Source organism: Podarcis pityusensis (genome assembly GCF_964106645.2).
Source record: "Podarcis pityusensis genome assembly, chromosome: 17".
Lineage (NCBI taxonomy): Eukaryota > Metazoa > Chordata > Lepidosauria > Squamata > Lacertidae > Podarcis > Podarcis pityusensis.
The window spans coordinates 5,540,615-5,765,303 of NC_138042.1; the positions used below are offsets into that span (position 1 = coordinate 5,540,615).

At 47.4% G+C, this 224,689-nt stretch overlaps 9 protein-coding genes across 19 annotated transcripts; 4 read left to right on the forward strand and 5 right to left on the reverse strand.

The window, feature by feature from the left end:
• Nucleotides 1-9,561: 9,561 nt before the first annotated feature.
• CCDC120 (coiled-coil domain containing 120) lies at nucleotides 9,562-51,564 on the forward strand. 8 transcript variants are annotated; one of them, XM_080988196.1, is made up of 10 exons: nucleotides 30,743-30,870; nucleotides 37,834-37,979; nucleotides 39,603-39,736; nucleotides 42,167-42,280; nucleotides 42,368-42,590; nucleotides 43,245-43,301; nucleotides 44,815-45,013; nucleotides 47,437-47,541; nucleotides 48,659-49,354; nucleotides 49,835-51,564. In XM_080988196.1, the coding sequence occupies exons 2-10, from the start codon at nucleotides 37,931-37,933 to the stop codon at nucleotides 49,923-49,925; spliced, it is 1,668 nt and encodes a 555-aa protein (XP_080844322.1). In that variant the 5' UTR covers nucleotides 30,743-30,870; nucleotides 37,834-37,930; the 3' UTR covers nucleotides 49,926-51,564. The 8 variants fall into 8 exon arrangements, with proteins under 8 accessions (XP_080844317.1, XP_080844316.1, XP_080844322.1 ...); XM_080988191.1 differs by lacking the exons at nucleotides 30,743-30,870; nucleotides 49,835-51,564 and adding an exon at nucleotides 9,562-9,704 and having other exon boundaries at nucleotides 44,770-45,013; nucleotides 48,659-49,808; XM_080988190.1 differs by lacking the exons at nucleotides 30,743-30,870; nucleotides 49,835-51,564 and adding an exon at nucleotides 9,811-10,011 and having other exon boundaries at nucleotides 44,770-45,013; nucleotides 48,659-49,808.
• Nucleotides 51,565-53,449: 1,885 nt separating this feature from the next.
• Nucleotides 53,450-66,167, reverse strand: PRAF2 (PRA1 domain family member 2). Its single transcript, XM_080988382.1, has 3 exons — nucleotides 65,955-66,167; nucleotides 61,338-61,555; nucleotides 53,450-56,259 (listed from the first exon to the last, which is right to left on the reverse strand). Exons 1-3 carry the CDS (start codon nucleotides 66,131-66,133, stop codon nucleotides 56,120-56,122), a joined length of 537 nt encoding a protein of 178 aa, XP_080844508.1. The 5' UTR covers nucleotides 66,134-66,167; the 3' UTR covers nucleotides 53,450-56,119.
• Nucleotides 66,168-68,695: 2,528 nt separating this feature from the next.
• WDR45 (WD repeat domain 45) lies at nucleotides 68,696-78,744 on the reverse strand. Its single transcript, XM_080988274.1, has 11 exons — nucleotides 78,607-78,744; nucleotides 76,779-76,890; nucleotides 76,142-76,216; nucleotides 75,934-76,038; nucleotides 75,197-75,302; nucleotides 73,402-73,496; nucleotides 73,149-73,228; nucleotides 71,309-71,517; nucleotides 70,139-70,240; nucleotides 69,913-70,058; nucleotides 68,696-69,211 (listed from the first exon to the last, which is right to left on the reverse strand). The coding sequence occupies exons 2-11, from the start codon at nucleotides 76,825-76,827 to the stop codon at nucleotides 69,102-69,104; spliced, it is 1,077 nt and encodes a 358-aa protein (XP_080844400.1). The 5' UTR covers nucleotides 76,828-76,890; nucleotides 78,607-78,744; the 3' UTR covers nucleotides 68,696-69,101.
• A 1,307-nt stretch (nucleotides 78,745-80,051) lies between these two features.
• GPKOW (G-patch domain and KOW motifs) lies at nucleotides 80,052-93,191 on the reverse strand. The gene is given in 12 exon segments (XM_080988197.1): nucleotides 80,052-81,263; nucleotides 83,575-83,660; nucleotides 84,271-84,340; nucleotides 84,867-85,023; nucleotides 86,457-86,592; nucleotides 86,805-86,937; nucleotides 88,233-88,443; nucleotides 89,972-90,078; nucleotides 90,179-90,318; nucleotides 91,270-91,415; nucleotides 92,850-93,158; nucleotides 93,160-93,191. Coding segments are annotated over 12 exon segments (1,644 nt in total). The 5' UTR covers nucleotides 93,177-93,191; the 3' UTR covers nucleotides 80,052-81,131.
• A 153-nt stretch (nucleotides 93,192-93,344) lies between these two features.
• On the forward strand, nucleotides 93,345-104,478 carry FTSJ1 (FtsJ RNA 2'-O-methyltransferase 1). Of its 2 annotated transcripts, none has more exons than XM_080988292.1 (11): nucleotides 93,345-93,477; nucleotides 95,130-95,270; nucleotides 95,620-95,689; nucleotides 95,786-95,888; nucleotides 96,027-96,105; nucleotides 96,218-96,270; nucleotides 97,169-97,222; nucleotides 98,496-98,598; nucleotides 100,802-100,885; nucleotides 102,368-102,471; nucleotides 103,787-104,478. In XM_080988292.1, the coding sequence occupies exons 2-11, from the start codon at nucleotides 95,150-95,152 to the stop codon at nucleotides 104,006-104,008; spliced, it is 993 nt and encodes a 330-aa protein (XP_080844418.1). In that variant the 5' UTR covers nucleotides 93,345-93,477; nucleotides 95,130-95,149; the 3' UTR covers nucleotides 104,009-104,478. The 2 variants fall into 2 exon arrangements, with proteins under 2 accessions (XP_080844418.1, XP_080844419.1); XM_080988293.1 differs by having other exon boundaries at nucleotides 93,381-93,477; nucleotides 95,088-95,270.
• LOC308466917 (organic solute transporter subunit alpha-like) lies at nucleotides 104,388-114,048 on the reverse strand. Its single transcript, XM_080988238.1, has 7 exons — nucleotides 113,770-114,048; nucleotides 113,278-113,429; nucleotides 112,617-112,690; nucleotides 111,386-111,541; nucleotides 109,647-109,758; nucleotides 106,999-107,251; nucleotides 104,388-105,416 (listed from the first exon to the last, which is right to left on the reverse strand). Exons 1-7 carry the CDS (start codon nucleotides 113,906-113,908, stop codon nucleotides 104,986-104,988), a joined length of 1,317 nt encoding a protein of 438 aa, XP_080844364.1. The 5' UTR covers nucleotides 113,909-114,048; the 3' UTR covers nucleotides 104,388-104,985.
• A 6,479-nt stretch (nucleotides 114,049-120,527) lies between these two features.
• Nucleotides 120,528-143,281, reverse strand: PORCN (porcupine O-acyltransferase; the record flags this gene model as incomplete). Of its 2 annotated transcripts, XM_080988229.1 has the most annotated exons (14): nucleotides 120,528-121,286; nucleotides 122,260-122,370; nucleotides 123,409-123,494; nucleotides 124,746-124,809; nucleotides 126,467-126,543; nucleotides 127,738-127,838; nucleotides 129,093-129,218; nucleotides 133,424-133,438; nucleotides 134,951-134,965; nucleotides 137,682-137,812; nucleotides 138,848-139,029; nucleotides 139,856-139,899; nucleotides 140,555-140,747; nucleotides 143,146-143,281. In XM_080988229.1, 14 exons carry the CDS (start codon nucleotides 143,279-143,281, stop codon nucleotides 121,185-121,187), a joined length of 1,383 nt encoding a protein of 460 aa, XP_080844355.1. In that variant the 3' UTR covers nucleotides 120,528-121,184. The 2 variants fall into 2 exon arrangements, with proteins under 2 accessions (XP_080844355.1, XP_080844356.1); XM_080988230.1 differs by lacking the exons at nucleotides 133,424-133,438; nucleotides 134,951-134,965.
• On the forward strand, nucleotides 143,156-199,286 carry TBC1D25 (TBC1 domain family member 25). The gene is made up of 7 exons (XM_080988198.1): nucleotides 143,156-143,290; nucleotides 185,262-185,405; nucleotides 188,688-188,797; nucleotides 190,834-190,988; nucleotides 191,895-192,019; nucleotides 192,431-192,619; nucleotides 192,859-199,286. Exons 2-7 carry the CDS (start codon nucleotides 185,316-185,318, stop codon nucleotides 194,221-194,223), a joined length of 2,034 nt encoding a protein of 677 aa, XP_080844324.1. The 5' UTR covers nucleotides 143,156-143,290; nucleotides 185,262-185,315; the 3' UTR covers nucleotides 194,224-199,286.
• EBP (EBP cholestenol delta-isomerase) lies at nucleotides 148,513-161,774 on the forward strand. 2 transcript variants are annotated; one of them, XM_080988352.1, is made up of 5 exons: nucleotides 148,513-148,634; nucleotides 157,774-158,143; nucleotides 158,552-158,588; nucleotides 159,942-160,072; nucleotides 160,786-161,774. In XM_080988352.1, exons 2-5 carry the CDS (start codon nucleotides 157,828-157,830, stop codon nucleotides 160,995-160,997), a joined length of 696 nt encoding a protein of 231 aa, XP_080844478.1. In that variant the 5' UTR covers nucleotides 148,513-148,634; nucleotides 157,774-157,827; the 3' UTR covers nucleotides 160,998-161,774. The 2 variants fall into 2 exon arrangements, with proteins under 2 accessions (XP_080844478.1, XP_080844479.1); XM_080988353.1 differs by lacking the exon at nucleotides 148,513-148,634 and adding an exon at nucleotides 149,351-149,444.
• Nucleotides 199,287-224,689: the final 25,403 nt, after the last annotated feature.

Genomic DNA, 224,689 nt, shown 5'->3' on the forward strand with positions numbered 1-224,689 from the left:
AGATTGCAGGTCCGAGTCTGGCTTGTCAACTTGCGCCCTTGAACCTCACATTTTCAGACGGATGGGCCACCTGCATGATGTTCCCAGCTGGGGGGGAAGGTTAGGTCTCCCTAAGGCAACCAGTAGCTGGGATCTGTGTGAGAAGCATCGAGGTAAATAGATTCCAGGGTCCGGATCTGATCTGGTGCTCTCCCAAAGGAACTTGCAATACTCTTCCCATCCTGTATTAATTCGACTATCAGCTAAGACGCTGTTCCAACCTTGCTTGTGTTACTCACGGTTATCATATTTTATTCATTCTTTCGCAAGAGCACCTAAATTATTGAAGAGATTTGTTATACAGACAAATATGACAATATTGCCATCAGAGAATCGAGCCATTGATTCCCGCATTGCAGCGGGTTGGACTAGATGACCTTTGGCTCCCTTCCAACTCCTAAGAGTCTATGATTCTATAAATCAATGGGTTTCATTACCACAGGTAACAGTTGCTGTTTCACATTCTCTTCTGTCTTGTCCCTTCGCCAGCAAACAATATAAAGCTGCCATACATATAAGGAAAGAATCTACGGAATCTCATAAATACCAGCAAAATAGATATTATTTGTTGTCATTATCTTCCAAATCTTCCTTATACTGCAGTCTGAGACACGTTAATTGGCATTTCCCACAATAATCACATGTGAGTTTAGTGGTGAATCATACCCGATTCCCTCCCACCTCCTGGTTTCCAAATAAGTTGCTAGTACCTTAACTACCAACAACACAAACGTAACAGGCTATATGTAACTCTATAAATTCGTTTTCAAATGCAATTCAACATATATCAAGATATATGGTTCTATAGACCAACTTATCATATAAACAAAACATATTATGAGAAATTATAAAGTCCAGCAGATTGATCAGGAAATACAATCTATTCAGTTCTTATATTAGCAATATCCACGGTGTGGAATTCTAATATCTTGTAGTGTTCCACGTGAAGATGATTTCAAGAATTCTAGCGTTCCTTGTATGCAGGTTTCAGACGAAGAACTTGGAAGAATGGCACATGCAGAAAATAAGACAAGGATTCCAGGATAATTCCTTATTTCGCCCAACCGGGCTTCGTCAGCCGTGCCTACTCGTATTCTTGTATATCAGAGACATGGAACATGGAACATAATGGATTCAGGCATAACCTTGCTACCATCTTATAATTCCACCAGTATGATTGCACTAAATGATTGTTTTATCACTTTTAGGAATATCGCCATGAGCTACTGGATGTCACATTTTCCACCATCAGGAATTGTGGGGCATATTATAGACTTACTCCGTTTCCTTCGTAAGATTTCTTAGCAGCCTTTCACCATATGTCAGTGGTGTCCAAACATTTTTCAAAGAGGGCCAGATTTGATGAAGTGAAGGGCCGTGAGGGCTGACAAAAGGGCCAACCAAAATTGTTGACCTTTTTCTTTTTTTAGGATTGAAGTTGTTGAAGTTTTAATACTTCAATCAAAATAAAAAAGTATTATGATTGAATTTATTAATTGGATGTTTTTTATTGGAAAATCAATAAAAATGATTTTTTTAAAAAAAGAAGTTGTTGAGGTTTTTTTAGGATTTTACCCCAGAAAACAAACTGCCACAGGGGCTGGATTAAACCGGATTAGGCCCCTGAAACGGACTTTGGACATGCCTGCCATATGGTCTCTGGGCAGGGCAGTTTACAACAGTAGAATATAGAATTATAAAAGCAGATAAAATGGTTGCAATTGTAAAAACATGTAAAGCCAGTCCAAGTGGAGCTATGCCTTCACTATGTTAGATGGACCTCGGCAGGGAGGGAGTCCATAGTTCAGTGGCTGCCGCAAAGGAAGCCCTTCCCTGAGCCGCCGTCGCCCGCAGTTCTGAGGGTGGCAGCAGGGCTGGTCCAAGACATTTGGGCAATTGAGGTGAACCACCAAATGCTTCCCTGCCAGAGAATGTCAGCATCGTCCTTGAGCCAGTATCACCAACTGGACTCATCCACTTCAGCCCCGACTGGGCTAGGCGAGCTGGGTAGCACTTCCAGAGACCACCTTCTGCACAGAAACAGGTCAAAGTGCTGTGGACTCACAGCTCAGAGTTGTGAGCACCGGATTCACTTCCACAAGAAGACAGTCGTCGCACAGCAGAGTATAGCAGAGTATAGCAGAGTATAAACGACTCGGAGAGCAGCTCTGTAGAATATCTTCTTTATTCTATCTACAACTATAATACACAACTATATACAGAGCTAAATGAGGTCTAAACGAAAAATGCTGAACTGCACTGAGTGTCTGCAGCTGCTCTTAGCAGCAACCTTATCTATACACACGATCTCTCTCTAACACTCAGTCTCTCTCTTTGATGTGAGGCTGGAGCGGAATAAGTAGAGAGCAGAAATCGCCCCCTCCTCTCTGGAGAATCAGCAAAGAACATCAGCAGATTCTTGGATGTGGGAGGGGTGAAATCTCCTCAGAGAAGATGGGGAAGAAGGCTTCACCTGACCTCGAGGGAGTCTCACCTACCAAGATCTTGCACACAAGAAGCTTGGTCAGTAGCGATGGAGACATTCCTTGGATATTTGGGGCCTATATTGTTGTAAGGCAGAGCTCTCCAAACTGTGTGTCACGACACGTTAGTATGTCGACTGGAGTCTGTAGGTGTGTTGTGCGAACGCTCCCAGGGTTGGAAAGGGGTTGGTGGTAGGGGTGTACAAAAATAAAATGAAAAAGGAATATCATTTATGAGGAATTAAAAAAAAGTTAAAAAAAAACATTTGCCCCCCCAAAACCCAGAAGCCTTTCTTCTAGGCATTTTGACAACAGATATCCAAAGTGATAAAAGAAGGGGATCCCTATATGCAACAACAGCAGTGAGAATGTTGATTGCTAAGAACTGGAAGGGGGAGATAATTCCAACGAGAGAAGAATGGCAGATAAAACTTTCTGAATATTTGGAACTTGCAAAAATGACACAAATAATGAGGAATCAAACAAGCCAAAATTTTATAAAAGAGTGGGGATGCTATGGAGGATACTTAAAAAAACATTGCTCCCAAATAAAATCTTTAGTGTGCTTTGATTAATTTTCAGAAATTGCATGACCGATGGATAATATGGTGTATATGATGCTGATAATTGATAAGGTGAAAAAGGACGCAGTTAAAAAAGGAAGAAAGGACCCACAGTGAGGCAGATGGAAGTCACACTGGAAAAGTAGAAGATTATTTATTTACGATTTAAAGTTATGGAGGTGTTGATTTTTTAAATTAATTTTGGGTGTTTTTTCATGATTTTTTCTTTTTTGTACTCTGTGATATTTTTGATGATGAATGGAATAGATGTAATATCAAATTAAACCAATAAAGAGCATTGACGGGGGGGGGGGATGGAAAGGGGTTAGTTTAACCTCCGGTTTGCTAGTAACACTGAATTACAGTGGTACCTCGGGTTAAGTACTTAATTCGTTCTGGAGGTCCGTTCTTAACCTGAAACTGTTCTTAACCTGAAGCACCACTTTAGCTAATGGGGCCTCCTGCTGCAGCACGATTTCTGTTCTCATCCTGAAGCAAAGTTCTTAACCCGAGGTAATATTTCTGGGTTAGCGGAGTCTGTAACCTGAAGCGTATGTAACCTGAAGTACCACTGTATTGTGTCGCGAAATAATGCATGTCTACAAAGTGTGTCACCAGCAAGGAAAGTTTGGAAAGCTCTGCTGTAGGGCTTTAAGCACTAATGTGCGCACCTCAAATTGCATTTGCAAAAGAACTGGCAAACCAGTGCTAGACTAGAGCACACACTCAGAAGCATTGCCTACACCTGCAATAGAATCAAGGGCTGCATCCTGAGGTGCCCTAATGGGGTGTACCACTTCAGAACTGGAGTCTGGGGATGCTTTTCTTTCTTTTTAATGTCGCTGTACGCTGTGGTCTAAACCACTGAGCCTTGGGCTTGCCGATCAGAAGGGCGGCGGTTCAAATCCCCACAACGGGGTGAGCTCCCATTGCTCAGTCCCAGCTCCTGCCAACCTAGCAGTTCGAAAGCACGTCAAAGTGCAAGTAGATAAATAGGTACCGCTCCGGCAGGAAGGTGAACGGCGTTTCCGTGCACTGCTCTGGTTCACCAGAAGTGGCTTAGTCATGACCCGGAAAAACTGTCTGCAGACAAACGCCGGCTCCCTCGGCCAGTAAAGCGAGATGAGCGCCGCAACCCGAGAGCCGTTTGTGACTGGACTTAACTGTCAGGGGTCCTTTACCTTTACCTTTTTACGTGAAAGAGTCCTGTCACTCCTGTAGGCTGTAGAAGTAGCATCGAGAGGTGGGAGAACAGCAGTTACAAGTACAGTCATACTTCAGGACAAATACGCTCCAGGATAAGTATTTTCGGGTTCCGCTCCACGGCGACCCCAAAGTAATAGAGCCCTTTGCTTCCGGGTTTCGCTGCTCGTGCATGCGCAGATGGTCAAAATGACGTCACGAGCATGCGCGGAAGCGGCGAAACACAACCCGCGCACGCGCAGATGCACTATCACGTCTTACGTTTTGTTTAGGATGCGAACGGGGCTCTGGAACGGATCCTGTTCGCATCCCGAGGTACCACTGTACAGTGGTATCTTGGGTTACAGACACTTCAGGTTACAGACTCCGCTAACCCAGAAATAGTACCTCGGGTTAAGAACTTTGCTCCAGGATGAGAACAGAAATCTCACAGTGGCAGCGGGAGGCCCCATTAGCTAAAGTGGTGCTTCAGGTTAAGAACAGTTTCAGGTTAAGAATGGACCTCCAGAACGAATTAAGTTCTTAACCTGAGGTACCACTGTATGAGCTGTGAAGCAGAGAATCCCTGATTCAGATCTCATCTCTCTCTACCACGAACTCACTTGATGGCTTTAGGGAAGCCACAAAGTGGGGGCAGGAAGTAGTGTTGGTGGAAAGCTGATAATGCACAGTTTTTCAAAAAGGAACGGCAATCAGACACGTTAGGCGTATGACTTTATTAAAGCATCATGTCAGGAACAGCACGTACACAAATTAGAAAAGGATAGAATGTGCTGAAAACTGAAACCGCCCAAAGCAATTTAAAACACCTTCTTTTGGGCTGGAACCTCCTCTTCTGCACCTTCATCTCAAGGCAGGTAATGCTTCCTTGCACCCTTGTAAATATAATGAGAGCGCTAGGATGTCTGAGATATGTGACACTCCTGGGTAGCTCAGATGGGAGAGCATGGGACTCTTAATCTAAGGGTTGTGGGTTTGAGCCCCACGTTGGGCAAAAGTTACAATTCTGTGATCTGTGTCCCACAAAATCATGAATCTGAGCTTTAAGAAAAGTTCTCTCTCTTTGTGCCTGTTAATGAGCTGAGGCAGATGCACAAATGAATTGTCACTGTATGGTACATAAGAGCCACGGGCTCCTTTGGAGAAACTGCCAGTGATGCACGGTGCAGGCAAGGAACAAAGCATGCTTTGTGTTTATTAGGCTTTTTCTTTTAGTGTGGGGTATCTGGTGGCGAATTTGCGCAGCTGGTAAAAAACAAAACACAACCCCATGAGCAGGAAGGCTCCCAAATGGCTTGCCATATGTTGAAGCAAATGCACATTACTATCTAAAGAGAGGATTTCCATAAGACTATTGCCCAGAGTCTAAAATAAATCTATAAACACAGCATTCTCCTTCAACCTCAGTCTCCCTCATCTGCAGTATGGGTGTGATAATAGCACTGAACTATCTAACATTGCATTAAGGTTAATGCTGAAGCCTTACAGCTGAAAAAGCAGGCAATGGTTGAAGAACATTTATACCATAACAAATTTGTGGGTCTTTGTCGTGCCACAAGATCCCCCTTCACTTATTTCCACTCTCATTTCTTTTAATGTAACAGACTCATGGGACTAGCGGCCTTTTGTGAGAGGAATACAAACGGATCACTTTTAATATTTAAAAAGTGCTGTTTGAATAAATGCCCCAGGCATATATGGAGTGAACATCAAAATCAAGACCACCGAGGTTCACATCCAGCCTCTTTCTAGTTGATTTATTTGATTTATTTAACCCTTCATATGCCACCATCCCCATCTTTCCTCTATAGCTGCTCAAAGCTGCCAACATGGAAAAAAAATATAACTTTTTAAAAGTAAAGGCGGCACAATGAAAAATTAGCAAAATATTTTCCCACTCTCCCAATGACCGCGGTCCCCAAGGCAAGCTCTGCGGCTGGTTGCCTCTAAGTTTCATCAGTCAAATTTCATCAAAAGCTTTTTTTTTTTTCCCCCGCTGAAAGTGGGCGCAGGGAACGCGCCTGCGGCTGGAAGCAGAGTCAGAAGGGGGCGCTGTCGCCACGACCTGCGGTTTCCAAGCTGCCGGATTCCTGCTCTCTCCAGCCCACCTATGATGCAGGCGAGGAAATGATGGGGCGATTTGCAGCTGCCGGGGCCTCTGTTGCAGCTCAGCTGATGGAGCCAGCAGCACTGCGCGGCGACCCCTTGGCGATGCTCGCGGATGGGCAAATGGTACCCCTTCCTGCATTGCTAACACCACCATCCCCAGCAGCAGCCGGTGTCATTCCAGGACTCCTGGGCTGGGTCTGCAAAGCTCTCTTTCCTCCCTCCAGCAGAGGAGCGGTGTCTTCTTGGGAACTGATGGAGATAGCGAGGAACAGACTGTGTCTGTTTGGGGCGCGCATATGCCTGGTATACAAAGCTGTGCGAACTGCTGGCTGCTCAGTGCCAGGCTTTGCAGGGATTAACACACTCTCTCGATGCTTCCCTCCTCTCTCTCGCTGCCTGCACTGTTCTGGAGTCCTGCATGCCTACGTTTCTGCATGCAGGGTGGTGCAAAGAACAGACCTGGCTTCGAATCCCAGATGTAAAATTAATAGGCAAGATTATGAACACACTGTCACTTTAAAGCAGGTGTTAGAAGCATATTCCCCACCCCACCCACAACCCAGCAGTTTACCCCTCACAGAGTTACAATTCCCAGCAACCCTTAACAAACTACAACGCCCAGAATTCTTTGAGGAAAAAGAATGTGCTTTAAAGGTATAGGCAGGAGTCAGCAAACTTTTTCAGCAGGGGGCGGTCCACTGTCCCTCAGACCTTGTGGGGGGCCGGACTATATTTTGAAGGAAAAAATAATGAACGAATTCCTATGCCCCACAAATAACCCAGAGATGCATTTTAAATAAAAGCACACTTTCTACTCATGTAAAAACACCAGGCAGGCCCCACAAATAACCCAGAGATGCGTTTTAAATAAAAGGACACATTCTACTCATGTAAAAACACACTGATTCCTGGACAATCCATTGGCTGGATTTAAAAGGCGATTGGGCCAGATCCAACCCCTGGGCCTTAGTTTGCCTACGCATGGTATAGTGTAATGCAGCCCAAATCTACCTTACAAGGCTGCTGTGAAAATAAAATGAGATCATATTCACTTATGGATATACATATAGTATATGTATATACTCACTATCTCTTCATTACTCTCTTCTCTACTTCTGCTTTGCAACTATGGATTCCACCTGTCAGTTATCCTTCTGTCGTCCTATTATCTACCCATTCATCTCGGTTTCTATAGTAGCAGGGTGGAACATCTGGTGCCCGGGCCTAATCCTGCCTCCCAGGGCTTTCTAGAGGGCCTGCCACACCTCTTCCAGTCTGCCATGCCCACTGCGCATCATGTTCCAGCTCTCAGTCATGCCCTTGCACCCTTCCCTGCCTTATTCTTCCCACACTGAGCTCAATTCTGCCTTTATTATGGTGCAGAGTGAGCGTTGGGTGGATCAGGTAGAAGGCACACCGGCATCTTTCTCATTTGAACCTATAATACCTGTCATTCTACTACTTTAACATCAGTCTCATACCCACACTAATTTCAGTAAACTAAATAACACTTACTTCTGAGCAGTATGCCTAGGCATACTGTGTGCTTCGAGCGCTTCACATACAGTTCTGTGGAGTCAGGACAGGCCTTCTACAGCATTAACAGGTTTCTACAGCATTAAAGTAGATCTAATGATGTGCACAGGACATGGGTGGCGCTGTGGGTTAAACCACAGAGCCTAGGACTTGCCGATCAGAAGGTTGGCGGTTCGAATCCCCGCGATGGGGTGAGCTCCCATTGCTCGGTCCCTGCTCCTGCCAACCTAGCAGTTTGAAAGCACGTCAAAGTGCAAGTAGATAAATAGGTACCGCTCCGGCGGGAAGGTAAACGGCATTTCCATGCGCTGCTCTGGTTTGCCAGAAGCAGCTTAGTCATGCTGGCCACATGACCCGGAAGCTGTACGCTGGCTCCCTCGGCTAATAAAGCGAGATGAGCGCCGCAACCCCAGAGTCAGTCACAACTGGACCTAATGGTCAGGGGTCCCTTTACCTTTACCTTTAATGATGTGCACACACATGTGGGAATCAGACTTTGGTGACTGGCAACTGAGTGCATGAACTGACATAACTAACACTATTGCATGTGTAGTGAGATAACATGAAACTGTCTCTGGTGTTATATTTGTGACGGACCATTCACACATGCAGATAGTCTTTGGATTTCGTACATCGAGTGATGAGCCTGCATGTTTGTGAACCAGGCCAAAATTCATTTCCGTAGTGTGTGCATAATTGTACCAATAAGCCAGTAGTTCTCAGTTGTCACAGTCGTGCGGCTCTATATTTGGCTTAATCTTTGTGCTGTGTGCAAATGTGTCTTTGTCATTCACCCTTGCCTGACTGTTCCTCATTATCACATTGAAAGTGCAAGGTCACTTTCATTCTCACAACAAACAGTGGTGGTTTCATTCTCATTTCTTTTCTTTTTAAAAAGACGAGCTTCTGCAACCCTGCCTGCAAGCAAATAACTTTCGATTCAGAAGCCCCGATTTATCAACGGATCCCTAAGCATTCTGCACGTGTTCAGATGCACGATTGTCATTTTAACCTCTTCTTTCCCCTGTCCAGTATTCAAAGCAGCTTCTGGGGTTCAAGTTGAACTACACTGTTTAGTATAGCTTCTTATTCCATTCCCATTTTTTCGAATGGAGAAAGGCGGGATTGAGTGACATCAATCCACTGAGAGAGGTTTGGAAAGCGGGTGGTCCCCCAGATCTAGGGAACAATCAGTAAATCAATGATTTACTTGCAGCTAAAAAAATTGTGTAGGATCGGGATGAAGGAGTACTTGATATCGGCTGGATCTTGTCCTTTGTTTTAAATGCCAGTGGCCAGCGAAGTCAAAACATATGCATATGCAGAGACCCCTTTCTTTCCCCTCCTCACCTGGCAATCGCAACCTACGTCTTCTCTCTCTCAGCCCCCCAAACACACACCTGAGATTATAAACGGCAGGGTCTTCCAGGATTAAAAGGGCGTGGAGGGGCTTCCGAGGAGGAGGACCCCCGCCCCCTCACACATACATATACACGCAGCAGGGATGTTCAGATCTGTGTCTCCAGCGCCCGAAGGGTTAAAGCAGACAGCAGGAGAATAAGGCGCGCACACGCGCGCACATGCACACACACACACACACCCCGACACACACACACACACACACACACACACCCGTCCGTCGGGGTGTGCAGCCAACAGCCATCCTGCACGACAGCCGGCCTCTGCGTGTCTGTGTTTGTGTGAAAGTGGGAGACGCGCGCACGCGCCACCGGGAAAGAAGGATGACCCGCCAGGGGCCGGACGCGAGGAGGTAAACAAACAATAAGACCACCTCCCCCCCCCCCCGCATTCCCGCCCGCGGTGTCTCCGCCTCCCCCGCCCCATTTCGCCCTCCTGCTCGGAACCCCAGGAAGGGTGAACCCCCCCCCCCGGACGGAGATTACCCGAGACCCCCTTGTCAATGGGGCGGAAGAAAGCTGGCTTGGCCGGCTGGAGATGGGGTCGGCGCCGGGAGTGAAGACCCCGGCCACACATACACACACCTGGCTTGTTTACACGGCTAAAAGGAAAAGCCCAACCCGGATCAAGAGGGAATCCACATTGTCGGGTAGGAAATGGTAAGCATTCAGGGAGACGGGCAATTGAGGAGGGGGCCTCTCATCTATATATGTGTGTGTATGTGTATACTGTATATATATATTTGGCGTCTCTATTGTAGTTCCCTATCCACCCACCTTAAAAGTTTCCAGGGGGTGGGTGGCAAAACAGCTCACCCATCTATTTCAGGGTAGGAGGTGGAATATTGTGGGGAGGGGGAAACAGCCTTGGCGGTGGGCCAATCCTCCCCCAGTGTGTTGGGGCTGGGAAGAGGAGGAGGAGATGAAAACAACACAAAGGGGCAGAATTGGGACGGGAAGACTTTGTGCTCCATAGGAATTCCTTAGCTCTGATCCAAGGGTTTTGTGTGTTGTGCATGTTCTGTAGGGGCGTCGGGGGACAAGGGATCGGAAATCACATCTTTATTTAGATTTAAAGTCCGCCCCTTTCCTATGTTTCAAGGCAGATAAATGCATGCATGTTTCTCTCAGCTATCCTGCAAGGCGGCGTAATTGTCAGCATTGCTCCCATTTTACAGATCGTAAATTAGCGAGGAGAGACAGGGGCTTGCCCAGCACCAGTACAAAGATCTGTGGCAGGGCTGGGATCCGTGGTCACAGCTCTGTTCAATGGCTCTAATGCAGCCCCGGGTGTAGGAACTGTGGGGATGCGTAAGGACAGCAGACAGAAGATCTGGTAAAGCACATCGCTTTGCCTTTAAGCAAGTCCCCCAGAGTTGTGGCAGAGCAAAACCCCCAGTCTCTCATTATAGGACACCCTGGCAGGCCTGTCTAGACCACTTCCCACTCCTCTGCAGGAGAATCTGTGTGAGTTGGTGGGTATGATTAAGTATCAGCTGCTATATATGGTAATGTTGGTAGGGGGCATGCAGCGGAAGGGAGCCTTTCTCCCCACCTCTGGAGAGTCAACAGAGGGCAGAAACCTCATGAGATGGACAAATGACATTTGAGTGATACCTGGATGTGGACACTGTGACCTTTTCCCCTCCTCTAGTCAGGAAACGGCTGTGATTTGGTGTGGGTTAGTGCATTCCTGGCATAATAACCCCTCCCTGTGCAGGAGAAGTGTCTGAACCTTGAGCGTTTGGGTGAAGGATCGCTGCATAAACAGCTCCTCTCCGCAGCCACCCCAGAAATAGAAGCCTTTCCGTCTTGGATAAATAAACCTCTTGGAATACACAGTTGCTCAACCTTAGCCAGAGAGGCGGCTGCATCACTCTGGCAAGAGAAACTTGCACTTCCCATTTGTTTGGGTCTTTGGTGCTGTTTGGGAAGATACAATCCCCTTGTGAATTAACCTGACGCCGAGACCAAAACCACCCTCTGTAGTAACCAGGGCTGACACCGATCGCGGCAGGAACACACCCACCCATCTCATATCACGCTGCGAATTAGCCACAGGGACCGGTTAAATATTGAATGAGTGAAACAGGGCAGAAAGCGGAATGAAAAGAGACCCAGCCTGATCAGGGGCAAAGCCTGCGGGAGACAGCGGGTCAACAGCTCAGCAGTGTGTGGAGGGGTGCCTGAGAATTGGGACCCCTGTGTTTGGAAGCGACCCAAACAGCAGGAGTAAATGAAGTCTCGGGAGACCAAGGCTGTACATGGTGGAAGCTGGAACTTCTGGGTCCTGTTCCCAACTGCAAAGCAATTGCTGGCCTAGTGCAGGGAGACTGGGAGCAGCTCTGCGGCAGGCTGACCTAGTTTAATTTACCGGGCTGGTGGTGAATCCCATCCACTCCTCTCCCCCACCCCCACTAAAACCGGTGGAAGAATCAATGGGATTTTTCTGTAAGTAGAAAGCAGACACCAGAGGGGTAGCTGTGCTAATCTACTCCATCAAAGATAACAAGGACGCATGAAGCTCAAAGTGGTACAAATTTATTGTGGCATCACTTGAGCCCACTTTTGTCAGGTGCAGACATCATCTAATAACTTAACCAGCGGCTGGGGGCCAGGCCTGGGAACTGAGAGAGGGCTGGATCAAAGAAGAAGCAAGCTAGAACTCCTGGATTTGAATGTGTGCGCCAGGTGTGCACCCTGGATCAAATTTGGATCAGGACCCACAAGCCAGTCCAAGATTTTCACCTCCAAAGGTTATTAGTAAGGACTTCAGCCAGGGTGGGGTGGGGAGAACACAAATTTGGTCCAAGGCAGATCAGCTGCTTCTGTGTCGCTTCCTGGGCTGTTCCATTCCTCCAGGGAAGCCAGGGAGGAAGGAAGCACTGGTGAATTGTCTAGAAACTATCTGATGTTGTTACCATTGGGAGGGAAGGGTTGCAGGGATGTGGGTGGCGCTGTGGTCTAAACCACTGAGCCTAGGGCTTGCTTATCAGAAAGTAGGCGGTTCGAATCCCCGCAACAGGGTGAGCTCCCGTTGCTCGGTCCCAGCTCCTGCCAACCTAGCAGTTTGAAAGCACACCAGTGCAAGTAGATAAGTAGGTACCGCTCCAGTGTGAAGGTAAACGGCGTTTCCATGCGCTGCTCTGGTTTCGCCAAAAGCAGCTTAGTCATGCTGGCCACATGACCCAGAAGCTGTCTGCGGGCAAATGCTGGCTCCCTCGGCCTATAGAGCTAGATGAGCGCACAATCCGAGAGTCGTCCGCGACTGAACCTAACGGTCAGGGGTACCTTTACCTTTATCTGATGTTGTTACCATTGGGAGGGAAGGGTTGCAAGTTTGTGAGTGGGGTCCACTTGGTGGAAATTGTAGAGAGACTGGCCTGAAGCATCTAAAACCTACTGGAACAGGAAATGCAGGAACAGGAAAAACAGATTATACAGTGTAGAAAGCTTTGGCGGGGGTAATGAGAGGAGAGAGGAGATCATATTTCAAGGAGTTTATCCCCCCCCCCCCAGCTACAATTTCCAAACTACAGTTCACAGTATTGTTGGGGAGAAGTTATGTGTCTTTGATGTGTGGTGTGTATGCAGCCAAGAATGAGAAGGAAACAATGGTTTTGTTTTAGTTGACTGTATGCACGCACCCGTGGGAGCCTTTTTGGCTGGAATGTGGGGTAAAAACCGTGTGTGTGTTTGTGTGTGTGTGTGTGTGTGTGTGTGTGTGTGTGTCTGTGTGTCTTTGAAGCTCAGAGGCTAATAGTTTCCACAAGCCCTGATGCAAGGTGCAGTCCAGGTCTCCACTGTGTGTGGTGCATTCCACGCCCTGAGTGCTTTCCTTTTAAGCTGGACTTTTTATGTTCACGATCCACATTCCTTCATTCCCCTCCTCAGGGTGGGTCCAGGAGAAAGGAATCTGGGCTCTGGGAAGGGAAAGGAGACCTGCTGTAGAGGATTAGAACAGGAAGAAGAGAGCGCCCTAGACTTCTGCTGTGTTGTGTGAGGACCGTGCGTGAAAGGATTTAGAGAGTTAAGCCCTCCAAATGCAATGGCAGGGAGCTTTGAGGGGGCCCCTTGTCTCCTGATGGGAAGAGGCATTAGTGGGAAGGAGCAGGGAGAATTATTCATCCGGAGTCCTTCCCTGGTCTCCCCCTTTTTCCCCTTTCTAAGCCGATTTAAAGTCAGGTGACAGCTTCTTCCCCTGCAAACTTTCTAATCCCAACTTCAATGGAAGAGGAAGGAGTAGGAGGCAGACGGATAAGTGGGAACCAGAGAAAGTACTTAGTGGTCTAATCCCCACGTCCCGCCCCACCCCAACAGACCCCAAATCCTGGCTTCCACTCTCTCGGCCAAAATCACCTAGACTCACTAAAGGAGGGACAAAACCTGTGGGCATCTTGCTGGGCACTTTTGAGAGCAGAATGTGGGACCAGATGTTCTCAGCTTAGGTCTTTATAGAGGCCCAGATTCATTCTTCTCCTGGGTCTCCTCCCTCTCCTGTCGGAAGTGCTTGATGGGAAAATGATGAAATCAGTTCACGGGGTAGGAAGGACGGGTAGCTAAAGATAGGAGGGTGGCTGTAACACACCCTCCAACATTTCCCTGATGAAAATAGGGACGTCCATCACCAGTGCTTTGCTTCTAGAAAAAAAGGTGCCAGTGCTGTGTACCCATGCGAAATCCCAGAAAAAAACCCCACTGATAAAAATTTTATCACTTAGACTCACTCTGACCCCTTATATGGGATTTGGTGTATAAATTTTCTCTTGGCTTTTTTGCTGGCCCATGTAGGACCAGCATGGATAGCTGGCTCGGGTGAATACCTGATGTTTCCTCCCTTTATGGTCTTGATTTATGGGCTACTACTAAAATGAGGCTGTATTTTAATTAACTGTTTGTTGTTGTTGTTGTTTTTCTATTACATTTTATTGCAATTTATATTTGGTGTTAGCTGCCCTGAGCCTGGCCCTGGCCAGGGAGGGCGGGATATAACTTTATTATTATTATTATTATTATTATTATTATTATTATTATTAATTATACCCCTGGGTTTTCCCAGCCACTCTGGGCAGCTTCTGTCATATATAAAAACATGACAAAACATTAAACATTAAAAAAACTTCCTTCAGATGTCTTCTAAAGGTTGTATAGTTACTTAGCTCCTTGGCTCAGGAGTTGCATAACTCCATACCCTCCAACATTTCTCCAATGCAAATAGGGATGTCCTAAGGAAAAGTGGGACCATCCAGAATCAAATCAGAAACCGGGATGGCTTCTGTAAATCAGGGACTCTCCCTGGGAAATAGGGACACTCAGAGGGTCTGGTGTGATGGGGGCCTAATTTTCCACCAGGCCTTTTCCGTCAAGTCTGAAGTTAGAGTGAAACCCTCTCTCTCCCACCTTCATTCTGGCTCAGCAATTCTCTTTCCGTGGGAGGGCGTTACTAACAAGCAAATACCGATACAGGCATAATAAAATGTATTCTCAAAGGGGAGATCAGTTAGAAAAGAGAGGCTGGTGGTAGTTTTTAAAAAATAAAAATAAACCTACCCTCATGAGCTGCCACAACTGAGTCTCAGGTGCTGTGTACACACCATGCATTTAAAACACATTTTTCTCCCCAAAGAATACCGGGAACTGTAGTTTGTTATGGGTGCTGAGCATTGCAGCACTGCAAGGCATAAACTACAGTTCTCAGAATTATTTGAGGGGAGAAGTATATGGTGCATATGCAGCCGATCTAAGCCTCAAGAGATCTGCTGGCAACCCTAAGCAACCCTCTTTCATTTCCACAGTCCTCCCTCCTGCCCCAAAACACATTTCTTGTCATGAAGCCTTGACCTCTAGACTCTTTTGGAAGTTATTTCGCCTGCTCCTGGCTGAATGTGAGAGCCAGTGAACCTTGTGCTGGCACCCAAAAACGCTTCGTCATTAATTAAAGTGCAATTATTGGATCAATATCCATGTGCAGGTATGTTTTATTTTAGTAAAACTGAACTGCAAGTATTATTTTTCAGTGTTCCCTGATATGCCCTCTGTGGGACGGAGGTTGGATCCAATAACCATGACGTTATTTTCTTTATGGTTTCTTTGTTTTGTACGTTTATTGCCCTTCAGCAAAGTATTCCCAGGGTGGTTTCTAGCAAAACAAAATAGCAATCAAATCGATACCAAGTTGAACACAAATAATCACCACCAAGACCCAGAAATTAAAAGCACCTGATCAAAACAGTTAAAAACACACACCTTAAAGGCCTCGGAGAACAAAAATATATTTGCTTGGCACTGAAAATATATCCTGGTTGGGCAGGGAATTATAGAAATGGGGCGTCATTTCTGAGAAGGCCCTCAGCCCTGTCATTACCCAGCTCAGCTCAGCTCAGGCACCCAGTTTTTTTTTTTCTGGGGGGGATGCAGGGGTACGCATATCCCTAAACATTTTGTGAATCTTTGTAGTTTTGTCCATTTACAGTATTTATTTTTTCCCTACTTGAACTATAAAATGGTGATTTTCTTGAGTCAAAATGAGAGTAAAGGTAAAGGGACCCCTGACCATTAGGTCCAGTCGTGGCCGACTCTGGGGTTGCAGCGCTCATCTCGCTTTATTGGCCGAGGGAGCCGGCGTACAGCTTCCGGGTCATGTGGCCAGCAGGACTAAGCCGCTTCTGGCGAACCAGAGCAGCGCACGGAAATGCCGTTTACCTTCCCGCCGGAGCGGTACCTATTTATCTACTTGCACTTTGACGTGCTTTCAAACTGCTAGGTTGGCAGGAACAGGGACCGAACAACGGGAGCTCATCCCGTCATGGGGATTCGAACCGCCAGCCTTCTGATCAGCATGTCCTAGGCTTAACCCACAGCGCCACCCATGTCCCTCAAAATGAGAGTACCCCTAAACATTTTTTTTTTAAAGCACTGGGGGCACCTAAAGGAGAGCCTGCACTAATGGCTGTTGCATTCCACTACAAATACAGTTGCTCAGACCAGCTTTCTCTTATTAACAAACAGGCATAATCATCCAAAACATAGGCAGGAAAATATAATGTTTGTTTCAGCAGAACATGTCTTCATGTTCAAAGTACCAGATTCTGGAGCCAAAGAACGAAGATGTTCTTACAAGAAGCATCCAGTTGTGTTGGGCTGGTTGTTGCTGGGGTCAGAATACCGGGGAAAGTGGCAAGTCAGTTTTTACTGTTCTTTCAGAATAGCAATACCTTTTGAACAGCTAGTTGTTTTAAAATATTGCAAGCGAACAGTTTGCTTCTCTTTGGCCCATAAATACAAGGCCGGATAATGAACACTGGTTAACTGGGAGATGACGATACAGTACATTTAGTGATGTGTCTACACCACACTGGGCATTTTGTGTGCGTGGAAAAGTCACCTTAATTATAATGTGTATGCATCTTAAATCAGCTTATCATGGTGATTAATAATAACAGCAATACTAAAAATGATAAGTGGGCGCGTAGATTGTAACTGTTACTGGTGGCGGACCAGAATGTCTGATGGTCAGAGCACTTTATTTAAAGCGTATAATGAAGTATAATGACACAACAATTGGTTCAGAGGGGTTAACTACATCCATAGCACATAGTCGGTGGAGCTAATTCCTGTTTTGTTGTGGACACACGTCTTTAGCCATGGATGACACACAAAGTCTTAATTACCTACATTCCCCGCTTACAAGGAGGTATAACCTTGCAGACCTTCTAATTAATTATCCACACACTTTCCCAGAGTCCATTTGCATTTAGACAAAAGACCTCCTGATTACATTTGTTGACATGGGCTAGAATAGCAAAAGGGATATATGAAGGATACCAGCTTCCAGTGGTTGGTTGCTACTGGGATTAGCTCAGAATGGGGAGTACTGGGATTAGCTCAGAATGGGGAGCAGATTTCATCCTTGCCATCAGCCATTGGAAAGAATTTCTCCCAGGAGAAAAATCCTCTGAGTGGTACCATGTGTAGAGATGGATGTGATTCCTGCAGTCCAGAGGCACAAGCACATTTGAGTCAGGCAGGTAGTAATCTGGTTGTCACTGTCTGAAGCCAAGGCAGACCAGAGAGCAGGTTGCAAGCTACGCAATTGTAGTTTCATGTTTCCTCAGATTTTCCACACTGAGGAACAAGGGGTGGTTAACTGTGGACCTCCAGATGTTAACCACAGGTTAGCCATCCCACCCTTAAAAGGTAAAGGGACCCCTGACCATTAGGTCCAGTCGTGGCCGACTCTGGGGTTGCGGCGCTCATCTCGCTTTATTGGCCTACGGGAGCCAGTGTACAGTTTCCGGGTCATGTGGTCAGCATGACTAAGCCGCTTCTGGCGAACCAGAGCAGCGCCATTTACCTTCCCGCCGGAGCGGTACATATTTATCTACTTGCACTTTGACGTGCTTTCAAACTGCTAGGTTGGCAGGAGCAGGGACCGAGCAACGGGAGCTCACCGCGTCGTGGGGATTCGAACCACCGACCTTCTGATCGGCAAGTCCTAGGCTCTGTGGTTTAACCCACAGCACCACCCGCGTCCCTGTGTCTCTAAAACCACTGTGGCCCCTTGTGTTACCACAACTGCTGAATCAGGATAGATAGATAAAACTTTATTCGCATTAGCCAATGGCCATAACAACCGTAAAACATTACAGTTGTGCGAGGCCTTTATTAGGCTGTACCAGGCGTTTCTTGCAGCTCTCTGTCTTTTCCATTTAATTCGTTGTTTGTACTTCCATCTAAAATAAATGTACAGTGGTACCTCGCAAGACGAATGCCTCGCAAGACAAAAAACTCGCTAGACGAAAGGGTTTTTTGTTTTTTGAGCTGCTTCGCAAGACTATTTTCGCTATGGGCTTGCTTCGCAAGACGGAAACGTCTTGCAAGTTTGTTTCCTTTTTCTTAACACCGTTAATACAGTTGCGACTTGACTTCGAGGAGCAACTCATAGAACGCGGTGTGGTAGCCTTTTTTGAGGTTTTTAAAGACTTTGGTGATTTTTGAAGCTTTTCCAAAACTTTCCCGACACCGTGCTTCACAAGACGAAAAAAATCGCAAGACGACAAAACTCGCGGAACGAATTAATTTCGTCTTGCGAGGCACCACTGTATGTAGTAAATAAGAGAGGCGACCTGGAGGTCCTATATTTACGTTAAACTCTCTGCAGGTGTCCCTTTGCCTGTTTGGCAAATTCCGTTAACCTTTTTGTGGCAGTATTTTGGACCACGGTTGTTAAGTGTAGTTGCTGAACCTTTTGTTGAGCACTGGTGGTACCCAAGTCTTGTGGCTACCAGCAGGCAGCTGCTTCTTCTTCTTCTGCCCCAATATTACAGTGAATATGTTTGTGGATGGGCAGCCTTGAGGCCTGCCTTTAAGATGCATTTAGCGAGTGTGTGTGGCAGCTGCTTTTGGGATGGAGGCCGTTGTTTATACAGTAATTCCTCGCCTAATGAGGCAGCTGCTTACAGATGAAGTATATTGATTTGTATCTCCCCCCTCCCAAACGAACTCACTACCCACCTCTCCATTTTATTTTCACAACATCCTTGTTAGGCGAGTCAGGCTGAGAGATGGTAACTATTCTGATGTTACCTGGCCCGCTTCTGGGCGGCCTGTTTATTGAGCGTTCATCCTGATTCGTTTGCGGGGAGGTTAGACGCTGCTGCATCAAAGCATGTATTGCCGCACACTTTTCGGTGCCTTTCCCCAGTTACTTTCCTTATTGCGAAAAGCCGGATCTTTGGGGGATGGTTCATTGTGAAAGACTTTCCAGTCGGAGAGAATTGCCGAGCCTGAATTTGCTGGAATGTGATGGAGGCCAGGCTGCGGCAGATTGAGTGGACAAGACCGATAGCGGATCCAACAGTCAAGAAGGCAGTTACTGAATGTGCTGTAGGGAAATGAGGGGCAGATGGGGCTCGTCAACCTGGGAAGATAGCCCGTCTAGGAGAAGGAAAGCCTTCGCTGCCTTGTAGCTGTTCTCATTCGTGAGAAAAGCTTTGTGTGATGGCCTGACGGGACTTGGGCTCGGACTCGGAACCAGAGGAGTCTCAGTCTGCACCGGATCCGTTGCCTCACGCATCATCTGAACCAAGTCTGGGGCCTGATCCTGAAGAGCCCCAGTCTGCACAGGTTCCCCTGCAACAAACACCATAGCTGTCAACTTTTCCCTTTGAATCCTATTCGGAATAAGGGAATTTCCCTTTAAAAAAGGGAAACGTTGACAGCTATGAACAAGCACCAGCTGGGCCGAGTCAGGGGCCTGAGCCTGCCCTGGCTCCAGATGCGGGGATTACCTTGTTGCCTTCAGCTGGCCATCACTTACAGCTGCTCCATCACCGGTTTGGTCAGGGGAAGCTGAGGAGGCCTCTGGGTCTAGTAACCCACCAACGTCTCCCGAGCTGCAGAGACTGAGGTCTGAGAGAAGGAGAGACCTGAGTACTCGCAGGAGGAGTGCTCGCCTTCGGGCGAGACAGGGAGGTGAGTCGCCGGGGGATCAGGACCAGCTGCTACCCCGACAAAGATAAAAGGCTGTCAGACCCCACCCCAGGTTGCGGGAGCAACATTGCTGTATGCAAGATCCTGCACCTGTCCTTGCCTGGTTTCCTGCCTTGGCCCTGTCAGACTGATTCCTAGCAGAACCTTCAGATTCTGGACCGCGTTTCATGGGTTACCCCTGGGCCCAGCACACTTTGGGAGTAAACTCCGAGGGACAGTCCGTACCCCCTGCCTTGTGGAACATCTTTCGGAGAAAAAAAGGCTAAGGAGTAAAGTCTACACAAATCTGGAGTGGAGTCCCTAAGGCGGTTGGATGGTGCCTTGTGCGCCTTCTTCCGGCAATCAAGCTGGTGCCAAACGTCTTGCTCTTCTTTCCTTTGGACCGCATCAGAGAGGCCAAGAGGAGGGTCTTGTCTGGGCATCCCAGGACCTCCATACACACTGCCCAGGCTTGCACCCCAGAGAGGTCGCTTGGCTGTTGCAAACACAGCACAAACAATATGGAATGGAATCAGCACCAGCCTGGAAGGATTCCCAGATCAAGAATTGATTTGAATCTTTAACCTGGGCCTTCTCAGGAGCCCCAACACTGTAGCCCAGCAATGATCGAAAATAATAATAATAATAGTAATAATAATAATAATAATAATAATTTCTTTACACCCCGCCCATCTGGCTGGGTTTCCCCAGCCACTCTGGGCGACTTCCAACAAAAGATTAAAAATACAGTAGACACTTGGGTTGCGATTCGGCGCGTCTGCGCATGCACGATTTAGCGCTTCTGTGCATGCGCGACCGCCGAAACCCGGAAGTAACCCGTTCCGGTACTTCTGGGTTTCGGCGGTCTGCAACCCGAAAAAACGCAACCTGAAGCATCTGTAACCCGAGGTATGACTGTACATTAAAACATCAGTCATTAAAAACTTCCCTAAGCAGGGCTGCCTTCAGATGTCAGGTAGTTGTTTATCTTTTTGACATCTGGTGGGAGGGTGTTCCACAGGGAGGGTGCCACTACCAAGAAGGCCCTCTGCCTGGTTCCCTGTAACTTCGCTTCTCGCAGTGAGGGAACCGCCAGAAGGCCCTCCCCTTGCTGCTGGACTCCGGCTGTCATCATCCCTGATCGGGCTGGTGGGGGTTGGGGGTCAGCTACAGCCGGGGGGGGGGGCTGCATTCACGATGGCACCGGCAGACATAGAAGACTGCGTTTTCCAGAGAAGGTGGAGAGAGATGGCGGGTTCTGGAAACTGCTTATCTTTGATGCAGCCTCCTCTGAGGGTAGGAGCTGGCGATTTATGACGGCGATCCCTCACCGGCTGCCGTGGCGCCTCTCGAGTTGGAGAGTTAGGGAAGGGTTGCAGATGCTGTTGGTTCCCATTATTGACCAAAGGAGGGGGGGGGCGGCGTGGGAGGATCCGGGAGAGCTTTGTTCATTTGCCTGCAGCCAGCAAAGCAAGTTTCCTGTGGCAGGAAACCCCAAGCTCTGCAAGTGCACTGGGAAGAGAATTAGCCAGGAAAGGTTTATTTCACATGATTCCTTTTCCGGCTTGGGGAAAGAAAGAAAGAAAGAAAAGAACCTAAATAACCCCAGAGCTGAACTGATTTCATTTGTTTCTTTTCCACCCGTCACGCAAAGTAAGAAAGAGAAGGGTGGGAGTGACCCATGCCATTGTGATTCCATGTTAAAAGGGAAATACAAAACAGGCAAGGTGGCCTTTTTTATTATTTATCTCTGGATAAAGGAACCAGCATTATGTCGAAAGCAGGGAGGGTGGGCAGCTGTATATTATAAATATTAAGATTCGCGTTTTAATATAGACCCATCGATGTACACAGTGATTCATGGAGTTTCCATACACATGAAAAAGGTCTGATTCCAGAAACCTAACAGTTTGACGGCGGAAGAGGCGATCAGGGCAGGGTTGCCATATTTCAAAAAGTAAAATTCATATTTTTTTAGGAAAACACCAAAATTATTGAGCTTTTTGGGTGAGACCACCCCCAAAAATCGTGATTTTGAGCTTTTGTAGCCATTTTTACACCTGAAAACCAGGACAGAAGGGAAAGAAAGAAAAGAAAGAAAGAAAGAAAGAAAGGAAGGAAGGAAGGAAGGAAGGAACGGGCAGAAAGTGGGGGGGAGGAGAGTCAACAATAACAAGCCACAAATACGACAAAATGACCATTATATCCTGCATGTTGAGGCTTGGCTATTTCTGTTATCGGTAGAGACTTGTCTGTGTGGGAAAGCTAAATAGGTGCTGGACTTGCTGTTCTATCTTCTGCTGGGAATATTTCTGATAGGCTGGAGATGAGCACAAGGAAGAGTTTAGCAGGGCGGGCCACGTTATAGATCAAGGCCCAAAAGACCAGATCAATAGGCACTTTTCTGCTGCAAGAAATAAGACAATCACTAGGGGGCATTGCTGTGTCATAAGGACCGTTTCCTCTTTCAACATTTCTCCCCCCCCCCCGCCCCCCCAAACAACACTCACTTGCAGAGGGTCTGTTTTTGGTGGTGAAAGAAAGCACTGCAGGTACGGAGGAAAACAGCCCAGGCTTCCGGGGAATAATTGCTGGTTTTGTATTTCCAAACAAGATTCTTCGCTTGGTTCTCTGCCTCAAAATACCTCTGCTTCACCCAGTTACAATGGTACCTTGGGTTACATACGCTTCAGGTTACATACGCTTCAGGTTACAGACTCCGCTAACCCAGAAATAGTGCTTCAGGTTAAGAACTTTGCTTCAGGATGAGAATAGAAATCGTGCTCTGGCGGCGCGGCGGCAGCAGGAGGCCCCATTAGCTAAAGTGGTGCTTCAGGTTAAGAACAGTTTCAGGTTAAGAACGGACCTCCAGAACGAATTAAGTACTTAACCCGAGGTACCACTGTATAGATCTGGGTTAGCACAAGGCGCAGCACCAACGCAAGCGATCAACAAGAACTTCTTAAATTCAAACTCTGGCCTGAAATCTTGGGAGAGCTTCCAGTCAGAGTGGACAATGCTGAGCTAGATGGACCAACAGCCTGACTCGCACTCGGCACACACATTACCGCTTCCTCTGGCTCCAGCATGCGCTCTTGCCGCTGGTGCTTGAAGCCAATGCGCATAGTGTTAGTCGTGAGGGTGTACATTTCAAGCAGCCACTGCCCATGCGCAGAGGACAGCTTCAGTGAATTTGGCGCAGGGAAACGCATCGGGTAATGGGCATTGGGCGAAGGCCTCTCCACCGCCTCTTTGATGTGAACAGCAGCGTAAAAAAGCTACTTTAAATGTGGGAGGGAGGAGGAAAATGCCCCTTCTGCCACGAATGTGCACATAGCCTCAGTAGAAACCCTTTCCTATGTCCTTATAATGATTGACCCACCCACGGTGAGTGGGTCTTCTTCCTCCCTTTCCCCTATGGGGCTCAGACTCCCAGGAGGTTAGGTTGGCCTCAACCAGGGCCAGGGCCTTTTCAGCTCTGGCCCCGGCCTGGTAGAATGCCTTACCGCAGGAGATCAGGGCCGTGTGGGATTTGACCTCTTTCCGCAGGGCCTGCAAGATGGAGCTGTTGCGCCTGGCCTTTGGGCTAGACTCAGTCTAACACACACACCCTCATTTTTTTTAATGGAACCCCTTATATGGGATTTTGTATATAAATTTTCCCTCGGCTCTTTTGCTGGCCCATGTAGGACCAGCATGGATAGTTGGCCCTGGTGAATATTTGACGTTTTCTCGCCTTATGGCTTTGATCTATGGGCTACCACTAAAACGAGGCTGCATTTTAAGCTGCATATTAAACTGTATTCAAACTTATATTTTAACCAACTGTTTGTTTGTTTTTTTTGTTTTTAATATTTTTACTGTATTTATATTCGGTGTTAATCTCCCTGAGCCTGGTCTTGGCTGGGGAGGGCAGGATATAAATAAAAATTTATTTATTTATTTATCTCCTGTTCTTCAACCCGGTGCTCTATGTATAAACGAGGCACAGTAGGAGGCAGCTGTTGGGGTGGGTCTGTCCTTGTTTTATGTCCTGTCTGCTTGTCAATAGTGTCTTTTTCTTCCTTAGTGGGTCTTGAACCCTCCTGGCCAGGGAGCTATGTGGGCAGGGTGTTGCGTGGGTTTCTCCTTGTTTCCCATACGTGTGCTGGGCTCCAGAGTGGTGACTGTCAGGAACAGAGCAGGATTCGAACCCTTGCCTGCAGAACTTTGAGTAGTGGGTTCATGGCAGGCTGCGGGTGATGTTTTGGGAACAGTGTGTGTTAAGGCCATGTCCCCTTTGTGAATTCAGTTGCTCTGTCTTTCCACGTGCAAGCGGCATATGAGCTTCAGCACCACCCCTCACTACAGTGGTACCTTGGTTCTCAAACGCCTTGGTACTCAAACAACTTGGAACCCAAACACTGCAAACCAGGAAGTAAGTGTTACAATTTGTGAACCTTTTCCGGAAGCTGAACGTGCTCCATTTTGAGTGTTACGCTGAGGTCTGTCTATTTTTGCTATTTATTTTGCGTTTTTGTTTTTGCTGCTCTGTTTTCTTCTTTTTGTGACTGTGTGTAACCCAGTTCAGCTACTGATTGATTGTGTGACTGCAGTACAGTGGAGCCCCGGGTGACGTTGCCTCCGGCTTACGTCACCCTCAGCTTGCGACCATCGGAAACCCGGAAGTACTGGAACAGGTTTACTTCCGGGTTCGCACCATTCGCGCATGTGCAGAAGCGCTAAATCACACCGCGCACATGGACAGACGCGACGCTTTGGGTTGCGTCGTTTTCTGGTTGCGGCAGATCCCTGCCGTAGCCTGAGGTTCCACCGTACATTGTTTACTGCTTTCCTTTTATGGATCAATGGTCTCATTATATAGTAAAATTAATGTTAAATGGCTGTTTTAGGGGTGTTTTTGAAAGTCTGGAATGGATTAATCCATTTTGTGTTACTTTCTATGTGAAAGCGCGCCTTGGTTTTGGAATGCTTTGGTTTTGGAACGGACTTCCGGAATGGATTAAGTTTGAGAACCAAGGTACCACTGTAGTGTGGTACAGCGGTGATTCTGGAGACACTGCGATCTTTACTCTGTCTTGGGATTTCCCGTGTTGTGCACACTTTCCTCTCCCCTCCAGAGCGCATGTCTTCAGAGCAAAGCAGTGGCATATCTCTCTCTCACCCCTGACACAAATGTTCTGTTTAGCATCCAGCCTGAAGAAGTGTTCAGTGTAAGTCAAAAGCTTGCTTGCTCTATCAAAAACTTTGGTTGTTCCTAAGAAAGGCGTTGTTTGCAGCCCGTGCTAAAAAAGAGGATATCAAAGATCTGAGTTCCAGAATCAGACATTAGCAGACCTGCCTGTCCTGTGCTGTTCTTGGCTGTAAAAATATTGGCATCAGACTGGAAGCAACGTTCTGCTCTTTGGGATTGGGGAGTGACCTGTGGGAGTACATGGTTTCTGATTCTCTGTTCTCCTGCATTCTTTCACAATAGCAATGCATGTGAAATGTGCAGTGCAGCAGGAACCACAGAGGTTTTCTATCTAACTTCTCCCTGGTGTCCCATATCCAGAAGAACCTAAGGATGCTTTTTTAAAACATATATATTAATATTCTATTATTACACTTTTTAGAAGCCAAAATCATTATACAAGCTTGCTTGTCAAGTTGAAGTTGCTTAAGATCCTAGCCTGTACTTGTTTGTATAATATTCAATACTTCAGAAAGCTCTGAGATTTTTACAGTTCCGAAAGATTCATTATTTTGAAAGGAAATAAAAGCTATATAGGGACATGGGTAGCGCTGTGGGTTAAACCACAGAGCCTAGGACTTGCTGAGCAGAAGGTCAGTGGTTCAAATCCCCGCGACGGGGTGAGCTCCCGTTGCTCAGTCCCAGCTCCTGCCAACCTAGCAGTTTGAAAGCACATCAAAGTGCAAGTAGATAAATAGGTACCACTCTGGCGGGAAGGTAAATGGCATTTCCGTGCACTGCTCTGGTTCGCCAGAAGCGGCTTAGTCATGCTGGCCACATGACCCAGAAGCTGTACACCGGCTCCCTCGGCCAGTAAAGCGAGATGAGCGCCGCAACCCCAGAGTCGGCCACGACTGGACGTAATGGCCAGTGGTCCCTTTACCTTAAAAGCTATATATCCATGCACGTTCCAAGAAATGGATTTCATAAAACCCCCAAATAATTTCCCGACTTACTTTCTGCTCAATTCTGTTTGCTTTTCAGACCAGCCAGCCCCTTTTTTTCCTCTGAGCATGTTACCCAGCCACACACAAAGGTTTTCATTCCCCAGTTCTTCAGCCATGGAGAGTAGGGGGTTTGTTGCAGGTCCTGGAGAGATCAAGGTAGCTACTGGGGACGATTCATTTTTTGAACCAAGAGCAACAGACTGAAGCTGGCAGGTAATTAAGGGTCTGCGGACTACATTTCAGTCGACATTGCAAGGTGGGATAGCTCAGTAGCAGCAGCGTGTTGCAAAATATTGCAGCGAGTTTGGCAGGGCATCCTGCGGCCCATTTTTTTTGGGGGGGGGCGCAGGCTGCTAATGGATCAGAACTGAGAAAGGGATCATGATGCTGAATTGAAATTAAACGATAGATTGAACTCACTCCTGCGGGGCAACTGCCTTAAAAAGTGTGGCGTGTTTTCTCTCTTACAGGTGTATGTACTGTATGCAGCCCTACCTGGCACTTGAGCTTGGGAATTTCTGCATGCAAGGCAGATGTTCTGCCTCTGAGATGCAGCTTCCCCCCGAGCTGTTGCTTCCGAGCTAAAAACAGCACCATTCATAACATGCTTTAATGCATTCACAGCCATATCTGGTAGCTGAGCCAAAGGATAGGCTTGCCCTGGAATTTATCTGATTAACTGATCAATACGTCTTCTTAAAATTGCATCGCAGCCCTAGTAAGAATTACCAGGCACAAGAAGTTCTTTGAATCCTTGAGCTGCGTTGTATAAATGGTTAGCGATAATATTTTTTTAATTAAAAAAATAACTGTACGCCCATGGTGTTGTTAATTCGAGTCAGCTTGAAAGCTTGCTTTTTCCCTAGGAAGGTGGCAAGATGGAAATGGGCAGAGAGATGGTTCTTTCTTCTCGGCAGCTCTGTGGTTTTGGTTAGACCGAGATGTAGTGATAGCCGAAACTCTCTCCCTCCCTCCCTCTCTCGGCAACACACTTTACTGTGCAACAATCTGCTGTTGTAAGAATGTGGTAGGAACAGCAACCATATGGCCCTTGTTATACCAGTTCTTTTGAAATAAATGGCAGGTCTTTGTGAAAGGGGTCAGACAACCACTAGATGGAGCGAGAGGCTCAGGGCGGTCACTCTGGGGACGCTGTGGGGCCCTTTGGCTCACGCTCTCTGCTTCTACCTGCAGGGCAGGGAGCCAGGAATGTGCGGAATCTGATCTCATCCCAGGCTAAGACAAACACAAGGCAGCAGTAGAGAGCTGGGCTGTACCACCCCCTGGGACAGAGGGGTGGGAGGGGGCAGGGAGCCAGGACTGAGCTAGAAGAGGGGGTGCTCAGGAGTTTCCGGAATGAAAAGGTGTCTGGATTCACAGGAGAATGTTCCAGGTGGCGCAGATTATGCGCATATCTCACAAGCCTGTTCACACGCTTGACATTTTATTATGTTTTTACAGGAGCTGGAAGCCGCCCAGAGTAGCTGGGGAAACCCAGCCAGATGGGTGGGGTATAAATAAAAAAATTATTATTAATTATTGTTACATTACCCGCTGATTTATGGTCCATTGGTGCTTGGCCTAAGGTGAAGGGAAGGCTTTTATCTCAAGGCACCGAGTTCAAATCCCACCATTGCCATAAAGGGCTGGGAAAGACCCCTGTATCAGAAATCGCAGGGGGGCGCTGTTGCCAATGGTCTGACGTAGGTGGCGCTGTGGGTTAAACCACCGAGTCTAGGACTTGCCGATCAGAAGGTCGTCGGTTCGAATCCCTGCGATGGGGTCAGCTCCCGTTGCTCGGTCCCTGTTCCTGCCAACTTAGCAGTTCAAAAGCACGTCAAGTGCAAGTAGATAAATAGGTACCGCTCCGGCGGGAAGGTAAACGACGTTTCTGTGCGCTGCTCTGGTTCGCCAGAAGCGGCTTAGTTATGCTGGCCACATGACCCGAAAGCTGTACGCCAGCTCCCTCAGCCACTTAAAGCGAGATGAGCGCTGCAACCCCAGAGTCGGCCACAACTGGACCTAATCTTTACCTTTTAGATTCCCACATTCCTTTGCTATACGCTGATGCCACGTTTATGGTATCATTTTAAAATCTGTGTACATGGCCAGGTCCCTACATGCAACAGAAAGAAGTGGTAGAGTCCCAAGCAGGCAAACCTACCTTACAGGGGTGTTGTGAGGATTGCATCACCGTGAGGGCGGCATTTTAAGCATAATTATCTGGGTATACAAATGAATCTACCCTGCAAGCAAGTACCACAACAGGGAAAAAGCTAGGTTGCAACCTCTACCCTTATTTGATGCCATTATTTCTGCAGGATTTTAAAGAAATGCAAGGGCAGCAGTCAAACAACCTTCTGGCCTCCAGGAATGGTGCAGCCTGTTCCATTGCCACCTCCGTCCTTGCCCACGAGTAGACCAGGCCCGCAATGTCCAGAACCAAGTGGTAGAATTCTGGACTGGAGTTCTTCAGACTGCAGTGTGGGGTGTGCCCCCCCCCCCCGTTTTTCAGCGCTTTCCCATGTTAAAAACAGCAAGACACAACTCCATAAATACAGCAAACCTCTGTATTTCCCTGTTTTGTTGGCAGCTTTAAAGCTTCTTGTTCACCTGGGAGAACAGTGAACAATGCATCCCCCCCACCTCTGCTCTGAAATGGTCCAGTCCAGAATTCTACCTGTTGGTTCATCCTGCAAAATATGTTAAAGGGCTCTCACCTCCCCAAGTTTCCTCCTTGAATCCAAATGGTTAGCACAACAGCATGCAGGAAGCTAGAAACCAGGCAAAGCTACAACAACCTCATTTGGAGGTTTAAGCTGATGAAATCAGGAACTTTTTCCCCTCCAGGAATTATTCCTCAGTGCAATTGTTGCAGGAGCATCTCTGAAAACAGACGTTAAATCAGTCCTCGGAATTGATCTGTGAACTCGGATTTTACACAGTGTGAGCTAAACAATGGCTAGGGTTGGGCAGTGGGGGTGCTCTGTGTGTGTGTGTGTGTGTGTGTGTGTGTTTAAGGGTTTGGGGAAGAGTGTTTTTACTTGGCTTTTACATTCATTACTAAACCAGAAGCAAAGAAAAAGAAAAGCAAAAATATCAAGGAAATCGAAGATAACCCATCAAGCCCACAAAAAACACTGGCAGAAACTTTACAACCTACTTCCACCATCCTCTACACCAGGCTTAAATAAATCTGCCCCACGGGGCAGTAAAGAGAAAGGCAAATGTGTGTGTTATAACACTGTGTGTTACTTCACTGTACAGTGGTACCTCTGGTTACGTACTTAATTCGTTCCAGAGGTCCGTTCTTAACCTGAAACTGTTCTTAACCTGAAGCACCACTTTAGCTAATGGGGCCTCCCACTGCTGCCACACCGCCAGAGCACAATTTCTGTTCTCATCCTGAAGCAAAGTTCTTAACCCGAGGTACTATTTCTGGGTTAGTGGACTCTGTAACCTGAAGCGTATGTAACCCGAGGTACCACTGTATATCCGCTGCCTGTTTGCCCATATGTGTTTTGTGCCTCCATCGTGTTGGAAAGGATGAATTGCTTTGGGTTGTGTTTGCTATGCAGAGGTGGCAGCTAGTTCCTTTCAGCTGTTGGACTACAACTCTCCTCAACCGCTGCCAGTAAGGGCAGTGGTCAGGGATGATGGGAATTGTAGTCCATCAACATCTGGCAGACACCATGTCCACTACCCCTCCCCTCCAACCAGATTATTGAGCATGGAGTGTGTGTCCCGTCCCCGGTCCCCATTCCCTGTGGAGGTGATGGCCCCTCTGCTGCCCCCTCCTGGCGGGGGAGAGGCGCCTTAGTTGCGGTTGGCTAGTTGTCCTTCACCCCTTCATGGATGCCGTGGCGAAGGGACTTGAAGAACTCAGAGAAGCTATGAGCTATGCCGTGCAGGGCCTCCCAAGATGGACAGGTCATAGTGGAGAGTTTTGACCAAACGTGATCCACCTGGAGGAGGAACCGGCAAGCCACTCCAGTATCCCTGCCAAGAAAACTCCATGGACAAAGACAACAGGCATATAAAAGTTATGACGCTGGAAGATGAGCCCCTCGGGTCGGAAGGCGTCCAACATGCTACTGAGGAAGAGCAGAGGACAAGTACAAGTAGATTCAGAGCTGATGAAGCGGCTGGGCCAAAGCCGAAAGGTCGCTCAGTTGCGGATATGCCTGGAAGCAAAAGGAAAGTCCAATGCTGTAAGGAAAAATATTGCATAGGAACCTGGAATGTAAGAACCATGAACCTTGGTAAGTTGGATGTGGTCAAAAATGAGATGGCAAGAATAAATATTGACACCTGGGCATCAGTGAACTAAAATGGACGGGAATGGGCGAATTCAGCTTGGATGACCATCATATCTACTACTGTGGGCAAGAATCCCGTAAAAGAAATGGAGTGGCCCTCATAGTCATCAGAAGACAGGAGTGCCTGGCGTCCTCTGGTCCATGGGGTCAGGAAGAGTCGGACACGACTAAACAACAACAACAGTTGTCCTTCAAGGGTGCTTCTGAGCATGTGAAGAGCGTCCTTTTTGCCCACTGGGTAATCGCCAGCCACCTGCGCACCCATGCGCATCTGAGATGAAAGAAGAAGGGCTCCCCCTCCCAAAGGATCTGCCTACCCCTCCTTTCCCCCTTTCCCAAATCCCCTCCCCCACTCTCCTGCCAGCCTCTGCGCTTGGCCAGCCCGCGGCCAGGCGAGGGTTAACAGGTGTGGCCCCTCCCCCTCCCCGGCTGCCTTTGGCGGCGCCTTCTTCTTCTCCGCAGGCAGTTCGGGTTCGGCCAGCGCTGCCGCCGTTGGCCCGTTCTGGGTCTCCTCCCCAACTCGCCCCCGACCAGCCAAGGAAGGAGCGAGGTGAGGGCGCGCTTCGGCAAGGCGGGGGCGCGCGTCGCGGGGGAGGCGGCCACATAGAGTCGCTCAAAGTTCGGGCAAGTTTGCAAAAGTTTTTTGGGGGGGTGGGGGTGGGAAACGACGGGGTAGGAGGGCGATCCCAGCCGCTTCCGGGGGGGGGGCAGGGATCCTAACCCCCCCCAAGACATCCCTCGGGATGGAAGCTCCTGGTTAAAGCCCCACGTTTCCTTTTTCTGCTTTGTTTCCTGATCTGCAAGCCGCCGGGCGGGGGTGGCGGCGCAGGGGGAGCCTGAGTTGGGGGGTCTCTCACTAGGCTGGACCCGGGAGCCTGATTTAAGCTGATTCTCCCCCCCCCCCCAGGCGAAGGGGCACGAGGTGGGGGGGGCGCCTTGGAAACTTTGGAGAAGTTGCGGGTTTTTCCCACGAAGGTGCCGCTTCCAGGTGGGAGAGCGGAGAGAGGGGTCGGCGCCGGAGGAGAAAGAGCGCGCTCGGATTTGCTCCGAGCTGAGCACGGGACGAGGGTCCTGCCTTGAACCGTATGAGTATTTGGCTTTGGAAGGAATTGGCCGCACCTTTCTGTCCTTAGAAAACACAGCAGGAAGACTTGGGGGAAGGGGATGCTTCAATCCTGTGCGCATTATTCCCCCCCAGTGAAGTCCCACTGAACTCAGTGGATCAGAGTTCCGAGTAGACGCGTGTCTTTTGCAGCAGTGGATCAGAGTTCCGAGTAGACGCGTGTCTTTTACAGCAGGCTTTCTCAGAATGGGTGTGGGAGAGAAACCCAGGCAGATGGGATTATTATTTAAAAGAAGGCTGGAAATATCCCCGATGCCTGATCACCCAGGCATTTGAAATGTAATGATGGCACTGCTTCTCTTCCAAACACTAATTACTTGGTTGTACATTAATTTTATGTATAGACTTGGCACAGCTTTGTGGCTGCAAGAGACTAACTATGAATCAAAAGTCCTGGGTTTGAATCATGCATGCCTTTGCCATCAACTCACCAGGTGGCAAGCAGCTCTCTCCCAGATTCAGCCCCCACTCGTCTTCTGCAGTATAGAGAGAGAATCATAGAATTGTAAAGTTGGAAGGGACCACGAAGATTATTTAAGTCCAACCCCCTCGCCCAACACAAAACGACCCTGAGATTAAGTCTCATGCTCTACCAACTGAGCTATCTTTCAGTAATAATGACGCTCACCTGCTTTACAAAGTTGCTGCAAATATTTTGAGCATGCAAAAACACTACATAAATGCCTGGGATAACTACTGTGCTTCTGTACAATTCCGAGGTCAGACACTAGCCATCCCATTGCACAGGTGAGGTAGACTGAGGGTAAGAGAGATCCCAGTTTGTTCCAGACCCACTGAATGAGTTATTGGCTTAAACAGGGACTTGAACCCCAGGTTCATTGCCAACCCAATATGACCCAGTGAAGAGAGACAAAGGACTGTACATGTCTTGCATGATTTGGTTTTCTTGCCACATGAGAAACACTGTGGTGTAGGTGGTTACAGTGTCAGGCTAAGATTGGGTAGACCCAGGTTCAAGTTCTCCCTCAGCCATGAAGCCTTGAGCGAACAACTGAGCTGGCTAAAGTAAGGAGGGCTGTGGAATATAGAGGGGAAATGTGAAGTAGTTCTTCATTTCTGGCATTACTGGGACCTAAGACTGCGTAGAAATCTCCTTCTTTAGCTTGAAATCCTCTTTCTTTGTAATGTGTGGTGGAGCCTGATTGTGGCTCTGCTTGTGGCACCCATGCTCAGAGGCGCATTGTCTGCTTTGTGTGTTCACGGGTGAGCCCAGGTATTGAAAAAGAGTCCTGGGGCTGAGTCCTGGCTCAAAAACAGCTGTGACTGGAAGCCAGGATTCCTGGATGGTATATTTTGCTCTCGGAGAGGATTCCATGGTGGAAATTAATGCTTTTCGAGGCAAGATCTAGGGGGGAGGGGTTGCAGGAAATTGCTACCTTGCTGACTCTGGAAGATATGTATTGGCCTGCCCATTTTGACTCTTGTCTGGGGATTAGGTGAACCTTTGCCTCAGGCAGCCAGCCAAGATGACGTGACCAGGTGTTGCAAGGATTTCCGGGGAAGGGCTCCACCTGCTGAACTCTGCCCATGCATCACAATCCCAGCTCATAAAATGCTGGGTTCTCTCCCTCCCTCCCCTCTCTTTCTCTTTATTTTTCCTGTCCTCCTCCTCAAACCTACCTGAATTTACCCTCCAGCTACTGTTCTCCTGGTCTCAACCTTGATTTGCTCTTTTGTTTTGAGAACAAGCCAGTGGTAAGAGTTTCAGAACCCCGCAGGCCTGGGTTCAGCCCCCTCCATTTGGCTTTCTCCGTTTCTGCCATATGTAAAACAGGAATGATAGCAGCTTTTACGGGACCGTAAACAAGGATGAATTGGATGGGGGAAAGCCATACAGTCACTGAAGTGAGAAAATACATACTGGTAAATTCCAACCCTGTGGAAGCATCTCCAATCCCATCGTTTGCCCGGACACTGAGGTCCAGTGCCAAGGGCCTTCTGGCGGTTCCCTTGCTGTGAGAAGCCAAGTTACAGGGAACAAGGCAGAGGGCCTTCTCGGTAGTGGCACCCGCCCTGTGGAATGCCCTCCCACCAGATGTCAAAGAGAAAAACAACTACCAGACTTTTAGAAGACATCTGAAGGAAGCCCTATTTAGGGAAGCTTCTAATCTTTAATAGACATTAAATAGACAATGTTTAATGTTTTAATATTTTGTTGGAAGCCCCCCAGAGTGGCTGGGGAAACCCAGCCAGATGGGTGGGGTATAAATTATTATTATTATTGTTACTGTGCCCCCTTTAGCACAGCATAGTTCAAGGCTGATTATATTCTATGCCCCTGCATCATGTGTGCAGAGGGCCTGGTGCTTCAACCACAGGCTGGTAAAGGTAAAGGGACCCCTGACCATTAGGTCCAGTCATGACTGACTCTGGCGGCGCTCATCTCGCTTTATTGGCAGAGGGAGCCGGCGTACAGCTTCCGGGTCATGTGGCCAGCATGACTAAGCCGCTTCTGGCAAACCAGAGCAGCGCATGGAAACGCTGTTTACCTTCCCACTGGAGTGGTACCTATTTATCTACTTGCACTTTTTGGCATGCTTTTGAACTGCTAGGTTGGCAGGAGCAGGGACCGAGCAACGGGAGCTCACCCCGTCGCGGGGATTTGAACCGCCGACCTTCTGATCGGCAAGCCCCAAATGCCCCCATTCCAGCTGCACATGAGAAAGTCAGAGTCTTGAGCAGAGCGAAAAAGCGTGTTTTCATAGGGTCATTGGAAGCTGCCTCATATCTGAGTCACATTGATCGGTCCATGTGACTCAGTATTCTTGATACTGATGGGTAGCGACTCTCTAGCGATTTGAATCTTTCTCAGCCCTACCCAGAGATGCCAGGGTTTGAACCGGGATCATTTGCACGCCAAGTGTGCCTGCTCTGCCCCTGAGCTAATGCGCCCTCTTGCAGAATAGAGGACTTTGCAGCTGGAGGGAATCTCAGGTAAGGTAAGGGGAGGGGTCCACTAATGTGCTCTTTCTCAAAGCACCACAAAGCTCTGGATCAGGGGTAGGCAACCTAAGACCCATGGGCCGGATGTGGCCCAATCGCCTTCTCAATCCAGCCCGCAGATGGTCCGGGAATCAGCCTGTTTTTACATGAGTAGAATGTGTTCTTTTATCTAAAATGCATCAGCGTTATTTGTGGGGCATAGGAATTTGTTCATTCCCCCCCCCCCAAAAGTCTGGCCCTCCACAAGGTCTGAGGGACAGTGGACCGCCCCCCCCCCCACTGAAACAGCTTGCTGACCCCTGATCTACTCCATGGGTAGGCAAACTAAGACCCGGGGGGCCGGATCCAGCCCAACCGCCTTCTAAATCCGGCCTGTGGATGGTCCGGGAATCAGTGTGTTTTTACATGACTAGAGTGTGTGCTTTTATTTAGAATGCATTTCTGGGTTATTTGTGGGGCATAGGAATTCGTCCCCCCCAAAAAATATATATATATAGTTCGGCCCACCACATGGTCTGAGGGCCAGTGGACAGGCCCATGGCTGAAAAAGGTTGCTGACCCCTGCTCTGGATCTACACCAGGCTGTCACCTTGAGCCCTCAGCAACACCCCTCCCCCTGGACATTTTATTTCAGGAGAAAAAGTTTTTCAGAGCAATAGAATATGCGGGGAGCTGATGTGCCATCAGCACTCAATTTGGGTTTCCTTGGCTCAGGTTTGCTTGTTGCTGTTGTTTTTACCACAGGGTACATGCAACAGCTCTGCCTTCTTCCTCCCTGTCTCACAGCAGATCCCTCCCTCATCCACTCCCTGGGAACAGGGAGCCGCCAGCCGTGGCTGGGAGGGGTAGGGAGAAAGGTGTTGACACTAAACAGTCATAGCAAAGGAATTGACTGCGGTAGTTTGAAGAGCCTGGGGCAGGGAAGGGGGAGAGGAGAGACTGGCAGAGCCTCTGATCTGTGCCACCCCATACCCTTCCATTTCCCACGTTCGTCACGCTGGCGTGCAACGCGACTGATCTCCTCATTGAGGCATAGACGTGCGTGTGAATTTCAGCTCTGTGGATTCACATTTGGCAATGCTGTGTGTGTACGAGAAAGAGAATTGGGTGTGGGGGGGGGAGTGATGAATACATAAAGTGTTGTGGCACAAGGAAGAAGAATCTTTGGCGCAAGGTGCGTCTGCGCTCCACAGGGCATGCGGAGAACGCTTTCTGCGGCCCTTGTACCTGATGTGAATGTCGTTCTCGGTGTGATTCATGCCGAGAGCAGTTCTGGTCTCTGCTGCGACTGGGATTAGTTACGTAACTCAGGGAGGCTTCCTGGCTGTTCTCTGGACTCCCAGCTGGGCTCAGCCTTGATCTGGTCTCGCAGGGAAGCAGCTGTGGGCTTTGGCCCGGGCCCAGAAATGTGGAGAGCTGGCCAGCTGTCTCGCTGCCCCCAGACTTCCCACCGTGGATGTCTGTGGACATATGAGTTGAGTGGCGAGCCGGGTGGAGGGGAGGGGAGCTGGGGGTGGGGGCACTTCAGCTTCTACCCCCATCCGGAGCGCTGGCTTTGAGCCAGCCTCAGGTACGAGGGAGGGGTTCGGGTTTCTCTCCCTCTCTAATAACTGGGTCTCGTTCTCTGTCAAGGAAACCCTGAATTATACCAATCAACGTAATACACGTAAAACACTTCTTTCAGTGGAGAGCACTATTGCGGGGGCATGAGACAGGCAAACCATAGCTTTTAAAAGCTTGTCTAGCCAATTAGAGTGAAGCTACAGCAGGGAAATGTAATTGCTAAATGCAGTGTCCATATTCAAGAGGCAATATGCCTGTGATTATTAGATGCCGAGGGGCAAGCAAGATGGCGGTGGTGGTGTTTATCTTCACATGGTTTCCTGGACCATTTATCTGGCCGCAGACTGCTGGACTAGGTGGTCTGACCCTGGCAGAGCCTAATGTTTGTTCCTAATCCATGATACCCCCACAATTACTGACTTAACCTCAGCAACTCAAAACTGGCCAAAATACTGCCCCTGAACAGGGATGGGAAGGGAGCCTTTGGTCATCCAAATGCTGTTGTACTACAACTCCCATCATCCCTGGCTGCTGGGTTATGGTTCCAACAAGCCCCAGAATGTGGTCCAGGAACGGCCATGTTGAGGTGGTTCAGTCTGTACTCGCTGGAGCCCCTAATCACCATGAAGTAGGTTGAGTGACCTGTTGATGTCAAGCATCCTCTGAGACAGGAGTCTCTTCTGCAAGAAGCCCTCCTCATGGTGAGAATGCCAGCATGGCCAGTAGTCAGGGGTGATGGGAGTTGTAGTCCAAAAACATCTGGAGCACCACAGGTAAACACAGCCCTGATGTAAGAGAAAGGCTGGGATCCCACAGCCAATCGTAGTCTCCTTCTGAGACCTGCCCATCGGGTGGATTTGCAATGGCTGTCATGGCTTGCACTTTAGGTACATGGAAGAGTTCCTGAAGAAAGACCCGGGGAGATTAATAATAATAATAATTTATTTATACCGCCGCCCATCTGGCTGGGCTTCCCCAGCCACTCTGGGCGGCTTCCAACAAAATATTAAAATACCATAATACATCAAACATTAAAAGCTTCCCTAAACAGGGCTGCCTTCAGATGTCTTCTAAAAGTCTGGTAGTTGTTGTTCTCTTTGACATCTGGTGGGAGGACGTTCCACAGGGCAGGCACCACCACCGAGAAGGCCCTCTGCCTGGTTCCCTGTAACTTGGCTTCTCGCAGTGAGGGAACCACCAGAAGGCCCTCGGCGCTGGACCTCAGTGTTCGGGCAGAACGATGGGGATGGAGACGCTCCTTCAGATAATAAGGAAACATTTCCTCTTTCCTTCTTTAGTGCAGCCTTGATTCCAGCACACCTGTGGGGCTAGCGATGCTTGGGCAAAATGCCATCCTTGGGACGCTTCAGTCTACATTGCTTTGCCTCCCTTTCCAATACCATATAAGCCCCGCTGTGCACCATGGTGGAGATGGGGGACCACAAGAACATACCCAGCCCTCTGACCATTGGCTGTGTGCCATGGAAGAACCTGGAAATGCCAGTCCCATTCAAGGGCTACCTGTGGAGTGGCAGCTGAGGGAAGCAGAGCGTTCCTGTGGAGACAAAACCCTCTCTTGGGGGGAGAGTGGCTCTCCTGAACCTCCTCTGTGCCCAGCTTTCCTAACCCTGAATAGATGTGCACTCTGCCCATGCTCCTCAGCTCTCCATAGTCTGAGATGCTTCTCTACCCTCTTTCCTTTTCCTTGTGATACTGCCTTCCCTCCACTTACTTCAAGCAGATCCTATCTCTCTCTTTTTTTCATCCTTCTTCTGTAGCATCATGCCCTCCACAGATGACTCAGCTGCTTGCATCTGCAGAATCACACCCGCTTCTTACTCTCTTCTTGTCTCCCTATGGCAGTAACCAGCTGAGGCCCCCCATCCGGGAGTTCCAGATGGGTCTTGGATCAAAGTGATTCCCGTCCCTCAGAAGCAGGAGACAAACCAATCTTCCAGACATGGAGGTGAAGGGGCAACTCATCAACTCATCCAGCTACAGCTCTTCAGGTACCTTCCTACTGATACATCTGATGACACCCCCCCCCCCACAAAAATAATTTTTTCCCTTCCTGCCTGGCTGATCACCTCGTCCTCCCATTTCTGCACCCTGTGAGAGTTAAACCTTTTATTATTATTATTTTTTATTAAAATATTTTATTATTAAAATAATTCAACATTAATACATATTATGAATATACAAACATTGTATGAAATGTATGTTTCTGTGAGAGTTAAATCTGGGGCTTGCCATGGATTTCAAACCTTCACTGACCCTTTTATTCAGGTGTGGGGAAACACGGACCTGGGGGCTCAGTGTTGCCCTCCAGACCCCTTTATGGGACCCTTGAAACCCTCTCTCAGCCACATCCCCTCCCCCCAGCCCTCACCCCTCACGCTGCTTTGCACCCCAAGTGTGTGCCCTTGAACTCTGATCCTGCCTCTTGACAAACAGGGAGGGTGTGTTTTGTGTATGTGTGTGGGTGTAGAAACTCGCCTACCATACAAAGATGAAATTTGAAATGTTCCATTGCCCTGTTGTCGAATTTCGCCCGTTAATTTGGCTATTTCCGCATATTCCAGAAGAGTGGCAGTACAAGGTCATGGAATATGCGGAAATAGCCAAATTAAGGGGGTAAATTCAACAACAGGGTGATGGAACATTTCAAAAAGAATGGGGGGACATTATGTTATATATAGGATAAGTGAAATCAGTAGAAGGTATAAGTGAAATCAGTAGAATGGAAATAAACCTCATAATGGGAAATTAAAAGAAACTTTATTGGATGTTAATGACAATATGAGTTAAGATGTAAAATACAATCAAGGTAACTAATTGTATCTGTAAATGAATATAGACAAACAACAAGACGTGTACATACAGAAAGATTTATTTGTATATAGACACTGTACGGATAAAGTTGAAAGAAGAACAATAATATACAAAATCGATAAAGACAATGCGAAAAACGTAGAGACGACATTAAAAAGCCGGAAGAAGAAGGAAGGAGGGAAGTCAACTCTTAAGAGTAAATGTAAATGTAAAGTAATGTGTATATGCATAGTAAAAAGGTAAAGGGACCCCTGACCATTAAGTCCAGTTGTGACCGACTCTGGGGTTGCGGCACTCATCTCGCTTTATTGGCAGAGGGAGCCGGCGTACAGCTTCCGGGTCATGTGGCCAGCATGACTAAGCCGCTTCTGGCGAACCAGAGCAGCGCACGGAAACGCCGTTTACCTTCCCGCCAGAGCGGTACCTATTTATCTACTTGCACTTTGACGTGCTTTCGAACTGCTAGGTTGGCAGGAGCAGGGACCAAGCAACGGGAGCTCACCCCGTAACGGGGATTTGAACCACCGACCTTCTGATCGGCAAGCCCTAGGCTCTGTGGTTTAACCCACAGCGACACCCGTGTCCCTATATGCATAGTATGTAGTTATAAAATCAATAAAGATTATCTTCAAAGAAGAAGAAGATGATGAAATTTGAGTTTGTTGCTCTGCTAGCTTTTGCCTCTGCCCGCACCCACCCCTGGCATGTGGCCCTCAGAACATTGCCCACAAAGGACTGCAGCCCCCAGGCTGGAAAAGCCCCCCCCCCTTTAATCATCTGCTCCGCTCTTTCCTCCGCAGAGGCTTTGCAGCGGGACCTCTGTCCGCGGATCCGGCTCGAGCGGGTGCAAGAGCTGCTGGAGAAGCAGCGGTCGCTCCAGCAAGTTCTCAGCCTGCGCCTTAAGGAGCTGCGCCGCATTTGCCTTCAGGAGGCTGTGAGTACCCGTTGGCCGGAGCACGGCTTGATGTGGGCGGGCGAGGGGCTGGCGCTGCCTCTGGGACTAGCCAAGACAGTTCCAGCGGCGTGGAAAGTTGAAATCGTCCCTGGATGTAGAAAGCAGCTTGTGTCCCGTCAGACGGCAGATTCTCAAGAATCTCAGTTTCAATAGGGCAAATTCCTGGTCCGTGTTTGCTGGGGAGCAGAGGGTGAAATCCGAGGAGAAGTAAAAAGTAGAGACCTCTTGAAATTCTTCTCCCTATTTGTGGGTAGAGAAATTGGAGCAGAGGAACCCAGGAGATGAACAGCGATCCAGTGGTGTCTTGGGGAAGGAGGTCACCCTTAGCAGTGGCAGGAGCACAGTTTATTTCTTTTTTCCCTAAAAAGGGGGCGGGTTGTGTGACCAACACACACACATACACCCCCCAAAAAATAAAGTGAAAGGTGTTTGAAAAAAATTCTGCCAAGCGGACTCCTTTTTCTTTTTTAAAAACATTTTTATTGATTTTCCAATAAAAACAGCCAATCAACATATCCACATCATAATCCAATTAAAAACAAGAAACTAAAATTTTAAAAAGACCAAATTGTAATCCAAATTGTAATTATTAATTTTTCCGGGTTCCCCATAGTCTGGACCTCTGAAGCATATCTCCAAATCTTCAGTCCTGCCTCTTCTCGTTGTTTTCATATTTTCCGCCTTCTGGTTTTAACGCTTTGAAGTTCTCTGTCCCTGTCTATGCGATTCTCAATCATGAAAAAAATTCTGCCAAGCGGACTCCTTTTTCTAAGAAGAAAAGAAAAACCTTGAATTTTTCTCTGGAAAAAATGTATCCTCAAGATTTCAGTGCCACTCTAGTTTAAAACTGACATTGGAAAGAGTTTGGGTAATGGGCTGGCTGTCCTCCTCCACATGTAAGAAAATGCCAGCAGATGCCACCCCCAAGTAGGTCCTGCTCTGTGCTTTGTTAGACATAGATAGGTCAGAGTTCCATCCCTGGGCCTGAAAGCATAAAGAGGAGCACACAGGGGGAAGGCCTCTTTGAGAAATAATACTTCCAGCCTGGGCTGGTCAGGCCACTGGGCGCCACATTCACAAACAGGAGCGCAAATCGAGCAGGGCAGACAGATGGGTCAGGGGGTGTAGAAACTCAAGTGATTTGAGGAACGGTTGAAAAACAGATGGGCGCTTATAGCCGGGAGAAGAGGAGATGAAGGTGAGACTCAACAGCCGTCTTCAAGCATCTGGAGAGCTGTCACACAGAAGATGGAGTAGACTTGTTCTCTGTTACTCCAGAGGGAAAGACTAGTAGAACCAAGCAGTATCCAAGCAGGTTATATTCAGAGCAGGCCCAGCGGAATGAATGGACCCAAGTTAACCACATCCACCAATTTCATTTGGTCTACTCTGGAGTATGACTAATGTGGGATGCAATGCACGGAAAGTTCAGGGATTCAGAGTTTGGCCTGGCAGGATGTCCTGCCAAACATATGGCCAAACTCTGGTTCCCTGCACTTTCCTTGGGTTGCATCCCACATCCCACAGTGCAGCATCCCGGACAGGTGGCCAACCAGCCTCTGTTTAAATCCCTCCAGCAAAGGACGGCTCGGAAGGCAGCCTGTTCCACTGTCAAACAACTCTTAATGATGCTGCACTGCAGGTCCTGCATTGAGCAAGGGGGAGAAGGCTAGCTGACCATCAAGATTCCATCCAACCTTTCATTATTCTAGATAAGTTGGATTCATATCATCTAGGACGGGGATGGGGAGCCTGTGGCCCTCCAGTTGCTGTTGAGAGTCCAGCTCCCTTCAGTCACTCTCATCAGCATGCCCAGTGTTCAAGGATGATGGGAGATGGAGTCCAGCAGCCTCTGGGGGGGGGGGGGCATAGATTCATCATCCCTGAAGCAAAGCTTTTATTTATTTATTTTTCAAGAAAGAACGGGGAAGGTTTATTTAGGAGAACCACTGTAAGCGAATGAAAACGCTAGCAGGATCCTATTAACACTCGAAACGTAACAAATACCATGGGCGATACGGAGAGATGCAAAATACGGACGGTGAAATATTACGCAGTTGAAAACGTTGAGAATATAGGACCCAGGAAGGGGATGGAGGGAAGTCTGGAGTTTCAGAGAAATCTCTAAAATACGAAAATGTATTTGGTACTGTGATAACTTTACATCAAATAGAAATTATTGAAGTAAAGCTTTTAGAGGTTGCGAACCGCGACAGATTGGTTTTGGAAGTGCGCTGCAGAACAAATAAATGCATGCAGATCTGGCTGGTTTTGTGTGAGCTACCAAAATCCAGCTGGTCTTGGTGCAGAATTTTAATCTTGAGCACAGAAGATGAACAGGTGTCTCAGCCTGGCCCAGGATGTCTCACCTGGGCAGTATTGACAGGATGCATCCCTTCCCATTGCCAGGAACTGACAGGACAGTTGCCTGCCGAATACCCCCTGGAGCCAGGGGAAAGACCCCAGCCTGTGCGCCGGAGGACGGCAGTTGCCTACCGAATTCCCACTGCCCTCAAGAATGAGGTGAGCGGAGGGGGTGGGGGAGAGCGAGTGGTGGGGAGAGGGGGGGGTTTCAGGGGCGGCTCTGACAATCCTCCCGTTGCCTTGCAGGAAGCGCCTTCCCTGGAGGAGTTGACTCAGGAGCTGGCTCTGCAGCAGCAAGTGGCGGAGGCCGCCCGTCGCCTCACTGTGGCTCCAGATCTGACAGCTGAGCAGCGCCGCCGCCGGAGGCAGGTGCAGGCAGACGCCGCCCAGCGCCTGCGGGAGCTGGAGGCTCAGGTGGCAGAGTTCCGGGTGCGACTAGGCAAAGGGCCCTCCCAGAGGGGCAGCCATGGTGCGTTGCTCGTCCACCCTTTAAACCCTGTCCCCCTGCCATCTGTGGGTGCAGTCCACCCTGCTGTACCGCTTGTGCAGAACATTTCTGCTTGTGCCCGGGATGGGGGAGCCAGAGAGGTCCTTCACGTGTTGCCAGACTCCAGCTCCCAACACTGACCGTGCAGCCTGGAGGCGAAGGGAGTTGGAGTCCAGCAACGCTGGGAGGGCCACATGTTCCCCACCTCTGGTTTGTGCCATGGAACATCTTCCCCTTCCTCTCCATTCCACCACAGCCTTCAAAATCTGATACACGCCTTCAAAATCTGCTTCGTGTGAGCAGGGAGACCCTCCAGGGCATATTTTGTGGGTTGCCCTAACCACTACTGGAATGCATCCCTTGACAGCTTTCCACTGGGATAAGGACTCTTGGTCCAAAAGGGGTCCCCTCCCCCAGTAGCCAAATAGACTGAGTGCATTTTCTGGCAATGTGAGGGTTTCCTACCATGATTCCTCCTCTTGTAGGAGTGAACTTGTGTGAATGTAGCAGTTCTCCTATCCAAGCTGCTCGGTACCCGCCCTATCCTTCTGGTATGGTCTGAGGAATATTAGTCATCACACCGTTTTCTGATTGATCCCTGATTTATCTCTCTTTCATCAAAACAAAACAAAAAAGAAGAGGCTTTTCATTCAGAGAGCAGCTCCCTCTCCGAATCGGCCAGCCATGAAAATGGTAAGTGTGGTCTGCGGCCCCCTGCGTTTCTTTCCTAGATTAAGGAGGGAGCAGTTGGTGGTTCTGGGTAAATGACAAGAGGCTAAAGGGGTGCCTTTGTCTGGTTTAAGGTGCTGGTTTTAACCTTTAAAGCCCTATACGGCCTCGGACCTACGGGACCTCCTCTCCTGGTATGTCCCACGGAGGACCTTATGGTCTTCAAATAAAAACATCTTAGAGATCCCAGGCCACAGGGAGGTTAGGCTGGCCTCAACCAGAGCCAGGGCTTTTTCGGCTGTGGCCCCGATCTGGTGGAACGCTCTGTCACAAGAGAGTAGGGCCCTGCGGGACTTGACATCTTTCCACAGGGCCTGCAAGACAGAGCTGTTCCACCAGGCCTTTGGCCAAGGCACAGTCTTTGGTAATCCTCATAGAACGCTAGCCCAGTGGTTGCTATTAATTTGATTCTGAACTGATTTTAGAATGTATTTCAATTAACTGACTGATTTTATGTAAATTGTGCTATTTTTACTGTTGTTATCTGCTCTGAGCCCGGCTTTGGCTGGGGAGGGCGGGATATAAATAAAATTTTATCATTATTATTATTATTATTATTATTATTATTATTATTATTAAATGTGAGGTGCTGAAGGCTCAGGCTACCTTGGTCCCTCATCTTTGGCCCGGAGATGATGAAGCAAAGGGACTCTAGTATTAAGGGGTGTGTTTGTGGGTGGCGTCTTAATGAATGCCTGATTTGAGTGCATAGCGTCATCAATGGGATCCGGACGTGAATTGAAAATAAACCCTACTTTGGAGTCAGCTTCTTGGAAGACGCATGTTCTAATGTGGAAGGGGTCAGGGTGGGGGAAGAGAACCTTCTCATAGCACATTTGCCAGACCAAATCAAAGGTGGCAAAGAAACCCTCAAATGTAACGTGGCCAAAACAGCTTTGTTGGTGTTACTTATTTTCTGCCCTCAAAATGGGCACATCTAAGGAGGGTGACTCATTGGCCTGTAGCATCGTTTACTGTCCCCATGGTGTTGGGGCACCAGGAGAACAGCGGAGCAGGTGTGGCCCCAGTATTGAGCCGGATGAGAGCACAGAACCCAGTTGATGCAGCATGCGGGGGAACTGAGTCGGATGAGCTGGTACCTCCTCGAGGAACTCCCTGGTCCTCCTCGGAAGGACCCTCGTCCTATGGTAAAACTGCTCCTGGGCTGTGCCATTCCAGACTGCAGGCAGCAGCAGCTGCATAACGGCATGCTTTCTGCCCCTTTCTGCTAGGACTTCTAACTTTCTCTCTTGCATTGTGTCCAACTGCCTGCAATGCAGGAATATGCAGCTGTCCCTTATAGGGATCAAACCTGCAACTGTGGCGTCATCAGCATCTGAAATACCCAGGCTGAGGATGATCACATTTATGTTCAGAAAGCATAAACTGTTGGACTACCATTTTTTTATTGTTGTTGTTTTTGCCGAGGTAGGGGTGTGTGGATGCTTCTACTCTGTGCCCTGTGCTCTGTCCTCAGACGACCCCCACAGCTTCCACCCCTCCAAAGTCTCCAACCACCAGGGGACTTTTTTTGACCGTCCTTCGCCCCCTAAGGCCCGAGATCACCTGCGTGCCATCTCCAGTAGCCCCGACCGCCGACCAGGATGGCGGCTTTTGCAGCCGGACCTGTACAACGAGGGCAAGGACCGCAGGAACTCTGTTGCCAGCCCTGCCAGGTGACCAGGAGATGCTTTTGGCCTTTTGTGTGTGTCTCTCCAGTAACAAAGTGAACCAGAGGGAGGAGGGAGTTTGTTGGTGAGCTGATTGACACCCAGGGAGCCCCCTTAAGGGCCCATTGCAAGGACACGTGCAGCAAAAGGAGGTGGGATTGTAGAACGTCAGGCTGAAGAGGCAGGGTGCCATTTTGAATGCTGCCCCACATAAAAATGCCCACAGAGGTGAAATAGATTGCTCGCCTCTTCTTCCCTTTAGCAAATGACTGTACTGTTGAAATGATGCTGAGATCCCATTGGCCTATTTATTCTGAATGTTTTTAAGTGATGCCAGTAAAGGTTTGATGATGGTGATGATGATGATAAAAATGCAAAACACACAGCTCCCTAACAATAGAAAGCTGGCCCATGACGGAGAAAGGGAGTGAGCTAGACTGTAAGCCAAGTGCTGGCCTTCTATGGCAGGGTGTTTGGGTTTGTTTCTTCAACAGAGAGAAACTTAAAAAAAAATATTGATGCCTGCCTAGCAATCTTAAATGGCTTCTTCTGTTCTGCCTCCTCAGGAGTTTGCTCCCTCATTCAGTTGCACATGTAAACCTGGCCACGTGTGTAGTAGCTGATTTTCCTTAAAGGTTGGAGATGGGGAGACCATATAACTCTTCCTAAAAGACCTGCATTGGCTCCCAGTATTTTTCCAGGCACAATTCAAGGTGTTGGTGCCGACCTTTAAAGCCCTAAATGGCCTCGGCCCAGTAGACCCGAAGGAGCGTCTCCACCCCCGTCGTTCAGCCCAGACACTGAGGGCTTTCTGGCGGTTCCCTCACTGCGAGAAGTGAGGTTACAGGGAACCCGGTAGAGGGCCTTCTTGGTAGTGGCGCCCACCCTGTGGAACACCCTTACATCAGATGTCAAAGAGAACAACAACTACCTGACATTTAGAAGACATCTGAAGGCAGCCCTGTATAGGGAACTCTTTAAAGATTGATGTTTAATTCTGTTTTTATATTTTGCTGGAAGCTGCCCAGAGTGGCCAGGGCAATCCAGTCAGATGGGCACCATATAAATAATAACATTATTATTATTATTAAGAAAGGAAAAGTATAGCTGCTAAATTTCTTATTTTTTGTGTGCTGGCCAAGACTATCACTTTGGTTCTGGCCTTTCTGGCCACCAAACCAGGATCCCGAATGAGAAAATGGGTGGGGAAAAGACTGGCAAGCCCTATTGTGTAGTCATGTACCATTATCCAAGTGGGCATTTGCACTGTGTGGTTAGGAACCTCTACCCCATTTCCTGATTCTGCCATGCACCTGATTCTGCCATGAGAGAAATCATTCTAGGCTGCAACGAAGGGTCAGTTGCCCTGTTTTACTGTGTCCAGGGCTACATGGGCTTTTTGGCCGCAATCAGCTTTGTTGAGGCCTTTTTTGCCAGAAAACTGTCTGAGAGCTTCAATGAGGCCAAATTCATCACCTTCAGCATGTTCTCATTTTGTAGTGTTTGGATCTCGTTTGTTCCAGTGTACCTGAGCACGAAGGGGAAATACATGGTGGCTGTGGAGATCTTTTCCATCTTAGCCTCCAGCACTGGCTTACTGGGCTCCATCACTTTTCCCAAAATGCTATATCATTGTGTTGAGACGTGATCTGAACAGCAAGGAGTGCTTAATAAAGAGGAAATAAGAAACCCAGCCAACTGACACTGCCTTTTGTCTTAACAATAAGGGCAGATTAGAGATGGTGCCTTTCTTCCCAGATTCATAAGGATGATAGAGATCGGCACTTCCAGCCTCTCTTGACACCTTTGCCTCTAGGGTCAGCTTTTGGAGCAGGAGTAGCCCTGCAGATGGTCTTGGGACTCCCATGAACCCTAGTCAGCATGTCGAATGACCTGGGATTATGGAGGTTGTAGTCCAAGAACATTCGGAGGGCACTGTGGTGTTTTCTGCAAGCAGAACTGAACTACTTATAACTCAGCTTCTTAGAGTTAGCACATACCTCAAAAGTAGATTAGGGAAATGACGCTGAAACTGATAACTTGGAATATTAATGGTCTTAACGAGAAATCTAAAAGAAATAAAGTTGAACATGTTTTTTGGGGGGGGAAAGAATCTTGATGTAATCTGTTTACAAGAAACCCATGTTGCTAAAAAACACAGACATATTTTGATTAACAAAAGGCTGGGTAGAGAGTTTATAACTTCGGATGTTAATAAAAAAAGAGGGGTGGTCTTCTATATAAAGGAGAGATTAGATCCTAAACTGATTTCTAAAGATGAAAAGGGGAGAGTGATTGTGGTACAAATAACGCTGCAGGGCGAGAGGCTAATTGTAGCTAATTGTACATGAACATGTACAGAGTGCTGTACGTAGGGGATGACCGGGACTGGCTCTTTTAGGAATTATTTTGTCTTCGCTTGTTTTCAGCCCAAGCCGCACCCTTCCCAGGAGTGCTTCTAGCTTTGAGGGCCGGAGTGTGCCTGCAACCCCAGTGTTGGCAAGAAGCGCTTGTACAGGCGGCCACCAGTTCAGGTAGGCAAAATGCTGGGTTTCCACCCACAGGGGCTGGATGTGAGGTTGGGCTGGAGGCAGAGTGGGGTGGGGGTGTATGTGGAATTTGTGAGAAGTTTAGCTGATCATAATCAGTGCTTTTTTCTGGGGGGGTGCAGGGGTACGCATACCCCTAAACATTTTGTGAATCTAAGTTTGGCCTTATTGAGGGGCAGTATTTCAATATGAGTTGGAAAATGTAAAGGTAAATGGATCCTTGACCATTAGGTCCAGTCGTGGCCGACTCTGGGGTTGCGGCGCTCATCTCACTTTATTGGCCGAGGGAGCCAGCGTGCAGCTTCCGGGTCATGAGGCCAGGATGACTAAGCCGCTTCTGGCGAACCAGAGCAGCGCACGGGATTCGAAGCACCGACCTTCTAACCGGCAAGTCCTAGGCCTTGTGGTTTAACCCAGAGCGCCATTCGTAGGAAAATGAGAGTACCCCTAAACATTTTTTTAGAAAGAAAAAAGCACTGATCATAATTATTATTACAAGATAAGAAAGTCACATTTTTATAGATGCTTTTATAATTATAGATCTACTGTATTCTAACAGTCACCAAACTGACATCCAAATCATTCTACATAAAATAAACTTTAACCTCATGTGATACAGCTATAAATACATTCTAAAACGTTATATTAAATATTGTTTTAAGTTTCTGTATTGTAAATTGTAATACCTGCAGCACTGAAAAGGCTTTAAATAATTCTAGTTGATGTTCTCGTTTCATATATTTAATAAAGGGGGATCTTTCTCTACCTTTATGTTTGCCTTAAACAGACTGTTCTGTTAATTGAGTCATAGTGGCAACAAATTTTATCAAGCCATTCTTGTTGTGTTGGAACTATTGGAGTATGCCATTTCAATATTTTGGCAGCTGTTAACAAAGCCCCATCTAAATTAGAATGTTCTGATGTCACATCTTCCTTTAAGATACCCTAGAAGAATTATCAGAGAGTATGCGATACACCTGTTTCCCCCCAAATAATTATTGCATGACTGCCAAACACGTGACTTTCTCCTCACATCTTCAACAGGTTCCACAAACATCTGGAATGGCTTCTCTTGACACCTCTCTCTCTTTCTCTGTCTCAGGTCCGAGGCCCCAGCTCTGCACCCCCGGCAATGGTCAGGCAGCCACGACTCCCAGCTCGGACCCCCGAGTCGCGACACCAGCGCTGACCGGGCCTCCCTCTTCGCCGCTCGGACCCGTCGCAGCAACAGCTCGGAAGCCCTGATTGAGCGAGCCCCTTCAGATGACCCCCTGTTCCCTGCTGCGCCCCCTTTTAAAAGTGCGGAGGCCCTGACCCCTTCCATCTCTGGCCGCAACCCTCGTCCCCCTTACAACGACCTCCTTCTGGACTACTACCTGGAACGCAGGTGCTGGGGTGGCGGCGACCATCTTTCGCGCCGGGATGGGCCCCCCCAGCTGGAGTGGGGGGCCTTTCCCGAGAGCCCCCTGCAGCGCCGAGCCCGCCCGGCTGCCCGCACTAAATCCTGCGGCCCGCTGTTGCCCCCCCAGTCCCGGGAGGTCGGTTACGGGCCCCCGCTGCCCCCTCAGCGCAACTTCCACAAAGCCCTGGCCCTGGAGGGACTCCGGGACTGGTACCTGCGCAACGCCGGAGTCAGCCAGCGGGGGGCGCTGGAGAGACGGGGACCCTCGCACCCCAGCCACCAGCCGCTCCGCGGCTACTACGAGCCAGCTGCTGCCAATCCCGAGACGGGCTACTATGGGGCACCAGGGGGGCTGCCCCACTCAGTGAGCTACGCCGGGCAGCCGCTATATGGCAGGTATGGGGCACGACTGCACTATTTGCCCCGGTAACTGCATCCGCCCCATTCATCCTGCCTGCCTAACGCCCGACCCCCTAACACTGCTTCCTCAGAGTCTGTCTGTCTGTCTGTCTTTCTGCTCTCTTTTTTTTCCGGGCGCTTCCACCACGCTGCACTTTTCCCCAACTGCTCGGGAATTATTGTGCTTTGTTTTCTGTTGTTGTTTCTCCCCACCCACTAAAAGTGCATTGTTGGGGGGGGGTTGGGGGTGGAGGAGCACCCTTTTGTTGCTGCCTCTTGGTCCATTTCCGAAGGATTTGAAGGTGATAAATTGAGCTGCCAGGGGGCTGGAGTTTGGGGTGGACTGTCATGGGATGAAAGGAAGATATCTATACTTCTTGCTGTGTTCCTCCTTGCCTAATTCTTTTCTTCTTCTTCTTTTTCTCTCTCTCCCTCCCTCTCTTTCCGCCTTTTGATGTCCTGCTATGCCCTCTCAAGACCCTTTGGGGAACTCCTTTACATGGATGACTCTGCTGGCCTCTACAGCTTGGACTCCACAGAGCAGCCACCCCCGGGGACATTGGTCTGACCCCCCCCACTCTGCTTTTTTCCCCCAAGGGGAAATGGAGTTTGGTCTCTCTTTCTTTTCTTCGCTGGTGCCTCGTGTGTGCGTGTGTTACACCATGTTGGGGGGGGCGGGAATTCCCTGCTGGCAGGGTTTATATACTATATCTATATATCTGTGTGTATGTGTGTGTGTGAGAGAGAGAAATTGAGAGTGTGAAGGGGGGTTGTTGCATGTAACACTGGACACACAACTGGGGGGAGGCCAAGGATGCCTCTCCAGTTCTTCCTACACATTATTAAACTTTTCCCATTTGAGATTTTTTTTAAGGGGGGATATGTATTTGCTGTACCCCACTGCCACTCACTCCCCCCCAAAGGGTTTAACTGCTGCAGGTTGCACCCTCTTGCGTTCCCAAGGAGTGGTGCAACATTTCTGCCCTGGTGCTGTGGGTCAGGGTGTGGGGTGTGGCGTTTGCAACACCAGACCCTGGAATGTATCGTGGAGGGGTTTGCAGATGTTGGGGACCAAAGGATGCATAGCGCAGACTGTGGAATTTCAGTTCTCTTTAAAAATGTCCAGGAAAGGGGGAAATAATCTACACCCACCCCACACCCACCCCATGAGCAATTTCTGTTCACCCCCCTGCCCACTTCTGACAAGGGGTGTTGTGGGGGAGACTTTTGCAGAAAAGGGACTCCAGGTAAGGGAAATGCAAGCTCCTTTAAAAAAAAAAAAAACTCCAGCTGCTTCCTGGCAGGTGAAACTGGGATGGGTGCTAAAGAATGAGAGTTCTTGCTTTCAGTTCATCTCAAATCAAAGGTGAGGAACATGTCTCTCTTTGCCCCCCACCCCCCGTCGTTGCCCAGAGGTTGTTGCATAACAGTGCCCATCACCCATGGCTTTGTTGCTTGGGACTTAAGGGAGTAGGGAACCCAACAAGACCTTTGAGGGCCACAGGCTTAGTGCCCCATCTATTAAAAAAATTATGTAGAAAGCGGAGGGGTGTCAGAAGCTACCGGCTGAAACGGCCGTCCGTTATGGTGGCTGTGGGAACTGCGGGGGTTTCTGTTACAGCTGCGAGCGCGAAATTTGACTCGGTCCGCGGGCAAGTGTGGCTCCTACGGGAAGACAGACAGGCAGACTTTTCACATGTGGGAAGATCTCTGTAAACATGGGTGTTTGCCACACAGCAGCCTTAATGTGCAGCGCTGCCTGTCCACGTCTAAAAAGCACAGGCAGAGAGACCCTATTGCGAACCCCATTCAGCCATGCCACTGCCCCCCGCCCCCGCAATGTTACGAAGAAAACAAAACCCCTTGCTTTCATTTAAAAGCTTTTTTAAAAATGTGGTGGTTTTTCCTCTTCACAACTGCACAACAAGTGGTCACGTCGTTTAATAATCTGTTTTTGCGCATTGAATCCAGATCATATTTGGGGGGGGTAAGGGAAGGGGGGTAAAGGAGGGTTCTTCTCCCCACCCCCACCCCTCTCGCCACTTCCCTCTGTGACGGACCAAGGTTCACAGCAGCAGAGTCACTGTCTTGCGTGTCTTTTTAATATTCACTGCTGTACAGATTGTATATTGGGGGCCTGAATGTAAAACTGAGCACTGTGCATATGAAATGAGAAAGGGTTTCTATAATAAAGATTGTAAAGGCGAGCGAGGCTGTGTTGTGTGGTGGCGTCAGGTACCGAGTCGAAGTGTCTTGTGTTCTTGGTGCAAACAGCATGCCGCGGGAGGCGAGAGCAGAGATGGCAATCCACTCCTGGCCCTCTGGATTGTGTTTTGCTCTGCATTAACCGGGAATGGCTACTCTTTCCTGGTTCTATACATGGAGTCACTAAGAGAGCAATCAGAATTTCCCCCCTGTGTGCTGAGAGGCAAAGTGGTGCATCCACCTTGACTGAACAGGCTTAAGAGAAGCAACTACAGTGGTGCCCCGCAAGACGAATGCCTTGCAAGACGAAAAACTCGCTAGACGAAAGAGTTTTCCGTTTTTTGAGTCGTTCCGCAAGACGAATTTCCCTATGGGCTTGCTTCGCAAGACGGAACGTCTTGCGAGTTTGTTTCCTTTTTCTTAAAGCCGCTAAGCCGTTAATAGCCGCTAATAGCCGTGCTTCGCAAGACGAAAAAACCGCAAGATGAAGAGACTCGCGGAACGGATTAATTTCGTCTTGCGAGGCACCACTGTAGCTCCCAGTGACTTGACTAAAGTAAAAATTCGGAAAGTTTTTAGTTCATAGGTATCATACCCCTCAATATCCCGTTTTCTTTAAGCCATGCTCTCGTGTGAGATTGTGGTTTCCTCTGGGACATGTTGTGGGGTATGAGATGTATCCACCCACCCACCCGGTGGGCTGTGTGATTAGTTTACCCTCCCTGCCACACACTTCTCTTGTTCTTGATGTCCTCAAAAGTAGGTTGGTTGCGGCACCTGCACCAAAATTGCCACACACACATTTCCAGCCCTTCCATAACACATTGCAAGGGGCCCCTGCAACAAAATGTTGCAGTGTGCTCTCACTTCTTGGCAAGAGCACTCCCATTTCTGCAATGGGCCATTCTACTAGTGGAAGGACCATAGCCAGAATGGTAGCTTGGTGATCTTGCGCCCCAGGCAGAACCATCCAGATTGCGACCCCTAGCCATGGACAAATTAGCTCTTCTTACCGCCTCTCCTCCAAACCCCACCCCCTCCACCCATTCAATTCACCCTTTATTAAAAACCTTTTCTTAAGAGGCAACAATTGATATTTTTATTTGTAGACATATTTATGGACATATTTTAAAGCCAATTTTGCTCCCCCTCCTCAGCCTCGGCTCACCACCCCCTAGCTACAGTCCTGACCACAGCTCAGAGGTGGTAGTGTCATACCTCGGGTTACAAACACTTCAGGTTGTGTTTTTTCGGGTTATGGACCACCGAAACCCGGAAGCACCGGAACAGGTTACTTCCAGGTTTCGGCGGTCGCGCATGCGCAGAAGCACTAAATCATGCTTTGTGCATGTGCAGAAGCACCGCTGTGGGTTGCAAACGCTGCAGGTTGCGAACGTGCATCCCGCATGGATCACATTCGCAACCCGAGCATCCACTGTACAACTGTTTTGCATGCAGAAGGCTGATGATTCAATCCCCCGCATCTCCAGGTAAGGCTGCAAATCCTAGAGAGCTGTGACCAGTCAGTGTAGACACTGGGAGACTAGATGAGCCAAGACTTGCAGGTCTCAATGTTCCTTAGGGCTTTCTCATCCACCTGGCCTGTTTTTCTGTATTTATTTTCCAGCTGATTAAACATTCAGCATGCTCGTTGCATTATTATTTTTTTGTGGGATTACCTCCTCAAGGTTTTCCTCTCTTTTTTTGCGTTTCAGCAAACCTCAGAGTTTGCCGATTCCTCCCTCCTGGGCCCACATTTTGTGTCCGATCTTTGGCAGCACTCACCATCCAAGATCACTATTGGAGCAAACTGCTGTTGATTAAGATGCAAAAACAACTGTTTTAAGTAAAGCAACTCACTAATTCAAGTGTATATCCAAAATAGTGTCGTGGTAAGCACTGTCCTTTATTTTCAAGGGGATGCAGAAACGTAAAAAAAACTAGACATAATAGGTTGCAGTATATAGCTGCTTTTTTAAAAAATGCAAATATAACTCACACTTCCCTTGGTCTTTTTTCATGGCTGCATCCTGTCTGAACATGTGCACTGGACTCTAGCAAACCCAAGCGCTGGGTGAAATTGAGTGAATGGGCTGGATCTAGAGTTTCTCGTCTGCCAACAGAAGGACTCCCTTGTTTGTGGAGGGGGCTGGGGTCCATGGAGCCGCCTTGCTTGAAAAAGGTATCGGGACACGGATTTCAGCTGTTTCCTCCCCACCAGGACTGTCTGCCATGCTATTTCTCACAAGCATTCTGAAGCAACTTTTTAGGAGGCTGCAGTAATAAGGAGGAATTGCCACTCCCTCCAGTTGAAGCAAAATTCCACTGCACACAAACCAATGCCTTTCTCTTCTTGTTTTGTGCATCAAGTTCCATGTGTGGATCAGTTTCCAAAGCCGTCAATTTGCAATAGTGCATTTAAATACAATATCGAATTCTAGGAATTCGCAGGGCTCCCTAGGCTGTGGATAGCAGCCTACTGCCCGGAGCGTGGGGCGCGCTGAAGCCGCGGCTGGGGGGGGTAATTTTTTTCCTCTTTATTCCCCCCCCCCAAAAAAACTAGGTGCGTCCTATAGGGCGAAAAGTTGTATTAATAAGTTGGCACTGCTGCCGAGCACACAGATGGCTGAAACCAAAGCACAACCTATGGAGAGAGCCCAAGAAAGGACTCCTTCAGCTATGGATTCCTGGTCTTATACATACAGGGCTGGATTCAGCGAAACAGATACACTGTCAGGAACCAGAACAAAGAGTTCTGCTAGCATAACAGGCCTTGTCCTCCCAAATTGGTTCAGGGGACGGTTAGAGAACCCCTAGAAGAACGGGCAGGGGGAGGAGAGGGAAGATTGTCCCGTCCAGCAAGCAGAAATGTTTGCTGTCACAGAACGATCAAATTAGCACACAGTTTAATCGAGGGGCACATTGGCAGAAGGGTCATGAATCGGGCGAGAGAGATTGAAGGAATCCACTGCTGGGCATAGGGCTCCTGAAAGGCAAGCGAGAGTAAAAGGAGGTGCGATTCATGGAGGTTGCAGTGGTTGCGCTTGCTTTTTCCTTCCTCATACACACAAAACTGAGGGGTACAGAGGCGGCCACCTCCCCTTCACACACACACACACACACACAGAGAGAGAGAGAGAGAGAGAGAGAGAGAGAGAGAAACTTAGTGATTAAGTCATTTTGTCAATAACATTTTTTTTTTGCAAAAAAAAGTGCCATACAGAAGGTTTTGAAACTGATTTCCTCCCATTACCCAATAAATGCAAACTGCATACAGAAGAAATGGAGAGGTACAATATCTGAACCCCTTGGACAGTTGTTATTTTTGGCAATGCTTGTAGAATCTCCAAGCTCCTTCATTTTATTAAAACATCCTACCCTTCAGCTACATCTCTTAAAGACACAATATACCAGGGTTTGGTCCATTCTCTGAAGTTTTGAATACTGTAAGGACTCCGCAAAAGACAAGGAGTCAAACTCTGCCTGACTGGTCTCTGGAAATGGCTAGACAAGCCTCTTCTGCTCCTCTTAAGAACCTCTCGCCCTTTGCCTGGGGGTTCCCTCTGCGGAGCGGAATGTATAGGTTGCTACACAGCTTCTGAACTTCGGAGTGTCCCTTCCACACAATGCATAAGATAAGGGAAGCCCACAGGGTTAATGAATTACTAGCCCAATGGCCAGAGACATGTGAGCTGTAGTTCAAGAAAAGGCTCCCCATTTCTGACTTAGCTAGAGCTTCTTCAAAATTACTTTTCCCCTTTCCTCCATCCAATCCGAACTCTTGCCTAATCTCCCTTTTCTGAAAACAAGAGGCCAGGTGTTCTACAGAAGAGCAGCTTTCTGCAGCCCCACTTCCCTCTAGCTGCAATGTGGGGATCAAATACTGAGTTGCACAACATGGCTGTTGAAAGGAGTACATGCTGTAGGTGGAGCACTTGGGAGTGTTTGGAGCTGCTATATAAATGCTAAGTAATGCTATGCTAGTAAATACTAAAGTTCGGCCGCGCTTGGAATAATTAGAACGAGGCTCCCTTTTAATTGGTTGGCTGGCTACTGTTCTTTGCTCTAGGATCAAGTCCTGATCCTTGGGTCATTTGTTTTTTTAAATGTGTCTAGGCATACTACAGTCTAACATTTTACACCAGTTTTTTTTTTATAAAAAAGATAATACAGCCTTGTCTTTCATAAATCTTTTTTTCAGCTGCTTCTCCCTTTCTCATGCACTGGAACCCTTTTAAACTTAAACAGGTAAAGAGTCGCAGTACTTAATACTTAACGGCCAGTAAGAAATACTACCTTGATTTCCATTCTATTTGCAGTTCCCCTTCTACTCTGCTATCAAGCCTCATTCATTGGGGACAGGGAGTCCCAATGGCCATCTGCTCTGATCCACAGGACACAGGCCGCCTTTTGCATGAGCTCATAGCTGGGCCGCTAGGTTGGGTTAAGTGAACAGACAGCAGACAGGCTGGGGATCAGAGAGGGGGAAAGTGAACAGTCAATGGAAGGAAGGTAGCATATTTCCAAAGGGAAAAGGGAGAATTAAAAGAGAATCGTCTAGGATCCGGCTTCCTGTTCCTGTCCTAGAGCTTCCAGGAGCAGACCCATGGGAGTGCGCTTAAGTCCGATGCTCTCTATCTTGTTCTCAATCTTGTTTTTGAGGTTCCGGAGACGCAGGGAGGCATGGATGAGGGTCACTGCAGTGGAGAAAGGGTTGGGGGAGGTAGAAGGGCGAAATAAATAAATTACGGTCTTACGTATATAATAAACGTTCATAAATGTACCAGGCAAACATGTACATAGATATATAGGCCACATGTCTGAAGCTCCACAGGAGAGAAGCCATGGGGCCATTTTGACTCCCAGGCTGACCAGGTGTTTTTTCTGCAAGGTCAAATGGAAGAGCCTCCCCATTGTCTTTTCCTTCACAAATGTCTTAAGGGTATGTCTGTGTATGAATAGGGTGAGCCTGTGACTTGGCTCAGGAACTAAGTACTTATCATTACAAAAGACTGGCCAGGCTCCCCAGGGTATCAATCCAGTAAGCATTAATAGGTAACTTGCCAGACAGGAGGTAAACAACCCACTCAGATTTCTGCTTTAGCCCACCCTTTCTGTGATGTATCTGGAGTGGTGGTGCTTTGACTCCAAGGTGGGCAATTTAAAATGGCTTGAGAGCAGTACATGTGAAAAGGATCTAGGTTGACCACAAACTTGACATGAGCCAACAGTGTGACGCGGCAGCTAAAAAAGCCAATGCAATTCTGGGCTGCATCAATAGAAGTATAGCATCTAGATCAAGGGAAGTAATAGTGCCACTGTATTCTGCTCTGGTCAGACCTCACCTGGAGTACTGTGTACAGTTCTGGGCACCACAGTTCAAGAAGGACACTGACAAACTGGAACGTGTCCAGAGGAGGGCAACCAAAATGGTCAAAGGCCTGGAAACGATACCTTATGAGGAACGGCTAAGGGAGCTGGGCATGTTTAGCCTGGAGAAGAGGAGGTTAAGGGGTGATATGATAGCCATGTTCAAATATATAAAAGGATATCACATAGAGGAGGGCGAAAGGTTGTTTTCTGCTGCTCCAGAGAAGCGGACACGGAGCAATGGATCCAAACTACAAGAAAGAAGATTCCACCTAAACATTAGGAAGAACTTCCTGACAGTAAGAGCTGTTCAACAGTGGAATTTGCTGCCAAGGAGTGTGGTGGAGTCTCCTTCTTTGGAGGTCTTTAAGCAGAGGCTTGACAACCATATGTCAGGAGTGCTCTGATGGTGTTTCCTGCTTGGCAGGGGGTTGGACTCGATGGCCCTTGTGGTCTCTTCCAACTCTATGATTCTATGATTCTATGAAATGTCTATATAAGGGCGGGCACACCTTGATTCTGGGTCCTCCTCCTTCTCCAGTGTGTGAAGGGGGCTGTTTTCCTCCAACCAATGGAGAACCTACAAAGGACTCTATAAGGGCTCTTGTGTCCCCCATAAGGGAATAAGGGCAGATTTTCGTTTATTACAAGAGAATTGAAGTGACAAAGCATGGAAAAAGAAATAAGTTATGTTCTCCTGCTACAGATCTCTTCCTTCAAGAAGGGAAGCAGGGGAGACTAGTACCATGAGAGCAAAGGGAGTTGCAGGCAGTTCCACAGGAGGAATCAGGTCAGTCCCCCAGGTCATCATCTCGACTGTCTCTCCAGCTTTGTTGGAGCCGCCGCAAAGCAACCATGCCAAAAACAACCTGTTAAAAGAAAGCTTCCTGCAGACAAGACTCCCAAGAGAGTCGGTCATCTGCTTAGTGATACAGTGAATAGGGATTCAACTTGAATTGGGAGCAGGAGATTCAAATCCCTGTTTAGGTTGACCAAATCACTACTAGCCTACTGACAAGAGTGGAATCTCCGCACATATAAAAAAAGCTGTGAAAATGCTTTTTTTTTAAAAAAAAAAAGTTTTGAAAACTATATTGAATTTGCCATAGCTCACCATCACCACCTGGTGTCACATTTGTATATTGCACTTTACAACACACTTGAAACGTTTTATTTGCAGCTGTATAGCCGAGTCCAAGGTCACTTGCAGCAAGAATAAAATAGCATGTGCCAGGGGCAGGTTGCCGGCACCCGGGACAGGGCAAGGGTTGCACAGCCCCTGCTGGCCTCGGGAGCCCGGCAGTGCTTGTGTGCCGGAGCCCAGTGGAGGATAAGTGTGGGGTTGCTGCCACTCTGCTCTTCCTCTCCACTGCACCCACCCTGGGTCAAGAGCTGTGGCCTGGTGGTGCTGGGCCAATGCTGAGCAAGGGGCCTCTGAAGCTCCCTGGTACACTTCAGAGACCAGCAGAGGAGTGGAACAGCACTACCACAAGTGCCACTGGTCCCTCCCTTTTTGGTGGGCGGTGGCAGCAGCGCCCTCCCCCTCGGATGGCCCAGGGGTGGGGCACAGACAGGTGTCCCTTCACTGGCCATCAGATGAAGGAGACGCCGCTGTCGCCACAGCCCTGAAGGCCCAGCTCCGGTGCAACTTGCCTCCCCTGTGGCTCCGACCTCAATGCGGGAGCCTGTCATGGGGGCGCTTAGCTGCACCCCCTCAAACTTGTGCTACTAGAGCCACAGCCCCCTGGGATGTGCCCCCGGTGCTTTGACCTGAGATTCCGAGACATAGGATGCGGTCTGCAGGGCAGTGACGTTAAGAAATTCTCATGGATGGGCCTTTAATGCTGGTGGTCAACAAAAGAGGTTTAAAGACTGTCTCAAGGCAAATCTTTAAAAAATGTAGCATAAAGGTAAAGGTAAAGGGACCCCTGACCATTAGGTCCAGTCGTGGCTGACTCTGGGGTTGTGGCGCTCCTCTCGCTTTATTAGCCAAGGGAGCCGGCGTACAGCTTCCGGATCATGGGGCCAGCATGACTAAGCTGCTTCTGACGAACCAGAGCAGCGCATGGAAATGCCGTTTACCTTCCCGCTGGAGCAGTACCTATTCATCTACTTGCACTTCTTGCTTTCAAACTGCTAGGTTGGCAGGAGCAGGGACCAAGCAAAGGGAGCTCACCCCATTCGAACCGGCGACCTTCTGATCAGCAAGTCCTAGGCTCTGTGGTTTAACCCACAGTGCCACCCGCGTCCCATAAACACCAACAATTTGGAAACATTTGCCTGCGAGCGCTCCAGTTGGAGAACAGCCTTTACCAAAGGTGTCATGGGCTTTGAAGACACTCAAACTCAGGACGCAAGGGAGAAATGTGCTAAGAGGAAGGCACGCTTGGCAAATCCACACCGTGATCAACTCCCGCCCGGAAGCCAATGTCCCCACTGTGGAAGGACATGTGGATCCAGAATTGGCCTCCACAGTCACTTACGGACTCATTGTTAAAACCCTGTTTATGGAAGACAATCTTCCTCAGCTACGAGGGATCGCCAAAGAAGAAAGACCCAAGTGGTAGTTCATTCATCCAGGGCAAAAAGTGCAAGGCTAGAGTACCCCTTTCCTCTCTACCACAAGCTTTCCTAGGAGCTGTAGGAAGATTTTCCATCATTCATCTCAATGAGTGTGAGAAGGATAAAGACAGGCAAACACAGCCTGGGCTGTCGGTACCCTTGCCTAATAAAAAATACTGTAAAATAAAATGCTGAAAGCAAAATAAACTAGGCGAAAAGAGCAAATTTGCATGATTCCTCTTAAATTGGATGGCTCTTTCTGCATTTTAAATTATTGTGCATACTTTATTTTGGATAAAGGAAGGAGCCATGCGGATCACAGAAGCCCCACGACTGGCTCCTACTCATCAAAAGATTTCCGCCGTTGCACCAAACACTTTCAAGCTTAACTTCTCAACCACCAGCACTAGAACTTTACTTTTTTAAAAAAGTGAAAGCTGAGAGACTCTGGACTTAATACCACATGATGTAGATTTTCTGGGCTCCAGCAGCACTGCAACATGCACTGAGCCCTAACTGGATCATGGAAACACCGCAAGGGAGAACTGATCGGTGTGTAAATATAGGACATTTTGTCTTACACACATATTACAGAAGGAAGCGTCTGAGCATCAACCTAGCCTTGGTCTTTGTAGAACTAACAAGTCAGACTGGAACACAGATTAACACCAGCCTTCAATCAACCATGACAGCTGTTCAATGAACAAATTTAATAGCCATGCAGTGATGCAACTTGTTTTGATGTTCAAAGGAACAGGCAACTTAGCCAGTTGCATGTAGGAAGGTTTGTCTTCAATCTACCTACCTATGTAGAGGTTTGTGCAGAATGTGGGGTCCAGAACATTTGGGAGGTAGACCCCTGAGCACCGGGGCTTTTTGCAGAGGCTGTGTGTTTTCAGATTCATCTGAACCTCTATGAGAACTAGAGGGTTTTTTTTTTATTTTAAGAGAAAGCTAAGATACTGTGGTTTCCTAGATACCCACATTCAATCCCACAGATTGAGGTATGTGTGGGTATGTATGAATGCTTTTAAGGATTGTATGAAATGTATGTTTGTATGTTTGTATATTCGTAACATGTATGTATTAATGTTGAATTATTTTAATAATAATAAATTATTTTAAAAATAAATAAATACTGTGGTTTCCATGCCAGAATAGATTCTACTCAGGAATGGTCAGAGAACGCAAATTGTTCTGCTTATTGCACTACTGAATTACCGTATTTTTTGCACCATAGGACGCACCGGACAATAGGACGCACTTTGTTTTAGAGGGGGGAGAACAAGAAAAAAAATTTTTCCCCCTCTCTGCCCAGCACCCCTTCAGTGAAGCAGCAGGAGTCGCTGCACAGAGAGGGGGAGAACTTTCCCCCTCTTGTTTTCCCGCTCTAAAACAAGGTGCCGTTTAAGGTGCGTTCAGGCGGCTACCTTGGAAGCCTGGAGAGCGAGAGGGGTCGGTGTGCACTGACCCCTCTCGCTCTCCAGGCTTCAGGTTCCTTTCGACCTGTTCTTTGGGGCTGGCGGGGGGAAGCCCACCACCAGCCCCAAAGAGCAGGTCAGGGAGCAGCGGAAAGGCGCAGCGGAGAGGCTCCAGCCGGGAGAGGGTCGCGGGGCTATGGCATCTTCGCTCCATAGGACGCACACACATTTCCCCTTCATTTTTGAAGGGGAAAAAGTGCGTCCTATAGAGCGAAAAATATGGTATTCTATATTGAAGCTAAAGTTCCATGCAAACATTAACAGCGCACTAGATTTGCAAGATCTCAGCAACGAGACACAACAATCACATTAACCTGGATGCGCCCCTGCCATGTCTACCCCACTTCCCTTTTGGGACTTACACGTTATGGGCAGAGCGATGAAAAACAAGAAGGTGGCAGAGCCATCAAGAAGAGACACCAGAAAGTACGCAGAGCCGAGGATGGTAAGGAGGCAGGTGCCGGGGTAATTCCGCCGGAAGCGTCGCACGGGAGCCTTGTTTTCAGCCGCCCAGATGAAGCCCACAAAGATCAGCGTCACGAGAGCAGCGCTCAGCAGAGTCAACAAGGGGCGAAAGTACCTGCAAGGAAATGGGCAGGGTAGGAACTAGGAATGCAATGTCAATTCCATTCAGGGGTGTCCACTTGAATAAAATATTGTGGGGACCCAGGTCAGCCCCACCTCGCACCACCGATCACAGGACACTGTGCACAAACTCCATTTGAAGGGCGATTCCCATCAACTTGGGGGCTGGGCAGTCTCCTCAAATATTTTATTGTGGAGGCTGAAACCCCCACAGGCCTCTAGGAGTTGGCTCCTATGATTCCATTTAAAAACAATACAGTGGACGCTTGGGTTGCAAACGTGATCCGTGCAGGATGCAAGTTCACAACCTGTAGCATCCGCAACCCACAGCGGTGCTTCTGCGCACGCACGGGTTGTGATTTGGCGCTTCTGCACACGCTCAAAGTGTGATTTAGCGCTTCTATGCATGTGCGACCACCAAAACCCGGACGTAACCCATTCTGGTACTTCCGGGTTTCGGCGGTCCGTAACCCGAAAAAACGCAACCTCAAGCGTCTGTAATCCGAGGCATGACTGTATATCCTGTTAGCATGAGGTGGTCTTGTGGGCTGGTCCTTACTTTTAACACCTGTTTTAAGTAGCGGCCTTTAATATTTGGCCAGAGAACTGGTCATGGGGCGGGACTCTGAAGGGAGGTGATATGAGTAAGGGCCTTTCTTGCTCTCGTCCCCACCCCCTATCACCCTGTGGAATATTCCCCCTAAAGAAGCTTGTCTGCCACTGACTTTAACATCTTTCCGGCACCACGTCAATATTTTTCTTTTCTCCCAGACTCTTTCCTGATCACTGACTGTTGGTTTGTCATTTTCCGATGATTGTGCTGATATTACTGGGTGGTTAGAGAGTTTTAATTGCTGGGATTTAGTGTTTGATCACTTATAATGGTTGTTTATTGCTGCTTATTTTTATGGGATTTTGTATTTTGTTATGTGCACTATATTTTTTGCCGTAATTTGCCTTAAAACCCTTTTTGCACAGGATGATGAACAAATGCATAGAAGACAGATCAATAAGCTTTGTTTACAATAGATCACCATGAGTCCTGCTAAAAATAATGCAGAGAACCTTGGCAGAAATGATTTTGCAACACTGATTCTGCTATTTCTCGCTCCTCTCAGGGCTAAATGGAACACTGCAGTTTCATTGCTGGTATATGTAGCTTTACAGTCGCATCTAATCTAGGGTTGCCATACGTCCAGAATTTCCTGGACATAGCCGGTGTTCAGTTCTTGTAAACAGATTTCCGGGTGGAAATTGCTGAAATGTCTGGGAAAATCCGGCTGTATGGCAGTCAATGTCGGTGGTGTAGATTTTAGCAAATTTCATTTAAAAATAGTTCCAAAACAAGTTCAACAACTTTGGGCAAAAAGAAAAAAAATAAGGGGGGGGAGCTCAACAACTTCTGTGTCCAGATTTTCACTTTTTGAAATATGGCAACCCTAATCTAATCTCTGTTCTGTCGGAGTGCCTGCCATTCACCTCTCCTGCAAGGACATCCTTTCGGTCCTCTTAATAATCCATTCTGGATTTCACCATCCTGAACCATTTGGTATCACCCACAACCTCACCGTTCACTTGGAAGGGATGACCTAGATGAACCTCAATCCTGGAAGAAAATTCTTCTTCTCAGAAGCCATGTTTCCAGGCCAATACCATTGTTATAAGAATTTTAAGGTCTCAGCTATAGAATAAATAATAATAAATGCACTGATTTCTAAATATATGAACCATGTGTCTGAAAAAGTATGGGAGAGCAATCCTGAAGCCATTTTGACTCTCCCAATGACCTCAGATATTCCTCTGCAGTAAGGGAGGCAAATGGGAAAAGCCTTCCCATTGTCTTTTTGCTTACAAATCCTGTCTTAAGGGCGTATTTGTTTGTGAATAGGGTGAGCCTGTGACCTGGATCCAGGAACTAAAGTCTTAACCATCAGAAAAAAATGGTTAAGAAAAAAATGCAATCAGTGACCATCATCAGGTATCCTGGCAAACAGAATTTCTGCGGGAGACTGCCTCCTTCTGTGATGCATCTATGGTGGAAGGGGCAACACTTTAGCTAATGGGGCCTCCTGCTGCCACCACGCCGCCGGAGCACGATTTCTGTTCTCATCCTGAAGCAAAGTTCTTAACCTGAGGTAATATTTCTGGGTTAGCGGAGTCTGTAACCTGAAGCGTATGTAACCTGAGGTACCACTGTATAAGGGCTTGTGCACCATTGTTCCGGGTTCCCCTCCCTCCTGCGTGCGGTGAGTGGGGACCCTGTTGAAACAGTTCCTTGAATAAAGATCAGGCCGCTTAGCTTCTCAAAATACTCTGGAAGGCCTCTGTTGTTTTCTCCTACCGATAGGGAACCCACTTAAGGACTCTATATGGGCTCCGGAGTACCCCATAAGGGAAAGGGAGCAGTTTTTCGTAAAACACTATGTATGTCTACTGGGAAGTAAAAAGCTAAGATAAAGGGACCCCTGACCATTAGGTCCAGTCAAGGACGACTCTGGGGTTGCGGCGCTCATCTCGCTTTATTGGCCAAGGGAGCCGGCGTACAGCTTCCATGTCATGTGGCCAGCATGCCTAAGCCGCTTCTGGCGAACCAGAGAAGCGCACGGAAATGCACCTTCCCACCGGAGCGGTACCTATTTATCTACTTGCACTTTGACATGCTTTAGAACTGCTACGATGGCAGGAGCAGGGACGGAGCAACGGGAGCTCACCCCGTCGCGGGGATTCAAACCGCCGACGTTCTGATCGGCAAGTCCTAGGCTCAGTGGTTTAACCCACAGCGCCACCCGCATCCCTAGTGGGAAGTAAGTTCCAATAAATTCCACGAGACCTACTCTCATGTAACTGTGTATAGGAGAGGGAATAAAGGATTGGGGGTGGGGGAGCATGTTTGGAATCCTGAACAGCCCTCCCCCCGCAACAATTTGACTGCTAAGAAACACAGGATCTTAGGCTCTTGCACTGACAACAGCTTCCTGGGGTTGGACTAAATGTGACCCTCCCAATTCTACAATTCTATGATCGAGCTCTGGGCTCAGTTTAAGAGAAGCCCTACTGCCTGTACTACTGGGCCTGCTTGGCCACCCCTATGCGTTTAACCAGAGTCCCCTATACATGCAACCCTTTTCCCAGGTTGGAGAGGAGTCGTGGCCAAAAGCTTCAGCTTGCAATCTGTCATCTTACCGCTACAGGCACCACAAGAGCAATAAAATGAAAGGAAGTGAGGAAGGGAGGTTAGGAAAGAGGCGATTCCACCTTGCACATCTCTTTCCCCCTCCTACCCATAGGGATTTCTTTAATGGAGAAGCAGCCTGAAGCCCTGCCCTATCACGCTGGACTACAGTTCCCTTCGTCCCTTCCCTCCGGCCACGTTGGCTGTTCCTGATGGGAGTTGGAGTCCAACAGCATCCAGCCGCAGGGACTCCTCCATCACCAATTTACAGCATCTGCAACCAGTGTAAGCCACCGGGCGTGGGTACACAAAAGAGAGCCAAGCCCATGGGAGTAGGGGGGGGCAGGGAGGGGCAGCTATCCCCCCAATCAATAAAAATGCATAGCAAACTGAGGTTCTGCTCCAACAAAAGGACTGCTCCCCCCACAACAAAAATCCCAGCTACGCCCATGGACAAAGCCAGAACATGCATTAAATCCAGTGCCGGGATTTACGTATAAGTTAAAACTATAGTTTAGGGCCCCACTCTCTTGGCCACCCCCCAAAAAATATACTTCTTCTTAATTGTATTTTACTATTAATATAGTTCTTCTTAATTGTATTTCAGCTCAACAAATACATATTTTGTTATGTGCAAATGGCTTTAGGTCCATAAATTACCATATAGCGTACATATTCAACACAAAAAACAGCGACAATTTGTTTTTAACAAAGAACAGCTGGACATATCAAGGGCCCCATTACCTTCAGTAGCTTTGGGCCTCATCAAACCTAAAGCCGGCCCTCATAAAATACATATTTTGTTATGTGCAAATGGCTTTAGATACCTATTAGGTCCATAAATTACCATATAAAGGGTAAAGGGGACCCCTGACCATTAGGTCCAGTCATGACCGACTCTGGGGTTTTGGCACTCATCTCGCTTTAAAATTACCATATAAATCAACACACAAAAAGACACAATTTGTTGTTGACAAAGGACAGCCGGACATATCAAGGGCCCATTGCCTTTGGTAGCTTAGGGCCTCATCCAACCTCAATCCGGCCCCCAACTCAAGGCATTTGGGGCTTCACCCCGGATTTAACCCGCTTCCACCCCGCTCCTCCTTTGACCACCCACCCACCCGTCTGGCCCCCGAGGATGCTGCGCGCGTCTTTCGGGCGTGCGCCCCCGAGAGCGCAGGAGCGAGCGCAGCTTGCGCGGCCCCGGCGCCGGACTGACCCTCCGAGCAGCAGCCCCGCGCCCAGCACCAGCAGGTAGTTGCTCTGGTAGTACAGCAGGTTGTTGACGACGCGGTTGTGCCAGCGCTGCAGGTCTCGCACGTCCGGCGGAGACAGCCGGCTGGAGCCCAGCAAGAAATCCTCCAGCGCCCGCACCGGCGGCAGCCGCACCTCGGACATCTTCGCGGGCGGGCGGCGGGGACGGGACTACCAGCCCCAGGATGCACCGCGGCGAGCACAGGCCTCGCCGCGGGGAGAGATGGGAATTGTAGTCCCGGGGTGGGAACGGGGCTCGCATCCAGTGACGCGTTTACGTATAAGGTGAACAAGCTATAGCTGAGGGACCCACTCTCTTGGGGCCCACCCCCCCCAAAAAAAAATAAAGGGGGGAAAAACCTGGATTACATTTCCAAAATATAAGATAAAACACAAATAAAATAAAAGCTACATACAGCAACAGCGGCAAATGGCTTGAGATACCTATTAAAGGTAAAGGGACCCTTGACCATTAGGTCCAGTCGCGGACAACTCTGGGGTTGCAGCGCTCATCTCGCTTTACAGGCTGAGGGAGCCAGCGTTTGTCCGCAGACAGCTTCCGGGTCATGTGGCCAGCACGACTAAGCCGCTTCTGGTGAACCAGAGCAGCGCACGGAAACGCCGTTTACCTTCCCGCCGGAGCGGTACCTATTTATCTACTTGCACTTGGCATGCTTTCGAACTGCTAGGTGGGCAGGAGCAGGGACCGCGCAACGGGAGCTCACCCCGTCGCGGGGATTCGAACCACCAACCTTCTGATCGGCAAGCCCTAGGCTCAGTGGTTTAACCCACAGTGCCACCCATGTCCGTCTAGAAACCTATTAGGTCCATAAATTACCATATAGCATATATTCAACACAAAAACCAGCCACAATTTCTTGTTGACAAAGGACAGCTGGACATACAAAGGGCCCCATTACCCTCAGTAGCTTAGGGCCTCATCAAACCTAAATCCAGCCCTGCTCACATCGCTTGGCTTCTCGGCAGTTTGTTAGTTTCGTAAGATTTGTAATACACAGCTTGGTTTTAAAAAGGAAAACACCAAAAAAACCCAAACCCATCCTCAAAGCTGGTTTACAAAGAGATAAAACAATAAATAGGGTTGCCGTACGTCTGGACATAGCCGGAACATGGTAGTTGAACATGGTAGTCGAAAACAGTGCCAAACACTTGTGTGTCTGCGACAATCCGGACAACATATGGGGACCTAGGTTGGCAGTGGCTTTGGGGGCGATTTTCAAAAAAAAAAAAAGAAAAAAAAAAAGCGCTCAACAAAGCTATGAAACTTAACTATAGCAACCTTACAATAACATCAAGAAAAACCCAACCATATTTTAAAACATGCACAAGTTTAGATTCTTGATTATTATTTTAAAGCTTTATTTTAAGATCAGTGCAAAAGCGGCTGCAGTTTTGCTTGGGAATAATAAGCAGCCCACTGTGATCAGGGCGCTTTGCACAGCATGTGCCACTGAGATCAGCCCAGCTTCCTCTGACGAAGTGCATAGACTGCAGCTTTACCATGCATATAATGGGATTCCAGTACCCATCAATCAAACCGGACATCCAGCTCTATGGCCACTCTTTAATTGCCTTCCAGGAATTTTATATTTTGGGTTCTTTCTCAAAATACAAGATTCCTCTGTTCTGTAATGTTGCGATCCATATGTGGAAATTTCCCTTTATTTTTCTACATTGTTGATGTTTACAGTTTGCAACATTCATTTTATTCCCTTTCCCTCCCATGTTTTCCCAAGTGGCTCCACCTCAGTCTGGGTGTGTAATATATAATTATTGTTGGCTGAACATCAATTATCTTCTTTTGTTTATTAAAAAATATTCAAAGGTAAAGGACCCCTGGATGGTTGAGTCCAGTCAAAGGCAACTATGGGGTGTGGCATTCATCTCCGCTTTCAGGTCGAGGGAGCCGGCATTTGTCCACAGATAGCTTTCCGGGTCATTTGGCCAGCATGAGTAAATTGCTTCTGGTGCACGGAACACCATGACAGAAGCCAGAGCACACGGAAATGCCGTTTACTTTCCTGCCGCAGCGGTACCTATTTATCTACTTGCACCGTTATACTGTATACTTTCAAATTGCTAGGTAGGCAGGAACTAGGACAGAGCAACGGGAGCTCACCCCGTTGTGTGGATTTGAACAGCTGGATGCAAAACTGCACCAAAAATAACCAGTAGAGAGTGTGAAGAGCAACATAATGAATGGATCTGTGTCTGGATTGTACCACTTCAGAAGTACAAGAGGAGATCATTGATGCAAACAGTTAAGCAAGAACTCTCTGCCCATGCAGTAGTAGTTTGTTGATAAGGGATCTAGCCAGCCTTCTGGCTATGAATGAGAGAGAATATAAAGCAAGTTCCTCTGAACTTTTACTGTTGCATCAGATGCATTGTGGGAGCTTGCTAAATTGCACTTACTGGAGCCAAAATGCACAAAACAGAAATCCATGTGAAGAAAAAGGGTGTTGAGGGGGCAGGGAGGTGCACTGGCTCATGATGTGTGGCCTACCATTTTTCAAACAATACTTCCCCCTCATCCCTGCCATTCTTCCACACAAAGTGATTATTCATTCCCTCCCGACTGATGCAAATGAATGACCCCCCAAGTGGACTATTAGTCCTAGGCTAGGACTGGATTCTTCAGTCTCTGTCTTCCACCCCTTACAGAATGACAATAAAGCAAATGAGAAGCATTTGCACTTGAACTTTAATGATAGTTCTACCCCTTCTCCACCCTGCCCCCTCCAAATGTCTGCCAAGAGCTGGGAACCTGCCTCCCCAGCTTCCAAAATCCAGGCTGAGCAGACTCCGAAAAGTTCTCTTTACAAAAACTCCACCCCACTGAGCCTTCTCGCTGGTCCCACATGGGATGGGTAGCCAGGCAAAGGGAGCGTAGGAACAGGATACCCGAGGCGACAGCATTGAGAGGAGAGTTCTCTGAGGATCTATCCCACCTTGTCATAAAAGTCCAGTGGGATTCCCACCAGAACCTTGTTCTTTCCCAGCCTGGGTCCTTAACATGCCCCAAAGCAAATGCTCCCCCAGTTGCCCAGCATGCTTCTTCTGCCTGCCCATGGCAGGGGCTCAGCTGGGCTCAAAAGTCATCATCGTCACATATATCCAGGTAGACGTCAAAGGCCTCGCGGTTGCAATTGCCGTCTGGGGTAAAGACGTATTTGTGGAAAGTGCCATCGACGCAGATAGCTGTAAGAGGAGAAACAGAACTGAGACACTCTGGGCACAGCAGGAACGATTATCCAAAGAGAGCTTACGAGGAAGGAAGTTCAAAATTGGGCCTCCCTCCTATGTCCGTGGGACGCGGGTAGCGCTGTGGGTTAAACCACAGAGCCTAGGACTTGCCAATCAGAAGGTCGGCGGTTCGAATCCCCGCAACGGGGTGAGCTCCCGTTGCTCGGTCCCTGCTCCTGCTGACCTAGCAGTTCGAAAGCACGTCAAAGTACAAGTAGATAAATAGGTACTGCTCTGGTGAGAAGGTAAACGGCGCTTCCGTGCGGTGCTCTGGTTCGCTAGAAGCGGCTTAGTCATGCTGGCCACATGACCCAGAAGCTGTACGCCAGCTCCCTCGGCCAATAAAGCAAGATGAGCGCCGCAACCCCAGAGTCATCCTTGACTGGACCTAATGGTCAGGGGTCCCTTTACCTTTACCTTACCTATGTCTGTGGCCGAGCTGTGGGAGTGTGGGAAGGGATTATAACAATAAACTTCACAACGGGCAATTTGTTGCTGTTCAGTGGCAGCCAAACCACCACCTGAGGCAGGCTGTGTCCTCATGTCTAACGTTAGGGCCGGCCATGGGGCACAGCCACAGCTGTTCTGCAGCGAGCTGTCAAGCAGCCAATACAGGGCAACAGAGTCACCCACAGCCACCCATCAGTGCCACTCACCAATGACAGAGTTGACGTTCTTGGAGGTATTCCTGCCAAAGGCGCAGATGCAGGCAGACTCCGCTGGCACCGTGAAGCTGGCCAGACTCCACTGAGAATCCACGTACTGGCCTATCATGGGCCCGACCTTTCCCACCCGGGCCAACCTGCAAGAGGGGGGAAGGAAGAGGGTCAGAACAGTACAGGCGGCAACGCTTTCCCTCAAGCGCGTCGTCCAACTACCTACGCTGAGCGCCGATTTAGGCGGGTATCCTTCAGGGCAAAGATGTGGACGGTCCCTTTGTCACTGGAGGCACAGAGAAATGAAGAGTCGTGGCTGAAGTTAATGCTGTGGAGAGAAGAGAAGGTTAAGGTGTTCAGGGAGGATCCCTGATTAAAAATCTCTTCCCCACCACTGCACCCACGCAATGACAAATTCCCTGCGAAAAGAGCAGGAGAGGTAAAAGTAGAGTCGCCACTGCAGAGCGTCTCCCCAAAGCCCCACAAAACTATCTGCCCAATGCTCCTCGATGTCGCTGGACTGCCATGGCCACCTGGCCACTAATAATGAGATCCAGCACCGAGGGCCTTCTGGCGGTTCCCTCATTGCAAGAAGTGAGGTTACAGGGAACCAGGCAGAGCACCTTCTCAGTAGTGGCGTCCGCCCTGTGGAACGCCCTCCCTTCAGATATGAAGGAAATAAGCAGCTATCCCATCTTTAAAAGACATCTGAAGGCAGCCCTGTTTAGGGAAGTTTTTAATATTTAACGCTGTACTGTTTTTAACACTTGATTGGGAGCCGCCCAGAGTGGCTGGGGAAACTCAGCCAGATGGGCGGGGTATAAATAATAAATTATTATTATTATTATTATTATTATTATTATTATTATTATTTGGTTATACAAGCATTTTTAGTTACTACCATCTACAAACTATTTACAGTCCTTCTTCCTCTCTTTGGCACACTATACTTTCAGTCTAGTAATAAACAGTCCTGATACCGCAAACTCAGAGTATCAGCAGCACACTTCACCATATATCCAAACTAGCTGTAAGCAGGTAGGTAGCCGTGTTGGTCTGCTGTAGTCGAAGCAAAATAAAAAAATTCCTTCCAGTAGCACCTTAGAGACCAACTAAGTTTGTTATTGGTATAAGCTTTCGTGTGCATGCACACTTCTTCAGATAGCTGTAAGCAAGCATACTAACAGTGTATGTGTGCTCTCCTCGTGCCTCACATTGCAAACTCAACTTCCTCCTTTTAATTGCATCTCCAGCTGACATCAATTAAGCTTGGAGTGCCACTCCTACACATTGAAGAAACTTCTGGAACGCTTTTTTAAAGTTTTGAGGAACTATTAACCTATTTCGTGAAGAATGTATTCCTAACATGCGTGGCTGGGAGTGTGTCGTTTCTCACCAGTACAAGGTAGCTGGATCTGTTCCCCTCCTGAGCTCCACCAGCTTCTCCTTGGTCTGGGTGTCAAAGAGGCGGATGAGGGTCCCTTTCTTAGAGGCAGAGGCCACCACAGTTCCCTGCTGGTTGAGAGAGATGCAGGCAATCTCGCTCTGGTGGGCGTTGATCGTGAAGGGGGCAGAGGAGGTCCCAGGCTTGGTGCTGGAAAGATCCTAAGTTGGGGACAAAATAGTTTTTGGTCAAAAGAAGCATGATCCAATATGCAGTCTTGCTTGCTCCATGTCACGTGACTGAGCAGCCGGAAGGGGGGATTCTAAATGAACTAGTGATTCACATACTAGCACTTGACTGGGAATATCAAGTTTCAGCACAGCCACAGACATGGGAGGCTGGTCCAGACAGAAAATGCCCCTCCAAACCCTATGGTTTGTAAAGACTGATCATGTGCCACATCATGCTTGCATTCTCCCTCCCCCCCTTGACCTCAGGATGTTTGTGTGCACTGGGCAAAACTCACCTGGCGATAAGTCACCTTATTACTGCAAGGACAAACCCAAGTATAGGGGCACTGCTTGGAGGAATTTCAGAAGCCTGGCGTGGTAGCAATGCTGATATTTGACCAGGGAAGATTTTCTGTTACCAGGGAGTGAGGCAATCAGTGCCCTGCATAGATCTTTACTCATCCCTGTAAAATAAAGCTGGATACAATGGAAGCAACTGTGCAGCTTCTGCTAGCGCAGTAAGGTAGAGGGGAGCAGTAGGGGAGTGGGTGGCGTTGTGGTCTAAACCGCTGAGCCTCTTGGGCATGCTGATCGGAAGGTCAGCGGTTCGAATCCCATTGATGGAGTGAGCTCCCATTGCTCTGTCCCAGCTTCTACCGACTTAGCAGTTTGAAAGCACACCAGCGCAAGTAGATAAATAGGTACTGCTGCGGTGGGAAGGTAAACTGCTTTTCCATGCTCTCTGGCTTCTGTCACGGTATTCCGTTGCGCCAGAAGTGGTGCCCGCATGACCCGGAAAGCTGACTACAAACAAAAGCCGGCTCCCTTAGCCTGAAAGCAAGATGAGCACTACACCTCATAGTTGCCTTTGACTGGACTTAACCATCCACTTTTTAAAAGTGCAGTAGAAGTTCTGTGGCATGTGTTGAAGCTGTTCAATTCATCCCATATAATACATATGCAAACTGTTTACCTTGACCCACCCACCCACAACTTTTTATGATGCAGGACACAGAATTCTGAATTGTTTCAATACTAGGGATGTGTTCACACCCTGCCTGTGACTGCTTGACAATCCATCCATGAACATGGTTGCTTAACCAAGCAAAATAAACAATCTATCAATAAAAAACTAGAATCTGCAAATGAGCAAAAACACCCAATAACTGAGCCAGGAAACTGCAGTTCCACCTGCCAGCTTACATCCTAGAACACGTCTCTGCAGTGGCAAGGGACTTCCATGTGCTCTTCCTCTCCTGCTCTCTCCAACCCCCTGAAAGCCCTCAAAACCAGTGCCAGAGGGTTGGGGGGGTCCCCTGGGTAGATTTTGGGGTACATGCAGGGTACTGCACCAGAATAATTACACTAGCAGCTTTGGATACAATCCTTGATGAGTAATGTTAATGCCCTTAACCTTTCCTGTACTACATGGGAATGGGATAAACCACCTTTGGTTCTGGATGAGCCAGGTTGGTTTTTTTTAGTGATTAGAAAGATCCTTGGTACTGCTCAACAGAGGCAGTTCCAAATTGTTAAATGACAGTGATAATAAGCCAGCACTGACTAAGGATGGGTTTGTTGATGGTTATCCTATGCCTGCCTTTCCTGCCCTCTCCACTTACCACTAGCTGCAAACTGCCACATTTGTGCCCAGGGAAAACCAGGAGCTGCTTCTCCAAGCTGGGGCAGAGATCACAGAGTCCTGAGGTGGAAGGGAAAAGCAGACAACAATCAGAGCTGGGCTCGATTCTCGTACATGAATAGGACTGTGATGGGGTCTGCTGACTTAAGAAGGGGCTGTTCAGGTGAAGGTAGCAGGAGAGAGAGAGAGAGAGAGAGAGAGAGAGAGAGAGAGAGACTGTATGGGGCTCATACCTTTGGGGTTTTCCCGAGTGTCAAACTCAAAGAGCTTGGTGGGGTTATCTGGGAAGGAGTAGACGTAGATTCGATTCCGCAACACAATGATGATCCTGGAATTGGGAAGAGCAAAATAAAAGTACCGAACTAAATGGATTGTAATTTAAACTGAAGGAAGGATAACAGGAAGATTTAAAGAAGGAACTATTGGAAACTCAAGGCAGTAGAAACATAAGATGATTAGAGCCCCACTGAACTTGAAGCATGGGAAGCCCCAACAAAAATTTATAATTTGGCAGAATACTTGGACTATATGATATGTATTTATATAATTTGGAATACTTAATGTGATCTGATTGGATTGTTAAAATGGAAAACTTAATAAAAAATATTTTTTTAAAAAAAGGATTGTAATTTAAACTCTCTCCCTGCACGTGTGCATCTATACATGCATATATATCTGAGAAATGTTCTGCAAAGGATGTGGCTGACTTTGCATTAATGGCAGAGCTGCTCCATTGGCTATAGAGCACATTTTTGAAAAAGGAAAACTTCAGTTCTTTATTACCACGGAGGACTCAGATGAGAACCCATGATCCAAGCTTACATTCCGGCATATATACGTTCAAAAAGATCTAAATGCCTCTCTCCCTTTCTCAAATTTGGCACATGCAGAATAAAATATGCTTCTGTTCCTAACACAGGCAGAAAAAGGTCCCTTGGAAAAAAATACACAAACATATAAAGTTCCCAAGACCTGATGGTGGTGAAAATATGAGGCACAGATAGTGCATGGCTATACAGACGTCATCCTCTCATTGCCACATTTACAGCATTTAAAAAACCTGTACACATTCATGTGTTCATTTTACTGTAGTCCTGTTTTTTTATTGCAAGATTTATGTTGGATCCTTCTGTTTTTTTGCTGATGCTTTTGTTTTATTGTCATCGTCATCAAGGCTGTTAAATTGTTATGTCCACTCACTTCATACAACAGTCAATCGGGACACAATTAGTTGTGCTGTGTTGATATGGACAGCTCAGTTTTAAGCACATTCCTGGGTGCAAAATCTGGATTTGGAAAATGCCATACACAAGAGTACAGTGGTGCCCCGCAAGACGAATGCCTCGCAAGACGGAAAACCCGCTAGACGAAAGGGTTTTCCGTTTTGGAGGTGCTTCGCAAAACGAATTTCCTATGTGCTTGCTTCGCAAGACGAAAATGTCTTGCGAGTTCCTGCGGGGTTTTTTTCCTTTCCCCCCGCTTTTTCCCAAGCCGCTAAACCGCTTATCAGCTGATGGCTAAGCCGCTTATCAGCTGATCTTTAAGCCGCTTATCAGCTGATCTTTAAGCCGCTTAACAGCTGATGCTAAGCCGCTTATCAGCTGATGGCTAAGCCGCTTATCAGCTGATCTTTAAGCCGCTTAACAGCTGATGCTAAGCCGCTTATCAGCTGATCGTTAAGCCGCTTATCAGCTGATCTTTAAGCCGCTTAACAGCTGATGCTAAGCCGCTTATCAGCTGATCGTTAAGCCGCTTATCAGCTGATCTTTAAGCCGGCTAAGCCGCTAATACTGTAGCGCTAAGCCGCTAAACCTCTAATGGGCTTGCTTCGCAAGACGAAAAAACCCGCAAGACGAAGAGACTCGCGGAACGGATTCTTTTCGTCTTGCGAGGCACCACTGTACTAGAAATGAAGATAGTGTGCCGTCATTTATATCCTAATTTTTCCTCTGCTGTGAACATGACTCCATATACCCCATCCCAAATCAGTTCCAGAACCTGGTGAAACAGGATGATTCTTCAACATACTTGTCATGCCTCATGCGAACAGCCAGGGCTGGCTTGGTGAAGGTGAATTCTAGAACCAGCTTCTCTTTGCCCTCCTTCCCTTCACGGGCATCATCCCAGATCAAGACTACAAAGGAAACATTGGGGGTGTGAGAGAAGAAAATCATAGCCAACCAACAAGGAGATAACTTCCCCCCTCTTTGGAGGTTATAAGTATTAGGTGATGGAAGAGAAGCAATTATATATCTCCAGAAATCACAACTATGCCAGATCGCTAATGTATTTTTCGCTCCATAAGACGCACCCGACCATAAGACGCACCTATTTTTTAGAGGAGGAAAACAAGAAATAAGAAAGCAACGCAAAGCCTCTTGAGCAAAGAGGCAGGAGCGCTCCCGCTGCACTCAAGAGGCTTTGCGTGGCTATCCTCGAAGCCAGAAGAGCAAAAGGAATCGGTGTGCAGGGATAGCTGGCTTCTGGGACAGCTGCGCAGCCTCTTCAGGGCAGCGGGATTAAGGCTCCCCACTCCCCTGAAGAGGCTGCGTGCGGCTAAGCCAGAAGCTAGAACAGTGAGAAAGAGTGCTGTGCAGATCTCCCTGTCACTGTTCTGGCTTCTGCGATAGCTGTGCAGCCTGCATTCACTCCATAAGACGCACACACATTTCCCCTTACTTTTAGGAGGGGAAAAATGCGTCTCACAGAGCAAAAAATACGCTATGTTCTGACAGCCTCCCTCCCTTCTTTCCCTTGATACATACCTGAGATCTCAGAGAATTTGGGGTTGCCACCTCCACCGACAATAGCAAGGAGATTGGATCGGTGTAACATTTCAACCAATCCCACGCTGCCCACCTGTTCATGATCTGGCAGAAGGAAAAAGAGAGAGGGGTACGTTTAGGACACACACCTGTGTGTAGAAGAAACAGGTGCCCCACAATTCCATTTTCAGGCCCCTCCACTTCTTACCAAGGTGGCCTTTCTCCATGAGAGGCTCCACATTATAGATCCGAACCCCAGTCTCCATAGCACAGCAGAAGCAGCCTACAGTGGAAGAAGGAACGGATCAAACATGCCTGGCTATTTTGTATGTATATTTTTATTGTCACAAACCACTTTTAGGGTTTTTTAATTTTTGATTTTGCAGGGGCTGGAGGGAGGAGCAGCATATAAAATAAACGAAAGGAAATAAACACACGCTGAAAATGTAACACTTGAAGGTTTAGTCTGAATCAGGATGAAGCCCTGCAGTCAATGCTAGGGCCCAGCCCTAAAACAAATTAAGCTATAAGCCTCCAAGAGGCAACAAAGGGTTTTTCTTTCACCCATAAAAACCACTGCATACTTTCCAATCACTCAGGATTGTGAGAAGAGCTTTGAGGTAGGCCTGAGTCCCAGCACCTCACAATTTAGAAGTTAACCACAATGGAAAGCTTTAGTCAGAGGCACACACTGCCCTCAGATGTTAGGCTAACAGTGTCTCCTCAGGGCCCAAGATCCTTCAGTTCTCCAAAAAGAACGGCTCAGTTTTGGGGGAGCTCATGACTCCTAGTAAAAGTGCAGTGGAGGATCCAAGCTGGAGATCCAGTAGTAGGAGATCACTTACTCTGATCTTGGTTGAAGCGAAGGCTGTTGACCCCACGTTGCTGTGCCATGATGAGCCTGTGGGGACACCCCTCAATGGGGTCAGGAACACAGGGGGTGCCTTCTCCCGCACACTGTTCCCCAATGTGATGGTTGCCATGACAGGGAGAGGAGGAAGTCAGAAACAGAAATCAACACAGAGGAACAATGCCAAGGAAGAAGAAGAGTTTGGATTTGATATCCCGCTTTATCACCACCCAAAGGAGTCTCAAAGCGGCTAACATTCTCCTTTCCCTTCCTCCCCCACAACAAACACTCTGTAAGGTGGGTGGGGCTGAGAGACTTCAGAGAAGTGTGACTAGCCCAGGGTCACCCAGCAGCTGCAGGTGGAGGAGTGGAGACGCGAACCCAGTTCCCCAGATTACGAGTCCACCACTCTTAACCACTACACCGCACATGAAAAGCAGCTCCAATACTTTCCTGTTACATTTGTTATTCTCATTGTTTCCCTGCTCCTCCAGCTTACAAATCGTCATCATGATGTCAAAGAAATAAACAACTATCTGACGTTTAGAAGACATCTGAAGGCAGCCCTGTTTAGGGAAGTTTTTAATGACTGATGTTTTAATGTATTTTTAATCTTTTGTTGGAAGCCGCCTAGAGTGGCTGAAGAAACCCAGCCAGATGGGATATTTTTATTTTTATTATCCCGGGACACCCCAATCTCTGACTCTGGTTACTGCCAGTCTTGTCCTCCTTATACAAGATGTTTTTCTCTTCCTGTTCAGATTCTCTCTACCGCCCATAACAACTACCATGACACCCTCCCTTGGCCCCAGATCCCTAGTACTGCCTCTCACAGCCTCTAGCTAACCAGCTCTGTAATGGGATCCTTACCGGATTCTTCCCCAAGTCTTATTGTCCCATAACCTGCACCTGTGGCTTCCTCTGATCCGTTTTCCCACTTGGGAGGTAATTCTCTGTAAATGCCCCTGCAACTGAGGCCCAGGAGAGGGCCTTCGCGATGGTGGCTGCTCCCAGAATCTGGAATACCCTCCAACTGGCGCCATGCAGTTTTTATTGTAATTATCTGTAAATTTCCCCATTAGCTCTGCTGCAAGGGGCCAGCTTCTTCAGGCCTCCTCTCCCCTCAGCCGTCATCTGGGGGCAGCCATTTCGTCAAGCTGCCTCAGAGGGAGAGGAAGAGATATAGGAAGCAGGGTTCATTGCATGAGCTTTGCCGGCTCCATCAGGCGCCTCTGAACTATGTCAGCTCAATAGAGGAAGGACGGTCTAGAAATTGGTGCCTGAGTTTTGAGTTTTCTATTTTCCTCTTCCCTCCTTGTGCCTTTTCCTTTATGTGTGGCATTTTTATTTCTTAATTAGAATGTAAGCCTGTGGGTAGTCTTGCTTTCATGTAAGCTGCTCTGGGAGCTGTTTTGGCTGATGAGCCAAGGTACAAATGCTCTAAATGAATATACATTGAAAATGGAATATCTAGACAATTATATATTTAATTGTCTTAAATGATGTTTCTCCCCCTATGTTTTTGCTGTTCTTATTTTATCTGTAAGCCGCCTTGAGTCCCTGTCAGGGAAAAAGGTGGGGTGTGCATATATAAAAATATATAGGGGGTACACACACACGTATATATATAATTGGTAATAATAAAGTGCCTTCTCTTCCCGCCCCCCGCCCCGACCTTACGGGGCACAGCCGGGGCCCCCAACCTCTTTTCCTGCCTCCCCAAATCCTATCACGCAAACCCCTGGGGTCCCTTCGACCTCTTCCTGACCCCAAAGGTGCCCGGAGCGCCCTGCCCTCCTTCCCTCCGGGCGCCCCCTCCTCACCTGAGGCGCCCCTTCTTCCCCTGCCTTGTTTACATGGACGTCGCGCTCCCCGCGCAGTCAACACCAGCCGCCCGTCCAGGCTAGCTTTGCCCAGGCCACCGAGAGGAGGCGCAGAGCGGCTCCCTATCACGTGACACAGAGGGGACTCTGAAGCCTCAGCAGTCATATTGGAAACTGGAAGAAAGGCCGCGGGGAGGGAGGGAACCTTCGGAGCCGTATCTCCATAGGGCGGCCATTTTTGAAACTGGAAGGAAGGCGAGCGGGGAGACTTCGGAGCGGCCATTTCTAAAACTGGCAACTCCGAGCTTTTCGGCGTTGCCGGCCGGTTTTGGCCTCGAGTTTGAAGCTTAAGAGGCGAGAGAGGAGATGCATAACCTCCCTTTCAGCACTGCTGCTCTAGTAGCAGGTACGTAGTCTGCTAGTGGCTGGGTGATTCCTAAAGCAGACACAGTATTTTTGAATCATAGGGTTGGAAGGGTCCACGAGGGTCATCTAGTCCAACCCGCTGCAATGCCCAATGTGGCACCCACGAACCCATGACCCTGAGATTAAGCTTATCATGCTGTACTTGACTTGAGCTATCCCAGGGCAATGTAATGAGGAGAAAGCCCCATTGCACTATGCAATGGAGTGGATACGGTCCCAGGTAGCTTCATGTAGAATTAAACCTGGCAGAGGAAGGGGTGGGGAGGAATTGTGCCTGCAGGAGAGAGATTTTCCAGACATGGCGTAGCACTGATGAAGGCTTTAAGGGCAAGGTGGTGGCCCTGTTCTCTCTCAGCACCACACATTATCTAGTAGATACCACGGATTAAAATCTGGTCTGGAAAAGCCCAAGAGGGCTAAAACCTACTGTCAAATTACAGGGTGCTAAAGGTCCGTATAGTTAAAGCTATGGTTTTCCCAGTAGTGATGTATGGAAGTGAGAGCTGGACCATAAAGAAGGCTGATCGCCGAAGAATTGATGCTTTTCAATTATGGTGCTGGAGGAGTACTGGTGCTGGTGCTGGTGCTCTTGAGAGTCCCATGGATTGCAAGAAGATCAAACCTCTCCATTCTGAAGGAAATCAGCCCTGAATGCTCACTGGAAGGACAGATCCTGAAGCTGAGGCTCCAATACTTTGGCCACCTCATGAGAAGAGAAGACTCCCTGGAAAAGACCCTGATGTTGGGAAAGATGGAGGGCACAAGGAGAAGGGGACGACAGAGGACGAGATGGTTGGACAGTGTTCTCAAAGCTACCAGCATGAGTTTGACCAAACTGCGGGAGGCAGTGGAAGACAGGAGTGCCTGGTGTGCTCTGGTCCATGGGGTCATGAAGAGTCGGACACGACTAAACAACAACAACAACAACATCAAGGCAATCTGCCTAAGGAACCAAGGGTCACAATGGCAGAGAGACAGTTGCACCTGTCCTCAGAATCATACTACCAACCACACAAAGAGAAGGAAAAATATGAGGTTTATTTACAGCTTACAGCACAATTTAACTAAAAAGTAATTCATGGAAGTTGGTTCATTTGAAAGCTGGGTCCTCCCATGTTCATTTCCACAGCAGATGAAAGCAAGTTAGGAAGACATGTATTTTCCACATGCCACTTTTAGGTAACCACTTACACAACTCTTTAGAGTGCACAGACACCCAGTTAAGATGACCAAATTTGTGCAGGTCAGCATTCTGAAGCTATTGCTATAGAATGACTTTAAGATAAGTGTACTTCCTTCTTTTGGGCATACCCTGGTAAATGCCTCATCTCTTGTCCTCATGAAAGACCATCAGTTTAGCACAAGGCAATGTGTATTCTCTTCTGCCCATGAATTGCTTGAAGATATATTCCCACAGACACTGTAAGCATAGGTCTATCAGCAACAATAGGCACCATTCTGGAAAACCCAGGATAGACACACATTATTTTAGATTCCATCCCTGAATGCTCAAAAGCATTTTTAGATTAAGAGCAAGCTGTCTCACCTACAGACACACACAATACCACTCTCCCTCCTATGTAGATCATACAAATTGCAGTAGTCCATCTCTAGAGCACAGCCTAGAGTTCAAAAAGAGATACCGAAAGGTATTACTGATTAAGGAGCCCCCGAGAATCCTGGATCTGTATCAGACAGATTTAGACTGCTTTGATCTGGGGCCAGCCTAATTGCTTGCTGCTCTAGAACAAGAGTTGACCCGCAACTTATTTGGCTGTGCTCTAGATTTCATTCACTGTGTATTTTCTTGCTTTTGGCAATCTTTGACACTCATGTTCTAGAGTGCTGTGATTGGTTTAGAAACAAGTCTGTGCACATTGCAAGCAGCCTCACACCTAGAGCTCACATATATATATATTAAAAAAAACACTCTAGAAAATTGTGGGGGTGATTTGAGCACCTGCCTTAAACATGGAGGCAGTCTTGTTCATTGTCCTCTAATGTGCTCAGCGTTCCACTCCCCGCCCTGAAGAAACAAGGCTGCCCCTTCAGTCTAGGAGTTCCTCTGTCCTGCAGATGTTATGTATTCTGGAGGGAGCTCAGTCGTCCTCTGATCCACCAACATAGTGACAGACAGCATCATACTCTAGCGTCAAGACCTTCTCATCTTCCTGCTGCAGCTGCACCAGTGCGCGGCTCTGCGCCTTGTCTCGACGAAGAATGCGGCCCACCTAGGTGGAGAGAGAGCAGAGAGTAATTCATTGCCTGAGACTGCAGAGGGTTTGGGTGTTTTTTAACAGATGCAAGCACGGGACGTGGGTGGCGCTGTGGGTTAAACCACAGAGCCTAGGACTTGCCGATCAGAAGGTCGGCGGTTCGAATCCCCGCAACGGGGTGAGCTCCCGTTGCTCGGTCCCTGCTCCTGCTCACCTAGCAGTTCGAAAGCATGCCAAGTGCAAGTAGATAAATAGGTACCACTCTAGCGGGAAGGTAAATGGTGTTTCCGTGCGCTGCTCTGGTTCGCCAGAAGTGGCTTAGTCATGCTGGCCACATGACCTGTATGCCAGCTCCCTCGGCCAATAAAGCGAGATGAGCGCTGCAACCCCAGAGTCGGTCACGACTGGACCTAATGGTCAGGGGTCCCTTTACCTTTACCTTTACCTAACAGATGCAAGCATGCACTGCTCTCTCCATGCACACTGCATATCATCACACACCATGCGTATATGTGTGCTTAGCTCCACTTTCCCTTCTGCCCTTGACTTTTCAAGTTAAGATTTCAACATTGGCATGAGCTTTATCAGCAAACACTGCCTGCTGTTTGCAGCTCTGGTTATGGGAGTCACTTGGACAGGGATAGCTTAGCCACAGCAGTGCATGCATTTGCATCTTCGCAACTGGATTGCTGCAGTGCAGGGCTGCTTTTGGGCTTGGTTCAGAAGCAGCAACACGGCAGCAAGGTTGGAGAGAACAGTGGTTAACTGTGAACATGCAACACCAGGTGTACAGGAGCTGCACTGGCTGCCAATTAGCTACCAAGCCACATTCAAGGTGCCTATGTGGACATAAAAGCCCTATGCACCAGGCCAGTCTTTGGAGAGCCTACAGACACCCTCTTACCAGGGCCACACCTGCTGACTGTGCAAGGTGTGGTGACGTGTGAGAAGGAGTTTTCTATAGCGGCACCCCTGCCCTTGCTGATGGGCTTTAGGCATTTTGTAGGCACATTTTTATTTACACAGGGATTTGGTTAGCTGACCAATATTGTCACTCTTACAGTGTTCAGATGCCAATTTGGTTTATCATTGCTGTCTGGTTTTTCATAGTTTTATCATGTATCATATACTTGTATATTGCACCCCATTCTGGGATTGATTTTAATGAAAAGCTGACTATAAATTACATCTTCTGATCACCCAGACCTTGCCTACTAAATAATATTGGCCTGGCACATACCATCTGCTGTGTGTACTGCATTTTTAATCCAAGTTTATGAATTACTGTATTAGTTTAATTATGGATTAGGTTTTCTTGTTTGGAACCACTCTGAATGTTTTGTTTTTAATATCAGAGCTTTATAAATATTTTAAAGGCACACTGACACAAATGTTAGCTTAGTGTCTCATTTCTTTGCAATATCAGCTATCTTATGGGATAACGTGTGGGGAAGGAAAGGAGAAAAGTCACCCTCCCCTATTCCCCACTCTAGATTAAAAATGAACAAACCCTAACCATTCAACTCTGTTCTCCAAGATGTCTGCAGATAAAATTCAAAATACTGTTAATGCTTTCCAACAATCACACCTAGCACCCACTTATGTAGCTTATTCATCATCTTTATTGCAATAACTGTAAGACATAAGCCCACATCATTTTAAATAAATAAATTTAAAGTATTGCTTGCCACCTTGAACCCATGGGCTATAGAGTGAGAGGGGAATGACATTTTTACATGCAAGAGGTGGCTGTGGTAAGAGAGGAAAAAGCACACTACACATGTTCAGAGACACTGGGTTGTATTCAACCATCATACTTAGAGCAGATTCACTGAAATGGCTGGATCTGCTAGTCATGTCCATCAATTTCAGTGAGTCCACTCCAAGTAGGACTAACATTGGAACATTATTGTTAGGAATTTGTGGGCTGAGTCTTGACACTGAAGACCATTTGAGCAAAGCCTTGGCTTAAAAGCTACACCCAGGAAGCTGAATCAGGAATGTAGCCTACATGTTTCTGAAGCCAGGACAACAAAGAAGCCCACCTCCACTGGAGTCATTCTCTGTCCAGTGTTTTCTTGAATCTCTCTCACTTCATTTGCATAATTTGCATGTGTGTGTTTTTTTTAGAGGAGAATTGCGCAGCTCATATTCCAATATAAAGAGAAGCTCAGAGACCTCCCCAGCAACTCTCAGGATTCTCTTGCACCTGGAAAAAGTACTTCACTGTTGCTCCTCTGCCATCAATACCAGGTTCATTTCATGAGAGGCCCAACCTGTCTCGTGGTAATGGCTCAGACCCCACCCATCGTGATCTGTGACTCACCCGGCCAGCCTGTTCCCCTAGCACCACCATGACCAAGTCCGAATCACTTCGAGGGATAACTGTCTCCAGCATGGACTCGTGAATTCCTGTGGAAGGAGGAATCAGAGAGTTGGAAGGAAGGGACCACAGGGCCATCTAGTCCAACCCCTTGCAATGCAGAAGTACTTTTGCCCAACGTGAGACTGGAACTTGTACCTCTGTGATTAAGAGTCTCATGCTCTACCAACTGAGCTATCCCAGAGGCTACTACTTCAGCCATTAGAAGAGGTCAGATGAAGTAGCAACAATCTGGGGGGCCACTAGCCTGGTCACCCACAGTTTCTCCATCTAATTACAAGTCACATTCTAAGACCCTCCTGCTACCCTTGGCTGAAGCTAGGGCTTTGGCTGCCATAGAGAGAAATCTCTCGCTTTCCTATAGGAAGGCCCCTTTGCAGCAGAGTCCACCTGTACTTTCTACCCTTCCCCCTCCAAGCTGCAGATGACAAACTGGATCCACCTGGGAGGGGCTCCAAAAACAAACTGGGGTTCTAATGGCGTGGGGTGAAGCACCCAGCCTTTTAAGCACTCTGGTCCTTACTATTTACTGCTTAAGAACAGGAAAATGTTCTTCTACCTTAACTATATGAGGGCAGTTTAACTACACAAAGACAGCCTCAGGTTCCAAGGGAAGGCCAGGGATAGGAACACACTCACCATCCAGAACGCGACCCTCTTCTGTTCGGCAGACACACGAGTCTGGCTTGAGGACATCTTCGATTACCATCTGGAGGGGAGTGGGGTTGGGTAGGGTGAGAAGCCAGCACAAGGTTTCATGCCATTTTGCCTCTAAGATTAGAGCTCAGGTACAGGCTTGGTCTTGGTATGTGGGGAACTCTGATCAAAAGGGAGTTTAACCTCAATACAGTAGAAAGCGTTCACATTCTGAAGTGGCACGGGCATCTCTCAGGACTTCATCACCACAGCTTTTAATGGGGGAGTGCAGAGAGGTTTTGATGCAACTGCTGCATTTTTATATAGTTGTTGTTTTCAAATAAGCAACTCTCCAAAAAAAACCCAGCCCCGCTGTAGCCCAACGTTGGATGAAGGGTCCCCCACCCCCTCAAGACAATTAACTTTGGAAATCTATCCTATGGCCCAAATGACAGGTGGCATGGGTGCAGACTTGGCACACATGCTCTGCTGCAGCGCTGGCAACTGTTTCAAGGGACAGCAGCAAGTGGGGGGGGGGGTGCTGAGTGAGGCCTCCTATAAAACTGGCCCGTGTTAAAAAGGGAACTTCCATGAAATACCTTGGTATTGTAGTATTTGCCTCCCTTGAAGAGCTTATCCACAAAGCGGACTCGCAGGTCTCGCCGCAACCAGTGAGAAGATCTGGAAGAGGAATTGCTATTGCTGCTGCTGCTGCTGCCACCGCTACCCTTATTCTGCTTCACAGCACGGTCATCTCTATGAGCAAAAGGCACAGAAGCAGTCAAGTATTAGTGCCACTCATGAGGGATCGCCGCTAAAACCAGCGGCAAGTAACTTGTGGCCCTCCAGATCAGTGGCTGCTAGCCACGATGGCTATGCTCTGCCTCCACGCTCAGTATGTTCTGAAGATCAGTCACTGAAAACTGCAGCTGGGGAGAGTGCTCTTGTGCTTAGGTCCTGCTTGCGCATTTCCTTTGGGGCACCTGGCTGGCCACTGTGAGAACAGGATGATACACTAGATGGGCCACCCGTCTGATCCTGCAGGGCTTTCCTCATTTTCTAGAACAGGCATCCCCAACCTTCAGCCCTCCAGATGTTTTGGACTACAATTCCCATCATTCCTGACCACTGGTCCTGTTAGCTAGAGATCATGGGAGTGTTAGGATTTTTATCTCACCAGCTGCTCAGCGAGCAGCACAATGGTTGTTTATATCATGTGAGTGTCTGAGAGCGTGAGACAGGAAGTCTCAGCACAGTCTCAGTACTGTAAAAAGTTACTTTCGCTTCTGTGTGAAGTGTGCTCTTCTGTACTGCTGCTCAGAGAGAGCAGACATGCTGGTGGATTCTCTGTATATAGACAGATGAATAAAGTAGTTTATAGCTACTGATTGTCTCTTTCTTCTGCAATGAGATGCCAGAAGACGAGTGTGCTCCTCTCAGGAGGGAGGGGTCGCTTATTACCGGTCTCTCGACTGAGGAAGATTTACAGCCAGAGGGTGACCACCGGAGAGAGACCTCGGTGTATTGGGTGGCCTTCCCGGGCGTTTTTCCAACAGGGAGTTGTAGGCCAAAACATCTGGAGGGCCGCAGGTTGGGGATGCCTGTTCTAGAAGCTGTTAGAATGATAGCTCCAAGTCACCTCTGACCACTCTGACCGGCATAGATGAGTGTTGGAGTCCAACAATATCTGGAGAGCCCCAGGTTCCAGATCCATGGTTTAAACTGTACCAGGTTGTATTGAGATGAAAAGCTTTGTTATCAAGTAAAACACAGCCCGGGGGTTGGAATAAAGGAATAATTTCCACTACCTAAAGAAGCTCACCAGGTGCTGGGTGAACTCTCTCACACGCTCTGGTTCACATGTAACACTAAGTCAAGATTTGCAGTTTGTTTCTCCGCAAGTGCCATCATGCAGCTTGTTCATGGTTAAACCAGCGTTTATTCTTACTGTGCCTTAGAATGACTTGCAAACTAGTCCACTGTCAGCTTCAACAGCTGTCAGTTAACCTGAGGGGTCTTTGCAGCAAAGTCAAAAGATGCACTGTGGTCCTGGCAGAGGCTCCTCTTGAAGGCTAGAGACATTCTGTGAGAATCTAGCCTTTACTAAGCCGCCAGCAAAGAGGCGGCTAGTACAATTGCTTCTCCAGAACTGGCTGCACAGTTGCCCCACCCTATACTGATGCCATTACCTCTCAGCCCCAGGTGGGTGCTTCCTCTTCCTCTCCTTCTCCTCCTTTTTGTCCTCTGAAGTTTTGTGTTCTGATTCATACTTGGTCCCATTCCTCTGTTCTGCCTCCTTCTCTTTGTGGGCCTTACTGAGGCGGCCTGCAGTGGGAGGGGCAAAAACAGCAAACTTGAGGGGACGCTCAGACTGAAAGGGGGAGGCTGCATAAGCTGTCTGCTCATTTGCAACCCAAGCCCCCAAAGCAAGACACAGGCAAATGTCAGAAATGTACCGGAAACCCCAGACTAGATCACAAAGGAAGAACTGAAGGCAACATTAGGTGACCTCATTAGGGAAGGGAGCCAAAACTTACTCAGGTCTTTGGCCAGTTTATCATATTCCTTCTGGGTCACAGGTCGGACTCCGTGCTGGCTCACAGTTACTGTTTTCCCACCAATGGCCAATTTCACCATGACACGAGCATTATCTCCATCTACGCCTTCAATCTATAGAAGAGCAAGAGGGAAGCAAAAGGTCATTCAGAAAACTACAATGCCCAGAATGCCTTGGGTGTAACAAAAATGCAGAATTTGCAGGGTGGGTGCTAAAGTTGACTTCTACTAACATAACAGGTTTTCCCCTTCCACTCCTCCCTCCCCTGCATGACCCTCAAAATCTGCTCTGGAGGATTGGCAGATCATCTGGAACAGATCTGGGGGGCACACAGAGGGCTGCGGAGGTGGGTGGAGAGAAATAAAGGGGCAGTTGTGTTGTGCAAGTGGAAGTCCTTTCTGCTCATGCACAGATGGAGTTGGATTAAACCCACAAATAGTACTCTCTTCCCAAAGTAGGAAAAAGACAGGCAAATATGGAAAACAGAGCATAGTTTTGTTATGATCCTTGTTCATATATTGGACCAAGCTCAGCTATCTATCTATCTATCTATCTATCTATCTATCTATCTCTTTCCACTGAGTAGCCTGTAGAGCAGGAACAAAGAATAGAACCTATACTTTCTGCAAAACTTACAAAGCAAACCTCAACTCAAAGACCCAAAATAGGCTGACCCCACCAAACTAGTACAAAGACTTTGAGGCAGACGAGAAGTCCCCACCACAACCACCTACAAATAGGTACCAAGAAAGACATCCCAAGGAAGCAATTAAAACCTGGAAAACCAGCTGTATCAGCCCTGATGAAAAAGATGGCAGGATCCAGTCAGTCTTATGTCACAGGTGCCCTGTGGGTGGGTCCATTCTCCGCCTTCTGATTCAATTATGATGCACATAGTTATTTTATTTATATTCCACCCTTCCTCCCAAAGCAGCACAGGGTGGCATACAACAAGCAAAAAAAACCCCCTATTTACAACATTTTAAAAACAATTCCAACATATAAGCAGACTAGGAAAGATCTCTACCTAAAAGTCTTGCTGGAAAAGAAATGTCTTCAGTAATTGAAAAAAAAAATTACAGATGGTGCTTGGCTAATATTTAACAGGGGATAATTTTCCAAAGGATGGGTGCCACAGCACTAATAGCCCAATTCTTATATTGTGCAGAGTGGGTAAGATTGACTAGGAATATAAAGAGACACTCTTTCAAGTATCCTGTTTCTGAGCTGTATAAGCATTAAGTTGGGTGGAAAGAGTCAGGGTAGAGGCTATATGCCTTTCCTAGTGAATGTTTATGCCTCTCTCAGGAGCCCCTCCTGCTTGCTCGAAGAATACTAAACCCCATGTCAACACAGACCTGAGCACAAAGTGACAAATAGCAGGAGTTCGCAGAAAGAAACAGCTCACCTTCCCATACAGCTCCTTGTGAGGTCCAGCCTCAATGTAGACTGCACCTCCTGGAACCAATCCCAATGGCTCATCCTTGCTCTTGGAAGGCTCCTCGCCAGGTTTGGGGGGTCGCCGGGGTGCTGAGGATTGTAAATCCTGGGCTGCTGAGCGGTCTGCTCCAAGACCCAGACCCTTGGGTCGAAGACGGTGCTCCGGAGGCTTCACGTCTCTTAATGTGAGCAAGAAGAGGAGCAGGATGGGATGAGAAAGAAACACATCACTGACCCTGTCCAATTTGGGGCAGCATTTCTACCCACAAGAAGACAACCCTGTACTGTTGCATAATGGACAGAAGTGGGCATGGAAGCAGTGGACTTGAATCTTGGCACAGCCACAACTCCCGGGGAAAGTTTCCGCCAAGCAAATTTGGGGTGTCTCAAATGAGAGATTTCAGCATCCATGGGAACAAAGGTTGCAATGCTACAGAGCCGCATCTACCAGTGAGGGCTAGGCATGCCAAGCCAGAGGCATTTACAAAGGGTTTACCACAGCCCATCACCCACTAAGCTGGGAAAACCATTCTTTACTTTTGCATTCAGAACGATGCCAATTCTACCAAGTGATTGGCTACAGGAGGGGTGGAGAACCCATGACCCTCCCAGTCTTTAGGGACTCCCAACTCCCATCAGCCTCAACCAGCTTGGCCAATGGTCAAGGATAAATGGGAGTTGAGGTCCAACAACATCTGGAGGACCAAAGGTTCCCCATTCCTGGGGTACACACACACACACTCTCTCTCTCTAGCAACACTGCTCCAGCTCCACCTTTTCTTCCCTTCTGACTGCCTCTCTCCAACAACCTTCTTAGGACTGCAGCTAAATTCACTTCGGCTCTGAGTTACTTTAACCTGCAGAAGCTTTTTTCTAAAAAAAACTGCTTTATGATGTCTGTGACATGTGACAGGCCTCCCATAGGAACACATTCCCTAACCTCAAGCCCTGGAACTTTTTTTGGTGCAGAACCGAAACTATTAGGTCATAACTGGCTTAGAATATATTTTGGTAACTGACCTTGGACTGAGATAAGGCATGCTCCCTTACAGATCTGTATTTTCAACTATAATCTTTCGGCTACACCCTTGTTCAAGCTGTTGCTGGCCCACACCAGAGGTTTAATGCTAAAGATCATACTAAACCCCTAGTTCAATACAACCTATGCGTAGAACTTTTATTAAAATACTAGAAATGGGTTAAAATTACTCCCCACCTGCTTAATTGTGGCCATTATAAAAGTAGCTTCAGCAAGGATTAATGCTGTGGAGCATTCCAGCAAAGTGAAGAGAGTTTCACAGTTGCAAAGCAGGCCACTCCAAACACCCTGCTTTATGTCCTTGTGGAGTCCACCATGTTCAGTTATCACTGTCCCAGCAGTGCAGCCCACACAAGCATGCAGAAATAGGATGGAGTCCAAATCTAGAGTAGATTAAATTATTATCTGAACCTCAGCACATCCAATACCCTTCCTCTCCCTTCCCATCAGTTATTTGTGAACTGCCAGAATATGGACCATTAGCTCCTTGAGATTTTTCTGTTTATTTATTATTAATTAAATTTCTATACCACCCTTCATCCAAGGATCACAGGGTTGTTTACAATATAAAAAGATGAAAGTAAATAACACAGTAACAAACAAAAAAACAAAAAAGGGGGGACTTAAGGGAGGGAGGGAACTCCCCAAATAGCTCAGCAAGGACTCACTGCTTGAAGGTGTTCCCAATGCCCTCGCCTGCTTTCCAGCCCATGCCCTTCAGCATGGCAAGACCATAGGCTTCTACTGGTACCTCTTCATAATCTGCCTCAGTTGACTAACAATGTGAGGGGAGGAAAAGAAAAAGAGGACACGTATTAAACTCTCCTGAATAGAAGCTCAGAAGGTTGTCCACAGAGACCCACCACCACTATTACCGATTCTGGTCGGAGGCTGACATCCACTTTATCTCCATCTTCGTAGCCATCAGGGACACGATTCTGCATGAGGAGGGGAATGGAAAGTGTAGGGTCTATCTTGGTGCCACTCTCCCATTGCTCCCGCGACTTCCTAGATTCTGAATGCAAGGAGATCAAGTTGTTATTATTTATTAATTTATATACTGCTCACACACCAAAATGGCTTCTAAACATTTTACAAGTTGAAAGCCCATTATGAACTATCCACACGTAATAAAAACGTGCCACAAAACAATTCTATCAAAAAATAAAATACAACAAGCAGGTTTAAAAGCTTAACAATTAGAGCAGTTAAAAGGATCAATTAAAACAGTTAGATCAACAGGTTCATGTTCAGGGGAATGATTGTCTAAACAGGTGCGTCTTGAAGAGCTAGCAGAATGACAAAACCAAGCAGCCTTGCATATTTCAGCAGGGGGGGCATTCCACAACACTGGTGCCTCCAACAAAAATGGAAAATGTCTGTGTTACCACAAACTGATAATCATCAAACCATGATAAAAACAATTAGGTTCTATTTCATGATTTAATGTCCTTACTGGGCATGGCGAAACAATTAGCTGAAGCAAAAGCAACATACTGCAGAGCTAAGGCAAGAAACCTCAGTCAAGCAGTCCTTCCTAGGCCGGGTGTGGGGTGGGAGAGGACAAAGGTCCAGCATAGAGTACAGCTGTTTGTAAAAACCAAAATATCTGGATATTTGTACTAACATCTTCATTTTTAAGGAGTGTCAAGTCACCTAAGGTGGAGTAAGCAAGCCTGATGGTGATCAACAATCCTGACCTCAGCTTCACAGCCTTGGGAGTGCCTCCTGAACCTTGATGTTGCAATAGTGACCAGAAACGCTTTTTGTCAACTCCACTGACAAGGACCATTTTCTACCAATTCAGAGTCACTTATGCCTCCATAGCCTATGAGTGAGGTGACTAGCCTGTCTGGTTACTGTGATGACCAATGGGGTAAAAAAATCCAACCTGATGTTTTCTGCTCCAGTTCTCAAGGATGGGAGAAGGCTGCAATTCTAAGAAGGTGGAGTAAGGAGTGCTCACCTTCAATGAGCTCCCTGACTGCTTGAGCCTCTACGCAGCTGTTCCCATCCTGTTCCTGGGGTGGTGCAGGGTCCTCTGGCTTCTTCCATTTGTTCTTCTGGATCAGGGGAATGACAAGCTCTTTCGGTTGTGGGGCTGGCCGAACACTGCAGAGGAACATACACCAATTAAGACCACAGAGGGATAGCAAAGTACAATGGGGTGAAATTCTGACAAGCTTCATTCCATCACCCAACTGGTGCCCTCAAACTTGGTGGGAGAAACAGAAACTGCTTTGAACAAAACATATTGGTAGAGCCAGGACTACTGATTTGTAGTTTCCCTTGGGGTGGGGAGCAGGATATGGCCAACCCACTGCAGGACACTTTGACAGGTCAAAAGGGGTCGCCTGTCAATCACCTGGCATTATATGATTTAGAGTGAACTCCTGATTCTTTCTTTTGAATCTGCCACTGTTTGCAGTAGTGGCTCTAAGTGTCCTGTGCTATCAGATGACTGACAGATGAGCATGGCCTGGCCAAAACAACCTTTCAGGGCAAACGGGGAGGTCTGGTGGGCTTAATAAGGCCCACCAGCCAGAGGTTCCCCCACCACTGACCAACACATTCAGGTAATTTGTTGTGTTACAAACACACACACACACAGCAATTTTGGACCACAACAACAACTGCAGAAGGACACAAACTTTTTCAAATGCCTTCACATGCACTGCAGAGGAACTTAAGGGGGGGGGGGAATAAAGGTTACTGAGCCTGCAAATGACTGACAAAAACAGTAATACAGGTAAGAATTGCATCTACTGTCACTTGCTGATATGACCAGCAACTAACACTACATTGTTGAAGATTAATGGTCGTCCTTTGCTAAGAAATACTTGTGTCTTACAACAAAAAATACTGTATACCTTTCACGACCCCATGTCACCCTTCCCTCTCCCTTCCCTCCACTGCCAAGGTGAAGAATTTAAGTTCATTAGGAGAACCCATCTCTGTATTTGTATTGTGGTGGAAAGTCCAGATCACACATTGGGATGCAAGTGTTTTGTGCAGCAGCTGCAACAGATTGGCAACCTGTGGCTCTCCAGACGTTTGTGGGCTTCCTGTCGGCCTCAGCCATCATGGCCAAGGATCAGGGATGGTTAAGTAACATGAGTATGAACAGGGAAGAGACAGGCAGATTTCTCACCCCTGATCCAGGACTGGGAGGTGTTTCTTTTTGTTTCCCAGTGTATTATCAATAAAAAAATCGGTGTGCTGCAAGCAAATTTTTCATCTGAAAGTGTGACCCGGGGGGGGGAACCTGCGAACCAACACTCTAAAATAAATAAATAATCCAAAGCCCTGTGACATCCCCTCTGGCATCTCGGAGAGAAGGCGAAGGCAGAGCCTGGCACGCTAGCTTTCTGCATGCGGGGATATTTCCCCCTCCCCGTCTCTCTCTCTCCTCAGCCACGCCAGAAGCGGCACCACCGAGCCCGCCAGGGACAGGCGCGGCTTGGCCAGGCGCAGCCCAAACCAGCCGCTCAAGCGAGCGACTGAGGCGCCGCGCAGACGACCCCCGCCGCCTCCTCCTCCAACTACCTTTGCAACTCGCGCCCCTCAATGGCGGAGAGGAAATCGGGCTCCTGCTTCGCTTCGCCGCCGCCATCCTGCCCCGTCACGAAAAGAAACCGCCTCCGCCCAGTTGTCCGCGTGAAGCCGAACGACACCGGGGCAGCTTGCGCCCCCGCTGGCTTCTCGGCCCCGTCCGCCATCTTCCCTTCGCTTCCTCGTCGCTCCTTCCCTCCCTCGCGTGCCTTTGGCGTCACTTGCGTCGCCCGCTGGGCATCATGGGAGACGGAGTTCCCGGGCCCCTCCCGTCTCCGTGGGAGAGCAAGCGGGACGGGGGGGAATAACTACAACTCCCATGGTGCAGCGCGGCAGAGGGCTTCTCGACTCCCTCAAATCTGCGCAAGAATAAAGCAAAACACTACAACTCCCGTGCTTCCTTGCGACAGCCGGCGCAAGCGCAGTGATCCGGGAGGCGCGCACGGCCTTCAAACTGCGCATGCGCCACACCGACGCAGAAGAGCAAGCGGCGCCTCGTTTGCTGTAATACCATTTGCGCATGCGTGGTGCGGGGCATAGTTGCAGATCCTTGCATTGGCCATCCATTTCCGGCATGTGAAAAACAACCACCGCGGGCCGTTTTCAGCGGGCGACGCTTCCGGTATATATGGGAGTTATATCTCCATGGGGAAAGGACGGCGCGTTTTTGGGGTAGCCAGTCTAGGCCTCCTTTGGGACTCTGTGCTCTCTGAAGTTGGTGGGGCAGGCAGACATTCAACAGATGAAGCTCTGTTCCATCGGTTGCATTTCTGTAGAGGGAAGAGCCTTCTTCACCTGTTGGTTTCTCCCTGTTACGACGCTAAGCATCTGCAGAGAGCTTGTTTATTTGTTTATTTGATTTAGGTCCCAGGGCGGTTACGTTAATATGAATCCTGCCTGTCTGCCTGGTGGTTGGCTTTCCATACCAACAGCATCTCTCAGATCTAAGATTTATAGTAGGGTGGAGTGGGGCCTTGTTTCTGGATTGCACCATTTCCACGCTGCATGTGGGGACTCGCATGATGGGCTCACCCTGCACACAGAAATGTGGAATGTGAAGGAGAACACTGGGATGGAGTCTTCCACACACACACCTTGACGCACCGCACCACGTTTCTCTTTCCAAGGGGATTTTTCCCCCCCTAGAAAGATTTAATTATTTTGGCATGGAGTAGCAAATCATTCACAAGCCTGTCTCCACCTTTCATTCTGACGTGCTGCGGATTCGTTTGTGGTCACTTGGCAACAAGAAGCTGAGGTTAAGTCTTTACCCGAGAACCCTTTCACAGTGCTAGCACCCAATCCTGGAATACAAGAAGAATTAGGAAATAATAACAGGGGCTTAGAAAGCTGCCACGTATTGAGTCAGACCTTACAGTGGTACCTCGGGATGCAAACAGGATTCCTGAATAGAATGTAAGACGCAACTGTGCGTGCGTGGGTCGCGTTTCACCACTTCCGCACATGCACGTGACATCATTTTGACCATCTGCGCATGCGCGAGCGGCGAAACCCGAAAGTAACACGCTCTATTACTTCCGGGTTGCTGTGGAGCGCAACCCAAAAATACTTATCCTGAAGCATATTTATCCCATGGTATGACTCTACTCTGAATGGCAGCAGCTCTCCAGGGTTTCACAAGTGCATTAAAAAAGTGCAGAACGGATTTTCATAGAATTGTAGAGTTGGAAGGCATCCTGAGGATCATCTAGTACGATGCAGGAATTTAAGCAGCTGTTTGTATGGGGATCAAACCAGCAACCTTGGTGTTCTACGCAGCACTTGGAACAACTTAGCTATCCAGTTTTGAGAGATAAATTTCAAGGTGATGCTTATTCTCTGCTAACCCCCTAAATGGTCTGAACTCATAGTACCTCGGGGAATTATATATATAATTTGTACCCCACCCATCTGACTGAGCTCTGCCCTGAATAACATCCACGTAAAAGGTAAAATCTACAAGAGCTCTTTCAGGGGTGGGGCTGCAGCTTTGGAACAACCTCCCAAGAGTTTCTTTTACTTTTCAGAAAAAGGCGTTTCAGATGTATCAACTCTCCAGGGCTTTAAAAAGTACTCTCTGAGGTTCTCTGTTGCAGCCATTTTGATATTGATACTGGATTAGCTAATAGCTACCTACTTCCTCTAAGGCCGTCCTGTTATGCCTCCAGTTCATTCGTTATAGCAAGCCAGTGCTACTGCTTTGACCCACAGTTGATGTTCTTCCCCACACAGTGGCAAAGCAGGTCACAGACAAGTTCTTCTCTCGCATTCTAGTACCTGTCAGATAAGTGAGGATGGGACGTTCCTCCAAAGACAAGCGTGACATTTACTACCGCCTGGCCAAAGAAGAGGGGTGGCGAGCCCGTAGTGCGTTCAAACTTCTGCAACTGGATGAGGAATACCATTTGTTTCAAGGTGGGCAAAAAAACATGCATCCCCATTATATTACCACTTTTTCTTGCATCACTGAAGGGCATTAACAAGTGTTAGACACTCAAACCTATTTTTAATGTCATGGCTTAGACCCAGAACCTTTGAAGTGGAATATTAATACTTTTGCTTTGGTACTTCCTTCTAGCAAATAGCTTTTCTCAGAGGACCAGAGTCCTGTTTTGGGGGAGATAACACTACAACAAAAGCCCCATCTTACCACTTTAAACAGTCATGTATTCCCCCAGAGAATCATCTCAGGAGTTCTGCTTCCTAGTCCTTTTTTTCAGCCCCTTTGCAGAGGTGCTGACTGATCTTCTCTTGTCCTTCCTAGGTGTCTCTAGAGCTGTGGACCTCTGCGCAGCTCCTGGGAGCTGGAGCCAAGTTTTAAGCCGAAAGATCAAGTAAGCAAATAATTCAGCTCAAACATATCGAGTGGGTTGCAGCCCCTTAGAGAAGGGCTAGGCTCTCATGGGATCTACTTATATTCCACCCCACAGAGGAGAAGACATGAAAAACTCTGATGTCAAGATAGTAGCTGTAGATTTGCAAGCCATGGCTCCGTTGCCGGGTGTCATCCAAATTCAGGGGGACATTACCAAGGTAGGTGCTACCTAGTGCATCTTGGGGTGATGTCAGCCTTGAGCTTGGCCTCTACCCCATCTAAGCAGCAGAAGAACAAGAGGCCTACCCAGAGAACAGTCTCTTTGCTCACATACCCACCTAACTCTCTGTTTCCAGGTCTCTACAGCTCAGGAGATCATTTGCCATTTTGAAGGGCAGCCCGCTGACCTGGTGGTGTGCGATGGAGCCCCTGATGGTAGGTGACAACCAGGCTCCCAGCCTTGTCAGGGGAATCAGGGAGCTCTGCTGGGCTTCAGATGGAAAAGCTGCCTGTATTAGCTCTGATATGTAATTCCTTTACTCTGCAGTGACCGGACTCCATGACATAGATGAGTACATTCAGGCCCAGCTGTTGCTCGCTGTGAGTATCTCCTGGTGTTTGCCGCTATATGTAGTGAGCAAACTCATCCACAATGGGTGCTGTGGGGGCTTTGCACTGATGGAAGAGCCGGTTGGCATCCTTCAGCAGAAAGTAGCCCAGGCTATCGGGAAGCTTGATAGGAGTGCCAGCAAGTGATGGGTATGACATCAGCCCCTGTGAGTCTTGCTGGGATCCACAGGCCCCAGAAAATGACACACTATTCTGGGTCCTGACATAAGGCCTGATATCAGACAGGTTAATGGGATGCCCTCCAAAGGACCTATCTGGTGCCATGATATTCCCCAGACCTGGAAGATCTACAGATTGCTCCTAAGTGGAGCCTTCTGTGGTTAGGGCGGCTCTACAATCTCAATATGCAATTGCAAAAATAGATTTTCAGTACTGTATTTAGCATTTGGCTCTGGATCTTTGCTTTTAAAAAAAGGTATGCTACAGCTGTAGAAACAGATTAACAGTCACAACTTCTTGTGAATTCTCAGAAACCCAAGAAAGGGTCGACATGGCTGCCAGTTCGCAGTCGGGAGCTGTAAAGACTGTTCCAGATGGTGCATTGGCCGGGGAGACGTTCAGTTCCCACTTATCAGCTGATCAATGCTGACTTCAAGGTGGACCCTGCTCATGTGTCACAATGAGCCACTGAAGGTGGAAAAGCCCAGGATCCAGTCCACTTTCCCACCCTGTCTTACAAGTACTGGGCCTTTGCTAACAGAGAGGAAAAGAGCAGGACCAGAGCAAACCCTTTCACCTTTTATCTAGGTTTCTTTTCCGGCCCAAACTGTCATGGGATGCTGATGGCTTTGTTCCTCTCCTCCTGCATCTTTGTGCCAAAAAAGGCTTTTCTCTTTTGGTGCTGATTGTTTCCTTCTGTTTCTTCCAGGCTCTGAACATCACTACGCACGTGCTAAAGAAGGGAGGCACATTTGTAGCAAAGGTGAGCCCTGCAGGTGATCAGGGGAGAGTTAATAGGCACTGCAGTTCTGCTTTAGGTGTGGCAAAACAGGGCTGCTGTGGGCACCGCACCAAAGTCATCGCCCTGCAGTGGTGTTTCAGCACCTGCTTATTGCTGTTCACCTGAGCTCACCTAAGGCACCACAGCAAATAGGCTGGGGACTAGGTGGGCCTGTCCACTTCATCAGCCCACTGAGCATCAGCAGTGGGCCTGGAGGTTTTTCAAAAGAGGAACAAGGTAACTTGAGCAGGAATACTGAAAATTTGTAAGCTCAACTTTTATTTCTTTTTATTTATTTATTTTAAAATATAATTCAGTAATGTGTAAGGTATAAGGAAACAGAAAAAGAAAAACACAACTGAGTAGGAGTTAAAATTAAATTTGACAAAGGGGGTACTAATTAGGATTTATGGCAGAGTCAAATCTGGCCCATATAGCTAGTGCTGAAAAATTAACTCAAAAAGGTATAGTAGAAGACAGACCAAAGGTGATGTGTTTTTCAGCCACGTGGCAAAAATGTATTTTATATGAAAATGATAACAACGGTGTTTAAACACCTCTGGTGAAATAAGCCGCTATTTGGAATTCTTAATAACTCTTCACCTTCAAACAAGAATATTGCAAGTCCCAGAGGATAACAACCTGATACTTTCAAACAAAGCAAAATAGCCCGTTACGCTTCCCAGGGATTGTGAATGCAAGGACCCAAATTAATGAGAGCTTGACTTGAAACCTTAAGGCAGGCATGGCCAAACTTGGCTCTCCAGATGTTTTGGGATTACAATTCCCATCATCCCTGACCACTGGTCCTGTTAGCTAGGGATGATGGGAGTTGTAGTCCCAAAACATCTGGAGGGCCAAGTTTGGCCATGCCTGCCTTGAGGCAAAGGTGGCCGTCAGCGGCATTGGGAATCCTCCTGATGTGCTTTCTGCTGACATGCTGAGGCAGGATCTTGTGACTTTGTGAAAACCCAGAGCAGGGAACTTGGGTTCATTTCCAGTGTTATCAAGAGTCACTGCACTTGGGTGCTGGCTGCATGTTGAGTCTGTTTCGGGCGCACCCTGGGCTTGTTCCCTCTTGGCACCTGATGCCGCTGAGCTCAGTGTCTCCAGGACATCTGAATTACGCTCCTTCCCCATCTCTCATTGGCGGAGGATTCCTCTGCATCTGTGTCGCTATCCACAGCCTGGGTAATCAGGCGTAAGAATGCAGTTTATCCAGGCAAGATGATGGCATTTTGCTTCCCTGCCTTAGATATTCCGAGGGAAGGACATCACCCTCCTCTATTCCCAGCTGCGAATTTTCTTTCCTGATGTGACGTGCGCCAAACCCCGAAGTAGCCGCAACTCCAGCATCGGTGAGCGACCAAACAGCTTCTTGCAAGCCTGGTTAACTTGCAGCTTTGCCACTCATGGGGAAAACTGTACAAAGCGTTACAGGATCTGACAGCTTGTTCAGAATCACTGGAATCTCAAAAAATTATAATAATGAGTGGAATTCTAAGTGGCACTAAGGAGATTGCTCTGTATGCGCGAGTATTTCTGCTTGCCCAATGAAACGATCTTCCCCCTCTTCTTCCCCTGTAGGCTGTTCTGGGGCCCCTCCCGACACCCCCAGAGCCTATCTGGGGGGCATGGAAGGGGAGGAGAGGCAAGGGGAAGCCATGTTGTGCTGGCGGGACTTGTTCTGGCTCTTGCTAGCGCAGCTCTTTAGTTGTATCTGGTCCCATGTTTCTAGTTGTCATTGTTGCAGGTGAATGTCTGGAAGCATGCAGGCAGAGGGGGAAAGATGGTGCTTTTGCGCCCTCCGTGATATGCACGTCCCCTCGTGACTTCCAGCGTCTTTCTCATCGCCCTATTACCCATTGCTTTGCCAACTGTTTCCTCCTACCTCCACCCTGCTCCTTGCAGCAACCTCTTACAATTAAAAGAAAGCAAATGAGCAGTTCTCCAAAAAGACAAAAGTGAACGCAGGTCAGAGAAGCGCACAACAGAATCTGCACGTGCTGTGGCGTAATGCTCTCTTAGGGCTTTTGATTTGCTTTGATATCTTTGGTGGAGGCCTTTTCTGCTTCAGTGCCATTTTTAAAAAACAAGTCATGTTTGTGTTGCAGCAGCTGCACTTACAGTTTAGGCTAACTTTTTAAATTTATGCAAACACGTTTCCTTAGTCTCCTAGTTCAGCTAGGGACAAGAATCCCATTACATTGCGTTCAATGGGTTGCCATGCATTTGCAAAATTAGGACATGTGTACAACACATCTTCTGTGTACAGTGGTACCTCAGGTTAAGAACTTAATTCGTTCTGGAGGTCTGTTCTTAACCTGAAACTGTTCTTAACCTGAAGCACCACTTTAGCTAATGGGGCCTCCTGGTGCTGCCGCGCCACTGCTGCACGATTTCTGTTCTCATCCTGAAGCAAAGTTCTTAACCCAAGGTAATATTTCTGGGTTAGCGGAGTCTGTAACCTGAAGCATATGTAACCTGAGGTACCACTGTACTGTTGTTGAAGGCTCGGTCTACCCAGTGTCGGAGGTAGTGGGCAGTTGTTTGCTCCTGCTGCAAAGCTAATCCCCAAAGGCTGTGTTTCCTCACTTCCTATAGATGTGAGCGGCAGCCATTCATCTTTGCAGGTCATTCTCTCAAGGGCACTGCTGGCAAATGGGCTCTTGCCATTGAAGAGCCTCCTGTCTATTGCATGAGTCATACGTCCCTCATCTTCTGCATCCCAGGAGTCAGACTGTTTTATTCTGTCACATAGAACTCAGTGGAAACAATTTAGAACAGAGTCGGTGTCTGAATAGCTCCATGCTGGTTCTTGGTCATGCTCGTATTTGATGGAAGCTTGGAAATGGCCCGTTTATCAGAAGATAGGAAGCTGGATTACATCAGTGAGGCTACTGGATCCATCTAGCTTGGAGTTGTCAGCCCTGACTGGCAGTGGGCCTCAGGGGTTGCAGACAAAGGTATCTCCTAGCCCTGCCAGGAAATGCCAGGGATTGAACCTGGAACCTTCTGTTTACAAAGCAGATGCTCTGTCCTCTTTGCTGTGTGTCCCCCCCACCTCCAGCCTGATGGTTTTAGTGCAGAACATGCCTTTTTCCAATGCAGGTTGGGGTTAGGCACAGCATACTCATCACAGGGCTTGAGAACCAACTGTATTGGGGAAACAGCAGGGGGTTGTGTGTGTTTGTGTATAATTTAGTGTATAATTTAGTGCACACCCCGGAAATTCTCTTTCAGCTTCTGCCTTCTGGAGGAAGGTACAGGGTTATAAAGACTAGGACTGAGAAACAGTTTCTATCCAAATGCGATTTTGGTTTTAAATGCAGTGGGAGTGGACTGTATTTTAAAAATGGGGTATCAGAGTTTTTAGGGGGCTAACCAGGCTGGGATAGCTGGGATAGCAGGCTTGTTGGTTTTGAATGTCTAATGTAGATTTTAATTTTTTTCCCAATTTCGTTGTTCTGTATGGGCCAATGACAATAAAGATTATCGTATCGTATCAAAATGCCAGAGCGGTGATTACCCAAGCTTTTAACTGCCTTTTCATCCTTCCAGAGGCCTTCGTTGTTTGCCGAAACTACAGCCCCCCCGAAGGCTACGTGCCAAACATGTCCAATCCTTTGCTAGATCACTGTTACGGTAAGGAACCTTGAAGGGGGAAGAGATGTTTCTGCGGGTTCCTGTTGTGCTGTGGGACGCAGGGCAGGGAAACTGAAGGGAAAGTGGGAGGTTTGAGGGCAGAGGCAAGAAAGTGTGGATGGAGGAGGGTAGGTGCAAGTTGCCTACTGGGGGATTGTGAGTCTTCGGTCCCAGGAAGTGATCCATTGTCGGATTGCTGTCTGTGTTTCCTGTCCATAGAGTCAATTTCTTGAGAAGCCAGGCAGACCCCATAGTATATAAGCGATGAAATCCATAAGTTCTGGATATGAAAAGAATGAATTTGCCTAGGGAAAACCTCCGTTTTAATCCAGTGTGCAGTGAGTGCGGTTTGATCATGAGGAAATCAGGTTTACAAAGGAAATATAACAAAAGTGCCTTGTGGCAACTTGTAGATTAGCAAATTCGTTGTGGTGTAAACTTTCCTTGACTGGAGTCCATGCCATCAGATGGCCAGGTGGATGCAGAGGGCAAAAAATGTAAAGCCTCCAGGCCAGCGACAAGACTACACAAAAAGTAAAGCCAATTCAAATTCAGCTGAAGCTTAGCTGCATAGAAAAAAAACATTGTGAACATTCACAACTGACACTGTGGGTGATAACATAAATCGCAGTAGCTTTAATATGTTAACATCAGCAGTGTGACAGAAAACCTAAATGGATGTGGTATTATCTAAAGCAGAGATGGAACACCTGGGGTCTGCAGGGCCGCCAGACTGTTTTCCCCAAACAACACCAACCTGCCCCATGGACTGGATCGCTCAGCTAATCCCTGCAGAAAGTAGGATTGAGCTCCCTGCCCACCAGCTGATTGGGAGGGATCTTGATCCTGCTTGCTTGTTATCACTGCCCCCCCCCCCCCAGGGACAACTTCAAGAGGGGGCTGGGATAAGCTACCTGTCATCATGATATCAGATGATTGACAGGTGGCTGTCACAAGTTGGTCCTGTATGGTATGGGAAGATGAAGATACGGTTTGCTGCACCAAAAAGATTCCCCCGTATTTCTCCTTGTCCAATTTCTGGTATTTTTTTCTCTCCCTGCTTTTAAATCTTATTGGATTCTAAGTTTCTGGGCAGCAGTTGTGTTATATTCTGTTACCTTCTGCATGGTGCCTAGTTATAGCGCCTAATAAAGACTCCCTTGTTGCTGTTACCATCATTATCATTGTGATCAGCCCAAGTAATGGAAGCCCTTTTTGCTGAAGCAGCGTTTTTGCAGGAGAAAAAGGCACCTCTGCCCTAAGCCAGGTTTCCTTTAAAAATATGTTCCCCAGGAGGACTGAGGAGTCTGAAAGCTTCTTAGCCAAAGAGAATTTTTTAAAAAATGTTGTAAGGATATTTGTAAATGAGGGGAATAGGATTAGGAATTGTAAAGAATTACAAAGGTGAATAGTGGGGGCGGGGTCAACCCTGGAGGGTCCATCTCTTTGCAAGCAGCACTTAACAAACCTCCCCCAATACAGATGTGGATTTTAACCAGCTGGAGGGCCCCAATCGGGTGATTGTCCCCTTCCTGGCTTGTGGAGACCTGAGTGCTTATGATTCCGACCGGACATACCCTCTGCAGGTAAGGCTGGTCTTGGGTGGTGTGCCTGGAGGCCAGTGGGAATGGGCGATTCAAGCGTGGCTCCATCTGTCTTTGCTCCGATTGAGGAAGCAGGCTTTTTAGAACCAGGGGGAGTCCTATGGGCTCTCTTCCGTCACGTGGTCCTTCCTGAATCGGTAGCTGCAAAACCACCCTCTGGTCGTTGGCAGTGGTGGTGCTAAGAACAGAAGAGGCCTGCTGGATCAGACCAAAGGCCCAATCTTAGTCCAGCATCCTGGCCAGCATCCTTAGTGGCCTACCAGATGCCAATGGGAAGCCCACCGGCAGGACCTGAGGGCAATAGGAGTCCCCCTCCCCATCTGCAATTTCCATCAACTGGTATTCAGAGGCATACTGTCTTCAGTGCAAAGATTAAAGTACATGGGTCCCTCTATTAGGGATTCCCAGTCCAAAGTCCCTGGTGCCTTGCAGTTATCAGCAGGAGAACCTGAAACAGGCAGCGTTGCATCCAAGCCTAGTCCTACTTGGAGCAGCCTCAATGAAATTATTAGACCTCAGTCCCAGCTATTAATTTCAATGGGTCTACTCTGGATGAGACCAATAACGGGTCCAACGGTCAAGAAGGCGGTTTCTGCATGTGCTGTAGAAGGAAGTGAGGGGCAGATGGGGCTCATCCACCAGGGAAGGGGGTCCATCTAGGTCAGTGATGGCCAAACTTGGCCCTCCAGCTGTTTTGAGACTTCAATTCCCATCATCTCTGACCACTGGTTCTGTTAGCTAGGGATGATGGGATTTGTAGTCCCAAAACAGCTGGAGGGCCATCACTTATCTAGGTGAAGGAAAACCTCTGCTGCCTTGTGGGATATCTTCGGGAGAAGAAAAGGCTACACAAATCCAGAGTGGAGTCCTTAAGATGGTTAGATGGTGCCTTGTACGCCTCCTTCCAGCAACTCCTGCAGCCAAGCCGGTGCCGAGCGTATTGCTCTGCTTTCCTTTGTACTACTTCAGCAAAGCCGAGAGGGGGGTCTTGTCATCTGGGCAGCCCAGGATCTCCAGACACAGGGGCAGGCTGGTGCTGCTACTGGTGCTGCTACTAAAGTGGTATGACTCCACCCCTGGAGTGGCACTCCATTGTCTCTCAAGACAGATGGATGCCTACAAGTCTTAAATAGAACTAGCATTGGCTACAACCCAAAGACGTAGAGAACAGAGGTGCCCATTGATTAGTATTGGAGAGTCACAAAAAGGATAATGCTGGTTGATGGTGCTTAGGCTCCGGAAAGGGACTTGGACCACCTGCTTTAAGGCTCTCTTGCTCTCTTTCCCATTTGATCAGCTGGATCCCGAGAAGAAATACACTTACGTACCCCCGACTCAGCCTCCCATCTGCCCTCCCTACGAAGAAGCCTGCTTCTTGAAGAAACACAATCTGCTGACCAAGGAGCAAGTGCCCCAGCCTCAGCAGGAAAATGCACTCCAGGAGCAGCAAGAGCAGGGGGCTGCACGCTCACCCCTAGAGGCCGAGGTCACAGACGCCCTGGGAAAACTGTCAACGTGACATTATCACAGAAATGGGGGGCAAGAGATGCATACCGCCCCCTGCTGGTTCGAAAGACTTTTCATCCTTCTTGGTTTACCTTTTACTGCAGTGGTTCCCCATTAGCTAAGTACTGCAGACCCCCTGTTTTTCAAAAGCCAGGCCACGGACCCCTTACTTTCGAAAATTTTGATATCTCTATGGTAGTTTTTGTTAGGTGAATAAGAACAACAATAATATTTACAGTCTGCCCATCTGACTGGGTTGTCCCAGCCACTCTGGGCGGCTGCCAACAAAATATTAAAAACACAGTAAAACCTCAAACATTAAAAATGCAGACCCCCCTGGGTGGGTTACACAGACCCGCTGACATCCACAAACCACCAATTGGGAACCACTATTTTACATAATTTCCTGTTTTATCAATACAAAGTCCCTTTCTCCCTGACCAACCAAAACCGTGTTGTTTTTAATAAAGCTTTGTCACTTGCTCAGAGCTTTTCTTTTGCTGTGATAAGTAGCTGGAATGTTTTATTGGGAAGACACACAGAGAGAGGTTCAAATTCCTGTTCATCCATCCAGGGCAGCTGTGGGCTAAAGACAGGATTCTCTTGGCCTCCCTTCCCTCAAAGTCAGACTGTGTTCTGAGTGCTGCAGAAATTATTGATAATAATTTAACAAAGGCATATTGTTTCCCAGTACCACATGTCCTTCCAGGTTTTTGATTATTCTGGCTTTAGGCATACTGCTTATTTCTTTATCTTCTTTAATCTGACAGTCAGGACTTGCTATAGATGGACTGAAATTCCCTCACAATGCTATTTATTCCTCATGGTAAACTCGTCCTTTCTCCCCCTGCTCCACTCCTTGCCAAGGCACGGAGTTCATGGTTGTTGCTGTCATCCTCCTCCATCATCCTGTTTTCCTCAGGTCAGTCCTTGTTTCCTCAGAATCCAGGTGTTGCCACAAAGGGAGGACCGTTCTCTGGAGACTGAGGGCTACACAACAGTGACCCCTTCACCATTCAGTTTGGCCACCTGGGCATGGATTTGGATTCCAGCTGGCGGTGATTCTGCGCCAGTACTTTGGCGCGAGGAGCTGGCTTTCAGGCCCTCAGCCCGTGGAGGCCCTGTTCTCAGGATGCCTGGCCCCCAGCCATCCACAGGCCCCCCCACAATGAAATCAAACCGGTCCAGCGGAGTGTGCTCTATGGTACACAGAGACTCCTCACCCAGGTAGCCTGGGTTGGCTCCCTCCATGGATGCGTCGTCTCCCAGGCTGCAGCGTCCAGACCGGGGACCCTCGGTCTGAGAGGCTCGATGGCGGGTGACCTGCTGAGTGTCCAACTGTGGCTCGGCTCTTCGGAAAGAGTAATGGGCAAATATGCCGATGAAGAACATCTCGACAGCCAGGGAATAGTAGTAGATCACTGGAGGGGTGAAGAGAGAATTAAGAATATGGTACACTCTGCAGCAGAGGTGGGGAACTTACGGCCTGTTAGGGATTCAGGTTTGGCCCAGGAGCTTGTTTTCCCCCAGACCTTGCCCACTCTCCCCACATCCAACATCGTATGCAATTTCAGGTGTCAGGTGGGTAGGAAGAGACTTGACTACCAGTGCTCTCCCAGTTGTGCATCGGCAAGGGAAAGCAGTTTCCTTACACCAGGCTTCCTCAAACTCGGGCCTCCATATGTTTTTGGCCTACAACTCCCATGATCCCTAGCTAGCAGGACCAGTGGTCAGGGATGATGGGAACTGTAGTCTCAAAACATCTGGAGGGCCGAGTTTGAGGAAGCGTGCCTTGCACCTTCCTTTGATGCTTGGGCCAGACCAGCCTTCGCCAACCTGATGACCTCTGTAGGTTTTGGACTACAACTTCCATCAGCCCCAGCTAGCTTGGCAGGTGCCGTAGTTGCACTAGCGGAAGCCAGCACAATGATTCCAAGTAGCATAATAATAATAATAATAATAATAATAATAATAATAATAATAAATTATTTATACCCTGCCCATCTGGCTGGGTTTCCCCAGCCACTCTGGGCGGCTTCCAACAAAATATTAAAATACAGTGGTACCTCGTGTTAAGTACTTAATTCATTCTGGAGGTCCGTTCTTAACCTGAAACTGTTCTTAACCTGAAGCACCACTTTAGCTAATGGGGGCCTCCTGCTGCTGCCATGCCACCAGAGCATGTTTCGGTTCTCATCCTGAAGCAAAGTTCTTAACCCAAGGTCCTATTTCTGGGTTAGCAGAGTCTGTAACCTGAAGCGTATGTAACCCAAGGTACCACTGTACAATAGTCTATTAAGCATTAAAAGCTTCCCTAAACAGGGCTGCCTTCAGATGTCTTCTAAAAGTCTGGTAGTTGTTTTTCTCTTTGACATCTAGTGGGAGGGCGTTCCACAGGGCGGGTGCCACTACCGAGAAGGCCCTCTGCCTGGTTCCCTGTAACTTGGTTTCTCTCAGCGAGGGAACCACTAGAAGGCCCTTGGCGCTGGACCTCAGTGTCTGGGCAGAACGATGGGAGTGGAGACGCTCCTTCAGGTATACTGGACCGAGGTCATTTAGGGTGTTAAAGGTCAGCACCAACATTTTGAATTGGACTTCCCCCTGCACACCTCCACATCCTCCCCAAATCTGCTCCAGGGGGTTGAGGGAACTCCGAGAACTGCATGGGAGGGAGAGGGGCACTGTCAAGCAAGCAGAAATGTTTACGCTGATGGAACAATCTCCTTAGCTCTACTCTTGGGGTGCACTAGGTTAGTGAAGGCTAGCCCAGATGACGCCCTGCCCCTTGCCCAAGAGCCAGCTTTTTTAAGGAACTATTTTCCCCGCGCCCTCCTCTGCCCCCTGAGAGACCCCGCAAGGGGGTAGGGAACCTCTCTGGCGTGAGACAGCAAGGAAGGCAATTGCCCCGAGACGGCAAGTCAGAGAGTGAGGTTGGCTTGCCTGTCAGCCAGCCACCCTCAATGGTGCCTGCTGCAGGCTCCTGGCCTCCCTGAAGCAGCTTACCTTGGGAGCGTGTCACCGGGGAGAGAGGCGGGCTGCAAGGGATGGCCCCCACTGCCCCCATGGTCTCCAGGATCCCACTCTGCAGGCCGCAGAGGACGAGAACCAAGATGATGCAGACAAATTTGGAGCGCAAGCTATAACCGTTGAGTGCTGGCTTGGTGGCTTTGTAGAAGAGCAAGTAGCCATAGAAGGATAGGAATGTGGATATGGCAATGATGGCGTAGATGTAAGAGTTGAGGTTGGTGTAGCCCACCTGGGAGAGAGGGATGGGCAAAGGTGAGATGTCAGATTCTGGGACTCCCCCCAGCAACATGTGTTTGGGCCCAGAAATGGAAACGAGAAGAATTACCGATGAAAGGAGAATGGCAGACGAAATTAATGGACTCTGCAGAATTAGATAAGATGACAGGATTTGAAACCTGCAGGACCAGAGATTCTCAGAGGACTGGAATAAATATGTGAACTATTTGAAAAGCAATTGTAGTCAACAGATTACACTAGTGGGATTGCAAGAAGTTTTGTAAGGAGGAACATATGAAATATTGCAAGGAAGGTTATGAAGAGAGTTATTAGTTAAGAAAACTAAAAGTAATAGTGAAATTAAGAAATGTAAATTAAGTGAAAAAGATTGGAAACTTTTCAGATGTGATTGATGGAAGTCGAAGAATTGTATAAGATATGAAATTATGTTAAATATTTGTTGGAAATAGTATGTTAAAAATAAATAAAAAGTATATTAAAAAAAGGAATGTGGAGATGGCAATTATGGCGTAGATGTAAGAGTTGGGGTTGGTGTAGCTCACCTGAGAGAGAGGGATGGGCAAATGAGATGTCAGATGCTTTGACTCTCCCCAGCAACATGTGTTTGGGCAAAATCCTCTGTCACTTGAATGGCATTTTCAGAGCAAGACTTTTGAGTAGAAGTCCAGGGCCCCACTCAGCAGCAGGAGAAAGTGGGCCCACCCAAAATGGCTCATGCCATTTTGAGTAATGCACATTAGCTCCTAAAGAGCCACAGACACTTACCCATGGACACAGTAAGACTCTTAAGTGCAGAATCTAAAATTCCCTAACTCCACTGCTGAATGGTGCAGTGAAGATCAGCACATTTGAGAAAACAAAAAACACAGTTCAAGGTCCTGAAACATTAGCTCTCAGGAGTATATTTAGGTTGTTTTGTTTAGGACACCTTTCTTAGTTTCTTCCTACAAATTAATACCACAGGGTTTTTTGAAATATTAAGCGGGGGTATAGAAATGTTTTAAAATAAATAATGGAAAAGGCTAAGCTTCAACACTAGCACTTTGGTATAATCAGAAATGTGAACAGCTTGCCAAACTGCATATAAATAGCAGGATACAATAACTATAGAAAAGCTCAAATTTCTACTGTAGCTAATTCCCATTCTGATCCATAGCCTAATCATGAAATCACTGGTTCAATTTATCTGGCTTTAAATTAACAGAGAAGATGGAAAATGCCGTTGCGCTCTTTGTCAGCAGGGATCATCAACGTTTTTAAGGCACATGGGAAGATCTGAATTTCTGAATGAGTGCGGTGGGCACCACACCTTCTGAGCAGGTATCACACACACACACACAGAGAGAGAGAGAGAGGGAGAGAGAGAGAACTCTCACACAATTTCCAAAGGATCTGGGTAAAAGCTGGATCCAAAACAATCTGAGCCTTGAAAAGCCCATAGAGCTAAAAGAGGACGTGGGAAAGAACATCGCTTTTCTAACTTCCCCTTTCAGGTCTATGGACATTTCAAGGGAGAAAATGTTAACGAATGTTAACCACCCTCCATGCTTCATGGTGGGGTGAGGGGTGTGTGTGTTGAGATAAATATTTTGTGGGCGCCAGCGGAAGACCTGAAGGGGACCACTTCATATACATCTCTAACCTAATATAGTTCCATCTATGGAAATCCAGAGGTGGTCTGGGGGCCAGAACCGGTGGTGGTTCTCCTTATATCACCCAGGAGTGGCCCTTGCTCTTCCCTCTTTGCCTGTTAACCAAGACAACACAACTCTCTGAACTTGCTTCTCACATTCATTTCCTTCCCACCTTTCAATTTATGTCCTGCACTTACTTGAACTGGGGGCTACTTGCAAGCTTCCATTCCCAGGGCTGTGGAATTTTACTGTGCTTTTAAAATCCTGATGAGCAACTTTTAATTGATACCAATCCACAGTTGCCCCATTCCCTAATTGCCAGGATGCCCGGGTTGGTCCCAGCCTGGTGCTCAGGAACATAACAGCATTTTCATGGTAAAATCCAGCAGCGATACCAACCTTGTTCTATGGTCGTCATCCAAAGAAACTGCTGCTAAGGTTCAGCCAAACCTTCCTATCATCATGCGCACAGAATTTGAGCTGCCTTGCCACATCAATTTTATAAGCTTTGGCTATAATTAAGACCAGCTTTGTTACTCTTTGAGGGATAACAATGGTCAGATTCAAATCAGCTCAGTCCAATGGAAGCATCTATCAACAGACCAAAGAATGGGCACCTGTCGCTTTCCTCAGGAAAAGCATCACTGGGAATACCAAGTAATCATTCTGTGCTTAATAGACATGCCCAAGGTGTGACTTAATTCCCTTCCTCTCTGCCTGTTAGCCATGAATTTCACAGCCAGAATTACTTACATCGCCATAGTCATATTTCTCATCCGTCCAGAGGATAAGGGTGACGAAAAAGAGGATGGTCCTGATGACAGAGAGCTGATACACAGCCAGCGTCATACATCGCAAATTTGTTCTGCAGAAGGGAAGAAGCTGGTGGTTTTATTTTCTTTTTAAAATGTTTTTAAATTTTATTTAACATAATTATTACAAAGTATAAGCAAAATATTGCAAATACATACATACATATATATTTGAGATAAGCACACATATATAAAAAAAGAACAAAAGAGAAAAAAGAAAGAAAAGAAGAAAGAAAAAGAAAAAATAAAGAAGAAGTAAAGTTGGAAGAATTTCTTCCAAATTTATTCTACAAATATCTCAATAATAAAATTTCATTGACTGATTTCCATCGCTTACACTGCACTTCCTATATACAACCAGTGGGCCATGGTACCCTGGGGTGCCTTGAATTATGGTCTGGGGTGCCGTGGGCAACCCTGGCCTCTGTCCCTCTTCCCTTCCCTTTCTGCTCTGATGCCCTCTCATGTCTCTGCCTCCCAAAGGCTGGCACAGCTATTTGTTGCAGCAGCCCTGACTATAAGCTCCCCAGGTGAATGGTGCCTCTGGTTCTGGCCACACATAAATTAAAGGTAAAGGTAAAGGGACCCCCGACCGTTAAGTCCAGTCACGGACTCTGGGGTTGCGGCGCTCATCTCGCTTTACTGGCCGAGGGAGCCAGCGTTTGTCCACAGACAGTTTTTCTGGGTCATGTGGCCAGCATGACTAAGCTGCTTCTGGCGAAACCAGAGCAGCACATGGAAACGCTGTTTACCTTTCTGCCAGAGCGGTACCTATTTATCTACTTGCACTTTGATGTGCTTTCAAACTGCTAGGTTGGCAGGAGCTGGGACCGAGCAATGGGAGCTCACCCCATCATGGGGATTTGAACAACCAACCTTCTGATCGACAAGCCCTAGGCTCTGTGGTTTAGACCACAGCACCACCTGCATCCCTTACATATAAATTAGATTACACATAAATTAGATTACATAAAATTGTATTTTAATACTTTGTTGTAAGCTTCCTAGAGTGGCTGGGGAAACCCAGCCAGATGGGTGGGGTGTTTAATAATAATAATAATAATAATAATAATAATAATAATAATAATAGATTCATTAAAAATCTAAAACTAAAAGCAGCAGAACTAAGCAGCAGAACTAAGAAAATGAGACACTGAACAGGAAAACCAGAATGAATTATGCAAAATTAGGAAATGTGATTTGCATAATTTTTAGAGGTCAAATAATTCAACCTGGCTCAATATTCTATATGTATTTAAAAGCACAGGGTTCGCGCAGCCATGGAGATAGGAGAAGAAATACGGTAAAAGGCATATTAGGAGGACAGCTCTAATGTGAAGGACTGAAAGCTTCAAGCTGTTGTACAACATGAATGTGTGTGTTTGTGTCAGTGCAGGACCTTAAGGAGAAGGCTTATCACCATCTGTCAGGTGCTAGGCACCACTGAGAAATAAAAACAAAACCACAAGTCCTTGCCTGCGCTTTTCATAATCTAAAAATGTGAGGCAAAAGGAACAAGGAGATGTGGGGAATGAGGAAACTTTGCAGAGCCTGATGTAAGAAGGGTCGGGATGCATTTAGTTGAGGTGTTCTGGATCAGTTGCAGATTATAGGGTACAATAAGGAAGCTATAACGTGCAGGACCAACTCTGACACAGCACAAAGGCAGCCTCTTCTTACCTGTTGGCAGCAATTTCAGGAAGGCAACAACAGCAGCAACAGGGGAAAGGGTTTGGAGAAACACGCTGGCTCTCCAGTTGCTGGAGCATTCGGTCTGATCCACCAAAGAAATCTCTGATCAATGCAAGGAATTTCCAGAGGGTGATAGAGTGGTAGCTGCAGAAACAGGAGAGTTACACACTATGCATCTGCTGGATCAAACAGGCAATTTTGTGGAGCTGGAGAGGTCTAGTTGGTGGAGCAAGTTCAGACCTTAGGCTTAAGTCACCTTTTGTTTGTATGATATACACAATATCCTTCCTTGGGTTCTCAGGCTGAAATGTGGTGCACACGTTCAGGACACAAGGCTACAAGGCCACATCCATTTTGAAGGAGGAAAGGTGTTTCTGCATAATATTTGTTGTGAAGGTGGAGAAGGGGAAATGGAAGGTGGGATGAACAGCCAGAATGACGCTATTCTATGGTCCCAGTGAAGTGGTCATTGTGCTCTAGTAGCTATCAGTTTAACAGACCTGGGTCCAAATGCAGCTACATTTGGGTGGTGGGAAATGATCCAGCAGTACCGCCAGCCAGTAAATGGAGTAAGTGCCTTGAGGGAATCTAGAACTGTACCTGCAGTAAACGTTCCATAATGTGGCATTGGGATTCTGGAGGAGAATCTGTTGCAACTTGAGTTTGCCCACCGTCTTCATGAAGGAGACCACCATGCAGTCATTAAAGGTTCACAGACTCCTTCCCTAAGGTGATGGCAAACTTCGAGGAAAAACAATCCTGAAGTGGATACCTTCAGGTCTTCTTGGCAGTAATTCCCTCAGGATAAAGGTAAAGGGACCCCTGACCATTAGGTCCAGTCGTGGCCGACTCTCGGGTTGCGGCGCTCATCTCGCTCTATAGGCCTAGGGAGCCGGTGTACAGCTTCTGGGTCATGCGGCCAGCATGACTAAGCCGCTTCTGGCGAACCAGAGCAGCGCACGGAAACGCCGTTTACCTTCCCACCGGAGCGGTACCTATTTATCTACTTGCACTTTGATGTGCTTTTGAAATGCTAGGTTGGCAGGAGCAGGGACCGAGCAACAGGAGCTCACCCCGGGATTCGAACCGCCGACCTTCTGATCGGCAAGTCCTAAACTCTGTGGTTTAACCCACAGCGCCACCCGCATCCCTTAGGATAAATTACATTTAATCCTACTCCTTCCACTGCCTGTTCCCACTCCCATCAAAAGAAACTCACATGGAGGCCACAAAGTTACAGACGAAGGAAGTGCGAGGGATGAACAAACCGATGAGGGAAGTGAGACTGAACACCTGTTGGATAAGGAGATGGGATATGATATTAAAAGATTTGCACCTGGTTTGGATTGCAATTTGTCCCTAAGCAGTGCATACCTTTACACAATCCATTTTATGCAAAGCACATTCAGCGCACATTTTCCCCCACAAAGACTTTGGGGTGCTATAGTTCACCCCTCACTGTGTTACAGTTCTCAGTAGCCCTTCACAAACTACTGTGCTCTGAATTATTTGCAGGGGGGAGCAGAAGATACTGTGAATGTGCTTCAGAAGTGTCGTGTGTATGCAGCCTTCCATTTAAGCCACTAGATGCTACCACAACATGAGACTGCAAACGAAGCCAGCTAATTACACATTTGTGTGACGCAGTTATGTGTGACAAGTACCTAAGGAGAGCTGCAAGCATGGAAACATTGGGTTGCAGGCAGCTAACTTTTACTCAGGGTAAACCTATTGAAAGGAATGGACCTAAGTTAGCCAGGATCCTAAATCAGCTTCACTGTGGTTTCTCAGCTGGATTTCCTAGGAAGTGAACACAGGGTTGCAGTCTTAAGAGGCTGAGATGCAAGAGAAGGCTGCCTGCTTCCTTTGCCCATACTTACCGGATAGACCCCCAGGATCCAGAGCGAGAGGCTGGTTCGGCGGGAGCTGTTGCCATGGCGCAGGAAGAAGCCCATCTGCTCCAGGAAGAGGCCGACCTGCACAAGGCCCAGGAAAACGGGGACTAAGAAGATCCAGATCTGAGCCTTGATGACTGTGCGAAAGGGACAGTGGCGAGTCAGGGAATAAAAGCGCAGAGATCCCTCACGCAGGAATACTACAGAGCACCTTATCCGACCCGGAAGCCTTTCTTCCTGATCCCATATATACAAGGGCTGGCTGGGCTTTTTCGTATGTGAGGAGAAGGCACTCTGCACATGGTCAAAGGCACTCTGTTCTTACTGCACCATGTCCCACGGCTGAGTCAAAAACAGAGTAAGTTCTGAAGCCCTTTCCTCTGCCTTTCCGTACCCTCTGGCCAGCCCTCCTTGCTTCCAACCACAGCCGCATCCTGGTCATGATTCTCCACCCCACAACAGCTTCCCCAACCTCACCTTGAAAGATCTCCGATGACAAAGGGAACTGACCCCCAGAGAGAGAACAATTTGAGGCGCGCGCCATTTTCCTCTCTCCTGGACAGGTGCCTCCAGGTTCTCCCCACCCCCAATCAATAATCGCTTCCTTTCCCATCATTAGTCACCACATTAATCATTGACACAAGCCAGGCACAGGTGTCTTGACAACAGGGCCAAGTCCAGCTCTCCTCACCTGCCAGGGAATCCTAAACCAGGGCAGCTACATATTGTGCCATAAGGGCAGACCCACACTGTATATTTAAAGCACATTCAACACACATTCTCCCAAAGAATCGCGGGAACTGTAGTTTTCCCTTCACAGAGCTTGTTTCCTGCAACCTTAACACCATAATAAATTGAAATAAAAAAATTCCTTCCTGTAGCACCTTAAAGACCAACTAAGTTAGTTCTTGGTATAAGCTTTCGTGTGCATGCACACTTCTTCAGATACACTGTGTATCTGAAGAAGTGTGCATGCACACGAAAGCTTATACCAAGAACTAACTTAGTTGGTCTTTAAGGTGCTACAGGAAGGAATTTTTTTATTTCGACTATGGCAGACCAACACGGCTACCCATCTGTAACTGGAACCATAATAAATTGGTTACTCCTTTCATGTGCCACAAGACTCCTGTTATATTTTACTGTTAATAGAATGGTGATTGGAAGTCCAGTGAAATTGACTTCCATAAACAGCATACAGTCATTGGGGCTCTATGTGGAGAGCCCACTGGGCAGCAAGGCAGCAGGATTTCAGAGAATAGGACCCTCTTTTTTGCTGCCCAGTGGGCTCTCCACATACAGCCCCAATGACTGTATGCTGTTTATAACTATGGAAGTCAATTTCACTGGACTTCCAATCACCATTCTATTAACAGTCCACACGTGTACAAACCTTCATCCCTTTTAAATGTGGATATTGTATTAAACAACAAGCAGTAAAGCCAGAGGAAGGCACTGCAGTATTTCCCCCCTAATGCTTATTTTACAAGTAGCAAATCAAATGCAACTGAAAAAAGCAAAATAGCATTCTTACCTCTCATCCTTTTTCTGAACCTCATTGTTTTACTGGAGCAGCAGGAAACACCAGTTTAACATACTGTAAACATATTTTGGCCCACTGAGAAGTAAGAAATTGTGCTTTGTTCTCCCCATTTCATAGGACTCGGAGGGGTGACCAGATGCAAAATGGCACAGAGTTCCTGTGTCTTTAATAGCAGCAGAGAAAAGTGAAGCCCAGCAAGTGCCGCTTTTCAGGCGCCTTCACAGCCACATTATCAGCCAGAATCCCCACTTTGAAAGGTTCCCTTCACTTCCACATTTGGTGCATATTGGGGCAGCAGGGGAGGTATACCTGTGGCTTCACTTTTGTTCCTCATTGCCACCAGTTCCAGACATCACGCAGAGTGAGGGAAAAAACTATTGTAATATAAACAGAAGTGATGCGTGTGTTGTCAGATTTCCAAAATTCTCTTTTTTATCATAATTTTTTATTAGTTTTAAATTACAGTCCAATAATAAAAAGGTAAAGGACCCTTGACAGTTAAGTCTGGTCACAAACGACTCTGGGGTTGCGGCGCTCATCTCGCTTTACAGGCCGAGGGAGCCAGCGTTTGTCCACAGGCAGTTTTTCTGGGTCATGTGGCTAGCATGACTAAGCCGCTTCTGGCGCAACGGAACACCGAAACCAGAGCAGTGCATGGAAACACTGTTTACCTTCCCACCAGAGTGGTACTTATTTATCTACTTGCACTTTGACATGCTTTGGAACTGCTAGGAGCAGGGACCGAGCAACGGGAGCTCACTCCATCGTGGGGATTCGAACCACCGACCTCATGGCAAGCCCGAGAGGCTCAGTGGTTTAGACCTCAATCATCCATGTTTTTCCTTCGCCAATGATCTTCTGCTGTCGTGGGGGCTGCCTCCATTAAGGCAGAGCAGAACCGGAAGCCAGATTTCCAGAATTCTCCCCCACTTAACCTGCTTATCATTTTTGGTATTCAGGGAGCATATTAACGTAAGCAACTGCCTTATTATAGCTGTATTCACACATAGCACCAAGCCATTGTTTGTTTTAACCGTGGTTTGCTCAACAAACCATTGTGTCATCTCACAGATGAACAAACCTACCTCATCTTGTTTCTCCTAAATTTGGATTGTTTTCCAGCTGCTCTAGCCTCATGCCTCAGCAACTGAAATGGGTTGCCTGAACAAACCATGGTTAAGCAAGGTTGTTGGGTTTTCAGACATAATGCCAAATCAGTTATGAAACTCAAAGTGCAGAAAGCTTGTGGAGCATTAATTAAATTCTATTTTACGGTGGGTGGCCAGTTACTAGAACCTGTGTTGAAAATCTTTGCCAGTAAAGTAGTCTCCCAGATGCTCTACGGAGTACTGATATGGGGCATGTATCCAAATGCTAACAAAGCCTTAGAAATAGTGCAGAACTAATTCCTCAGGAAAGTGCTCTTGCTCCCCGATGGGACCCCAGCTGCTCTTCTCCGCGTGGAAGCGGATGTGACAACAATACGGGCTAGAATTGACTATCTGTGTCTAAACTATGTGAAAATACTTCAATCTCTCTCGGAGGAGAGATTCCCCGCTATGTCCCACACAGAACGAGAACAGACCAAATGTTGGAATGATGGCATCCAACACCCCTTGACCCAATATCAGTTACAAGATCTTCAGGTGATCATGAAGATGGAGAAGAGGCACTTAAGAGATTGTCTCTTCAGGTCTGATGCAGAAAGGGATTTAACCATGATTGCCTCTACCAAAAGTTCACCATGGTTCCCACTTATCAAAACAAAGCACATCTGAGCTAGTTATCTGACAAAGCACCCGCTTGCCATACTAACAATTGCTTTTACAGAATTACGATTCCAATCGATGCTCTCGGCGGTGGTGGATGGTCGGTATGGCAAAGTACAGCACAAGGAAAGACTTTGTCTGTGTGGGCAACCTTGCATAGAGGACCTGTACCACTATTTATTGCAATGCCCGCTATATATAGAACCAGGGGGCCGATTTATAAAACCCCTGCCTATGAATGGAACTCACTTGAACAGGGCGGAAAGGGTGAAATGGCTGCTGAGTGATACTGACGACTTCATAACTTATAAAGTAGCACTATATGCATTGGCAGCTAAGAAGATCAGGGAAAAGAACTAGATAAAATAGCGGTCAATTGCAAAGGTGATCCGGACATTTAAGCTGGCACATTCTGAGAACTTCCTGCTATTCCATCATATGCAACAAATAATTTCTAGAAGATGTGACTGTGGTTTATTGTATTTGCAGTGCCTGATGTATTTATGGTTTTTATGGTTATTGTTTTTTTCTTTTTGTTTCCTTTGTGAATGATGCCATGGCCTTTGGCTAGTGCAATAAAGTTTATGATGATGATGATGAGTTATGATACAACAGACAGAGTTAAGAATCTTACAGACAGATGTCTAACCATGGTTTCACTTGGTGTTTTGTTACCAGAAAACAAGCCATGGCTTAGGAGGCTAGGTTCAGGTGTTCAACCAGACTTTGGCTAAACAAATAATGGCTTAATGTTACATGCAAGCCAGGCCAATGAATCAAAACTAACTCCCCGAGTCCTGTCCATACTGGCTGGCGGGTGCTCTGCAAGGCCTCATGTAGAAAGTGTTTCGCTGCTTATAGTGCAATTAATTCTAACCCTGTCTACTCAGAAGGGATGCCAACTGAATTCAATGGCGTTTAACTCTAACTCTCCCTGTCAGAGTATATTTGACGCAGAAGGTGAATAAAGAATGAATATTATTTAAAGAGTATTCGAAAAATTACTGTGATAACAAAATTCTCCTGGCAGACCTTGAATGATTCTTGTAACATATCGGCTAATAGAATAGTATGAAAAGTTCTAGGAAAACAAAAATAACAACAAGGCACTGTGGGTAAAACGACAAAATAAGAAACAGTACAATGAGAATAATCGGAAGTTAATTTTATATACTTCATCTTTTTTCTTTCCCCCCCTTTCCTTTTCCTTCTCTTTTCTGTAAAATACGTGTAAGTTGTGTATCTTGTTTGTAAATATTGTATTATTATGTATTGTCATGTAGGTTGATGTTGATTGTTCAATAAAGTTCAATTTCAACTCAAAAAGAAAAAAAGAATTCAGTGGCGTTTACTCCCAGGCAAGTGGAGTTAGGCCTTTTTCAGCCTGCAGCTCCTGTGCTCTGTCTATAGCCCCATGCTCCAAATAGTCCAAAATAGGTAAAGCAGAAGAGAATCCTTTCGACCACTAGCTTTCCAAACTGCTTTGTAGGTCTGCCTTCACAGATGCAGCAGAACGCTGAGGTGGTAGACCAGGCTTCACCCCACTTCAGACTGCAGGGCTTTGAGTTGCATTTGTGATTTGCTCCCCCACTTAAAAGGTCAGGCTGCTCAATACTGTGGTATTTTGTACTTGTAGGGAGTTTTGAAAATCAAAAAACATGGGGAGCTTCAACCCCACACTACCCTAGTGATTCGAAAAGGTAGAATCAGTTCTGTCACTGCGGCTCTTTGCCTCATCTTTTCTGCTCACGGAACAGCTTCTAGGGTGCATCCATATTTAGCTTTTTCTTCCAAGTGCAGTTACCGTATTTTTTGCACCATAACACTCACTTTTTTCCTCCTAGAAAGTAAGGGGAAATATCTGTGCGTGTTATGGAGGGAATGCCTACGGGTGGCATGCCTACGGATTTTCCTCCTCTAAAAACTACATGCGTGTTATGGTCGGGTGCGTGTTATAGAGCGAAAAATACGGTATGTTCTGAGCTGCAGGATCATTCCAAGGGTGACTACCGTCTGCTTCTGCCTCTTCTTAATTTTGACCACCCATTCCTTTTGCAGGTACAGGTATCAAACTCACAAACCTTTGTTGCAATAGAAGGGATTACATCAATGGTAGTTAACTACACCACTTAAACAGCTGTAAGTTGTAGAACAGAACCTGCCAAATAGTACTGGGGCTTTTGTGAGATGATAATATAAAGATGAAGTGAAGGAATCCATGCTTAAGATTTGGTACCCTGTAATGGGTGGCGCTGTGAGTTATACCACAGAGCCTAGGACTTGCCGATCAGAAGGTCGGTGGTTCGAATCCCCGCGACGGGGTGAGCTCCCGTTGCTCGGTCCCTGCTCCTGCCAACCTAGCAGTTCAAAAGCAAGTCAAAGTGCAAGTACAGCGGTACTTCAGGTTAAGAACTTAAGTTGTTCCAGAGGTCCGTTCCTAACCTGAAACTGTTCTTAACCTGAAGCATCACTTTAGCTAATGGGGCCTCCCGCTGCTGCCGCGCCGCTGGAGCACAATTTTTTTTCTCCTCCTGAAGCAAAGTTCTTAACCCGAGGTACTATTTCTGGGTTAGCGGAGTCTGTAACCTGAAGCGTATGTAACCCGAGGTACCACTGTAGATAAATAGGTACTGCTCCAGCGGGAAGGTAAACAGCGTTTCCGGGCGCTGCTCTGGTTTCACCAGAAGCGGCTTAGTCGTGCTGGCCACATGACCCAGAAAAACTGTCTGTGGACAAACGCTGGCTCCCTCGCCCAGTAAAGCGAGATGAGCGCCGCAACCCCAGAGTCGTCCATGACTGGACTTAAATGTCAGGGGTCCCTTTACCCTTAACCTACTCAAGTGGCCTTTTGATCTATTCACAATCAAGGGAAGGTGCAATGTTCCTTCTCCCCCCTTGCCTTTAATGCAAATTTTTAGGTGTAGCCGTGACTCTAACCAACAGTAATATGCATGGAACCCGGGAGTATAATTATTCACTTTTATAAAATTCTGAAATATAGCTTTTATGGTATGTATTCTGAGCATCTACATATAACCTGGCATGGAGTTAGTAATGAGCATCTGGGTTTTCGGGGGTGGGGCAATGGAACAAGTTTCTAGTCCATATGGTTGCAGAGGAAGAGAACTAGAATGAACAGGAATTCCACTGGTCTTGAATAGGCAGAGCTTCAGTTCACTGCACAGCTCCCACTGATCACTCTGCATGTCTATAGTTTCCTGCCCCTTGGCCATCCAGCCCTCTGCTCCCTGTCTTTTTATTCTTTCTGCAAAAATCCCTAAGCCTTTGAAAAGCGAGATCTTGGAAACAGGGCCAGCCCAAGACATGTTGGCACCTGATGCAAACCACAAAATTGTGCGCCCCCCCCCCACCTACCAGGGAAGAACGGGCGAGTGAAGACCTACATCAGGAACAAGGAGGGATTTAAGGTCCACTCTGGGAACAAGGAGGGAGTGCAGTGGCAGCAACAGCAGGCGATGTACAGTGGTACCTCTGGTTGCGAACAGGGTCCGTTCCGGAGGCCCGTTTGCAACATGAGCAGAACGCAACCCACGTCTGCGGGTCACCATTCGCCACTTCTGCGCGTGCATGCGACATCATTTTGCACGTCTGCTCATAAGCGAGCGGTGAAACCCGGAAGTAACCCTTTCTAGTACTTCTGGGTCGCTGTGGGACGCAACCTGGAAATGCTCAACCTGAAGCAAACGTAACATGAGGTATGACTGTATTTCTTGGAGGTTGGTTCTGTTGTCCCTGTGGATCCTGCCACCTGAGGCAGCTGCCTCACCTTGCCTCATGGGTGGGCCGGCCCTACTTGGAAACGCAGGTACCATAACCTCCTTAATCTGCATCCCCTGCCCTTCCCTCAGAGACAGCGAAGGGGAGACGACAGAAACCCACATACAGTTTAAAAGAGACGGTGATTACAATCAACCAATCATCAGACTTTACTGAAGAAAGAGCCCATAATCCCAACAAAAACCAGGGATGCCATGACAGCAGCCAGTGCAGTTCTGACAGTCAGCCGCAAGGGAGCAAAAGGAGCTAATAAGAGAGCATGCATGGGGAGAATGTGGGGCAACGGCTCTAACATAAAACAATCACATTTTAAATCATACAAGGAGGAGAAACGGTGCTGCAACTTCCACAACTGGTCATTAAAGGGAGCCCCAAGATGGGCAGACAATTTCCCAGGGGGGCAGGGATGTTGTGTCCCCAAACCATCATGAAATGGGGACAGAAGGAGGGAAGGAAGTCTAAAACCAAAAGCAAGACCACCTCTGTGTGTTTGGGCCACCTTTCTCAGCAGCCCCTTTCCACATGGGACCTGATTTTCTTCCTTTTGTGAGGGCATAGGGTCAGGGCCTGCCACGGCGTGGCAGAACACAGTATGCCCTGCCCAGAGGCCCCTTCCCTCCGTAAGTGTCCCGAGAGGGGGGGAAAGGGGCCAGCCAGCGTGTCCAGGGGTGCACAAGCCCGGGACGGCATCCGACTTCCTTGAAGGAGACAAGGTCTGCTGGTTCCGCCTCTCCTTCCTGGACTTCTGCCCCGTCTCCTCAAGTCGGCACCGAGGTCGCAGCTCAGCTGATGAGGCGGTAGAAGACCCAGGAGGCGAAGGTTGCCCAGTGGCTGGCCCAGCTCAGCTCAGACCATTTGTGCATGGTGTAGGACATCCCGTAGCCCTGCAGGGTAAGGAGAGAAAGTTATTACAAATGTAAGCTTAACACAGACAAAGAAGGAGGTGCTGAAAGGGAGGGAGACTCCAGGCATGCAGGTTTAGCTGCCCCCCCCAATGCATCACAATCTTTCTGCAGCAATCAGTGGGCCCAGCCTATGCCACAGAACGGCATTTATTTTCTTTTTCAAAAAACAGTGTAATTTGTAAGTAATCCCTCTTCCCCAGAAAGTGCAGGGCTTTAGTGCAGGTTTAGTGCAGCGCAAACAGTTTTGCCATGCTGAGCGCTGAGCCTAGGGGGCGCTGCAGGGTGCCGCAAATATGATAGAGTAAATTGAGCAGAACAGAAGGCAAGAGGCATAGGGCTCTGGATTTTGAGCTTGCAGAGGGCGCTGTGGAAATTTGAAAGACCAAAGTCTGCCCTGCTTCTGGGGCCTCCTGCCTCGTCCTGCTTCTTCAATGTTTCCACTATCACCTCAGTGTTCCTTTTTGATCCCCCCAAAAAGCTCAACAACTTTGGTCCACTTTTCTCTTTAAAAAGCTCAACAGCTCCTGGCAATGACAATGGCCGGTCTTTTTATATTGTGAGTAGATCGCAGTCTCTTGGGAGCTGGATGTGCCTGTCCTAAAGTATGCTCAATAAACACACAAGACGTAACCGGCTGTGCTTTTGAATAAATAAGGTATACTATTCATTATATCAAATTGTAGATTCCAACCGAAGTCTCATAAAGTTCATGAACTGACTAGAGAATGAACTGATCCACTGGGTCTTCTGCTTTTTTTGTTGAACTTTATGAGACTTCTGTTGGAATCTACAATTTGATATAATGAATAGTATCCCTTATTAATTCAAAAGTACAGCCTGTTACGTCTTGTGTGTTTATTGAGTATGTTTCACGTAACCATAGGTTTGTTGTTGTTGTCCTCAAGTATGGCCACCACAACGGCCCAATGAATCTGGGCTTTGCCCCTTTTACCTGCTCTTCCACGGAGTCGTCTGCATCCATGTCAAATAACGAGCCGAGGTAGGACAAGTGGAAAATGGCGAGCGCTCCAAAGAGCAGGTTGAGGAGGTAAACCCAAAGACTCTGCAGAAGAAGAAGAAGTGGAGGCTCAGTCCAGGTGCACCCAACCAGGAATCACTCTGCTATAACCGGCAGGGATGGAACCAAGCGAGGAGTAACGAGCACACTTGGCATGTTCAGCTGCACCCACCCCCATCCTAAAAAAGGAACGCAGGAGGCAGAGCAGAAAAGACATCCGCCTGAGACCTGAGGCACCAGGAAGACCATACAGTCATACCTCAGGCTACAGACACTTCGGGATTTTGGATTGCGTACTGCTCCAAACCTGGAAGTACCGGAACGAGTTACTTCCGGGTTTTGGCACTTGCGCATGTCCAGAAGCACTAAATCGTGCTTTGCGCATGTGCAGAAGCACTGAATCGCAACCTGCGCGTGGGCAGATGCGGCGCTGCGAAAGTGCTTCCCGCATGGATCACGTTCGCAACCCGAGTGTCCACTCGGAAAAACAATCTCTCAAAGGACCTGTTGATGGCATTTTACCATTGTACTGTGGAGAGTGTATTAACTTATGGTCTCTGTGTGTGGTTTGGGGGCTACACGGTCAGGGAAAAAACTATGCTGTCCAGGGTTGTAAAGCGGAGAGAATAACTGGGTGCACGCTTCCCACCTTGGATCAAATCTATGCTTCCTGGTGCCATAAGAAAGCTGCAAAGATAGCGCAGGATAGTGCACACCCTGGAAATGATCTCTTTCAGCTTCTGGCTTCTGGAAGAAGGTATAGGGTTATAAAGACTAGGACTGAGAAACAGTTTCTATCCAAATGCGATTTTGGTTTTAAAAGCAGTGTAAGGAGTCTCTATGGAGTATATTGTATTTAAAAATGGGGTATCAGAGTTTTTAGGGGGCTAACCAGGTTGGGATAGCAGGCTTGTTGGTTTTTGAATGTCTTGTGTAGATTTTTCAATTTCGTTGTTCTGTATGGGACAATGACAATAAAGATTATCGTATCGTAATATCACTGTATATATTGAGCTGCCAGACCATTGGTGTGGTGGCATAAAGGGGCGCCCGTAGATCCTCAGAACCCAAGGCCCATCTCACCGTGTTGTGGCGATGTGAACACCCTGGCGGGCACCTCTTGGAGAGTATGCAGGCATCAAAGATGACGGCGAGCCTCTTCCGGAGAACTAGGCAGAAAGAAAGCGGTGGTCCCAGTAAGTTAGCGAAAATGTATAGAACTAACTCAAATCTCTGTTGGAAATGTAAGGAAAGAGGGCACCTTTTAACATACATGGTGGAATTGTAAAAAGACAAAGGAATTCTGGGAAATGATATATAATGAATTTTTAAAAAATAACTTTTTTTGAAAGACCAGGAATTTTAGGTGCATGTTCATGTACGTGACTACAGCTGCAAGGATGTTGATTGCCCAGTGATGGAAAGAAGACAAGATACTGACAAAGTCGGAATGGAGGATGAAATTACTTGGCTATGCAGAGATTGCAAGACTGACAGGGAAAAACAGAAATCAGGAAGATCAAAACTTCAATAGACAATAGGACAAATATAGATTGTACTTAAAAGAACAGTGTAAACACTTGAACTCTTTGGCAGGCTTTGAATGACTTGCAATGTTACATCAACTTTGGATATATTGGAGAACTGTAATTCGGATGAACTATAATATGCAGTTGATTAAGATACTTAAAGGACCCACGGAGGCGAGGAGGGAAGTCCTAAGATTTGGAAGAATCTTGCTTTATTTTAGATTTTATTGAAAAATGTTAATCGTGATTTATTTTGTAAAACCAATAAAAATTATTGAAAGAAAGAAAGAAAGAAGTGGTTGCATGTGAGAGGCTGTGCTCAAGAGCTGTATTTGCTGCTTAAAGCCTAAATACAGTGGTACCTCGCAAGACAAATGCCTCGCAAGATGAAAAACTCACAAGACGAAAGAGTTTTTCGTTTTTTGAGTTGCTTCGCAAGACGAATTTCCCTATGGGCTTGCTTCGCAAGACGAAAACGCCTTGCGAGTTTGTTTCCTTTTTCTTAAAACCGTTAATACCGTTAAAACCGTGCTTCGCAAGACGAAAAATTCGCAAGACGAAAAAACTCGCAGAACGAATTAATTTCGTCTTGCGAGGCACCACTGTACTGGTTTTAGGATCATGGCTTGTTAACCGATTGTGGTTTATTCAAAGCACAGTTTCCTGTACTTGGATTAAACCGATCACTGTGGTTTGTTACATACGGCAAAAGAAAGCTTTGAATGCCATCCCCGCGAGTGCAAAGGAGGGACCAAGGGGAGGAGGGGGCATGCATGTAACAAACCATGACCTGTCTTTATGTCTAAACTGGGCCAATTTCTGGGTCAAGGCTAGATGGAGGTAAAGAACCACCCGGATTTGGTCCCCAGCCAAAGGAAAGAGGGAACTTACCGTGTTCAATGTAAGTGATAAACCCCAGGGAGAGCAGCACAGCCGCCAGGTGGAAGCTCAGCCCCTGGGAAGGAAGAGGAAGAGAGGCAGTTCTTCAGTTGGAGCAGCAATCTCAGGACAGGGGTTGTGTCTTGCTTGCATTCTTGAAGAAAACTAACTGCTTTTTAAGGGTCTCCCCCTCCCAAGAAGAGGCTTAATGAAGCAAAGGCAAATGGCAGTTCTGGACCCCCATGTAATAGTGCCCACTCCCCTGAAGTCTTGCTGATTGCAAGAAGCTCTTTTTGGGGGGTCTCAGAAGGGAGGATGGGACGCAGGTGGCGCTGTGGGTTAAACCACAGAGCCTAGGACTTGCTGATCAGAAGCTCGGCAGTTCGAATCCCCGCGATGGGGTGAGCTCCCATTGTTCGGTCCCTGCTCCTGCCCACCTACCAGTTCGAAAGCACTCCAAAAGTGCAAGTAGATAAATAGGTACCGCTCCAGAGGGAAGGTAAATGGTGTTTCCGTGCACTGCTCTGGTTTGCCAGAAGCGGCTTAGTCATGCTGGCCACATGACCTGGAAGCTGTACGCCGGCTCCCTCGGCCAATAAAGCGAGATGAGCACCACAACCCCAGAGTCGGCCACGACTGGACCTAATGGTCAGGTGTTCCTTTACCTTTACCTTTACCTTTACCTTTATCTTTACCTTTACAAGGGAAGAGCAGAATCTCTTCTGGGCTGGCAAAGTCATGTGGAGTCTCTTTCAGCAGAGATCAGGGAATTCAGGACCATGGGCAGCTGCCAGTGGGCCCTCCCATCTGCAGCTCTCCCTCCTGTTGCAGCTACAGAGTGATGTTGCTTCAGCAAAGAGCTGAAGCCTTAAGGCAGCTGGCAAGGTACAGTGGTACCTCGGGTTACAGATGCTTCAGGTTACAGACTCCGCTAACGCAGAAATAGTACCTCGGGTTGAGAACTTTGCTTCAGGATGAGAACAGAAATCGTGCTCCAGTGGCGCGACAGCAGCCAGAGGCCCCATTAGCTAAAGTGGTGCTTCAGGTTAAGAACAGTTTCAGGTTAAGAATGGATCTCCAGAACGAATTAAGTTCTTAACCCGAGGTACCACTGTACTGCAGTTAGCCTTGACCTCTTGAAGGTCTGCTTCTACAATCGCTGGCTTCTACATGGGGCTGGAGATGACCCGGGATTCATCCTCTGAGCTCAAGGAAGGTAAACAGGCCCTGTCCTTACAATGGGAAGCCACAGAAGGCCCTCAAGGTTCCTCTCTGAGTGGATCAGCCTGTCTCATAGACATCTGCGTCTTCCTTAGGGCTTGGCAGGGGATCACAATGCCTCTTTTCCATATATAGCACTTAGAGCACCCTGGAGCTGTCACCTGCTGCCATTTCCACCTCTGCCTGGCAGCCATTTGGTGCATATTGGGAAGGAAACTGATGAAGGTCAACAGGTTTGTCCTGAGTAGCCATTAGTGAAAGGGAGGGATGGTCAGGCCAGCTCTGCCTTGCAGCAGGGCAAAGCAACCTATTTTAGGCAGCACCCAGAGGCGGGGTGAAATACTGCCAAAATGCCCGGGGACTAGTCCATGTGATTGTGAGCTGCCTTGGCGCCTCTTACAGGTAGAAAGATGGGGCACAAATGTTTGAGATAAACAAATCAGTACATGTTTCATCATGACAGGGTGCAACCAAGGAACGGGATATAGCGGCTTCTGTAAAGGGATACTCACATGTAGGAGGGCACTAGCTGCATAGGTTACAATGATTGCTGAAAAGGTGCCCAGTTTCAGGGAGTTCTTGAAGACATCTGGAAACAGGCGGAGAAAGTTAGTGATGGGAAAGAACGTTCTGCTTCCTACTGGATGCCCTGGCCAGCTTTTCCCAACCTCAACTGAGATGCGGTAAAAGGCATTTACTTCAAGCTACTACATTTATCTGTTCCAGGCACTCGGCCACTGAGTTTCAAAGTATTTTCTGGAAGCTGTCACTCCTCTTCTTCCCACATAGCACTGGATTGGTGGGAATCTCTCATACCTGGCCAGTTCTAGGGCATGACGCTTCCACAGACTTAAGAATCTGAACAGCCTTGCTGTTTGAGATTAATTTTGAGGGAAAGGAAAATGTGGCTCTTCCTGATCTTGCTGGACTACAACTCCTATCACCCCTGATCACTAGTCATGCTGGCCGAGGCTGGTGGCATTTGGAGTCCAACAATATCTGGAGAGTACACGTTCGCTATGTATCTTGTTTCAGCATTCTGTTCCCAATACTGGCCACCTGGACACTTTTGGGACGCCTTCCCTTTGTCATTTAACCATATCATATGGAAATCATAGGTAGACTGCCTCCTAACATGGAAGCTCCATTTAGCCATCCTGCCAAGCAGCTTTGGATGGGCTCATCCTCCACAAATCCATTCAGACTATTTTAAATCCATCACATTTCATGGTAGAGAAACTCCACAGGTTAATCACACCTTGTGTGAAGAAGTACTTCCTTTTTCGTCAGCCCAGAACCTACTTAAAAGGGGCTCCTTTACCTCTTGACTAGTGAGAGGAAAAGAGATTTGGATCTGTCGAAATGTCCAGCATTGGATGAGAAGATAACTTAGTCCATTTCAGGGCTCACAGATCTGAAATCTTTTCCCCACTCCCCAATCTGCACGTGTGGATCAACCCTACTATATTATCTCAAGTCTACCCCCAGGATTTGTAAATACTTAGAGCAATAGAGAGAGGAGTTCTGGGTATTCTACATCCCCCTTCCCAGTAGTAAGAGGGGGGTGAAGACAATGGGAGACCCAAGAACCTAACTATGCTGGGAAGCATCTTCTGGGGGGGCCACAGGTTCCCCATCCCTGCCGTAAGGGGTCACTGACCTCCCTTCCTCAGGGAGCCATTGTCAGGGGCGAGTCAGACACAGATGCCCAAGGCTTAGGGTCCTCATGCAGCCTGTTTCTAAGGCTCCACATAACTAACACAGCAGGTGTACACATCCTTACAGGAGTTCAGCCAACGGGACATGGGCAGGTTCCAGCTGGTGACAACCTCCACCATGGAACGGGGCAGCTCCACATTCAATGGGCGAGACACTGTCAGATCCCTGGAAGGAGGAGGGAATAAAATCATTATGAAGGCCAGAAATCAGGAAGCATTTTTTGATAGGGATTTGCCAAGAAAAACAAAGAATTTATTTATGTATGCTACAACAGCGGCAAGAGTCTTGATTGCACAAGGATGGAAGAATGAGGAAATCCCAACGAAAGAACAATGGCAAGAAAAACTGATGAACCATGCAGAGCTGGCTAAATTGACACACAAATTGTGGGACAACGACAACTGACTTTAAGGAAGAATGGGAGCTTTTCACAAATTATCTAAAAAGACAACAAAATGAACTGGACTCCTTGGCAGGTTTTGAATAAACATCTGCAAATTTATTAGGTGAACATATGATAGACATAATAAAGATACAGTCATACCTCGGGTTAAATACGCTTCGAGTTGAGCGCGTTTGAGTTGTGCTCCGTGGCAACCCAGAAGTAACGGAGCGCGTTACTTCCGGGTTTTGCCGCTTGCGCATGCACAGATGTTCAAAATGACATCATGCGCAGAAGCGGTGAAAAGCAATGCGCGCGTGCGCAGACGTGCCGTTGCTAGATACGTTTATCTCTAGAAGTGAACGGGGCTCCGGAACGGATCCTGTTCGTATCTAGAGGTACCAATGTATGTACAATTTTATAATATGCAGAGAGCGATATGTGCAAAGAAATCAGAGAGGGGAGCTGAGGGAAGTCTTCGGTGGGAGCGACAGGTAGGGATGGGGGGGAAAGGGGGGGGAAATAATGTAATTGCTTAAATGGCTTGACAATTTGTTGCGTTGAAATTCTTCAATAAAAATTTTTAAAACAATAAAAATAAAATATATTTTATTTAAAAATAAAAAGAAATCAGGAAGGGGGAATCTTTGGATTCATGGAAAGTCTCCACTGACCTGGCAACAGGAGGCGATAATCCGAATCATGTCTAGCCAGAAGTAAGTCCCGCTGAATTCAACGGAGCTTAACTCCCAGGTAAGTACAGTTCAGATTGCAGACTAAATTCAACTGAGTCTGAATCAAAGCCATTATTATTAATAGCTACCCACCAAAAAACAAACCAGGGAGGGGGGAACCTGCCCACATTTAACACATTTGCAAAAACTATTCCAGCAGACTGGGCTATGCATAAAAGTTACTTTAACACCTGTTTTCTGATTTACCTGTTTGTGGGATTTAAGGAGGTTACATTTTTAGGTATAGTACCCTAGGCACCCACCCCACCTCACCTCTCCCCCCCCCCTTGCAACAACACTCACCATTTCAGGTTGTCTTTCTCCTCCGTGAAGCCAGACCCTGCCAACGTGGCCGTTGTTTCGGACAGGAAGCCCACAAAATAGTTGCTGAAGTGGAAGGAGCTAGCGCTCTCGTAAGCCCGAAGCCAGCTGCGTTGCAACAGCAAGACACAAGGATGTAAGAACAGTCCCGCTGGATCAGGACAAAGGCCTCTCTGAGCTCATAGTGGCCAACCAGATGCCTATGAGAAGCCTCCAAGCAGGTGATTCCCAGAAACAGGTGTTCACATGCATACTGCCTCTGACAGCGTAACACAGCCTTATTCCCCCATGAATTGGTTTAATCCTTTTCTAAAGCCATCTAATTCCATGGTGCTGTATGAAGAAGTGCTCTCTTTATTTTATTTAGATAGGTGGAACAATTAAAACGCCAAGAAGTAAAAACCAGGTAATAATACAAGAAATGAAAAAACAAAACATTGGAACTACAATTAGTATCCTGGATACTATGGAACAGCACTGCAGGGCTGCAAAGAACACGCTGCCGTATTTTTCGCTCCCTAAGACGCACCTAGTTTTTAGAGGAGGAAAGGGGGAAAGCCCCAGTTTTTTGAGGATCAGCTCAAAGTTGTGCAGCTTCTTTTACAAAGGGGGAAAATCCTGTTTTTATGGGGTTCAACTCAGTTCTGCAGCTTCTTTAGGAAAGGAAAGGGAGCCGTTGCTACAGTTTCCAGACAGATAATCTGACTATCAGCCAGTCACTTGTCACTGGGGAAACTAACAGCCTCCGTCTGCAGAACATTCAACAATGGAGGCCTGGGCAAGGGGGCGGGGCCAGAAAGTGAGCCACCGATCGACCACACATTCGCTCCATAAGACGCACAGACATTTCCCTTTACTTTTTAGGAGGAAAAAAGTGCGTCTTATGGAGTGAAAACTACAGTATGTATAGGGTGTACAGTCAAACCTCAATTCCCAAACAGCTCTGTTTTGGAACGTTTTGACTCCCAAATGCTGAAAACGTGGAAGTAAATGCTCCAGTTTCAAAAGTTTTTTGGAAGCTGAACGTCCGATGTGGCTTCCGCTGAGTGCAGGAAGCTCTTGCAACCAACTGGAAGCCGTGCCTCGCTTGTCGAACATTTCGGAAGCTGACTAGGCTTCTGGAACGGATTCCATTCAACAACCAAGGTTTGACTGTACTTGTCTTTGTAGGTGGTCACAGTCCCAAATAAAATGCCTCTCAAAGCTGGGTTTTGAGAGAGGAGGTCCAACTTAGCTATCCTTACAACCAATAAACACCAGAAGAGGCCACCAGGTACCTTTGACTCAAGAACCCTTAGCAAGACCCTTACACCAGCAAATCTGACACACTTTGCCCAGCAACCCTCCAAAGCAAAGGGAGAATGAGAACTCCAAGGAGGGGTGATTTCTAGCTTAATAGCCACTTTAAAAAAAAGAGGCTAAATTCTTCATAGATCACCTGTTTCATACTTGATGAAAAGACAGACAACAGAGTCAGAGCTGGGTCTGAGAAAATAAGCTGCAGAAACAATCACCAAGATTTCCTGAAAAATGCAGGTCCGAAAAGCTGCCACTACTAGGCACAACTACCATCTGTGGTAGTCCATGCCCAATATGCAGCAACCCTACCAGCACTGCATGGGCAGATTTCAGTTTACTCTTCCCATTGTAACAGGTGCACTGTATCATCAGAGACCCACCTGATGCACCAGTTCTTTAACTCTTGGCTGAAACTGAGCGGAGTTTGCCTCATTGGACTCTCAACTCTCCTTCATCAATATTTCTGCCCAGATCAGCCTCCCTCTCTCAGACTAGATGCTGTCCCTCCCTCTTCCAACAGAAATCCTTTGTACTTTACAATAAATAAACTGTTGGGAATCTGTGTACATAACAGCTACTCACACAGAGTCAATTAAGGTTTGGCAGACAGCCAGAAGGTCATGTGAAGGAGTAAGTCTGCCTGGTGATAACAGAGACATGGAGGTAGCTCCCTGATTGGTCAAGCTCTCTCAAGGGAGTGATAATTAATGGCCTACTAACTGGAATGTGTTAGTTCAGGAGTTCAGTGTTCAGAGTTCTGTGTCAGTGTAGGAGTTGTGAGTCGTGTCAGAGAGAGCTAGCAAAAGATCCGTGTTCTGTTCCTGTAAATAGTCCACTGTATATAATAAACACCTAACTACAAGTTCCTGGTTCCTGCTACGTCTATCTTGTCTGCAGCCAAGTTGCCAATTGCTTCCGTGGATTCTGCGTGTACTCTGCTGGGTCTGGCTAAGGTCCTGCAACTAGTCTGAAAGTTGCGAAACACCAATAGGTTTTACCAATAGAAACCGCCCCTTTCAAGTTTCCAGACAATCCCATACAAATGTGCTCATAAAAGGTGAGCATTCTGAGTGGGCCTTACGTTCTAAGGACAAGTGCACTAAAAGATTGAATTTGCACCATTTGAAAACCGCTCACCAGAGTGCCAATGAGCTTCAGGCAAGGCTGCTCATTCGTTGCCTTCTAACAGATCCAAAACACAGAAGAAACTCTTGACTGCCCAATGACCAAAGTGACCACTCTCAAAAGTAGATTGAAAACGAGGGTGTTCTCCAAATGGAGTAAGAGGAGAGGGTGTTGGAGCCAAGACTTTGACGGAGCCCCTCCAGATTTTGAGTGTTGTTCTGTAAAATGGATTTTCTGTCAATTGCAGCCTCTCCAGGGTGAGCTTCAGAAAGGGAGCTGAGGGATCAGCTATGCCACCTTTGAAGATCAGGTGTGTATCCACTCCTTATATAATCGAGGGTGAGCAATGGGGGTTGATGACATAAGATTGGCGGTATAGATGCCTCGCCCCCCCCCCAAAGGCCAGATCATAAGAAATGTTTCATAATAAAGGGCAGTAATGCAGTGTGAGGTGGCAGTAAAAAATGGGGACAGTTAAACTATATATGAAACGGAAACAGAAAACCCCCACCAGGATGAACATAAACCAGGACATTAAAAGAATATAAAGAGAGGGCCTTGATGGATATCACTCGGTGGCTCTGCTCTCTTTCTTAGCTCCTGGGGGGCGGGCTGTTGCAGTCCAAAGGTTCTTGCTTTTAGAGCACCCCTTCTGCTCTTCCCAGGGCAAGGAAAACAGACATGCACAAACATACTGTTTTATCGTGTTCTTTATCCCAGCTGTTGTCAGCTGGGATCAGATCCTTGCAGCCCTTCTGAGATTTCCAGGCGTACTTTGGATAGTAGCACACCTGCATCTGTTAGAGTAGGTGCGGTATAGAACTTATATTTATGCCAGAAAGCCAGCTTGAAAGGGAAGCCCCCTATCACTTAACACTCACCCCCTTTTGCAGCAGTAATGGGTCTAAAACCCGGTTACCCCCTTAACTTTAATCTTGAAAAATCAGAATTGTGCTCTCCCCATATTTCATCATGTGAGCATTTATGCACACCTTCAAGTGCTGCTCCTTTAACTTTAGAATCATAGCACTAAGTCCTATGGTTGGCTGCCCTCCAGCCTGATAAACCTGTTCAATGTCTAGAGAAGTCACTTTGACTGGTAATTTCAAGTCAGTGAGCCAAAGACACAGGTCCACCCCTGCCCTCTGAGAAGATCCTGGGATCTGTACCCTATGTACTACTGCTCCTCCAGACGTAACTGCAAATCTCAAGCCACAATTTTTCGTTTCTCCATTTTTCTTAGGTGACAGGTGCTCATGCCAAAGATCTCCCTAGCAGTTTTAGTAACCCCAGACAATTATTCTTGATTCACGGAGAATTTCTGGTTAGTAGAGACAAGAGCTACATGCAGGTCAGCAGAGAACTCTTAGCATCACAGTTCTGATCTCTCTGATGGGGTTAACTCTGAAAATGGGGATTTGAAGCCTTTGTCAGCTCAATGCCAATTGCATTCCCTCTATGAGCCAACCATCCTGGAATAATACTAGTTTGGAATAACTGCTACTTGATGCGTTAAAGGAGCTCTCAGGGGCAGAGCATAAAATAGCTAGACAACCGTCTTGCTTGGTATGAAGCCACGCCACATCAATCCTGAATCTTCCAACATTCAGCTTCTCTGGCTCGGAGCTCCCATATTATGGGAGAGGAAGCAAAACTTCTCCCGGTCCACTTTCTCCCCACTGTGCCTGAAGTTCTCCACCTCTACACTGTCCTGCTGACTTACTCGCCTTTTCTCTAAACAAAATAACCCCAAATGTTGTAACCTCCCTTCCCTACAGGAGCTGCTCCAACCCCTTGATTATTTTGCTTGCCTGCCTTAGAGGCCAGTGAACCTCTGCAAACCCCCACGGTGGGTCAGAGAAGAAACAGATGCCCCCATGAAGACTCACCTCACCATGGTGCTCCTGGCAGAAGCAAAGAGGGAAAGAACATGGCAGGAGCGAGAAACAGAGAGGGAAGAATAAAGATATCAGTAGATATTGGGGCATTGAGGTGTTCCATATAGACTGAACCACAGAACCATTAAAAAAGCCACAGAGAGCCATGGCTGGCAGTGCCGATATGCTGAAGATTTCAGTTGTATTTTCGACAGCGTTGGTTTGCATTGAACAAAGCCAGGCCTGTGGGTATTGTATTATATGATAGTGTGCAAGTGCAGAAATTTCATTAACAGCTCTTTCATTAACATCTGCATGACAAACTTGTCAAACAGAAGGCGCTTTCTTCCTCTGTGCCAGGAAAAGGCAGGAGCCCTGGCTTAAAAACATAATACAGTGGTACCTTGGGTTACATACGCTTCAGGTTACAGACTCTGCTAACCCAGAAATAGTACCTCAGGTTAAGAACATTGCTTCAGGATGAGAACAGAAATCGCACAGCGGTGTGGCGGCAGCAGCGGGAGGCCCCATTAGCTAACGTGGTGCTTCAGGTTAAGAACAGTTTCAGGTTAAGAACGGACCTCCGGAACGAATTAAGTACATAACCAGAGGTACCACTGTACTTGCCTCACTGGATCAGAATAAGCTTCCTATTTCTCATTGTGGCCTCCTAGACACTTCTTAGGAGCTCACAAAGAACAGCATAAAGCAGGGGTGTGCCAGAGGGGCTATAGCCCTGGGCGTGGATTTTTGAGGGCACGGGAAGCAGGTGCCCCCAGTGCAATGGGGTGCTCTTCTCTCGGCGGCGGAGGAACCAATCCTCAGGGAGAGGAGCACTGGGCTGGGCCTCACTGGGGGCACTGGCATGGGGGGCACTGGGTTCATGCCTGCCCCGGGCACCATGAAGTCACACAACGCTGCTGCATAAATCTGGTGGCCACACTCTGTTGTTTGATGCCAGCATTTGGTACTTTAAAGGCAGGCTGCCTTTACAGACGGAGGGTCTTCCATTGAGCTAAGTGCCTTTGTAGGTTGTGATTAAGGTTCTGGCACGAGTGCAGACTAGGCCTCACTGCACAGAAAGAAGTGGAGTGCTCAAGGCATGGAATAAGTCACACTACACAAGACTTGGGGAAAGAAAGCCAAGCCTTACTTCAAAGCCACCAGGTGACACAGACCGAAGCAGGGCGAATTGGTGAAGACCACAGAAATGTCAAGCAAAGCAGCCACAAGTGGCACTGACTAGACAAGGACAGCAGACACACCGGACACAGGCCAAGACACAGTGAGCACAATGAAAGCGAGTCAATGAGGATACGTCGGTTGCTGGGCCTCACAGAGAAAAAACAAACCGTGTCTGGAACATGGCGAACAGACTGAGGGAGCCATGACCCCACGGTGCCACCCGTCAAGAGACAGAACAAATGGGTTGCCACTGATGGAAGCCACAAAAGACACGTGAAGGTTAAGAATGCAGCTGTGCAATGAGTGAGATGATGCAGCCCGGCAGCCAGAGAGATGTGCTGGGGGGGGTGTTACCTGCTTCTGCGCTTCCTGTGGCAAGTAGCACGATCCCAACAGAGAGAGAACCGGGAGGGAGAGGGCAGAGGAAATGAAGCAAAAGAACGCAGAAGAGAAAGAAAATGAGCTCATCAGGCTTTCAGACATTCCAAATAATATTTAAAATACCTGCCCTTGAATGCTCTTACACTGTTTAACTATGTGGCAGGAAAAGGTTTGATAAAGAGCTGCTTCTCCCAGTATGGATGGAAAAGGCCACAACTGCTGAAATTCTTTTCCCTGGGCCAGCATCCACTGAATTCAAGGAAGTGCAACTGTTAAATGCCTCAATATTCCTGGGATCCTCTCTTCGTTCACTGTACCAATGCAAAATTTTAACACAGAAGAACTGGAAGGGGCAACTGGGACGAGAGGCTGCACAACAGAGCTTCACTGACAAAAACCCCACACACCAAAAACCAACCACTTAGCCCAGTAACTAACTGGCAGCCACTTTTGATAGGCTCTTCCTTCACAGATTTGTTCAAACCACTTTTGGCTCACCGCATTTCATGGCAGAGAAACTCCATAGTTGATTGTGCCTTGTGTGAAGAAGTACCGTACTTTTCCATTATAAGACGCCCCCTATTTTGAGGGACTCAGATTTAAGAAAATGAGGGTAGATGGCACAGAGTTGTTGAGGTTTTTTTTTTTTGCAAAGGATTACCCAGGGTTGTTGAGCTTTTTAAGCAGGGATTGCCGAAAATCGCTCACTCGCACACGTCGCCAAATCTGCCTCCCGTCTGTCCCATCACTGGCAGAAGCTGCCAATCGCCCACCCAACTGCCAGAGCATCAGCCAATCAACACCACCCATTGACACAGCAACCAATAACATGCACAATAGCTGCTGACAGCTGCAGCATCAACCAATCAAACATCCACCCTATGATGACCCCCAATTTTTAGCATGATTTTAAAAGAGAAAAAACATAGTCTTATACAAGGAAAAGTACGGTACTGTTTCTGCAGCGTCAGTCTTAAAACGGGATCCTGCAGCAACATCGGGAGGGCCACAGGTTCCTCACACCCACAGCCAAGGGCCACAGCACCCTTATCTGTTACGGTTATTCCAAGGCCCAATAACTATCCCAAGGTGAAGATACCAGGCACTTATCAGAGCCCCAGCTCTGTGGCTCTCCAGAGGTTGTGAAACACAACTCCAATCATCCTCAACCACTGGCCTCCTGGGAGCTGATGCCATCCAACAACTAGACCAGAGCTTTCCAAACTTTTCATGTTGGTGACACATTTTTGAGACATGCATCATTTTGCGACACAGTCATTTGGTTTTACTAGCAAACCGGAGGTTAAACTAATGTTTTTCCAGCCCTGGTAGGAGCGTGCGGAGTGTTCGTATGACACACTTACACACTTCACCAGACACAATAATGTGCCGTGACTCACAGTTTGGAAAGCTCTAAGCTAGAGGGCCACAGGTTCATTACTTCTGTCCTAGTTGCCAAATGGCTTGTGGATGTGAAAGCAATTCTCTCAGGGCCTTAAAGGAGGAGGCTGGAAGCCCTTCTGAACTGTATAGCCAGCAGCAGAATGGCTATTGGTCAGAGTTTAGAGTAGCTCACCCTGTACAAAACATACCCCTCTCTGTCCCCTAGGTGCGAAACAGCATCACAGATGGAAGACAAATGCCATATTTTGGCCCAACAGGCCCAAAGATCATAACGTTGGGCAGGCCTGAGCTAGAAGCTGAAGTTTTAGAACAGGGGATGCAATACTGTTACATCATGAGAACTTTGCCCAGAATTGTATTTTCAGAAGCTTCCACAGCAGGAAACATATTAATTAGTCCCCATGTTAATTAACCTAACTCTGGGTCAATGAATCCGGAACAGCTTCACCCACAAACACTCACAGAAAGGGGGAGAACATTCAGCCTTTTCCATATGTTTAGCCACTCTGATTCCAGTCACAAGGTGGCAAAAGAGTGTTAAGGGGCAGCTAACCTGCATTAAATGACCTGATATATATGGTCAAGGACCATATCCCATATACCCTATTTCACCTTCCTCCTCCCCCCTCCAGTATTTGCAAGAGAGCTTTTTGGTTTTTGTAAGAGCTTAAAGTAAGTGGAATACATCTCTCTGAATGATTCAGAGGCATAGAGGAAGAGAGGAACTCGGGCAATAATGTGCACTTGCCTTTAAAAACACCCAGTAATTAAAAAATATATTAGGGCCTGCCATTTCATGGGAGGCCTGTTCTACAGCACACTTCCCATCAGGGTTAATCTGGCCTGTGAGGAGATCAAAATCTCCATTAGCTTACTGGCTGGATTCCCTAACACAGGGGTCTGCAACCTTTAAGACAAAAAGAGCCACTTGGACCCGTTTCCGAAGGGAAAAAAACTGGGAGCCGCAAAACCATTGCGACATTTAAAGCATGCGTGCCGCTGCCCTCCGATCTGACAGCGGGCGGGAAGGTGACGTCGGGACGGTGCGTGACTAACGCACGCACCGCCCCCATGCGACGTCACAGCCAGTACAGTGCCCGCCACAGTGGGGAGTGTTGGGGCGCACAATGCGCCTCCTCCCCTCGCTAATATCCGCCCCGGAGCCGCGGCAAAGGTGTAAAAGAGCCACATGTGGCTCCGGAGCCGCGGGTTGCAGACCCCTGCCCTAACAAACCCAATGGGCCAGCTGTAGGGAGCCTGGGGCTGAGGTCAGAGCATCTCTTTGGAGCAACCAACTTACTTCCTGAGTAGCTTGTAGCTGTAGAGGGGTATCAAGTAAGAGAAGAGATAGGGGGCCACACAAGTGGACATGATGAGGCACACAAGGCAGAGGAAGAAGCTCAGGCAGACCTTCTGGAGCCAGGAGAAGCTCTGCAGGAGAGGAGAGAGAGAGAAAGACAAACAAAATACCATCACAGGCGTGTGACTTTCACACTGTTTTCACATCTTAGTATGAATAGAAATGAGAGACCCTTTTCATGTCAGCTCATCAGATATAAGGCTGGTGTTTGTTGTTGTTGTTGTTAATATACTGCCCTATACCCAGAGAACTCAAGGCGGTCACAGAACAAAATCAAAATGTGTTTGATCAAGCGATGCAGACCCTCCAAGTCTTCCTATTTTCCAGGAACAGTCACAGATTTACAAAAGCCATCCCAGATTCTGATTTGATCCCAGAATGTCCTGATTTTCCTTAGTACATCCTTATTTTCACCAGAGAAATGTTGGAGGGTATGGAGTTATCCAACCCCCAAGCCATCTGAAGGCAGCCCTGTATAGGGAAGTCTTTTTAATGTTTAATTTTAAAAAAAATGTTTTTATTTATGTTGGAGGAGGGACGTGGGTGGCGCTGTGGGTTAAACCACAGAGCCTAGGGCTTGCCGATCAGAAGGTCGGCGGTTCGAATCCCCGCGACGGGGTGAGCTCCCGTTGCTCGGTCCCTGCTCCTGCCAACCTAGCAGTTTGAAGTCACATCAAAGTGCAAGTAGATAAATAGGTACCTCTCCGGCGGGAAGGTAAATGGCATTTCTGTGCACTGCTCTGGTTCGCCAGAAGCGGCTTAGTCATGCTGGCCACATGACCCGGAAACTGTACCCTTGGCCAATAAAGCAAGATGAGCGCCGCAACCCCAGAGTCGGCCACGACTGGACCTAATGGTCAGGGGTCCCTTTACCGTTATCTTTATTTATGTTGGAAGCCACCTAGAGCGGCTGGCGCAACCCAGTCAGATGGGCAGGGAATAATAATAATAATAATAATAATAATAATAATAATGGAATAGAATGCTTGGGTAGGATGGATGTGGGTTTCCAATATTCAAATATGGTGCCCTTTTACTGAACCCCCAACTAACCAGGCCCTGTTCCCCATGCTGTGCCAGGAATAAATACACGATATTGAGCTCACCATTCTCCTGCTTTCCACGGCCTGCTGGTAGGTGCGGAAGCGGAACCAGGGTCCAAAGATGACAGTCCCAATGAAGTAGATATATCCCATGAACTCTACTGGGGAGGGGATGGCTGGCACCTCGCCCCGGTCCAGATCAAAGCCCAGCGACACAGCCTTCATTGCCACAATCATCTGGGCACCTTGTGGGAGGGAGCAGACAGCCACGCAATAGAGATTCAGTGCTTCAGTGCTTGCCGGTAACCTATGGACCTCATTGCCCAAGATGTGACATGACTTTTGAAAAAGTATCAGGCAAATGGAGAGAAGATATTACCAAGTCCATGGTGGCTGAATGGGACCACCAAATAGAAGGGAATATAATTCCTTTTAATGGAAAATTCAGGCGCTGAGTGCCAAGAGGATTGTAGACAAAACAGAGCCACTGAGAAACAAGGAGCCAAACTCAAGAGTCGAAGAAGTACTATATTTCAAAACCCTAAAGAGAACCCACCTCTCTGCAAAAAAAACCCCAAACCCAATGAGAACCAAGCATGTTGTGTTAGCCGCAGAATGTAGTGACAGGTAGAAAAGATAAATGGAACACATGGGGACATGAGATGCTCTGCCTGGAGGAAACACCTGGCTTATCCCACCCGCCATCTAACCTTCGAAAAAGAACCGGCTTCCCTTTGAGACCCAGTCAAGGCCAAATCCCAGAAGCCCTGGCTGCCTCACAGTCCCTTCGGTTCCATTCCCACTTCCCAAAGCCAGGCACAGAATATGGGTGTCCTCCTTGCTCAGAGCGCCCTATTATCTGTTCCCTGCAGAGTGATAAGTATGAACGCTGCACTTGGAGCAAACTTTAAGTTTTTGGAAAGGAAGCACATTCCACAAACACATGCGCGCGCGCACACACACACACACACACACACACACTGACTAGCCCCAGCAAGCTCCAACGTCTTATCCTACGATCCCCCAAGGCTTGATCAGGGCCTAGAAAGAGAAGATCCACAAAACACTCACCTCTCATCTTATGCCAGCTCACGGTGTCCACCATGTGCATCTCCCTGCAAAAAGGAAGGGCGGGGGAAGAAGGGGAGAAGGTCAAAGATGGGAAATGGTTATGATCCCTCAGGTGGCGCAATGGGTCAGTATGTCTGGCTGTGAACCAGAAGGCTGGTGGTTCGAGCCCACCCAGGGACGACTGTGGGCTGGATTCCTGCATTGTACGGGGTTGGACTAGATCAGGGGTCAGCAAACTTTTTCAGCAGGGGGCCGGTCCACCGTCCCTCAGACCTTGGGGGGGGGGGGGGCGGACTATATTCTGGGAAAAAATATGAACCAATTCCTATGCCCCACAAATAACCCAGAGATGCATTTTAAATAAAAGGACATATTCTACTCGTGTAAAAACACGCTGATTCCCGGACCGCCTGCAGGCTGGATTTAGAAGGCAATTGGGCCGGATCCGGCCCCTGGGCCTTAGTTTGCCTACCCATGGACTAGATGACCCTGAGGTGTCCCTTCCAATTCTTTTAATATGTATATTAAGTAGTGGTTTCTCCTATCACCAAGCTGCCAGCTTTGCTCCACAGTTGTCTAGATCTTCTTAACTTCTGTTGCACTCTGATTCCCATTAACTACTCTCTTCATCCAGCCAACCGCTTAGGACTATAGCAACCTGTGAGCAGCCCTCCCTCCCTGCTCCTCGCCCGCACTCACCCCATGAGCAAGTAGATGAGGATGGTGATGGAGAGGAGGACGCCGCGCTGGGTTGAGTGGCGACACAGGAACAGCACCAGGTAGCACAGGAGGCTGAGGAGGACGACCCAGACCATCTGCAGCTGGAAGAAGTGGTAGAGGGCATAGAAGCCGCTGGCGACTGTGCTCAAGTGCTTGACGTAGGATGGCAGAGCTGCAAGGAGAAGGCCAGAAAGAAAAATGGAGGTCGAGTGGAGAGATGGTCAGGGGACATGAAGCTGCCCATGGCCCCATCTGCACTACACATTTAAAGCAGTATCATAGCACTTCAACAGTCATGGTTTCCCCCAAAGCATTGTGGGAAATGCAGCTTGATACGAGGTGCAGAATGTTGTCAGGAGACCCCAATTACCCTCCTAGAGCTACAATTTCCAGAGTGGTCTTTTTAGATAGATAGATAGATAGATAGATAGATAGATAGATAGATAGATAGATAGAGATAGATAGATGATAGATATGTAATTCATTTTTCTTTTTCATTCATTACATACATCTCAAAGTCTTAACATTTACTATGTATTCCTTCCTCCCTCCCCTCCTAGGCTTCCCCCAACTTCCACTTCTGCTTTGTTTCACTTTTCTCCCACTTTGCTACCTCCTAACAGAAAAAGTTATTAATAACATAACATCAAACCTAAAAACATAAAAGTAAAAGTAAATGCACCATAATATTTCTCTATCTTCTAGACATTTTCTAATACTAATAGTGTGAATGTTTATTTAAATCCTGCCATTAAGTCTATTGACTTTCTTTATTTCTGCAAGTATAATATAAATGGTTCCCATTCTTTTTCAAAGTCACTGTTGTCTTTTTCTCTTAGTCTGTCATTTTTGCCAGTTCTGCACAGTTCACCAACTTCTCTTGCCATTGTTCTTTAGTTGGTATTTCTCCAGTCTTCCAATTTTGTGCAATCAACATTCTTGCGGCTGTAGCGGCATCCATAAATAAAGTCCTCTTTTCTTTCGGTATGTCTTGGCCTAAAATACCTAGTAAGAAGGCTTCCGGGTTTTTTTTTTACAAATGTTATTTTCAACGTTTTCTTAAATTCATTATAAAAAGGTAAAGCCTATTGGGAAATGATATATAATGAATTCCAGAGTGGTTTTAACAGTCAATCCCTATTCCCTGGGAACGCTGGGAATTGTAGCTCCGTGAGGGGAAAAGTCACCTCCTAACAGCACTCAGCACCCTTAACAAACTACTGCTCTCAGGATGCTTTGAGGGAAGCCATGACTGTTTAAAGTGGTTTGAAATGGATGGTTTGGAAGGGGCATGGACTGTTTTGTCTATCTGGCCCAGTATTGCCCACTGACATGGACAGCAGCTCTCCACAGTCTCAGGCCTTCCACATCACCAATCCCTGCTCCTTTTAAGTGGAGATTTGCACACCTTCTGTGTGCAAATCAGGTGCCCCATCACTGAGCTATGTCCTCTCCCTCATGATCCCTGCTCCAGACTCCCCAGCTGTGTATTTACCTTGGAAGAGAAAGAAGACACTCAAGAGTCCCCTCCTGGGTCATTTTACGCTACATATGAAACAGCAGTTGTAAGAAGGGTAGGAGCTGTAACTAGAGGGTGAAAGAAAGCTGGGGCTTGCATTAGGACCTGGTAGGCAAAAGCCATTTCGAAAGGGGAATGCTGAAAACAGCAGGTCCACTACAAATAAAGGGAAACGCTTGAGCTTTGGGTGGAGGGAATGACGCTTCGGCTCCTCTCTCCCTGAGCATCACTCCCGTCTGCCTGGAACTCTGCCCTCCATTTAATCTCTGCTGTTGCTTACGGTCCAGGGATGTAGCTTAGCCATGACATTCAGACTGAGAGAGAGCCGTGGTTGTTGCAGCAGGAGGAAAATGAGGCACCGTGTGTGTGCCTAAATCCCCAGCAGGTGACCAATGGGGTGCCATCCAGATGTTTTGGGCTACAGGTCCTATCACCCTCGACTGTTGCTATTAATAATAATAATAAATTTTATTTATACCCCACCCTCCTCAGCCAAGACTGGGCTCAGGGCAGCTAACACCAGGTAAAAACAATTGATTAAAATACAACTTAAAAACAAGATTAAGTACAACATTAAAATGCAGCCTCATTTCAGTAGAAACTCAAATCAAAAACTTTTTGGGGATGAAAACATCAAATCTTCACCAAGGCCAACTATCCAGACTGGTCCTACGTGGGCCAGAAAACAGCCAGGGAAGTCCCCAAATAGGAGTTCCATCACAGAAGGAGAAAGGAAAAAGGAAAGAGGAGGAGGGGATCAAGTAGATTCCAAGCCATCTGCAGGGCCATGTGTTCCCCAATTATTATCAAATCTAGTGGGCGGGGGCATGGAATCCCAAGACTCATTCTCATAACATCAAACCATGGTTTGGCATTACTTCTAAACAGTCTTCTTTCCACTGTGATGCAATTGCACAAAGCAAGAGACCTGTGGGAAGGTGGATTTAGATGCAGATCATGAGTGAAAGCAATATAGGGTTGTAATGCAGACTTCCTTATGGGTCTGATGAATGCCCTGGAGGACTGCGTGCCTAAGATTGTCTGCACTTACCCAATCTCCAGAGGAGACGGCACACGAGGCACAAGAGCAGAAGGGTCCAGACCTGCTCAAAGCCTTGCTGAGCGGTAGGCAACACGCAGCCGCTCAGGAGCTGCTGGTAGAACTCTTCCCGGGTGAATGTGGCCATGGCCGCAGCCTGGAAGAAGCAGGAGACAAAGGGATGTCAAGACGGGTAGGTAGCTGAGAAATCCCCTCCCCATAGCTAGTGTGCAAGCTCTAGCACATGTGCCCGTCTCCAGAGGCAAGGCCAGGTGGGATTTCCAGGCTGCTGAGATCCATGCCAGCATGCGCTGATTTGGGTACTCAGGTTGTATAGAGTTGCAGAACATGCATACCTGCATTTTACTTTAAGCCTCCACCACTCCCTCTGAACACAGAGCAAGCTAAGGATTAGTTTCAGCACATGCTTACTTCCACAAAAGCTCAGGTAGGCGTGCTGAATCTGCCTAGATCCTGGAATCATCTCACAATGGTGATCCTTCTTAAGCCAAGCAACAGGCACAGCAGTGATGGGCACATTGCACATGTAGCAATGGTGCACAACCCACCCACAAAGCCGCACTGTACTACATTTTTTGTAGGTCATCTGTTCTGTAATAGCATTAAAGGAGCAGGGGAAGCCCCCTGTTTAGGCATTCTCTTCATAGCAGCCCTTAACATTCTTGCAATGGTGGTAAAGATAAAGGGACCCCTGACCATTAGGTCCAGTCGTGACTGACTCTGGGGTTGCGGAGCTCATCTCGCTTTATTGGCCGAGGGAGCCGGCGTTTGTCCGCAGACAGCTTCCGGGTCATGTGGCCAACATGACTGAGCCGCTTCTGGTGAACCAGAGTAGCACACGGAAACGCGTTTACCTTCCCGCCGGAGCGGTACCTATTTATCTACTTGCACTTTGACGTGCTTTCGAACTGTTAGGTTGGCAGGAGCAGGGACCAAACAACGGGAGCTCACCCCATCACGGGGATTCAAACCGCCGACCTTCTGATCAGCAAGCTCTAGGCTCTGTGGTTTAGACCTAGGAAGCTCTTTACTGAACAGCATCTCCAGCTCCACCAAAATATGGACCAAGGCCAGGGGTGCCAACTTATATAAAATATTGGGGGCTCCTGTGACCACGGATGATGGACAAAAAAGGGGGGAAAGAAGGAAGGGAATAGCCTGAGGAATAGTAATCTATGGTGCAGGAGAGATGGCCGATGAGAAATATGTGATGGATGAATAAATGAGTTGAACAGCTGAAAAGTTGCATATGGAGGGATCACGGGTACATAAAGGGAGGCTGCGGCCTATTCGGCAGCCCGCCGGCTGGAAGATGCAGGGAGCGGTTTTGCAGGCCGGGGATTTCCTAGGTGCAGGAAGGAAACGCTGCCTGGGGAAACGCATGGCCCATAGACAAAGGAAAACTGGTCGTCGGGATTCGAGAGAAAATCAGATCGGGATCCTCCTGCGCGGAAATCGCTTTCCTTTCCCCCTTCCGGCATGCAACTCTGGGGGAAGCCCTTTCCCCTTCCTCGCTCTCCCCAGGACACACCGGCCCGTTTCCCTGGGGGAGACAGATTCTATCTAGGAAGGGGGGGGGATCCCCTTAAAAGATGCCCTGACTCCGTGGATCTCGACGTGCCCTCGAGGGATTGACATCTAGGAGGGGGCAAATCCTAGGCGGATTCAGATGCCCTTTCCCTAGCTGCAATGCGGGAGACCCGGGAAGAGGCCCTGGCCCCCCTCCCCCAGCGTGCGCCCTCTCTCTCCTTTCCGGCCAGATGTTCCCTGCAGCTCCAGCTGCGCTTCTTAAAGAGGCAGCCCCTGGGTCGCGGCGAACTCACCGATGCGCCTCCTTCCACCACCCTCCTTTTCCAGCTCTCCGGGGACGATGCGAGTCGGGTTTTCTCCCTTACCCCCACCCCCACCCCCCCAGCTGGAAACTGGGAAAGGAAGGGGAGGTCGGCGCTGGGAAAGAGGAGCAATAATCCCTTTTAAAATTGGAGGCGGATCGAGTCGGGAGGCCAATGGGAATGCCGGAAAGGAACAGTTGGATCTCCGGAGTGACCAATCCGAGGGAAGGGATGGGGGAGGGTGCAGGTGGGCAGCCAATGCGGAAGAGGTGCAGGGAAACTAAAATAAAAAAATACAATAAAATAGCTTCGTATTCCCGGGTTCGACTCGTGTTTGCGCTCCTGCGAATCCTTCAAACGATTGGGGAGGAATCCGCGGTGCGAGCGCGCATCCGCGTCCACACGCACCCGGTGGGACAGGGGGCAAAACTGCCCGGCAGCATTCTCACCAAGCTACACACCCGTGAATATTTTAGGGAAGCCTTGGCAGTTACAACCAGCCCAGAATTTATGGAAGTTTGCGGTGCAGATATGGACAGGAGTGAATAGGAGGAGCCTGGGGGGAACTAGATGGTAACATTTGGAGTAGAATGATAGAATCATAGAATTGTAGAGTTGGAAGGGACCCCACAGGGTCATCTAGTCCAACCCCCTGCAATGCAGGAATCTCAACTAAAGCGTCCATGCCAGATGGCCATCCAACCTCTGCCTAAAAATTTCCAGTCCATCACCTTTTGAGGGGGACCTTTACATTGACAAACTGCTTTGACTGCCAGAAAGTTATTCCTGATATTTAGTCAGAATCTCTATTCTTGTAACTTGAATCCATTGGTTCCAGTCCTAGCCTCTGGAGTAGGATAAAACAAGCTTGCTCCCTCTTCCATGCAACAGCCCTTTTAATATGGGAAGATGGCTATCATGTCTCCTTGGTCTCCTCTTTACCAGGCTAAACGCAGCCAACTGCCTCAGCCGTTTCCAAGTACTTACGACATGGAAAATATTTCACAGGACCTGGATATTAAGCACACAATGTATGGAAATTTAACTCCTCCAACAAGAACAATAAAAGGACAAGAGAAAGCTGAAGCTATTTGGGCTAATTAGTACAACTATTAATTTTACAAACCATCAGTGTTCCTTTTGCAATTTATCTTCAACTCTGCGTTTCCTAAGGGAGTGAGTTTTATAGAATCCTCTCGTAATCTTTTGTCAATCCAGCTCCTTCCAGGTGTGACATGGCAATCTCTACTGTAGACAAAATGCTTACGGCAGGGCTTTTGCTGACAAGAGTTCATTAGGTGAATCCCACCCATAGTATCCAACCACATCAGAACAGCATAATCTGTGCCACAACTGGAAAGCAGGAAAATATGCTGTGTGCAGTGCAGATAAACCAAGCACAGTTTATTGATTTATTGATTTTATTTTATTTCTAAACTGTATATTCCAAGAAATCTCCAAGCACATGATATACATTATAGCATCAAGAAATTAGACTTCCCAGAAAACATCTGCCAATTTTAGAGATGGAAAGATAGTACTACATTTGAGAGGTATAATTCCTCTGCCCCCACCTGTTAGATTATGGCTATGTTTGCAGACCCGTTTACTGTGCATGATGTGCTTTCCCAAGGATGCAGAGGTTTAGTCACCAACACACAGCATCAGATACAGTCCATCTCTATCCTGTTGTTTCTTATTAAATACTGTATTTTGATGTGCTCCCCCACCAAACAGCTTCAATCTGAATTAAGAAAAAGAATGACTTTGCTGTATTTTAAGCCAGTAGCGTGTACACAGGATGTAACACAGACTTCTCTGTGTAGTCAATACCAGTAACAGGAAAATGCTTCCCATATACCTGCATATCATATATTTAAAACACATTTTAAGCACATACACACACCAAGAATCTTGGGAACTGTAAAGGTAAAGGGACCCCTGACCATTAGGTCCAGTCGTGGCCGACTCTGGGGTTGTGGTGCTCATCTTGCTTTATTGGCCGAGGGAGCAGGCGTACAGCTTCCTGGTCATGTGGCCAGCATGACTAAGCCGCTTCTGGCGAACCAGAGCAGCGCACGGAAACGCCGTTTACCTTCCCGCCGGAGTGGTACCTATTTATCTACTTGCACTTGACGTGTTTTTGAACTGTTAGGTGGGTAGAAGAAGGGACTGAGCAATGGGAGCTCACCCCGTCGCGGGGATTCGAACCGCCGACCTTCTGATGGGGAAGTCCTAGGCTCTGTGGTTTAACCCACAGCGCCACCCGCGTCCCCTTGGGAACTGTAGTTTACCTCTAAAAAAAACTACAATTCCAAGCACCCTTAAACTTAAATGTGCGCACACTGCCATTTTCATCCAGCCCATTCCTCAAGGACAGGGGTTAGCAACCTTTTTCAGCCGTGGGACGGTCCACCGTCCCTCAGACCTTGTGGTGGGCCAGAATATATTTTGGGGGAAAATAATAATGAACAAATTCCTATGCCCCACAAATAACCCAGAAATGCATTTTAAATCAAAGGACACATTCTACTCATGTAAAAACACCAGGCAAGCCCCACAAATAACCCAGAGATGCATTTTAAATCAAAGGACACATTCTGCTCATGTAAAAACACGCTGATTCCTGGACCGTCCGCGGGCCGGATTGAGAAGGTGATTGGGCCGGATCCGGCCCCCGGGCCTTAGGTTGCCTGCCCCTGCTCAAGGAGTTCAGGGCAGCATTTATATGTCCTCCTGTGCCCATTTTATCCTCCTCACAACAATACTATGAAGTGCTGGAAGTAATATAAAAAATTAGAAATTACTTGAAAGAAACAAATAGGCCTAGGATTAAACTAAGTTATAATCAAATAAATGGGATTTAGAATGTTAAGAAAAGTGAATAAGATGGACTATGATTGGAAATTGTTTTAGTTTAATAATGATATTGGAAAGCTGTTACTTTTAACTACCAGGAAACTCAGAAGGGAGGGACTTGAGGAAGTCAACCAAGATGTTTAAAAGGTTGGATTTGTGAAGAATTAAGTTTGTTGTTATTGTTCATCTGTTTATTGTTCCCTTTTTTCTGTTTTTGTGTATCATTCTGCTTTGTGGTTTTTGTTATCATTGTGGAAAACCTAATAAAAATTTATAAAAGATGAAGTGCTGGAAGTTGCCCAGAGTGGCTGAAAATCTGCTATCCACCTGCACTTTTAATTTGCCAGAGGGCCCCTGGGCAAATTAAGGGGGCAGAGGACAGGGGTCTACTTTTCAGCACTCTCCTATTCAGCATTCCCAGCCACTCTGGAAGTGAAGCGGCGAAAGTGGCGCAAGAGCTGAGGGCCAGGCAAAATCCTCGGGTCTCAGGTAGGCAAACTAGGTCTACGGAAGGAACAACCGACAGATCTAGAACATGAACTCACATCGCCTCAGCCGCTCCGCAACCAATCATTATGCTGAGCTGCCCGTGACGTCGATATTTACGCTCCCGTTGGAAGCCTAGGTGGTCGCCCGCCACCGACTCGCTGCAGGATGATTGGGTGAAGTGCTCGCCAATCAAACCCTATTGGCTGTGGAGGTAATAGGGCGATATCAGCGGGGGAAGCAGCTGCTGAGCTGCAGGTTCATTTATTCTGCAGGCGCCTTTGTGGACGGAGGGCAGCGCTGGTAAGTAAGGGCTCGGAAGTGCCTAGATTGCTGTTGGTGGGGAAGGCGTGCAGCGGTGCAATGCATTCTCATCTCTCTTCCTAACCTCGGGTTGTGGGTGGTGGTGGGGAAAGCACTCTGTGCATGCCCAGGGGCAATGCGAGTTCGTCTCTGATGAATGCGAATCGGGAGAACTGTATTCTTTTTTCGCGATCACTCTTAGCGGAGTAAGATTGTCTTCCATAAACACGGTTTTAACAGTGAGTCTGTAAGTGACTGTGGAGGCCAATTCTGGATCCACGTGTCCTTCCACAGTGGGGGACACAGGTTTCTGGGAGGGTGTTGATCACAATGAGGGTTTGCCAAGCGTGCCTTCCTCTTAGCACATTTCTCCCTTGCGCACCTGAGTTCGAGCATCTTCTCAAAGCCCATGACACCTTTGGTAAAGGCTGTTCTCCAACTGGAGCGCTCGCAGACCAGATTCCCAGTTGTCGGTGTTTATACTACATTTTTTTAGATTTGCCTTGAGAAAGTTTTTGAACTTCTTTTGTTGACCACCAGCATTACGCTTTCCATTTTTAAGTTTGGAATAGAGTAGTTGCTTTGGAAGATGATAATCAGGCATCTGAACAACATGACCAGTCCAACGAAGTTGATGTTGAAGAATCATGGCGACACTGGTGACCTTTGCTTCTTCCAGTACTCTGGCATTAGTTCGCCTGTCTTCCCAGGTGATATGTAAAAAATTTCTGGAGACACCGTTGATGGAATCTTCTGAGGATCTGGAGATGGCGGTTATATGTGCTCCATGTTTCATAAGCATACAGTAAGGTTGGTAGTACCTGTACAATAGCTTTGTAAACAAGCATTTTTGTTTCCCTGCGAATGTCCTGGCCCTCAAACACTCTGCACTTCAATTGGGAGAAAGCTGCACTCGCGAAGCTCAGGCAATGCTGGATTTTGACATCAGTGTCGGCCCTTGTGTAAAGCTAACTGCCCAGGTAGGAGAAGTAATCGGCATTTTGCAACATTACTTCATTGAGTTGGATTTGTGGCGCTGCAGAGGGGTTCTTTTGTGCTTGTTGGTGCAGCACTTTGGTTTTTTGTATGTTGAGCGATAAGCCAAGCTTTTAGTAAGCTTTTGCCAAGGATATTTAAGATGGTTTGGAGGTCATCCTCTGTGTGCACACTACATTGTCATTTTGGACTCACAGCTTTTGCGAGGATATTTAAGATGGTTTGGAGGTCATCCTCTGAGTGTGTGCACACTAGGTTGTCATTTTGGACTCACAGCTGTGCATGGAGGCACAGGTCAATTCTGTGTCCAGGGCAGCTGTCTACCAGCTCCATCTGGTATGCAGGCTGAGACCCTATTTCACCTGCCCTTGCCAGAGTGGTGCATGCTCTAGTTATCTCCCGCTTGGACAACTGCCATGCACTCTATGTGAGGCTACCTTTGAAGGTGACCCGGAAACTACAACTAATCCAGAATGCGGCAGCTAGACTGGTGACTGGGAGTGGCCACCAAGACCACATAACACTGGTCCTGAAAGACCTACATTGGCTCCCAGTACATTTCTGAGCACAATTCAAAGTATTGGTGCCGACCTTTACAGCCCTAAATTGCTTCAGAGAAGGAGCATCTCCACCCCCATTGTTCAGCCCAGACACTGAGGTCCTCCTCCGAGGGTCTTCTGCTGGTTCCTCCACTGTGAGAAGCGAAGTTACAGGGAACCAGGCAAAGGGCCTTCTCGGTAGTGATGCCTGCCCTCCCATCAGATGTCAAGGAAATAAACAACTATCTGACTTTTAGAAGACATCTGAATGCAGCCCTGTTTAGGGAAGTTTTTAATGTTTGATGTTTTATCATGTTTTTAATATTCTGTTGGGAGCCTCCCAGAGTGGTTGGGGAAACCCAGCCAGATGGGCGGGGTATATATAATGTGATGGGATGATGAGCTGCTTGTGCGTAAAATTGTATCCCCTCAGAGTTTGTTCAAGTCCACAAACCTCTGTCTGTGACGGAGCCCCTCAGACATGGCTCCTCTAGTCACTAGCAGATTCCGACAGTGGTTGCTTTCGGAATCGCTTCCAACATAAAAGCTCCTTAACGGAAACACGTCTTCTGGACTCTCTGCGTGACAGTTTCCGGCGAGGAGTGGGTGTCCCTACAGGAGGTCCTGAAACCTCCCCACTGTTTTCGCTGGAAGTGTCTCTGAGCCATCCCTCCAGCTCACTTTCCCTCAGCTTACCTCCTCTCCCCCTACTGGTTCCCTCTTCAGCTGCTGAGTCTCTCCCAACCTGTGTGAGCCCTTTCACCTCCCTTCCTTCCGATGGCAGTTCCCTGACATCCACCTCCCCTCCAGGGCCCCCTTCACCTCCTCCCGCCCCCTCCTCTACGGGCGGTGAGGAGGCAAAACCCCGGAATGAACTTCCTTCCTCTTCCGATGTCTCGAACACTTCTCTCCACCTGTTGCGGTTCCTGGTCTCGAAGTACTCCTCCTCCTCAGAGTCCATCTCCCCTTCCCCTTCCGAGTCCGGGAATCCTTCCAACTCCTCCTCCTCATCGGTGGTCCCAAAGTATTCCCTCCGGAACCTCTCCACAGGCTGAGGTTTCCTTGGGAACCTTTGATGGAACGTTTCTATCAATACCTCGTCATTGATATCTTCTGCCATTACCCAAGTGTTTTCTGACTCCGGTTCTCCTTCCCACGCTACCAAATACTCCACCTGATCCCCCTTCCACCTGGCGTCGAGGATTTCTGCCACATGGCTGCTGCATTCTCTTTCTTCTATGACCGGTCCCCGAGTGGCCATCCCTTCTCGTCCCCCCTCATACGGTGACAGTAACGACCTGTGAAATACTGGGTGCAGTTTCATGTGGTTGGGTAACCGGAGCCTGAAAGCCACTGGGTTGACCTGTTGAATGACCTCAAAGGGACCCAATCTCCTGGGTCTTAATTTCTTACAACCTCCTTTGAACGGCAACCCTTGGGTTGACAGCCACACCCTATCTCCCACCCTTATGGTTTCACCTTCCCTTCGGTTCTTGTCTGCCTGCCTCTTGTATTCTTCCTTCGCCCTTTCTAAGTTGAGTTGGAGCTGACGATGGATTGCTTCCATTTCTTCTACAAAATGCTCGGCTGCCGGGACGCTCCATCTCTCCCCTTCTCCCCCTGGGAAAGCCCTGGGATGACACCCATAATTAGCCAAGAAGGGGCTCATCCCTGTGGACACATTCTCGGCATTGTTGTAGGCAAATTCCGCCAGCGCCAACTTTTCTACCCAGTCATTCTCTCTGTCATTGACATAACACCTCAGGTATTGCTGGAGGACACCGTTTGCTCTTTCCGCCTGCCCGTTGGTTTCAGGGTGCCGGGCAGTCGAAAAGTTGACCTCCACCTGCAGTAAGCTCATGAGCTTCCTCCAGAACCTGGAAGTAAATTGTTTTCCTCGGTCTGAGACCACCCTCAATGGCACTCCGTGCAACCTAAAAATGTGTTCTACAAATAACTTCGCTGTCTCTTCCGCCGTGACTGCATGCGAGCAGGCTACAAAGTGGCACATCTTTGTTAGTAGGTCTACCACCACCATGATGGCTGTTTTCCCCTTGGACTTCGGCAGATCAGTCATAAAATCTATCGACACTGCCTCCCAAGGTCGTTCTGGGGTTGGTAAGGGTTCTAATAGCCCCGCCGGCGCCCGCCTCTCCCCTTTGGCTCGCTGGCATTGCTCGCACCCTCTTACATACTCCCGTACATCTTCCCTCACCTTAGGCCACCAAAATTCCCTGGTGACCAACCACATGGTTTTGTGTTGTCCAAAATGCCCCGCCGTGGGGCTGTCGTGCAACTGCTTGAGTACCCTCCCCCTTAAGTCTCCTTCAGGGATATACAGTGCCCCTTTGTAATACAAAGCTCCATTTCTTTCCTCGAAACCCCCTGGTTCCTCTCCCTCACCCTAAGACCTCTGAGCTTATTCTGGGCGTATTCATCATTCTCTGTTTCCTCTACCAGTTCTCTTTGTCCCACCAATGCCGCCCCACACACCCAGCGGTCCTCTGGAATGACATGTCTCTCTTCGGGTGCTCCCTCCCCCTCCAAATATTCAGGTTTGCGTGAGAGAGCGTCCGCCCTAATGTTCTCTGGGCCTGGCACGTAACAAATCTCAAAGTTAAATTTGGAGAACTCCTGGGCCCATCTCACTTGCCGTCGGTTGAGCACTCGTGCCGTCCTCCAATACTCTAGGTTCTTGTGGTCAGTGCACACTTGCACCTTATGTTGTGCGCCAATTAGCAGGTGCCTCCATCTCCGGAACGCCTCATGAATGGCGAGTAGTTCTCAGTCATACACCGTGTAGTTCCTCTCGGATTTGTTCAGCTTTCGCGAAAAAAAGGCACACGGTCTCCACTCTGACTCCTCCTTCCCTGGCTGCAGAAGCACCGCCCCAATCGCTCTGTCTGATGCGTCAGTTTCCACTCTCATCGGTTTTTGTAAATCCACATGCAGGAGTTGTTGTTCCGAGGCGAAGGCCCTTTTTAGTTCCTCAAATGCTCGCTCCGCCTCCTCAGTCCAAACGAACTTCTTCTTACTGCTGAGACAGTCCGTAATGGGCGCCGTCAGGTGGGCAAAGTTTCGGATGAACTTACGATAGAAGTTCCCAAATCCTAGGAACCTCTGCACATCCTTCCTTGTTTTGGGTGTTTTCCATTCCAGCACCGCCTGGACCTTGCCGGGATCCATGGCCAATCCCTTGTCTGACAGGCGATACCCCAGGAATTCCACCTCCTTGGTATGAAACTGACACTTCTCCAGTTTCACCCACAGCTGGTTGGCTTGCAGCCTGCTCAGCACTTCTCTGACGTCTCTCACATGCTGCTCCTCATTCTCAGAATACACCAACACGTCGTCTAAGAAGGCCACACAATTCTTGTAAAGCAAAGGCCCCAGGACGTGGTTCATAAACGATTGAAAGCACGCGGAGCCTGCTTGTAGGCCGAAGGGCATAACGAGATATTCAAATGCCCCTAAAGGGGTGAACATGGTGGTTTTCCATTCATCCCCCTTCCTTATTCGTATCAGGTTGTACGCCCCCCTTAGGTCCAGCTTTGTGAAAATCTTTCCCTTCCGCACCCTTGTCAAAATGTCGTCAATCCTGGGCATAGGGAAGGCCACTGGTTCTGACACTGCGTTCAAGGCCCTGAAGTCACACACCAGCCTCGGCTTGTCCGTGTTTTTTTTATCCACAAAAAACACTGGGCTGCCCCCCACCGCCCTGGACTCTCTGATGAACCCTCTCTTCAGGTTCTTGTCAATGAACTCCCTTAGCTCCTGCATCTCTCTGTCTGACATGGCGTACAGCTTGCCTACAGGGAGCTGTGCCCCAGGGAGTAAATTGATTTGACAGTCAAAGGGTCTATGCGGGGGTAGTTGGTCAGCTTCCCTTTCGCTGAAGACGTCGCGGAGATCTGCGTATTGTCGTGGTACCTTCACGTTCTCCGTTACTTCAGTCCCTGCTAGGGTGGCTTGGGCCCCTGCCAAACCCTTTCCCTCTTTGCAGTGTTCTAAGCAATGTGCTGAACCAAAAGAAACCACTCTCTGATGCCAGCCCACCAGCGGATCATGTAACGCTAGCCAGCTCATCCCCAATATAATGGGAGCTCCTCCCAAGGTGGCCACATTAAACGCTATCAGTTCGGTGTGCCTTGCCACCTTCATTATCATTGGGACGGTCTGCAAGCTGACTTCTCCTCCCAACAGCTCCCTGCCATCGATCGTGGTCACCTGCAGGGGGTTGCTTAAAGGGATCGTCTGTATCTGGTGTTCAGCTGCAAACTCTTTGCTCATGAAATTGCAGGAGCTGCCTGAGTCCAACAGCGCCTTTATCTTTAGAGGGTGTCCGTTTGGCAGCTCTAGCGCCACTTCTATCACTAGGGCGGGTTTAGGAGGTTCTGGCGTGGGCACTTTCACTGCTCTTTGGCCTGGCTGCTGTGCCCCGACGGTGGCAGCCAGGCGTTGGCTTTTACTTGCTCCGGTATTTCTTCCTCTCTTCCCTCCACAGCTCCCACCATCCCTTGCCATTCCTTCCTCTGGGGGCAGACTCTGGCAAAGTGACCTGGCTGTTGGCAGAGATAGCATTTCCGGGCGCCTTTTCCCTCCTTCTTTCCCCCCTCACTGGGCTTTGAAACTGCGCGCGCGCGCTGTTCCGATTTCCATCGGCTCTGCCGGCGGGAAAGTTGGCTCTGGAATGTCTGGAATGCGGAACTCCTTCCAACGTTCCCCCTTCCCTTCCCGCCTCTCCAATGCTCTCGCCTCCTGGCGCGCTCCTATGGTCAGCGCAGATTTGGTCAGCTGGTCCATAGAATCCGCCCTGGGGCCCCGGGAAAGTTCGTCTTTCACAGCCGAAGAAAGCCCTTCTTCAAATAGCATTTGAATGGGTTCCGCCGATAAGTCCCACCCCAATCTGTGAACCAGCATGGTGAACTCAGTCCAGTACTCACGGACAGATCGGCTCCCCTGTTTGCAAGCCATTAACTGTCTGCGCACCACTCCCTGCTCAATATCGCTGGAAAACATCAGATCCATGGCGCGAAAGAACTTCATCGTGTCCTTTAGGACGTCACTATTCGCTGCCATCAGGGGTCTAACCCAGTCTCTCGCCCCCTTTTCAAGATGCCCAATCACGAAAGCCACTCGTGATTCCTCGTCAGGGAATTCATCAAACTGCAGATTGAGGGCATATTGCATCTCTGTCCGAAAGGCATGATAGTCTTTGGGCTCCCCCCCAAACTTCTGCACCAATCCTGGTACCTTTCTGGCGAGCTGGGTGGCTTTCCCCTTTTTGTCTGCATCCTGAGCCCTCCTCTCCTCAAGCCTCGCCGTCTGCAGCGCTAGCTGGACCTCCAACACCCGGTACCTTTCTTCCAGGCTTGGACCCGCTCCAGCTCCTGCTTTTCCGGTTCCGGCTGGGTTGCTCATGATGCCTTCTCCTGCACAAGCTGCTTTCAAAGACTGTCGGAATGCTGTGATGGGATGATGAGCTGCTTGTGCGTAAAATCGTATCCCCTCAGAGTTTGTTCAAGTCCACAAACCTCTGTCTGTGACGGAGCCCCTCAGACATGGCTCCTCTAGTCACTAGCAGATTCCGACAGTGGTTGCTTTCGGAATCGCTTCCAACATAAAAGCTCCTTAACGGAAACACGTCTTCTGGACTCTCTGCGTGACAGTTTCCGGCGAGGAGTGGGTGTCCCTACAGGAGGTCCTGAAACCTCCCCACTGTTTTCGCTGGAAGTGTCTCTGAGCCATCCCTCCAGCTCACTTTCCCTCAGCTCACCTCCTCTCCCCCTACTGGTTCCCTCTTCAGCTGCTGAGTCTCTCCCAACCTGTGTGAGCCCTTTCACCTCCCTTCCTTCCGATGGCAGTTCCCTGACATATAATAAACAATAAAGTGTATAAATAATAAAGTGTAGTATCATGGCAGTGAAAATAATGAATAGAATTCGGGCAATAACACAACCCTGTTGAACACCTGATCTCACTGTGAATCACACTGATCTAACTGTGAACACCTGATCTCACTTTGAGAACCATTGTTATCTGTGATTGTTGCTGTCCTATTATCATGGAGGAGCCAAATGATGTTCACAAATTTATCCGAACAGCCAATTTTCAGAAGGACAGTCCACAGGGCATTACAATTTACAGTGTTGAAGGCCTTAGTCAGGTCAATAAACGCCATATATAGGGGTTGATTTTGCTCTCTGCATTTTTCTTGAAGCTGCCAAGCAGTGAAAATCATGTCCACTTCCCCTAGAAGGTCTAAAACCATTTTGGGATTCAGGAAGGTTCGCTTCGGCTATTGTTAAGAGACGCTTTGCTAATATCTTTACAATAATTTTGCTGGCCGCAGCTAATAAATGCCTTGATAGTTTCCACAATCCGTTCTGTCACCTTTTTAAAAAGAGATTGATAATTTTGGCATCCCTAAAGTCCACTGGAGTCTCCTCTTATGAATGCCATCTCTGACTCCTGGAAAGATTCCATCAATGGTGTCTCTGGAAAACAAATTACATATCACTTGGGAAGACAGGCAAACGAATGTCAGTGTACTGGAAGAAGCAAAGGTCATCAGTGTTGCAATGATTTTTGGATGCGTTGTTTGGATGCCTGATTATCGTCTTCCAAAGCAACTACTCTATTCCAAACTTAAAAAAGGAAAGCGTAATGCTGGTGGTCAACAAAAGAGGTTTAAATATGCTCTCAAGGCAAATCTAAAAAATGTAGTATAAACACCAACAACTGCGAATCACTGGCCTGTGAGTGTTCCAGTTGGAGACATCCTTTACCAAAGGTGTCATGGACTTTGAAAAAGCTCAAACTCAGGGAGAAAAGGAGAAATAAGCTAAGAGAAAGGTATGTTTTGGATGATCTTCACTGTGATCAACTTCCGCCCAGAAACCTATGTACCCACTGTGGAAGGATGCACGGATCCAGAGTTGGCCTCCACAGTCACTTATGGACACACTGTTAAGACCATATTCATGGAAGACAATCTAACTTGACTACAAGTGATCGCCAAAGAAGAAAGAAGTACCTCCTGCACAGCAGGTGCAGTGTGGTTTGGGGAAAACAGTCTCATGGGCCCAATTGGGGCCTCTGGTGGGTCCAGTTTGACCAGAGGTTCCCCATCCATGCTCTACATAGTTTTATGTGGAAGGTGTAAAAATATTGTGATGACCAGGCTGCTGCGTGTTAGGAAGGCAGCCTAGAGAAATCTTCATCTGGAGGTGGTTTCCTGCTTCCTCTAAGTGATCTACTACTTCTGGAGTCACCTTATCTAATGGAGGTTTGGAAACAAAAGATTCTTAAAGGAAATATATTATGGATTACTAAACAATGGGGACCTATATGTAAATCTGTTGGCTAGATAACACATTGATTTATTTGTATATGTAGTCTTTCCACCCCTTTTGATATGGGCTACAGTTCTAGTTTTCTGGACACCCCATGACCTCAAATTACATTGTTCTGTGTACTTCTAAGTAATAGTTCAAACATTTCCCATAGTTGTGACAATGGTAACTCATTAGCCCAGAATCCGTATTCATTTCACATGGGCTTTCTAGTGAATTAACATTACCAACTCTGTTTCTTTATTGCAGAGCGAAAGAGCATTCACCGGTTTCAGCAACTTGGTTTAGTTCTCCTCGAGCGCCATGGGGTTAGAAGCGAAGCACCTTGCTGTTCCCCACCCTTACTGGCCTCGAAACTTGGAGCTCCAGCACTACATCCCCAATGATCGCCCCATGTGGCAGATATTGACTTTCCTCTTCTCTGTCTCTGGGTTCCTGCTGATAGTAACTTGGCTCATAGCAAGATGGCAGAACAGGACAGCTGCACCGTTTGGAACATGGCGCTCCTTGGCTATCTGCTGGTTTGCTGTCTGTGGCTTTATTCATGGTGTCATTGAAGGCTGGTTCAGCCTGTACCACAAGGAAATCGCAGGGGACCAGTCTTTTCTTTCACAGCTCTGTAAGACTGACTTGATGGTGGGGGGATGAAGGGCATGTATGCAAAACACCAGAGTTCTTCTCCCAGTTCTGGGGAAAGTATGTCGTAGCAGTTAAATAAGGGGAGCATTATATAGACTCTATCATTAACATTTTATTTTATTTATTTAGTATCTATCCCACCCTTTCTCCCAAAACCAGCAAATAGAACAAAGTAGCATTATTATTGTTTTTTGCAGAGATGTAATATGCTTAAATTGGCTTTGTTTCCACTTGGAAATTGGTGCTGAATTCGAAAGTCTGAACAGTTCTCTTTACCTAATTGCTAGTTAGTGAAATACACAAGCTTTTCAATTCATGTGAAATTTTGTGCTTCTCAGCTTATTATAACCAATGTTGTGCCTTATTTTCTCTCCTCACTATGCTATAGGGAAGGAATACGCCAAAGGTGACAGCAGATACGTCATGTGAGTGTCTGCTTTGAGGTGGTGGGATAGCTGTTTGTCTATATCGTAATGGAGGAAAAGGATTCAGTCATGCAAAGATCCAGCACTGAATCATTAGAAACAGAAAGATTGGTGTGGGGGAGCACTAACAGCTTTAAAAGGCTATACAGTGGTGCCTCGCAAGACGAAATTAATCCGTTCCGCGAGTGTCTTCGTCTAGCGGTTTTTTTCGTCTTGCGAAGCAACCCTATTAGCGGCTTAACGGATTAGCGCTATTAGCGGTTTAGCGGCTATTAAAGGCTTATCGGCTTAGCGGATTAGCTGCTAAAAGGCTATTAAAGGCTTAGCGGCTTAGATAAAGGGGGGGGGGAGCGAAAAAAAAAATCTCAAGACTCGCAAGACATTTTCGTCTTGCGAAGCAAGCCCATAGGGAAATTCGTCCTGCGAAGCAACTCAAAAACGGAAAACCCTTTCGTCTAGCGGGTTTTCCGTCTTGTGAGGCATTCGTCTTGCGGGGCACCACTGTAGATGCATATTTTAAGCTACATCTTATAACATGGCGGCCCATAAGGAGGTAAAGTGGGACAGCCTTGCATGGGATTACCCTGAGCCATTTCTCTTCCGTTTCCTCAGCAGAGCTTGCATTTGGGGCGAATAATACTTTACCTGAGAAGCCACTGTTGTTGGCATTAGATGGTTAACATTTTGCTTACCGCCTGCAGGGTGAAGGCTAGTTGTTAGTTAGCAACTGTTGGGTGTGTGCTAAAAGCTTCTGGGGTAGCCATGTTAATCCGTTGCAGCAAAAAACAAGAAAATTTGCCTCCTTGTGCCTTAAAGAAGAAGACATTTGTTGTAGCCTAAGCTAGGCTTGGAGAAACTTGGGGCTGGGGTATCAAATGCAGCCCTCGAGGCCTCTCTGCCTGGTTCTCAGGACTCTTCCCCCGGCAACTCCTCTGCTCCCCAAAACACACCCCTTGAGTTGTTCTGCCTGGCTGGAATGTGTCCCTGGACTCTTGCGTGCCTAGATGAAGGGGAATCTCTGACTTCTGTGCAGTTGCAATGCAGCCTGTTGTACAAAGTCACATCCAGAAAAGCTCTGCTTGCTTTTCTTTCTGGCCCCACCTACCAGTGGAATGTGGCCCCCAGAAAGCTTTCTACAGGGTAGTGCAACCCTTGGGCCGAGAAAGCTCCCCCCCCCCCAGCATAAGCATTTGTGGACTCAAGTCTGTTTCTTAATAATGCTTCAATGCATCTGATATTGAAGCTGGGGAGGTGGAAATGTGAAGAGTGAGACCAGAGAGAAATGCAGTGCAAAAAACAGTTTGGATACTTCTTGACCCCCAAGTGATTTATATTTCACTTTTGTCCCTACAGATCAGACAATTTCACAGTTTGTGTGGAGACCATCACAGCCTTCGCCTGGGGGCCCCTCTCCATCTGGACTGTGTTAGCATTTCTTTCAGACCAGCCCCATCGGTTTGTGCTGCAGCTGATTGTGTCGCTGGGTAGGTATATGAGGCACACACAAGGACAGATCTCTAAATATAATGACGGCCGAGCTCAACTGCATCCCAATCCCCTGTTCCTTTTCACCACATGTTCTGCACTGGAAGAATGCCTGAAAAGGTTGCTGCATGCTCCTTGTGTTCCTGGCATCCATAACCCCTCACCCTTGTCTTCTCCCTCTCCCCACCCCAAACAATTAAAAAAAATCCCAGTTATCTCTCACACACTCAATTGCAACCACTGGAAAACTAGGAAACTCATGGAACTAGGAAATTCGGGCTGTGTATCTTTTTTTGTCTGGTTCTAATCCAGACGTGGGGAACCTTGGGCCCAGCGGCCAAATGTGGCTGTCCAGATCTCTTGCGTCTGGCCCTCAGGGTTCTCTCCCAGGCCCTGCCCACTCCTGTGCCAGACCCTTCACTGGCCCTGCTCAACTCGCTTCCTTGTGTGCTTTTGTGTCTCTGGAACTGTGGTCATGCTTTTCACTTACCTGGCTGGAGAGATGTGTGAGAAAACTTCTGAAGTGTTCATGACTTGAATGTAGCCTATGGGATAAAATTAGGAGTTGAAGTTGTTCCTCCACTCTAGCCACACCCATTGCTGGTAAGTGGCCCCCAGATGGTTGCCCATGAAGGGATGTGGCCCCTTGGGCTGAAAAGGGTTCCTTACCCCCTGCTCTAATTGGTTGTCTTGTCTCTACCATTCACTGCAGGCCAACTCTATGGAGACGTTCTGTACTTTTCTACTGAGTATCTCGAGGGCTTCAGTCACAGTGAGATAGGGCACCCGATATACTTCTGGTTTTATTTTGTCTTCATGAACGCTTTGTGGATCATCATTCCTTCCATCCTCATCCTGGATGCTTGGAAGCACCTCAGCGCTTGCCAGAAGATAACGGATGCTGGCAAATTCAAGAAGCACTGACCTCTTGCATAGTGGATCATCATGAACACATATGCCATTGGAGAAGCACTGGAATAATTCAGGGATTGGTTGGCTACTTTCTGGTGCTTTGTCTAGGTTTATTTCGTCCACTGCCCCCATCAACTAGGGACATTCTCCAAGTATCCACCAATTACCCCTCCTCGGGATTAAGTGGAATGGCCTTCTGTATCTATTTTACAGCTGCTGGAATATGCTCTGTCCTGCAGCTCCTTCCAGAAGAGACTTCTATCAAAGACCCCTGGAACTGAGAGCTGGGGCAAGGCAGGGAGAGTGTGTTGAGGGGAAGCCCTATTGAATTTGGTAGGTTTTACTTCTGAGCAAATGGGTTGCAGGTCCCATTATGGATAGCCTCCATCATGCAATTCTGTATTAGACTAAGCAGAGCAGTGCTATGAAGACTTCATATAGGGCTCTGTGTGACTGCTAGCCCCTGGGGTTAGGGTTATATCTCAAGCTAAATGAGGCTGCAGAGTAGAAGCATCCAGTTGTTTTAATTTCTGTTTGGGATGCTTGTGTATCTAGTTGTAGCACAAAATCCACCATTAATAATATTACATTGATTTCACATCTAGATCTCTTCTTAAGAGGGGACCTTTCTCCTGCTTTTGAAACAGGTTTCTTTTCTGTAAACTATGCTCCTAAGCATTTAAGTACATTTTCAAAGGAACACCTTTAGTACCTCGCATATGCTGCTGAACTCACTGGTTTTGTAAAATGAGATACAATTGTTTTTTTAATAAATGATGATCCACCTGCTTTCTTGTCTGTTGAAACTTTGACCTGTGTGCATGGCAGGTGGGGAAGTATGTAAGGAGGCCAAGAAGAAGCTCTGCTTGGTGGAAATCTTCATGCAAAATTCTATGCGATGTGCTTCTACTTATGTTTAACAGTTGCCTTAAATCAGTGGTGGCGAACCTATGGCACGCGTGCCAGAGAGGGCACTCACATCCTTCTCTGTGGCCATGCACACCGTCGCCCCAGCTTCCATGCTAGGCACTCGAGCGTCCAAAGCCTGCAGCCCTGGTACCATAGCTTCCATGCTGGGGGTAGGGAAGGAGTGAGGAGGAGAGGAGGGCTGGGTTAGGGTAAGGATTAGAGTTGGGACGCGGGTGGCGCTGTGGTCTAAACTACAGAGCCTAGGGCTTGCCGATCGGAAGGTTGGCAGTTCGAATCCCCACAACGGGGTGAGCTCCCTTTGTTCGGTCCCAGCTCCTGCAAACCTAGCAGTTCAAAAACACATCAAGTGCAAGTAGATAAATAGGTACCACTCCGGTGGGAAGGTAAACGGCGTTTCCATGCGCTGCTCTGGTTCGCCAGAAGCGGCTTAGTCATGCTGGCCACATGACCCAGAATTTGTCTGAGGATAAATGCCGGCTCCCTCAGCCTATAGAGCAAGATGAGCATTAAACCCCAGAGTCTTCCGCGACTGGACCTAACGGTCAGGGGTACCTTTACTTTTACCTTTACCTTAAAGGATTAGAATTAGGGGTTAGGGTCAGGGTCAGTGTTAGTGTTGTTTTATGTTTTCTTGTGATTTTGATCGATTTGCGGTTGGTTTGCTTTTTTCAATTAGTTGTGTTGCTGCTTTTTCACGGCTTGCTAGTTTGTTGGCTTTGTGGTTTTCTGGAAAGTTTAAGTTTTTACTTTGAATGCAGCCCTGCAGCCCCGGCACTAAGTGAGGGAAAGCTGGGCCAGGGCTCCACTTCTGAGAGATCCCTGCCTCCACTCCTGCTTGCAAGCAAGTAGGAATGGAATCGGGCTGCTCCGCTAGGCAGCGTTCCTGCTTGCACGGGAACAGGAGCTGGATCGGGGCTGCTCAGCTGGGGAGGTGCAGGCTCCTTCACACTTTCTGTTGAGGGGTTCGCGGCTGCACTCCCCTCAAGGAAGAAGTTTAAAGGAGCCCCCCCTCCACATCAGATCCCTCCAACCCCGTGAAGGCAGCCAGGCTGAATAGTTCCTAGGGCTGGGGAAGGTGGAAGCAGCCCGGAAGCTGCATCTGAGAGCCCCTGCACCACCTGAAGGCAGCCAGGCGCTCCTCAGCTTCTGAAAAAAGTTCCAAAACTGGAGCACTCATTTCCAGGTTTGAAGTGTTCAGTTCCAAGTAGTTTGAGAACAAAGCTGTTCGAAAAATGAGAGTACCCCTAAACATTTTTTTGGAAAAAAAGCACTGAGTTATACCATAAAATTATATATCAATGCAAAAACCTTTATGAAGGATTATTTATTACAACAGCAGTCATAAAGAAGAAACGTGAAACACAGAGAAAATGAGATATACAGGTTAAATTGCCGTGTTGGCACTTTACAATAAATAAGTTGGTTTTGGGTTGCAGTTTGGGCACTTGGTCTCTACCAGCCCTGAAAGCAAACTACAAAACTAAATACTTGTTTCTGCACTAGTAATTTCTTCAAGCATCGCCCTCCTTACAGTGCAAGGCAGTAATCCCACTCTGGGGGTTACCAGACCATGGATAACAGGGGCAAGACTCCTAGTTCAGGATCAGCAGTGGCTGGCGAGAAGCGCTCTTGGGTCTTTTTACACAAGCACAAATCCAGGTTTCAGCATGCGTGCCTTCAAGAGGGAGCTGCAAGTATAACTAACGACAAATGTCAAACAGAAATTCAACAGGTGAAGCTTTCACTAGAATGCCAAGGTGGCAACAGAGGTGGGGAAGTTTTGCTTGCTGTTAAAAGTAGGAGCCCTGCCAGAAAGAAATAAAAAAGGCAACTTTTCCTATATGAATAGGACTTCAAGGCCATGCCATCCGTTTTGGCTCCTCTGTCGCTTGGCCCCCCTCCTCTTCCTCACTGCCAGCTATTAGCTGCTTTCTCCCTGGTGGCAAGAGAGACAGAGAGCTGCAGCAATGGGGATGGGGAACCGGGGTCTCTACAGGTGCTGCAAGAACTACTACTCCCATTATCCCTGACCCTCGGCCATGCACTGTATAATTGATTAATCTATATGGTGAGCCGGCTCAAATATATTTAATCAGTTAACACATGCAGACTATAAAGTAAAGTACACTGGATAATTTATTAGAGTACCAGATTCTATGTACTTTGCCTTATATCAAGGCAGTCCCAGGCTTGCCTGCTTCTCAGCACCCAAAATCTATCAATGTCCAAGAGTATCCAAAAGCAAAGAGTTCCCTGCTGGCTCCAAAACACAAAGCAACATCTTGACTCTAAGGATGGCATGTTCAGGGCCTCTTCTGACATCAGTAGCCCATGGGCAAGTCCAGAGTCCAGCCAAGACTATGGGGAAGCTTCCTGTTGCACCCATCCATCAAGCCACAGGAGACCCAAACAGGTCCATAGTTTCCAGCACCAAGGAGAGATGCTTCAGGAAGGAGCTGATGGATACACACAGAATCCGGGCTTCATCTGCTCTCCATCGACTGCAAAAAAAATAATATATATATATATACTTTGTGTAGACCGAAACTTGTAGTCAACACTTGCACTACACTTAACAGTCCAATATCCTCATTCTATTCCAGTCCCTCATTCTATTCCAATTTATTCTTATCATGGCAGCACCTGAATGCAAAGGACTCAACAGAGAGGAAGGGAGGAATTATTATTCTCCTCTATATAGTATCATCAGCTTGTATAGCACTTTACAGAAAATACGAGGGGCTAGATCTCTGCCCTGACAGGCTTACAGCTAAAATTTGGCACAACAGAGGAAGGAGAGGGACGTGGGGGCAGCGAAGGAGGTGATGATTGGACTGACAACTGCTCTGGTTTAGTTAGAGGCCTGGCTGCTGTGGTGTCCCTGCTCCAAGGGCTTCATGGGAAGGTGAGCGGGAAGGCTTGAAGGAAATAAGCGAGGAGGAAGCACTGAGAGGTGGTACCAGGCATATGGGGCACCAGGGAGGAAAAGGCAGAGATGTTTCGGGGAACAGAAGACGTCTAGAGGTTGAGGAGGTACAAATAATAAAATTGTTGTTGTTGTTTAAACCCTGGTTCAAGTCCAACATGCCATCCAGTACGGCGCCACCTTGTCTCTCATCCTCCTGCAGCTTGTGCAGGAGACCTTCCAGCAGGCTGCACCCAGGACTCAGAGCCCACCATCTGCCCCGACTGCTGCCACATCTTGCCTCTTGGAGTAGGGGGCGCCTGACCAATACTCACACATGCAAGATGTCCTCCGTCACATCCAGTTCCTTGCTGATTCCTTCTTTGCGGGGCTCAGGTTTCGGGTCCAGGGAGCCCAGCGCAATCTGGGCCAATGATGATGATGGGAAAGGGATCCTCAGCTCACAGATGTTGGGGGTAGTGATAAGGAGCATAAAACGTACAAGAAAATTACACACACAAACACACGTGCACACTGCCTACCTTTCCAACAAGAGACACTCTCTCTATTCAAGGTCACCATTGTATTCTGTGTTTAATATTTCTGGGAGAGCTGCTAGTCCCTGGTTTTCGACTGAGGAGCTCTGACACGGATTAGAATCCCTGCTTATCCATGACTGTGGATGGAGAAACTCAAGACCAATGTTCAAACTGCAGGGTGGAGGGCAGAGGGGGGCCACTTTTGTGCTGATCTCTTTTCCTTCTATTTTTAGAGGGGTTTTGCATCAGGGAAGCAGGGGAAGATATGTTATAACTAGAACAGGAGGGGGCCCAGGGCACGTGGATTTCATTAAAGGCCTTCCTACCTCTTTCCTTTCACCCCACTCCATCACCATTCTGTCGTATTTGCAGTTGTTAGTGGTCAAAAAGCATTAAAGGGCAACTTATCCCCATTTCACTGCTCACAAAGAATCCTGGGCACTGTAGCTTACCCCTCACAAAGCTACAAAGTGCCAATAATACTTTGCTGGTGAAACCCTAGCAACCCACTACCTTGATTTCGCAGCAGCTCTAGAAATGCAACTTGCTTCATTTAGTTCTTAAGGGGGAGAGATAGATAGAGAGAGAGAGAGAGAGAGAGAGAGAGAGAGAGAGAGAGAGAGAGGTTGCATTGGAAGTAAGCAGGGACACCGCAGGGGCTTGAACCCCGTCCTGGAAACCAGGAGCGCCAGCCACCAGCGTCTTTTGCTTTTTTTGGGCCAATGCAACAAGGTGAAAAGCAAAACCTGAGAGAACACTCTGAATACAGAATGTTCTCTCAGGAAAAAAGAAAACCCTTAAGAATTATGAAGTTGCAGACAGAACACAATCGAGAATTGATCTCTTGCCATTAGCAAACTCTGCCTTTATGCTCACCTTTTTGTTTGTCCCTCTGAAGTGTGAATTCATGGGCCTGGAAGTTCCTTCCGCTGGTCTGTGAAAAGCAATCTGGACTCATTACTTTGTCCCCGGCCCTTTCCCGCCAATTCCAGAGAAATGTTTTTGGAACACAGCTGTTCTGACTGACCTGACTTCTGCAGGAAGAGCTGGCTTCCCCTGAGTGTGATGGGCTCTTGGACAGAACTGTGAAGAGATCAAGCGGGGGGAAATGGAGAAGCCAGCACAATAGGATTGTACTGAAGAAGATCACTGAATTGTGGAGTGTGAAGTTCACTTGCCGTTAAGTTTCCTGAAGGCTTGCAAAATTCTTGTGTCACTGAGATGCACCTGGAAGAGACTAGGGTTTTCAGCAGCCCTCCCCTCCAGACACAGGAGCAAAAACAGCCAGTTACCTAAAGCAGCGCAGTCAAGACGCAGGTGTCTCTCAATCCTGCACTGCAGATGTTCACTTGATGGATCAAGAGCTCTGACACTGCCTTTTGTCAATGGAGCAGATCTGCTTCCGGCACAGGTAGCTCTGTGAGGTCTGTAAAAATAAGAGCTGGAACAAAACAAGGCTGGCTGTCTCACCAAAAGATGTACCTTATTGTGTGGTGATGGCACAGGAAGGGGCCTCCCCTGCAGTGGTGTCCCGACAAGAGAAGTCCCTCCAGGTAGAAGCACGGAGAGCGACCGCATTAGGCTTTCGAGTTCGCAGCTCTTCTGAAAAACTGATTGAATAATCAACATTGCTCAATACAAGCTCTTTGGAATATTTAGTTTGCATATGTGGGTATGATTCCATTTAGAGCCTACCTTTTCTCCATCAGGCTCAGGGTGCTTGAATGGTCCCCCTCACTACGAACTGAAAGAATCTTTGTACAAAGAATTGCAGGCAGAACACAACAGGGGTTTTCTCCTCAGCCAAGCACAAGATACTCACCTACTTAACTTTCAGCCAGAAGACACACAACCGTATTGCTGCTACAATTAGATGCAATTAGATACAATTAGAGCATTTAGAGATTAATTGTTAGTTATTAGTGCCTCTCACCACCTCTGATAATTCAAAAGTTTTTTTACTAGAAGGTTGGATTGTAGTTGAAGGTAAACAAGTGAGAGGTTACAGGCAAAGGAAGCAGTTTCCTACACCAGGTTTTTAAATAAATTACCTTAGGAACAGAAGTACTGGTGAGGACCCAAATTTTAGTATTTGTCGGAAACCCAGCAGGTTTTCACCAAAAAGCCTGTCATAGAATTTGGGTCAAATTAAATTTTGAATCAAGTCTCAACATATATGGATCATCTTTCCTGCATTCAAGAGAAATACCGGTACCCCAGGCAAAGAAAATGGGGAGCTACATGCCTCCTTTATCTACAGGATTGAGGGGTACAGACCTCTCTTAGAAAATGCTTCACAAATGTGGGTTGTTATTATGATTTTGTGTGGCCACACTCTGGTCATTAGTGGAACAATCAGCCACCCCCTTATCTACGAGTCAAAATGGCCAGAGAGTCAGGATTCATAAGATTTCCAATATTTTCTCAGTCATTTCAGCCTTACCATTAGCAGACAAAATCTTCTGCCCTTTATGTACAGGAAAAAATGGTCAAGGCTCAACCTTCCGTTTAGTAATATGGATGTTCTTAAACGTTTGCTGGACTTTCTTTGCTTAGAAATAGCCGACCAAATGGTGAAAACCTCTACTCACTCCAACGCCTCTACCAGGCCGTCTCTACCATTCCCACCAGTAGATTCACCCTCAAAATGCCTTATTTGCTTTTTCACACTTAAAACAGCCAGGCAACTGTTACAGACAAAGGAAGCAGTTTGATGCATAAGATCTTAAAATGGGTGTTCTAAATTCTACATTAGGAACAGTAGTATGGATTTATGGATTTATACACATCTGAAGGAACAAAAACTGAACAATATTTTGGTGACCCTCTTCTGCAGTTGCCCAGTAACTACAATTAGGTATAATACTCTCACCCTTGGTTGCTTGCTTTTCACTGCTTTACCTCATAGCTGTCAATGGTTCCCTTTTTTAAAGGGAAATTCCCTTATTCCGAATAGGATTCCTCGCAAGAAAAGGGAAAAGCTGACAGCTATGCTTCTCCTTGGGCTTTCTCAGTTATTTCCCCCCTTTTTTCCCCTCCCAGAAACAATTCTTGATCCTAATGGCTTCCATACCTTTCCTTGATCAATAGTTACTTTGCTTAGCTGCTGATTTTCTGGGTCCACTTTCATCAGGGTTCAGGCCTGCTTTTGGCATGGAAAGGGCCTTGGTCGCCCTGCACCTCTGTTGAGAGACAAGGGAAGGTGCTCAGTGACCTGGAGTGCCTTCCATCAGCTTTGTCTGGTGACCCAGCTATGCCCCTATCTGGACAGGGATACCTAACAGGGATACTCATCTCAAAGGAATGGCCAGACTACCAGGAAAGGCAATCAGATAAGGCATTATCAGATAACCTGGCAGACAGGAAAAACAACAACATTCAAATTTCTGTTGTAGACCACCTTTTCTGTGATGTAGGTATGATGTTTGTGGGGGGTGGTCTTGGGTTACACCCCTTCTGTGATGTCAGTATGATGTATGGAGGGGTGGTCTTGAGCTCCAGGGCAGGGAATTTAAAATGTCTATATAAGGGCAGACACACCTTGGTTCTGTGTCCTCCTCCATCCTCCTGTATGTTGGGGAGCACCCTGTTGCAACAGTTCAATAAAGATCAGGCTTACTAGCTGCTTTGCTTCTCAATATTCTCCGGTTGGCCTCTGTTATTTTCTCCTACCGATGGAGAACCTACAAAGGACTCTATAACAGCTCTTGTGTCCTCCATAAGGGAATAAGGGCAGATTTTTCTTTATTACAGCCCATCACTAGGTTATCATACTTGACAGTTCAGAATGAATCCCAGACTGTTTGTGTGATTTTATCTACATAGATCCACAATGTAGCCAAGAAGCTTCTGTTCCACCCTAGAGATTAAACCTCTTGAGATCCTCCTCAACTTCCAGGTGCTAATATGAAGGTTTAACAAAATTTATTAAGACTCCTTCAAAGGGGAAACAGGGGCATCTCAATTATTGCTCTGGGGCAGGGAGAGGCAGTTCTGCTAGTTTGCACCCCAAACTGGCTGTGGACGAGGCACCTTATTCCATCCTCAGGGCACTTTTGCTTCTATTCTAAACACTTCTATTATTTATTTTTTTTAAAGGCAAAGCATGAATGTTTAAATTAATATAGATCTACGTATATTTTAAAAAGGAGGATACAACATTCAATGTGCCAAAAGAAGGTTCTTCACTCTGATGAACTGCAAAGCCGGTAGGAATCTGCATTTCAGATATGAGTGAAGAACCTGCCATGACTACTCTTTAAAGAGTGGGTTGAGTACGATTCCATCTCACACAGTCCCCATCCCACTGGCATAGCTGTGAGAAAGAAGTTGGAGGCTTTTGCTTCTGTTTCAGATTAAGCGCAGCTTGCCATGTTGTTCAAACCAGACAAACTAGGCAGGTTGAAACAGGCCAACGTCAAGCCAGAGTTTACCAAGTTAGCTAGTTTCAACTAACCCTAGTTAGGGTTAATTATGCTGTGTTCACACGACAGGCGAAAGTGGAGTTGATCTGAAGTGGGTGTTTATGATCTCTTATTTGTGGCTGCCCTGGAGAGAGGGCATGGAAGAGGCCAAGGCTCAATGGGGCTCATTGTTGTTCTGTTAAGCCATCTGTAGCGCATGAAGGGGGTGGAGTGGCAGTGGCATCCTTTTGTTATTGGTGATGGGGCAGAGATGCAGTGGGTCCAGGTGGCGGCCAGGCTCAGGGTGGGTGGCATGGATGCCTGCAGGACACCCAGACTCTCAAGCTGCCACCCCACCCTGCTCACATGCCCCTGCTATGCTAAACCATGGTTTAGTGCTCTACCTGAACACACACGTTATGCCTATTTGCCCTGTATCTCAAATCTACTAAGTGCTGAAGAAGATATGTGCAGCAAATAAACATGAATGCATGTCTGCTGCAGGAAGGTACTGTTTCTGTTGAAAGTCTCCCAAAATATTTCTGTCCCTGAACCAGTGCGGTTGGAGAGAAATAACAAGTCTTTTTTTGGAGAGCTGGAAGCAGTTTGAAAGAGGATCACTTCTTATTGTGTACATAATAATAATAATAATAATTTATTATTGGTACCCGCTCATCTGGCTGAGTCTCCCCAGCCACTCTGGGCGGCTTCCAACAAAGATTAAAAACACATTAATATGTCACACATTAAAAACTTCCCTGAACAGGGAAGATATACCACCCAACATTTCTCTGATGAAAATAGGGACATTCATGGCTTTCTCAGTTATTTCCCCCTTTTATGCTTCCCCCAGAAACAATTCTTGATTCTAGTGGCTTCCAAACCTTTTCTGGTTCAATAGTTACCGTATTTTCGCCCTATAGGACACACTTTTCCCCCTCCAAAAATGAAGGGGAAATGTGTGTGCGTCCTATGGGGTGAATGCAGGCTTTCGCTGAAGCCTGGAGAGCGAGAGGGGTCGGTGAGCGAAGTCGCGCCCGCCTCCCGATGGCTGCGCAGAGCTGCCTGCATTCCGAAGCCTGGGGAGACCGGCGCGACTTACCGCTGGCCTCCCTAGGCTTGCGGATAGCAGGCTGTTCTCGGGGCTGGGATTGGGGGAAGCTCGGGCTTCCCCCGCGCCTGGGGGGGGAATAATTTTTTTTCTTTATTTTCCCCCCAAAAAAGCTAGGTGCGTCCTATGGGGTGGTGCGCCCTATGGGGCGAAAAATACGGTATTTCTCTTTTTGTGCCTTCAGTCTTCTCTAACTTCAGGATACTGAAGTGGCTCCCAGATTGCTTGTCAGTTACCTTGATTCCCAACAGGGAAATGGGTGGGGTATTATTAAACTACAATAATAATAATAATAATAATAATAATAATAATAATAACAGCAATGTCTCTTCTTAGCTTCATATGCCAAATGCCACCACTTTTAAGCCAGCTGCTCAAGAGGGTTTGTTATTCTACTCCTTGGAAGACACATTATGAATAAATGAAGTTCTGCCCATTAGCACGGGAACTTTTCTATAGCCCCCAAGAAGCTATCACAAATGCAATGCAATGTATTTTTGTCAACAAGGCAACCTGAGCTAAAATGAAATTAAAAGGAGCTATGTTGTCTTCTGCCCCTCTGCTTTGCTCTTTCTCACATGCACAGCTTTCTTTCCCCCTGGATCCCCCTACCCTTCTCACTTCTAAGTCTTGCCTGTGTTAAATCTTCCCAATCTTGGTTTTTCTTACTTCTGGAGTGAGGCTGGAGCGAGTGGTCGCAGACCAGATCCAGGTGCTCTTGGAAGAAGCTGGTTTTGTGGATTCTTTTCAATCAGGGTTTAGGCCTGCTTTTGGCACTGAAACTGCCTTGGTCGCCCTGTACCTCTGTCGAGAGACAAGGGGAGGCGCTCAGTGAAGGGGAGAGCCTTCCATCAGCTTCGGCTGGTGACCCAGCTACGCCCCTCTCTGGACCAGGGATAGCCTGACTCCTGTTGTCTATGCTCTGGGAACCCGTTCTTGGGTTGTTGTTTTGATTTTGTGTATTGGATATTTTATGTGAACTGCCCTCAGACCTTCGGGTATAGGGCGCTATATAAAATAAATAAATAATGATGATAATAATAACAACTTCGGCAACAGAAACACCAGCCTTCTTTTTATGAAATGGCTTCTCCAGTTGCCTTTTAAAAGAAAAGCCTTCTGTTTTCTGCAATTATTCTTCACTCTGCTTGAAGCAGACTTCATATCCACCCACCCTTTCCTTTGTTCCTTTTTACATCCAAAGACTAGTTGGTCGAAAGGTAAATAAACTTGATTTCGCCCCTCACATTCTTTCATTTGTCTTTTCTAGTCATCAGGTGTATCTGCTTTTCTTGATTCTCTTTAAAATCTTCATTTTGGTATTTCTATGAGTTTTCAGTTTAAATTTTGCTTGGCTAAGCTTTCTTTTGGGGGCTTTCTCAAAGTCCATCATCTGTCCACAATTTACTCTCCCTGTTTTATTAGGATTAATTCTTTGTTGGTCTTCTATTTACTTTCAGTTTCCCTTTAATTTAAAGGGTATTGCCCCTCCTAACAATTTTAGGGAGTTACTGAATTAAGATATCTATCTATCTATCTATCTATCTATCTATCTATCTATCTATCTATAAGCAATATTTAAACTTGCCAACTAGGGAGATCACAAGCGAACATTTGTTGTATCTCTTTTTAAAGTTGTAAATAGCAACTTCAGCTCTGACCAGTGAGAGGGCTAAAACCAGTATTATTGCCAGGGACAGTCTCACTCACTAGACTCTGGCTCGCTCCTTCCACCACCTGTCAGTCATAAGGACACAGAAAAAAGTCCCTCGGCGCAGTAATACAGTGGATACAAATGTGTTTGTTTTCATCATGGGATCATTGCGCATGCGTGAGAAATTAGTGCTGGCCCCACTTCCTAATAATAGGGTTGCTGGGGTGCCAACTTGAATAAAATATGGGGGGGCAGTAAGCCCTGCCCCACATAGTCACATGACACAGCACACAGTATTTAAATGGCAATGCCAATCTACTTGGGGGGGGTGCCTGGCCCCCTCAAATATTTTTTTGGGGGGCCTTAAGAAGAGTTAGCTCCTAAGCCAGGGTATGTGTCATTTCTGGATCTATGTCTTTGCTTGCTTGGCTATGTGTAGCACCTGCTGTGCCTTTGAACGGCATTTTGCCCATGTATTGAAGGAAGGTGAGGACAGGTGACCTCACCTAGGCCCGAAGTCACCCCCCACCAAAGCAGGCTCAAAGCTTCTCAAAGCTTTTCAAAATCATTTTCTCAGCAGCTAAGCATCAGAAACATTCCGCTCTGCTGTAACAAAGATAGAGAACAGTCCATTGTTTCTCAGGCCTTTCTCATGTCTTCTGGCCTTGCTAAAGAACCACATTGCAACTTGCTTTCTGTCCGGGAACCATGCCAGCACAAGAATGAAACAACTGGAACACACTGAAACCCCCTCACCCCCTTTCCTGCCAAGAGTCCACAATAGTTCCAAGACAGCTTTCTGTACATGCTCAGGGGAACACATCATGGGGCAGGACTCCTGAGGGAGGAGAAAGGAGGAGGGAACTGGGAAGGGGTATATATGTTTGTGCACATGATTGTGAACTCGTGCATGCTTTTTGTGACTTATCACACTTGCTCCTTCTACCAGTTCATGGATGGTGGAAATAAAAGCCTTTTCTCCGAAACTATTCCTTGAGTGTCTGTTGACTCCCACTTCCCTTTCCCAGGCGCAATATTTTTCCCACCCGAGGGCAAAGCCTCATAAGGCTACAGTATCACACTCATCTGAGCATTACAGATTTTGGTAGACACTGCAGCCTGAGTTCAAATTCTTCATTGAGTGGGAGCCAGGAAACTCTCCTCCACAGTGTGCTTTTCTGGAGGGTCTCCTGATCCTCCCATAGCCAGTTTTTGGGGGGCTGGGGGGGGATCTATGCTCTTCCCTTTCCCTATAATAAGATGTTCTTTTTCCTCCAATAATTTCTACCCAGTTGTCATTGAAAGTGGCAGCATGTATTAGATTAATTCCCATATATAGATTTAAAAATAATAATAATATTAATTCCTTTTGCCTTCTTAATCTTCTGAATCAATATCCAAAAATGTTCACAGCAGTCCTGGTCAATCGTTTGAGTAGTATTGCTCCAACATCTGCCCACTTCCAGTCTTGTGGTTTTTGAAGAATTTCCGAAAAGTGTAAATAACCACTGACATAATATCAGAGAGAAATAACAAGCCTTTTTTTTTTTTGGTGAGCTGGAAGCAGTTTGAAAGAGGATCACTTCTTATTGTGTACACTATCATAAGAATATACCATCCAAGATTTCTCTGATGAAAAGAGGGACATCCTATTCAATAATAATAAGAATACTAATTTTATTATTTATATGTATACACCATGTTACCTCTTAGCTGTTTAGCTACAATGGCTGGAGATTCTATTTAACTGTACAGTGGTACCTCGGGTTACATACGCTTCAGGTTACATACGCTTCAGGTTACAGCCTCCGCTAACCCAGAAATATTACCTCAGGTTAAGAACTTTACTTCAGAATGAGAACAGAAATCGTGCTCCGGCGGCATGGCGGCTGCAGGAGGCCCCATTAGCTAAAGTGGTGCTTCAGGTTAAGAACAGTTTCAGGTTAAGAACGGACCTCCGGAACAAAGGATCTTATATCTGTATTATTATTGTCTGTATTTGCATTAGGGTAAAGTAACTGCCTTTTGGTTCCAGAGGGTACAGCTACTATTGGTTCATTTAAGCTGCTGTATTTGGATCCTCTGTCTTATTGGTTCCCTCCAAAAGGCAGGACTGTGATTGCCTGATATTGTTCCCTCCAAAATGTATCCTTTCTTGCTAGTTCCCTGTCCCTATAAATGTAGCTTTCCTCTCCCCAGTCGTCAGTCTTGTTGCTTTAATAAAGAAGTGTTACTAGAGAACTGTCTCCAGCATGTTATATCAGGAGAGCTGAAATCACAAACCCCACGTCACAACAACTGGCGACGAGGATGGGATCCGGAATGCTGAGGAGCGGTTAAACGCAGCCCTGCCTCAGAGTCCGGATTGCAGCTAAGAACAAGACTCACTGGCCAGCTGAGAAGACGACCCTGCCACAGGACAATGGAGAGTCCAAGGGTATTTGAGCCCTTCCAGCCATCAGAGCCCGACACGTGGGAAGACTACGTCGAACGCTTCGAGTTCTTCGCAGAGGCTCTAGGGATCACCGATGCCAGCAAAAGAAGGGCCACATTCCTGAGCTACTGTGGGCCTGAGACCTTCAAGCTGGCCAAGGCATTGCTTGCTCCAGCGAAGCTAAGTGAGACATCTCTCAAAGATATTCTTGCCGGCCTGACAAGCCACTTGGCGCCTACTGAGACCAAGATGGCTCGGCGGATGGAGTTTCATAAGAGGCAGCAGCATGCTGGGGAGTCTGTATCTGCATTTCTGGCTGAACTGCGGAAGCTCGCTCAGCACTGCGACTTCCAAAATCTGGAAGAGACTCTCCTGGATCGGTTTATCGGTGGTCTGAGCAGCAAGAAGGCCAGAAGACGCATCGTGGCTAAAGAAGAGGTTACCCTTGCTTCAGCCTTGAAGGAGGCCACCGCCACGGAGAATTATGAAAGAGAGGAGCTTGATGCCAGTCGCAAGGCCCCTAAGCCACAGATAGAAGTTGCACATGCCATGGACGAGCTAGAGGCTACTCCGAGCCAGAGCCCAGTCCGTGGGGTCGAGTCAGTGAGTCAGGCCTGCACAGTGCACAAAGATCACCGAGGCAGGTGCCCAGGTTGTGGCGGAAACCATGAGCGGAAGAGTTGTCGTTTCCGGGATGCTATGTGCCGGACGTGCGGGAAGACAGGTCACATCGCCAGGGTCTGTAGATCGGCGGCGTTGGGAGCGACAGGAGCACCTAGACCGGAGCATCGCAGACCGCCCGCAGCAACCCATTTTCTAAAGGACTGCCACTACGTTACGGAGATCAACGGGAGGGTCGTGCAGTTTCCAGCACAAGGCAAGGCACACGTCAAGGTGAAGATTGAGGGTCAGCAGTGCGACATGGAGGTGGACTCCGGATCTGGATTCACTATCGTGTCGGACCAGACCGCGAGGACATTCTTCCCCAGGGGTAAGTTGCCCCCTCTGGAACCCTTCCCGGCAACCTTGCAGTCATACTCAGCGGGCCGCATCCATGTTATGGGAATGTGTGCCGTGAGAGTACAGTTCCGAGACAAACAGGCTGTACTCAAACTGGTGATTGCGAAGGGCAGTCGCCCCAGTCTCCTGGGCACTGACTGGTTCCCCACCCTAGGACTGAGTATATCAGGGCTTAATTCAATCCAAACCTGCCCTGAGATGAGCGAGGCATTATGCAAAGAATTTGCTGGTCTCTTTAATGGAAAACTGGGTTGTTATAAAGGGCCCCCAGTTGACTTCGAGTTGGACCCTGGGGTGGCCCCAATCCGACTCAAACCAAGGCGAGTGCCGTTTGCACTGCAACCCAAGATCGAAGCAGAGCTGGAGAAATTGGTCAAGCAGGGAGTTCTCTCACCCGTGGACTCTGCTAAGTGGGAGACTCCAATCGTCACGCCCCTTAAAGCAAATGGGGAAGTCAGGATCTGTGCAGATTACAAATGCACTATCAATAAGGCACTCAGGGGAAACTCATACCCCATTCCAGTCGTATCACATCTGTTGGCTAAACTGGCTGGGGGCAAGGTGTTCGCCAAAATTGACCTGGCACAAGCTTACCAACAGCTGCCAGTAACCCCACAATCAGCGGAAGCACAGACTATTGTCACACATAAAGGGGCGTTCAGAGTTAACAGATTACAATTTGGAGTTTGTGTGGCCCCAGGGATTTTTCAAGGGCTCATGGAACACCTGTTAAGAGGTCTGCCGGGGGTCTTGCCATTTTTTGATGACGTTTTGATTGCTGGAAAAGACCCACAGGAACTGGTTGCGTGTGTTCGTGCAGTGTTGCTCAAGTTCAAGGAGGTGGGGTTGCAACTGAAAAAGGAAAAATGCAGTTTTGGGGTGCCAACTGTGGATTTCTTGGGGTTTAAAATTGATGCATCAGGCATCCACCCCACAGATGCTAAGATTAAGGCCATCATCGAGGCGCCACGACCACAGAACAAGACGGAGTTGCAGTCATTCCTGGGACTTATTAACTTTTATCATTCGTTCTTACCCCAGAAAGCTTCGGTAGCTGAACCATTACATAGACTGTTGCAGAAAAAGAATGTGTGGCGATGGGGGCAGGGGCAGCAGAAGGCTTTTGACTCCTTGCGAGGAATGCTGAGTAGCAGGAGTGTCCTTGCTCATTATGACGAGTCAAAGCCTCTGGTCCTGGCATGTGATGCCTCTCAATACGGCCTGGGGGCGGTGCTAAGTCATAGGGAACCGGATGGGTCGGAAAAGCCCATCTCTTTCTATTCCCGTACGTTGTCGCCCACGGAGCGCAACTATGCTCAAATTGACAAAGAGGCGCTTGCAATTGTGGCAGGAATCAAAAAGTTCCATGATTATGTGTACGGTCGCCATTTCTACATTGAAACGGACCACAAGCCACTGTTAGAGTTGTTCAACCCGAACAAACAAACGCCACAAATTCTCTCCCCCAGAATGTTACGTTGGTCTATATTCCTGAACGGGTTCCAGTACACCTTGACCCATGTGCCGGGGAAACGGTTGTGCCATGCGGATGCGCTGAGTCGATTGCCCCTTCCTGGCGGGAGCACTGAGGATCCTGCTCCAGCGGAGCACATAATGATGCTGGAAACACTTCCGGGGGCTCCTGTAACGGCTACTGATATAGCTGAGAAAACGAGGAAAGATGCTGTTCTCTCCCGTGTGCTCACTTGGGTGGGGAGGGGGTGGCCAGGTGGTCCGCATGAAGACAAATTCAGGCCTTATGCGACTAGGCAGCACGAGTTGTCCATGCATAAGGGTTGTCTCCTGTGGGGAGATAGGGTGATCATCCCAGCACCACTGAGAAACAGGGTTCTTGAGACGCTTCACATGGGACACCCGGGAATGGTCAGGATGAAGTCGCTAGCCCGATGTTATGTGTGGTGGCCTGGAATGGACCAGAACATAGAACAATGGGTACGAACATGCAAGGCATGCCAAGAGGTGCGGCCGGAAGTGGCCAGAGCACCAGTCCACTGGTGGGAGCAGTCCAGATCTCCCTGGAGCCGGCTGTACTTAGATTTTGCTGGGCCATTCCAAGGAAAGGTCTTTTTGGTTATCGTTGATGCATATTCCAAATGGTTAGAAGTGGCGATGGTCCCTAGCATGGCATCAGCTGCCGTCATCAAGGTGTTGAGGCAGCTGTTTGCAACCCACGGGTTACCTGAGACCATTGTATCAGATAATGGGGCAGCTTTTGTATCCCAAGAATTCAGGGCATTCTTGGCTGATAACTTCATAAGAGGGGTCACATCCGCGCCCTTTCACCCATCCTCCAATGGGCAGGCTGAGCGCATGGTAAGAACAGCCAAAGAATCCATTGCGCACTTAATGGAGGGTAACTGGTCAGCTCGCATCGCGCGAATGTTATTTTTGCAGCATGCGACGCCGTGTACCGCAACGGGCAAGTCGCCAGCTGAGCTGCTCTTGGGTAGGAGACTGGTAACGGTGCTGGATTATGTCCACCCGGATAAAAGGCCAAACCATAATTCAAGAGCAACCCCCCAGGCTGAGACTGACACAACAAGGTATCTCGCCCCTGAAGATCTGGTCTGGGTGAGGAACTATTCACGAGGTTCGCGGTGGGTGGCTGGTGTGGTCACCCGGGCTAGTGGACCTGTGTCCTATTATGTGACCTTGGAAAATGGGCAAGTGTGGAAGAGACATATAGATCAGCTGAGGCGCCGGGCGCTCAGCAGGGAGGAGCCAGATAATTCATCCCTGGCTAACGACGCAGAGCTGCAAGACCAGAGTGAAAATGGCACAGAGGTGCAATCACCAGGGGCTTTAACAAATGAACCAGGGTCTGCTAGTCCTCACGATGACGAGGTACAGATAGGGGACCCTGAGATGTCGGGGACTCCATCTGTTCCTGACGAAACCCCTAGAGCAGCCCCTCTACCACAGGTAACACCCAATTCAGAACCTGCAACACCTGTTGTCAGGAGATCAAGTAGAAGTTGTAGGCCCCCACAGTACCTGAGAGATTACGTCTGCTGTGCTCACTAGGGGGGAAGGGGTGTTGTGTATTGAGTCAAAGGATTTTATATCTGTATTATTATTGTCTGTATTTGCATTAGGGTAAAGTAACTGCCTTTTGGTTCCAGAGGGTACAGCTACTATTGGTTCATTTAAGCTGCTGTATTTGGATCCTCTGTCTTATTGGTTCCCTCCAAAAGGCAGGACTGTGATTGCCTGATATTGTTCCCTCCAAAATGTATCCTTTCTTGCTAGTTCCCTGTCCCTATAAATGTAGCTTTCCTCTCCCCAGTCGTCAGTCTTGTTGCTTTAATAAAGAAGTGTTACTAGAGAACTGTCTCCAGCATGTTATATCAGGAGAGCTGAAATCACAAACCCCACGTCACAACACTTTTGCCTTCTTAATCTTCTGAATCAATATCCAAAAATGTTCACAGCAGTCCTGGTCAATCGTTTGAGTAGTATTGCTCCAACATCTGCCCACTTCCAGTCTTGTGGTTTTTGAAGAATTTCCGAAAAGTGTAAATAACCACTGACATAATATCAGAGAGAAATAACAAGCCTTTTTTTTTTGGTGAGCTGGAAGCAGTTTGAAAGAGGATCACTTCTTATTGTGTACACTATCATAAGAATATACCATCCAAGATTTCTCTGATGAAAAGAGGGACATCCTATTCAATAATAATAAGAATACTAATTTTATTATTTATATGTATACACCATGTTACCTCTTAGCTGTTTAGCTACAATGGCTGGAGATTCTATTTAACTGTACAGTGGTACCTCGGGTTACATACGCTTCAGGTTACATACGCTTCAGGTTACAGCCTCCGCTAACCCAGAAATATTACCTCAGGTTAAGAACTTTACTTCAGAATGAGAACAGAAATCGTGCTCCGGCGGCGTGGCGGCTGCAGGAGGCCCCATTAGCTAAAGTGGTGCTTCAGGTTAAGAACAGTTTCAGGTTAAGAACGGACCTCCGGAACAAATTAAGTACTTAACCCGAGGTACCACTGCAGTGGCAAATAGCTTGTAATTTATCCGTTCTCCGTTGACTTAGTTACCACCTCCTCCTGGGTCAGTGAATCAAATCATGCATTATGTGAAATATTCCCAGTGGTGAACTGCAGGATCACATTAACAAAACTGCTTGTGGCTGGTTGTTAAAAGCAATGTAAACCATGGGTTGGCATTGCATCTGAACCAACTTCAAGAAAGCCAGGGGGAAGAGCGAAGGAATCCCCATCAACTGAGTTAAAAGATACTGACAATATTTGCAGAGAGGTTAGATGGCATTTGTACCACACTTTCCAATGCATTATCCCGGTGCTTTTTTTCTGGGGGGACGCAGGGGTATTCATACCTCTTAACCTTTTGTGAATCATTGTACTTTTGTTAATTTGTTGTTTAGTCATTTAGTCGTGTCCGACTCTTCGTGACCCCATGGATCAGAGCACGCCAGGCACTCCTGTCTTCCACTGCCTCCTGCAGTTTGGTCAGACTCATGTTTGTGGCTTTGAGAACACTGTCCAACCATCTCGTCCTCAGTAAATTTGTTAATTTACTGTATTTATTTTTCCTGATTTGAACTATAAAATGGTGATTTTCTTGAGTCAAAATGAGAGTACCCCTAAACATTTTTAAAGAAAAAAAGCACTGCATTATACCATCCCTTCACTTATCGCCGAAAATCCAATCTTTTGGAGAAGAAGGTTGTTGCGCAAGACCTACCAATCGACTACAATTGTGCAGCTTGAATTTTCCAATATTTTGGGGTGGGATTCTATCTGGAAGCACCCTTAAAGTCTCTCAGATTCTACAGTAGGTTTAATGGTCACTCCTTCTCCACAGCGAACTTTGGGAACTGTAGCTCTGGTGAAAGGAGTAGGAGTCCCCTAAGAGCTCTTTTGGCAAGTTACACTTCCCAGAAATCTTTTGGGGCAAGCCCTCACTGTTTAATAGTCATATAAATTTTATTATTTACACCACACACATCTGGTATCATAGTGTTTTAAATGCATGGTGCAGATGAGGCCTGCGGTTGTGGGGGCCAGATAGCAGAATGCACCTGATGATCCCATTGCTTGAATATGGTAGTTATCATGCCTTGTTTGTTGATAGCACAGATAATCCTCCTTTGTGGAAGTATGGAGCTGTTATGAGGATTAATGTTTTTAACTACTTCCCCTCTCTTTTACCAGCATAGACAAGGAGGCCTATGAGGCACCAGCATGTGAGGAGGTGGTGACTACCGGCTACTTATTGGGACCCACCACCTGGACCATCACATCCAGTCCAGGAACAATCCCAGTGGAACCCCCTCTGTGCAGCGTGGTCACTGAGCCTCCTGCCCACGGAGAGACTGTGGTTGAGGTGTTCAGTGTTTCGGTGGCACCAGGCACACGGCTGCCTCAGAGGCAGATCTACAATCCAGGTTCCGCCTCAGGTTGCTCATACTGCCCAAACTGCAGTGATTTGTGTCGGGTACCCATGAAGTCAAAGGTGTTGAAGAGCGGGCGGAACGCCTGGAACCCCTCACACCTCCTCCGGCTTATGAGAATGTGACAGTAGAGGAGCTCCTTGAAGAAGAATTTCAGCCCTCCAGGCTATGAGAACGGTGCACTGTGGACACTTTTTCTTCAGTAGCCATTGTGTTGCCTGTGTGCAAGATGTTAGCTGCTGTACCTCCTTTTTAAGAACTCTCCTGAGAAATGCACATATACAGGCCTGCATTTCTTGTGGGAAATGCAAACACATATATAAAAAATGAAGTTGTGTTTTCTGACAATTCCAGAATGTGCTTGGACTTACAGTCTAGGCCAGTGGTGGTGGACCTATGGCACACATGCCAGAGAGGACACTCAGAGCCCTCTCTGAGGGCACACATGCTGTCGCCCCAGCAGGGCAATAGCTTCTGTGCCAGGAGTAGAGGAAGTGTGTGGAGGAGAGGAGGGCTGGGTTAGGGTTAGGGTAAGGATTAGAGCAAGGGTTAGGGTCAGGCAAGTAGGAATCGGGCTGCTCCGCTAGGCAGCGTTGCTGCTTGCACGGGAACAGGAGCTGGATCAGGGCTGCTCAGCTGGGGACGTGCAGGCTCCATCACAATTTCTGTTGAGGGGTTCGCGGCTGCACTCCCATCGAGGAAGAAGTTTAAAGGAGCCCCCCCTCCAAATCAGATCCCTCCAACCCTGTGAAGGCAGCCAGGCTGAATAGTTGCTGGGGTTGGGGAAGGTGCAAGCAGCCCGGAGCTGCATCTGAGACCCCCTGCACCACCTGAAGGCAGCCAGGCCCTCCTCAGCTTCCGAAAAAAGTTCCAAAACCGGAACACTCATTTCCGGGTTTAGGTGTTCAGGTTCCCCAATTTGAACTGTATTTCTTTTTCCCAATTTGAACTGTATTTATTCCGCACACACCCACCCCCGGTGGTGATTTTCTTGAGTCAAAATGAAAGTACCCCTAAACATTTTTTTCGGAAATAAACACTGAGTTATACCATAAGATTATATATGAGTGGAAAGATAATTTAATGAAGAATGTAATGCAATAACTTTTATGAAGGATTATTTATTCCAACAGCAGTCATAAAGAGGAAACGTGAAACACAGAAAAAATGAGATATACATGTTAAATTGTCGTGTTGGCACTTTACAATAAATAAGTGGGTTTTGGGTTGCAGTTTGGGCACGTGGTCTCTAAAAGGTTCGGCATCACTGCCTTAAATGGTTAGGTGGTGAAACCAACTGAAAAATGTAATGAAGCTCTTTTTTTAGTTCTGTTACTTTAATTCTTGCTTTGATCTATCTGAGGGTTAACTTGTAACTTTTCTCCACTTACTTTAAAGGTAGAGGAAGAGTTATGAGTGCAGGTTTAATTGATATTATCCTCACAGTAACTTTGTGAAATAGTTTTGGCAGAGAGGCAGTTACCTGCATATCTTAGAGCTGCATTTTACCACCTATGTTCCATCTATATTTTATAACAGTCTCTGGTGCAACACTCTTTCTGTTTCTCTTTTGGGATGCCTTTGATAAGTAGTTAGTATGTGCATGTGTTTACATGCTGTTCCTCCTTCCCCTCTTAACTCCCTATCAAGAGTATTAATGCTAATGAATATGGTTTGAGTTGGAGCGTTTCTACAATAAGTACATCCAGATCTTTTGCGAAATAAAGCAGTTCATTAAACTTTGAGTTTTCAAAAAGCAAACCTGCTGTAGTCAGTATGCTAACACACCCTGCTTTAAAAGCCAGCATGGCCAGCGATGAAAGAAGATTGCCATTGTGGAAGGCGTGAGGTGGAGATAGGCTGATGTAAATAGCACGTGCACACTTGTGCAGTAGGTGAACCTTGGTGAACCCTGGTAAAGGTACCCCTGACCGTTAGGTCCAGTCGCAGACGACTCTGGGGTTGCGCGTTCATCTCGCTCCATAGGCCGAGGGAGCCGGTGTTTGTCCACAGATAGCCAACATGACTAAGCTGCTTCTGGCGAACCAGAGCAGCGCACAGAAACACCATATACCTTCCTATCGGAGAGGTACCTTTTTAATTACTTGCACTTTGACATGCTTTCGAACTGCTAGGTTGGCAGGAGTAGGACCGAGCAACGGGAGCTCACCCCGTTATGGGGATTCGAACTGCCGACCTTCCAATCGGAAAGCCCTAGGCTCTGTGGTTTAGACCACAGCGCCACCCGCGTCCCGGTGAACCCTGGTAGGGGTATTAAAAAGATAGAGTGAAGTATCACTTGTTTTCAAGTGACATAGTAGCTATGCTTGCCAAGAACATTTATCATTTGTCTGCCTATTCCCTTTGCGAGGCTCAGGAGTGTTGGCACGTGACCTGCAGCTGCCCCAGTAGCTCATGATAAGAGCCATCTCTGAGTCCCAGCTGCTGAATGCCTCCCAGTGGAAAGCAGATGCAATCATGGTCTCTTGTTTGTCATGATGTTATCTTGCATAACAGATTAGAATAGAGAGAGATTTAATTCTATTAATGCTCTTATTTTATTTGTAAGCTGCCTTGCGTCCCTCACCAAAGGTGGGGTAAAAAACATTTTTCTGTGCCACCTTTTAAACGCCTGCTAAAAACCTTTCTGTTCTGCCAGGCCTCTGGAGGCAATTAAGATTACAACCCACACAACCCTACTGGCTTGCTTTTAATATATCCTAATTTTTTATTCATTCATTGCTTGTTTTTACGTCGTTGCAAATCGATGCGATGTATCTTGAAGATACGGTAGTATATACATATTTTCATAAATAAATACATCAACAATTGTGTTGTTACATCCTCCGCAGGTTGTAGACTCTCCTTCCTTGGAGGTTTTTAAGCAGAGAGTGGATGGCCACCTGTCATGGATGCTTTAGCAGATATTTCTTGCAGGGGGCTGGACTAAATGACCCTCGGGGTCCCTTCCAACTCTTTAAGATTCTATGATCACAGACCAATCCTGGTACAATAAAGGCCCGTCCGTTATCCCAAGCGCGCTATTGTGACGTCACCGGTACGGCCCCCTTTCCCATTGGCTTCAATGAAAAAACGGCACGCCCCCCCTACGTGTTTGGCCAGCCCCGTGGCGCAAGATGCTTCCGCATACAGAAGTCGGAGTGAGGGGCCCTACGTAGGCAGCTCTCTCCTTATTTTGTATCTATGGCTCGGACGCGCGTCCCTGTTCGACCCGGATGCAGCTGGTGCATCCAACCGAACGTGGACTCCGGGTGACCCGGATGTTGTTGCCCTTCACACAAGGCTATTGCCGTGCACTAGTTTCCGTTTGACCCGGATGTTGCTCGTCACGGCCCCTTTCCTGATTGGTTGGTCCTCTCACTTCCACCCCCTTTTGTTTCGTTCGCGAGAGCCGCTTCCTCTTAACCCTTCCCTCGCCACCTTGCGCATTTCAGTTCCTCAGGCGATTAAAGAGCGGGAAACTCGCGCCAAAAACCCCGCAGGGGCGAAGCAGTTCAGCCGCCGCCTCCTCCTTCCTCGCGGACACGCGCTTAAATAAAACACCTGAGCAAGCTTTGCGCTCTGCGCCTTTAAGGCCGGCGCGGTGACGTCAGCGCCGCACGGGGCGGAAGTAGCCGGCGCGCGCGGGGGGGGGGGAAGGTCACGTGATGGAAGCGGCGCCTGTCCGTCCGCCTGCCCCCCGCCTGCCTGACGCGGGAGTCCCGGCGGAGCGAGGCGGCTGACGGCGCCGGGCCCTCTTCCCCCTCCTCCCCCCCCCGCCGGGCGCGTGACGTGGAGGGGGAGGGGGCTGCAACGGCCCCGGCGCGAGGCGCCTCCTCCCCCCGCCCTCACACGCCAGAAGGTGGAGGGGCCGCCGGGATGGCGGCGGCGGCGGCGGGGGCGCCGGGAGGGGGCGGGGCCGGGGCGCCGGAGGAGGAGGAGCACGAGGTGGTCCGCGTGCGGGTCAAGGTGAGCGGCCTGAGGGGACTCGGGGGCGGGGGGAAGGGCGGCTGATGTCCCAGGGGCCGGCGGAAAGAACCGTGTTTCGTATTGAGGCGGGTTGTGGGACGGAGACCCGAGAGGAGCCGCCCTTTCTTTCAGGAGGGATACGGCAGGCAGTGCCACGTAGCGGTTAGAGCAGCGTGGGGAACCTACGGCCCTCCGACGGCTGGGTTTTGCTTTACAATTAGGTTCCTCGCTTGCCCTTTCAGCCACCTGGTCCTAGGGTGGGCTGCGGAGATTTAAAGATGGAATGGCAAAAGCAGAGTGTAAGACAGAGCATAATGAGGTTCCTAAACGTATGTGTGTGCCTTCAGCATTTCACCAAAGCTCCAAAATAAAGGTGCCAGGTGCACCTCTGCGGGGAGGGAATTGCACCACTTCGGGGCTGCCGCAGAGAAAAAACTCCTGGGCCACCTACCTGCTGAACCTCTGAAGGCAGTGGAACATAGCTGTCAACTTTCAGATTTGAAAATACAGTCGTACCTCGGGTTAAGTACATTGTCCTTGATTCTGTATACAGTGGTACCTCGGGTTAAGTACTTAATTCGTTCCGGAGGTCCGTTCTTAACCTGAAACTGTTCTTAACCTGAAGCACCACTTTAGCTAATGGGGCTTCCTGCTGCCGCCGCGCTGCCGGAACACGATTTCTGTTCTCATCCTGAAGCAAAGTTCTTAACCCAAGGTACTATTTATGAGCTAGAGGAGTCTGTAACCTGAAGCGTATGTAACCCGAGGTACCACTGTAAGGGATCAGCAGCCTCACCTGTCCCGGGCAGCCTCGAAAATAAGGGATCAGCAGCCTCACCTGTCCCGGGGACAGTCTACGGGATAGCTAACAATCCGGGATAGCAGTGGGAAACAGCGCTGGAATAAGGGAATTTCCTGCAAAAAAAGGAAAGGTTGACAACTATGCAGTGGAACTACCCAAAGACTTCCCTCTGCCGATCTTAATGCCTAGGAGGATCTCTAAGGGAAGAAAGCGGTCTTTCAGGTATGCTCCTGAACTACGACCCCCATCACCCATGGCCACTGGCCATGCTGGACCATGGCATTGCTAAAGGGCCACACGTTTCCCACTCCTGGGCTAGAGCTGAGCAGGGGCAAATTCCTGCTCAGCCTTTGAACTTACTGTCTTGCACAAGTCATTGTTTCAATGCAGACATCACACCAAACAGTTGTTTATAGTAGCCATACTTCTAATTCTCAAAGGGTTAGAGCCGCTTTCTTTCAATTTGATGTACTGCTCATTGCTGTCAAATTGTGATTGGCCTCCTTGGTGGATACAAATAACAAGTAGTGTGTTGACTCTTTTACACAGTTATTAGTGACAGTTTAGGAACTTAGATGTGGAGAGAGAGATTAACTTGCTCTCAGCGGGCAATGGGAATTCGCACTTCTTAGCGCTTTATTACTCTAAGAAACTTTACTAAATTGAATAGTAGCTGCAGACAATCTATGAGTGTAAAATAATGTTGTAAAGGAACTGCATTTCATTTCGTAGAAGAAGAAAGAGAATGAGTGGAACCTCGGTTCCCGAACGCCTCCGTCATCATATGTTTTGGTTCTCAAACGTCAAAAACCTGGAAATAAATGTTTCCGTTTTTGAACGTTTTTCAGAACCCGAACGTGTGACGTGGCTTCTGAGTGCAAGAAACTCTTGCAACCAATGGGAAGCCGCGCCTCTCTTAAGATGAATGGGCTTTTGGAACAGATTTCATTTGAGAACTGAAGTATCGCTGTATTTGGTTTTATACTAGTCAAAAGTGTTATTTTGGCAGACTGCTGTAAGCATGCTTGGGGATAGGTTCAACTGAGTTCACTGGCTTGTTTCCTGGTAAAGCTTGTTTACTCACCTTGGAAGTATGTTGATTGATTCAGTGGGATTATCAAAGTAATATACTTAGGGTTGTGCAGTTAGTTTTTTAATTGGAGGCCACTGCTTTGCTAATAATAATAATAAATTTATTGCAGTGGTGCCTCACAAGACGAAATTAATCCGTTCCGCGAGTATCTTTGTCTAACGGTTTTTTCGTCTTGCGAAGCAACCCTATTAGCGGATTAGCGCTATTAGCGGTTTAGCGGCTATTAAAGGCTTAGCGGCTTAGCTGCTAAAAGGCTATTAGCGGCTTAGCAGCTTAGAAAAAGGGGGGGGGAGCGAAAAAAAATCTCAAGACTCGCAAGACATTTTCGTCTTGCGAAGCAAGGCCACAGGGAAATTCGTCCTGCGAAGCGCATTGAAAAATGGAAAACCCTTTCGTCTAGCGGGTTTTCCGTCTTGCGAGGCATTCGTCTTGCGGGGCACCACTGTATTTGTACACCACCCATCAGACATAGGTAGGACTATGTCTCTGTGGCTGTAAACCTTCTGTAAATGATATAATCTGGACCATACTCCAGACTGCGTTAAGATCTGCTCACTCCATTGTTTCTGTTAGTGTGAAGAGATGACATTGTATATGGAAGTAGCCAAAAGCCATTTTGGACCCTTTTTCTTTTGTGCGATGTTGAAGGATTATTGCCAACCTTGTAGCTATGTAGATACTGCAATAGCTGAGTGATAGCTCAAATATTTTGTAAGTTTCAGCTCACATGTTTGGCCCCCAGTATCCCTGGTTACAAAATATTGAGAAACACACCTGTGTATGAGATCTACCTTTCCCACTAGTAATCTTTCCAGTAGTAAATCTGATGTAAAAGAGCTGAATTTGCCCCTTGATAAAGTCTAGGTTGATAAGAAGCAAGTTACACCAACCGATATACTTCAGAAGGCCTACTTTTGTGAGAGAGATCGCCAAGCACTTAGCTTGGTGTAACTCCATTGATGTAAATGAATTGCATCAGTTCATGGTCAGTGAGCTATTCCCTTTGTGTATTAATACACTAACAATAGAACCATTCGTTGTTCCTCTCTCGTTAGGGTTATCCTAGGGGAAGGATCTGTTCTTTGGTCTGTAAAGTATCAGGCTTATGTGTTTGGTATATATAGATAGCATTTAAAGGGCTGTTTTCACTGTGGGTAGAACGACCCCTTAGAACTTAGTATCATTGTGGTAGAAAAGGAGAGTGTGTTGCTGGTGGTGTGGAGATCTGGAGACAAACTTTTTATTTTTGTCAATAGGGAAATTAAGAGATTATAGTTGGGTGGCATTCTGAACTTGTTTTCCCCAACCTCTCATTCACTGGATCTCTGCTTCCTCCAAGTTATAGGGTTGGTTCTTTGCTCCTGCTTACTTTTTGTAATCCTTTCAGAAATGTGAAGGCTTCTTGCAACCTGAGTTCCGTACCTTCGCCGTGGATCCACAGATCACCTCATTGGATGTATTGCAGCACATCCTCATCAGGGCATTTGACCTAAATGGGTGAGTCTGGGAAGAGGATAGAAAATATGGAACTGCGTAGTCCCGACTTTTAGCTCCCTTGCTACTTTCCCACTAAATGAAAATGGAGTCAGGGAAGGTGGAGCTGAGAGATGGAGCTTCTGTTTTCGTATCTAGGAGGGGAATGAGGTTTGAAAGGACATGAGTAAAAGTGACATGAGAACAGGAAGTCTTGCATTCCTTTCCCGGTTCTGACATCAAATCTTCTGAAAGCTACGGATTTGATCCCATGTTCAAAGGAGAGCCTCTCATACCAAGGGATCTCCTCATAAGTAAGGAGAGGGAGAGTGGTTAAACTTTGGATCACCAGTCTTCTGTCATTTCAAATAAACATGAACAATCTTTACGTATTTTTCGCTCTATAGGACGCACTTTTTCCCCTCCAAAAATGAAGGGGAAATGTGTGTGTGTCCTATGGAGCGAATGCAGGCTTTCCTGGGCTTCCTGCAGCTCCGCGCCACCCTCCGGATCCCGGCGCGGCTCCGGAGGGTGGCGTGGAGCTGCCTGCGCTCCAGGGCTTCCTGCAGCTCCGCGCCACCCTCCCAATCCCGGCGCGAAGCCGCGCGGGGCTCCGGAGGGTAGCGCGGAGCTGCCTGCGCTCCAGGGCTTCTTGCAGCTCCGCGCCACCCTCCAGACCCCCGAGCTGCCTGCATTCCGAAGCCTGCTGCGCACTGAAGAGCGTGCCCGGGCTTCGCGCACCTCTCCACAAGCCTGGGGAGACCGGCTCGGTTCCCTAGGCTTGCGGATAGCAGGCTGTTCTGGGGGCTGGGGTCGGGGGAAGCTTGGGCTTCCCCCGCGCCTGCCCCGTGCCTGGGGAGGGAATTTTTTTTTCTTTATTCCCCCCCCCCTCAAAAAAAAATAGGTACCTTGAACGCACCTTGTTTTAGAGGGAGAGAACAAGAAAAAAATTTTTTTCCCTGTTCTCCCCCTCCTATGATCCGGTGCGTCCTATGGTCCGGTGCATCCAATGGAGCGAAAAATACGGTACCTTCATTAGTATTAACAGTTTCTGTTTTCAGTAGTGACTGAAATTTACAGTAAAATCATAATTAAAAAAGCACATGGTAATATCCAACAAATCATTTTGCTACCATCCTCTTTGCTTGTGAGAACTAAACAATTACCTCATGCAGAGAGTGAGATAGGTTCCTATAATGAGTATGGGTTGCTCGTGCGTAAGTTGCCGCCTCTCCAGGCTTTGTTGCCTTGGTAAACCTTTCAGTCTGGGCAGCCCTTCACTTCGTGGCTGCCTCAGTCGCTAGCAGAATCCGTCAGTGGGCGTTTCTTAAATCTTTTCCAACATAAAAGTTGTTTGACACCCAGTCTCCTCCTATTCTCTCTGCGCGGAAGTCTTCTGCGCAGGGTGGGCGTGGGTAGCGGGGGACCAGTGCTCTCCCCGCTGGTGTCCGGTGAAGAGTCCTGGAGCCCTCTCGCTGATTCCCCCATCAGCCCCTCGTTATCCCTGGTGTAGCGCTGATTTGCTTCCCCATCTGCGGAGTTGCCTCTCTCCCTGCTGGGCCCTTCTCCAGCATCATTTGAGAGCCTTCCCTCCGCCTCTAGCTCCGATGTCAGTTCCCTGACAGTTCCCTTGCAGAAAACCCCAGATGTTAGCACAACAAGGTGCTAAGTCTGGATGGGATTTAGCTGTTACGTCCTGAGTAAGCCAGACCTGATTTCATCACATGTATATAAAGCTGGACAGCCTGTCTGCTACACAGACAGTAGGAAACTTTGTCCTGAGAGCCACTTTACATGTAATAGATCTTGTTTTGGTGTGGGACGCAGCATGCATGCTTCTTGTACAGTTGTGAATGATGAAGGCACATATATTTGCTCCACTGCATGTATGTACCATGTCTACCAGCAGTGAATTAAACGTATTCAGCAACTGTGACTGCGTATTGTTGTTTTTTAAACAACATCATAAGAACAGCCATGTAGGTTCCATTAAACAAAAGAGGTGTCCTGTTTTAAATGGGGGGAAAGAATATGAATATGTCTGTCTTTACTCACCTTAGGAAGAAGAATTTTGCCATCAGCTATCTGGGCCGAGATAAGCAAGGCCAAGAATCATATTTGCCATTGATGTCAGATTGGGATCTGGGCATGGCCTTTGCTGGAGCCTCCAAGCCTTACTTGCAGCTCAAGATAGACATCAAGCCCTCAGAGGATAGTAAGTAACACACACACACACACACACACACACACACACACTGAACAAGAGAGCTGGGAGTCCTCGTTCCAGTCCTTGCACCCCTTGGTCCCATCTCAAGTCCCCACTTGGCTCCTTATGCTATGGACATGTCCAAGGAATTCAGTTCTTTTGTCTTCTCTGCTAGTGCTGTTTACTCTTGTAGAAATGTTACCTGATTGCTGCTGTAAAGAAAGGAATGATTTGAATCACTTGATGTTGATTTAGGTACAAAATGAAGCATCAAATTTACTGGAGACTCTAAGGGAAAAAAATCTTAGGGCTGAAGAGGGGGGATTGACTATGCCCCCCCATACCTTTCCAACTCTGGCTACTGTATATTGCTCAGTTTTACTTTAGAACTCCCTGTTGCCTTTTTATAGAGTGCAGTTTGATCACTCCCGTTTATGGGTGGCATGCAAAGCAGCCCAAACCTTTTTTCAGACTTTGTGGATTCTGTGTTTGCAACATGCGAGTTTGGTACTGACTGTAGAATCCAGTCCCCTGTAACCCATCCTTCTTTTCAAAGCAAATTTCTAGGGCTTTTTGATACATATTATTGTTTTCAAGCATGTGATTATGCTTTATTATTATCCAGCAGAAGAATTGACCCTTCACGGCAGAAGCAGAATTATGTAAAATAAGCAAGAATGTGTAAATGTTAATACTTTGTTTTCATCATTTATACAGATCATGGAACTCTACTTTGCTTTATGCTCTTTTTTCTTTTTAAAGTGAGGTATGCACAGCATGATTATTTTGTTTGTGTCCTTTCTGTAGCACTTCTCAACTTGCAGTGAGATTTGTGAAATTATGCTGGGTGGTGGTGAGGGAATGGCAGATACTGGGCTTGGGGAGTTGGCTCATGTCATTGCCATATTCTCTTAGGCCCCCTGCTAGAAGACTGGGACATCATCAGCCCCAAGGATGTGATCAGTACCGACCTGCTGCTGGTGGAGAAGCGGTCTCTGGCAGCAGCCGCCCTGCCCTTCACTCAGTCCATCATCTCCCAGGTAAGCCGTAAGAGGATGATTCTTTTGACTTAGACTTCACGATGTGATGTTCCACAAACAAATATCCAGGAGGCACTTCTTAACTCCTTGGATGGAAAGAGGCAGAGGAGAGAAAGCAGTTCTAACTTCCATTATCTTCCAGCCTAGCTGGAACCACAAAAGATCCAGTTTGTCTCCATACCAGCTTTTTTGGCTCAGAAGATTAACTCCCTCTCCTAAGCTACAGAGATGACCCTAAAGCCAAGATGTAACTACATATATATATACAATGTCTGAGGCAGGTTGCCCGTTCTCTTACCTTTGTTTTTTAAGTTACTGAGCTCATGTTGTAGCACTTACAAGTTCTTTCTTTTGAGCATGGCTGTGTACAGGTTACCTTCTGACCTCAGCTTTACTTTTGTCAACTGGCAGGTGGGCAGGACACTGTCTAAGGTCCAACAAGCACTCAGCTGGTCCTATGGCGAGGACGTCAAACCTTTCAAGCCCCCGCTGAGCGACTCCGAGTTCCACACGTACCTGAACCATGAAGGACAGTTGACAAGACCTGCAGAGCTGCGTCTCCGAATTTTTCACGGTGGAGTTGAGCCCTCTCTACGCAAGGTGGGGATGGGGATTCTGGAGGTCAGTTTTCTGCCTCGAGAGACAGGCATGTGGTTAAGGGGGCCAGAGCAAGGCTTCTTTCCCTTTACTCCCACTCTGAGGCCATTAGTCTTGACCTTGGCATGGGTGCGTGTCCGCTGCTTTGAGGGCGGGTGTCTTCCTGTAACTGATCCTTCAGCTTGTTGCCATTGATGGGAAAAGCTGTTCCGGTGTTGAGTCATCCTCCCTGTTTCCCACAGGTGGTTTGGCGATACTTGCTAAATGTCTATCCTGATGGTTTGACGGGTCAGGAGCGCATGGATTACATGAAGCGGAAGACTCGGGAGTACGAGCAGCTGAAGGGGGAGTGGGAAGCTCGCGCCAGCTCCGAGGACCTGGACTTCATTCGCAGCAACGTGCTGAAGGACGTTCTGCGAACAGATCGCACCCATCCCTACTACGCAGGCTCAGATGACAACCCCCACCTGACAGCCCTGCACGACCTCTTGACCACCTATGCCGTCACCCACCCACAAATCTCCTATTGCCAGGGCATGAGTGACATCGCCTCCCCCATTCTGGCTGTCATGGACAACGAAGCTCACGCCTTCATCTGCTTCTGTGGCATCATGAAACGCCTGGAGGGCAATTTCCAGGTGGATGGTGAAGTCATGTCGGTGAAGTTCTCCCACCTCAAGCTTCTCCTCCGCCATTCAGACCCAGAGTTCTACTCCTACCTCCTCTCCCGGGGCGCCGATGACCTCTTCTTCTGCTATCGCTGGCTGCTGCTGGAACTCAAGCGTGAGTTTGCCTTTGAGGATGCCTTGCGCATGCTGGAGGTCACCTGGAGCTCCTTTCCTCCTGACCCTCCTGAGAAGGAAGTGGAGTTGGTGGGCCCGCCGGCCAGGCCCGGAGACAGCAGCCAGCCTGTTCGAAGGAGACATATGTTGCGTCCAGCTTGCAGTTTTGAGGCAGCTGGGGACCAGCCCTGCCAAGGGGCAGTTTCTGATGAAAAGACACTAGTGAAACAGTCTAGCTTTGGGGAGTTCAAGTATTACAGCACTCATAATGAGGACAGTTCAGAGGATGACCCATCGCCCAGATTTCAGCGCTCAGTAGAAGAGGACGAGGACCGTAACAATGAGCAGGATCCATTGATCCAGACAACTAACGTGGCCAAGTCCTTTTCTGCTCCATCCCTTCGGGCCTTGACTCCACCCTCTCGAGACTCAGCCTCCTCCTCAACCAACGGCAATGAGGAAAGCCAGTCGGATGAGGAGAAGGGGGACTCTGTGGTTCACACCCCTTCCTCTCCCTCCCGCGGATCTGCTGCTCCTTCTCCTGTTGCTGCAGTCAGCCTGCCACCCCCGCAGGAGTTTGGCAGAGGCAACCCCTTTGTGCTCTTCCTGTGCCTCGCCATCCTCCTGGAGCACCGAGACCATATCATCAAGAACAACATGGACTACAATGAGCTGGCCATGCATTTTGACCGCTTGGTCCGTCGTCACAACCTGAACAAGATCCTTCATCGCGCCAAGGCCCTCTTTGCCAACTACCTGCAGTCAGAAGTCTGGGACTCTGAAGAGGGTGATGAGGCAGCGGCTGAATCTCCTGCCGCGTTGTGACCCCACACCCCACCCCTTTTCTTCTTTTGACATGTGGGGACTGGTTCCCTGCTGCCATTATGGTGCAAGCACTGATGTGGAAGGGTGAACAATGAGTAATCCGGCTTGGTCTCAGCTCTACAGTAATCTTCATGGGAGGTGGCCTGGAGCGGCTAAGTTGGATTGTCCCACTCAATACACCTTCTGTGTCAAATGTACTCTGTTTTTATCTATCTCTTTGTGCAAATATCTTGGCAGAGATGTTCCATCTATCTCCTGTGCCTCCTACCCTTCCAAGTGCTAATTATCTTCCTAGGAAGATCTACCCTGGAGCAGCCAGGTTTTACACTCTGTTAGCCCCTTTCCCTCCTCCCAGTCAATACTTGACATGCATTTCCCCCTCTTATCTACCCACTTACTATTGTCCTCCTTAGAATGTTGGTCACTAAGCAATCAAGATTGATTTCTGACCCTTCTGTAACCTGGTCTCTTCCATTCTGGGCAGGTTTGCCAAAGGCATTTTTAAATGCTGAATCTTGATGTGACCTTAATTTCCCTGCACATACGCCTCTCTGCAAAAACTTGCCTTTTATGCTGAGTTATTCAAATGTTTTTGCCCATTTGGGTTTTTTAAAAGCACTTTATTTTCTCTATAATTTTGTTCATTCCTCTAGTATTGCCTTTCTGTTTTAGCTTGAAAGCGCTTTTAAAGAACTGAACTTGCCGCCTTGGAAAAAATATGCTTGGTGTGTTTAAAAGTGGACTTGTAACACCCCATTGCCCTTACTGGCCAATTTTTAATCCGAACAGGTTGTCCTTTTTAAAATTGGGCCATCTCAGTGGTCTTTTGTGAATTAAATACTCATGGGGAGTCAAGAGTCTAGTAAAAGAGTGGATTGGGAGAGTTGAATGGAGTCTTGATGCCACAGTGCCCTTATAGATCTTGCTCTTGGGTAAGTAATACCTTGTGTCTGGCTCGCACACTTTCTCTTAACTAGCGTTCTCCTCAGCTGATGTATCATCCAAGATTTGCTTGCTGTAAAAACAGCCATTGCCTGGTCAGGTGGGTTTTGTTTCCAGTCTCTTTAACTGGCTTTCTTATTTAAACGCAGGTTGCCAAATTCTTAACAATTGTTTCTCTATGCATCTTTAGCTTGCAGGGCAGGATTGCGCTGGAACATGTAGCAACAGATTCTGTATCATTAGACAGAGAGAACTCAAGCTGCTTCTAATCTTAATGCATTAATCTGAAGTCAAATAGTAGCAAATGGTAGTAGTGTTTGCCTCTTGATAGAGAAAAAGTGTTTTGATTCTTGAATCTCCATTCTTGCTGTTTCTAGGTTAAACTGGAAACCAAATCACTTGTGACCCTGTCTTAAAACTGTTTGATTATTGAGAGTTGATACCTGAATAGGCTGTGCTGCTACCTTTCTGCCTTGGAACAGACTGGGTGGGAGATGCCGTAGATGGTACAAAAAGTAGACTGTGCTGAATACTGTTCAGTCAGTAGCACCACTTCTTTTCCGGCCAAAAGGTACATTGTTGTTGGCTCACTCTGCTTCAGATGAGCAAAATGGGCTCAACCGTGTCCCTAAAGGCCATTGGAAACATTCATTTGTTTTAACTCCAGTGTTAGGGTTCAGTTTCCATTTTAGATGTGCAATTCCTAGATTCAGTGGCAAATTATTTTGAGACTTCCCCCTCCCCCCTCTTTCTTAATGTTGGGGGTGCCACAGTGTGCCCTGTTCTGCCCCCCCCCCATTCCTCCATGTGTTCATTTGCTTGCCTTAATTCACAGCTAGCTGTGGCTTAAATCCCCAGGGTGGGTTTCAACTAACTAGTTCTGTGGAAACCTGCGTAAGGACATCTGCCTGCACAACAGGGCTTCCCATTCCCTCCTCCACACCCCCTTAAATTTGCTCTGAGGGGTCAGGAGAATCCCCGGAACAGCATGCAGGAGGGTAGAAGAGAAGGGTCATTCTGTCCGACAAACTGAATGATTGCCATAACACTACATTAAAATCCTTCTCCAGACTAGAAAAATTTTGGCTTAGAAAAGGATATACTGGAAGGTGGGAATGAGGTGAAGTGTCCCAGGCCATCACATCTTTTCTAGCCAGAGCAGCCTTTGCACTAACATGGGCTTTTAAATCTCTGCAGGCCAAGAGCAGAAATCGGCAGGGGCCACAAAGGAGGCTTGCCATCAGCAGTGAGGTCTTAAGCAGCTTCCTTTCTTGATTGGTTGGAGTTAGGTGAATTTTAACAACCTGAGAACCATCAAAGTCAATAAGAGAGAATGAAAGCAGGGCTAATTAAAAGGGACTTCAGATAACTTGGTGTCACAGAGGCATCTGTACTTCATTTGGGGGGTGGGATGCAGAACTGCAAGTCCTATCTATCTATATTTTTTAAAAGGCATGAGCTCATTCTTTTAATGAAATGTCCACTAGAAGGAGCTGTAGCTTAGTTTAAAACAATGAAGCTACATTGGAGGAGGTCTGTACAGCTCTCTACACCCTTTCACCAACTCCTTCCATATTGACACTGATGGCAGACGGCAGTAGAGGTGAAGAACAATTAATCAGAAGGCATAAGTCCTTTTGAGAACAGAGGTCAAGGAAAGGTAGAATAACCTGTTTTGGAGCTACATCCATTACATAGGTCCCATATTGTCCTATTTTTTAAAAGAAGTTGATTCTGGATGAATGCAGAGTGTCTAGCTTGGCTTGCAAAAGGTGGTTCATAGACACATACCCCAATATGGTGGCTTGCTTCCTACAGGATGCTGTTGGAGTCACTGTGTCTGAACCAGGTCTCCTTGGTTATTTAACTTCCAGGATGTCCCTACATTATAATCAAGAGACATAATTCCCCTTTACACTGAGGACAGGATGCACATCAGCTCCCAACCTTTTGGCCACACTCAGAAAACTTCCTTTCAGGATTGCAGTCCTCAAAGTCTGGTGGTTTTAGGATGATTGTCTTCTTCTGCCTGCCTCACTCCCCCCCCCAATACTGCACCATGAGGAACTGAATCAACTGTCTGAATAATATAATGGCTTTAACTGACATTGGAAACGTGATTGGTTTATTAACAGGGGGGTTGTTGGGGAAAGAGGAGTTGCTTAATTAGCATTACTTGTAGCTTTAAGGTGTGCCTAGATATTATTTGCTTTGGGAATTGGGAGATGACCCCTTGCCACACTTGTCTGAGCCCCTGTTCCTCCTCGCTCTTCTCTCCCTCCTCCCCTACTTCTGCCACCACCACGCACCCCCTCCTGTTCCCTCTGTGTGCCTCTAGCAAAGGAATCTTGCCATGAGGCAGCTGCTCCATGGAATAAAGACCTGACCCATGGGTTGTAGTCCACTGGGAAGCTTTCCTAACTAAAATAACCAGGATCTTTTTTTTGTGCAGCTCCTGTTAGCGTCCATGAAGTCTGCACATGAGAAGTTCCTGGTGGATGTTCATTAATAAAGGGTAGTGATGATATACAGCATGTATGGCTGTATCTCTGCTTCTGAGATTCCACTAGGGGGCAGTCTTGCTTATCACAGGGGTGCGGTACATTACTAAGCTCCATCTCTAACTCCCCTAGTTTCTGCTCTCGTTGCCATTTCCTGGCATTGGAAGCCAAGCAGAAGTTTCACAGGCTGTGACGTAAACTCCGTTTTCCGTTATTCCACCTTTGGAGCCTTCTTGCTGCACTTGGTGCTGATGGTCAGATTCCATTGGAACAAGACTTCTACCTTATCCAAACCTGTTGCTCTGTGTTATATTTATAAGTGTGTGCTTTTACTCTGCCTTCGTATTAGTTGTGTGCTGCTTATTTATTTTGCAAGTTTTTTGGCGGGGGTTATTTAGTTTTGGGCTGGCATGTGTGCACAAACGCAAAGGTGTTGAGGGAGGGCTGTCTGGCTTTGAGGACTGTTTGTGCCAGAATCCCACTGCACATGTTTGGCCTGGTTTTTATTTTTTGTGGGATCATTTATATAGGCTTCCCACCAGCCCTGAACAAAGTTATTCAAAGAGCTAAAGCCGAAGAAACACCTTGTTCAAAATTATTTGAGTGAAAGTTCAAGATATAAGGGTGTCCAATGATGTTCATAGGCAGAAGATTTGGGATTACAAGAGATGGGGTATTGAATTGGACTTCTGTGTGACTTTCATGAGAAAAAATCTCAGTGGATTGTGTTCCCCTTTCAACAAATAGGAGGTAGAGTGCCATTTTGATTTTCTCCCAGCAACACCAAAATGTTTTGTTTATCCTGTATATTTTCAAAGCTTAAATTGGAAGCTTAAATTGGAAGCTTAAATTTGTGTTCACCTGCTGAGAGAATGGAAGCATACGAGTTGCTTTCTTGTTAACCCAGCCTATCTTTTGTAGATCTTGAAGCCTTTAACAATGTCCAGCCTACGTTCAGAGTCCAGCCTATGTTTATGCCTCTGGGACAAGTTTGCTTCATTCTTCTTCATAGCTTTGCAGACTCCAAATGGGGTCCAGTGGGGTCAGGGAGTCACCTCCAGCCAACCCAATTTACAAATGAACTGAAAAGGAACAGCAAGTAGATTGGGTGGCAAGAAGCGAGGCCGTCGCCTTTGGAGTTCAATCTCTCCCCCATCCCATAATCTCCCTCCCTCTCATGAAATGTGGCATTCATAGTGCTATGTGCTAGAACGGGTCCGTCTTATTTAAAACATTTCTGTCTCATATATGTATGCAGCTTCTTTCCACTTTTGATCCCCTGTGTAATCATTCAACTCAAATGGCCCTTTTTCTTCGAGGCCTCAGGCACTTTTGTCTCTCCTTGTTTTAAAGCTGATGTGATAAAGGAATGAAAATCTAAATAAAGCAGTGCTGCTTGCTGATTTCATTCAGAGCTGCTTTGGTGTGCCTGGTCTGCCCAGACAGAAATAATGGTGTTGGAAAGAAACCAGCAGGTTTCCAGCCCTAGAGGCTCACAGGCAGAGATGTGATGAGACGAAGGAGTGAACAGTTGGTAGACAACATATTATAAGTTGATACACACTAAAACAGCACAGATAGAAAATGTGGACCTGTGTTAAAAGTCAAAATGGGGAAATTCTTTTTTAAAATAAAAATCTGTACCAAGAAAAGCTGAATCTGTTTACATGGAATAAACTTCTTCCAAGTAATTTATATAATTGCACTTTAGGTTACTTGTTGGATTTCTTCCTGTCGTGCAGTTGTTTAAAAGTACCAGAGCCAGCTTTTCCTTCCAACAGGGTGAAGTGACCTGCCTGAAGTGGTACAGGAAGTGGAAAGAATCTATCTGTCGGATGGATGGATGAAGGCAGGAATTGGTGTCTGAATAGTGCAACCAGACTTTAAAATATTGGCCATGGTGTGTTGGAGGGCACCTTTCGACCGCCTGCTTCAGGCAGCAGAACTGCCATAGGCAACACTGAAGCTGCAGATCTTTCGGCAGTGACAAACATGGCAACCCTATCCAGGAAGGATTCAATATTTGATGTATATCCATACAAGCCTGGTAACTGGAGAGTTGAGCTGCCAGTAGCGAAACTATATTTTGTAGATGGCAAATACTTTGCTAGATTCTGTGGGTTGCGGGAGAATAATTTGACTGTGGTTGATACTGGACTGGATTGCAACCATAAGGAACAAAAGGCCAGTGTTGTTATACTTGCATAGAATCTATCATAGTTAACTGAACACCTACAGTTTATTGGTGAATTTGCTTAGGGAAACAATAGTACTCCGTGTATAACTAGGCAAAACCTGCTTAGAGTGCCAACTGCAAAGAGAGTAAGCATGGAAGGGTAGCTAAATAGAGATTGCTGTGGGGATGAGACAGTGTTAGGAGGAGGTGTTAGGCACTGGGAAACACAGGCTACGTATCTGCAAAAGACATGGGCTTTACTTGGAACAGTGGAACAAGGACGCTTAACATCAAAAAGGTCATTGTGCAGTTCTTAAATGAACTTCTGGTGGTAAGCCACCAAGAACTGTGTCGAATCTGATTCAGGATGACTTCATTCCATAACAGTGATGGTGCAAATCAAGGGTGGGGAGCATGTAACCCAGGGGTGGCCAGTGTGGTACCCTCCTGGTGTTGAACTACAACGCCCATCCTTCCTGGCCATGTTGTCTGGTGCTCTTGGGAGTTGGAGTCTTAACAATAACTGAAAGGAGCACAGGTTTCCTACCCTTGGTGTAAATGCTTCTAGTTCTCGGAATGGGATTAGGATAGAACTTGGCAACACTAAGGAATGCCTTGTGTGCTTATATGCCAACACGATGTAGTGCATATAATGCATAGCTAGAATATTGCCTCAAATCTTGAGTCATTCCCAGGTCACACTCTTTCTCTATGGAGCTGTGATTCCAAAACGTGTCACGTCTAAACGCCAACCCATCATTTACAGAGCGGAAAAAAAGTGCAAGCAAGAGCCCATATCTTGTCATAGCTACATCTTTGATTTACTTATGGGAAGAGTAAACAGGACAGTTGGTTAGAGCGTGGTGCTGATAATGCCAAGGTTAGACGTTCAATCTTCGTATAGGACAGCTACATCTTTCCGTATTGCAGGGGGTTGGGGTAGATGAGCTCTAGGGTCCCTTCCCTTGAGTTCAGAAGATTGTGCTTCTAGGGGACCTTGGCTCACTTTGCCTGGGCCACAGCTGTTTGATGGAACCAAATTTTCCAATACGATCAAACCTCAGTTCTCGAACGGCTCCGTTTTCGAATGTTTTGACTCCCGAACGCCCAAAAACTGGAAGTAAATGCTCCAGTTTTTGAATGTTTTTCGGAACCCAAACATCTGACGCGGCTTCTGCTTGAGTGCAAGAAGCTCTTGCAACCAATTAAAAGCCACGCCTCAGTTGTCAAACGTTTTGGAAGTCGAACAGTCTTCCGGAATGGATTATGTTCAACAAGCAAGGTTTGACTGTAGTTACTTCCATGCTGACTGCAAGATAGAGCCAGTTGGGCAGAAGGTAGGCATTATGAAAGATTGTGAGGATAAGACAGGCTGCAAGTCCCAGAGTTGCTGCCATCATGTTGATACTGGCTCCTCTGACAGTGGCCCTAATGAAGTCTGGACACCCAATTTCCAGCTCCAGCATTTGTCCCAATTCACTAACCTCTCTAGGTCAGACTACAACGCGTTATATGTGGGATTGCCTCGGAAGACAGTTCAGAAAGTTCAGCTGGTGCAGAATTTGGCAGCCAGGTTGCTCACTGGAGTAAGATGGTTTGAGCATATTACACCGATCCTGGCACAACTGCACTGGCTGCCAAGTAATTTCTGGGCCCAATTCAAAGTGCTGGTTTTGACTTCTAAAGCCCTGAACTGTTCTGGACCACAATATCTCAAGGACCACCTCTTCCCCACATAAACAGTTCATCATCTGAGACCCTTCTTTGTGTGCCTATTCCATGAGAGGTCAGGAGGGTGGCAACATGAGAACAGGCCTTTTCTGCAGTGGCTCCCCATTTATGGAATGCCCTCCTCAGGGAGGTTCGGCCAGTGCCTTCATTATACATCTTTAGGCACCAGGCAGAAACGGTTCTCTTTTACCAGGCCTTTGGCTAATTAAACAATCCATGGCTTTTAAACGTGGGGTGGGGTGATAGTCTTTGTTTCTTACTATACTACGTATTTTTGTGTTTTTATATTGTAAAACTGCCCTGTGATCCTTGGATGAAAGGCAGTATAGAAAATAATAATAAATAATAAAACCTCAAATGTAAAGAGCAAGCTCTATTGTGAACTGGGGTTCACCCCTTTTATGAACTACAGGGTCAGTCCTAGAACACCATGCGAAGCAGTGTCTGAAAAGTTGCCTTTCTGCTACTCCTGAGAAACAGGTAATTGGCTACACACTGAAGCTCCAGGCAGAGCTTTGGCAGCCAAAGAGGGTGTCCCTTCCAGAAAGATTTCAGCCCTGGCCTGGCACCTCCCTCTCTGTAACTGGCTGTTGATAATAGGAAGAAGCAACATGAGAGTTGGCAAATAGTAAATGGCATGAACCTCTTCCACATCGGAGCTTAAGGTTGGTGATATACTAAAGCAAACAAAGCCTTCAATGATCGGTTGTTATGAGAAGCTGCGGAACTGACATTTCCGTCATCAAACTGGATGACAGCTCTTTTCTTTGTCTTACCGTTTTGTATTCATCATAGCATTGTACACAAAACACTTTAGAAACAGAGTAGTTGGCACAGCCAAATCCCAATGACAGTTTCTCAGGGTTTGTGTAAGGACTTGTGGTAGGTCTCTAATCACAAACAACTCAAGGGAGTAGGAATTGTCCAGGATTTGTCATTTGCTGATGCAGCAAATGATTAGGACTATACTGTTGGCATCCGTCTGTCTTGACGTCCCCAGGGCACAAGCAGTGCTTATGGGGGTCCTGGGCTGCCCAGACGACAGGACCCCTCTCAGCCTCGCTGATGTGATCCAGAAGAAAGCAGAGCAATATGCTTGGCACCAGCTTGGCTGCAGGAGTTGCAGGAAGGAGGCGTACAAGGCACCATGCAACCACTCTGGATTTGTGTAGCTTTTGCTTCTCCTCAAGATCTCCTGCAAGGCAGGATCAGAGTTTTCTTTCCCCCTTCCCAGGTTGACAAGCCCCATCTGCCCCTCAGGGCCATGTGCACACCTTATTTAAAAGAATAGCCAAGGTGATATACATGTATGCAATATGTAAATAATTCCATATATACAACATACATTTAAAGCACATCCACCCCTGCAAGGAATGCTGGGATTGTAGTTTACACCACACAGAGCTACACTTCCCAGTACAGTGGTACCTCGGGTTAAGAATTCGTTCTGGAGGTCCGTTCCTAACCTGAAACCTGAGGTACCGCTTTAGCTAATGGGGCCTCCCGCTGCCACCGCACAATTTCTGTTCTCATCCTGAAGCAAAGTTCTTAACCCGAGGTACTATTTCTGGGTTAGCGGAGTCTGTAACCTGAAGCATATGTAACCTGAGGTACCACTGTACCCTTAACAAACTAGAGATCCCAGCATTACTTTTTTTTTAGGAGGTGTTCTTTCAATGCATGGTGCGCATGTGGGATTAATTACATATTGCGTACATGTATATCATATCAGCTGTCAGGATGCCCCCCCCCCACGCTTCATTCCTTCTATTTTTAGGTATTGCCCTGTCAACTTGCCTGTCTCTATGCATACCCACACCTTGAAGGCGGAGCTGGAAGCGGCTTTTTGCCGCCAAAAACAGCCCCATCTCTAATTCTGGCAGTAAAATATTACGTCAGCACAGGCAATTGGACCTTGTCCTCCATTGGACCTGAGAGCAGGCTAGTTTAGGGAAGGTATGGCAGGCTGGGAAGCAGCTGAGGGGAGGGCTTAGAAGGAAAAGCCAGAGCAGAAACAGTTACTGCTTCCCTCTCTTTGGCCACCTGAGGTGACTGCCTTATTTTGGCCTAATTTAGGGCCAGGCTTGTGTTGCCACTTTGGATAGTGCTAGTAAATGTGGGGCAGGGGCACTTGCCAAGGCCTCAGTGGCTGTAAGGGCAATTGAACTGAGAGTGCCACAGTTTAGGTTTGCATGAGGCACCCGCCACAAAACTTTGGAGCCAGCCTGGGACTCTTCTCATTTCTGAGTAACCTGCGTGAAGTGAGGGGATTCCACCAAATGCTGGAACCTGCATAAAATTTCATGCCAGAATAAACAGGTCTCTAGGATGTCACAAAATTGTACCCAGGAAGGCAAGGCTCTCATGGATATCATAGGTTACCATTTCAGCCCACGTGTCTGGGGTAGGATCCTGTGTCCACCTCAGACTGCTCAAAATCTGGTATTGCTACATGCTCCCCTTTTACCCAAGTGTTGAGAAGCCGCCACGGGTGGCACTTACTGGAGTTCCTTTGGGTTGGAAAGCATTGACAATTTGCAACATTTATGATGATGATTATGATGATTATTTATTTATATCCTGCCCTCCCCAGCCAAAGCCGGGCTCAGAGCGGCTAACCACAGTAAACACGGTTTACATAAAATCACAATCAATTAATTGTAATACATTCTAAAATCAATTCATTCTAAAATCAATTCAGAGTCAAATTAATGGCAACCATGAGTTCTGTGAGGATTACCAAAGGAGGGGGTCAGACTGTGCCTCAGCCAAAGGGATAGTGGAACAACTCTGTCTTGCAGACCCTGCGGAAAGATGTCAAATCCTACAGGGCCCTAGTCTCCTGTGACAGAGCATTTCACCAGATCGGTGCCACGGCCGACAAAGCCCTGGCTCTGGTTGAGGCCAGCCTAACCTCCCTGTGGCCCATTATCTCCAAGATGTAACCCAGGGGTGGCCAGTGTGGTACCCTCCTGGTGTTGAACTACAACGCCCATCCTTCCTGGCCATGTTGTCTGGTGCTCCTGGGAGTTGGAGTGTTAACAATACCTGAAAGGAGCACAGGTTTCCTACCCTTGGTGTAAATGCTTCTAGTTCTCAGAATGGGATTAGGATAGAACTTGGCAACAAACACTAAGGAAGGTTTTTATTTGAAGACCGTAAGGTCCTCCGTGGGACATACCAGGAGAGGCGGTCCTGTAGGTACAAGGGTCCTAGGCTGTATAGGGCTTTGTTTACAGCTATGCAGGCGGAACAGTGAAAGCAAACAAGCACCCCTACTCAGATCCCCGGAGAGAACAACATGCAGAAATGCAACAGGACAAGTTTTCCTCCATTATTTACCATCTATGAGTTCCTCAGAGTCGTTTCTTGTGTTTCTCTCTTCCTTCTATGACACACTTCCATTACTGGGGGAGGATGGGGGTCCCTGAGAACTGGAGGGCTGGGTGTTTGCCAAGACTGGCAAGAGACCCACGGCACCATGATCACTGCTCTCCTCACTTGGCACAGAAGCTCAGAGGCAGGGAGAGAGAGAGATCTTGGTGCATACTCTATATGTCATCCAAAATATTAAGTCCTATGGGAGGTGCCTTGCCTCAAGACTACCACAATCCTGGAGCCAGCACTGATGATAATATTTACTGTCTTCATGTCAAGGGTCTGGGCAGCAGTTCTAAGTGGAACGACATGACTGTCAGTAGGCAGGGAATTAGTTCTAATGGCATGGGTGTGATGTTTCTTTTCCCAGCTGGGTCAGACCTCATGACATGCATGAGACAAGGCTGCCTATTGCTTCCATTTACTGGTGTGCTCAGCTCTGCTGTTAAACCATAACTCTGGGGAATCCCTGGGAACCAGGACTCTTGGGTTCTAGACCCAGCAAGGTGAGTGGAATTGATTCTATTAACGGGCTCAGGGTAATGGTCACACACACTTTCCCCCCTTTAGCGCCTCCACTTCTCTATGGGTGCAAAAGGGATTAAATGTTCGAATTATACCCTGCCATGCACATCTGCAGTGGAAAGTTCCAGTGCTTTCGTTTTGGAGAAAACTAGAACCCTTGCTTAAATGGAGCCATTTTTGTTGATGAAGGAGGCCATTTTTGCTTAAATATGTTTGCCCAGCTACATGGAATACAAAATGACTGGCAGCTTTTTCTGGTGGGGGGGAATTCTTCTTGGGGGGGCAGAAATGGAAGGAGGTGGGCCAGCCAGCCCCCTAGCTGCCCCAGAGTCTCTGAGAAAGCCAAGGTTACAGCAACAGCTCCCTCTGCAAACCTCCGAATTCACACCTGTAGAGCCAGTCCGTACTTGTGACGGAGCTGTATTCGTCCCAGTTGCGAATCTCTACGAAAGAATTTCACACAGGATTGGTGGGCGAGAAGCATGGAATCTCAGTTTGTTCCTGAGGCTTATTTGTTCTGGAACAAGAGGCCTGACTCTGAGAGAAGGAATCTAGGAAGGCCAGTTTACTTTCTGCCTGAATCCCTGTCTCTTCTCACCACAGAGAACAAGCCCTGACGAGATCCTATTTGCCTCCCAAGATCTGGGATACAGTAATATTCTAGGCTCCTCCCTTGAATTTTCCAAGGCATGCACTCCCCACAATGTCTCAGCCCCGTCTAGGACACTCCTCCTCCTGTCCGAGAGCTCCAAACCAAGAGCTCTACCCCTTCTCGTTTTATCCTCATAACAACCCTGTAAGGTAGGTTGGTCTGAGAGTTCATAACTGGGCACCACAGTCACCCAGTTAACTTCACAGCTGAGTGAGGATTTGAAGCCTGTTCTCCCAGGCCCAGAGATCAGCTTCTGAGCAGACTTTAGGATTTCACTTTCTGGAAATTGCCTGCTGTTTTAAATGCTTTGCTGGAGATGCAAACAGAGTCCACATTCACCCCTTTCAACTTCCCCTCCCTCCTAATAGCACACCTGTTCCAAGAGAGAATCTAGGGGAAACTGTCCCCTTGATTCTCTCTTTCTCTGTCCGCTGAGATCTGAACCTACACCCTGCTCAGATCTGAGGACAGAGCAGCTCAGGAATCCTCCTGCCAATGCCTTTTCTGGCTTCAAAAGCTTGCACAGATGCTTACGATCAGATGTGTGCAAGCTGTCAAAATACTTTCCCTTGGGACTTTCCAATTCACAGCGAAGCTTGACTTTCCTGCAGAGGAATAGCAGAACTGCCCCTCCTGCCAGAGGAACTGCGAGTAGCAATGAGAGAGTTGTCAGTGTTCATGGCAAGGAATGCAAAAGCAGAGAGAACAGTTGGGCCAGCATCTCACAACATGATCCACCATTTGGGCGAATGAAGATCAGCACTGGGTCCCTAAGTGGCTTGCGGTGGTCTTAAGGGGGCTGTATGTTCTAAACAATCCCTGTTTCCCAGGCACAGTTCTTGCCTTCCAATTTCTAGAGGGATAGACATTTTCAGCTTATTTCAGGAAAAAAAGTCTTGTGGCATTTGAAAGACTGACAAGATGCTTATGCCATAATACAGTGGTTCCCAATAAACTAAGTACTGCAGAGCCCCTGTTTTTCAAAAGCCATGCCATGGACTTGAACATTTTGAAATCTCTATGGTATTTTTTCTTATCTGAATGGTGCCACAGACCCTCTGAGGTCCTCAGATGACCAGTTGAGAACCACTACCATAATACATTTATTAGTTTTTTAAGGTGCCACCACACAACTTACCGATTATTCCTTGTATTCAAGTACAGGAATGTGCAAACTTTAGGCATGTAGAATCTTTGTTTCTTTACTAGAAGCCAACACCCACCAACTGGAGCCATATGCAAAAAACATACACTTAGAATTAAATAATTGTTTCTTTTTTAATGTTTAATATACGTTGGAATTTAAAAAACCCCACAATATAGTTGTTTTCTAATAGGATTTTTATTCTTTTATAACAAGAAAATGAGTTAATGTACAAAAACAAAGAGCTGGACTGGAACTCCTTCCACACAAAATCCCCTGCTGGTTATGAGAATTTGCCAGCAATTTTGTGGAAATTTCTCATAAAATATATTTTGTAATGCAATTATGGCCTAACAGACTTTTGCAAGCAATTTCCCCTAATATAGGTATCTTTGGATGAACCGTTTGATTAGATGCAAATATGGACATTTTTACAAACAAAGGCAGCTTAAGTAAAAGAGCTCTGTTGGGCACAATCCACAAACCTCTTTTGGATTCCAGCCTTTGTGATACCCAAAGAGAGTCTTGCAGCACTCTAAAGGGTGAAAAAAGTTATTATGGCATAAGGTTTTGTGGACCAGATATGAATATATTTGTGTTGTGATGACTGTCAGAGGAAGGCATGCTGTTCAGAGTGTGCACACACAGCTTGTAGTTTTTAAAACTCTGCTCTAACAACAACAAAAAGGCCTAGGTTTGGGATGACTTGCAACAATCTACTGTATGCTCTGGAAATGTCACTTATACTTGTGCTGAAATGAATCCTGGGAGAGAACATTCTCAATATGGCAATTTGAGGAATGTATGTGAATTCCCCCAACCCCCATTTCAATTATATTTCTACTCCTGGCATGTGGTTGCGAGGTCTCCTCATCTCCAGTATAAGCGCCTCTTTCATAAGCATGAATTGTAGAAATGTGTTGTATGGCGCAATTCTTTCCTAGGGATCAGTGGTCGTAACTTTAGGAATGTTCATAGTGGTGATGCCCAGACAGTCATAACATGGTGTTTATGACACAGATATTGTAAGGAAATAGTATTATCATTATTATTATTATTAATAATAATATCCCTCCCAGCCACTCTGGGTGGCTGACAACATATATAAAAACACAACAAAACATCAAACATTTTAAAAAAAATCCTATACAAGCAACAAACAACCCAATAAATCAACAGAAATAAACAACAACAGACAGTTATACCCAAATTAAAATAACTACCAACTCCAACTAAACAATTAACCAACACCAACCCGAATATTTTTTATGTGGCTATTTAGAGAGAGAAGCATCTTACTCCCCAAATTGTTGTTGTGTTGTTGTTTAGTCGTTTAGTCGTGTCCGACTCTTTGTGACCCCCTGGACCAGAGCACGCCAGGCACTCCTGTCTTCCACTGCCTCCTGCAGTTTGGTCAAACTCATGCTGGTAGCTTCGAGAACACTGTCCCACCATCTCAGCCTCTGTCATCCCCTTCTCCTTGTGCCCTCCATCTTTCCCAACATCAGGGTCTTTTCCAGGGAGTCTTCTCATGAGGTGGCCAAAATTTTGGAGCCTCAGCTTCTGGATCTGTCCTTCCAGTGAGCACTCAGGGCTGATTTCCATAAGAATGGTTTAATCTTCTTTCAGTCCATGGGACTCTCAAGAGTCTCCTCCAGCACCATAATTCCTCCAGCTCTCACTTCCATACATCACTACTGGGAAAACCATAGCTTTAACTATACGGACCTTTGTTGGCAAGGTGATGTCTCTGCTTGACCATTTAATGCTAGAGACCCAGAAAACTTTGTCGTGTGCATCTTTTCTTGGAAGTACCCATTAAACCAGAGTAAATAAGGCACTATATTAATAGGAACGTAAGAACAAACAGCCAGATCAGCCAGTGCACCGTCTATTCCAGCATCCTGTTCTCACAGATTCCTATAGGAAGCCCACAAGCAAGACCTGAGCACAACAGCATCTTCCTCACCTGCAATTCCCAGCAGCTGGTAATCAGAGCTATCCTGCTTCCAATGGTGGAGGCAGAAAATATCCATCGGGGTTAGTAGCCATTGGTGGCCTTATCTTCCATGAATCTGTCAAATTCTCTTTTAAAGCCATCCATGATGGTAGCCATCACTGTCTCTTATGGAATTCCCTAGTTCAGCTATGTGCTGTGTGATGTGCAGTGATTTCTTTTCTCTGTCCTGAATCTTTGGACAACCTTCGTTGAATGTCCACAAGCTCTGGTGTTAGGAGAGAGGGCGAACAACACTTCTCTCTCCCCTTTCTCCATACAATAAAGGCAAAGGGACCCCTGACCATTAGGTCCAGTCGTGGCCGACTCTGGGGTTGCGGCGCTCATCTCGGTTTATTGGCTGAAGGAGCCGGCTTACAGCTTCCGGGTCATGTGGCCAGCATGACTAAGCCGCTTCTGGCGAGCCGGAGCAGCGCACGGAAGCGCCGTTTACCTTCCAGCCGGAGCGGTACATCTTTATCTACTTGCACTTTGACGTGCTTTCGAACTGCTAGGTTGGCAGGAGCAGGGACCGAGCAACGGGAGCTCACCCCATCACGGGGATTCGAACCGCCAACCTTCTTTTCGGCAAGTCCTAGGCTCTGTGGTTTAACCCACAGCGCCACCCGCATCCCTCTCCATACAGTGCTCATTACTAAATCATTGTGTTGGAAAGGACTTCATCTGGTCTTGTTTCCTGCTCATGCAGTAAGTCTGCTGCTATGACATCCCTGATGGGACATCTAGCCTCTGCTTGAAAACTTCCAGTGAAGCAGAGCCCTTCCCACCCAGTCTGCTCCACTGCCGAACAGCTCAGACAGGCAGAAAGTTCTTGGTAAGGGCTGCTCGAAATCCCCTTCCTTGTAACTTGAACAGGTTGATTTCAGCCCACCCCTCTGGAACCACAGAAGCCAGATCTGTTGCATCGACTCCCAGTGGTTAATCAGGCAGTGCAAAAGTGCAAAGCCTTTTGATTCTACATGCAACAGTAGTCTGTAGTTACTCAGTAGAATAAAAAGCACTCTTCACATGCTCAGAGACAATCCCTTTCTCAGTGTATTCCAGAGCTCAGTCCCTGTAAGTCCAGGCTCACATTGTCCTTGATTCTGTATACAGTGGTACCTCGGGTTAAGTACTCAATTTGTTCTGGAGGTCCGTTCTTAACCTGAAACTGTTCTTAACCTGAAGCACCACTTTAGCTAATGGGGCCTCCTGCTGCTGCCGCGCTGCTGGAGCACGATTTCTGTTCTCATCTTGAAGCAAAGTTCTTAACCCGAGGTACTACAGTGGTACCTCGAGTTACATACACTTCAGGTTACATACACTTCAGGTTACAGACTCTGCTAACCCTGAAATAGTACCTCGGGTTAAGAACTTTGCTTCAGGATGAGAACAGAAATCGTGCTCTGGTGGCGCGGCAGCAGCAGGAGGCCCCATTAGCTAAATTGGTGCTTCAGCTTAAGAACAGTTTCAAGGTTAAGAACGGGCCTCCGGAATGAATTAAGTACTTAACCCGAGGTACCACTGTATTTCTGGGTTAGTGGAGTCTGTAACCTGAAGCGTCTGTATCCTGAAGCGTATGTAACCCGAGGTACCACGGTATACTGCTTTGGGGCGAGAGCACTCATATCTGTTTGTGGGGATACTTGCCCTGAGCGACTTTCTCCCCCGGTGTCTGACAAAGCAAGGGTTTCCAGTAATGTTTCTTTCGGGTCTATGCATGGTCACACCAGGCCATTGCAGAGGTGGAGGCAGTAGCTTTACACCTTCAGACGCCCCGCTGTTCATTGCAAACTAATCAATGAGGAAGCGGCTGCCCTGGGCTTGACAATTTGGAGGGAACCTGGAATTTTGAATGAGGAGATTGTTCTGTGTGCAGCAGAGGAAGTGGGAGTGCAGCTCCCTGAAGGGTTGGGACATGCCTGTGGTTGGCTGATTTTGTTATCTCCTTGCTCTGCTTCTTGGGAAAGGCCCCCTGGGCAGCAACTGCAGAGGCAAAGGAGCCTTGGCTTGCCAAATATTAACTGCCTTACAGGCAGGGCTTAATTGGAGTTTGGGTTTACCAGGGTTCAGTCCCAGAATGTGACTTATAATGAGGCCGAGGCCTCGAAATGTGTGAACAGGAGAGACGGGAGCGTCCCAGACTGTGCACGGCGTTCTTCTGACCCTCGTTTTTTAATAAAAATATAATTTTTATTAGTTTATTTTATTAGTTTTATTAGGTTGTACACAATAAACATAACCATTCCAAAAAAATAAATAAGAAGAGGTTCTTTTGAACCTTCAGACCTCCTTCCCTTCCTCAGTGGGTTCCATTTCTGAATTCCCCCCCCCTACATTTTTTACTGTAATCCATCTATTATATAATCATAGTAACCAAAGTTCATTCAACTTGTAGTGTCATTGTTTTCCTGCTGTTTTCAGCTGTTTACAGTGGTCTTTCAGATATATTTAAAAGTTATTCCAGTCTTTTAAAAATACTGGGTCTTCCTGGTTTCTGATCTTTCCCGTCAGTCTTGCCATTTCTGCGTACTCCATCAGCTTGGTCTGACATTCTCCTCTGGTCGGTACTTCGCCTTCTTTCCATCTCTCTGGGCCAGAAGCATTCTTGCTGCCGTCGTTGTGCACACAAAAAGTCTTTTATTTGATTTTGGTAGTTCCTCACCTATCATACCTAACAAAACAAAAAAAGCCTCTGGTTTTTTAACAAAAGTTTTCTTGAGTGTTTTCTTTAACTCATTATATATGATTTCCCAGAAAGCTTGTACCACCTCACAAGACCACCAATCTTCTTACCCTCTTGCCACAGCCTTGCCATGCTCACCCACCATGCACCTGAGGATAGCTATAATGACATTTTCCCACCTCCTATGTATCTTTCAGGGACGCGGGGGGTGCTGTGGGTTAAACCACAGAGCCTAGGACTTGCCGATCAGAAGGTTGGCGGTTCGAATCCCCATGACGGGGTGAGCTCCCGTTGCTTGGTCCCTGCTCCTGCCAACCTAGCAGTTCGAAAGCATGTCAAGGTGCAAGTAGATAAATAGGTACCGCTCTGGCAGGAAGGTAAACGGCGTTTCCGTGCGCTGCTCTGGTTCACCAGAAGCGGCTTAGTCATGCTGGCCACATGACCTGGAAGCTGTACGCTGGCTCCCTCGACCAGTAAAGCGAGATGAGCGCTGCAACCCCAGAGTCAGCCATGACTGGACCTAATGGTCAGGGGTCCCTTTACCTTTACCTTTTATGTATCTTTCATGCAGGGTTCGGTAATGTTGTGGAGCAGAAAGATAAATTCAAGCACTGGGTAAGATTCACCTCCTTTTCTCCCACACGTGAGTGGGTTGGAAGCGGGAAGTGGGAGGCTCCAACAATCATTTGGACAGCAGCCCCTTTTGCTACATGGGGTACTGTTCCGTGTCTGCTGTGATTGACGGCGAGAGCTCTGCTGGATTTAGTTATTTGGAAGGAGGCCTTCCTAGCCATTGGCTCGGCTGCTGAGGTGCAATGGAATATTTATAAATATTGCAACAGCTCAGAAGGTTTTGAAGGAAATGTCAGCTGCACCAGGGACAGATGGGGCTTTGTGCTGTTGCTTGGAAGAGGTGTGGCCGAAATGGGAGCAGGTAACCAAGTGCTGGCTAGCTGTCAACCCTCGTCTCTCGCACACTTGGAAATACTCGGTGAGATCTGCTTATCAGCAAAAAGGCATTGCGTCCCCTGTGTTTAAAAGGTGTAAGAGCCCTGGTGGTGCAGTCGATCTGGTGTTGGACTTTGGGAGATCTAGATTCAGTCCTCCTTTAGCCTTGAAGCTTAACCACTCTCAAGGAGTTACTGTAAAGACAAAAACGTACGCCGCCCTAAGCATGGAGGGTCAGAAAGATAAGATGAGGTTGTGGGCATATATTAGCATGGAAGAGAACAAGATGAAAACAAATTTGCTGTATAACCTAAAACGACATATCAGTGCCACCCTAACAGTTCAAAAACATATCAAAGTGCAAGTAGATAAATAGGTACCACTCCAGCGGGAAGGTAAACAGTGTTTCTGTGCGTTGCTCTGGTTCGCCAGAAGTGGCTTAGTCATGCTGGCCACATGACCTGGAAGCTGTACGCCGGCTTCCTCGACCAATAAAGCAAGATGAGCGCCACAACCCCAGGGTCGTCCGTGACTGGACCTAATGGTCAGAGGTCCCTTTACCTTTACCTATCATATCAAAAGGATTATAACCACTGTGGGGTGTGTGTGAAAAAAGAAAGACGGAATGGACAGAATGAAATGCAAAACTAGAGACCTGCTGGGAACTGATGCAGGTCTCTACTTGTCCAAATGTAGGGTTGCCATATTTTGAAGAGCAAAAAAGAAGACACATTTGCCAGCTTTTAACACTATGGATCGCTTTGATGACTCTACCCATGAAAAAGAGGGCATGTCCTGGGAAAAGAGGACCTATGGCAACCTACCTATCCTTCCTTTCTGCTCTGTCAGAAGCACGTCAGAGGAGAGTTCACAATCTCAGGGTAAATCCAGGATAGAATTTCAGGGTAAATTTCAGGGTAAAAGTGAAAGGAGCTGGTTTCTTTGGGGTTTCCAGAAGAAAAGAGGAGTTTGTGAGTGGGATAGGGGCCAGCAGGAAGAACATTTTCAGGCATGCAAGACAATTTTCAGGCTGCAAGAGTGTCCCTATGTTTCGGAGAGTAAGCCCCATTGAACTCAGTGGGCCTCACTTCTGAGTGCAGATATACTGGATTGCTCCGTTAGAAAACAAAAAACAGGGAGGCAACTCATTTGAGTTTTCTGTTGGAAGAAATGGAGAAATTGTTTGTGCTTTTTAAAGCACAGACAAATGGTCACTGGATGGATGTGTTCCAGTGTTGGTTAAAAGGGAACACAAGGACTCAGGACTCTCAATAGTCAATGCATTTCATTTATTTTGACATTTTACAAACCATGTCTTCATCCCAACATGGATTCCAGGGCAGTGTACCTAAAAATCCATATGGCAATGCAATCTTAAAACAAACTACAAGGTGTGACTGGAAAGTTCGGTGAATGGTCACAGAAATCGGACAGCGAGAAATATTTGAACATACATACCTTACAGGCCTTCAAAGCAGGCCCCCTCTGATACAATGCACCATTGACAATGTTCATAGAACTGTTGGAAACTTCTGGAGAAGTCCTCTTTTTGTATTGCTTTCAATTCCCTCATCACAGCACCTTGGATGTGTGAAATGTTGGAAAATCTGTGCCCTTTCAGTGCAGATTTCAGTTTTGGAAAAAGAAAGAAATCCGGTGAGGCCAGATCGGGAGAATATGGAGGGCAGGTCAACTCAGTAATCTCAGTAATGATTTCACACAGAATATGCAATTCTTCAGCCATCATTCGGACGGACAAACGCCGATCCCGCATCAATAACTCACGAACTCTGTCAACATTTGCCGCTGTTCTGCTTGTTAATGGTCTACCAGACTGAGGGTCATCTTTGATGGTTTGCTGAGCTTAAACCACTCATACACTGTCTTTCGAGTTACGGCTTTATCTCCGTACACAATTGTGAGCATTTCATGGATTTCTGATGCCTATTTACCCAATTTGAAACAGAATTTCATACTGACTCTCTGCTCCATTTTCAATCACGACGCACTGCACTATTTGTTGTTGTTGGTTAGTCGATTAGTCTTGTCCAACTCTTCGTGACCCCATCAAGCAGAGAATTCCAGGCACTCCTGTCTTCCACTGCCTCCCGCAGTTTGGTCAGACTCATGCTGGTAGCTTCGAGAACACTGTCCAACCATCTCGTCCTCTGTCGTCCCCTTCTCCTAGTGCCCTCCATCTTTCCCAACATCAGGGTCTTTTCCAGGGAGTCTTCTCTTCTCATGAGGTGGCCAAAGTATTGGAGTCTCAGCTTCAGGATCTGTCCTTCCAGTGAGCAGTCAGGGCTGATTTCCTTCAGAATGGATCGGTTTGATCTTCTTGCAGTCCATGGGAATCTCAAGAGTCTCCTCTGGCACCATAATTCAAAAGCATCAATTCTTCAGCGATCAGCCTTCTTAATGGTCCAGCTCTCACTTCCATACATCATTACTGGGAAAAGGGTAAAGGTAAAGGGACCCCTGACCATTAGGTCCAGTCGTGGCAGACTCTGGGGTTGTGGTGCTCATCTCGTTTTATTGGCCGAGGGAGCCGGCGTACAGCTTCCGGGTCATGTGGCCAGCATGACTAAGCCGCTTCTGGCGAACCAGAGCAGTGCATGGAAACGCCGTTTACCTTCCCGCCGGAGCGGTACCTATTTATCTACTTGCACTTTGACATGCTTTCGAACTGCTATGTTGGCAGGAGCTGGGATCGAGCAACGGGAGCTCACCCCGTCACAGGGATTCAAACCGCTGACTTTCTGATCAGCAAGTCCTAGGCTCTGTGGTTTAACCCACAGTGACACCCACGTCCCGCATTACTGGGAAAACCACTGCACTATTAACAGCTACTAAATGCTACCGTATGAACGTAGGCCTGTCAAGAAATGCCGAGACATGTGCGCATATATTAACTGAGATACAGACGAACGCCTCCCATGTGTCTTCACGAATCCAGCATTTCTCATTATTCACCCTACTTTCCGGTCACACCTTGTATAAAAATCAAAGCAACCTAATAAAAACCTGAAAAGTAATAAACCAAAAACGATTGAATCAGATGAAACAATACAACATTTTAAGAGCCTGGGCAAAAAGAAACCCGTCTTAACCTGCCTCCAAAAAGGTGTACAATAGCAGCACCAGTCTCACCTCAATTGGGAAAGCATTCCAAAGATGGGTCACCAGCATCGAGAAGGTCCTGTCTTCCTCAGTGCACGACACAACTTTCCTACAGGTAGAACTTGGGAAAGGACCTCACCCGAATGAATTGCATGGTATTGCTGTTGCTTGTTTCTTACAATGATTTCAGGATACAGATCCTTGCAAGGCAGCTCACAAGAAACACTAAACTACAGTACGGTGGTACCTTGGTTCTCAAACTTAATCCGTTCCGGAAGTCCGTTCCAAAACCAAAGCGTTCCAAAACCAAGGTGGGCTTTCCCATAGAAAGTAATGCAAAATGGATTAACCAATCCAGACCAACCCCTAAAACAATTTAACATGAATGGTTAAACTTAACATGAATTTTACTATCTAACGAGACCATTGATCCATAAAATGAAAGCAATAAACAATGTACTGCAGTCACACACACACACAATCAATCAGTAGCTGAACTGGGTTCCACACAGTCACAAAAACGAAACAAAAAGAGCCGCAAAAACCAAAATGCAAAATAAATAGCAAAAACAGACAGACCTCAGTGCAACACTTAAAATGGAAGTGTAACACTCAAAACGGAGCATGTTTGGCTTCCAAAAAAAAGTTCGCAAACTGGAACACTTACTTCTGGGTTTGCAGTGTTTGGGTTCCAAGTTGTTCAAGCACCAAGGCGTTTGAGAACCAAGGTACCACTCTATGTTAAAAAAAAATGCATACATGCAATAAACACCAGGACCTTTCCCCCCGGGGCAGTTGGTTGTAAAGTGGTTCTGCAAAGCTGGAGTGGGAGTTGAGCTGGAGCATGTTTTGATATTATTGTGATGGCTGCATTGGGCTTTGGGGGGCTTTGGCTTTTGTGTGCCCCCTTTTCCATTGTGCAGAGGACCAGGGTGCTCTCTTTTCACTGCCAGCAGCCTGTAGCAACTGGTCCTGCGAAAACCCTGTCCTAGGTAGCCATCCCTTGCCAGGCAATGATAGAGGCTTGAGAGATGAGATGGGAGGTGCAGGGACAACTCCTTGCTAACAGCTTTGAGCAGAAATTTCCATTCTTTGCACGAGTCAAAAGTAAAAGACATTTTGCTTACGGTTGCCATATTTCAAAAATTCCCGACACCAGTAAAGTTGTTGAGCTTTTGGGGAAACCTGCCCCCAAAATAGTGATTTTATGCTGTTCCCGCTGCTTTTTTCATCACGTTGCCATACATCCAGGTTTTCCAGCAAAATCCCCCTGATGCCATTTTTATGCCCAAAAACCAGGACGTAGAACTTTCCTGATGTATGGTAAGCCTAATTTTGCTGCTTGAGGCAAAGGACAAGATGCCCCTTGCCTGCTCTGCCATTCCTACTAGACGGGCAATTTAATCTGATTTCCATGCCACCAACAGGATAGCATCCTCCATCACACCCGAGGGCAGAAATTTTGCACGCAGCTCTGAGTGACATAATAATAATAATAATAATAATAATAATAATAATAATAATTTATTTATACCCTGCCCTCCCCAGCCAGAGCCAGGCTCAGGGTGGCTAACACCAGTAAAATTACAGTAAAATCATAATGGGGAAAAAACCAATTTAAAATACAGGTTAAAATGCAATTTAAAATGCAGCCCCATTTTAAAAGTAGCCCATAGATCAAAACCAGAAAGGAAAACATAAGGGTCAGACTGAGTCCAAACCAAAGGCCAGGCGGAACAGGATTTTGTCTTTGGAAGGTCACTCTTTGCACAGTTTTGGCTATAACTAGACGGAATGATAGCTGAAAAAGCCTGCCATTATCACGCCTCCCCTTCCCCGAGCTCCTAGCACTTGAAGGAATACGCCAGAGCAGCCTCACATTAAACTTTGTGGCCCAGAGAGGCAGCAGTGTCCAATGGTCAGAGCTGGCCCCACGGATTCCCTGGGAGCTCCTGGCATCCCCCAGTTACCGTTGGCTTGCTCCACGCGTTACGCTAACAATCCCCAGGCCTTTGGAATCCCAAGCTGCTTTAGAGGAACAGTTTATAATTACACCTAATTAGCAAGGGGGCATAATTATAGCCATTGTCAGGCACAAGCCTGTTTAAAAGGCAAGCGCTGGGAGGAATATGGAAATGGAAGGGAAGGACTGCTTGGAGACTTGGCTGCAGCTGAGCTGGGAAACAGGCCCTTATATAGACCCGGACGTTCTGGATATACACACACACATATGGTAAACAGGACAGAGAACAGCTGAACTGAAGTTTCCCTGTCTAGCAACCCTCCTGAGCGCTTAGGTAGCAGTGTTCCCTCATAGCTAGCCTCTTTTCAGTGCCGTATAATAATAATAATAATAATAATAATAATAATAATAATAATTTATTATTTATACCCCGCCCATCTGGCTGAGTTTCCCCAGCCACTCTGGGCGGCTCCCAATCAAGTGTTAAAAACAGTACAGCGTTAAATATTAAAAACTTCCCTGAACAGGGCTGCCTTCAGATGTCTTTTAAAGATAGGATAGCTGCTTATTATCTTCACATCTGAAGGGAGGGTGTTTCCACAGGGCGGGCGCCACTACCGAGAAGGCCCTCTGTCTAGTTCCCTGTAACCTCACTTCTTGCAATGAGGAACCACCAGAAGGCCCTCGGCGCTGGATCTCAGTGTCCGGGCAGAAAGATGGGGGTGGAGACGCTCCTTCAGGTATACAGGACCGAGGCCGTATTTACCGTAAGTATAAGCTAAACAAGCTACAGCTTAGGGCCCCACTCTCTTGGGGCCCCCCAAAAAATTAAAGGAAAAAAACAACCTGGATGTACATTTCAAAAACATAAGATAAAAAACAAATAAAATAAAACCTACATACATCAACAGCGTTTTGTGTTGTATAGGCTCCTATGATGTAAGTCATGGGCCCCATCTGCTAGCCTGCTCCTTAAAATATCACTGGTTTGCTCATTTCTATAATATAGGGTGACTACATTCTGCATGGACTGGTTGCATGGCAACATATGCAAATGGCTTTAGATACCTATTAGGTCCATAAATTACCATATAGCATATATTCAACACAAAAACCAGCCACAATTTGTTGTTGACAAAGGACAGCTGGACATATGCCCAAGTGGGACTAATTTAGCCAGCTAGCCCTAGTGATCATCTAATGTTTATTGGATGGATTTCCCCCCTAAATTGATTTTTGATTTTATTGTTATTTACGCTTTATACCATATTTTATGCTCTTTTTTGTAGCATCAATTAAGTGTTTTAAATTTGTTGTTAGCCACCCTGAGCCCAGTTTCCTGAACCGGGAATAATAAATTATTATTATTATTATTATTATTATTATTATTATATAAAGGGCCCCATTACCTACAGTGGCTTAGGGCCTCGTCAAACCTAAGTCCAGCCCTGTCTCTTTTCCAAATCTGGACCTTTCAGGAACTTAGAAAAGAACTTAGAAAACCAGCCACTGCTTCTGTGAGGCTCCATGGGATGGGTTTCCCCCGTGTGTTGCTTTCGTTGTCGTCGTCATCCCCTCTTCTGTCCAAGGAGCTCAAGGTGGCACGCTAGGTTCTCCCCCTCTCCATTTCATCCTCACAACACCCCTGCGAGGTAGGCTGGGCTGAGAGACCGGCTCAGGATCGACCAATGAACTTCATGCCTGAGTGAGGACTTGAACCCTGGTCTCCCAGGTCCTGAAGGAGCGTCTCCACCGCCATCGTTCTGCCCGGACACTGAGGTCCAGCACTGAGGGCCTTCTGGTGGTTCCCTCGCTATGAGAAGCCAAGTTACAGGGAACCACGCAGAGGGCCTTCTCGGTAGTGGCGCCCGCCCTGTGGAATGCCCTCCCACCAGATGTCAAAGAGAAAAACAACTACCAGGCTTTTAGAAGACATCTGAAGGCAGCCCTGTTTAGGGAAGCTTTTAATGTTTGATGCATTACAGTATTTTAATATTTTGTTGGAAGCCGCCCAGAGTGGCTGGGGAATCCCAGCCAGATGGGCAGGGTATAAATAAATAATAATAATAATAATTACTCCAACACTGTCTAACCACTCCACAACACTGCCTCCTTATAGGGATGATGAGGCTGAGGGCACACTGGCCAGGAGCAAACAGGCAAGGCCGTTTTGTCTGTGCACAGGCGCACGTGTGTGCACAAACACACCCCGAATTCTGAACTGATACAGCCTTGTCGGTGATTTTTAGAACTGAACAGCAATAAATAAAACTTCAAACCTATGACGTAAATATACCTTTTCATTTAGTAATTGCTGTTCATGGGCTATATCTTTCTTACCTGTTTTTTTCCCCCATCTGTTTGGTGCCCCAGGTTGTTATTTCAGTTTGTTGTGTTTTTAATTGCAATTGATCACTTTATGCTATAACTCTGGAGAACAATGCCATCGGACAGCTTTATATAAATATAGTAAGTAAATAAACCGCTCCCAGAATACCCATAAGGAGCTACCTCTCTTTCTCTCTCCCTGCTCCTCCCTCCCCTGCTAAAAGCTCAGCTCAAAAATATCCTCCTCCATTTGGCTTAACCCCTTAGTGTCTCGCTGAAACAAAATCGGATATGTAACTGTCTTTGCTCATGTTCATTATCCTAGTTTTGACTGTCTTTTCCCTTCCTAATGTGTCTTCCTTCTTGCCCCCCCCCTTGCCTCACATTGCTACTCCAGTCTAAAGTTAGATTGTAAACTCAGGACAGGGCCCAATCCTTTCCTTATGCTCTGTAAATTGCCATGCATTTACTCTCTCTCTCTAAACTGGCAGCACTTACACATCGGAACTCCCTGCCCATTGCTATCGAGCAGGCTCCTTTGCCATATTATTTTCAGTGCCTGTTTAAAACCCTTTTTTTTGTTCCAACGAGCCTACCCAGGCGTTTTATTTTGACACATGATTTTAGTAGGTAAAACACTTATGCCTGCGAAACCCGCTTAACAAAATTTCACGGCTGGATAGCCTTGCTGGAACAAAGAAGAGTTTAGTTGGCACTGAAATCAATAAGGCAAAAACTGCAGCCCTGTTTTTCCATGGACATTTTAGACATGTATACTGCTTAGAGGTCTTTTGTTCTAGCAGGCTGGGAGTCACCAACATGGACTCACTCTGCCTAATATGTAAGGGGCGATTAATGCACCATGGCAGTTGATATGAATGCCTCCAATCATACAGCTGTTCTCTATATCTGTGCCTCCCACAAATCCAGACGACTATGGAGATTCTCCAGAAATGTTTATAGGGAGAGAGAGAGGTCCTGTTTCCAGATTTAGCTCCAGAAAAGTTATCTGTTGAGAATGCCTTTGGGAACCCATCCAAGTTTGATGCAATATTTTTGGACTGGGTCATTTGGAACATTTGCTTATATTAGGGCCCAGTGAGAGAATATATGGGGAAGCTGGTCCTCTCCTGAGACAGAGCCATTTTTAATTGTATTTATTTTACAAATTTATAAACTGCTCCGTAGCCTGGGGCCTCCCAAGTGGTGTACAACACAATAAAAATAAAATGCAAAGAATGCAAATTCCTAAAGAAACCGAAAGCCTTTCTACAATCTCTAAAAGCACTAAAACTGTTCCAACAAATGTACGATTAATATTTAACAAATGACTGGGTGATGCCTCACGGGAAGCCTTATTAAACAAAAATGTCATCAGGAGGCATCATGGCAGTGGGTACCTTCTGATGCTCTATTCCAGAGGGCTGCAGCTGCAACACTAAAAGCCCAGTTTCTGGAGCACAGTATACTCAGCCATGTCCCATTTGAGGAGTACAGTTGCTAGGCAGGGTTGTATGGAGGAGGTGGAACATAAGCATGTTCCTAGATAAGATTCCCGTTGTGTTCCATTTATAGGTTTTATTGCCTGAGATATGCAAATAATATATATAGGATGCCCCCTCGATCAGCTGTCACTCGGCTAACAGCCACCATATCAGGCTCCATCAGAGGAGGAGGGAAGAGAAGGGCAACTTAACAGACGCAACAAGGAGACCAGCAACTTTATCTCCACCCAGCTGGCCAGTAGAACAACACATTACTAAAAGCTTGAATCCGAATTTACTTATTTCCTCCTCCTCGCCAATCCATTTTCCTTTTGGGTAATGTCGTTGTGATCGTAAGTCTGAGGGCAGGGTCTGTTTTCTCTCTCTTTACTGATTTGTAAGCTGCTCTGTAGCGAGTTGTTGCTGTTTTCCTGAGGAGCAGGATTGAAAAACCATTTCAAATAAATAAAATAAAAAAGACACAAATAGTTCAGAAGAACCCACAGTCCGTAGTATAAAAACTTTTCACAAACTGAAGATCACCGTACCGTCCCTTCAGTAACGCACAAAAAAACTTGCTATCTCGAAGAACTTTGTCCGCTGACATTCACAGCTGTGTGAGAAACTTTCCCACAACAAATACTCCACACAGAAGCCTTACATTTGGGGCTGCTGTTTATAGGAGTTCTTGAATGTTAGATATTGGCTACCTTGAAATGGAAGGTCAATACCATTATCTACACTGAGAAACGAGGCTTGTTAGCACAATTGTTAATGAATTTGGGGTTTTTTGTAAATCATGAAGTATGGTGGACTAACATAAAATGTGGAGGTTCACTCATAACTTGGCTGAGATTTTGTGGAAAACTGGAAATGGGTTCGGTGATGGGCTACCCACCAGCCATCATTCAGCTTCACCGAATTCAGCAGATAAATTCCAGATCAGTTATGAAATATACTCAGAGTCGCAAAGTGATTTCATGCTCTTTATTCAGCTCATAGTGGTGAGGAGGAATGAATAAATGTCCCCTCACAGTATCTGCTTTATATACATTATTTACACAATGGGCTGCACATGATTGGCTAATTCTGGAATTCTACTGTAAGCCAATCAGGTTGTGGATTCACTTCTATCTGGAGCAGGATTGGGTGGTTCCTGCCAACCAATCATACTGCTGCATTGTTCTAGGACCAATCAGACTGCTGCATTCTGAATCCTATTGTTCTAGGACCAATCAGACTGCTGCCTTTTGGATCCTATTGTTCTAGGACCAATCAGACTGCTACAGTTTGGATCCTATTCAACTCAGTACATAACACCCCTCCCCTCTAAGTTCCAGTCCTGCCCGGGAGGTCGCATTCATAGTCCTCAAGGTATGCCGGCGGCCTACGTGTGCGTTGTGGCCTGGGGTGTTCCCTGGTCCGGGCTCCGGGTTCTGGCTCGTGTTCCAAGGATGCTGGCTGTGATGCGGCTGTTTGGTCTGGTGCAACCGGCTCGCTCAGTCGTGGTTCTGGTTCCGGTGTCCTTTCGGCCTCACGGGTCCTCTCTGTATTTACTGATTCTGCCTCTCCTGCTGGCCCCTCCTGCTCTATGGGCCTCACTGCCCCGCTGTTCCCTTGGGACTCCTCTGACCTGTCCTCCTCCTGGTTTTCTCCCGGGAATCGTCGCCGTATCTGGTCGCAGTGGCGGCGCCAGCATTGCCCCCCATCCGTTAGCACCTCGTACGACACGGGGCCAGTGACCCTGGTGATTGTGGCGGGTACCCATGCTGGGCCTGCCCCAAAATTCTTTGCGTACACTGGGTCCTGGGCCTCGAAGGTCCGGGGGTTCCTGCCTTCCCCCACCACTACCTCATCCTGAGCTCTATCGGGGTGAAGGCGGTCCAATCTGATTGCAAGGCGCCGACCCATTAGTAGTTCAGCGGGGCTCCGGCCAGTCGTTGAGCTGGGGGTGCTGTGCTGTGCTAGAAGGAATGTGGCAAGGCGGTACTCCCAGTCCCCTTGCGTCATGCGGCGAAGGGTGTCCTTGGTGGTCCGCACCATGCGTTCTGCTTGGCCATTGGTGGCAGGGTGGAACGGCGCCGAACGGATGTGGCGGATGGCGTTCTGCGCTGTGAAGGTTTGGAATTCTCCTGACGTAAATGCAGTCCCGTTGTCTGAGACGAGAGTGTCAGGGAGCCCGTGGGTTGCAAACAGCCTGCGTAGTACCCGGATGGCTGCGGACGTGGAAGTGGACGGTACCAGTGCGACTTCCAGCCATTTGGTGTAGGAGTCCACCACTATGAAGAATGTTTTCCCCTGAAAGGGGCCAGCGAAATCCACATGCAGGCGTGACCATGGTGCTCGGGCGGACTCCCAGGACTGGACTGGGGCCCTTGGGGGATCTGGGCGGGATTCTTGGCAGGCCTGGCAGTGTTTGACCCAGGCCTCTATCTCTCCATCGATCCCCGGCCACCACACATAACTCCTGGCAAGGGCCTTCATTCTTACTACCCCTGGATGTGTCTCGTGTAGGGCTGTGAGGACCCTTTTGCAGAGGGGCTGGGGAACAACGACTCTGCTTCCCCATAACAGGCACCCCTTGTGGGCCGACAGTTCATGTTTGCGGGTTGTGTAGCCGGCGAATTCTGGCCCGGGGCTGCTGCTGGGCCATCCCCTCCACACCCAGTCCAGGACCCGGGAGATGACCCTATCTTTCTTGGAATGGTGTGCAACTTCTTGTGCCTGAATGGGGCGGTCGGGAAGCAGCTCCATGCTCATAACCTCTTGTGCAGGTGCTGGGTCAGGGCCTGTTTCCGGTAGTGGTAGCCTGCTGAGGGCGTCCGCATGGCCCATCGCCTTCCCAGGTCGGTGAATCAGTGCATACTGGTAGCTGGCAAGGAAAATTGACCA

Coding starts and splice junctions, on each gene's coding strand:
- CCDC120 (XM_080988196.1), top strand. CDS start 37,931: ATGGAGGTGAAGGGGCAACTCATCAACTCATCCAGCTACAGCTCTTCA. Junction 42,591..43,244: donor CTCCCAGAGGGGCAGCCATG/GTGCGTTGCTCG, acceptor AAAACAAAAAAG/AAGAGGCTTTTCATTCAGAG. Junction 49,355..49,834: donor GGGCAGCCGCTATATGGCAG/GTATGGGGCACG, acceptor TGCCCTCTCAAG/ACCCTTTGGGGAACTCCTTT.
- PRAF2 (XM_080988382.1), bottom strand. CDS start 66,133: ATGTCCGAGGTGCGGCTGCCGCCGGTGCGGGCGCTGGAGGATTTCTTG. Junction 61,556..65,954: donor GCGGGGCTGCTGCTCGGAGG/GTCAGTCCGGCG, acceptor ATTTCCTTGCAG/GTACTTTCGCCCCTTGTTGA. Junction 56,260..61,337: donor CATCGCTCTGCCCATAACGT/GTAAGTCCCAAA, acceptor TCTCCACTGCAG/TGACCCTCATCCATGCCTCC.
- WDR45 (XM_080988274.1), bottom strand. CDS start 76,827: ATGGCACAGCAACGTGGGGTCAACAGCCTTCGCTTCAACCAAGATCAG. Junction 76,217..76,778: donor TCGCTTCAACCAAGATCAGA/GTAAGTGATCTC, acceptor CTTCCACTGTAG/GCTGCTTCTGCTGTGCTATG. Junction 73,229..73,401: donor CACTCGGGAAAACCCCAAAG/GTATGAGCCCCA, acceptor CTTCCACCTCAG/GACTCTGTGATCTCTGCCCC.
- FTSJ1 (XM_080988292.1), top strand. CDS start 95,150: ATGGGACGTTCCTCCAAAGACAAGCGTGACATTTACTACCGCCTGGCC. Junction 95,889..96,026: donor TTCAGGGGGACATTACCAAG/GTAGGTGCTACC, acceptor CTCTGTTTCCAG/GTCTCTACAGCTCAGGAGAT. Junction 96,106..96,217: donor GTGCGATGGAGCCCCTGATG/GTAGGTGACAAC, acceptor TTTACTCTGCAG/TGACCGGACTCCATGACATA.
- LOC308466917 (XM_080988238.1), bottom strand. CDS start 113,908: ATGATGGGAAAGGAAGCGATTATTGATTGGGGGTGGGGAGAACCTGGA. Junction 112,691..113,277: donor GGATCCTGGGGGTCTATCCG/GTAAGTATGGGC, acceptor CTTATCCAACAG/GTGTTCAGTCTCACTTCCCT. Junction 107,252..109,646: donor AGAAATATGACTATGGCGAT/GTAAGTAATTCT, acceptor CCTCTCTCCCAG/GTGGGCTACACCAACCTCAA.
- EBP (XM_080988352.1), top strand. CDS start 157,828: ATGGGGTTAGAAGCGAAGCACCTTGCTGTTCCCCACCCTTACTGGCCT. Junction 158,144..158,551: donor GTCTTTTCTTTCACAGCTCT/GTAAGACTGACT, acceptor ACTATGCTATAG/GGAAGGAATACGCCAAAGGT. Junction 160,073..160,785: donor GCAGCTGATTGTGTCGCTGG/GTAGGTATATGA, acceptor CATTCACTGCAG/GCCAACTCTATGGAGACGTT.
- TBC1D25 (XM_080988198.1), top strand. CDS start 185,316: ATGGCGGCGGCGGCGGCGGGGGCGCCGGGAGGGGGCGGGGCCGGGGCG. Junction 188,798..190,833: donor AGGGCATTTGACCTAAATGG/GTGAGTCTGGGA, acceptor TACTCACCTTAG/GAAGAAGAATTTTGCCATCA. Junction 192,620..192,858: donor TTGAGCCCTCTCTACGCAAG/GTGGGGATGGGG, acceptor TGTTTCCCACAG/GTGGTTTGGCGATACTTGCT.